A 281,522-nucleotide genomic window follows, 5' to 3' on the forward strand; every position below is an offset into this window, starting at 1 on the left:
GAGAGGAATCCTCAGGTTCCGGCCCCGACTCCACACAAGGTCTTAGGCCCCGGCATCGACGGGAGAGGAATCCCGAGAGGCCCCCGAGGAACTCGCATGGGGACTGGCCTTTCCTGAGGCCACCAGAGCGTTTCCCTGAGGTCCCCGTCGTAAGTCGAGAGCACCTGCCGCAACTCGAGAAAATCCAGGAGGTTTTGCCCTCCAGGCGAGATGAGGCCCATTTCCGCTGAGGCTTCTCGAGGCCAATCACATCTAACCACTGGAACTTCCAAAGGGTCCTTCACACCATTGCTGCAACTCAAGAAGTTCCCCGACATACCCGTCTGCACTCGAGAGGAAGCACGTGGTGTCCCGCACACATGCAGGGGAGCCCCGTTTCTGCCTCCTAGTTCGAGACGAGGGATCCTTTCCCTGTTTCGTAGGGAAAGAATTCCCGGCGTTCCCGTCGCATCTCAAGAGGAGGCGCTCTCCACAGGAAAGGCGAGAGGAACTCCAGGGTCGTGCCACCATTCCAAGAGTCCCCCAGATGTGTCAGTCCATTCCAGAGGAACCTGTTTTCCCTGCACTGCCTTGACGTTCAAGCCGAGGATCGACTCCCAACACGTGTGCACGTGGGACAGCCTTGTGGGAAAGCCTCGTGGGAAAGCCTCGTGGGAAAGACTCGAGGGAAAACCATAGATCCTTTGATCCACGCGGCAGACTGCGTGACACTGCTGCTACCGCTCTGGAGGAAAGCGCAAGTGCATGCCCGCATTCGAGACGAGGACTGACTCCCCTGGGGAGACTCCAGAAGTACCCCAAGATCCATGTCAGCACTGGAGAGGAATCCTCAGGTTCCGGCCCCAACTCCACACAAGGTCTTAGGCCCCGGCATCGAAGGGAGAGGAATCCCGAGAGGCCCCCGAGGAACTCGCATGGGGACTGGCCTTTCCTGAGGCCACCAGAGCGGTTCCCTGAGGTCCCCGTCGTAAGTCGAGAGCACCTGCCGCAACTCGAGAAAATCCAGGAGGTTTTGCCCTCCAGGCGAGATGAGGCCCATTTCCGCTGAGGCTTCTCGAGGCTAATCACGTCTAACCACTGGAACTTCCAAAGGGTCCTTCACACCCTTACTGCAACTCAAGAAGTTCCCCGACATACACGTCTCCACTCGAGAGGAAGCCCGTGGGTCCCGCACACATCCAGGGGAGCCCCGTGTCCGCCTCCTAGCTCGAGATGAGGGATCCTTTCCCTGTTTCGTAGGGAAAGAATTCCCGGCGTTCCCGTCGCATCTCAAGAGGAGGCGCTCTCCACAGGAAAGGCGAGAGGAACTCCAGGGTCGTGCCACCATTCCAAGAGTCCCCCAGATGTGTCAGTTCTTTCCAGAGGAACTTGTTTTCCCTGCACCTCCTTGACGTTCAAGCCGAGGATCGACTCCCACCACGTGTGCACGTGGGACAGCCCTGTGGGAAAGCCTCGTGGGAAAGCCTCGTGGGAAAGACTCGAGGGAAAACCATAGATCCTTTGATCCACGCGGCGGACTGCGTGACACTGCTGCTACCGCTCTGGAGGAAAGCGCAAGTGCATGCCCGCATTCGAGACGAGGACTGACTCCCCTGGGGAGACTCCAGAAGTACCCCAAGATCCATGTCAGCACTGGAGAGGAATCCTCAGGTTCCGGCCCCGACTCCACACAAGGTCTTAGACCCCGGCATCAACGGGAGAGGAATCCCGAGACGCCCCCGAGGAACTCGCATGGGGACTGGCCTTTCCTGAGGCCACCAGAGCGGTTCCCTGAGGTCCCCGTCGTAAGTCGAGAGCACCTGCCGCAACTCGAGAAAATCCAGGAGGTTTTGCCCTCCAGGCGAGATGAGGCCCATTTCCGCTGAGGCTTCTCGAGGCCAATCACATCTAACCACTGGATCTTCCAAAGTGTCCTTCACACCATTGCTGCAACTCAAGAAGTTCCCCGACATACCCGTCTGCACTCGAGAGGAAGCACGTGGTGTCCCGCACACATCCAGGGGAGCCCCGTTTCGCCTCCTAGCTCGAGATGAGGGATCCTTTCCCTGTTTCGAAGGGAAAGAATTCCCGGCGTTCCCGTCGCATCTCAAGAGGAGGCGCTCTCCACAGGAAAGGCGAGAGGAACTCCAGGGTCGTGCCACCATTCCAAGAGTCCCCCAGATGTGTCAGTCCATTCCAGAGGAACCTGTTTTCCCTGCACTGCCTTGACGTTCAAGCCGAGGATCGACTCCCAACACGTGTGCACGTGGGACAGCCTTGTGGGAAAGCCTCGTGGGAAAGCCTCGTGGGAAAGACTCGAGGGAAAACCATAGATCCTTTGATCCACGCGGCAGACTGCGTGACACTGCTGCTACCGCTCTGGAGGAAAGCGCAAGTGCATGCCCGCATTCGAGACGAGGACTGACTCCCCTGGGGAGACTCCAGAAGTACCCCAAGATCCATGTCAGCACTGGAGAGGAATCCTCAGGTTCCGGCCCCAACTCCACACAAGGTCTTAGGCCCCGGCATCGAAGGGAGAGGAATCCCGAGAGGCCCCCGAGGAACTCGCATGGGGACTGGCCTTTCCTGAGGCCACCAGAGCGGTTCCCTGAGGTCCCCGTCGTAAGTCGAGAGCACCTGCCGCAACTCGAGAAAATCCAGGAGGTTTTGCCCTCCAGGCGAGATGAGGCCCATTTCCGCTGAGGCTTCTCGAGGCTAATCACGTCTAACCACTGGAACTTCCAAAGGGTCCTTCACACCCTTACTGCAACTCAAGAAGTTCCCCGACATACACGTCTCCACTCGAGAGGAAGCCCGTGGGTCCCGCACACATCCAGGGGAGCCCCGTGTCCGCCTCCTAGCTCGAGATGAGGGATCCTTTCCCTGTTTCGTAGGGAAAGAATTCCCGGCGTTCCCGTCGCATCTCAAGAGGAGGCGCTCTCCACAGGAAAGGCGAGAGGAACTCCAGGGTCGTGCCACCATTCCAAGAGTCCCCCAGATGTGTCAGTTCTTTCCAGAGGAACTTGTTTTCCCTGCACCTCCTTGACGTTCAAGCCGAGGATCGACTCCCACCACGTGTGCACGTGGGACAGCCCTGTGGGAAAGCCTCGTGGGAAAGCCTCGTGGGAAAGACTCGAGGGAAAACCATAGATCCTTTGATCCACGCGGCGGACTGCGTGACACTGCTGCTACCGCTCTGGAGGAAAGCGCAAGTGCATGCCCGCATTCGAGACGAGGACTGACTCCCCTGGGGAGACTCCAGAAGTACCCCAAGATCCATGTCAGCACTGGAGAGGAATCCTCAGGTTCCGGCCCCGACTCCACACAAGGTCTTAGGCCCCGGCATCGACGGGAGAGGAATCCCGAGACGCCCCCGAGGAACTCGCATGGGGACTGGCCTTTCCTGAGGCCACCAGAGCGGTTCCCTGAGGTCCCCGTCGTAAGTCGAGAGCACCTGCCGCAACTCGAGAAAATCCAGGAGGTTTTGCCCTCCAGGCGAGATGAGGCCCATTTCCGCTGAGGCTTCTCGAGGCCAATCACATCTAACCACTGGATCTTCCAAAGTGTCCTTCACACCATTGCTGCAACTCAAGAAGTTCCCCGACATACCCGTCTGCACTCGAGAGGAAGCACGTGGTGTCCCGCACACATCCAGGGGAGCCCCGTTTCGCCTCCTAGCTCGAGATGAGGGATCCTTTCCCTGTTTCGAAGGGAAAGAATTCCCGGCGTTCCCGTCGCATCTCAAGAGGAGGCGCTCTCCACAGGAAAGGCGAGAGGAACTCCAGGGTCGTGCCACCATTCCAAGAGTCCCCCAGATGTGTCAGTCCATTCCAGAGGACCTGTTTTCCCTGCACTGCCTTGACGTTCAAGCCGAGGATCGACTCCCACCACGTGTGCACGTGGGACAGCCCTGTGGGAAAGCCTCGTGGGAAAGCCTCGTGGGAAAGACTCGAGGGAAAACCATAGATCCTTTGATCCACGCGGCGGACTGCGTGACACTCCTGCTACCGCTCTGGAGGAAAGCGCAAGTGCATGCCCGCATTCGAGACGAGGACTGACTCCCCTGGGGAGACTCCAGAAGTACCCCAAGATCCATGTCAGCACTGGAGAGGAATCCTCACGTTCCGGCCCCGACTCCACACAAGGTCTTAGGCCCCGGCATCGACGGGAGAGGAATCCCGAGACGCCCCCGAGGAACTCGCATGGGGACTGGCCTTTCCTGAGGCCACCAGAGCGGGTCCCTGAGGTCCCCGTCGTAAGTCGAGAGCACCTGCCGCAACGCGAGAATATCCAGGCGTTTTTGCCCTCCAGGCGAGATGAGGCCCCTTTCCGCTGAGGCTTCTCGAGACTAATCACGTCTAACCACTGGAACTTCCAAAGGGTCCTTCACACCCTTGCTGCAACTCAAGAAGTTCCCCGACATACCCGTCTCCACTCGAGAGGAAGCACGTGGGTCCCGCACACATCCAGGGGAGCCCCGTTTCCGCCTCCTACCTCGAGATGAGGGATCCTTTCCCTGTTTCGTAGGGAAAGAATTCCCGGCGTTCCCGTCGCATCTCAAGAGGAGGCGCTCTCCACAGGAAAGGCGAGAGGAACTCCAGGGTCATGCCACCATTCGAAGAGTCCCCCAGATGTGTCAGTCCATTCCAGAGGTACCTGTTTTCCCTGCACTGCCTTGACGTTCAAGCCGAGGATCGACTCCCACCACGTGTGCACGTGGGACAGCCCTGTGGGAAAGCCTCGTGGGAAAGCCTCGTGGGAAAGACTCGAGGGAAAACCATAGATCCTTTGATCCACGCGGCGGACTGCGTGACACTGCTGCTACCGCTCTGGAGGAAAGCGCAAGTGCATGCCCGCATTCGAGACGAGGACTGACTCCCCTGGGGAGACTCCAGAAGTACTCCAAGATCCATGTCAGCACTGGAGAGAAATCCTCAGGTTCCGGCCCCGACTCCACACAAGGTCTTAGGCCCCGGCATCGACGGGTGAGGAATCCCAAGAGGCCCCCGAGGAACTCGCATGGGGACTGGCCTTTCCTGAGGCCACCAGAGCGGTTCCCTGAGGTCCCCGTCGTAAGGCGAGAGCACCTGCCGCAACTAGAGAAAATCCAGGAGGTTTTGCCCTCCAGGCGAGATGAGGCCCATTTCCGCTGAGGCTTCTCGAGGCTAATCACGTCTAACCACTGGAACTTCCAAAGGGTGCTTCACACCCTTGCTGCAACTCAAGAAGTTCCCCGACATACCCGTTTCCACTCGAGAGGAAGCACGTGGGTCCCGCACACATCCAGGGGAGCCCCGTTTCCGCCTCCTAGCTCGAGATGAGGGATCCTTTCCCTGTTTCGTAGGGAAAGAATTCCCGGCGTTCCCGTCGCATCTCAAGAGGAGGCGCTCTCCACAGGAAAGGCGAGAGGAACTCCAGGGTCGTGCCACCATTCCAAGAGTCCCCCAGATGTGTCAGTCCATTCCAGAGGAACCTGTTTTCCCTGCACTGCCTTGACGTTCAATCCGAGGATCGACTCCCACCACGTGTGCACGTGGGACAGCCTCGTGGGAAAGCCTCGTTGGAACGCCTCGAGGGAAAGCCACAGATCCCTTGTTCCAGGCGATGGAAAGCATGACACTGCTGCTACTGCTCTGGAGGAAAGCACACGTGCATGCCCCCATTTGAGACGAGGACTTACTCCCCTGGGGAGACTCCAGAATTACCCCATTATCCATGTCAGCACTGGAGAGGAATCCTCCGGTTCCAGCCCCGCCTCCACACAAGGTATTAGGCGCAGGCATCGAAGGGAGAGGTATCCCGAGAGGCCCACGTGCAACTCGCATGGGGACCGGCCTTTCCTGAGGCCACCAGAGCGGGTCCCAGAGGTCCCCGTCGTATGTCGAGAGCACCTGCCGCAACTCGAGAAAATCCAGGAGGATTTGCCCTCCAGGCGAGATGAGGCCCATTTCCGCTTAGGCTTCTCGAGGCTAATCACACCTAAGCTCTGGAACTTCCAAAGGGTCCTTGATACCCTTGCTGCAACTCAAGAAGTTCCCCGAGATACCCCTCTCCACTCGAGAGGAAGCACGTGGGTCCCACCCACATCCAAAAGAGCTCCATTTCCGCCTCGTAGTTCGAGATGAGGAATCCTTTCGCTGCTTGTTCAGGAGAGATTTCTGGGCGTTCCCGTCACATCTCAAGAGTAGGGGCTCTCCACAGGAAAGCTGAGAGCAACTCCAGTGTCGTGCCACCATTCCAAGAGTCCCCCAGATGTCTCAGAACATTCCTGAGGAAACTGTTTTCCCTGCACTGCCTTGACTTTCACGAGGAGGATCGACTCCCACCACGGTCTCACGTGGGACAGCCCTGTGGGAAAGCCTCGTGGGAAAGCCTCGAGGGAAAGCCACAGATCCCTTGATCCACGCGACAGGAATCGTGACGCTGGTGCTACAGCTCGGAGGAAAGCACACGTGCATGCCCCCATTCGAGACGAGGACTTACTCCCTTGGGGAGACTCCAAAAGTACTCCAAGATCCATGTCAGTACTGGAGAGGAATCCTCATGTTCCGGCCCCGACTCCACACAAGGACTTAGGCCCCGGCATCTACGGAAGAGGAAACCCGAGAGGACCCGGAGCAATTCGGATGGGGACGGGCCAGTCTTGAGGCCACCAGAGCGGGTCCCTAAAGTCCCCATCGTAAGTCGAGAGCACCTGCGGCAACTCGAGAAAATCAAGGAGGTTTGGCACTCCAGGCGAGATGACGCCCATTTCCGCTGAGGCTTCTGGAAGGTAATCACATCTAACCTCTGGAACTTCTAAAAGGTCCTTCACAGCCTTGCTGCAACTCAGAAGTTCCCTAACATACCCATCTCCACTCGAGAGGAAGCACGACGGTCCCGCCTACATCCAGAGGAGCCCCGTGTCCGCCTCGTAGCTCAAGATGAGGGATCCTTTCGCAGCTTTTTCGGGAAATAATTCTGGGAGTTCCTGTTGCATCTCAAGTGGAGGCGCTCCCCACAGGAAAGGCGAGAGGAACTCCAGCGTCGTGCCACCATTCCCAGAGTCCCCCAGATATCTCAGTCCATTCCAGAGGAACCTGTTTTCCGTGCATTGCCTCGAGTTTCACACCGAGCATCGACTCACACCACGGTGGCACTTGGGACAGCCCTGTGGGAAAGCCTCGTGGGCAAGACTCGAGGGAAAGCCATCGATCCTTTGATCCACGCGGCGGACTGCGTGACACTGCTGCTACCGCTCTGGAGGAAAGCGCAAGTGCATGCCCGCATTCGAGACGAGGACTGACTCCCCTGGGGAGACTCCAGAAGTACCCCAAGATCCATGTCAGCACTGGAGAGGAATCCTCAGGTTCCGGCCCCGACTCCACACAAGGTCTTAGGCCCCGGCATCGACGGGAGAGGAATCCCGAGACGCCCCCGAGGAACTCGCATGGGGACTGGCCTTTCCTGAGGCCACCAGAGCGGTTCCCTGAGGTCCCCGTCGTAAGTCGAGAGCACCTGCCGCAACTCGAGAAAATCCAGGAGGTTTTGCCCTCCAGGCGAGATGAGGCCCATTTCCGCTGAGGCTTCTCGAGGCCAATCACATCTAACCACTGGATCTTCCAAAGTGTCCTTCACACCATTGCTGCAACTCAAGAAGTTCCCCGACATACCCGTCTGCACTCGAGAGGAAGCACGTGGTGTCCCGCACACATCCAGGGGAGCCCCGTTTCGCCTCCTAGCTCGAGATGAGGGATCCTTTCCCTGTTTCGAAGGGAAAGAATTCCCGGCGTTCCCGTCGCATCTCAAGAGGAGGCGCTCTCCACAGGAAAGGCGAGAGGAACTCCAGGGTCGTGCCACCATTCCAAGAGTCCCCCAGATGTGTCAGTCCATTCCAGAGGACCTGTTTTCCCTGCACTGCCTTGACGTTCAAGCCGAGGATCGACTCCCACCACGTGTGCACGTGGGACAGCCCTGTGGGAAAGCCTCGTGGGAAAGCCTCGTGGGAAAGACTCGAGGGAAAACCATAGATCCTTTGATCCACGCGGCGGACTGCGTGACACTCCTGCTACCGCTCTGGAGGAAAGCGCAAGTGCATGCCCCCATTCGAGACGAGGACTGACTCCCCTGGGGAGTCTCCAGAAGTACCCCAAGATCCATGTCAGCACTGGAGAGGAATCCTCACGTTCCGGCCCCGACTGCACACAAGGTCTTAGGCCCCGGCATCGACGGGAGAGGAATCCCGAGACGCCCCCGAGGAACTCGCATGGGGACTGGCCTTTCCTGAGGCCACCAGAGCGGGTCCCTGAGGTCCCCGTCGTAAGTCGAGAGCACCTGCCGCAACGCGAGAATATCCAGGCGTTTTTGCCCTCCAGGCGAGATGAGGCCCCTTTCCGCTGAGGCTTCTCGAGACTAATCACGTCTAACCACTGGAACTTCCAAAGGGTCCTTCACACCCTTGCTGCAACTCAAGAAGTTCCCCGACATACCCGTCTCCACTCGAGAGGAAGCACGTGGGTCCCGCACACATCCAGGGGAGCCCCGTTTCCGCCTCCTACCTCGAGATGAGGGATCCTTTCCCTGTTTCGTAGGGAAAGAATTCCCGGCGTTCCCGTCGCATCTCAAGAGGAGGCGCTCTCCACAGGAAAGGCGAGAGGAACTCCAGGGTCATGCCACCATTCGAAGAGTCCCCCAGATGTGTCAGTCCATTCCAGAGGTACCTGTTTTCCCTGCACTGCCTTGACGTTCAAGCCGAGGATCGACTCCCACCACGTGTGCACGTGGGACAGCCCTGTGGGAAAGCCTCGTGGGAAAGCCTCGTGGGAAAGACTCGAGGGAAAACCATAGATCCTTTGATCCACGCGGCGGACTGCGTGACACTGCTGCTACCGCTCTGGAGGAAAGCGCAAGTGCATGCCCGCATTCGAGACGAGGACTGACTCCCCTGGGGAGACTCCAGAAGTACTCCAAGATCCATGTCAGCACTGGAGAGAAATCCTCAGGTTCCGGCCCCGACTCCACACAAGGTCTTAGGCCCCGGCATCGACGGGTGAGGAATCCCAAGAGGCCCCCGAGGAACTCGCATGGGGACTGGCCTTTCCTGAGGCCACCAGAGCGGTTCCCTGAGGTCCCCGTCGTAAGGCGAGAGCACCTGCCGCAACTAGAGAAAATCCAGGAGGTTTTGCCCTCCAGGCGAGATGAGGCCCATTTCCGCTGAGGCTTCTCGAGGCTAATCACGTCTAACCACTGGAACTTCCAAAGGGTGCTTCACACCCTTGCTGCAACTCAAGAAGTTCCCCGACATACCCGTTTCCACTCGAGAGGAAGCACGTGGGTCCCGCACACATCCAGGGGAGCCCCGTTTCCGCCTCCTAGCTCGAGATGAGGGATCCTTTCCCTGTTTCGTAGGGAAAGAATTCCCGGCGTTCCCGTCGCATCTCAAGAGGAGGCGCTCTCCACAGGAAAGGCGAGAGGAACTCCAGGGTCGTGCCACCATTCCAAGAGTCCCCCAGATGTGTCAGTCCATTCCAGAGGAACCTGTTTTCCCTGCACTGCCTTGACGTTCAATCCGAGGATCGACTCCCACCACGTGTGCACGTGGGACAGCCTCGTGGGAAAGCCTCGTTGGAACGCCTCGAGGGAAAGCCACAGATCCCTTGTTCCAGGCGATGGAAAGCATGACACTGCTGCTACTGCTCTGGAGGAAAGCACACGTGCATGCCCCCATTTGAGACGAGGACTTACTCCCCTGGGGAGACTCCAGAATTACCCCATTATCCATGTCAGCACTGGAGAGGAATCCTCCGGTTCCAGCCCCGCCTCCACACAAGGTATTAGGCGCAGGCATCGAAGGGAGAGGTATCCCGAGAGGCCCACGTGCAACTCGCATGGGGACCGGCCTTTCCTGAGGCCACCAGAGCGGGTCCCAGAGGTCCCCGTCGTATGTCGAGAGCACCTGCCGCAACTCGAGAAAATCCAGGAGGATTTGCCCTCCAGGCGAGATGAGGCCCATTTCCGCTTAGGCTTCTCGAGGCTAATCACACCTAAGCTCTGGAACTTCCAAAGGGTCCTTGATACCCTTGCTGCAACTCAAGAAGTTCCCCGAGATACCCCTCTCCACTCGAGAGGAAGCACGTGGGTCCCACCCACATCCAAAAGAGCTCCATTTCCGCCTCGTAGTTCGAGATGAGGAATCCTTTCGCTGCTTGTTCAGGAGAGATTTCTGGGCGTTCCCGTCACATCTCAAGAGTAGGGGCTCTCCACAGGAAAGCTGAGAGCAACTCCAGTGTCGTGCCACCATTCCAAGAGTCCCCCAGATGTCTCAGAACATTCCTGAGGAAACTGTTTTCCCTGCACTGCCTTGACTTTCACGAGGAGGATCGACTCCCACCACGGTCTCACGTGGGACAGCCCTGTGGGAAAGCCTCGTGGGAAAGCCTCGAGGGAAAGCCACAGATCCCTTGATCCACGCGACAGGAATCGTGACGCTGGTGCTACAGCTCGGAGGAAAGCACACGTGCATGCCCCCATTCGAGACGAGGACTTACTCCCTTGGGGAGACTCCAAAAGTACTCCAAGATCCATGTCAGTACTGGAGAGGAATCCTCATGTTCCGGCCCCGACTCCACACAAGGACTTAGGCCCCGGCATCTACGGAAGAGGAAACCCGAGAGGACCCGGAGCAATTCGGATGGGGACGGGCCAGTCTTGAGGCCACCAGAGCGGGTCCCTAAAGTCCCCATCGTAAGTCGAGAGCACCTGCGGCAACTCGAGAAAATCAAGGAGGTTTGGCACTCCAGGCGAGATGACGCCCATTTCCGCTGAGGCTTCTGGAAGGTAATCACATCTAACCTCTGGAACTTCTAAAAGGTCCTTCACAGCCTTGCTGCAACTCAGAAGTTCCCTAACATACCCATCTCCACTCGAGAGGAAGCACGACGGTCCCGCCTACATCCAGAGGAGCCCCGTGTCCGCCTCGTAGCTCAAGATGAGGGATCCTTTCGCAGCTTTTTCGGGAAATAATTCTGGGAGTTCCTGTTGCATCTCAAGTGGAGGCGCTCCCCACAGGAAAGGCGAGAGGAACTCCAGCGTCGTGCCACCATTCCCAGAGTCCCCCAGATATCTCAGTCCATTCCAGAGGAACCTGTTTTCCGTGCATTGCCTCGAGTTTCACACCGAGCATCGACTCACACCACGGTGGCACTTGGGACAGCCCTGTGGGAAAGCCTCGTGGGCAAGACTCGAGGGAAAGCCATCGATCCTTTGATCCACGCGGCGGACTGCGTGACACTGCTGCTACCGCTCTGGAGGAATGCGCAAGTGCATGCCCGCATTCGAGACGAGGACTGACTCCCCTGGGGAGACTCCAGAAGTACCCCAAGATCCATGTCAGCACTGGAGAGGAATCCTCAGTTTCCGGCCCCGAATCCACACAAGGTCTTAGGCCCCGGCATCGACGGGAGAGGAATCCCGAGAGGCCCCCGAGCAACTCGCATGGGGACTGGCCTTTCCTGAGGTCACCAGAGCGGGTCCCTGAGGTCCCCATCGTAAGTCGAGAGCACCTGCCCCAACTCGAGAAAATTCAGGAGGTTTTGCCCTCCAGGCGAGATGAGGCCCATTTCCTCTGAGGCTTCTCAAGGCTAATCACACCTAATTTGTGGAAATTCTAAAAGGTCCTTCACACACTTGCTGCAACTCAAGAAGGACCCCGACATACCTGTCTCCACTCTAGAGGGAGCACGAGGCTCCCTCGCACATCCAGGGGAGCCCCGTTTCTGCCTCATAGCTCGAGATGAGGGATCCTTTCCCTGCTTGGTTGGGAAAGAATTCCCGTCGTTCCCGTTGCATCTAAAGAGGAGGCCGTCTCCACAGGAAAGGCAAGAGGAACTCCAGGGCCGCGCCACCATTCCGAGTCCCCCAGATTTCTCAGTTCATTTCAGAGGAACCTGTTTTCCCTGCACTGCCTCGACTTTCTCGCCGAGGATCGACAGCCACAACGGTGGCACGTGAAGCAGCCCTTTGGGAAAGCCTAGTGGAAAGCCTCGTGGGAAAGCCTCGAGGGAAAGCCACAGATCCCTTGATCCACGCGACGGGAAGCGTGACACTGCAGCTACAGCTCTGGAGGAAAGCGCACGTGCATACCCCCATTCGAGACGAGGACTTACTCCCCTGGGAAGACCCCAGAAGTACCCCAAGATCCATGTGAGCACTGGAGAGGAATCCTCAGGTTCTGGCCCCGCTTCTACACAAGTCTTAGCCCTAGCATCAAAGGGAAAGGAATCCAGAGAGGCCCCCGAGCCACTCGCATTGGGACTGGCCTTTCCTGAGGCCACAAGAGCGGGTCCCTGAGGTCTCCGTCGTAAGTCAAGAGCACCTGCCGTAACTCGAGAAAATCCAGTAGGTTTTGCCCTCCAGTCGTGATGAGGCCCATTTCCGCTGAGGCTTCTCAAGGCTAATCACATCTAACCTCTGGAACTTCCAAAAGGTCCTTCACACCCTTGCTGGAACTCAAGAAGTTCCCCGACATACCCGTCTCCACTCTAGAGGAAGCACGAGGGTCCCACCCACATCCAGAGGAGCTCCGTTTCTGCCTCGTAGCTCGAGATGAGGGATCCTTTCGCTGCTTGTTCGGGAAAGAATTCCCGGGGTTCCCTTCGCACCTCAGAGGAGGCGCTCTCCACAGCAAAGGCGAGAGGAACTCCAGCGTCTTGCCACCATTGCAAGAGTCCCCCAGATGTCTTAGTCCATTCTAGAGGAACCTGTTTTCCCTGAACTGCCTCGACTTTCACGCCGAGGAGAGACTCCCACCACGGTGGCACGTGGGACATCCCTGTGGGAAAGCCTCGTGGGAAAGCCTAGCAGGAAAGACTTAGATCCCTTGATCCAGGCGATGGGAAGCGTGACACTGCTGCTACAGCTCTGGAGGAAAGCGCACGTGCATGCCCCCATTAGAGACGAGGACTTACTCCCCTGGGGAGACTCCAGAAGTACCCCAAGATCCATGTCAGCATTGAAGAGGAATCCTCAGGTTCAGGGCCCGACACCACACAAGGTCTTAGGCCCTGGCATCGAACGGAGAGGAATCCCGAGAGGTCCCCGAGCAACTCGCAGGGGAATGGCCTTTACTGAGGCCACAAGAGCGGGTCCCTGAGGTCTCCATTGTAAGTCGAGAGCACTTGCCGCAACTCAAGAAAATCCAGGAGATTTTGCTCTCCAGGCGAGATGAGGCCCATTTCCATGAGGCTTCTCGAGGCTAATCACACCTAAACTCTGGAACTTCCAAAAGGTCCTTCACACCCTTGCTGCAACTCAAGAAGTTCCCCGACATCCTCGTCTCCACTCTAGAGGAAGCACGAGAGTCCCGGCACCATCCAGAGGAGCCCCGTTTCCGCCTTGTAGATCGAGATGAGGGATCCTTTCCCTGCTTGGTCGGGAAAGAATTCCCGGTATTCCCGTCGCACCTCAGAGGAGGCGCTCTCCACAGGAAAGGCGAGAGGAACTCCATCGTCGTTCCACCATTCCAAGAGTCCCCTTGATGTCTCAGTCCATTCTAGAGGAACCTGTTTCTCTGCACTGCCTCGAATTTCACGCCGAGGATCGACTCCCACCACAGTCTCACGTGGGACAGCCCTGTGGGAAAGCCTCGTAGGAAAGCCTCAGGGAAAGCCACAGATCCCTAGATCCACGCGACGGGAAGCCGGACACTGCTGCTACAGGTTGGAAGGAAAGCGCACGTGCATGCCCCCTCTTGAGACGAGGACTCACTCCCCTGGGGAGACTCCAGAAGTGACCCAAGATCCATTTCAACACTAGAGAGGAATCCTCATGTTCCGGGCCTGACTCCACACAAGGTCTTAGGCCCCGGCATCAAAGGGAGAGTAATCCCCACAAGCCCCCGAACAGCTCGAATGGGGACTGACAGTCCTGAGGCCACCAGAGTCAGTCCCTTTCGTCACCGTCATAAGACGAGAGCATCAGCCACAACTTGAGAAAATCCAGGACGTTCTCACCTAAAGGATAGATGAGGCCCATTTCAACTGAGGCATCTCTAGGATAATCACATCTAACCCTGGAGAGTAGAAAGGGTAATTCACAGCCTTGCTGCAACTCAAGAAGTTCCCCGACATACCCGTCTCCACTCGAGAGGAAGCAGGAGGGTCCTGGCCACATCCAGAGGAGCCCAGTTCCCGACTCGTAGCTCGAGATGAGGGATAATTTCGCTGCTTGTTCGGGAAAGAATTCTGGGAATTCCCGGCGCGTCTCAAGAGGAAGTGCTCTCCACAGGAAAGGCGAAAACTCCAGCGTCGTGCAACCATTCCCAGAGACCCCTAGATGTCTCAGTCCATTCCAGAGGAAGCTGTTTTCCCTGCACTGCCTTGACTTTCACGCCGAGGATCGACTCCCACCACTGTCTCACGTGGGACAGCCCTGCGGGAAAGCCTCGTGGGAAAGCCTCGTGGGAAAGCATCGAAGGAAAGCCACAGATCCCTTGATCCACGCGACGGGAAGCATGGCACTACTTCTACTGCTCTGGAGGAAAGCGCACGTGCATGCCCCCATTCGAGACGAGGACTTACTCCCCTGGGAGACTCCAGAAGTACCCCAAGATCCATGTCAGCACTGGAGAGGAATCCTCAGGTCCCGGTCTCGACTCCACACAAGGTCTTAGGCCCCGGCATCGAAGGGAGAAGAATCCCGAGAGGCCCCCGAGCAACTCGCATGGGAACTAGCCTTTCCTGAGGCCACCAGAGCGGGTCCCTGAGGTCCCCGTCATAAGTCGAGAGCACCTGCCCCAACTCGAGAAAATCCAGAAGGTTTTGCCCTCCAGGCGAGATGAGACCCATTTCCGCTGAGCCTTCTCAATGCTAATCACACCTAACTTCTCGAAATTCCAAAAGGTCCTTCACACACTTGCTTCAACTAAAGAAGTTTCCCGACATACAGGTCTCCATTCTAGAGGAAGAACGAGGGTCCCGCCCACATCCAGAGGAGCCCCGTTTCCGCCTCGTATCCGAGATGAGGGATCCTTTACCTGCTTGGTTGGGAAAGCATTCCCAGCGTTCACGTCGCATCTGAAGAGGAGGCGCTCTCCACAGGAAAGGCGAGAGTAACTCCAGGGTCGTGTCCACATTCCAAGAGTCCCGCAGATGTCTCAGTCCATTCCAGAGGAAACTGTTTTGCTCCACTGCCTCGACTTTCATGCCGAGGATGGACTCCCACCACGGTGGCACGTGGGACAGCCCTGTGGGAAAGCCTCCTGGGAAAGCCTCGGGGGAAAGCCTCGAGGGAAAGACACAGATCCCATGATCGACCCGACGGGAAGCGTGATATTTCTGCTCCAGCGCGGGAGGAAAGCCCATTTGCATGTCCCCTCTAGAGGCGAGGACTGACTCCCCTGGGGAGACTCCAGAAGTACCCAAAGTTCCATGTCAGCACTGGAGAGGAATCCTTAGGATCCGGCCCTGACTCCACACAAGGTCTTAGGCCCGGCATCGACGGGAGAGGAATCCCGAGAGGCTCCCGAGCCACTGGAATGGGTACTGGCCAGTCCTGAGGCCACCAGAGCGGGTCCCTTAGGTCACCGTCGTAAGACGAGAGCACCTGCCGCAACTCGAGTAAATCCAGGAGGTTTTTCCCTCCAGGCGAGATGAGGCCCATTTCCGCTGAGGCTTCTCCAGGCTAATCACTTCTAGCCTCTGGAACTTCCAAAAGGTCCTTCACACCCTTGCGGCAACTCAAGAAGTTGCCTGACATGCGCGTCTCCACTCTAGAGGAAGCACGAGTCTCCCATCCACATCCAGAGGAGCCCCGTTTCTGCCTCGTAGCTCGAGATGAGGGACATTTCGCTGCTTTGTCCGGAAAGAATTCCCGGCGTTCCCCTCTCACCACAAGAGGAGGCGCTCTCCACAGGAAAGGCGAGAGGAACTCCAGCGTCGTGCCACCATTCCAAGAGTCCCCGAGATGTCTCAGTCCATTCCAGAGGAACCTTTTTGCCCTGCACTGCCTCGGCTTTCACGCCGAGGATCGACTCCCACGCAGAGGATCGACTCCCACCACGCTGGCACGTGTGACAGCCCAGTGGTAAAGCCACGTGGAAAAGCCTCGTGGGAAAGCCTCTAGGGAAAGCCACAGATATCTTGATCCAGGAGATGGGAAGCGTGACACTGCTGCTGCCGCTATGGAGGAAAGCGCACGTGCATGCCCCCATTTGAGACGAGGACTTACTCCCCTGGGGAGACTCCAGAAGTACCCCAAGATCCAAGTCAGCACTGGAGAGGAATCTTCAGGTTCCAGCCCCACCTCCACACAAGGTCTTAGGCCCCGGCATCAAAGGGAGAGAAATCCCGAGAGGCCCCCGAGCAACTTGCATTGGGACTGGCCTTTCCTGAGGCCACAAGAGCGGGTCCTTGAGGTCCCCGTCGCAAGACGAGAGCACCTGCCGCAACTCGAGAAAATCCAGGAGGTTTTGCCCTCCAGGCGAGATTAGGCCCATTTCCACTGAGGCTTCACAAGGCTAATCACATCTAAGCCCTGGAACTTCCAAAAGGTCCTTCAAACCCTTGCTGCAACTCAAGACGTTCCCCGACTTCCCTGTCTGCACTCTAGAGGAAGCATGAGGGTCCCGAACACATCCAGAGGAGCCCCGTTTCTTCCTCGTAGCTCAAGATGAGGGACACTTTCCCTGCTTGGTCGGGAAAGAATTCTGGGCATTCCTGTCGCATTTCAAGAGGAGGCGCTCTCCACAGCAAAGGCGAGCGGAACTCCAGCATCGTGCCACCATTCCAAGAGTCCCCCAAATATCTCAGTCCATTTCAGAGGAACCTGTTTTCCCTGCACTGCCTCGACTTTCACTCCAAGGATAGACTCAAACCAAGGTGGCATGTGGGACCCCTGTGGGGAAGCCTCGTGAGAAAGCCTCCTGGGAAAGCCTGGAGTGAAAGTCACAGATCCCTTGATCCAGGCGATGGAAAGCGTGACACTGCTGCTAGAGCTCTGGAGGAAAGCGCAGGTGCATGTCCCCATTCGAGATGAGGACTTACTCCCCTGAGGAGACTCCAAAAGTACCCCAGGATCCATGTCAGCACAGGAGAGGAATCCTCAGGTTCCGGCCCCGCATCCACACACGCCTTACGCCCCGGCATCGAAGGGAGAGGAATCCCCAAAGGCACCCGAGCAACTCGCAGGGGACTGGCCTTTCCTGAGGCCACCAGAGCGGGTCCCTGAGGTCCCCGACGTAAGTCGAGAGCACCTGCCGCAACTCGAGAAAATCCAGGAGGTTTTGCCCTCCAGGCGAGATGAGGCCCATTTCCGCTGAGGCGTCTCAAGGCTAATCACACCTAACATCTGGGACTTTCAAAAGGTCCTTCACACCCTTGCTGCAACTCAAGAAGTTCCCCGACATACCCGTCTCCACTCGAGAGGAGGCACGAGGGCCCCGCCCACATCCAGAGGAGCCCCGTTTCCGCCTCCTAGCTCGACATGAGGGATCCTTTGGCTGCTTGATCGGGAAAGAATTCTGGGCATTCCCGTTCCATCTCAAGAGGATGCGTTTTACACAGGAAAGGCGAAAGGAACACCATCGTCGTGTCACCAAACCAAGAGTCCCCCATTGTCTCAGTCCATTTCAGAGGAACCTGTTTTCCATGCACTGCCTCGACTTTCACGCCGAGGATCGACTCCCACCAAGGTGGCACATTGGAGAGCCCTGTGGGAAAGCCTCGTGGGAAAGCCTGGTGGGAAAGCCTCCAGGGAAAGCCACAGATCCCTTGATAAACGCGACCGGAAGGGTGACACTGCTGCTACCGATCGGGAGGAAAGCGCACGTGCATGACCCCATTCGAGACGAGGACTTACTTCCCTGGGGAGACTCCAGAAGTAGCCCAAGATCCATGTCAGCACTGGAGAGGAATCCTCAGGTTCCGGCCCCGACTCCACACAAGGTCTTAGGCCCTGGCATCGATGGGAGAGGAATCCCGAGAGGCTCCCTATCAACTCGCATGCGGACTGGCCTTTCCTGAGGCCACCAGAGCCGGTCCCGGAGGACCCCATTGTAAGTCTTGAGCACCTGCCGAAACTCGAGAAAATCCAGGAGGTTTTGGCCTCCATGCGAGATGAGGACCATTTCCAGTGAGGCTTCTCGAGGCTAATCACACCTAACCTCTGGAACTTCCAAAAGGTCCTTCACACCCGTGCTGCAACTCAAGAAGTTCCCCGACATCCCCGTCTCCACTCGAGACGAAGCACGAGGGTCCCGCCCACCTCCAGAGGAGCCCGTTTCCGCCTTGTAGCTCGAGATGAGGGATCCTTTCCCTGCTTGGTCGGGAAAGAATTCCCGGCGTTCCCGTCGCATCTCAAGAGGAGGCGCTCTCCACAGGAAAGGCGAGAGGAACAAGAGCGTCGTGCCACCATTCCAAGAGTCCCCCATATGTCTCCGCCCATTCCAGAGGAACCTGTTTTCCCTGCACTGACTGGACTTTCACGCCAAGGATCGACTCCAACCACGGGGGCACATGGGACAGACCTGTGGGAAAGCCTCTTGGGAAAGCCTCGTGGGAAAACCTCGAGGTATAGCCACAGATCCCTTGATCCACGCGACGGGAAGCGTGACGCTGCTGCTGCTGCTCTGGAGGAAAGCGCACGTGCATGCCCCCATTCGAGACGAGGACTTACTCCGCTGAGGAGACTCCAGAAGTACCCCAAGATCCGTGTCAGCACTGGAGAGGAATCCTCAGGTTCCGGCCCCGACTCCACACAAGGTCTTAGGATCCGGCATCCAACGGTGAGGAATCCCCAGAGGCCCGCGAGCAACTCGCATGGGGACTGGCCTTTCCTGAGGCCACCAGAGCGGATCCCTGAGGTCCCCGACGTAAGTCGACAGCACCTGCCGCAACTCGAGAAAATCCAGGAGGTTTTGCCCTGCAGGCGAGATGAGGCCCATTTTCGCTGAGGAGTCTCGTGGCTAATCACACCTAAACTCTGGAACTTCCAAAAGGTCCTTCACACCCTTGCTGCAACTCAAGTAGTTCCCCAACATACCCCTCTCCACTCTAGAGGAAGCACGAGGGTCCCGCCCACATCCAGAGGAGCCCCATTTCCGCCTCGCCCCTTGAGATGAGGGATCCTTTCCCTGCTTGGTCGGGAAAGAATTCTGGGCATTCCCGTCGCATCTCAAGAGGAGGCACTCTCCACAGAAAAGGCGAGAGGAACTCCAACGTCGTGCCGCCATTCCAAGAGTCCCCCAAATATCTCAGTCCATTCTAGAGGAACCTGTTTTCCCTGCACTGCCTCGACTTTCACGCCGAGGATCGACTACCACCACGGTGGCACGTGGGAGAGCCCTGTGGGAAAGCCTCGTGGGAAAACTTCGAGGGAAAGCCACAGATCCCTTGATCCACGCGACGGTAGCATGACACTGCTGCTACCACTCTGGAGGAAAGCGCACGTGCATGCCCCCATTGGAGACGAGGACTTACTCCCCTGGGAAGACTCCAGAAGTACCCCACGATCCATGTCAGCACTGGAGAGGAATCCTCAGGTTCCGGCCCGGATTCCACACAAGGTTTTAGGCCCTGGCATCGAAGGGAGAGGAATCCTGTGAGGCCCCCGAGAAACTCGCATGGGGACTTGCCTTTCCTGAGGCCACCAGAGCGGGTCCCTGAGGTCCCCGTCGTAAGTCGAGAGCACCTCCCGCAACTCGAGAAAATCCACGAGGTTTTGCCCTCCAGGTGAGATGAGGCCCATTTCCGCTGAGGCGTTTCGAGGCTAATCACACCTAACATCTGGGACTTTCAAAAGGTCCTTCACACCCTTGCTGCAACTGAAGAAGTTCCCCGACATACCTGTCTCCACTCGAGAGGAAGCACGAAGGTCCCGCCCACATCCAGAGGAGCCCCGTTTCCGCCTCCCAGCTTGACATGAGGGATCCTTTCCCTGCTTGGTCGGGAAAGAATTCTGGGCATTCCCGTCCCATCTCAAGAGGATGCGTTCTCCACAGGAAACGCGAAAGGAACACCAGGGTCGTGTCACCAAACCAAGAGTCCCCCATTGTCTCAGTCCATTCCAGAGGACCTGTTTTCCCTGTGCTGCCTCTACTTTCACGCCGAGGATCGACTCCGACCACGGTGGCACGTTGGACAGCTCTGTACGAAATCCTCGTCTGAAAGCCTCGAGGGAAATCCTCGAGGGAAAGCCACAGATCCCATGATCAACGTGATGGCAAGCGTCACACTGCTGCTACAGCTCGGGAGGAAAGCGCACGTGCATGTCCCTTAGAGCGGAGGGCTGACTTCCCTGGGGAGACTCCAGAATTACCCCAATATCCATTTCAGCACTGGAGAGGAATACTCAGGTTCCGGCCCCGACTCCACACAACACCTTAGGCCCTGGCATCGACGGGAGTGTAATCCCAGGAGGCCACCGAACAAGTCGTATTGGGACTGGCCAGTCCTGAGGTCACCAGAGCGGGTTCCTTAGGTCACCGTGGTAAGACGAGACCACCTGTCAAAACTCGAGAAAATCCAGGAAGTTCTCCCATCCAGGCTCGATGAGGCCCATTTCCGCTGAGGCGTCTCGAGGCTAATCACATCTAACCTCTGGAACTTCCAAAGGGTCCTTCACACCCTTGTTGCAACTCAAGAAGTTCCCCGACATACCCCTCTCCACTCGAGAGAAAGCACGTGGGTCCCGCCCACATCCAGAAGAGCTCCGTTTCCGCCTCGTAGGTGAAGATGAGGGATCCTTTCGCTGATTGTTCAGGAGAGAATCCTGGGCGTTCCCGTCGCATCGCAAGAGGAGGTGCTCTCCACAGGAAAGGTGAGAGCAACTCCAGTGTCGTGCCACCATTCCAAGAGTCCCCCAGATGTCTCAGTCCATTCCGGAGGAACCTGTTTTCCCTGCACTGCCTCGACTTTCACGCCGAGGATCGACTCCCACCACAGTCTCACGTGGGACAGCCCTGTGGGAAAGCCTCGTGGGAAAGCCTCGAGGGAAAGCCACAGATCCCTTGATCCACGCGACGGGAAGCGTGACACTGCTGCTACAGGTCGGAAGGAAAGCGCACGTGCATGCCCCCTCTCGAGACGAGGACTCACTCCCCTGGGGAGACTCCAGAAGTGACCCAAGATCCATTTCAACACTGGAGAGGAATCCTCATGTTCCGGGCCCAACTCCACACAAGGTCTTAGGCCCCGGCATCAAAGTGAGAGGAATCCCAAGATGCCCGCGAGAAACCTGCATGGGGACTGGCCTTTCCTGAGGCCACCAGATCGTGTCCCTGAGGTCCCCGTGGTAAGTCGAGAGCACCAGCCGCAACTCGAAGAAATCCAGGAGGTTTTGCCCTCCAGGCGAGAAGAGTCCCATTTCCACTGATGCTTCTCGAGGCTAATCACCCCTAACCTCTGGAACTTCCAAAAGGTCCTTCACTCCCTTGCTGCCACTCGAGAAGTTCCCCGACTTACCCGTCTCCACTCTAGAGGAAGCACGAGGGTCCTGGGCACATCCAGAGGAGCCTCGTTTCCGCCTAGTGGCTTGAGATGAGGCATCCTTTCGCTTCTTGGTCGGGGAAGAATTCTCGGCGTTCCCGCTGCATTTCAAGAGGAGGCGGTCGCAATAGGAAAGGCGAGAGGAACTCCAGCGTCGTGCCACCATTCCGAGAGGCCCCAGATGTCTCAGTCCATTCCAGAGGAACCTATTTTCCATGCACTGCCTCGACTTTCACGCCGAGGATCGACTCCCACCACGGTGGCAGGTGGGACAGCCCTGTGTTAAAGCCTCGTGGGAAAGCCACGTGGGAAAGCCTCGTGGGAAAGCCACGTGGGAAAACCTCGTGGGAAAGCCTCGAGGGAAAGCCACAGATCCCTTGATCCACGCGACGGGAAGCGTGACATTGCTGCTGCAACTCTGGAGGAAAGCGCACGTGCCTGCCCCCATTCGAGATGAGGACTTACTCCCCTGGGGAGACTCCAGAAGTATCCCCAAGGTCCATGTCAGCACTGGAGAGGAATCCTCAGGTTCCAGTCCCGCCTGCACACAAGGTCTTAGGCCCCGGCATCAAAGGGAGAAGAATCCCAAGAGGCCCCCGAGCAACTCGCCTGGGGACTGGCCTTTCCTGAGACCACCAGAGCGGGTCTCTGAGGGCCCCGTCATAAGTCGAGAGCACCTGCCACAACTCGAGATAATCCACGAGGTTTTACCCTCCAGGTGGGATGAGGCCCATTTCCGCTGAGGCTTCTCGAGGCTAATCACACCTAACATCTGGAACTTCCAAAAGGTCATTCACACCCTTGCTGCAACTCAAGAAGTTCCCCGACATCCCTGTCTCCGCTTTAGAGGAAGCACGAGGGTCCCGCCCACATCCAAAGTAGCGCCGTTTCCGCCTCGTAGCTCAAGATGAGGATTCCTTTCGCTGCTTTGTCGGGAAAGAATTCTGGGCATTCCCGTCCCAACTCAAGAGAAGCCGCTCTCGACAGGAAAGTGGAGAGGAACTCAGGCGTCATGCCACCATGCCAAGAGTCCCCCAGATATCTCACTCTATTCCAAAAGAACCTGTTTTCCCTGCACTGTCTCGACTTTCGCGCAGAGGATCCACTCCCATCAAGGTGGCACGTGGGACAGCCCTGTGGGAAAGCCGCGTGGGAAAGCCGCGAGGGAAAGCCACAGATCCCTTGATCCACGCGACAGGAAGTGTGACACTGCTGCTACAGATTGGGAGGAAAGTGCACGTGCATGCCCCCATTCGAGACGAGGACTGACTCCCCTGGGGAGACTCCAGAAGTGCCCCAAGATCCATTTCAACACTGGAGAGGAAACCTCATGTTCCGGGCCCGACTCCACACAAGGTCTTAGGCCCCGGCATCAAAGGGAGAGGCATTCCCAGAAGCCCCCGAACAACTCGAATGGGGACTGACCAGTCCTGAGGCCACCCGAGTCGGTCCCTTTCGTCACCGTTATAAGACGAGAGCACCTGCCACAACTTGAGAAAATCCAGGACGTTCTCACCTCCAGGATAGATGAGGCCCATTTCCGCTGAGGCGTCTCGAGGATAATCACATCTAACCTCTGGATCTTCCAAAAGGCCCTTCACACCCTTGCTGCAACTCAAGAAGTTCCCCGACATACCCGTCTCCACTCGAGAGGAAGCAAGAGGGTCCCGCCCACATCCAGAGGAGCCCAGTTTCCGACTTGTAACTGGACATGGGGGGTCCTTTCCCTGCTTGGTCGGGAAATAATTCCTGGGTTTCCCGGCGTATCTCAAGAGGAGGCACTCTCCACAGGAAAGGCGACAGGAACTCCAAGGTCGTGCCACCATTCCCAGAGTCCCCCAGATGTCTCAGTCCATTCCAGAGGAACCTGTTTTCCCTGCACTGCCTTTACTTTCACGCCGAGGATCGACTCCCACGCCGAGGATCGACTCCCACCACGCTGGCAAGTGGGACAGCCCTGTGGGAAACCCTGGTGGGAAAGCCTCGAGGGGAAGCCACAGATCCCTTGATTCAGGCGATGGGAAGCGTGACACGGCTGCTACCGCTCTGGAGGAAAGCTCACGTGCATGCCCCCATTCGAGACGAGGACTTACTCCCCTGGGGAGACTCCAGAAGTACCCCAAGATTCATGTCAGCACTGGAGAGGAATCCTGAGGTTCCGGCCTCGACACCACACAAGGTCTTAGGCACCGGCTTCGAAGGGAAAGGAATTCTGAGAGACCCCGGGCAATTCGCATAGGGACTGGCCTTTCCTGAGCCAACCAGAGCGGGTCCATGAAGTCCCCGTCGGAAGTTGAGAGCACCTGCCACAACTCGACAGAATCCAGGAGATTTTGCCCTCCAGGCGAGATGAGGACCATTTCCACTGAGGCTTTCCGAAGCTAATCACACCTAACCTCTGGAATTTCCAAAAGTTCCTTCACACCCTTGCTGCAACTCAAGAAGTTGCCTGACATACCCGTCTCCCAACTAGAGGAAACACGATGGTCCCGGCCACATCCAGAGGAGCCCCGTTTCCGCTACGTAGCTCAAGATGAGGGATCCTTTCGCTGCATGTTCGTGAAAGAATTCTGTGCATTCCTGTCGCATCTCAATTAGGAGGTGCTCTCCACAGGAAAGGCTAGAACTCCAGCGTCGTGCCACCATTCCCAGAAACCCCCAGATGTTTCATTCCATTCTAGAGGAACCTGTTTTCCCTGCACTGCCTCGACTTTCACGCCGAGGATCGACTCCCACCATGGTGGCACGTGAAGCAGCCCTGTGGGAAAGCCTCGTGGGAAAGCCTCGAGGGAAAGCCACAGATCCCTTGATCCACGCGACGGGAAGCGTGGCACTACTGCTACTGCTCTGGAGGAAAGCCCACGTGCATGCCCCCATTCGAGACGAGGACTTACTCCCCTGGGGAGACTCCAGAAGTACCCCAAGATCCATGTCAGCACTGGAGAGGAATCCTCAGTTTCCGGCCCCGACTCCACACAAGGTCTTAGGCCCCGGCATCAAAGGGAGAAGAATCCCGAGAGGCCGCCGAGCAACTCGCATGGGGACTAGCCTTTCCTGAGGCCACCAGAGCGGGTCCCTGAGGTCCCCTTCGAAAGTCGAGAGCACCTGCCCCAACTCAAGGAAATCCAGGAGGTTTTGCCCTCCAGGTGAGATGAGACCCATTTCCGCTGAGCCTTCTCAATGCTAACCACACCTAACTTCTGGAACTTAAAAAAGGTCCTTCACACCCTTTTACAACTCAAGAAGTTTCCCGACATACAGACCTACATTCTAGAGGAAGAACGAGAGTCCCGCCTACATCCAGAGGAGCTCCGATTCCGCCTCGTAGCTCGAGATAAGGGATCCTTTCCCTGCTTGGTCGGGAAAGCATTCCCGGCGTTCCCCTCGCATCTGAAGTGGAGGTGCTCTCCACAGGAAAGTAGAGAGTAACTCCAGGGTCGTGCCACCATTCCAAGAGTCCGCCAGATGTGTCATTCCATTCCAGAGGAAACTGTTTTCCCTGCACTGCCTTGACGTTCAAGCCGAGGATCGACTCCCACCACGTGTGCACATGGGACAGCCCTGTGGGAAAGCCTCGTGGGAAAGATTCGAGGGAAAACCATAGATCCGTTCATCGACGCGGCGGACTGCGTTACACTGCTGTTACCGCTCTGGAGGAAAGCGCAAGTGCATGCCCGCATTCGAGACGAGGACTAACTCCCCTGGGGAGACTCCAGAAGTACCCCAACATCCATGTCAGCACTGGAGAGGAATCCTCAGGTTCGGGCCCCGACTGCACACAAGGTCTTAGCCCCCGGCATCGACGGGAGAGGAATCCCGAGAGGCCCCCGAGGAACTCGCATGGGGACTGGCCTCTCCTGAGGCCACCAGAGCGGGTCCCTGAGTTCCACGTCGTAAGTCGAGAGCACTTGCCGCAACTCGAGAAAATCCAGGAGGTTTTGCCCTCCAGGCGAGATGAGGCCCATTTCCGCTGAGGCTTCTCGAGACTAATCACATCTAACCACTGGAACTTCCAAAGGGTCCTTCACACCCTTGCTGCAACTCAAGAAGTTCCCCGACATACCCATCTCCACTCGAGAGGAAGCACGAGGGACCCGCACACATCCAGGGGAGCCCCGTTTCAGCCTCCTAGCTCGAGATGAGGGATCCTTTCCCTGTTTCGTAGGGAAAGAACTCCCGGCGTTCCCGTCGCATCTCAAGAGGAGGCGCTCTGCACAGGAAAGGCGAGAGGAACTCCAGGGTCATGCCACCATTCCAAGAGTCCCCCAGACGTGTCAGTCCATTCCAGAGGAACCTGTTTTCCCTGCACTGCCTTGACGTTCAAGCCGAGGATCGACTCCCACCACGTGTGCACGTGGGACAGCCCTGTGGGAAAGCCTCGTGGGAAAGAATCGAGTGAAAACCATAGATCCTTTGATCCAGGAAGCGGACAGCGTGACACTGCTGCTACCGCTGGAGGAAAGCGCAAGTGCATGTCCGCATTCTAGACGAGGACGGACACCCCTGGGGAGACTGCAGAAGTACCCCAAGATCCATGTCAGCACTGGAGAGGAAACCTCAGGTTCCGGCCCCGACTCCACACAAGGTCTTAGGCGCCGGCATCGACGGGAGAGGAATCCGGAGAGGCGCCCGAGGAACTCGCATGCGGACTGGCCTTTCCTGAGGCCACCAGAGAGGGTCCCTGAGGTCCCCGTCATAAGTCGAGAGCACATGCCGCAACTCGAGAAAATCCAGGAGGTTTTGCCCTCCAGGCGAGATGAGGCCCATTTCCGCTGAGGCTTCTCGAGGCTAATCACATCTAACCACTGGAACTTCCAAAGAGTCCTTCACACCCTTGCTGCAACTCAAGAAGTTCCCCGACATACCCGTCTCCACTCGAGAGGAAGCACGAGGGTCCCGCACACATCCAGGGGAGCCGCGTATTCGCCTCCTAGCTCGAGATGAGGGATCCTTTCCCTGTTTCGTAGGGAAAGAATTCCCGGCGTTCCCGTCGCATCTCAAGAGGAGGCGCTCTCCACAGGAAAGGCGAGAGGAACTCCAGGGTCGTGCCACCATTCCAAGAGTCCCCCAGATGTGTCAGTCCATTCCTGAGGAACCTGTTTTCCCTGCACTGCCTTGACGTTCAAGCGAAGGATCGACTCCCACCACGTGTGCACGTGGGACAGCCTTCTGGAGAAGCCTGGTGGGAAAGCCTCGTGGGAAAGACTCGAGGGAAAACCATAGATCCTTTGATCCACGCGGCGGACTGCGTGACACTGCTGCTACCGCCCTGGAGGAATGCACAAGTGCATGCCCGCATTCGAGACGAGGACTGACTCCCCTGGGGAGAGTCCAGAAGTACCCCAAGATCCATGTCAGCACTGGAGAGGAATCCTCAGGTTCGGGCCCCGACTCCACACAAGGTCTTAGGCCCCGGCATCGATGGGAGAGGAATCCTTAGAGGCCCCGAGGAACGCCCATGGGGACTGGCCTTTCCTGAGGCCACCAGAGCGGGTCCCTGAGGTCCCGGTCGTAAGTCGAGAGCACCTGCCGCAACTCGAGAAAATCCAGGAGGTTTTGCCCTCCAGGCGAGATGAGGCTCATTTTCGCTGAGGCTTCTCGAGGCTAATCACATCTAACCACTGGAACGTCCAAAGGGTCCTTCACACCATTGCTGCAACTCAAGAAGTTCCCCGACATACCCGTCTCAACTCGAGAGGAAGCACGACGGTCCCGCACACATCCAGGGGAGCCGCGTGTTCGCCTCCTAGCTCGAGATGAGGGATCCTTTCCCTGTTTCGTAGGGAAAGAATTCCCGGCGTTCCCGTCGCATCTCAAGAGGAGGCGCTCTCCACAGGAAAGGCGAGAGGAACTCCAGGGTCGTGCCACCATTCCAAGAGTCCCCCAGATGTGTCAGTCCATTGCAGAGGAACCTGTTTTCCCTGCACTGCCTTGACGTTCAAGCTGAGGATCGACTCCCACCACGTGTGCACGTGGGACAGGCCTGTGGGAAAGCCTCGTGGGCAAGCCTCGTGGGCAAGACTCGAGGGAAAGCCATCGATCCTTTGATCCACGCGGCGGAATGCGTGACACTGATGCTACCGCTCTGGAGGAATGCACAAGTGCATGCCCGCATTCGAGACGAGGACTGACTCCCCTGGGGAGACTCCAGAATTACCCCAAGATCCATGTCAGCACTGGCGAGGAATCCTCAGGTTCCGACCCCAACTCCACACAAGGTCTTAGGCCCCGGAATCGACGGGACAGGAATCCCGAGAGGCCCCCGAGGAACTCGCATGGGGACTGGCCTTTCCTGAGGCCGCCAGAGCGGGTCCCTGAGGTCCCCGTCGTAAGTCGAGAGCACCTGCCGCAACTCGAGAAAATCCAGGATGTTTTCCCCTCCATGCGAGATGAGGCCCATTTCCGCTGAGGCTTCTCGAGGCTAATCACATCTAACAACTGGAACTTCCAAAGCGTCCTTGACACCCTTGCTGCAACTCAAGAAGTTCCCCGACATACCCGTCTCCACTCGAGAGGATGCACGAGGGTCCCACACACATCCAGGGGAGCCCCGTTTCCACCTCCTAGCTCGAGATGATGGATCCTTTCCCTCTTTCGTAGGGAAAGAATTCCCGGCGTTCCAGTCGCATCTCAAGAGGAGGCGCTCTCCACAGGAAAGGCGAGAGGAACTCCAGGGTCGTGCCACCATTCCAAGAGTCCCCCAGATATGTCAGTCCATTCCAGAGGAACCTGTTTTCCCTGCACTGCCTTGACGTTCAAGCCGAGGATCGACTCCCACCACGTGTGCACGTGGGACAGCCCTGTGGGAAAGCCTCGTGGGAAAGCCTCGTGGGAAAGACTCGAGGGAAAGACTCGAGGGAAAACCATAGATCATTTGATCCAGGAAGCGGACTGCGTGACACTGCTGCTTCCGCTCTGGAGGAAAGCCCACGTGCATGCCCCCATTCGAGACGAGGACTGACTCCCCGGGGGAGACTCCAGAAGTTCCCCAAGATCCATGTCAGCACTGGAGAGGAATCCTCTGGTTCCGTTCCCGACTCCACACAAGGTCTTAGGACCCGGCATCGACGGGAGAGGAATCCCGAGAGGCCCCCGAGGAACACGAATGGGGATTGGCCTTTCCTGAGGCCACCAGAGCGGGTCCCTGAGGTCCCCGTCGTAAGTCGAGAGCACCTGCCGCAACTCGAGAAAATCCAGGAGGTTTTGCCCTCCAGGCGAGATGAGGCCCATTTCCGCTGTGGCTTCTCCAGGCTAATCACATCTAACCACTGGAACTTCCAAAGGGTCCTTCACACCCTTGCTGCAACTCAAGAAGTTCCCCGACATACCCGTGTAAACTCGAGAGGAAGCACGAGGGTCCCGCACACATCCAGGGGAGCCGCGTGTTGGCCTCCTAGCTCGAGATGAGGGATCCTTTCCCTGTTTCGTAGGGAAAGAAATCCCGGCGTTCCCGTCGCATCTCAAGAGGAGGCGCTCTCCACAGGAAAGGCGAGAGGAACTCCAGGGTCGTGCCACCATTTCAAGAGTCCCCCAGATGTGTCAGTCCATTCCAGAGGAACCTGTTTTCCCTGCACTGCCTTGACGTTCAAGCCGAGGATCGACTCCCACCACGTGTGCACGTGGGACAGCCCTGTGGTAAAGCCTCGTGGGAAAGCCTCGTGGGAAAGACTCGAGGGAAAACCGCAGATCCTTTGATCCTCGCGGGGGAATGCGTGAAACTGCTGTTACCGCTCTGGAGGAAAGCACAAGTGCATGTCCGCATTCGAGACGAGGACTGACTTCCCTGGGGAGACTCCAGAAGTACCCCAAGATCCATGTCAGCACAGGAGAGGAATCCTCAAGTTCCGGCCCCGACTCCACACAAGGTTTTAGGCCCCGGAATCGAAGGGACAGGAATCCCGAGAGGCCCCCGAGGAACTCGCATGGGGACTGGCCTTTCCTGAGGCCACCAGAGCGGGTCCCTGAGGGCCCCGTCGTAAGTCGAGAGCACCTGCTGCAACTCGAGAAAATCCAGGAGGTTTTGCCCTCCAGGCGAGATGAGGCCCATTTCCGCTGAGGCTTCTCGAGGCTAATCACATCTAACCACTGGAACTTCCAAAGGGTCCTTCACACCCTTGCTGCAACTCAAAAAGTTCCCCGACATACCCGTCTCCACTAGAGAGGAAGCACGAAGGTCCCGCACACATTCAGGGGAGCCCCGTTTCCGCCTCCTAGCTCGAGATGAGGGATCCTTTCCCTGTTTCGTAGGGAAAGAATTCCCGGCGTTCCCGTCGCATCTGAAGTGGAGGCGCTCTCCACAGGAAAGGCGAGAGGAACTCCAGGGTCGTGCCACCATTCCAAGAGTCCCCCAGATGTGTCAGTCCATTGCAGAGGAACCTGTTTTCCCTGCACTGCCTTGACGTTCAAGCCGAGGATCGACTCCCACCACGTGTGCACGTGGGACAGGCCTGTGGGAAAGCCTCGTGGGCAAGCCTCGTGGGCAAGACTCGAGGGAAAACCGCAGATCCTTTGATCCTCGCGCGGGAATGCGTGAAACTGCTGTTACCGCTCTGGAGGAAAGCAAAAGTGCATGCCCGCATTCGAGACGAGGACTGACTTCCCTGGGGAGACTCCAGAAGTACCCCAAGATACATGTCAGCACAGGAGAGGAATCCTCAGGTTCCGGCCCCGACTCCACACAAGGTTTTAGGCCCCGGAATCGACGGGACAGGAATCCCGAGAGGCCCCCGAGGAACTCGCATGGGGACTGGCCTTTCCTGAGGCCACCAGAGCGGGTCCCTGAGGGCCCCGTCGTAAGTCGAGAGCACCTGCCGCAACTCGAGAAAATCCAGGAGGTTTTGCCCTCCAGGCGAAATGAGGCCCATTTCCGCTGAGGCTTCTCGAGGCTAATCACATCTAACCACTGGAAATTCCAAAGGGTCCTTCACACCCTTGCTGCAACTCAAGAAGTTCCCCGACATACCCGTCTCCACTCGAGAGGAAGCACGAGGGTCCCGCACACATCCAGGGGAGCCGCGTATTCGCCTCCTAGCTCGAGATGAGGGATCCTTTCCCTGTTTCGTAGGGAAAGAATTCCCGGCGTTCCCGTCGCATCTCAAGAGGAGGCGCTCTCCACAGGAAAGGCGAGAGGAACTCCAGGGTCGTGCCACCATTCCAAGAGTCCCCCAGATGTGTCAGTCCATTCCTGAGGAACCTGTTTTCCCTGCACTGCCTTGACGTTCAAGCGAAGGATCGACTCCCACCACGTGTGCACGTGGGACAGCCTTCTGGAGAAGCCTGGTGGGAAAGCCTCGTGGGAAAGACTCGAGGGAAAACCATAGATCCTTTGATCCACGCGGCGGACTGCGTGACACTGCTGCTACCGCCCTGGAGGAATGCACAAGTGCATGCCCGCATTCGAGACGAGGACTGACTCCCCTGGGGAGACTCCAGAAGTACCCCAAGATCCATGTCAGCACTGGAGAGGAATCCTCAGGTTCGGGCCCCGACTCCACACAAGGTCTTAGGCCCCGGCATCGATGGGAGAGGAATCCTTAGAGGCCCCGAGGAACGCCCATGGGGACTGGCCTTTCCTGAGGCCACCAGAGCGGGTCCCTGAGGTCCCGGTCGTAAGTCGAGAGCACCTGCCGCAACTCGAGAAAATCCAGGAGGTTTTGCCCTCCAGGCGAGATGAGGCTCATTTTCGCTGAGGCTTCTCGAGGCTAATCACATCTAACCACTGGAACGTCCAAAGGGTCCTTCACACCCTTGCTGCAACTCAAGAAGTTCCCCGACATACCCGTCTCCACTCGAGAGGAAGCACGACGGTCCCGCACACATCCAGGGGAGCCGCGTGTTCGCCTCCTAGCTCGAGATGAGGGATCCTTTCCCTGTTTCGTAGGGAAAGAATTCCCGGCATTCCCGTCGCATCTCAAGAGGAGGCGCTCTCCACAGGAAAGGCGAGAGGAACTCCAGGGTCGTGCCACCATTCCAAGAGTCCCCCAGATGTGTCAGTCCATTGCAGAGGAACCTGTTTTCCCTGCACTGCCTTGACGTTCAAGCCGAGGATCGACTCCCACCACGTGTGCACGTGGGACAGGCCTGTGGGAAAGCCTCGTGGGCAAGCCTCGTGGGCAAGACTCGAGGGAAAGCCATCGATCCTTTGATCCACGCGGCGGAATGCGTGACACTGATGCTACCGCTCTGGAGGAATGCACAAGTGCATGCCCGCATTCGAGACGAGGACTGACTCCCCTGGGGAGACTCCAGAATTACCCCAAGATCCATGTCAGCACTGGCGAGGAATCCTCAGGTTCCGACCCCAACTCCACACAAGGTCTTAGGCCCCGGAATCGACGGGACAGGAATCCCGAGAGGCCCCCGAGGAACTCGCATGGGGACTGGCCTTTCCTGAGGCCGCCAGAGCGGGTCCCTGAGGTCCCCGTCGTAAGTCGAGAGCACCTGCCGCAACTCGAGAAAATCCAGGATGTTTTCCCCTCCATGCGAGATGAGGCCCATTTCCGCTGAGGCTTCTCGAGGCTAATCACATCTAACAACTGGAACTTCCAAAGCGTCCTTGACACCCTTGCTGCAACTCAAGAAGTTCCCCGACATACCCGTCTCCACTCGAGAGGATGCACGAGGGTCCCACACACATCCAGGGGAGCCCCGTTTCCACCTCCTAGCTCGAGATGATGGATCCTTTCCCTCTTTCGTAGGGAAAGAATTCCCGGCGTTCCAGTCGCATCTCAAGAGGAGGCGCTCTCCACAGGAAAGGCGAGAGGAACTCCAGGGTCGTGCCACCATTCCAAGAGTCCCCCAGATATGTCAGTCCATTCCAGAGGAACCTGTTTTCCCTGCACTGCCTTGACGTTCAAGCCGAGGATCGACTCCCACCACGTGTGCACGTGGGACAGCCCTGTGGGAAAGCCTCGTGGGAAAGCCTCGTGGGAAAGACTCGAGGGAAAGACTCGAGGGAAAACCATAGATCATTTGATCCAGGAAGCGGACTGCGTGACACTGCTGCTTCCGCTCTGGAGGAAAGCCCACGTGCATGCCCCCATTCGAGACGAGGACTGACTCCCCGGGGGAGACTCCAGAAGTTCCCCAAGATCCATGTCAGCACTGGAGAGGAATCCTCTGGTTCCGTTCCCGACTCCACACAAGGTCTTAGGACCCGGCATCGACGGGAGAGGAATCCCGAGAGGCCCCCGAGGAACACGAATGGGGATTGGCCTTTCCTGAGGCCACCAGAGCGGGTCCCTGAGGTCCCCGTCGTAAGTCGAGAGCACCTGCCGCAACTCGAGAAAATCCAGGAGGTTTTGCCCTCCAGGCGAGATGAGGCCCATTTCCGCTGTGGCTTCTCCAGGCTAATCACATCTAACCACTGGAACTTCCAAAGGGTCCTTCACACCCTTGCTGCAACTCAAGAAGTTCCCCGACATACCCGTGTCCACTCGAGAGGAAGCACGAGGGTCCCGCACACATCCAGGGGAGCCGCGTGTTGGCCTCCTAGCTCGAGATGAGGGATCCTTTCCCTGTTTCGTAGGGAAAGAAATCCCGGCGTTCCCGTCGCATCTCAAGAGGAGGCGCTCTCCACAGGAAAGGCGAGAGGAACTCCAGGGTCGTGCCACCATTTCAAGAGTCCCCCAGATGTGTCAGTCCATTGCAGAGGAACCTGTTTTCCCTGCACTGCCTTGACGTTCAAGCCGAGGATCGACTCCCACCACGTGTGCACGTGGGACAGCCCTGTGGTAAAGCCTCGTGGGAAAGCCTCGTGGGAAAGACTCGAGGGAAAACCGCAGATCCTTTGATCCTCGCGGGGGAATGCGTGAAACTGCTGTTACCGCTCTGGAGGAAAGCACAAGTGCATGTCCGCATTCGAGACGAGGACTGACTTCCCTGGGGAGACTCCAGAAGTACCCCAAGATCCATGTCAGCACAGGAGAGGAATCCTCAAGTTCCGGCCCCGACTCCACACAAGGTTTTAGGCCCCGGAATCGAAGGGACAGGAATCCCGAGAGGCCCCCGAGGAACTCGCATGGGGACTGGCCTTTCCTGAGGCCACCAGAGCGGGTCCCTGAGGGCCCCGTCATAAGTCGAGAGCACCTGCTGCAACTCGAGAAAATCCAGGAGGTTTTGCCCTCCAGGCGAGATGAGGCCCATTTCCGCTGAGGCTTCTCGAGGCTAATCACATCTAACCACTGGAACTTCCAAAGGGTCCTTCACACCCTTGCTGCAACTCAAAAAGTTCCCCGACATACCCGTCTCCACTAGAGAGGAAGCACGAAGGTCCCGCACACATTCAGGGGAGCCCCGTTTCCGCCTCCTAGCTCGAGATGAGGGATCCTTTCCCTGTTTCGTAGGGAAAGAATTCCCGGCGTTCCCGTCGCATCTGAAGTGGAGGCGCTCTCCACAGGAAAGGCGAGAGGAACTCCAGGGTCGTGCCACCATTCCAAGAGTCCCCCAGATGTGTCAGTCCATTGCAGAGGAACCTGTTTTCCCTGCACTGCCTTGACGTTCAAGCCGAGGATCGACTCCCACCACGTGTGCACGTGGGACAGGCCTGTGGGAAAGCCTCGTGGGCAAGCCTCGTGGGCAAGACTCGAGGGAAAACCGCAGATCCTTTGATCCTCGCGCGGGAATGCGTGAAACTGCTGTTACCGCTCTGGAGGAAAGCAAAAGTGCATGCCCGCATTCGAGACGAGGACTGACTTCCCTGGGGAGACTCCAGAAGTACCCCAAGATACATGTCAGCACAGGAGAGGAATCCTCAGGTTCCGGCCCCGACTCCACACAAGGTTTTAGGCCCCGGAATCGACGGGACAGGAATCCCGAGAGGCCCCCGAGGAACTCGCATGGGGACTGGCCTTTCCTGAGGCCACCAGAGCGGGTCCCTGAGGGCCCCGTCGTAAGTCGAGAGCACCTGCCGCAACTCGAGAAAATCCAGGAGGTTTTGCCCTCCAGGCGAAATGAGGCCCATTTCCGCTGAGGCTTCTCGAGGCTAATCACATCTAACCACTGGAAATTCCAAAGGGTCCTTCACACCCTTGCTGCAACTCAAGAAGTTCCCCGACATACCCGTCTCCACTCGAGAGGAAGCACGAGGGTCCCGCACACATCCAGGGGAGCCGCGTATTCGCCTCCTAGCTCGAGATGAGGGATCCTTTCCCTGTTTCGTAGGGAAAGAATTCCCGGCGTTCCCGTCGCATCTCAAGAGGAGGCGCTCTCCACAGGAAAGGCGAGAGGAACTCCAGGGTCGTGCCACCATTCCAAGAGTCCCCCAGATGTGTCAGTCCATTCCTGAGGAACCTGTTTTCCCTGCACTGCCTTGACGTTCAAGCGAAGGATCGACTCCCACCACGTGTGCACGTGGGACAGCCTTCTGGAGAAGCCTGGTGGGAAAGCCTCGTGGGAAAGACTCGAGGGAAAACCATAGATCCTTTGATCCACGCGGCGGACTGCGTGACACTGCTGCTACCGCCCTGGAGGAATGCACAAGTGCATGCCCGCATTCGAGACGAGGACTGACTCCCCTGGGGAGACTCCAGAAGTACCCCAAGATCCATGTCAGCACTGGAGAGGAATCCTCAGGTTCGGGCCCCGACTCCACACAAGGTCTTAGGCCCCGGCATCGATGGGAGAGGAATCCTTAGAGGCCCCGAGGAACGCCCATGGGGACTGGCCTTTCCTGAGGCCACCAGAGCGGGTCCCTGAGGTCCCGGTCGTAAGTCGAGAGCACCTGCCGCAACTCGAGAAAATCCAGGAGGTTTTGCCCTCCAGGCGAGATGAGGCTCATTTTCGCTGAGGCTTCTCGAGGCTAATCACATCTAACCACTGGAACGTCCAAAGGGTCCTTCACACCCTTGCTGCAACTCAAGAAGTTCCCCGACATACCCGTCTCCACTCGAGAGGAAGCACGACGGTCCCGCACACATCCAGGGGAGCCGCGTGTTCGCCTCCTAGCTCGAGATGAGGGATCCTTTCCCTGTTTCGTAGGGAAAGAATTCCCGGCGTTCCCGTCGCATCTCAAGAGGAGGCGCTCTCCACAGGAAAGGCGAGAGGAACTCCAGGGTCGTGCCACCATTCCAAGAGTCCCCCAGATGTGTCAGTCCATTGCAGAGGAACCTGTTTTCCCTGCACTGCCTTGACGTTCAAGCCGAGGATCGACTCCCACCACGTGTGCACGTGGGACAGGCCTGTGGGAAAGCCTCGTGGGCAAGCCTCGTGGGCAAGACTCGAGGGAAAGCCATCGATCCTTTGATCCACGCGGCGGAATGCGTGACACTGATGCTACCGCTCTGGAGGAATGCACAAGTGCATGCCCGCATTCGAGACGATGACTGACTCCCCTGGGGAGACTCCAGAATTACCCCAAGATCCATGTCAGCACTGGCGAGGAATCCTCAGGTTCCAACCCCAACTCCACACAAGGTCTTAGGCCCCGGAATCGACGGGACAGGAATCCCGAGAGGCCCCCGAGGAACTCGCATGGGGACTGGCCTTTCCTGAGGCCGCCAGAGCGGGTCCCTGAGGTCCCCGTCGTAAGTCGAGAGCACCTGCCGCAACTCGAGAAAATCCAGGATGTTTTCCCCTCCATGCGAGATGAGGCCCATTTCCGCTGAGGCTTCTCGAGGCTAATCATATCTAACAACTGGAACTTCCACAGCGTCCTTGACACCCTTGCTGCAACTCAAGAAGTTCCTCGACATACCCGTCTCCACTCGAGAGGATGCACGAGGGTCCCACACACATCCAGGGGAGCCCCGTTTCCACCTCCTAGCTCGAGATGATGGATCCTTTCCCTCTTTCGTAGGGAAAGAATTCCCGGCGTTCCAGTCGCATCTCAAGAGGAGGCGCTCTCCACAGGAAAGGCGAGAGGAACTCCAGGGTCGTGCCACCATTCCAAGAGTCCCCCAGATATGTCAGTCCATTCCAGAGGAACCTGTTTTCCCTGCACTGCCTTGACGTTCAAGCCGAGGATCGACTCCCACCACGTGTGCACGTGGGACAGCCCTGTGGGAAAGCCTCGTGGGAAAGCCTCGTGGGAAAGACTCGAGGGAAAGACTCGAGGGAAAACCATAGATCATTTGATCCAGGAAGCGGACTGCGTGACACTGCTGCTTCCGCTCTGGAGGAAAGCCCACGTGCATGCCCCCATTCGAGACGAGGACTGACTCCCCGGGGGAGACTCCAGAAGTTCCCCAAGATCCATGTCAGCACTGGAGAGGAATCCTCTGGTTCCGTTCCCGACTCCACACAAGGTCTTAGGACCCGGCATCGACGGGAGAGGAATCCCGAGAGGCCCCCGAGGAACACGAATGGGGATTGGCCTTTCCTGAGGCCACCAGAGCGGGTCCCTGAGGTCCCCGTCGTAAGTCGAGAGCACCTGCCGCAACTCGAGAAAATCCAGGAGGTTTTGCCCTCCAGGCGAGATGAGGCCCATTTCCGCTGTGGCTTCTCCAGGCTAATCACATCTAACCACTGGAACTTCCAAAGGGTCCTTCACACCCTTGCTGCAACTCAAGAAGTTCCCCGACATACCCGTGTCCACTCGAGAGGAAGCACGAGGGTCCCGCACACATCCAGGGGAGCCGCGTGTTGGCCTCCTAGCTCGAGATGAGGGATCCTTTCCCTGTTTCGTAGGGAAAGAAATCCCGGCGTTCCCGTCGCATCTCAAGAGGAGGCGCTCTCCACAGGAAAGGCGAGAGGAACTCCAGGGTCGTGCCACCATTTCAAGAGTCCCCCAGATGTGTCAGTCCATTCCAGAGGAACCTGTTTTCCCTGCACTGCCTTGACGTTCAAGCCGAGGATCGACTCCCACCACGTGTGCACGTGGGACAGCCCTGTGGTAAAGCCTCGTGGGAAAGCCTCGTGGGAAAGACTCGAGGGAAAACCGCAGATCCTTTGATCCTCGCGGGGGAATGCGTGAAACTGCTGTTACCGCTCTGGAGGAAAGCACAAGTGCATGTCCGCATTCGAGACGAGGACTGACTTCCCTGGGGAGACTCCAGAAGTACCCCAAGATCCATGTCAGCACAGGAGAGGAATCCTCAAGTTCCGGCCCCGACTCCACACAAGGTTTTAGGCCCCGGAATCGAAGGGACAGGAATCCCGAGAGGCCCCCGAGGAACTCGCATGGGGACTGGCCTTTCCTGAGGCCACCAGAGCGGGTCCCTGAGGGCCCCGTCGTAAGTCGAGAGCACCTGCTGCAACTCGAGAAAATCCAGGAGGTTTTGCCCTCCAGGCGAGATGAGGCCCATTTCCGCTGAGGCTTCTCGAGGCTAATCACATCTAACCACTGGAACTTCCAAAGGGTCCTTCACACCCTTGCTGCAACTCAAAAAGTTCCCCGACATACCCGTCTCCACTAGAGAGGAAGCACGAAGGTCCCGCACACATTCAGGGGAGCCCCGTTTCCGCCTCCTAGCTCGAGATGAGGGATCCTTTCCCTGTTTCGTAGGGAAAGAATTCCCGGCGTTCCCGTCGCATCTGAAGTGGAGGCGCTCTCCACAGGAAAGGCGAGAGGAACTCCAGGGTCGTGCCACCATTCCAAGAGTCCCCCAGATGTGTCAGTCCATTGCAGAGGAACCTGTTTTCCCTGCACTGCCTTGACGTTCAAGCCGAGGATCGACTCCCACCACGTGTGCACGTGGGACAGGCCTGTGGGAAAGCCTCGTGGGCAAGCCTCGTGGGCAAGACTCGAGGGAAAACCGCAGATCCTTTGATCCTCGCGCGGGAATGCGTGAAACTGCTGTTACCGCTCTGGAGGAAAGCAAAAGTGCATGCCCGCATTCGAGACGAGGACTGACTTCCCTGGGGAGACTCCAGAAGTACCCCAAGATACATGTCAGCACAGGAGAGGAATCCTCAGGTTCCGGCCCCGACTCCACACAAGGTTTTAGGCCCCGGAATCGACGGGACAGGAATCCCGAGAGGCCCCCGAGGAACTCGCATGGGGACTGGCCTTTCCTGAGGCCACCAGAGCGGGTCCCTGAGGGCCCCGTCGTAAGTCGAGAGCACCTGCCGCAACTCGAGAAAATCCAGGAGGTTTTGCCCTCCAGGCGAAATGAGGCCCATTTCCGCTGAGGCTTCTCGAGGCTAATCACATCTAACCACTGGAAATTCCAAAGGGTCCTTCACACCCTTGCTGCAACTCAAGAAGTTCCCCGACATACCCGTCTCCACTCGAGAGGAAGCACGAGGGTCCCGCACACATCCAGGGGAGCCGCGTATTCGCCTCCTAGCTCGAGATGAGGGATCCTTTCCCTGTTTCGTAGGGAAAGAATTCCCGGCGTTCCCGTCGCATCTCAAGAGGAGGCGCTCTCCACAGGAAAGGCGAGAGGAACTCCAGGGTCGTGCCACCATTCCAAGAGTCCCCCAGATGTGTCAGTCCATTCCTGAGGAACCTGTTTTCCCTGCACTGCCTTGACGTTCAAGCGAAGGATCGACTCCCACCACGTGTGCACGTGGGACAGCCTTCTGGAGAAGCCTGGTGGGAAAGCCTCGTGGGAAAGACTCGAGGGAAAACCATAGATCCTTTGATCCACGCGGCGGACTGCGTGACACTGCTGCTACCGCCCTGGAGGAATGCACAAGTGCATGCCCGCATTCGAGACGAGGACTGACTCCCCTGGGGAGACTCCAGAAGTACCCCAAGATCCATGTCAGCACTGGAGAGGAATCCTCAGGTTCGGGCCCCGACTCCACACAAGGTCTTAGGCCCCGGCATCGATGGGAGAGGAATCCTTAGAGGCCCCGAGGAACGCCCATGGGGACTGGCCTTTCCTGAGGCCACCAGAGCGGGTCCCTGAGGTCCCGGTCGTAAGTCGAGAGCACCTGCCGCAACTCGAGAAAATCCAGGAGGTTTTGCCCTCCAGGCGAGATGAGGCTCATTTTCGCTGAGGCTTCTCGAGGCTAATCACATCTAACCACTGGAACGTCCAAAGGGTCCTTCACACCCTTGCTGCAACTCAAGAAGTTCCCCGACATACCCGTCTCCACTCGAGAGGAAGCACGACGGTCCCGCACACATCCAGGGGAGCCGCGTGTTCGCCTCCTAGCTCGAGATGAGGGATCCTTTCCCTGTTTCGTAGGGAAAGAATTCCCGGCGTTCCCGTCGCATCTCAAGAGGAGGCGCTCTCCACAGGAAAGGCGAGAGGAACTCCAGGGTCGTGCCACCATTCCAAGAGTCCCCCAGATGTGTCAGTCCATTGCAGAGGAACCTGTTTTCCCTGCACTGCCTTGACGTTCAAGCCGAGGATCGACTCCCACCACGTGTGCACGTGGGACAGGCCTGTGGGAAAGCCTCGTGGGCAAGCCTCGTGGGCAAGACTCGAGGGAAAGCCATCGATCCTTTGATCCACGCGGCGGAATGCGTGACACTGATGCTACCGCTCTGGAGGAATGCACAAGTGCATGCCCGCATTCGAGACGAGGACTGACTCCCCTGGGGAGACTCCAGAATTACCCCAAGATCCATGTCAGCACTGGCGAGGAATCCTCAGGTTCCGACCCCAACTCCACACAAGGTCTTAGGCCCCGGAATCGACGGGACAGGAATCCCGAGAGGCCCCCGAGGAACTCGCATGGGGACTGGCCTTTCCTGAGGCCGCCAGAGCGGGTCCCTGAGGTCCCCGTCGTAAGTCGAGAGCACCTGCCGCAACTCGAGAAAATCCAGGATGTTTTCCCCTCCATGCGAGATGAGGCCCATTTCCGCTGAGGCTTCTCGAGGCTAATCACATCTAACAACTGGAACTTCCAAAGCGTCCTTGACACCCTTGCTGCAACTCAAGAAGTTCCCCGACATACCCGTCTCCACTCGAGAGGATGCACGAGGGTCCCACACACATCCAGGGGAGCCCCGTTTCCACCTCCTAGCTCGAGATGATGGATCCTTTCCCTCTTTCGTAGGGAAAGAATTCCCGGCGTTCCCGTCGCATCTCAAGAGGAGGCGCTCTCCACAGGAAAGGCGAGAGGAACTCCAGGGTCGTGCCACCATTCCAAGAGTCCCCCAGATATGTCAGTCCATTCCAGAGGAACCTGTTTTCCCTGCACTGCCTTGACGTTCAAGCCGAGGATCGACTCCCACCACGTGTGCACGTGGGACAGGCCTGTGGGAAAGCCTCGTGGGAAAGCCTCGTGGGAAAGACTTGAGGGAAAGACTCGAGGGAAAACCATAGATCATTTGATCCAGGAAGCGGACTGCGTGACACTGCTGCTTCCGCTCTGGAGGAAAGCCCACGTGCATGCCCCCATTCGAGACGAGGACTGACTCCCCGGGGGAGACTCCAGAAGTTCCCCAAGATCCATGTCAGCACTGGAGAGGAATCCTCTGGTTCCGTTCCCGACTCCACACAAGGTCTTAGGACCCGGCATCGACGGGAGAGGAATCCCGAGAGGCCCCCGAGGAACACGAATGGGGATTGGCCTTTCCTGAGGCCACCAGAGCGGGTCCCTGAGGTCCCCGTCGTAAGTCGAGAGCACCTGCCGCAACTCGAGAAAATCCAGGAGGTTTTGCCCTCCAGGCGCGATGAGGCCCATTTCCGCTGTGGCTTCTCCAGGCTAATCACATCTAACCACTGGAACTTCCAAAGGGTCCTTCACACCCTTGCTGCAACTCAAGAAGTTCCCCGACATACCCGTGTCCACTCGAGAGGAAGCACGAGGGTCCCGCACACATCCAGGGGAGCCGCGTGTTGGCCTCCTAGCTCGAGATGAGGGATCCTTTCCCTGTTTCGTAGGGAAAGAAATCCCGGCGTTCCCGTCGCATCTCAAGAGGAGGCGCTCTCCACAGGAAAGGCGAGAGGAACTCCAGGGTCGTGCCACCATTTCAAGAGTCCCCCAGATGTGTCAGTCCATTCCAGAGGAACCTGTTTTCCCTGCACTGCCTTGACGTTCAAGCCGAGGATCGACTCCCACCACGTGTGCACGTGGGACAGCCCTGTGGTAAAGCCTCGTGGGAAAGCCTCGTGGGAAAGACTCGAGGGAAAACCGCAGATCCTTTGATCCTCGCGGGGGAATGCGTGAAACTGCTGTTACCGCTCTGGAGGAAAGCACAAGTGCATGTCCGCATTCGAGACGAGGACTGACTTCCCTGGGGAGACTCCAGAAGTACCCCAAGATCCATGTCAGCACAGGAGAGGAATCCTCAAGTTCCGGCCCCGACTCCACACAAGGTTTTAGGCCCCGGAATCGAAGGGACAGGAATCCCGAGAGGCCCCCGAGGAACTCGCATGGGGACTGGCCTTTCCTGAGGCCACCAGAGCGGGTCCCTGAGGGCCCCGTCATAAGTCGAGAGCACCTGCTGCAACTCGAGAAAATCCAGGAGGTTTTGCCCTCCAGGCGAGATGAGGCCCATTTCCGCTGAGGCTTCTCGAGGCTAATCACATCTAACCACTGGAACTTCCAAAGGGTCCTTCACACCCTTGCTGCAACTCAAAAAGTTCCCCGACATACCCGTCTCCACTAGAGAGGAAGCACGAAGGTCCCGCACACATTCAGGGGAGCCCCGTTTCCGCCTCCTAGCTCGAGATGTGGGTTCCTTTCCCTGTTTCGTAGGGAAAGAATTCCCGGCGTTCCCGTCGCACCTGAAGTGGAGGCGCTCTCCACAGGAAAGGCGAGAGGAACTCCAGGGTCGTGCCACCATTCCAAGAGTCCCCCAGATGTGTCAGTCCATTGCAGAGGAACCTGTTTTCCCTGCACTGCCTTGACGTTCAAGCCGAGGATCGACTCCCACCACGTGTGCACGTGGGACAGGCCTGTGGGAAAGCCTCGTGGGCAAGCCTCGTGGGCAAGACTCGAGGGAAAACCGCAGATCCTTTGATCCTCGCGCGGGAATGCGTGAAACTGCTGTTACCGCTCTGGAGGAAAGCAAAAGTGCATGCCCGCATTCGAGACGAGGACTGACTTCCCTGGGGAGACTCCAGAAGTACCCCAAGATACATGTCAGCACAGGAGAGGAATCCTCAGGTTCCGGCCCCGACTCCACACAAGGTTTTAGGCCCCGGAATCGACGGGACAGGAATCCCGAGAGGCCCCCGAGGAACTCGCATGGGGACTGGCCTTTCCTGAGGCCACCAGAGCGGGTCCCTGAGGGCCCCGTCGTAAGTCGAGAGCACCTGCCGCAACTCGAGAAAATCCAGGAGGTTTTGCCCTCCAGGCGAAATGAGGCCCATTTCCGCTGAGGCTTCTCGAGGCTAATCACATCTAACCACTGGAAATTCCAAAGGGTCCTTCACACCCTTGCTGCAACTCAAGAAGTTCCCCGACATACCCGTCTCCACTCGAGAGGAAGCACGAGGGTCCCGCACACATCCAGGGGAGCCGCGTATTCGCCTCCTAGCTCGAGATGAGGGATCCTTTCCCTGTTTCGTAGGGAAAGAATTCCCGGCGTTCCCGTCGCATCTCAAGAGGAGGCGCTCTCCACAGGAAAGGCGAGAGGAACTCCAGGGTCGTGCCACCATTCCAAGAGTCCCCCAGATGTGTCAGTCCATTCCTGAGGAACCTGTTTTCCCTGCACTGCCTTGACGTTCAAGCGAAGGATCGACTCCCACCACGTGTGCACGTGGGACAGCCTTCTGGAGAAGCCTGGTGGGAAAGCCTCGTGGGAAAGACTCGAGGGAAAACCATAGATCCTTTGATCCACGCGGCGGACTGCGTGACACTGCTGCTACCGCCCTGGAGGAATGCACAAGTGCATGCCCGCATTCGAGACGAGGACTGACTCCCCTGGGGAGACTCCAGAAGTACCCCAAGATCCATGTCAGCACTGGAGAGGAATCCTCAGGTTCGGGCCCCGACTCCACACAAGGTCTTAGGCCCCGGCATCGATGGGAGAGGAATCCTTAGAGGCCCCGAGGAACGCCCATGGGGACTGGCCTTTCCTGAGGCCACCAGAGCGGGTCCCTGAGGTCCCGGTCGTAAGTCGAGAGCACCTGCCGCAACTCGAGAAAATCCAGGAGGTTTTGCCCTCCAGGCGAGATGAGGCTCATTTTCGCTGAGGCTTCTCGAGGCTAATCACATCTAACCACTGGAACGTCCAAAGGGTCCTTCACACCCTTGCTGCAACTCAAGAAGTTCCCCGACATACCCGTCTCCACTCGAGAGGAAGCACGACGGTCCCGCACACATCCAGGGGAGCCGCGTGTTCGCCTCCTAGCTCGAGATGAGGGATCCTTTCCCTGTTTCGTAGGGAAAGAATTCCCGGCGTTCCCGTCGCATCTCAAGAGGAGGCGCTCTCCACAGGAAAGGCGAGAGGAACTCCAGGGTCGTGCCACCATTCCAAGAGTCCCCCAGATGTGTCAGTCCATTGCAGAGGAACCTGTTTTCCCTGCACTGCCTTGACGTTCAAGCCGAGGATCGACTCCCACCACGTGTGCACGTGGGACAGGCCTGTGGGAAAGCCTCGTGGGCAAGCCTCGTGGGCAAGACTCGAGGGAAAGCCATCGATCCTTTGATCCACGCGGCGGAATGCGTGACACTGATGCTACCGCCCTGGAGGAATGCACAAGTGCATGCCCGCATTCGAGACGATGACTGACTCCCCTGGGGAGACTCCAGAATTACCCCAAGATCCATGTCAGCACTGGCGAGGAATCCTCAGGTTCCGACCCCAACTCCACACAAGGTCTTAGGCCCCGGAATCGACGGGACAGGAATCCCGAGAGGCCCCCGAGGAACTCGCATGGGGACTGGCCTTTCCTGAGGCCGCCAGAGCGGGTCCCTGAGGTCCCCGTCGTAAGTCGAGAGCACCTGCCGCAACTCGAGAAAATCCAGGATGTTTTCCCCTCCATGCGAGATGAGGCCCATTTCCGCTGAGGCTTCTCGAGGCTAATCATATCTAACAACTGGAACTTCCACAGCGTCCTTGACACCCTTGCTGCAACTCAAGAAGTTCCCCGACATACCCGTCTCCACTCGAGAGGATGCACGAGGGTCCCACACACATCCAGGGGAGCCCCGTTTCCACCTCCTAGCTCGAGATGATGGATCCTTTCCCTCTTTCGTAGGGAAAGAATTCCCGGCGTTCCAGTCGCATCTCAAGAGGAGGCGCTCTCCACAGGAAAGGCGAGAGGAACTCCAGGGTCGTGCCACCATTCCAAGAGTCCCCCAGATATGTCAGTCCATTCCAGAGGAACCTGTTTTCCCTGCACTGCCTTGACGTTCAAGCCGAGGATCGACTCCCACCACGTGTGCACGAGGGACAGCCCTGTGGGAAAGCCTCGTGGGAAAGCCTCGTGGGAAAGACTCGAGGGAAAGACTCGAGGGAAAACCATAGATCATTTGATCCAGGAAGCGGACTGCGTGACACTGCTGCTTCCGCTCTGGAGGAAAGCCCACGTGCATGCCCCCATTCGAGACGAGGACTGACTCCCCGGGGGAGACTCCAGAAGTTCCCCAAGATCCATGTCAGCACTGGAGAGGAATCCTCTGGTTCCGTTCCCGACTCCACACAAGGTCTTAGGACCCGGCATCGACGGGAGAGGAATCCCGAGAGGCCCCCGAGGAACACGAATGGGGATTGGCCTTTCCTGAGGCCACCAGAGCGGGTCCCTGAGGTCCCCGTCGTAAGTCGAGAGCACCTGCCGCAACTCGAGAAAATCCAGGAGGTTTTGCCCTCCAGGCGAGATGAGGCCCATTTCCGCTGTGGCTTCTCCAGGCTAATCACATCTAACCACTGGAACTTCCAAAGGGTCCTTCACACCCTTGCTGCAACTCAAGAAGTTCCCCGACATACCCGTGTCCACTCGAGAGGAAGCACGAGGGTCCCGCACACATCCAGGGGAGCCGCGTGTTGGCCTCCTAGCTCGAGATGAGGGATCCTTTCCCTGTTTCGTAGGGAAAGAAATCCCGGCGTTCCCGTCGCATCTCAAGAGGAGGCGCTCTCCACAGGAAAGGCGAGAGGAACTCCAGGGTCGTGCCACCATTTCAAGAGTCCCCCAGATGTGTCAGTCCATTCCAGAGGAACCTGTTTTCCCTGCACTGCCTTGACGTTCAAGCCGAGGATCGACTCCCACCACGTGTGCACGTGGGACAGCCCTGTGGTAAAGCCTCGTGGGAAAGCCTCGTGGGAAAGACTCGAGGGAAAACCGCAGATCCTTTGATCCTCGCGGGGGAATGCGTGAAACTGCTGTTACCGCTCTGGAGGAAAGCACAAGTGCATGTCCGCATTCGAGACGAGGACTGACTTCCCTGGGGAGACTCCAGAAGTACCCCAAGATCCATGTCAGCACAGGAGAGGAATCCTCAAGTTCCGGCCCCGACTCCACACAAGGTTTTAGGCCCCGGAATCGAAGGGACAGGAATCCCGAGAGGCCCCCGAGGAACTCGCATGGGGACTGGCCTTTCCTGAGGCCACCAGAGCGGGTCCCTGAGGGCCCCGTCGTAAGTCGAGAGCACCTGCTGCAACTCGAGAAAATCCAGGAGGTTTTGCCCTCCAGGCGAGATGAGGCCCATTTCCGCTGAGGCTTCTCGAGGCTAATCACATCTAACCACTGGAACTTCCAAAGGGTCCTTCACACCCTTGCTGCAACTCAAAAAGTTCCCCGACATACCCGTCTCCACTAGAGAGGAAGCACGAAGGTCCGGCACACATTCAGGGGAGCCCCGTTTCCGCCTCCTAGCTCGAGATGAGGGATCCTTTCCCTGTTTCGTAGGGAAAGAATTCCCGGCGTTCCCGTCGCATCTGAAGTGGAGGCGCTCTCCACAGGAAAGGCGAGAGGAACTCCAGGGTCGTGCCACCATTCCAAGAGTCCCCCAGATGTGCCAGTCCATTGCAGAGGAACCTGTTTTCCCTGCACTGCCTTGACGTTCAAGCCGAGGATCGACTCCCACCACGTGTGCACGTGGGACAGGCCTGTGGGAAAGCCTCGTGGGCAAGCCTCGTGGGCAAGACTCGAGGGAAAACCGCAGATCCTTTGATCCTCGCGCGGGAATGCGTGAAACTGCTGTTACCGCTCTGGAGGAAAGCAAAAGTGCATGCCCGCATTCGAGACGAGGACTGACTTCCCTGGGGAGACTCCAGAAGTACCCCAAGATCCATGTCAGCACAGGAGAGGAATCCTCAGGTTCCGGCCCCGACTCCACACAAGGTTTTAGGCCCCGGAATCGACGGGACAGGAATCCCGAGAGGCCCCCGAGGAACTCGCATGGGGACTGGCCTTTCCTGAGGCCACCAGAGCGGGTCCCTGAGGGCCCCGTCGTAAGTCGAGAGCACCTGCCGCAACTCGAGAAAATCCAGGAGGTTTTGCCCTCCAGGCGAAATGAGGCCCATTTCCGCTGACGCTTCTCGAGGCTAATCACATCTAACCACTGGAAATTCCAAAGGGTCCTTCACACCCTTGCTGCAACTCAAGAAGTTCCCCGACATACCCGTCTCCACTCGAGAGGAAGCACGAGGTTCCCGCACACATCGAGGGGAGCCCCGTTTCCGCGTTCTAGGGCGAGATCAGGGATCCTTTCCCTGTTTCGTAGGGAAAAAACTTCCGGCGTTCCCGTCGCATCTCAAGAGGAGGCGCTCTCCACAGGAAAGGCGAGAGGAACTCCAGGGTCGTGACACCATTCCAAGAGTCCCCCAGATGTGTCAGTCCATTCCAGAGGAACCTGTTTTCCCTGCACTGCCTTGACGTTCAAGCCGACTACTGACTCCCACCACGTGTGCACTTGGGACAGCCCTGTGGGAAAGCCTCGTGGGAAAGCCTCGTGGGAAAGACTCGAGGGAAAACCATAGATCCTTGATCCACGCGGTGGACTGCGTGACACTGCTGCTACCGCTCTGGAGGAAAGCGCAAGTGCATGTCCGCATTCGAGACGAGGACTTACTACCCTGGGAAGACTCCAGAAGTACCCCAAGATCCATGTCAGCACTGGAGAGGAATCCTCAGGTTCCGGCCCCGACTCCACACAAGGTCTTAGGCCCCGGCATCGACGGGAGAGGAATCCCGAGAGGCCCCCGAGGAACTGCGCATCGGGACTGGCCTTTCTTGAGGCCACCAGAGCGCGTCGCTAGGGCCCCGTCGTAAGTCGAGAGCCCCTGCCGCAACTCGAGAAAATCCAGGAGGTCCTCCCCTCCAGGTGAGATGAGGCCCATTTCCGCTGAGGCTTCTCGAGTCTAATCACATCTAACCACTGGAACTTCCAAAGGGTCCTTCACACCCTTGCTGCATCTCAAGAAGTTCCCCGACATACCCGTCTCCACTCGAGAGGAAGCATGAGGGTCCCGCACACATCCAGGGGAGCCCCGTTTCCGCCTCCTAGCTCGAGATGAGGGATCCTTTCCCTGTTTCGTAGGGAAAGAGTTCCCGGCGTTCCCGTCGCATCTCAAGAGGAGGCGCTCTCCACAGGAAAGGCCTGAGGAACTCCAGGGTCGTGGCACCATTTCAAGATTCCCCAAGATGTGTCAGTCCATTCCAGAGGAACCTGTTTTCCCTGCACTGCCTTGACGTTCATGCCGAGGATCGACTCCCACCACCTGTGCACGTGGGACAGCCCTGTGGGAAAGCCTCGATGGAAAGACACTGATCCCTTGATCCAAGCGATGGGAAGCGTGACACTGCTGCTACAGCTCTGGAGGAAAGTGCACGTGCATGCCCCCATTCGAAACGAGGACTTACTCCTCTGGGGAGACTCCAGAAGTACCCCAAGATCCATGTCAGCACTGGAGAGAAATTCTCAGGTTCCGGGCCCGACTCCACACAAGGTCTTAGGCCCCGGCATCGACGGGAGAGGAATCCCGAGAGGCTCCCGAGCCACTGGAATGGGGACTGGCCAGTCCTGAGGACACCAGAGCGGGTCCCTTAGGTCACCGTCGTAAGACGAGAGCACCTGCCGCAACTCGAGAAAATCCAGGAGGTTTTTCCCTCCAGGCGAGATGAGGCCCATTTCCGCTGAGGCTTCTCCAGGCTAATCACGTCTAGCCTCTGGAACTTCCAAAAGGTCCTTCACACCCTTGGTGCAACTCAAGAAGTTGCCTGACATACCCGTCTCCACTCTAGAGGAAGCACGAGGATCCCATCCACATCCAGAGGAGCCCCGTTTCCGCCTCGTAGCTCGAGATGAGGGACATTTCGCTGCTTTGTCCGGAAATAATTCCCGGCGTTCCCCTCTCACCTCAAGAGGAGGCGCTCTCCAGAGGAAAGGCGAGAGGAACTCCAGCGTCGTGCCACCATTCCAAGAGTCCCCCAGATGTCTCAGTCCATTCCAGAGGAACCTGTTTGCCCTGCACTACCTCGGCTTTCACGCCGAGGATCGACTCCCACGCCAAGGATCGACTCCCACCACGCTGGCAAGTGGGACAGCCCTGTGGGAAACCCTGGTTGGAAAGCCTCGAGGGGAAGCCACAGATCCCTTGATTCAGGCGATGGGAAGCGTGACACGGCTGCTACCGCTCTGGAGGAAAGCTCACGTGCATGCCCCCATTCGAGACGAGGACTTACTCCCCTGGGGAGACTCCAGAAGTACCCCAAGATTCATGTCAGCACTGGAGAGGAATCCTGAGGTTCCGGCCTCGACACCACACAAGGTCTTAGGCACCGGCTTCGAAGGGAAAGGAATTCTGAGAGACCCCGGGCAATTCGCATAGGGACTGGCCTTTCCTGAGCCAACCAGAGCGGGTCCATGAAGTCCCCGTCGGAAGTTGAGAGCACCTGCCACAACTCGACAGAATCCAGGAGATTTTGCCCTCCAGGCGAGATGAGGACCATTTCCACTGAGGCTTTCCGAAGCTAATCACACCTAACCTCTGGAATTTCCAAAAGTTCCTTCACACCCTTGCTGCAACTCAAGAAGTTGCCTAACATACCCGTCTCCCAACTAGAGGAAACACGATGGTCCCGGCCACATCCAGAGGAGCCCCGTTTCCGCTACGTAGCTCAAGATGAGGGATCCTTTCGCTGCATGTTCGTGAAAGAATTCTGTGCATTCCTGTCGCATCTCAATTAGGAGGTGCTCTCCACAGGAAAGGCTAGAACTCCAGCGTCGTGCCACCATTCCCAGAAACCCCCAGATGTTTCATTCCATTCTAGAGGAACCTGTTTTCCCTGCACTGCCTCGACTTTCACGCCGAGGATCGACTCCCACCATGGTGGCACGTGTGACAGCCCTGTGGGAAAGCCTCGTGGAAAAGCCTCGTGGGAAAGCCTCTAGGGAAAGCGACAGATCCCTTGATCCAGGCGATGGGAAGCGTGAAACTGCTGCTACCGCTCTGGAGGAAAGCGCACATGCATGCCCCCATTCGAGACGAGGACTTACTCCCCTGGGAAGTCTCCAGAAGTACCCCAAGATCCATGTCAGCACTGGAGAGGAATCCTCACGTTCCAGCCCCGCCTCCACACAAGGTCTTAGGCCCTTGCATCAAAGGGAGAGGAATCCCGAGAGGCCCTCGAGCAACTCGCATTGGGAATGGCCTTTCCTGAAGCCACAAGAGCGGGTCCCTGAGGTCCCTGTCATAAGTCGACAGCACCTGCCGCAACTCGAGAAAATCCAGGAGGTTTTGCCCTCCAGGCGAGATGAGGCCCATTTCCACTGAGGCTTCTCAAGGCTAATCACATCTAAGCCCTGGAACTTCCAAAAGGTCCTTCACACCCTTGCTGCAACTCAAGAAGTTCCCCGAAATACCCGTCTCCACTCGAGAGGAAGCACGAGGGTCCCGCCCACATCCAGAGGAGCCCCGTTTCTTCCTCAGTGCTCAAGATGAGGGATACTTTCCCTGCTTGGTCGGGAAAGAATTCTAGGCATTCCTGTCGCATTTCAAGAGGAGGCGCTCTCCACACGAAAGGGGAGAGGAACTCCAGCATTGTGCCGCCATTCCAAGAGTCCCCCAAATATTTCAGTCAATTTCAGAGGAACCTGTTTTCCCTGCACTGCCTCGACTTTCACGCCAAGGATCGACTCAAACCAAGGTGGCACGTGGGACCCCTGTGGGGAAGCCTCGTGGGAAAGCCTCCTGGGAAAGCCTGGAGTGAAAGCCACAGATCCCTTGATCTAGGCGATGGAAAGCGTGACACTGCTGCTACAGCTCTGGAGGAAAGCGCAGGTGCATGTCCCCATTCGAGATGAGGACTTACTCCCCTGGGGAGACACCAGAAGTACCCCAAGATACATGTCAACACAGGAGAGGAATACTCAGGTTCCGGCCCCGCTTCCTCACAAGGTCTTAGGCCCCGGCATCGAAGGGAGAGGAATCCCCAGAGGCCCGCGAGAAACTCGCATGGGGACTGGCCTTTCCTGAGGCCACCAGAGCGGGTCCCTGAGGTTCCCGCCGTAAGTCGAGAGCACCTGCCGCAACCTGAGAAAATCCAAAAGGTTTTGCCTCCAGGCGAGATGAGGCCCATTTCCGCTGAGGCTTCTGAAGGCTAATCACATCTAACCCCTGGAACTTCCAAAAGGTCCTTCACACCCTTGCTGGAACTCAAGAAGTTCCCCGATATCCCCGTCTCCAGTCTAGAGGAAGCACGAGGGTCCCGCACACATCCAGAGGAGCCCCGTTTCCGCCTCATATCTCGAGATGAGGGATCCTTTCCCTGTTTGGTCGGGAAAGAATTCTCGGCTTTCCCGTCGCATCTCAAGAGGAGGCACTCTCCACAGCAAAGGCGAGAGGAACTCCAGCATCGTGCCGCTATTCACAGAGTCCCCCAAATATCTCAGTCCATTCTAGAGAAACCTGTTTTCCCTGCACTGCCTCGATTTTCACGCCCAGGATCGACTCCCACCACGGTGGCACGTGGGACAGCCCTGTGGGAAAGCCTCGAGGGAAAGCTGCGAGGGAAAGCCACAGATCCCTTGATCCACGTGACGGGAAGCGTGACACTGCTGCTACCACTCTGGAGGAAAGCGTACGTGCATGCCCCCATTGGAGACGAGGACTTACTCCCCTGGGAAGACTTCAGAAGTACCCCACAATCCATGTCAGCAGTGGAGAGGAATCCTCAGGTTCCGGACCCACTTCCACACAAGGTCTTCGGCCCCGGCAATGAAGGGAGAGGAATCACTAGAGGCCCGCGAGCTTCTCGCATTAGGACTGGCCTTCATAAGACTCATGGTCATAAGACAAGAGCACCTGCCACAACTTGAGAAAATCCAGGACGTTCTCACCTCCAGGATAGATGAGGCCCATTTCCACTGAGGAGTCTCTAGGATAATCACATCTAACCCTGGAAAGTACAAAGGGTCCTTCACAGCCTTGCTGCAACTCAAGAAGTTCCCCGAAATACCCGTCTCCACTCGAGAGGAAGCACGAGGGTCCCGGACACATCCGGAGGAGCCCAGTTTCCGCCTCGTTGCTCGAGATGAGGGATACTTTCGCTGCTTGTTCGGGAAAGAATTCTGGGCATTCCCGTCACGTCTCAAGAGGAGGTGCTCTCCACAGGAAAGGCGAGAACTCCAGCGTCGTGCAACCATTCCCAGGGACCCCTAGATGTCTCAGTCCATTCCAGAGGAACCTGTTTTCCCTGCACTGCCTCGACTTTCTCGCCGAGGATCGACACCCACCACGGTGGCACGTGAAGCAGCCCTGTGGGAAAGCCTCGTGGGAAAGCCTCGAGGGAAAGCCACAGATCCCTTGATCCACGCGACGGGAAGCGTGGCACTACTGCTACTGCTCTGGAGGAAAGCCCACGTGCATGCCCCCATTCGAGACGAGGACTTACTCCCCTGGGGAGACTCCAGAAGTACCCCAAGATCCATGTCAGCACTGGAGAGGAATCCTCAGTTTCCGGCCCCGACTCCACACAAGGTCTTAGGCCCCGGCATCAAAGGGAGAAGAATCCCGAGAGGCCGCCGAGCAACTCGCATGGGGACTAGCCTTTCCTGAGGCCACCAGAGCGGGTCCCTGAGGTCCCCGTCGAAAGTCGAGAGCACCTGCCCCAACTCAAGGAAATCCAGGAGGTTTTGCCCTCCAGGTGAGATAAGACCCATTTCCGCTGAGCCTTCTCAATGCTAACCACACCTAACTTCTGGAACTTAAAAAAGGTCCTTCACACCCTTTTACAACTCAAGAAGTTTCCCGACATACAGACCTACATTCTAGAGGAAGAACGAGAGTCCCGCCTACATCCAGAGGAGCTCCGATTCCGCCTCGTAGCTCGAGATAAGGGATCCTTTCCCTGCTTGGTCGGGAAAGCATTCCCGGCGTTCCCCTCGCATCTGAAGTGGAGGTGCTCTCCACAGGAAAGTCGAGAGTAACTCCAGGGTCGTGTCCCCATTCCAAGAGTCCCGCAGATGGCTCAGACCATTCCAGAGGAACCTGTTTTGCTCCACTGCCTCGACTTTCACGCCGAGGATGGACTCCCACCACTTTGGCACGTGGGACAGCCCTGTGGGAAATCCTCGTGGGAAAGCCTAGGGGGAAAGCCTCGAGGGAAACCCACACATCCCATGATCGACTCGACGGGAAGCGTGACATAGCTGCTCCAGTGCGGGAGGAAAGCCCATTTGCATGTCCCCTCTGGAGACGAGGACTGAATCCCCTGAGGAGACTCCAGAAGTACGCAAATTTCCATGTCAGCACTGGAGAGGAATCCTCAGGTTCCGGACCCGACTCCACACAAGGTCTTAGGCCCCGGCATCGAAGGGAGAGGAATCCCGAGAGGCCCCCGAGGAACTCGCATGGGGACTGGGATTTCCTGAGGCCACCTGAGCGGGTCCCTGAGGGCCCCGTCGTAAGTCGAGAGCACCTGCCGCAACGCGAGAAAATCCAGGAGGTTTTGCCCTCCAGGCGAGATGAGGCCCATTTCCGCTGAGGCTTCTCGAGGCTAATCACATCTAACCACTGGAACTTCCAAAGGGTCCTTCACACCCTTGGTGCAAGTCAAGAGTTCCCGGACATACCCGTCTCCACTCGAGAGGAAGCACGAGCATCCCGCACACATCCAGGGGAGCCTCGTGTTCGCCTCCTAGCTCGAGATGAGGGATCCTTTCCCTGTTTCGTAGGGAAAGAATTCCCGGCGTTCCCGTCGCATCTCAAGAGGGGGCGCTCTCCACAGGAAAGGCGAGAGGAACTCCAGGGTCGTGCCACCATTCCAAGAGTCCCCCAGATATGTTAGTCCATTCCAGAGGAACCTGTTTTCCCTGCACTGCCTTGACGTTCAAGCCGAGGATGGACTCCCACCACGTGTGCACGTGGGACAGCCCTGTGGGAAAGCCTCGTGGGAAAGCCTCGTGGGAAAATCATAGATCCTTTGATCCAGGAAGCGGACAGCGTGACACTGCTGCTACCGCTGGAGGAAAGCGCAAGTGCATGTCCGCATTCTAGACGAGGACGGACACCCCTGGGGAGACTGCAGAAGTACCCCACGATCCATGTCAGCACTGGAGAGGAAACCTCAGGTTCCGGCCCCGACTCCACACAAGGTCTTAGGCGCCGGCATCGACGGGAGAGGAATCCGGAGAGGCGCCCGAGGAACTCGCATGGGGACTGGCCTTTCCTGAGGCCACCAGAGAGGGTCCCTGAGGTCCCCGTCGTAAGTCGAGAGCACATGCCGCAACTCGAGAAAATCCAGGAGGTTTTGCCCTCCAGGCGAGATGAGGCCCATTTCCGCTGAGGCTTCTCGAGGCTAATCACATCTAACCACTGGAACTTCCAAAGGGTCCTTCACACCCTTGCTGCAACTCAAGAAGTTCCCCGACATACCCGTCTCCACTCGAGAGGAAGCACGAGGGTCCCGCACACATCCAGGGGAGCCGAGTATTCGCCTCCTAGCTCGAGATGAGGGATCCTTTCCCTGTTTCGTAGGGAAAGAATTCCCGGCGTTCCCGTCGCATCTCAAGAGGAGGCGCTCTCCACAGGAAAGGCGAGAGGAACTCCAGGGTCGTGCCACCATTCCAAGAGACCCCCAGATGTGTCAGTCCATTCCTGAGGAACCTGTTTTCCCTGCACTGCCTTGACGTTCAAGCCAAGGATCGACTCCCACCACGTGTGCACGTGGGACAGCCCTGTGGAGAAGCCTAGTGGGAAAGCCTCGTGGGAAAGACTCGAGGGAAAACCATAGATCCTTTGATCCACGCGGCGGACTGCGTGACACTGCTGCTACCGCCCTGGAGGAAAGCACAAGTGCATGCCCGCATTCGAGACGAGGACTGACTCCCCTGGGGAGACTCCAGATGTACCCCAAGATCCATGTCAGCACTGGAGAGGAATCCTCAGGTTCGGGCCCCGACTCCACACAAGGTCTTAGGCCCCGGCATCGACGGGAGAGGAATCCTTAGAGGCCCCGAGGAACGCCCATGGGGACTGGTCTTTCCTGAGGCCACCAGAGCGGGTCCCTGAGGTCCCGGTCGTAAGTCGAGAGCACCTGCCGCAACTCGAGAAAATCCAGGAGGTTTTGCCCTCCAGGCGAGATGAGGCCCATTTTCGCTGAGGCTTCTCGAGGCTAATCACATCTAACCACTGGAACGTCCAAAGGGTCCTTCACACCCTTGCTGCAACTCAAGAAGTTCCCCGACATACCCGTCTCCACTCGAGAGGAAGCACGAGGGTCCCGCACTCATCCAGGGGAGCCGCGTGTTCGCCTCCTAGCTCGAGATGAGGGATCCTTTCCCTGTTTCGTAGGGAAAGAATTCCCGGCGTTCCCGTCGCATCTCAAGAGGAGGCGCTCTCCACAGGAAAGGCGAGAGGAACTCCAGGGTCGTGCCACCATTCCAAGAGTCCCCCAGATGTGTCAGTCCATTGCAGAGGAACCTGTTTTCCCTGCACTGCCTTGACGTTCAAGCCGAGGATCGACTCCCACCACGTGTGCACGTGGGACAGGCCTGTGGGAAAGCCTCGTGGGCAAGCCTCGTGGGCAAGACTCGAGGGAAAACCGCAGATCCTTTGATCCTCGCGCGGGAATGCGTGAAACTGCTGTTACCGCTCTGGAGGAAAGCAAAAGTGCATGCCCGCATTCGAGACGAGGACTGACTTCCCTGGGGAGACTCCAGAAGTACCCCAAGATACATGTCAGCACAGGAGAGGAATCCTCAAGTTCCGGCCCCGACTCCACACAAGGTTTTAGGCCCCGGAATCGACGGGACAGGAATCCCGAGAGGCCCCCGAGGAACTCGCATGGGGACTGGCCTTTCCTGAGGCCACCAGAGCGGGTCCCTGAGGGCCCCGTCGTAAGTCGAGAGCACCTGCCGCAACTCGAGAAAATCCAGGAGGTTTTGCCCTCCAGGCGAGATGAGGCCCATTTCGGCTGAGGCTTCTTGAGGCAAATCACATCTAACAACTGGAACTTCCAAAGGGTTCTTGACACCCTTCCTGCAACTCAAGAAGTTCCCCGACATACCCGTCTCCACTCGAGAGGAAGCACGAGGGTCCCACACAAATCCAGGGGAGCCCCGTTTCCACCTCCTAGCTCGAGATGAGGGATCCTTTCCCTCTTTCGTAGGGAAAGAATTCCCGGCTTTCCCGTCGCATCTCAAGAGGAGGCGCTCTCCATAGGAAAGGCGAGAGGAACTCCAGGGTCGTGCCACCATTCCAAGAGACCCCCTGATAAGTCAGTCCTTCCAGACGAACCTTTTTTCCCTGCACTGCCTTGACGTTCAAGCCGAGGATCGACTCCCACCACGTGTGCACGTGGGACAGCCCTGTGGGAAAGCCTCGTGGGAAAGCCTCGTGGGAAAGACTCGAGGGAAAACCATAGATCCTTTGATCCACGCGGCGGACTGCGTGACACTGCTGCTACCGCTCTGGAGGAAAGTGCAAGTGCATGCCCGCATTCGAGACGAGGACTGACTCCCCTGGGGAGACTCCAGAAGTACCCCAAGATCCATGTCAGCACTGGAGAGGAATCCTCAGGTTCCGGCCCCGAGTCCACACAAGGTCTTAGGCCCCGGCATCGACGGGAGAGGAATACCAAGAGGCCCCCGAGGAACTCGCATGGGGACTGGCCTTTCCTGAGGCCACCAGAGCGGGTCCCTGAGGGCCCCGTCGTAAGTCGAGAGCACCTGCCGCAACTCGAGAAAATCCAGGAGGTTTTGCCCTCCAGGCGAGATGAGGCCCATTTCCGCTGAGGCTTCTCGAGGCTAATCACATCTAACCACTGGAACTTCCAAAGGGTCCTTCACACCCTTGCTGCAACTCAAAAAGTTCCCCGACATACCCGTCTCCACTAGAGAGGAAGCACGAGGGTCCCGCACACATCCAGGGGAGCCGCGTGTTCGCGTCCTAGCTCGAGATGAGGGATCCTTTCCCTGTTTCGTAGGGAAAGAATTCCCGGCGTTCCCGTCGGATCTCAAGAGGAGGCGCTCTCCACAGAAAGGCGAGAGGAACTCCAGTGTCGTGCCACCATTCCAAGAATCCCCAAGTTGTGTCAGTCCATTCCAGAGGAAACTGTTTTCCCTGCCTGCCTTGACGTTCAAGCCGAGGATCGACTCCCACCACGTGTGCACGTGGGACAGCCCTGTGGGAAAGCCTCGTGGGAAAGCCTCGTGGGAAAGACTCGAGGGAAGACCATAGATCCTTTGATCCACGCGGCGAAATGCGTGACACTGCTGCTACCGCTCTGGAGGAAAGCGCCAGTGCATGAACGCATTCGAGACGAGGACTGACTCCCCTGGGGAGACTCCAGAAGTACCCCAAGATCCATGTCAGCACTGGCGAGGAATCCTCAGGTTCCGACCCCAATTCCACACAAGGTCTTAGGCCCCGGAATCGACGGGACAGGAATCCCGAGAGGCCCCCGAGGAACTCGCATGGGGACTGGCCTTTCCTGAGGCCGCCAGAGCGGGTCCCTGAGGTCCCCGTCGTAAGTCGAGAGCACCTGCCGCAACTCGAGAAAATCCAGGATGTTTTCCCCTCCATGCGAGATGAGGCCCATTTCCGCTGAGGCTTCTTGAGTCTAATCACATCTAACAACTGGAACTTCCAAAGCGTCCTTGACACCCTTGCTGCAACTCAAGAAGTTCCCCGACATACCCGTCTCCACTCGAGAGAATGCACGAGGGTCCCACACACATCCAGGGGAGCCCCGTTTCCACCTCCTAGCTCGAGATGATGGATCCTTTCCCTCTTTCGTAGGGAAAGAATTCCCGGCGTTCCAGTCGCATCTCAAGAGGAGGCGCTCTCCACAGGAAAGGCGAGAGGAACTCCAGGGTCGTGCCACCATTCCAAGAGTCCCCCAGATATGTAAGTCCATTCCAGAGGAACCTGTTTTCCCTGCACTGCCTTGACGTTCAAGCCGAGGATCGACTCCCACCACGTGTGCACGTGGGACAGCCCTGTGGGAAAGCCTCGTGGGAAAGCCTCGTGGGAAAGACTCGAGGGAAAGACTCGAGGGAAAACCATAGATCATTTGATCCAGGAAGCGGACTGCGTGACACTGCTGCTTCCGCTCTGGAGGAAAGCCCACGTGCATGCCCCCATTCGAGACGAGGACTGACTCCCCGGGGGAGACTCCAGAAGTACCCCAAGATCCATGTCAGCACCGGAGAGGAATCCTCTGGTTCCGTTCCCGACTCCACACAAGGTCTTAGGACCCGGCATCGACGGGAGAGGAATCCCGAGAGGCCCCCGAGGAACACGAATGGGGACTGGCCTTTCCTGAGGCCACCAGAGAGGGTCCCTGAGGTCCCCGTCGTAAGTCGAGAGCACCTGCCGCAACTCGAGAAAATCCAGGAGGTTTTGCCCTCCAGGCGAGATGAGGCCCATTTCCGCTGTGGCTTCTCCAGGCTAATCACATCTAACCACTGGAACTTCCAAAGGGTCCTTCACACCCTTGCTGCAACTCAAGAAGTTCCCCGACATACCCGTCCCCACTCGAGAGGAAGCACGAGGGTCCCGCACACATCCAGGGGAGCCGCGTGTTGGCCTCCTAGCTCGAGATGAGGGATCCTTTCCCTGTTTCGTAGGGAAAGAAATCCCGGCGTTCCCGTCGCATCTCAAGAGGAGGCGCTCTCCACAGGAAAGGCGAGAGGGACTCCAGTGTCGTGCCACCATTTCAAGAGTCCCCCAGATGTGTCAGTCCATTCCAGAGGAACCTGTTTTCCCTGCACTGCCTTGACGTTCAAGCCGAGGATCGACTCCCACCACGTGTGCACGTGGGACAGCCCTGTGGGAAAGCTCGTCGGAAAGACGCGGGGGAAAGACTCGAGGGAAAACCATAGATCCTTTGACCACGTGGCGGACTAGGTGACACTGCTGCTACCGCTCTGGAGGAAAGCACAAGTGCATGCCCGCATTCGAGACGAGGACTGACTCCCCTGGGGAGACTCCAGAAGTACCCCAAAATCCATGTCAGCACTGGAGAGGAATCCTCAGGTTCCGGCCCCGACTCCACACAAGGTCTTAGGCCCCGGCATCGATGGGAGAGGAATCCCGAGAGGCCCCCGAGGAACTCGCATGGGGACTGGCCTTTCCTGAGGCCACCAGAGCGGGTCCCTGAGGGCCCCATCGTAAGTCAAGAGCACCTGCCGCAACTCGAGAAAATCCAGGAGGTTTTGCCCTCCAGGCGAGATGAGGCCCATTTCCGCTGAGGCTGCTCCAGGCTAATCACATCTAACCACTGGAACTTCCAAAGGGTCCTTCACACCCTTGCTGCAACTCAAGAAGTTCCCCGACATACCCGTCTCCACTCGAGAGGAAGAACGAGGGTCCCGCACACATCCAGGGGAGCCCCGTTTCCGCCTCCTAGCTCGACATGAGGGATCCTTTCCCTGTTTCGTAGGGAAAGAACTCCCGGCGTTCCCGTCGCATCTCAAGAGGAGGCGCTCTCCACAGGAAAGGCGAGAGGAACTCCAGGGTCGTGCCACCATTCCAAGAGTCCCCCAGATGTGTCAGTCCATTCCAGAGGAACCTGTTTTCCCTGCACTGCCTTGACGTTCAAGCCGAGGATCGACTCCCACCACGTGTGCACGTGGGACAGCCCTGTGGGAAAGCCTCGTGGGAAAGAATCCAGTGAAAATCATAGATCCTTTGATCCACGAAGCGGACTGCGTGACACTGCTGCTACCGCTGGAGGAAAGCGCAAGTGCATGCCCCCATTCGAGACGAGGACTGACTCCCCGGGGGAGGCTACAGAAGTACCCCAAGATCCATGTCAGCACTGGAGAGGAATCCTCTGGTTCCGTTCCCGACTCCACACAAGGTCTTAGGACCCGGCATCGACGGGAGAGGAATCCCGAGAGGCCCCCGAGGAACACGAATGGGGACTGGCCTTTCCTGAGGCCACCAGAGCGGGTCCCTGAGGTCCCCGTCGTAAGTCGAGAGCACCTGCCGCAACTCGAGAAAATCCAGGAGGGTTTGCCCTCCAGGCGAGATGAGGCCCATTTCCGCTGTGGCTTCTCCAGGCTAATCACATCTAACCACTGGAACTTCCTAAGGGTCCTTCACACCCTTGCTGCAACTCAAGAATTTCCCCGACATACCCGTCTCCACATGAGAGGAAGCACGAGGGTCCCGCACACATCCAGGGGAGCCCCGTTTCCGCCTCCTAGCTCGAGATGAGGGATCCTTTCCCTGTTTCGTAGGGAAAGAACTCCCGGCATTCCCGTCGCATCTCAAAAGGAGGCGCTCTCCACAGGAAAGGTGAGAGGAACTCCAGGGTCGTGCCACCATTCCAAGAGTCCCCCAGATGGGTCAGTCCATTCCGGAGGAACCTGTTTTCCCTGCACTGCCTTGACGTTCAAGCCGAGGATCGACTCCCACCACGTGTGCACTTGGGACAGCCCTGTGGGAAAGCCTCGTGGGTAAGCCTCGTGGAAAGACTCGAGGGAAAACCGCAGATCCTTTGATCCTCGCGCGGGAATGCGTGAAACTGCTGTTACCGCTCTGGAGGAAAGCACAAGTGCATGCCCGCATTCGAGACGAGGACTGACTTCCCTGGGGAGACTCCAGAAGTACCACAAGATCCATGTCAGCACTGGAGAGGAATCCTCAGGTTCCGGCCCCGACTCCACACAAGGTCTTAGGCCCCGGCATCGACGGGAGAGGAATCCCGAGAGGCCCCCGAGGAACTCGCATGGGAACTGGTCTTTCCTGAGGCCACCAGAGCGGGTCCCTGAGGTCCCCGTCGTAAGTCGAGAGCACCTGCCGCAACTCGAGAAAATCCAGGAGGGTTTGACCTTCAGGCGAGATGAGGCCCATTTTTCCTGAGGCTTCTCGAGGCTAATCACATTTAACCACTGGAACTTCCAAAGGGTCCTTCACACCCTTGCTGCAACTCAAGAAGTTCCCCGACATACCCGTCTCCACTCGAGAGGAAGCACGAGGGTCCCGCACACATCCAGGGGAGCCGCGTGTTGGCCTCCTAGCTCGAGATGAGGGACCCTTTCCCTGTTTCGTAGGGAAAGAAATCCCGGCGTTCCCGTCGCATCTCAAGAGGAGAAGCTCTCCACAGGAAAGGCGAGAGGGACTCCAGTGTCGTGCCACCATTTCAAGAGTCCCCCAGATGTGTCAGTCCATTCCAGAGGAACCTGTTTTCCCTGCACTGCCTTAACGTTCAAGCCGAGGATCGACTCCCACCACGTGTGCACGTGGGACAGCCCTGTGGGAAAGCCTCGTGGGAAAGACTGGAGGGAAAGCCATAGATCCTTTGATCTATGCGATGGACTGCGTGACACTGCTGCTACCACTCTAGAGGAAAGCGCAAGTGCATGCCCGCATTCGAGACGAGGACTGACTCCCCTGGGGAGACTCCAGAAGTACCCCAAGATCCATGTCAGCACTGGAGAGGAATCCTCAGGTTCCGGCCCCGACTCCACACAAGGTCTTAGGCCCCGGCATCAACGGGAGAGAAATCCTGAGAGGCCCCCGAGGAACTCGCATGGGGACTATCCTTTCCTGAGGCCACCAGAGTGGGGCCCTGAGGTCCCCGTCGTAAGTCCAGAGCACCTGCCGCGAACTGAGAAAATCCAGGAGGTTTTGCCCTCCAGGCGAGATGAGGCCTATTTCCGCTGAGGCTTCTCGAGGCTAATCACACCTAACTTCTGGAACTTCCAAAAGGTCCTTCACACCCTTGCTGCAACTCAAGTAGTTCCCCGACATACCCCTCTCCAATCTAGAGGAAGCACGAGGGCCCCGCCCACATCCAGAGGCGCCCCATTTCCGCCTCGCCCCTTGAGATTCGGGGTCCTTTCCCTGCTTGGTCGGGAAAGAATTCTGGGCATTCCCGTCACATCTCAAGAGGAGGCACTCTAAACAGGAAAGGCGAGAGGAACTCCAGCGTCGTGCCACCATTCCAATGTCCCCAAGATGTCTCAGTCCATTCAAGAGGAACCTGTTTTCCCTGCACTGCCTCGACATTCACGCCGATGATCGACTCCCACCACGGTGGCACGTGGGACAGCCCTGTGGGAAAGCCTCGTGGGAAAGCCCCCTGGGAAAGCCTCGAGGGAAAGCCACAGATCCCTTGATCGACACGACGGGAAGCGTGACATTGCTGCTACAGCTTGTCAGGAAAGCGCACGTGCAAGCCCACACTAGAGACGAGGACTGAGTCCCATGTGGAGATTCCAGAGGTACCCAAAGGTCTTTGTCAGCACTGCAGATGAATCCTCAGGTTCTGGGCCCGACTCCACACACGGTCTTAGGCCCCGGCATCGACGGTAGAGGAATCCGTAGAGGCCCCCGAGCAACTCGCATGGGGCTGGCCTTTCTGAGGCCACCAGAGCGGGTCCCTGAGGTCCCCGTCGTAAGTGCTCTCTCCTCTCACCTGCCGCAACTCGAGAAAATCCAGGAGGTTCTCCCCTCCATGCGAATCATCAGATTTGGGCCCTGACTCAACACCAGTTCTTAGGCCTCGGCATGGTCTGGAGAGTAGTCCCGAAAGTTCAGCTGATGTGTAAGGGTCACTCATCGGCCGCAAAAATGCGGAAAAGGGGATTCTCTGAATGTGGGCTGGTGCCTCGTTTTTACTCCGGAGTGGAGACGGGACTGTCAGGGAACTTCTTGATTTGTAGCAAGGGTGTGAAGGACCCTTTTGTATTTCCAGAGGTTAAGTGTGATTAGCCTCGAGACGCCTCAGAGGAAATGGACCTCATCTCGACTGGAGGGGAGAACCTCCTGGATTTTCCTGGGTTGGGAGAGGTGCTCTCAAGTTACGAGTGGGACATCAAGTACGGGATCTGTTTGCCTCAGGAAAGGCCAGTCCCCATGCGAGTAACTATGGGGCCTCTCGGCATTCCTCTGAAGACGATTCCGGGTCCTAAGACCTTCTGTGGAGTCGGGGTCAGAGCCTCAGGCGTCCTCTCCAGTGCTGACATGGATCTTGGGGGTACTTCTGGCGTCTTCACAGGGGAGTCATACCTGGTCTGCAGTGGGTGCATGCGCTTGCGCTTTCCTCCCGAGCTGTAGCAGTTGCGACTTGCTTCCTGAAGCGTGGATCAAGGGATCTGTGGCTTTCCCTCGAGGCTTACCCAGGAGGCTTTCCTACAGGGCGGTCCCAATTACCCCCATTGTGTGAGTCGATCCTCCGCGTGAAAGTCGAGGCAGTGCCGGGAAAAGAGTTTCCTCTGGTATGGACTGAGACATCTGGGGGACTCTTGTTATTGTGGCATGACCCTGGAATTCCTCTCGGCTTTCCTGTTGAGAGTGCCTCCTCTTGTGATGCGACGGTAATGCCGGGCATTTTTTTCCCGACGATGTACGGAAAGATCCCTAAACTAAAGCTATGAGGTGGAATCGGGGCTCCTATGGATGTGGGCGGGACCCTCGTGCTTTCTCTCGAGTGGAGACGGATATGTCGGGGAACTTTTTAGTTTCAGCAAGGGTGTGAAGGACCCTTCCGAAGTTCCAGACTTTAGGTGTGCTTAGCCTCGAGACGCCTCAGCGGAAATTGGCCTCATCTCGCCTGGAGGGGAGAACCTCGTGGATTTTCTCGAGTTGCAGCAGGTGATCTCGACTTACGATGGGACCTCAGGGACCCGCTCTGGTGGCCTCAGGAAAAGTCAGTCCCCATGCTTGTTGCTCGGGGGCCTCTCATGATTCCACTCCCGTCGTTGCTGGTTCCTAAGACCTTGTGTGGATTCGTGGCCGGAACCTGAGGACTCCTCTCCAGTGCTGACATGGATCATGGGGTACTTCTTGAGTCTCCACAGGGAAGTAGGTCCTCGGCTCGAGTAGGGGCATGAACGAGCGCTTTTCTCTGGAGTTGTAGCAGCAGTGTCATGCTTCCCGTCGCCTCGATCAAAGGATCTGTGGCTTACCCTCGAGGCTTTCCCACGAGGCTTTCCCAAAGGGCTGTCCCACGTCCCATCTTGGTGTGAGTCGATCCTCGGCGTGAAATTCGAGGCAATCCAGGAAAAACATGTTCCTCTGGAATGGACGGAGATATCTGGGGGACTCTTGGAAACGTGGCACAAAGCTGGAGTTCCTCTCGCCTTTCCTGTGGAGAGCGCCTCCACTTGACATGTGACAAGAACGCCGGGAAATCTTACCCGACCATGCAGGTAAATGATCCCTCATATCGAGCTACAAGGTGAAAACGGGGCTCCTCTGGATGTGGGCAGGACCCGCTTGCTTCCTCTCGAGTGGAGACGGGTATGTCGGGGAACTTCTTGAGTTGCAGCAAGGGTGCGAAGGACCCTATGGAAGGTCCACAGGTTAGGTGACATTAGCCTCGTGACGCCTCAGCGGAAACGGGCCTCATCTCGCCTGGAGGGGAGAACCTCCTGGATTTCTCTAGGTGCAGCAGGTGCACTCGACTTACGACGAGGACCTCAGGGACCTGCTCAGATGTCCTCAGGAAAGGCCAGTCCCCATGTGAGTTCCTAGGGGCCTCTCGGGATTCCGCTCTGTCGATGCCGGGGTCTAAGACCTGGTGAGGAGTCAGGGCCGGAACCTAAGGATTCCTCCCCTGTGCTGAAATGGATCTTGGGGTACTTCTGGAGAATCCAATGGGGAGTCAGTCCTCGTCTCAAGTGGGGGCATGCACGAGCGCTTTCCTTCCGAGCTGCAGCAGCAGTGTCACACTTCCCATCGCGTGGATCAAGGGATCTGTGTCTTTCCCTCGAGGCTTTCCCACGAGGTTTTCCCACGAGGCTTTCCCACAGGGCTGTCCCACGTGCCACCTTGATGTGAGTCGATCCTCGGCGTGAAAGTCGAGGCAGTACAGGGAAACAGGTTCCTCTGGAATGGACTGAGACATCTGGGGGACTCGTGGAATGCTGACACGACCCTGAAGTTCCTTTCGCCTTTCCAGTGGAGAGCACCTCCTCTTGAGATGCCAGGGGAACGCCGGGAATTTTTTCCTGAACTAGCAGGGAAATGATCCCTCTTCTCGAGCTACGAGGGGGAAACGGGGCTCCTCTGGATGTGGGCGGGACCCTAGTGCTTCCTCTCGAGTGGAGATAGGTATGTCGGGGAACTGCTTGCGTTGCATCAAGGGTGTTAGGAAACCTTTGGAAGTGCCAGAGGTTAGGTATGCTTAGGCTGGAGACGCTTCAGCGGAAATGGGCCTCATCTCACCTGGAGGGGAGAACCTCCTGGATGTTCTTGAGGTGTGGCAGGTGCTCTTGGCTTACGATGGGGACCTCAGGGACCCTCTCTATGGCCTCAGGAAAGGCCAGTCCTTATGCGAGTTGCTAGGGGGCCTCTCGGGATTCCTCTCCCATCGATGCCGGGGCCTAAGACCTTGGGTGGAGTTGGGGACAGAAAATTAGGATTCCTCTCCAGTGCAGACATGGAACTTGGGGTACTTCTGGAGTCTCCAGAGGGGAGTCAGTCCTCATCTCGAGTGGGGGCATGCACATGCCCTTTCCTCCCGAGTGGTAGTAGCAGTGTCACGTTTCCTGTCGCGTGGATCAAGGGATCTGTGGATTTCCCTCGAATCTTTGCCACGAGGCTTTCCCACTTGGCTTTCCCACAGGGCTGTCCCACGTGAGACTGTGGTGGGAGTCGATCCTCGGCGTGAAAGTCGAGGCAGTGCAGGGAAAACAGGTTCCTCCGGAATGGACTGAGACATCTGGGGGACTCTTGGAATGGTGGCACGACGCTGGAGTTGCTCTCACCTTTACTGTGGAGAGCACCTCCTCTTGCGATGCGACGGGAACGCCCAGGATTCTCTCCCGAACAATCAGCGAAAGGATCCCTCATCTCCACCTACGAGGCGGAAACGGAGCTCTTCTGGATGTGGGTGGGACCCACGTGCTTCCTCTCGAGTGGAGAGGGGTATGTCGGGGAACTTCTTGAGTTGCAACAAGGGTGTGAAGGACCCTTTGGAAGTTCCAGAGGTTAGATGTGATTAGCCTCGAGACGCCTCAGCGGAAATGGGCCTCATCGAGCCTGGATGGGAGAACTTCCTGGATTTTCTCGAGTTTTGGCAGGTGGTCTCGTCTTAGGACGGTGACCTAAGGAACCCGCTCTGGTGACCTCAGGACTGGCCAGTTCCCATACGACTTGTTCGGTGGCCTCCTGGGATTACACTCCCGTCGATGCCGGGGCCTAAGATGTTGTGTGGAGTCGGGGCCGGAACCTGAGAATTCCTCTCCAGTGCTGAAATGGATATTGGGGTAATTCTGGAGTCTCCCCAGGGAAGTCAGCCCTGCGCTCGAGAAGGGACATGCACGTGCGCTTTCCTCCCGAGCTATAGCAGCAGTGTGACGCTTGCCATCGCGTCGATCATGGGATCAGTGGCTTTCCCTCGAGGATTTCCCTCGAGGCTTTCTGACGAGGATTTCGTACAGAGCTGTCCAACGTGCCACCGTGGTCGGAGTCGATCCTCGGCGTGAAAGTAGAGGCAGCACAGGGAAAACAGGTCCTCTGGAATGGACTGAGACAATGGGGGACTCTTGTTTGGTGGCACGACCCTGGTGTTCCTTTCGCGTTTCCTGTGGAGAACGCATCCTCTTGAGATGGGACGGGAATGCCCAGAATTCTTTCCCGACCAAGCAGGGAAAGGATCCCTCATGTCGAGCTGGGAGGCAGAAACGGGGCTCCTCTGGATGTGTGCGGGACCCTCGTGCTTCCTCTCGAGTGGAGACAGGTATGTCGGGGAACTTCTTGAGTTGCAGCAAGGGTGTGAAGGACCTTTTGAAAGTCCCAGATGTTAGGTGTGATTAGCCTCGAGAAGCCTCAGCGGAAATGGGCCTCATCTCGCCTGGAGGGCAAAACCTCGTGGATTTTCTCGAGTTGTGGCAGGTGCTCTCGACTTACGACGGGGACCTCAGGGTCCCGCTCTGGTGGCCTCAGGAAAGACCAGTTCCCATGCGAGTTCCTCGGGGGCCTCTCGGGATTCCTCTCCCGTCCATGCCGGCGTCTAAGACCTTGTGTGGAGTCGGGGCCGGAACCTGAGGATTCCTCTCCCGTGCTGACATGGATCTTGGGGTACTTCTGGAGTCTCCCCAGGGGAGTCAGTCCTCGTCTCGAATGCGGGCATGCACTTGCGCTTTCCTCCAGAGCGGTAGCAGCAGTGTCACGCAGTCCGCCGCGTGGAGCAAAGGATCTATGGTTTTCCCTCGAGTCTTTCCCACGAGGCTTTCCCACGAGGCTTTCCCGCAGGGCTGTCCCACGTGCACACGTGGTGGGAGTCGATCCTCGGCTTGAACGTCAAGGCAGTGCAGGGAAAACAGGTTCCTCTGGAATGGACTTACACATCTGGGGGACTCTTGAAATGGTGGCATGACCCTGGAGTTCCTCTCGCCTTTCCTGTGAAGAGCGCCTCCTCTTGAGATGCGACGGGAACGCCGGGAATTCTTTCCCTACGAAACAGGGAAAGGATCGCTCATCTCGAGCTAGGAGGCGGAAACGGGGCTGCCCTGGATGTGTGCGGGACCCTTGTGCTTCCTCTCGAGTGGAGACGGGTATGTCGGGGAACTTCTTGGGTTGCAGCAAGGGTGTGAAGGACCCTGTGGAAGTTCCAGTGGTTAGATGTGATTAGCCTGGAGCAGCCTCAGCGGAAATGGGCCTCATCTCGCCTGGAGGGCAAAACCTCCTGGATTTTCTCGAGTTGCGGCAGGTGCTCTCGACTTACGATGGGGACCTCTGGGACAGGCTCTGGTGTCCTCAGGATAGTCCAGTCCCCATGCGAGTTCCTCGGGGGCCTCTCGGGATTCCTCTCCCATCGATGCCGGGGCCTAAGACCTTGTGTGGAGTCGGGGCCGGAACCTGAGGATTCCTCTCCAGTGCTGACATGGATCTTGGGGTAATTCTGGAGTCTCCCCAGGGGAGTCAGTACTCGTCTCCAATGCGGGCATGCACTTGCCCTTTCCTCCAGTGTGGTAGCAGTAGTGTCACGCAGTCCGCCGCGTGGAGCAAAGGATCTATGGTTTTCCCTCGAGTCTTTCCCACGAGGCTTTCCCACGAGGCTTTCCCACAGGGCTGTCCCACGTGCACACGTGGTGGGAGTCGATCCTCGGCTTGAACGTCAAGGCAGTGCAGGGAAAACAGGTTCCTGTGGAATGGACTGACACATCTGGGGGACTCTTGGAATGGTGGCACGACCCTGGAGTTCCTCTCGCCTTTCCTGTGGAGAGCGCCTCCTCTTGAGATGCGACGGGAACGCCGGGAATTCTTTCCCTACGAAACAGGGAAAGGATCCCTCATCTCGAGCTAGGAGGCAGAAACGGGGCTCCCCTGGATGTGTGCGGGACCCTCGTGCTTCCTCTCCAGTGGAGATGGGTATGTTGGTGAACTTCTGGAGTTGCAGCAAGGGTGTTAAGGACCCTTTAGAAGTTCCAGTGGTTAGATGTGATTAGCCTCGAGAAGCCTCAGCGAAAATGGGCCTCATCTCGCCTGGAGGGCAAAACCTCCTGGATTTTCTCGAGTTGCGGCAGGTGCTCTCGACTTACGACCGGGACCTCAGGGACCCGCTCTGGTGGCCTCAGGAAAGGCCAGTCCCCATGCGAGTTCCTCGAGGTCCTCTCGGGATTCTTCTCCCGTCGATGCCGGGGCCTAAGACCTATTTGGAGTCGGGTCCGGAAGCTGAGGATTCCTCTCCTGTTCTGACATGGATCTTGGGGTACTTCTGGAGTCTCCCCAGGGGAGTCAGTCCTCGTCTCGAATGCGGGCATGCACTTGCGCCTTCCTCCAGAGCGGTAGCAGCAGTGTCACGCAGTCCGCCGCGTGGAGCAAAGGATCTATGGTTTTCCCTCGAGTCTTTCCCACGAGGCTTTCCCACGAGGCTTTCCCACAGGGCTGTCCCACGTGCACACGTGGTGGGAGTCGATCCTCGGCTTCAACGTCAAGGCAGTGCAGGGAAACAGGTTCCTCTGGAATGGACTGACACATCTGGTGGACTCTTGGAATGGTGGCACGACCCTGGAGTTCCTCTCGCCTTTCCTGTGGAAAGCGCCTCCTCTTGAGATGCGACGGGCTTGCCGGGAATTCTTTCCCTACGAAACAGGGAAAGGATCCCTCATCTCGAGCTGGGAGGCGGAAACGGGGCTCCCCTGGATGTGTGCGGGACCCTCGTGCTTCATCTCGAGTGGAGACGGGTATGTCGGGGAACTTCTTGATTTGCAGCAAGGGTGTTAAGGACCCTCAGGAAGTCTCAGTGGTTAGATGTGATTAGCCTGGAGAAGAGTCAGCGGAAATAGGCCTCATCTCGCCTGGAGGGCAAAACCTCCTGGATTTTCTCGAGTTGCGGCAGGTGCTCTCGTCTTGCGACGGGGACCTCAGGGACCGCTCTGGTGGCCTCCGGAAAGTCCAGTCCCCATGCGAGTTGCTCCGGGGCCTCTCGGGATTCCTCTCCCGTCGATGCCGGGGCCTATGTCCTTGTGTGGAGTCGGGGCCTGAACCTGAGGATTCCTCTCCAGTGCTGACGTGTATCTTGGGGTACTTCTTGAGTTTCCGCAGGGGAGTCAGTCCTCGTCTCGAATGCGGGCATGCACATGCCCTTTCCTCCAGAGCGGGAGCAGCAGTGTCACGCAGTCCGCCGCGTGGATCAAAGGATCTATGGTTTTCCCTCGAGTCTTTTCCACGAGGCTTTCCCACAAGGCTGTCCCACGTGCACACGTGGTGGGAGTCGATCCTCGGCTTGAACGTCAAGGCAGTGCAGGGAAAACAGGTTCCTCTGGAATGGACTGACACATCTGGGGGACTCTTGGAATGGTTGCACGACCTTGGAGCTCCTCTCGCCTTTCCTGTGGAGAGCGCCTCCTCTTGAGATGCGACGGGAACGCCGGGAATTCTTTCCCTACGAAACAGGGAAAGGATCCCTCATCTCGAGCTAGTAGGCGGAAACGGGGTTCCCCTGGTTGTGTGCGGGACCCTCCTGCTTCCTCTCGAGTGGAGACGGGTAGGTCGGGGAACTTTTTCAGTTGCAGCAAGGGTGTGAAGGACCCTTTGGAAGTTCCAGTGGTTAGATGTGATGAGCCTCGAGAAGCCTCAGCGGAAATGGGCCTCATCTCGCCTGGAGGGCAAAACCTCCTGGATTTTCTGGAGTTGCGGCAGGTGCTCTCGACTTACGACGGGGACCTCAGGGACCCACTCTGGTGGCCTCAGGAAAGGCCAGTCCCCATGCTAGTTCCTCGGGGGCGCCTCGGGATTCCTCTCCCGTCGATGCCGGGGCCTAAGACCTTGTGTGGAGTCGGGGCCGGACCCTGAGGATTCCTCTCCAGTGCTGACATGGATCTTGGGGTACTTCTGGAGTCTCCCCAGGGGAGTCAGTCCTCGTCTAGAATGCGGGCATGCACTTGCGCTTTCCTCCAGAGTGGTATCAGCAGTGTCACGCAGTCCGCCGTGTGGAGCAAAGGATCTATTGTTTTCCCTAGTGTCTTTCCCACGAGGCTTTCCCACAGGGCTGCCCCACGTGCACACGTGGTGGGAGTCGATCCTCGGCTTGAACGTCAAGGCAGTGCAGGGAAAACAGGTTCCTCTGGAATGGACTGACACATCTGGGGGACTCTTGGAATGGTGGCACGACCCTGGAGTCCTCTCGCCTTTCTTGTGGAGAGCGCCTCCTCTTGAGATGCGACGGGAACGCCGGGAATTCTTTCCCTACGAAACAGGGAAAGGATCGCTCATCTCGAGCTAGGAGGCGGAAACGGGGCTCCCCTGGATGTGTGCGGGACCATCTTGCTTCCTTTCGAGTGGAGACGGGTATGTCGGGAAACTTCTTGAGTTGCAGCAAGGGTGTGAAGGACCCTTTGGAAGTTCCAGTGGTTAGATGTGATTAGCCTCGAGAAGGCTCAGCGGAAATGGGCGTCATCTCACCTGGAGGGCAAAACCTCCTGGATTTTCTCGAGTTGCAGCAGGTGCTCTCGACTTACGATGGGGCCCTCAGGGTCCCGGTCTCGTGGCCTCAGGAAAGGCCAGTCCCCATGCGAGTTCCTCGGGGGCGTCTCGGGATTCCTCTCCCGTCGATGCCGGGGCCTAAGACCTTGTGTGGAGTCGGGGCCAGAACCTGAAAATTCCTCTCCAGTGCTGACATGGATCTTGGGGTACTTCTGGAGTCTCCTCAGGGGAGTCAGTAGTCGTCTCGAATGCGGGCAAGCACTTGCGCTTTCCTCCAGAGCGGTAGCAGCAGTGTCACGCAGTCCGCCGCGTGGATCAAAGGATCTATGGTTTTCCCTCGAGTCTTTCCCACGAGGCTATCCCACCAGGCTTCCCACAGGGCTGCCCCACGTGCACACGTGGTGGGAGTCGATCTCGTCTTCAACGTCAAGGCAGTGCAGGGATAACAGGTTCCTCTGGAATGGACTGACACATCTGGGGGACTCTTGGAATGGTGGCACGACCCTGGAGTGCCTCTCGCCTTTCCTGTGGAGAGCGCCTCCTCTTGAGATGCGACGGGAACGCCGGGAATTCTTTCCCTACGATAAAGGGAAAGGATCCCTCATCTCGAGCTAGGAGGCGGAAACGGGGCTCCCCTGGATGTGTGCGGGACCCTCGTGCTTCCTCTCGAGTGGAGACGGGTATGACGGGGAACTTCTTGAGTTGCAGCAAGGGTGTGAAGGACCCTTTGGAAGTTCCAGTGGTTAGATGTGATTAGCCTCGAGAAGGCTCAGCGGAAATGGGCCTCTTCTCGCCTGGACGGCAAAACCTCCTGGATTTTCTCGAGTTGCGGCAGGTGCTCTCGACTTACGACGGGGACCTCAGGGACCCGCTCTGGTGGCCTCAGGCAAGGCCAGTCCCCATGCGAGTTCCACGGGGGCCTCTCGGGATTCCTCTGCCGTCGATGCCGGGGCCTAAGACCTTGTGTGGAGTCGGGGCCGGAACCTGAGGATTCCTCTCCAGTGCTGACATGGATCTTGGGGTAATTCTGGAGTCTTCCCAGGGGAGTCAGTCGTCGTCTCGAATGCGGGCATACACTTGCGCTTTCCTCCAGAGCGGTAGCTGCAGTGTCACGTAGTCCGCCGCATGGAGCAAAGGATCTATGGTTTTCCCTCGAATCTTTCCCACGAGACTTACCCACAGGGCTGTCCCACGTGCACACGTGGTGGGAGTCGATCCTCGGCTTGAACGTCAAGGTAGTACAGGGAAAACAGGTTCCTCTGGAATGGACTGACACATCTGGGGGACTCTTGGAATGGTTGCACGACCCTGGAGTTCCTCTCGCCTTTCCTGTGGAGAGCGCCTCCTCTTGAGATGCGACGGGAACGCCGGGAATTCTTTCCCTACGAAACAGGGAAAGGATCCCTCATCTCGAGCTAGGAGGCGGAAACAGGGCTCCCCTGGATGTGTGCGGGACCCTCGTGCTTCCTATCGAGTGGGGACGGGTATGTCGGGAAACTTCTTGAATTGCAGCAAGGGTGTGAAGGACCCTTTGGAAGTTCCAGTGGTTAGATGTGATTAGCCTCGAGAAGCCTCAGCAGAAATGGGCCTCATCTCGCCTGGAGGGCAAAACCTCCTGGATTTTCTCGAGTTGCGGCAGGTGCTCTCGACTTACGACCGGGACCTCAGGGACCCGCTCTGGTGGCCTCAGGAAAGGCCAGTCCCCATGCGAGTTCCTCGGGGACCTCTCTGGATTGCTCTCCCGTCGCTGCCGGAACCTAAGACCTTGTGTGGAGTCCGGGCCGGAACCTGAGGATTCCTCTCCAGTGCTGACCTGGATCTTGGGGTACTTCTGGAGTCTCCCCAGGGGAGTCAGTCCTCGTCTCGAATGCGGGCATGCACTTGCGCTTTCCTCCAGAGCGGTAGCAGCAGTGTCACGCAGTCTGCCGCGTGGAGCAAAGGATCTATGGTTTTCCCTCGAGTCTTTCCCACGAGGCTTTTCCAAGGGGCTTTCCCACAGGGCTGTCCCACGTGCACACGTGGTGGGAGGTTATCTGGGCTTCAGCGTCAAGGCAGTGCAGGAAAAAGAGGTTCCTCTGGAATGGACTGACACATCTGGGGGACTCTTGGAATGGTGGCACGACCCTGGAGTTCCTCTCACCATTCCTGTAGAGAGCGCCTCCTCTAGAGATGCGACGGGAACGCCGGGAATTCTCTCACTACGAAACAAGGAAAGGATCCCTCATCTCGAGCTAGGAGGCGGAAACGGGGCTCCCCTGGATGTGTGCGGGAACCTCATGCTTCCTCTCCAGTGGAGACGGGTATGTGGGGAACTTCTTGAGGTGCAGCAAGGGTGTGAAGGACCCTTTGGAAGTTCCAGTGGTTAGTTGTGATTAGCCTCGAGAAGCCTTAGCGGAAATGGGCCTCATCTCGCCTGGAGGGCAAAACCTCCTGGATTTTCTCGAGTTGCGGCAGGTGCTCTCGACTTACGACCGGGACATCAGGGACTCGCTCTGGTGTCCTCAGGAAAGGCCAGTCCCCATGCGAGTTCCTCGGGGGCCTCTCGGGATTCCTCTCCCGTCGATGCCGGGGCCTAAGACCTTGTGTGGAGTCGGGGCCGGAACCTTAGGATTCCTCTCCAGTGCTGACATGGATCTTGGGGTATTTCTGGAGTCTCCCCAGGGGAGTCAGTCCTCGTCTCGAATGCGGGCATGCACTTGCGCTTTCCTCCAGAGCGGTAGCACCAGTGTCATGCAGTCCGGCGTGTGGAATCAAAGGATCTATGTTTTTCCCTCGAGTCTTTCCCACGAGGCTTTCCCACGAGGCTTTCCCACAGGGCTGTCCCACGTGCCACCGTGCTGGGAGTCGATCCTCAGCGTGAACGTCGAGGCAGTGCAGGGAAAATACGTTCCTCTGGAATGGACTGACACATCTGGGGGACTCTTGCAATGGTGGCAGGACCCTGGAGTTCCTCTCGCCTTTCCTGTGGAGAGCGCCTCCTCTTGAGATGCGACGGGAACGCCGGGAATTCTTTCCCTACGAAAAAGGGAAAGGATCCCTCATCTCGAGCTAGGAGGCGGAAACGGGGCTCCCCTGGATGTGTGCGGGACCCTCGTGCTTCCACTCGAGTGGAGACGGGTATGTCGGGGAACTTCTTGAGTTGCAGCAAGGGTGTGAAGGACCCTTTGGAAGTTCCAGTGGTTAGATGTGATTAGCCTCGAGAAGCCTCAGCGGAAATGGGCCTCATCTCGCCTGGAGGGCAAAACCTCCTGGATTTTCTCGAGTTGCGGCAGGTGCTATCGACTTACGACGGGGACCTCAGGGACCCGCTCTGATGGCCTCAGGAAAGGCCAGTCCCCAAGGGAGTTCCTCGGGGGCCTCTCGGGAACCCTCTCCCGTCGATGCCGGGGCCTAAGACCTTGTGTTGAGTGGGGCCGGAACCTGAGGATTCCTCTCCAGTGCTGACATGGATCTTGGGGTACTTCTGGAGTCTCCCCAGGGGAGTCAGTCCTCGTCTCGAATGCGGGCATGCACTTGCGCTTTCCTCCAGAGCGGTAGCAGCAGTGTCACGCAGTCCGCCGCGTGGAGCAAAGGATCTATGGTTTTCCCTCGAGTCTTTCCCACGAGGCTTTCCCACGAGGCTTTCCCGCAGGGCTGTCCCACGTGCACACGTGGTGGGAGTCGATCCTCGGCTTGAACGTCAAGGCAGTGCAGGGAAAACAGGTTCCTCTGGAATGGACTTACACATCTGGGGGACTCTTGAAATGGTGGCATGACCCTGGAGTTCCTCTCGCCTTTCCTGTGAAGAGCGCCTCCTCTTGAGATGCGACGGGAACGCCGGGAATTCTTTCCCTACGAAACAGGGAAAGGATCGCTCATCTCGAGCTAGGAGGCGGAAACGGGGCTGCCCTGGATGTGTGCGGGACCCTCGTGCTTCCTCTCGAGTGGAGACGGGTATGTCGGGGAACTTCTTGGGTTGCAGCAAGGGTGTGAAGGACCCTGTGGAAGTTCCAGTGGTTAGATGTGATTAGCCTGGAGCAGCCTCAGCGGAAATGGGCCTCATCTCGCCTGGAGGGCAAAACCTCCTGGATTTTCTCGAGTTGCGGCAGGTGCTCTCGACTTACGATGGGGACCTCTGGGACAGGCTCTGGTGTCCTCAGGATAGTCCAGTCCCCATGCGAGTTCCTCGGGGGCCTCTCGGGATTCCTCTCCCATCGATGCCGGGGCCTAAGACCTTGTGTGGAGTCGGGGCCGGAACCTGAGGATTCCTCTCCAGTGCTGACATGGATCTTGGGGTAATTCTGGAGTCTCCCCAGGGGAGTCAGTACTCGTCTCCAATGCGGGCATGCACTTGCCCTTTCCTCCAGTGTGGTAGCAGTAGTGTCACGCAGTCCGCCGCGTGGAGCAAAGGATCTATGGTTTTCCCTCGAGTCTTTCCCACGAGGCTTTCCCACGAGGCTTTCCCACAGGGCTGTCCCACGTGCACACGTGGTGGGAGTCGATCCTCGGCTTGAACGTCAAGGCAGTGCAGGGAAAACAGGTTCCTGTGGAATGGACTGACACATCTGGGGGACTCTTGGAATGGTGGCACGACCCTGGAGTTCCTCTCGCCTTTCCTGTGGAGAGCGCCTCCTCTTGAGATGCGACGGGAACGCCGGGAATTCTTTCCCTACGAAACAGGGAAAGGATCCCTCATCTCGAGCTAGGAGGCAGAAACGGGGCTCCCCTGGATGTGTGCGGGACCCTCGTGCTTCCTCTCCAGTGGAGATGGGTATCTTGGTGAACTTCTGGAGTTGCAGCAAGGGTGTTAAGGACCCTTTAGAAGTTCCAGTGGTTAGATGTGATTAGCCTCGAGAAGCCTCAGCGAAAATGGGCCTCATCTCGCCTGGAGGGCAAAACCTCCTGGATTTTCTCGAGTTGCGGCAGGTGCTCTCGACTTACGACGGGGACCTCAGGGACCCGCTCTGGTGGCCTCAGGAAAGGCCAGTCCCCATGCGAGTTCCTCGAGGTCCTCTCGGGATTCTTCTCCCGTCGATGCCGGGGCCTAAGACCTATTTGGAGTCGGGTCCGGAAGCTGAGGATTCCTCTCCTGTTCTGACATGGATCTTGGGGTACTTCTGGAGTCTCCCCAGGGGAGTCAGTCCTCGTCTCGAATGCGGGCATGCACTTGCGCCTTCCTCCAGAGCGGTAGCAGCAGTGTCACGCAGTCCGCCGCGTGGAGCAAAGGATCTATGGTTTTCCCTCGAGTCTTTCCCACGAGGCTTTCCCACGAGGCTTTCCCACAGGGCTGTCCCACGTGCACACGTGGTGGGAGTCGATCCTCGGCTTCAACGTCAAGGCAGTGCAGGGAAAACAGGTTCCTCTGGAATGGACTGACACATCTGGTGGACTCTTGGAATGGTGGCACGACCCTGGAGTTCCTCTCGCCTTTCCTGTGGAAAGCGCCTCCTCTTGAGATGCGACGGGCTTGCCGGGAATTCTTTCCCTACGAAACAGGGAAAGGATCCCTCATCTCGAGCTGGGAGGCGGAAACGGGGCTCCCCTGGATGTGTGCGGGACCCTCGTGCTTCATCTCGAGTGGAGACGGGTATGTCGGGGAACTTCTTGATTTGCAGCAAGGGTGTTAAGGACCCTCAGGAAGTCTCAGTGGTTAGATGTGATTAGCCTGGAGAAGAGTCAGCGGAAATAGGCCTCATCTCGCCTGGAGGGCAAAACCTCCTGGATTTTCTCGAGTTGAGGCAGGTGCTCTCGTCTTGCGACGGGGACCTCAGGGACCGCTCTGGTGGCCTCCGGAAAGTCCAGTACCCATGCGAGTTGCTCCGGGGCCTCTCGGGATTCCTCTCCCGTGGATGCCGGGGCCTATGTCCTTGTGTGGAGTCGGGGCCTGAACCTGAGGATTCCTCTCCAGTGCTGACGTGTATCTTGGGGTACTTCTTGAGTTTCCGCAGGGGAGTCAGTCCTCGTCTCGAATGCGGGCATGCACATGCCCTTTCCTCCAGAGCGGTAGCAGCAGTGTCACGCAGTCCGCCGCGTGGATCAAAGGATCTATGGTTTTCCCTCGAGTCTTTTCCACGAGGCTTTCCCACAAGGCTGTCCCACGTGCACACGTGGTGGGAGTCGATCCTCGGCTTGAACGTCAAGGCAGTGCAGGGAAAACAGGTTCCTCTGGAATGGACTGACACATCTGGGGGACTCTTGGAATGGTTGCACGACCTTGGAGCTCCTCTCGCCTTTCCTGTGGAGAGCGCCTCCTCTTGGGATGCGACGGGAACGCCGGGAATTCTTTCCCTACGAAACAGGGAAAGGATCCCTCATCTCGAGCTAGTAGGCGGAAACGGGGTTCCCCTGGTTGTGTGCGGGACCCTCCTGCTTCCTCTCGAGTGGAGACGGGTAGGTCGGGGAACTTTTTCAGTTGCAGCAAGGGTGTGAAGGACCCTTTGGAAGTTCCAGTGGTTAGATGTGATGAGCCTCGAGAAGCCTCAGCGGAAATGGGCCTCATCTCGCCTGGAGGGCAAAACCTCCTGGATTTTCTGGAGTTGCGGCAGGTGCTCTCGACTTACGACGGGGACCTCAGGGACCCACTCTGGTGGCCTCAGGAAAGGCCAGTCCCCATGCTAGTTCCTCGGGGGCGCCTCGGGATTCCTCTCCCGTCGATGCCGGGGCCTAAGACCTTGTGTGGAGTCGGGGCCGGAACCTGAGGATTCCTCTCCAGTGCTGACATGGATCTTGGGGTACTTCTGGAGTCTCCCCAGGGGAGTCAGTCCTCGTCTAGAATGCGGGCATGCACTTGCGCTTTCCTCCAGAGTGGTATCAGCAGTGTCACGCAGTCCGCCGTGTGGATCAAAGGATCTATGTTTTACCCTCGAATCTTTCCCACAAGGCTTTCCCACGAGGCTTTCCCACAGGGATGTCCCACGTGCACACGTGGTGGGAGTCGATCCTCGGCTTGAACGTCAAGGCAGTGCATGGAAAACAGGTTCCTCTGGAATGGACTGACACATCTGGGGGACTCTTGGAATGGTGGCACGACCCTGGAGTTCCTCTCGCCTTTCCTGTGGAGAGCGCCTCCTCTTGAGATGCGACGGGAACGCCGGGAATTCTTTCCCTACGAAACAGGGAAAGGATCCCTCATCTCGAGCTAGGAGGCGGAAACGAGTTCCCCTGGATGTGTGCCGGACCCTCGTGCTTCCTCTCGAGTGGAGACGGGTATGTCGGGGAACTTCTTGAGTTGCAGCTAGGGTGTTAAGGACCCTCAGGAAGTTTCAGTGGTTAGATGTGATTAGCCTGGAGAAGCGTCAGCGGAAATAGGCCTCATCTCGCCTGGAGGGCAAAACCTCCTGGATTTTCTCGAGTTGCGGCAGGTGCTCTCGTCTTGCGACGGGGACCACAGGGACCCGCTCTGGTGGCCTCAGGAAAGGCCAGTCCCCATGCGAGTTCCTCGGGGGCCTCTCGGGATTCCTCTCCCGTCGATGCCGGGGCCTATGACCTTGTGTGGAGTCGAGGCCGGAACCTGAGGATTCCTCTCCAGTGCTGACGTGTATCTTGGGGTACTTCTTGAGTCTCCCCAGGGGAGTCAGTCCTCGTCTCGAATTCGGGCATGCACATGCCCTTTCCTCCAGAGCTGTAGCAGCAGTGTCACGCAGTCCGCCGCGTGGATCAAAGGATCTATGGTTTTCCCTCGAGTCTTTTCCACGAGGCTTTCCCACAAGGCTGTCCCACGTGCACACGTGGTGGGAGTCGATCCTCGGCTTGAACGTCAAGGCAGTGCAGGGAAAACAGGTTCCTCTGGAATGGACTGACACATCTGGGGGACTCTTGGAATGGTGGCACGACCCTGGAGTCCCTCTCGCCTTTCCTGTGGAGAGCGCCTCGTGTTGAGATGCGACGGGAACGCCGGGAATTCTTTCCCTACGAAACAGGGAAAGGATCCCTCATCTCGAGATAGGAAGCGGAAACGGGGCTCCCCTGTATGTGTGCGGGACCCTCGTGCTTCCTCTCGAGTGGAGACGGCTATGTCGGGGAACTTCTTGTGTTGCAGCAAGGGTGTGAAGGACCCTTTGGAAGTTCCAGTGGTTAGATGTGATTAGCCTCGAGAAGCCTCAGCGGAAATGGGCCTCATCTCGCCTGGAGGGCAAAACCTCCTGGATTTTCTCGAGTTGCGGCAGGTGCTCTCGACGTACGACGGGGACCTCAGGGACAAGCTCTGGTGGCCTCAGGAAAGGCCAGTCCCCATGCGAGTTCCTCGGGGGCCTCTCGGGATTCCTCTCCCGTCGATGCCGGGGCCTAAGACCTTGTGTGGAGTCGGGGCCGGAACCTGAGGATTCCTCTCCAGTGCTGACATGGATCTTGGGGTACTTCTGGAGTCTCCCCAGGGGAGTCAGTCCTCGTCTCGAATGCGGGCATACACTTGCGCTTTCCTCCAGAGCGGTAGCAGCAGTGTCACGCAGTCCGCCGCATGGATCAAAGGATCTATGGTTTTCCCTCGAGTCTTTCCCACGAGGCTTTCCCACGAGGTTTCCTACAGGGCTGTCCCACGTGCACACGTGGTGGGAGTCGATCCTCGGCTTGAACGTCAAGGCAGTGCAGGGAAAACAGGTTCCTCTGGAATGGACTGACACATCTGGGGGACTCTTGGAATGGTGGCACGACCCTGGAGTTCCTCTCGCCTTTCCTGTGGAGAGCGCCTCCTCTTGAGATGCGACGGGAACGCCGGGAATTCTTTCCCTACGAAACAGGGAAAGGATTCGTCATCTCGAGCTAGCAGGCAGAAACGGGGCTCCCCTGAATGTGTGCGTGACCCCACGTGCTTCCTCTCGAGTGGAGACGGGTATGTTGGGAACTTCTTGAGTTGCAGCAAGGGTGTGAAGGACCCTTTGGAAGTTCAGTGGTTAGATGTGATTAGCCTCGAGAAGCCTCAGCGGAAATGGGCCTCATGTCTCCTGGAGGGCAAAACCTCCTTGATATTCTCGAGTTGCGGCAGGTGCTCTCGACTTACGACGGGGACCTCGGGGACCCGCTCTGGTGGCCTCAGGAAAGGCCAGTCCCCATTCGAGTTCCTCGGGGGCCTCTCGGGATTCCTCTCCCATCGATGCCGGGGCCTAAGACCTTGTGTGGAGTCGGGGCCGGAACCTAAGTATTCCTCTCCAGTGCTGACATGGATCTTGGGGTACTTCTGGAGTCTCCTCAGGGGAGTCAGTCCTCGTCTCGAATGCGGGCATGCACTTGCGCTTTCCTCCAGAGCGGTAGCAGCAGTGTCACGCAGTCCGCCGCGTGGATCAAAGGATCTATGGTTTTCCCTCGTGTCTTTCCCACGAGGCTTTCCCACGAGGCTTACCCACAGGGCTGTACCACATGCACACGTGGTGGGACTCGATCCTCGGCTTGAACGTCAAGGCAGGGCCGGGAAAACAGGTTCCTCTGGAATGGACTGACACATCTGGGGGTCTCTTGGAATGGTGGCACGACCCTTGAGTTCCGCTCGCCTTTCATGTGCAGAGCGCCTCCTCTTGAGATGCGACGGGAACGCCGGGAATTTTTTCCCTACGAAACAGGGAAAGGATCCCTCATCTCGAGCTAGGAGGCGGAAAAGGGGCTCCCGTGGATTTGTGCGGGACCCACGTGTTTCCCCTCGAGTGGAGACCGGTATGTCGCGGAACTGCTTGAGTTGCAGCAAGTGTGTGAAGGACCCTTTGGAAGTTCCAGTGGTTAGATGTGATTAGCCTTGAGAAGCCTCAGCGGAAATGGGCCTCATGTCGCCTGGAGGGCAAAACCTCCTGGATATTCTCGAGTTGCGGCAGGTGCTCTCGACTTACGACGGGGACCTCAGGGACCCGCTCTGGTGGCCTCAGGAAAGGCCAGTCCCCATGCGAGTTGCTCGGGGGCCTCTCGGGATTCCTCTCCCGTCGATGCCGGGGCCTAAGACCTTGTGTGGAGTCGGGGCCGTAACCTGAGGATTCCTCTCCAGTGCTGACATGGATCTTGGGGTACTTCTGGAGTCTCCCCAGGGGAGTCAGTCCTCGTCTCGAATGCGGGCATACACTTGCGCTTTCCTCCAGAGCGGTAGCAGCAGTGTCACGCAGTCCGCCGCATGGATCAAAGGATCTATGGTTTTCCCTCGAGTCTTTCCCACGAGGCTTTCCCACGAGGTTTCCTACAGGGCTGTCCCACGTGCACACGTGGTGGGAGTCGATCCTCGGATTGAACGTCAAGGCAGTGCAGGGAAAACAGGTTCCTCTGGAATGGACTGACACATCTGGGGGACTCTTGGAATGGTGGCACGACCCTGGAGTTCCTCTCGCCTTTCCTGTGGAGAGCGCCTCCTCTTGAGATGCGAGGGGAACGCCGGGAATTCTTTCCCTACGAAACGGGGAAAGGATCCCTCATCTCGAGCTAGGAGGCGGAAAAGGGGCTCCCCTGGATGTGTGCGGGACCGCACGTGCTTCCCCTCGAGTGGAGACGGATATGTCGCGGAACTGCTTGAGTTGCAGCAAGGGTGTGAAGGACCCTTTGGAAGTTCCAGTGGTTAGATGTGATTAGCCTCGAGAAGCCTCAGCGGAAATGGGCCTCATGTCGCCTGGAGGGCAAAACCTCCTGGATATTCTCGAGTTGCGGCAGGTGCTCTCGACTTACGACGGGGACCTCAGGGACCCGCTCTGGTGGCCTCAGGAAAGGCCAGTCCCCATGCGAGTTCCTCGGGGGCCTCTCGGGATTCCTCTCCCGTCGATGCCGGGGCCTAAACCTTGTGTGGAGTCGGGGCCGGAACCTGAGGATTCCTCTCCAGTGCTGACATGGATCTTGGGGTACTTCTGGAGTCTCCCCAGGGGAGTCAGTTCTCGTCTCGAATGCGGGCATGCACTTCCGCTTTCCTCCAGAGCGGTAGCAGCAGTGTCACGCAGTCCGCCGCGTGGATCAAAGGATCTATGGTTTTCCCTCGAGTCTTTCCCACGAGGCTTTCCCACGAGGCTTTCCCACAGGGCTGTCCCACTTGAACACGTGGTGGGAGTCGATCCTCGGCTTGAACGTCAAGGCAGTGCAGGGAAAACAGGTTCCTCTGGAATGGACTGACACATCTGGGGGACTCTTGGAATGGTGGCTTGACCCTGGAGTTCCTCTCGACTTTCCTGTGGAGAGCGCCTCCTCTTGAGATGCGACGGGAACGCCGGGAATTCTTTCCCTACGAAACAGGGAAAGGATCCCTCATCTCGAGCTAGGAGGAGGAAAAGGGGCTCCCGTGGATTTGTGCGGGATCCACGTGTTTCCCCTCGAGTGGAGACCGGTATGTCGCGGAACTGCTTGAGTTGCAGCAAGTGTGTGAAGGACCCTTTGGAAGTTCCAGTGGTTAGATGTGATTGGCCTCGAGCAGCCTCAGCGGAAATGGGCCTCATGTCGCCTGGAGGGCAAAACCTCCTGGATTTTCTCGAGTAGCGGCAGATGCTCTCGACTTACGACGGGGACCTCGGGGACCCGCTCTGGTGGCCTCAGGAAAGGCCAGTCCCCATGCGAGTTCCTCGGGGGCCTCTCGGGATTCCTCTCCCGTCGATGCCGGGGCCTAAGACCTTGTATGGAGTCGGGGCCGGAACCTGAGGATTCCTCTCCAGTGCTGACATGGATCTTGGGGTACTTCTGGAGTCTCCCCAGGGGAGTCAGTCCTCGTCTCGAATGCGGGCATGCACTTGCGCTTTCCTCCAGAGCGGTAGCAGCAGTGTCACGCAGTCCGCCGCATGGATCAAAGGATCTATGTTTTTCCCTCGAGTCTTTCCCACGAGGCTTTCCCACAGGGCTGTCCCACGTGCACACGTGGTGGGAGTCGATCCTCGGCTTGAACGTCAAGGCAGTGCAGGGAAAACAGGTTCCTCTGGAATGGACTGACAAAGCTGGGGGACTCTTGGAATGGTGGCACGACCCTGGAGTTCCTCTCGCCTTTCCTGTGGAGAGCGCCTCCTCTTGAGATGCGACGGGAACGCCGGGAATTCTTTCCCTACGAAACAGGGAAAGGATCCCTCATCTCGAGCAAGGAGGCGGAAAAGGGGCTCCCCTGGATGTGTGCAGGACCCTCGTGCTTCCTCTCGAGTGGAGACGGGTATGTCGGGGAACTTCTTGAGTTGCAGCAAGGGTGTGAAAGACCCTTTGGAAGTTCTAGTGGTTAGATGTGATTAGCCTCGAGAAGCCTCAGCGGAAATGGGCCTCATCTCGCCTGGAGGGCAAAACCTCCTGGATTTTCTCGAGTTGCGGCTGGTGGTCTCGACTTACGACGGGGACCTCAGGGACCCGCTCTGGTGGCCTCAGGAAAGGCCAGTCCCCATGCGAGTTCCTCGGGGGCCTCTCGGGATTCCTCTCCCGTCGATGCCGGGGCCTAAGACCTTGTGTGGAGTCGGGGCCGGTACCTGAGGATTCCTCTCCTGTGCTGACATGGATCTTGGGGTACTTCTGGAGTCTCCCCAGGGTAGTCAGTCCTCGTCTCGAATGCGGGCATGCACTTGCGCTTTCCTCCAGAGCGGTAGCAGCAGTGTCACGCAGTCCGCCACATGAATCAAAGGATCTATGGTTTTCCCTCGAGACTTTCCCACGAGGCTTTCCCACGAGGCTTTCCCACAGGGCTGTCCCACGTGCACACGTGGTGGGAGTCGATCCTCGGCTTGAACGTCAAGGCAGTGCAGGAAAAACAGGTTCCTCTGGAATGGACTGACACAGCTGGGGGACTCTTGGAATGGTGGCACTACCCTGGAGTTCCTCTCGCCTTTCCTGTGGAGAATGCCTCCTCTTGAGATGCGACGAGAACGCCGGGAATTCTTTCCCTAAAAAACAGGGAAAGGATCCCTCATCTCGAGCTAGGAGGCAGAAACGGGGCTCCCCTGGATGTGTGCGGGACCCCACGTGCTTCCTCTCGAGTGGAGACGGGTATGTCGGGGAACTTCTTGAGTTGCAGCAAGGGTGTGAAGGACCCTTTGGAAGTTCCAGTGGTTAGACGTGATTGGCCTCTAGAAGCCTCAGCGGAAATGCGCCTCATCTCGCCTGGAGGGCAAAACCTCCTGGATTTTCTCGAGTTGTGGCAGGTGCTCTCGACTTACGACGGGGACATCAGGGACCCGCTCTGGTGGCCTCAGGAAAGGCCAGTCCCCATGCGAGTTCCTCGGGGGCCTCTCGGGATTCCTCTCCTGTCGATACCGGGGCCTAAGACCTTGTGTTTAGTCGGGGCCGGAAACTGAGGATTCCTCTCCAGTGCTGACATGGATCTTGGGGTACTTCTGGAGTCTCCCCAGGGGAGTCAGTCCACGTCTCGAATGCGGGATTGCATTGCGCTTTCCTCCAGAGCGGTAGCAGCAGTGTCACGCAGTCCGCCGCGTGGATCAAAGGATCTATGGTTTTCCCTCGAGTCTTTCCCACGAGGCTTTCCCACGAGGCTTTCCCACAGGGCTGTCCCACGTGCACACGTGGTGGGAGTCGATCCTCGGCTTGAACGTCAAGGCAGTGCAGGGAAAACAGGTTCCTCTGGAATGGACTGACACATCTGGGGGACTCTTGGAATGGTGGCACGACCCTGGAGTTCCTCTCGCCTTTCCTGTGGAGAGCGCCTCCTCTTGAGATGCGACGGGAACACCGGGAATCTTTCCCTACGAAACAGGGAAAGGATCCGTCATCTCGAGCTAGGCGGCGGAAACGGGGCTCCCCTGGATGTGTGCGGGACCCCACGTGCTTCCTCTCGAGTGGAGACGGGTTTGTCGGGGAACTTCGTGAGTTGCAGCAAGGGTGTGAAGGACCCTTTGGAAGTTCCAGTGGTTAGACGTGATTAGCCTCGAGAAGCCTCAGCGGAAATGGGCCTCATCTGGCCTGGAGGGCAAAACCTCCTGGATTTTCTCGAGTTGCGGCAGGTGCTCTCGACTTACGATGGGGACCTCAGGGAACAGCTCTGGTGGCCTCAGGAAAGGCCAGTCCCCATGCGAGTTCCTCGGGGGCCTCTCCGAATTCCTCTCCCGTCGATGCCGGGGCCTAAGACCTTGTGTGGAGTCGGGGCCGGAACCTGAGGATTCCTCTCCAGTGCTGACATGGATCTTGGGGTACTTCTGGAGTCTCCCCAGGGGAGTCAGTCCTCGTCTCGAATGCGGGCATGCACTTGCGCTTTCCTCCAGAGCGGTAGCAGCAGGTTCACGCAGTCCGCCGCGTGGATCAAAGAATCTATGGTTTTCCCTCGAGGCTTTCCCACGAGGCTTTCCCACGAGGCTTTCCCACAGGGCTGTCCCACGTGCACACGTGGTGGGAGTCGATCCTCGGCTTGAACGTCAAGGCAGTGCAGGGAAAACAGGTTCCTCTGGAATGGACTGACACATCTGGGGGACTCTTGGAATGGTGTCTCGACCCTGGAGTTCCTCTCGCCTTTCCTGTGGAGAGCGCCTCCTCTTGAGATGCGACGGGAACGCCGGGAATTCTTTCCCTACGAAACAGGGAAAGGATCCCTCATCTCGAGCTAGGAGGCGGAAACGGGGCTCCCCTGGATGTGTGCGGGACACCACGTGCTTCCTCTCGAGTGGAGACGGGTATGTCGGGGAACTTCTTGAGTTGCAGCAAGGGTGTGAAGGACCCTTTGGAAGTTCCAGTGGTTAGATGTGATTGGCCTCGAGAAGCCTCAGCGGAAATGGGCCTCATCTCGCCTGGAGGGCAAAACCTCCTGGATTTTCTCGAGTTGCGGCAGGTGCTCTCGACTTACGACGGGGACCTCAGGGACCCGCTCTGGTGGCCTCAGGAAAGGCCAGTCCCCATGCGAGTTCCTCGGGGGCCTCTCGGGATTCCTCTCCCGTCGATGCCGGGGCCTAAGACCTTGTGTGGAGTCGTGGCCGGAACCTGAGGATTCCTCTCCAGTGCTGACATGGATCTTGGGGTACTTCTGGAGACTCCCCAGGGGAGTCAGTCCTCGTCTCGAATGCGGGCATGCACTTGCGCTTTCCTCCAGAGCGGTAGCAGCAGTGTCACGCAGTCCGCCGCGTGGATCAAAGGATCTACGGTTTTCCCTCGAGTCTTTCCCACGAGGCTTTCCCACGAGGCTTTCCCACGAGGCTTTCCCACAGGGCTGTCCCACGTGCACACGTGGTGGGAGTCGATCCTCGGCTTGAACGTCAAGGCAGTGCAGGGAAAACAGGTTCCTCTGGAATGGACTGACACATCTGGGGGACTCTTGGAATGGTGTCACGACCCTGGAGTTCCTCTCGCCTTTCCTGTGGAGAGCGCCTCCTCTTGAGATGCGACGGGAATGCCGGGAATTCTTTCCCTATGAAACAGGGAAAGGATCCCTCATCTCGAGCTAGGAGGCGGAAACGGGGCTCACCTGGATGTGTGCGGGACCCCACGTGCTTCCTCTCGAGTGGAGACGGGTATGTCGGGGAACTTCTTGAGTTGCAGCAAGGGTGTGAAGGACCCTTTGGAAGTTCCAGTGGTTAGATGTGATTGGCCTCGAGAAGCCTCAGCGGAAATGGGCCTCATCTGGCCTGGAGGGCAAAACCTCCTGGATTTTCTCGAGTTGCGGCAGGTGCTCTCGACTTACGATGGGGACCTCAGGGAACAGCTCTGGTGGCCTCAGGAAAGGCCAGTCCCCATGTGAGTTCCTCGGGGGCCTCTCCGAATTCCTCTCCCGTCGATGCCGGGGCCTCAGACCTTGTGTGGAGTCCGGGCCGGAACCTGAGGATTCCTCTCCAGTGCTGACATGGATCTTGGGGTACTTCTGGAGTCTCCCCAGGGGAGTCAGTCCTCGTCTCGAATGCGGGCATGCACTTGCGCTTTCCTCCAGAGCGGTAGCAGCAGGTTCACGCAGTCCGCCGCGTGGATCAAAGAATCTATGGTTTTCCCTCGAGGCTTTCCCACGAGGCTTTCCCACGAGGCTTTCCCACAGGGCTGTCCCACGTGCACACGTGGTGGGAGTCGATCCTCGGCTTGAACGTCAAGGCAGTGCAGGGAAAACAGGTTCCTCTGGAATGGACTGACACATCTGGGGGACTCTTGGAATGGTGTCTCGACCCTGGAGTTCCTCTCGCCTTTCCTGTGGAGAGCGCCTCCTCTTGAGATGCGACGGGAACGCCGGGAATTCTTTCCCTACGAAACAGGGAAAGGATCCCTCATCTCGAGCTAGGAGGCGGAAACGGGGCTCCCCTGGATGTGTGCGGGACACCACGTGCTTCCTCTCGAGTGGAGACGGGTATGTCGGGGAACTTCTTGAGTTGCAGCAAGGGTGTGAAGGACCCTTTGGAAGTTCCAGTGGTTAGATGTGATTGGCCTCGAGAAGCCTCAGCGGAAATGGGCCTCATCTCGCCTGGAGGGCAAAACCTCCTGGATTTTCTCGAGTTGCGGCAGGTGCTCTCGACTTACGACGGGGACCTCAGGGACCAGCTCTGGTGGCCTCAGGAAAGGCCAGTCCCCATGCGAGTTCCTCGGGGGCCTCTCGGGATTCCTCTCCCGTCGATGCCGGGGCCTAAGACCTTGTGTGGAGTCGTGGCCGGAACCTGAGGATTCCTCTCCAGTGCTGACATGGATCTTGGGGTACTTCTGGAGTCTCCCCAGGGGAGTCAGTCCTCGTCTCGAATGCGGGCATGCACTTGCGCTTTCCTCCAGAGCGGTAGCAGCAGTTTCACGCAGTCCGCCGCGTGGATCAAAGGATCAACGGTTTTCCCTCGAGTCTTTCCCACGAGGCTTTCCCACGAGGCTTTCCCACAGGGCTGTCCCACGTGCACACGTGTTGGGAGTCGATCCTCGGCTTGAACGTCAAGGCAGTGCAGGGAAAACAGGTTCCTCTGGAATGGACTGACACATCTGGGGGACTCTTGGAATGGTGGCACGACCCTGGAGATCCTCTCGCCTTTCCTGTGGAGAGCGCCTCTTCTTGAGATGCGACGGGAACGCCGGGAATTCTTTCCCTACGAAACAGGGAAAGGATCCCTCATCTCGAGCTAGGAGGCGGAAACGGGGCTCCCCTGGATGTGTGCGGGACACCACGTGCTTCCTCTCGAGTGGAGACGGGTATGTCGGGGAACTTCTTGAGTTGCAGCAAGGGTGTGAAGGACCCTTTGGAAGTTCCAGTGGTTAGATGTGATTGGCCTCGAGAAGCCTCAGCGGAAATGGGCCTCATCTCGCCTGGAGGGCAAAACCTCCTGGATTTTCCGAGTTGCGGCAGGTGCTCTCGACTTACGACGGGGACCTCAGGGACCAGCTCTGGTGGCCTCAGGAAAGGCCAGTCCCCATGCGAGTTCCTCGGGGGCCTCTCGGGATTCCTCTCCCGTCGATGCCGGGGCCTAAGACCTTGTGTGGAGTCGTGGCCGGAACCTGATGATTCCTCTCCAGTGCTGACATGGATCTTGGGGTACTTCTGGAGTCTCCCCAGGGGAGTCAGTCCTCGTCTCGAATGCGGGCATGCACTTGCGCTTTCCTCCAGAGCGGTAGCAGCAGTGTCACGCAGTCCGCCGCGTGGATCAAAGGATCTACGGTTTTCCCTCGAGTCTTTCCCACGAGGCTTTCCCACGAGGCTTTCCCACAGGGCTGTCCCACGTGCACACGTGTTGGGAGTCGATCCTCGGCTTGAACGTCAAGGCAGTGCAGGGAAAACAGGTTCCTCTGGAATGGACTGACACATCTGGGGGACTCTTGGAATGGTGGCACGACCCTGGAGATCCTCTCGCCTTTCCTGTGGAGAGCGCCTCCTCTTGAGATGCGACGGGAACGCCGGGAATTCTTTCCCTACGAAACAGGGAAAGGATCCCTCATCTCGAGCTAGGAGGCGGAAACGGGGCTCCCCTGGATGTGTGCGGGACCCCATGTGCTTCCTCTCGAGTGCAGACGGGTATGTCGGGGAACTTCTTGAGTTGCAGCAATGGTGTGAAGGACCCTTTGGAAGTTCCAGTGGTTAGATGTGATTGGCCTCGAGAAGCCTCATTGGAAATGGGCCTCATCTCGCCTGGAGGGCAAAACCTCCTGGATTTTCTCGAGTTGCGGCACGTGCTCTCGACTTACGACGGGGACCTCAGGGAACCGCTCTGGTGGCCTCAGGAAAGGCCAGTCCCCATGCGAGTTCCTCGGGGGCCTCTCGGGATTCCTCTCCCGTCGATGCCGGGGCCTAAGACCTTGTATGGAGTCGGGGCCGGAACCTGAGGATTCCTCTCCAGTGCTGACATGGATCTTGGGGTACTTCTGGAGTCTCCCCAGGGGAGTCAGTCCTCGTCTCGAATGCGGGCATGCACTTGCGCTTTCCTTCAGAGCGGTAGCAGCAGTGTCACGCAGTCCGCCGCGTGGATCAAAGGATCTATGGTTTTCCCTCGAGTCTTTCCCACGAGGCTTTCCCACGAGGCTTTCCCACAGGGCTGTCCCACGTGCACACGTGGTGGGAGTCGATCCTCAGCTTGAACATCAAGGCAGTGCAGGGAAAACAGGTTCCTCTGTAATGGACTGACACATCTGGGGGTCTCTTGGAATGGTGGCACGACCCTGGAGTTCCTCTCGCCTTTCCTGTGGAGAGCGCCTCCTCTTGAGATGTGACGGGAACGCCGGGAATTCTTTCCCTACGAAACAGGGAAAGGATCTCTCATCTCGAGCTAGGAGGCGGAAACGGGGCTCCCCTGGATGTGTGCGGGACACCACGTGCTTCCTCTCGAGTGCAGACGGGTATGTCGGGGAACTTCTTGAGTTGCAGCAAGGGTGTGAAGAACCCTTTGGAAGTTCCAGTGGTTAGATGTGATTGGCCTCGAGAAGCCTCAGCGGAAATGGGCCTCATCTCGCCTGGAGGGCAAAACCTCCTGGATTTTCTCGAGTTGCGGCAGGTGCTCTCGACTTACGACGGGGACCTCAGGGACCCGCTCTGGTGGCCTCAGGAAAGGCCAGTCCCCATGCGAGTTCCTCGGGGGCCTCTCGGGATTCCTCTCCCGTCGATGCCGGGGCCTAAGACCTTGTGTGGAGTCGGGGCCGGAACCTGAGGATTCCTCTCCAGTGCTGACATGGATCTTGGGGTACTTCTGGAGTCTCCCCAGGGGAGTCAGGCCTCGTCTCGAATGCGGGCATGCACTTGCGCTTTCCTCCAGAGCGGTAGCAGCAGTGTCACGCAGTCCGCCGCGTGGATCAAAGGATCTATGGTTTTCCCTCGAGTCTTTCCCACGAGGCTTTCCCACGAGGCTTTCCCACAGGGCTGTCCCACGTGCACACGTGGTGGGAGTGGATCCTCGGCTTGAACGTCAAGGCAGTGCAGGGAAAACAGGTTCCTCTGGAATGGACTGACACATCTGGGGGACTCTTGGAATGGTGTCACGACCCTGGAGTTCCTCTCGCCTTTACTGTGGAGAGCGCCTTCTCTTGAGATGCGACGGGAACGCCGGGAATTCTTTCCCTATGAAACAGGGAAAGGATCCCTCATCTCAAGCTAGGAGGCGGAAACGGGGCTCCCCTGGATGTGTGCGGGACCCAAGTGCTTCCTCTCGAGTGGAGACGGGTATGTCGGGGAACTTCTTGAGTTGCAGCAATGGTGTGAAGGACCCTTTGGAAGTTCCAGTGGTTAGATGTGATTGGCCTCGAGAAGCCTCAGCGGAAATGGGCCTCATCTCGCCTGGAGGGCAAAACCTCCTGGATTTTCTCGAGTTGCGGCAGGTGCTCTCGACTTACGATGGGGACCTCAGGGACCCGCTCTGGTGGCCTCAGGAAAGGCCAGTCCCCATGCGAGTTCCTCGGGGGCCTCTCGGGATTCCTCTCCCGTCGATGCCGGGGCCTAAGCCCTTGTGTGGAGTCGGGGCCGGAACCTGAGGATTCCTCTCCAGTGCTGACATGGATCTTGGTGTACTTCTGGAGTCTCCCCAGGGGAGTCAGTCCTCGTCTCGAATGCGGGCATGCACTTGCGCTTTCCTCCAGAGCGGTAGCAGCAGTGTCACGCAGTCCGCCGCGTGGATCAAAGGATCTATGGTTTTCCCTCGAGTCTTTCCCACGAGGCTTTCCCACGAGGCTTTCCCACAGGGCTGTCCCACGTGCACACGTGGTGGGAGTCGATCCTCGGCTTGAACGTCAAGGCAGTGCAGGGAAAACAGGTTCCTCTGGAATGGACTGACACATCTGGGGGACTCTTGGAATGGTGTCACGACCCTGGAGTTCCTCTCGCCTTTCCTGTGGAGAGCGCCTCCTCTTGAGATGCGACGGGAACGCCGGGAATTCTTTCCCTATGAAACAGGGAAAGGATCCCTCATCTCGAGCTAGGAGGCGGAAACGGGGCTACCCTGGATGTGTGCGGGACCCCACGTGCTTCCTCTCGATTGGAGACGGGTATGTCGGGGAACTTCTTGAGTTGCATCAATGGTGTGAAGGACCCTTTGGAAGTTCCAGTGGTTAGATGTGATTGGCCTCGAGAAGCCTCAGCGGAAATGGGCCTCATCTGGCCTGGAGGGCAAAACCTCCTGGATTTTCTCGAGTTGCGGCAGGTGCTCTCGACTTACGATGGGGACCTCAGGGAACAGCTCTGGTGGCCTCAGGAAAGGCCAGTCCCCATGCGAGTTCCTCGGGGGCCTCTCCGAATTCCTCTCCCGTCGATGCCGGGGCCTAAGACCTTGTGTGGAGTCGGGGCCGGAACCTGAGGATTCCTCTCCAGTGCTGACATGGATCTTGGGGTACTTCTGGAGTCTCCCCAGGGGAGTCAGTCCTCGTCTCGAATGCGGGCATGCACTTGCGCTTTCCTCCAGAGCGGTAGCAGCAGGTTCACGCAGTCCGCCGCGTGGATCAAAGAATCTATGGTTTTCCCTCGAGGCTTTCCCACGAGGCTTTCCCACGAGGCTTTCCCACAGGGCTGTCCCACGTGCACACGTGGTGGGAGTCGATCCTCGGCTTGAACGTCAAGGCAGTGCAGGGAAAACAGGTTCCTCTGGAATGGACTGACACATCTGGGGGACTCTTGGAATGGTGTCTCGACCCTGGAGTTCCTCTCGCCTTTCCTGTGGAGAGCGCCTCCTCTTGAGATGCGACGGGAACGCCGGGAATTCTTTCCCTACGAAACAGGGAAAGGATCCCTCATCTCGAGCTAGGAGGCGGAAACGGGGCTCCCCTGGATGTGTGCAGGACACCACGTGCTTCCTCTCGAGTGGAGACGGGTATGTCGGGGAACTTCTTGAGTTGCAGCAAGGGTGTGAAGGACCCTTTGGAAGTTCCAGTGGTTAGATGTGATTGGCCTCGAGAAGCCTCAGCGGAAATGGGCCTCATCTCGCCTGGAGGGCAAAACCTCCTGGATTTTCTCGAGTTGCGGCAGGTGCTCTCGACTTACGACGGGGACCTCAGGGACCCGCTCTGGTGGCCTCAGGAAAGGCCAGTCCCCATGCGAGTTCCTCGGGGGCCTCTCGGGATTCCTCTCCCGTCGATGCCGGGGCCTAAGACCTTGTGTGGAGTCGGGGCCGGAACCTGAGGATTCCTCTCCAGTGCTGACATGGATCTTGGGGTACTTCTGGAGTCTCCCCAGGGGAGTCAGGCCTCGTCTCGAATGCGGGCATGCACTTGCGCTTTCCTCCAGAGCGGTAGCAGCAGTGTCACGCAGTCCGCCGCGTGGATCAAAGGATCTATGGTTTTCCCTCGAGTCTTTCCCACGAGGCTTTCCCACGAGGCTTTCCCACAGGGCTGTCCCACGTGCACACGTGGTGGGAGTGGATCCTCGGCTTGAACGTCAAGGCAGTGCAGGGAAAACAGGTTCCTCTGGAATGGACTGACACATCTGGGGGACTCTTGGAATGGTGTCACGACCCTGGAGTTCCTCTCGCCTTTACTGTGGAGAGCGCCTTCTCTTGAGATGCGACGGGAACGCCGGGAATTCTTTCCCTATGAAACAGGGAAAGGATCCCTCATCTCAAGCTAGGAGGCGGAAACGGGGCTCCCCTGGATGTGTGCGGGACCCAAGTGCTTCCTCTCGAGTGGAGACGGGTATGTCGGGGAACTTCTTGAGTTGCAGCAATGGTGTGAAGGACCCTTTGGAAGTTCCAGTGGTTAGATGTGATTGGCCTCGAGAAGCCTCAGCGGAAATGGGCCTCATCTCGCCTGGAGGGCAAAACCTCCTGGATTTTCTCGAGTTGCGGCAGGTGCTCTCGACTTACGATGGGGACCTCAGGGACCCGCTCTGGTGGCCTCAGGAAAGGCCAGTCCCCTTGCGAGTTCCTCGGGGGCCTCTCGGGATTCCTCTCCCGTCGATGCCGGGGCCTAAGCCCTTGTGTGGAGTCGGGGCCGGAACCTGAGGATTCCTCTCCAGTGCTGACATGGATCTTGGTGTACTTCTGGAGTCTCCCCAGGGGAGTCAGTCCTCGTCTCGAATGCGGGCATGCACTTGCGCTTTCCTCCAGAGCGGTAGCAGCAGTGTCACGCAGTCCGCCGCGTGGATCAAAGGATCTATGGTTTTCCCTCGAGTCTTTCCCACGAGGCTTTCCCACGAGGCTTTCCCACAGGGCTGTCCCACGTGCACACGTGGTGGGAGTCGATCCTCGGCTTGAACGTCAAGGCAGTGCAGGGAAAACAGGTTCCTCTGGAATGGACTGACACATCTGGGGGACTCTTGGAATGGTGTCACGACCCTGGAGTTCCTCTCGCCTTTCCTGTGGAGAGCGCCTCCTCTTGAGATGCGACGGGAACGCCGGGAATTCTTTCCCTATGAAACAGGGAAAGGATCCCTCATCTCGAGCTAGGAGGCGGAAACGGGGCTACCCTGGATGTGTGCGGGACCCCACGTGCTTCCTCTCGATTGGAGACGGGTATGTCGGGGAACTTCTTGAGTTGCATCAATGGTGTGAAGGACCCTTTGGAAGTTCCAGTGGTTAGATGTGATTGGCCTCGAGAAGCCTCAGCGGAAATGGGCCTCATCTGGCCTGGAGGGCAAAACCTCCTGGATTTTCTCGAGTTGCGGCAGGTGCTCTCGACTTACGATGGGGACCTCAGGGAACAGCTCTGGTGGCCTCAGGAAAGGCCAGTCCCCATGCGAGTTCCTCGGGGGCCTCTCCGAATTCCTCTCCCGTCGATGCCGGGGCCTAAGACCTTGTGTGGAGTCGGGGCCGGAACCTGAGGATTCCTCTCCAGTGCTGACATGGATCTTGGGGTACTTCTGGAGTCTCCCCAGGGGAGTCAGTCCTCGTCTCGAATGCGGGCATGCACTTGCGCTTTCCTCCAGAGCGGTAGCAGCAGGTTCACGCAGTCCGCCGCGTGGATCAAAGAATCTATGGTTTTCCCTCGAGGCTTTCCCACGAGGCTTTCCCACGAGGCTTTCCCACAGGGCTGTCCCACGTGCACACGTGGTGGGAGTCGATCCTCGGCTTGAACGTCAAGGCAGTGCAGGGAAAACAGGTTCCTCTGGAATGGACTGACACATCTGGGGGACTCTTGGAATGGTGTCTCGACCCTGGAGTTCCTCTCGCCTTTCCTGTGGAGAGCGCCTCCTCTTGAGATGCGACGGGAACGCCGGGAATTCTTTCCCTACGAAACAGGGAAAGGATCCCTCATCTCGAGCTAGGAGGCGGAAACGGGGCTCCCCTGGATGTGTGCGGGACACCACGTGCTTCCTCTCGAGTGGAGACGGGTATGTCGGGGAACTTCTTGAGTTGCAGCAAGGGTGTGAAGGACCCTTTGGAAGTTCCAGTGGTTAGATGTGATTGGCCTCGAGAAGCCTCAGCGGAAATGGGCCTCATCTCGCCTGGAGGGCAAAACATCCTGGATTTTCTCGAGTTGCGGCAGGTGCTCTCGACTTACGACGGGGACCTCAGGGACCCGCTCTGGTGGCCTCAGGAAAGGCCAGTCCCCATGCGAGTTCCTCGGGGGCCTCTCGGGATTCCTCTCCCGTCGATGCCGGGGCCTAAGACCTTGTGTGGAGTCGTGGCCGGAACCTGAGGATTCCTCTCCAGTGCTGACATGGATCTTGGGGTACTTCTGGAGTCTCCCCAGGGGAGTCAGTCCTCGTCTCGAATGCGGGCATGCACTTGCGCTTTCCTCCAGAGCGGTAGCAGCAGTGTCACGCAGTCCGCCGCGTGGATCAAAGGATCTACGGTTTTCCCTCGAGTCTTTCCCACGAGGCTTTCCCACGAGGCTTTCCCACGAGGCTTTCCCACAGGGCTGTCCCACGTGCACACGTGGTGGGAGTCGATCCTCGGCTTGAACGTCAAGGCAGTGCAGGGAAAACAGGTTCCTCTGGAATGGACTGACACATCTGGGGGACTCTTGGAATGGTGTCACGACCCTGGAGTTCCTCTCGCCTTTCCTGTGGAGAGCGCCTCCTCTTGAGATGCGACGGGAATGCCGGGAATTCTTTCCCTATGAAACAGGGAAAGGATCCCTCATCTCGAGCTAGGAGGCGGAAACGGGGCTCACCTGGATGTGTGCGGGACCCCACGTGCTTCCTCTCGAGTGGAGACGGGTATGTCGGGGAACTTCTTGAGTTGCAGCAAGGGTGTGAAGGACCCTTTGGAAGTTCCAGTGGTTAGATGTGATTGGCCTCGAGAAGCCTCAGCGGAAATGGGCCTCATCTGGCCTGGAGGGCAAAACCTCCTGGATTTTCTCGAGTTGCGGCAGGTGCTCTCGACTTACGATGGGGACCTCAGGGAACAGCTCTGGTGGCCTCAGGAAAGGCCAGTCCCCATGTGAGTTCCTCGGGGGCCTCTCCGAATTCCTCTCCCGTCGATGCCGGGGCCTCAGACCTTGTGTGGAGTCCGGGCCGGAACCTGAGGATTCCTCTCCAGTGCTGACATGGATCTTGGGGTACTTCTGGAGTCTCCCCAGGGGAGTCAGTCCTCGTCTCGAATGCGGGCATGCACTTGCGCTTTCCTCCAGAGCGGTAGCAGCAGGTTCACGCAGTCCGCCGCGTGGATCAAAGAATCTATGGTTTTCCCTCGAGGCTTTCCCACGAGGCTTTCCCACGAGGCTTTCCCACAGGGCTGTCCCACGTGCACACGTGGTGGGAGTCGATCCTCGGCTTGAACGTCAAGGCAGTGCAGGGAAAACAGGTTCCTCTGGAATGGACTGACACATCTGGGGGACTCTTGGAATGGTGTCTCGACCCTGGAGTTCCTCTCGCCTTTCCTGTGGAGAGCGCCTCCTCTTGAGATGCGACGGGAACGCCGGGAATTCTTTCCCTACGAAACAGGGAAAGGATCCCTCATCTCGAGCTAGGAGGCGGAAACGGGGCTCCCCTGGATGTGTGCGGGACACCACGTGCTTCCTCTCGAGTGGAGACGGGTATGTCGGGGAACTTCTTGAGTTGCAGCAAGGGTGTGAAGGACCCTTTGGAAGTTCCAGTGGTTAGATGTGATTGGCCTCGAGAAGCCTCAGCGGAAATGGGCCTCATCTCGCCTGGAGGGCAAAACCTCCTGGATTTTCTCGAGTTGCGGCAGGTGCTCTCGACTTACGACGGGGACCTCAGGGACCAGCTCTGGTGGCCTCAGGAAAGGCCAGTCCCCATGCGAGTTCCTCGGGGGCCTCTCGGGATTCCTCTCCCGTCGATGCCGGGGCCTAAGACCTTGTGTGGAGTCGTGGCCGGAACCTGAGGATTCCTCTCCAGTGCTGACATGGATCTTGGGGTACTTCTGGAGTCTCCCCAGGGGAGTCAGTCCTCGTCTCGAATGCGGGATTGCACTTGCGCTTTCCTCCAGAGCGGTAGCAGCAGTTTCACGCAGTCCGCCGCGTGGATCAAAGGATCAACGGTTTTCCCTCGAGTCTTTCCCACGAGGCTTTCCCACGAGGCTTTCCCACAGGGCTGTCCCACGTGCACACGTGTTGGGAGTCGATCCTCGGCTTGAACGTCAAGGCAGTGCAGGGAAAACAGGTTCCTCTGGAATGGACTGACACATCTGGGGGACTCTTGGAATGGTGGCACGACCCTGGAGATCCTCTCGCCTTTCCTGTGGAGAGCGCCTCCTCTTGAGATGCGACGGGAACGCCGGGAATTCTTTCCCTACGAAACAGGGAAAGGATCCCTCATCTCGAGCTAGGAGGCGGAAACGGGGCTCCCCTGGATGTGTGCGGGACACCACGTGCTTCCTCTCGAGTGGAGACGGGTATGTCGGGGAACTTCTTGAGTTGCAGCAAGGGTGTGAAGGACCCTTTGGAAGTTCCAGTGGTTAGATGTGATTGGCCTCGAGAAGCCTCAGCGGAAATGGGCCTCATCTCGCCTGGAGGGCAAAACCTCCTGGATTTTCCGAGTTGCGGCAGGTGCTCTCGACTTACGACGGGGACCTCAGGGACCAGCTCTGGTGGCCTCAGGAAAGGCCAGTCCCCATGCGAGTTCCTCGGGGGCCTCTCGGGATTCCTCTCCCGTCGATGCCGGGGCCTAAGACCTTGTGTGGAGTCGTGGCCGGAACCTGATGATTCCTCTCCAGTGCTGACATGGATCTTGGGGTACTTCTGGAGTCTCCCCAGGGGAGTCAGTCCTCGTCTCGAATGCGGGCATGCACTTGCGCTTTCCTCCAGAGCGGTAGCAGCAGTGTCACGCAGTCCGCCGCGTGGATCAAAGGATCTACGGTTTTCCCTCGAGTCTTTCCCACGAGGCTTTCCCACGAGGCTTTCCCACAGGGCTGTCCCACGTGCACACGTGTTGGGAGTCGATCCTCGGCTTGAACGTTCAGGCAGTGCAGGGAAAACAGGTTCATCTGGAATGGACTGACACATCTGGGGGACTCTTGGAATGGTGGCACGACCCTGGAGATCCTCTCGCCTTTCCTGTGGAGAGCGCCTCCTCTTGAGATGCGACGGGAACGCCGGGAATTCTTTCCCTACGAAACAGGGAAAGGATCCCTCATCTCGAGCTAGGAGGCGGAAACGGGGCTCCCCTGGATGTGTGCGGGACCCCATGTGCTTCCTCTCGAGTGCAGACGGGTATGTCGGGGAACTTCTTGAGTTGCAGCAATGGTGTGAAGGACCCTTTGGAAGTTCCAGTGGTTAGATGTGATTGGCCTCGAGAAGCCTCATTGGAAATGGGCCTCATCTCGCCTGGAGGGCAAAACCTCCTGGATTTTCTCGAGTTGCGGCACGTGCTCTCGACTTACGACGGGGACCTCAGGGAACCGCTCTGGTGGCCTCAGGAAAGGCCAGTCCCCATGCGAGTTCCTCGGGGGCCTCTCGGGATTCCTCTCCCGTCGATGCCGGGGCCTAAGACCTTGTATGGAGTCGGGGCCGGAACCTGAGGATTCCTCTCCAGTGCTGACATGGATCTTGGGGTACTTCTGGAGTCTCCCCAGGGGAGTCAGTCCTCGTCTCGAATGCGGGCATGCACTTGCGCTTTCCTTCAGAGCGGTAGCAGCAGTGTCACGCAGTCCGCCGCGTGGATCAATAGATCTATGGTTTTCCCTCGAGTCTTTCCCACGAGGCTTTCCCACGAGGCTTTCCCACAGGGCTGTCCCACGTGCACACGTGGTGGGAGTCGATCCTCAGCTTGAACGTCAAGGCAGTGCAGGGAAAACAGGTTCCTCTGTAATGGACTGACACATCTGGGGGTCTCTTGGAATGGTGGCACGACCCTGGAGTTCCTCTCGCCTTTCCTGTGGAGAGCGCCTCCTCTTGAGATGTGACGGGAACGCCGGGAATTCTTTCCCTACGAAACAGGGAAAGGATCTCTCATCTCGAGCTAGGAGGCGGAAACGGGGCTCCCCTGGATGTGTGCGGGACACCACGTGCTTCCTCTCGAGTGCAGACGGGTATGTCGGGGAACTTCTTGAGTTGCAGCAAGGGTGTGAAGAACCCTTTGGAAGTTCCAGTGGTTAGATGTGATTGGCCTCGAGAAGCCTCAGCGGAAATGGGCCTCATCTCGCCTGGAGGGCAAAACCTCCTGGATTTTCTCGAGTTGCGGCAGGTGCTCTCGACTTACGACGGGGACCTCAGGGACCCGCTCTGGTGGCCTCAGGAAAGGCCAGTCCCCATGCGAGTTCCTCGGGGGCCTCTCGGGATTCCTCTCCCGTCGATGCCGGGGCCTAAGACCTTGCGTGGAGTCGGGGCCGGAACCTGAGGATTCCTCTCCAGTGCTGACATGGATCTTGGGGTACTTCTGGAGTCTCCCCAGGGGAGTCAGTCCTCGTCTCGAATGCGGGCATGCACTTGCGCTTTCCTCCAGAGCGGTAGCAGCAGTGTCACGCAGTCCGCCGCGTGGATCAAAGGATCTATGGTTTTCCCTCAAGTCTTTCCCACGAGGCTTTCCAACGAGGCTTTCCCACAGGGCTGTCCCACGTGCACACGTGGTGGGAGTCGATCCTCGGCTTGAACGTCAATGCAGTGCAGGGAAAACAGGTTCCTCTGGAATGAACTGACACATATGGGGGACTCTTGGAATGGTGTCTCGACCCTGGAGTTCCTCTCGCCTTTCCTGTGGAGAGCGCCTTCTCTTGAGATGCGACGGGAACGCCGGGAATTCTTTCCCTATGAAACAGGGAAAGGATCCCTCATCTCGAGCTAGGAGGCGGAAACGGGGCTCCCCTGGATGTGTGCGGGAACCCACGTGCTTCCTCTCGAGTGGAGACGGGTATGTCGGGGAACTGCTTGAGTTGCAGCAATGGTGTGAAGGACCCTTTGGTAGTTCCAGTGGTTAGATGTGATTGGCCTCGAGAAGCCTCAGCGGAAATGGGCCTCATCTCGCCTGGAGGGCAAAACCTCCTGGATTTTCTCGAGTTGCGGCAGGTGCTCTCGACTTACGACGGGGACCTCAGGGACCCGCTCTGGTGGCCTCAGGAAAGGCCAGTCCCCATGCGAGTTCCTCGGGGGCCTCTCGGGATTCCTCTCCCGTCGATGCCGGGGCCTAAGCCCTTGTGTGGAGTCGGGGCCGTAACCTGAGGATTCCTCTCCAGTGCTGACATGGATCTTGGGGTACTTCTGGAGTCTCCCCAGGGGAGTCAGTCCTCGTCTCGAATGCGGGCATGCACTTGCGCTTTCCTCCAGAGCGGTAGCAGCAGTGTCACGCAGTCCGCCGCGTGGATCAAAGGATCTATGGTTTTCCCTCGAGTCTTTCCCACGAGGCTTTCCCACGAGGCTTTCCCACAGGGCTGTCCCACGTGCACACGTGGTGGGAGTCGATCCTCGGCTTGAACGTCAAGGCAGTGCAGGGAAAACAGGTTCCTCTGGAATGGACTGACACATCTGGGGGACTCTTGGAATGGTGTCACGACCCTGGAGTTCCTCTCGCCTTTCCTGTGGAGAGCGCCTCCTCTTGAGATGCGACGGGAACGCCGGGAATTCTTTCCCTATGAAACAGGGAAAGGATCCCTCATCTCGAGCTAGGAGGCGGAAACGGGGCTACCCTGGATGTGTGCGGGACCCCACGTGCTTCCTCTCGATTGGAGACGGGTATGTCGGGGAACTTCTTGAGTTGCATCAATGGTGTGAAGGACCCTTTGGAAGTTCCAGTGGTTAGATGTGATTGGCCTCGAGAAGCCTCAGCGGAAATGGGCCTCATCTGGCCTGGAGGGCAAAACCTCCTGGATTTTCTCGAGTTGCGGCAGGTGCTCTCGACTTACGATGGGGACCTCAGGGAACAGCTCTGGTGGCCTCAGGAAAGGCCAGTCCCCATGCGAGTTCCTCGGGGGCCTCTCCGAATTCCTCTCCCGTCGATGCCGGGGCCTAAGACCTTGTGTGGAGTCGGGGCCGGAACCTGAGGATTCCTCTCCAGTGCTGACATGGATCTTGGGGTACTTCTGGAGTCTCCCCAGGGGAGTCAGTCCTCGTCTCGAATGCGGGCATGCACTTGCACTTTCCTCCAGAGCGGTAGCAGCAGGTTCACGCAGTCCGCCGCGTGGATCAAAGAATCTATGGTTTTCCCTCGAGGCTTTCCCACGAGGCTTTCCCACGAGGCTTTCCCACAGGGCTGTCCCACGTGCACACGTGGTGGGAGTCGATCCTCGGCTTGAACGTCAAGGCAGTGCAGGGAAAACAGGTTCCTCTGGAATGGACTGACACAACTGGGGGACTCTTGGAATGGTGGCACGACCCTGGAGTTCCTCTCGCCTTTCCTGTGGAGAGCGCCTCCTCTTGAGATGCGACGGGAACGCCGGGAATTCTTTCCCTGCGAAACAGGGAAAGGATCCCTCATCTCGAGCTAGGAGGCGGAAACGGGGCTCCCCTGGATGTGTGCGGGACCCACGTGCTTCCTCTCGAGTGGAGACGGGTATGTCGGGGAACTTCTTGAGTTGCAGCAATGGTGTGAAGGACCCTTTGGAAGTTCCAGTGGTTAGATGTGATTGGCCTCGAGAAGCCTCAGCGGAAATGGGCCTCATCTCGCCTGGAGGGCAAAACCTCCTGGATTTTCTCGAGTTGCGGCAGGTGCTCTCGACTTACGACTGGGACCTCAGGGACCCGCTCTGGTGGCCTCAGGAAAGGCCAGTCCCCATGCAAGTTCCTCGGGGGCCTCTCGGGATTCCTCTCCCGTCGATGCCGGGGCCTAAGACCTTGTGTGGAGTCGGGGCCGGAACCTGAGGATTCCTCTCCAGTGCTGACATGGATCTTGGGGTACTTCTGGAGTCTCCCCAGGGGAGTCAGTCCTCGTCTCGAATGCGGGCATGCACTTGCGCTTTCCTCCAGAGCGGTAGCAGCAGTGTCACGCAGTCCGCCGCGTGGATCAAAGGATCTATGGTTTTCCCTCGAGTCTTTCCCACGAGGCTTTCCCACGAGGCTTTCCCACAGGGCTGTCCCACGTGCACACGTGGTGGGAGTCGATCCTCGGCTTGAACGTCAAGGCAGTGCAGGGAAAACAGGTTCCTCTGGAATGGACTGACACATCTGGGGGACTCTTGGAATGGTGTCACGACCCTGGAGTTCCTCTCGCCTTTCCTGTGGAGAGCGCCTCCTCTTGAGATGCGACGGGAACGCCGGGAATTCTTTCCCTATGAAACAGGGAAAGGATCCCTCATCTCGAGCTAGGAGGCGGAAAAGGGGCTCCCCTGGATGTGTGCGGGACCCCACGTGCTTCCTCTCGAGTGGAGACGGGTATGTCGGGGAACTTCTTGAGTTGCAGCAATGGTGTGAAGGACCCTTTGGAAGTTCCAGTGGTTAGATGTGATTGGCCTCGAGAAGCCTCAGCGGAAATGGGCCTCATCTGGCCTGGAGGGCAAAACCTCCTGGATTTTCTCGAGTTGCGGCAGGTGCTCTCGACTTACGATGGGGACCTCAGGGAACAGCTCTGGTGGCCTCAGGAAAGGCCAGTCCCCATGCGAGTTCCTCGGGGGCCTCTCCGAATTCCTCTCCCGTCGATGCCGGGGCCTAAGACCTTGTGTGGAGTCGGGGCCGGAACCTGAGGATTCCTCTCCAGTGCTGACATGGATCTTGGGGTACTTCTGGAGTCTCCCCAGGGGAGTCAGTCCTCGTCTCGAATGCGGGCATGCACTTGCGCTTTCCTCCAGAGCGGTAGCAGCAGGTTCACGCAGTCCGCCGCGTGGATCAAAGAATCTATGGTTTTCCCTCGAGGCTTTCCCACGAGGCTTTCCCACGAGGCTTTCCCACAGGGCTGTCCCACGTGCACAAGTGGTGGGAGTCGATCCTCGGCTTGAACGTCAAGGCAGTGCAGGGAAAACAGGTTCCTCTGGAATGGACTGACACATCTGGGGGACTCTTGGAATGGTGTCTCGACCCTGGAGTTCCTCTCGCCTTTCCTGTGGAGAGCGCCTCCTCTTGAGATGCGACGGGAACGCCGGGAATTCTTTCCCTACGAAACAGGGAAAGGATCCCTCATCTCGAGCTAGGAGGCGGAAACGGGGCTCCCCTGGATGTGTGCGGGACCCCACGTGCTTCCTCTCGAGTGGAGACGGGTATGTCGGGGAACTTCTTGAGTTGCAGCAAGGGTGTGAAGGACCCTTTGGAAGTTCCAGTGGTTAGACGTGATTAGCCTCGAGAAGCCTCAGCGGAAATGGGCCTCATCTCGCCTGGAGGGCAAAACCTCCTGGATTTTCTCGAGTTGCGGCAGGTGCTCTCGACTTACGACGGGGACCTCAGGGACCCGCTCTGGTGACCTCAGGAAAGGCCAGTCCCCATGCGAGTTCCTCGGGGCCTCTCGGCATTCCTCTCCCGTCGATGCCGGGGCCTAAGACCTTGTGTGGAGTCGGGGCCGGAACCTGAGGATTCCTCTCCAGTGCTGACATGGATCTTGGGGTACTTCTGGAGTCTCCCCAGGGGAGTCAGTCCTCGTCTCGAATGCGGGCATGCACTTGCGCTTTCCTCCAGAGCGGTAGCAGCAGTGTCACGCAGTCCGCCGCGTGGATCAAAGGATCTATGGTTTTCCCTCGAGTCTTTCCCACGAGGCTTTCCCACGAGGCTTTCCCACAGGGCTGTCCCACGTGCACACGTGGTGGGAGTGGATCCTCGGCTTGAACGTCAAGGCAGTGCAGGGAAAACAGGTTCCTCTGGAATGGACTGACACATCTGGGGGACTCTTGGAATGGTGGCACGACCCTGGAGTTCCTCTCGCCTTTCCTGTGGAGAGCGCCTCCTCTTGAGATGCGACGGGAACGCCGGGAATTCTTTCCCTATGAAACAGGGAAAGGATCCCTCATCTCGAGCTAGGAGGCGGAAACGGGGCTCCCCTGGATGTGTGAGGGACCCCACGTGCTTCCTCTCGAGTGGAGACGGGTATGTCGGGGAACTTCTTGAGTTGCAGCAATGGTGTGAAGGACCCTTTGGAAGTTCCAGTGGTTAGATGTGATTGGCCTCGAGAAGCCTCAGCGGAAATGGGCCTCATCTGGCCTGGAGGGCAAAACCTCCTGGATTTTCTCGAGTTGCGGCAGGTGCTCTCGACTTACGATGGGGACCTCAGGGAACCGCTCTGGTGGCCTCAGGAAAGGCCAGTCCCCATGCGAGTTCCTCGGGGGCCTCTCGGAATTCCTCTCCTGTCGATGCCGGGGCCTAAGACCTTGTGTGGAGTCAGGGCCGGAACCTGAGGATTCCTCTCCAGTACTGACATGGATCTTGGGGTACTTCTGGAGTCTCCCCAGGGGGGTCAGTCCTCGTCTCGAATGCGGACATGCACTTGCGCTTTCCTCCAGAGCGGTAGCAGCAGTGTCACGCAGTCCGCCGCGTGGATCAAAGGATCTATGGTTTTCCCTCGAGTCTTTCCCGCGAGGCTTTCCCACGAGGCTTTCCCACAGGGCTGTCCCACGTGCACACGTGGTGGGAGTGGATCCTCGGCTTGAACGTCAAGGCAGTGCAGGGAAAACAGGTTCCTCTGGAATGGACTGACACATCTGGGGGTCTCTTGGAATGGTGCCACGACCCTGGAGTTCCTCTCGCCTTTCCTGTGGAGAGCGCCTCCTCTTGAGATGCGACGGGAACGCCGGGAATTCTTTCCCTACGAAACAGGGAAAGGATCCCTCATCTCGAGCTAGGAGGCGGAAACGGGGCTCCCCTGGATGTGTGCGGGACCCCACCTGCTTCCTCTCGAGTGGAGACGGGAATGTCGGGGAACTTCTTGAGTTGCAGCAAGGGTGTGAAAGACCCTTTGGAAGTTCCAGTGGTTAGACGTGATTGGCCTCGAGAAGCCTCAGCGGAAAAGGGCCTCATCTCGCCTGGAGGGCAAAACCTCCTGGATTTTCTCGAGTTGCGGCAGGTGCTCTCGACTTACGACGGGGACCTCAGGGACCCGCTCTGGTGGCCTCAGGAAAGGCCAGTCCCCATGCGAGTTCCTCGGGGGCCTCTCGGGATTCCTCTCCCGTCGATGCCGGGGCCTAAGACCTTGTGTGGAGTCGGGGCCGGAACCTGAGGATTCCTCCCCAGTGCTGACATGGATCTTGGGGTACTTCTGGAGTTTCCCCAGGGGAGTCAGTCCTCGTCTCGAATGCGGGCATGCACTTGCGCTTTCCTCCAGAGCGGTAGCAGCAGTGTCACGCAGTCCGCCGCGTGGATCAAAGGATCTATGGTTTTCCCTCGAGTCTTTCCCACGAGGCTTTCCCACGAGGCTTTCCCACAGGGCTGTCCCACGTGCACACGTGGTGGGAGTGGATCCTCGGCTTGAACGTCAAGGCAGTGCAGGGAAAACAGGTTCCTCTGGAATGGACTGACACATCTGGGGGTCTCTTGGAATGGCGCCACGACCCTGGAGTTCCTCTCGCCTTTCCTGTGGAGAGCGCCACCTCTTGAGATACGACGGGAACGCCGGGAATTCTTTCCCTACGAAACAGGGAAAGGATCCCTCATCTCGAGCTAGGAGGCGGAAAAGGGGCTCCCCTGGATGTGTGCGGGACCCCACGTGCTTCCTCTCGAGTGGAGACGGGTATGTCGCGGAACTGCTTCAGTTGCAGCAAGGGTGTGAAGGACCCTTTGGAAGTTCCAGTGGTTAGACGTGATTGGCCTCGAGAAGCCTCAGCGGAAATTGGCCTCATCTCGCCTGGAGGGCAAAACCTCCTGGATTTTCTCGAGTTGCGGCAGGTGCTCTCGACTTACGACGGGAACCTCAGGGACCCGCTCTGGTGGCCTCAGGAAAGGCCAGTCCCCATGCGAGTTCCTCGGGGGCCTCTCGGGATTCCTCTCCCGGCGATCCCGGGGCCTAAGACCTTGTGTGGAGTCGGGGCCGGAACCTGAGGATTCCTCTCCAGTGCTGACATGGATCTTGGGGTACTTCTGGAGTCTCCCCAGGGGAGTCAGTCCTCGTCTCGAATGCAGGCATGCAATTGCGCTTTCCTCCAGAGCGGTAGCAGCAGTGTCACGCAGTCTGCCGCGTGGATCAAAGGATCTATGGTTTTCCCTCGAGTCTTTCCCACGAGGCTTTCCCACGAGGCTTTCACACAGGGCTGTCCCACGTGCACACGTGGTGGGAGTCGATCCTCGGCTTGAACGTCAAGGCAGTGCAGGGAAAACAGGTTCCTCTGGAATGGACTGACACATCTTGGGGACTTTTGGAATGGTGGCACGACCCTGGAGTTCCTCTCGCCTTTCCTGTGGAGAGCGCCTCCTCTTGAGATGCGACGGGAACGCCGGGAATTCTTTCCCTACGAAACAGGGAAAGGATCCCTCATCTCGAGCTAGGAGGCGGAAACGGGGCTCCCCTTGATGTGTGCGGGACACCACGTGCTTCCTCTCGAGTGGAGACGGGTATGTCGGGGAACTTCTTGAGTTGCAGCAATGGTGTGAATGTCCCTTTGGAAGTTCCAGTGGTTAGATGTGATTGGCCTCGAGAAGCCTCAGCGGAAATGGGCCTCATCTGGCCTGGAGGGCAAAACCTCCTGGATTTTCTCGAGTTGGGGCAGGTGCTCTCGACTTACGACGGGGACCTCAGGGAACTGCTCTGGTGGCCTCAGGAAAGGCCAGTCCCCATGCGAGTTCCTCGGGGGCGTCTCGGGATTCCTCTCCCGTCGATGCCGGGGCCTAAGACCTTGTGTGGAGTCGGGGCCGGAACCTGAGGATTCCTCTCCAGTGCTGACATGGATCTTGGGGTACTTCTGGAGTCTCCCCAGGGTAGTCAGTCCTCGTCTCGAGTGCGGGCATGCACTTGCGCTTTCCTCCAGAGCGGTAGCAGCAGTGTCACGCAGTCCGCCGCGTGGATCAAAGGATCTATGGTTTTCCCTCGAGTCTTTCCCACGAGGCTTTCCCACGAGGCTTTCACACAGGGCTGTCCCACAGGGCTGTCCCACGTGCACACGTGGTGGCAGTCGATCCTCGGCTTGAACGTCAAGGCAGTGCAGGGAAAACAGGTTCCTCTGGAATGGACTGACACATCTGGGGGACTCTTGGAATCGTGGCACGACCCTGGAGTTCCTATCGCCTATCCTGTGGAGAGCGCCTCCTCTTGAGATGCGACGGGAACGCCGGGAATTCTTTCCCTACGAAACAGGGAAAGGATCCCTCATCTCGAGCTAGGAGGCGGAAACGGGGCTCCCCTGGATGTGTGCGGGACCCCACGTGCTTCCTCTCGAGTGGAGACGGGTATGTCGGGGAACTTCTTGAGTTGCAGCAATGGTGTGAAGGACCCTTTGGAAGTTCCAGTGGTTAGATGTGATTGGCCTCGAGAAGCCTCAGCGGAAATGGGCCTCATCTCACCTGGAGGGCAAAACCTCCTGGATTTTCTAGAGTTGCGGCAGGTGCTCTCGACTTACGACGGGGACCTCAGGGAACCGCTCTGGTGGCCTCAGGAAAGGCCAGTCCCCATGCGAGTTCCTCGGGGGCGTCTCGGGATTCCTCTCCCGTCGATGCCGGGTCCTAAGACCTTGTGTTGAGCCGGGGCCGGAACCTGAGGATTCCTCTCCAGTGCTGACATGGATCTTGGGGTACTTCTGGAGTCTCCCCAGGGGAGTCAGTCCTCGTCTCGAATGCGGGCATGCATTGCGCTTTCCTCCAGAGCGGTAGCAGCAGTGTCACGCAGTCCGCCGCGTGGATCAAAGGATCTATGGTTTTCCCTCGAGTCTTTCCCACGAGGCTTTCCCACGAGGCTTTCCCACAGGGCTGTCCCACGTGCACACGTGGTGGGAGTCGATCCTCGGCTTGAACGTCAAGGCAGTACAGGGAAAACAGGTTCCTCTGGAATGGACTGACACATCTGGGGGACTCTTGGAATGGTGTCTCGACCCTGGAGTTCCTCTCGCCTTTCCTGTGGAGAGCGCCTCCTCTTGAGATGCGACGGGAACGCCGGGAATTCTTTCCCTACGAAACAGGGAAAGGATCCCTCATCTCGAGCTAGGAGGCGGAAACGGGGCTCACCTGGATGTGTGCGGGACCGCACGTGCTTCCTCTCGAGTGGAGACGGGTATGTCGGGGAATTTCTTGAGTTGCAGCAAGGGTGTGAAGGACCCTTTGGAAGTTCCAGTGGTTAGATGTGATTGGCCTCGAGAAGCCTCAGCGGAAATGGGCCTCATCTCGCCTGGAGGGCAAAACCTCCGGGATTTTCTCGAATTGCGGCACGTGCTCTCGACTTACGACGGGGACCTCAGGGAACCGCTCTGGTGGCCTCAGGAAAGGCCAGTCCCCATGCGAGTTCCTCGGGGGCCCCTCGAGATTCCTCTCCCGTCGATGCCGGGGCCTAAGACCTTGGGTGGAGTCAGGGCCGGAACCTGAGAATTCCTGTCCAGTGCTGACATGGATCTTGGGGTACTTCTGGAGTCTCCCCAGAGGAGTCAGTCCTCGTCTCGAATGCGGGCATGCACTTGCGCTTTCCTCCAGAGCGGTAGCAGCAGTGTCACGCAGTCCGCCGCGTGGATCAAAGGATCTATGGTTTTCCCTCGAGTCTTTCCCACGAGGCTTTCCCACGAGGCTTTCCCACAGGGCTGTCCCACGTGCACACGTGGTGGGAGTCGATCCTCGGCTTGAACGTCAAGGCAGTGCAGGGAAAACAGGTTCCTCTGGAATGGACTGACACATCTGGGGGACTCTTGGAATGGTGGCACGACCCTGGAGTTCCTCTCGCCTTTCCTGTGGAGAGCGCCTCCTCTTGAGATGCGACGGGAACGCCGGGAATTCTTTCCCTACGAAACAGGGAAAGGATCCCTCATCTCGAGCTAGGAGGCGGAAACGGGGCTCCCCTGGATGTGTGCAGGACCCACGGGCTTCCTCTCGAGTGGAGACGGGTATGTCGGGGAACTTCTTGAGTTGCAGCAAGGGTGTGAAGGACCCTTTGGAAGTTCCAGTGGTTAGATGTGATTGGCCTCGAGAAGCCTCAGCGGAAATGGGCCTCATCTCGCCTGGAGGGCAAAACCTCCTGGATTTTCTCGAGTTGTGGCAGGTGCTCTCGACTTACGACGGGGACCTCAGCGACCCGCTCTGGTGGCCTCAGGAAAGGCCAGTCCCCATGCGAGTTCCTCGGGGGCCTCTCGGGATTCCTCTCCCGGCGATCCCGGGGCCTAAGACCTTGTGTGGAGTCGGGGCAGGAACCTGAGGATTCCTCTCCAGTGCTGACATGGATCTTGGGGTACTTCTGGAGTCTCCCCAGGGGAGTCAGTCCTCGTCTGGAATGCGGGCATGCACTTGCGCTTTCCTCCAGAGCGGTAGCAGCAGTGTCACGCAGTCCGCCGCGTGGATCAAAGGATCTATGGTTTTCCCTCGAGTCTTTCCCACGAGGCTTTCCCACGAGGCTTTCCCACAGGGCTGTCCCACGTGCACACATGGTGGGAGTCGATCCTCGGCTTGAACGTCAAGGCAGTGCAGGGAAAACAGGTTCCTCTGGAATGGACTGACACATCTGGGGGACTCTTGGAATGGTGTCTCGACCCTGGAGTTCCTCTCGCCTTTCCTGTGGAGAGCGCCTCCTCTTGAGATGCGACGGGAACGCCGGGAATTCTTTCCCTACGAAACAGGGAAAGGATCCCTCATCTCGAGCTAGGAGGCGGAAACGGGGCTCCCCTGGATGTGTGCGGGACCGCACGTGCTTCCTCTCGAGTGGAGACGGGTATGTCGGGGAACTTCTTGAGTTGCAGCAAGGGTGTGAAGGACCCTTTGGAAGTTCCAGTGGTTAGATGTGATTGGCCTCGAGAAGCCTCAGCGGAAATGGGCCTCATCTCACCTGGAGGGCAAAACCTCCTGGATTTTCTAGAGTTGCGGCAGGTACTCTCGACTTACGACGGGGACCTCAGGGAACCGCTCTGGTGGCCTCAGGAAAGGCCAGTCCCCATGCGAGTTCCTCGGGGGCGTCTCGGGATTCCTCTCCCGTCGATGCCGGGGCCTAAGACCTTGTGTGGAGTCGGGGCCGGAACCTGAGGATTCCTCTCCAGTGCAGACATGGATCTTGGGGTACTTCTGGCGTCTCCCCGGGGAGTCAGTCCTCGTCTCGAATGCGGGCATGCATTGCGATTTCCTCCAGAGCGGTAGCAGCAGTGTCACGCAGTCCGCCGCGTGGATCAAAGGATCTATGGTTTTCCCTCGAGTCTTTCCCACGAGGCTTTCCCACGAGGCTTTCCCACAGGGCTGTCCCAAGTGCACACGTGGTGGGAGTCGATCCTCGGCTTGAACGTCAAGGCAGTGCAGGGGAAACAGGTTCCTCTGGAATGGACTGACACATCTGGGGGACTCTTGGAATGGTGGCACGACCCTGGAGTTCCTCTCGCCTTTCCTGTGGAGAGCGCCTCCTCTTGAGATGCGACGGGAACGCCGGGAATTCTTTCCCTACGAAACAGGGAAAGGATCCCTCATCTCGAGCTAGGAGGCGGAAACGCGGCTCCCCTGGATGTGTGCGGGACACCACGTGCTTCCTCTCGAGTGCAGACGGGTATGTCGGGGAACTTCTTGAGTTGCAGCAAGGGTGTGAAGGACCCTTTGGAAGTTCCAGTGGTTAGATGTGATTGGCCTCGAGAAGCCTCAGCGGAAATGGGCCTCATCTCGCCTGGAGGGCAAAACCTCCTGGATTTTCTCGAGTTGCGGCAGGTGCTCTCGACTTACGACGGGGACCTCAGGGACCCGCTCTGGTGGCCTCAGGAAAGGCCAGTCCCCATGCGAGTTCCTCGGGGGCCTCTCGGGATTCCTCTCCCGTCGATGCCGGTGCCTAAGACCTTGTGTGGAGTCGGGCCCGGAACCTGAGGATTCCTCTCCAGTGCTGACATGGATCTTGGGGTACTTCTGGAGTCTCCCCAGGGGAGTCAGGCCTCGTCTCGAATGCGGGCATGCACTTGCGCTTTCCTCCAGAGCGGTAGCAGCAGTGTCACGCAGTCCGCCGCGTGGATCAAAGGATCTATGGTTTTCCCTCGAGTCTTTCCCACGAGGCTTTCCCACGAGGCTTTCCCACAGGGCTGTCCCACGTGCACACGTGGTGGGAGTGGATCCTCGGCTTGAACGTCAAGGCAGTGCAGGGAAAACAGGTTCCTCTGGAATGGACTGACACATCTGGGGGACTCTTGGAATGGTGTCACGACCCTGGAGTTCCTCTCGCCTTTACTGTGGAGAGCGCCTTCTCTTGAGATGCGACGGGAACGCCGGGAATTCTTTCCCTATGAAACAGGGAAAGGATCCCTCATCTCAAGCTAGGAGGCGGAAACGGGGCTCCCCTGGATGTGTGCGGGACCCAAGTGCTTCCTCTCGAGTGGAGACGGGTATGTCGGGGAACTTCTTGAGTTGCAGCAATGGTGTGAAGGACCCTTTGGAAGTTCCAGTGGTTAGATGTGATTGGCCTCGAGAAGCCTCAGCGGAAATTGGCCTCATCTGGCCTGGAGGGCAAAACCTCCTGGATTTTCTCGAGTTGCGGCAGGTGCTCTCGACTTACGATGGGGACCTCAGGGAACAGCTCTGGTGGCCTCAGGAAAGGCCAGTCCCCATGCGAGTTCCTCGGGGGCCTCTCGGAATTCCTCTCCCGTCGATGCCGGGGCCTAAGACCTTGTGTGGAGTCGGGGCCGGAACCTGAGGATTCCTCTCCAGTGCTGACATGGATCTTGGGGTACTTCTGGAGTCTCCCCAGGGGAGTCAGTCCTCGTCTCGAATGCGGGCATGCACTTGCGCTTTCCTCCAGAGCGGTAGCAGCAGGTTCACGCAGTCCCCCGCGTGGATCAAAGAATCTATGGTTTTCCCTCGAGGCTTTCCCACGAGGCTTTCCCACGAGGCTTTCCCACAGGGCTGTCCCACGTGCACACGTGGTGGGAGTCGATCCTCGGCTGGAACGTCAAGGCAGTGCAGGGAAAACAGGTTCCTCTGGAATGGACTGACACATCTGGGGGACTCTTGGAATGGTGTCTCGACTCTGGAGTTCCTCTCGCCTTTCCTGTGGAGAGCGCCTCCTCTTGAGATGCGACGGGAACGCCAGGAATTCTTTCCCTACGAAACAGGGAAAGGATCCCTCATCTCGAGCTAGGAGGCGGAAACGGGGCTCCCCTGGATGTGTGCGGGACCCCACGTGCTTCCTCTCGAGTGAAGACGGGTATGTCGGGGAACTTCTTGAGTTGCAGCAAGGGTGTGAAGGACCCTTTGGAAGTTCCAGTGGTTAGATGTGATTGGCCTCGAGAAGCCTCAGCGGAAATGGGCCTCATCTCGCCTGGAGGGCAAAACCTCCTGGATTTTCTCGAGTTGCGGCAGGTGCTCTCGATTTACGACGGGGACCTCAGGGACCCGCTCTGGTGGCCTCAGGAAAGGCCAGTCCCCATGCGAGTTCCTCGGGGGCCTCTCGGGATTCCTCTCCCGGCGATCCCGGGGCCTAAGACCTTGTGTGGAGTCGGGGCCGGAACCTGAGGATTCCTCTCCAGTGCTGACATGGATCTTGGGGTACTTCTGGAGTCTCCCCAGGGGAGTCAGTCCTCGTCTCGAATGCGGGCATGCACTTGCGCTTTCCTCCAGAGCGGTAGCAGCAGTGTCACGCAGTCCGCCGCGTGGATCAAAGGATCTATGGTTGTCCCTCGAGTCTTTCCCACGGGGCTTTCCCAAGAGGCTTTCCCACAGGGCTGTCCCACGTGCACACGTGGTGGGAGTCGATCCTCGGCTTGAACGTCAAGGCAGTGCAGGGAAAACAGTTTCCTCTGGAATGGACTGACACATCTGGGGGACACTTGGAATGGTGGCACGACCCGGGAGTTCCTCTCGCCTTTCCTGTGGAGAGCGCCTCCTCTTGAGATGCGACGGGAACGCCGGGAATTCTTTCCCTACGAAACAGGGAAAGGATCCCTCATCTCGAGCTAGGAGGCGGAAACGGGGCTCCCCTGGATGTGTGCGGGACCCCACGTGCTTCCTCTCGAGTGGAGTCGGGAATGTCGGGGAACTTCTTGAGTTGCAGCAAGGGTGTGAAAGACCCTTTGGAAGTTCCAGTGGTTAGACGTGATTGGCCTCGAGAAGCCTCAGCGGAAAAGGGCCTCATCTCGCCTGGAGGGCAAAACCTCCTGGATTTTCTCGAGTTGCGGCAGGTGCTCTCGACTTTCGACGGGGACCTCAGGGACCCGCTCTGGTGGCCTCAGGAAAGGCCAGTCCCCATGCGAGTTCCTCGGGGGCCTCCCGGGATTCCTCTCCCGTCGATGCCGGGGCCTAAGACCTTGTGTGGAGTCGTGGCCGGAACCTGAGGATTCCTCTCCAGTACTGACATGGATCTTGGGGTACGTCTGGAGTCTCCCCAGGGGAGTCAGTCTTCGTCTCGAATGCGGGCATGCACTTGCGCTTTCCTCCAGAGCGGTAGCAGCAGTGTCACGCAGTCCGCCGCGTGGATCAAAGGATCTATGGTTTTCCCTCGAGTCTTTCCCACGAGGCTTTCCCACGAGGCTTTCCCACAGGGCTGTCCCACGTGCACACGTGGTGGGAGTGGATCCTCGGCTTGAACGTCAAGGCAGTGCAGGGAAAACAGGTTCCTCTGGATTGGACTGACACATCTGGGGGTCTCTTGGAATGGTGCCACGACCCTGGAGTTCCTCTCGCCTTTCCTGTTGAGAGCGCCTCCTCTTGAGATGCGACGGGAACGCCGGGAATTCTTTCCCTACGAAACACGGAAAGGATCCCTCATCTCGAGCTAGGAGGCGGAAACGGGGCTCCCCTGGATGTGTGCGGGACCCCACGTGCTTCCTCTCGAGTGGAGACGGGTATGTCGGGGAACTTCTTGAGTTGCAGCAAGGGTGTGAAGGACCCTTTGGAAGTTCCAGTGGTTAGACGTGATTAGCCTCGAGAAGCCTCAGCGGAAATGGGCCTCATCTCGCCTGGAGGGCAAAACCTCCTGGATTTTCTCGAGTTGCGGCAGGTGCTCTCGACTTACGACGGGGACCTCAGGGACCCGCTCTGGTGACCTCAGGAAAGGCCAGTCCCCATGCGAGTTCCTCGGGGGCCTCTCGGCATTCCTCTCCCGTCGATGCCGGGGCCTAAGACCTTGTGTGGAGTCGGGGCCGGAACCTGAGGATTCCTCTCCAGTGCTGACATGGATCTTGGGGTACTTCTGGAGTCTCCCCAGGGGAGTCAGTCCTCGTCTCGAATGCGGGCATGCACTTGCGCTTTCCTCCAGAGCGGTAGCAGCAGTGTCACGCAGTCCGCCGCGTGGATCAAATGATCTATGGTTGTCCCTCGAGTCTTTCCCACGGGGCTTTCCCACGAGGCTTTCCCACAGGGCTGTCCCACGTGCACACGTGGTGGGAGTCGATCCTCGGCTTGAACGTCAAGGCAGTGCAGGGAAAACAGGTTCCTCTGGAATGGACTGACACATCTGGGGGACTCTTGGAATGGTGTCTCGACCCTGGAGTTCCTCTCGCCTTTCCTGTGGAGAGCGCCTCCTCTTGAGATGCGACGGGAACGCCGGGAATTCTTTCCCTACGAAACAGGGAAAGGATCCCTCATCTCGAGCTAGGAGGCGGAAACGGAGCTCCCCTGGATGTGTGCGGGACCGCACGTGCTTCCTCTCGAGTGGAGACGGGTATGTCGGGGAACTTCTTGAGTTGCAGCAAGGGTGTGAAGGACCCTTTGGAAGTTCCAGTGGTTAGATGTGATTGGCCTCGAGAAGCCTCAGCGGAAATGGGCCTCATCTCGCCTGGAGGGCAAAACCTCCTGGATTTTCTCGAGTTGCGGCAGGTGCTCTCGACTTACGACGGGGACCTCAGGGAACCGCTCTGGTGGCCTCAGGAAAGGCCAGTCCCCATGCGAGTTCCTCGGGGGCCTCTCGGGATTCCTCTCCCGTCGATGCCGGGGCCTAAGACCTTGTGTGCAGTCAGGGCCGGAACCTGAGGATTCCTCTCCAGTGCTGACATGGATCTTGGGGTACTTCTGGAGTCTCCCCAGGGGAGTCAGTCCTCGTCTCGAATGCGGGAATTCACTTGCGCTTTCCTCAAGAGCGGTAGCAGCAGTGTCACGCAGTCCGCCGCGTGGATCAAAGGATCTATGGTTTTCCCTCGAGTCTTTCCCACGAGGCTTTCCCACGAGGCTTTCCCACAGGGCTGTCCCACGTGCACACGTGGTGGGAGTCGATCCTCGGCTTGAACGTCAAGGCAGTGCAGGGAAAACAGGTTCATCTGGAATGGACTGACACATCTGGGGGACTCTTGGAATGGTGGCACGACCCTGGAGTTCCTCTCGCCTTTCCTGTGGAGAGCGCCTCCTCTTGAGATGCGACGGGAACGCCGGGAATTCTTTCCCTACGAAACAGGGAAAGGATCCCTCATCTCGAGCTAGGAGGCGGAAACGGGGCTCCCCTGGATGTGTGCGGGACCCCACGTGCTTCCTCTCGAGTGGAGACGGGTATGTCGGGGAACTTCTTGAGTTGCAGCAAGGGTGTGAAGGACCCTTTGGAAGTTCCAGTGGTTAGACGTGATTAGCCTCGAGAAGCCTCAGCGGAAATGGGCCTCATCTCGCCTGGAGGGCAAAACCTCCTGGATTTTCTCGAGTTGCGGCAGGTGCTCTCGACTTACGACGGGGACCTCAGGGACCCGCTCTGGTGGCCTCAGGAAAGGCCAGTCCCCATGCGAGTTCCTCGGGGGCCTCTCGGGATTCCTCTCCCGTCGATGCCGGGGCCTAAGACCTTGTGTGGAGTCGGGGCCGGAACCTGAGGATTCCTCTCCAGTGCTGACATGGATCTTGGGGTACTTCTGGAGTCTCCCCAGGGGAGTCAGTCCTCGTCTCGAATGCGGGCATGCACTTGCGCTTTCCTCCAGAGCGGTAGCAGCAGTGTCACGCAGTCCGCCGCGTGGATCAAAGGATCTATGGTTTTCCCTCGAGTCTTTCCCACGAGGCTTTCCCACGAGGCTTTCCCACAGGGCTGTCCCACGTGCACACGTGGTGGGAGTCGATTCTCGGCTTGAACGTCAAGGCAGTGCAGGGAAAACAGGTTCCTCTGGAATGGACTGACACATCTGGGGGACTCTTGGAATGGTGTCACGACACCGGAGTTCCTCTCGCCTTTCCTGTGGAGAGCGCCTCCTCTTGAGATGCGACGGGAACGCCGGGAATTCTTTCCCTACGAAACACGGAAAGGATCCCTCATCTCGAGCTAGGAGGCGGAAACGGGGCTCCCCTGGATGTGTGCGGGACCCCACGTGCTTCCTCTCGAGTGGAGACGGGTATGTCGGGGAACTTCTTGAGTTGCAGCAAGGGTGTGAAGGACCCTTTGGAAGTTCCAGTGGTTAGACGTGATTAGCCTCGAGAAGCCTCAGCGGAAATGGGCCTCATCTCGCCTGGAGGGCAAAACCTCCTGGATTTTCTCGAGTTGCGGCAGGTGCTCTCGACTTACGACGGGGACCTCAGGGAACCGCTCTGGCGGCCTCAGGAAAGGCCAGTCCCCATGCGAGTTCCTCGGGGGCGTCTCGGGATTCCTCTCCAGTCGATGCCGGGGCCTAAGACCTTGTGTGGAGTCGGGTCCGGAACCTGAGGATTCCTCTCCAGTGCTGACATGGATCTTGGGGTACTTCTGGAGTCTCCCCAGGGGAGTCAGTCCTCGTCTCGAATGCGGGCATGCACTTGCGCTTTCCTCCAGAGCGGTAGCAGCAGTGTCACGCAGTCCGCCGCGTGGATCAAAGGATCTATGGTTTTCCCTCGAGTCTTTCCCACGAGGCTTTCCCACGAGGCTTTCCCACAGGGCTGTCCCACGTGCACACGTGGTGGGAGTCGATCCTCGGCTTGAACGTCAAGGCAGTGCAGGGAAAACAGGTTCCTCTGGAATGGACTGACACATCTGGGGGACTCTTGGAATGGTGGCACGACCCTGGAGTTCCTCTCGCCTTTCCTGTGGAGAGCGCCTCCTCTTGAGATGCGACGGGAACGCCGGGAATTCTTTCCCTACGAAACAGGGAAAGGATCCCTCATCTCGAGCTAGGAGGCGGAAACGGGGCTCCCCTGGATGTGTGCGGGACCCACGTGCTTCCTCTCAAGTGGAGACGGGTATGTCGGGGAACTTCTTGAGTTGCAGCAAGGGTGTGAAGGACCCTTTGGAAGTTCCAGTGGTTAGACGTGATTAGCCTCGAGAAGCCTCAGCGGAAATGGGCCTCATCTCGCCTGGAGGGCAAAACCTCCTGGATTTTCTCGAGTTGCGGCAGGTGCTCTCGACTTTCGACGGGGACCTCAGGGACCCGCTCTGGTGGCCTCAGGAAAGGCCAGTCCCCATGCGAGTTCCTCGGGGGCCTCTCGGGATTCCTCTCCCGTCGATGCCGGGGCCTAAGACCTTGTGTGGAGTCGGGGCCGGAACCTGAGGATTCCTCTCCAGTGCTGACATGGATCTTGGGGTACGTCTGGAGTCTCCCCAGGGGAGTCAGTCCTCGTCTCGAATGCGGGCATGCATTGCGCCTTCCTCCAGAGCGGTAGCAGTAGTGTCACGCAGTCCACCGCGTGGATCAAAGGATCTATGGTTTTCCCTCGAGTCTTTCCCACGAGGCTTTCCCACGAGGCTTTCCCACAGGGCTGTCCCACGTGCACACGTGGTGGGAGTCGATCCTCGGCTTGAACGTCAAGGCAGTGCAGGGAAAACAGGTTCCTCTGGAATGGACTGACACATCTGGGGGACTCTTGGAATGGTGGCACGACCCTGGAGTTCCTTTCGCCTTTCCTGTGGAGAGCGCCTCCTCTGGAGATGCGACGGGAACGCCGGGAATTCTTTCCCTACGAAACAGGGAAAGGATCCCTCATCTCGAGCTAGGAGGCGGAAACGGGGCTCACCTGGATGTGGGCGGGACACCACGTGCTTCCTCTCGAGTGCAGACGGGTATGTCGGGGAACTTCTTGAGTTGCAGCAATGGTGTGAAGGACCCTTTGGAAGTTCCAGTGGTTAGATGTGATTGGCCTCGTGAAGCCTCAGCGGAAATGGGCCTCATCTCGCCTGGAGGGCAAAACCTCCGGGATTTTCTCGAGTTGCGGCAGGTGCTCTCGACTTACGACGGGGACCTCTGGGAACCGCTCTGATGGCCTCAGGAAAGGCCAGTCCCCATGCGAGTTCCTCGGGGGCCTCTCGGGATTCCTCTCCCGTTGATGCCGGGGCCTAAGACCTTGTGTGGAGTTGGGGCCGGAACCTGAGGATTCCTCTCCAGTGCTGACATGGATCTTGGGGTACTTCTGGAGTCTCCCCAGGGGAGTCAGTCCTCGTCTCGAATGCGGGCATGCACTTGCGGTTTCCTCCAGTGCGGTAGCAGCAGTGTCACGCAGTCCGCCGCGTGGATCAAAGGATCTATGGTTTTCCCTCGAGTCTTTCCCACGAGGCTTTCCCACGAGGCTTTCCCACAGGGCTGTCCCACGTGCACACGTGGTGGGAGTCGATCCTCGGCTTGAACGTCAAGGCAGTGCAGGGAAAACAGATTACTCTGGAATGGACTGACACATCTGGGGGACTCTTGGAATGGTGTCACGACCCTGGAGTTCCTCTCGCATTTCCTGTGGAGAGCGCCTCCTCTTGAGATGCGACGGGAACGCCGGGAATTCTTTCCCTACGAAACAGGGAAAGGATCCCTCATCTCGAGCTAGGAGGCGGAAACGGGGCTCCCCTGGATGTGTGCGGGACCCACGTGCTTCCTCTCGAGTGGAGACGGGTATGTCGGGGAACTTCTTGAGTTGCAGCAATGGTGTGAAGGACCCTTTGGAAGTTCCAGTGTTTAGATGTGATTGGGCTCGAGAAGCCTCAGCGGAAATGGGCCTCATCTCGCCTGGAGGGCAAAACCTCCTGGATTTTCTCGAATTGCGGCAGGTGCTCTCGACTTACGACGGGGACCTCAGGGAACCGCTCTGGTGGCCTCAGGAAAGGCCAGTCCCCATGCGAGTTCCTCGGGGGCCTCTCGGGATTCCTCTCCCGTCGATGCCGGGGCCTAAGACCTTGTGTGGAGTCGGGGCCGGAACCTGAGGATTCCTCTCCAGTGCTGACATGGATCTTGGGGTACGTCTGGAGTCTCCCCAGGGGAGTCAGTCCTCGTCTCGAATGCGGGCATGCATTGCGCCTTCCTCCAGAGCGGTAGCAGTAGTGTCACGCAGTCCGCCGTGTGGATCAAAGGATCTATGGTTTTCCCTCGAGTCTTTCCCACGAGGCTTTCCCACGAGGCTTTCCCACAGGGCTGTCCCACGTGCACACGTGGTGGGAGTCGATCATCGGCTTGAACGTCAAGGCAGTGCAGGGAAAACAGGTTCCTCTGGAATGGACTGACACATCTGGGGGACTCTTGGAATGGTGTCACGCCCCTGGAGTTCCTCTCGCCTTTCCTGTGGAGAGCGCCTCCTCTTGAGATGCGACGGGAACGCCGGGAATTCTCTCCCTACGAAACAGGGAAAGGATCCCTCATCTCGAGCTAGGAGGCGGAAACGGGGCTCCCCTGGATGTGTGCGGGACACCACGTGCTTCCTCTCGAGTGCAGACGGGTATGTCGGGGAACTTCTTGAGTTGCAGCAATGGTGTGAAGGACCCTTTGGAAGTTCCAGTGGTTAGATGTGATTGGCCTCGAGAAGCCTCAGCGGAAATGGGCCTCATCTCGCCTGGAGGGCAAAACGTCCTGGATTTTCTCGAGTTGCGGCAGGTGCTCTCGACTTACGACGGGGACCTCAGGGACCCGCTCTGGTGGCCTCAGGAAAGGCCAGTCCCCATGCGAGTTCCTCGGGGGCGTCTCGGGATTCCTCTCCCGTTGATGCCTGGGCCTAAGACCTTGTGTGGAGTTGGGGCCGGAACCTGAGGATTCCTCTCCAGTGCTGACATGGATCTTGGGGTACTTCTGGAGTCTCCCCAGGGGAGTCAGTCCTCGTCTCGAATGCGGGCATGCATTGCGCTTTCCTCCAGAGCGGTAGCAGCAGTGTCACGCAGTCCGCCGCGTGGATCAAAGGATCTATGGTTTTCCCTCGAGTCTTTCCCACGAGGCTTTCCCACGAGGCTTTCCCACAGGGCTGTCCCACGGGCACACGTGGTGGGAGTCGATCCTCGGCTTGAACGTCAAGGCAGTGCAGGGAAAACATGTTCCTCTGGAATGGACTGACACATCTGGGGGACTCTTGGAATGGTGGCACGACCCTGGAGTTCCTCTCGCCTTTCCTGTGGAGAGCGCCTCCTCTTGAGATGCGACGGGAACGCCGGGAATCCTTTCCCTACGAAACAGGGAAAGGATCCCTCATCTCGAGCTAGGAGGCGGAAACGGGGCTCCCCTGGATGTGTGCGGGACACCACGTGCTTCCTCTCGAGTGCAGACGGGTATGTCGGGGAAATTCTTGAGTTGCAGCAAGGGTGTGAAGGACCCTTTGGAAGTTCCAGTGGTTAGACGTGATTGGCCTGGAGAAGCCTCAGCGGAAATGGGCCTCATCTCGCCTGGAGGGCAAAACCTCCTGGATTTTCTCGAGTTGCGGCAGGTGCTCTCGACTTACGACGGGGACCTCAGGGACCCGCTCTGGTGGCCTCATTAAAGGCCACTCCCCATGCGAGTTCCTCGGGGGCCTCTCGGGATTCCTCTCCCGTCGATGCCGGGGCCTAAGACCTTGTGTGGAGTCTGGGCCGGAACCTGAGGATTCCTCTCCAGTGCTGACATGGATCTTGGGGTACTTCTGGAGTCTCCCCAGGGGAGTCAGTCCTCGTCTCGAATGCGGGCATGCACTTGCCCTTTCCTCCAGAGCGGTAGCAGCTGTGTCACGCAGTCCGCCGCGTGGATCAAAGGATCTATGGTTTTCCCTCGAGTCTTTCCCACGAGGCTTTCCCACGAGGCTTTCCCACAGGGCTGTCCCACGTGCACACGTGGTGGGAGTCGATCCTCGGCTTGAACGTCAAGGCAGTGCAGGGAAAACAGGTTCCTCTGGAATGGACTGACACATCTGGGGGACTCTTGGAATGGTGGCACGACCCTGGAGTTCCTCTCGCCTTTCCTGTGGAGAGCGCCTCCTCTTGAGATGCGACGGGTACGCCGGGAATTCTTTCCCTACGAAACAGGGAAAGGATCCCTCATCTCGAGCTAGGAGGCGGAAACGGGGCTCCCCTGGTTGTGTGCGGGACCCCACGTACTTCCTCTCGAGTGGAGACGGGTATGTCGGGGAACTTCTTGAGTTGCAGCAATGGTGTGAAGGACCCTTTGGAAGTTCCAGTGGTTAGATGTGATTGGCCTCGAGAAGCCTCAGCGGAAATGGGCCTCAACTCGCCTGGAGGGCAAAACCTCCTGGATTTTCTCGAGTTGCGGCATGTGCTCTCGACTTACGACGGGGACCTCAGGGACCCGCTCTGGTGGCCTCAGGAAAGGCCAGTCCCCATGCTAGTTCCTCGGGGGCGTCTCGGGATTCCTCTCCCGTCGATGCCGGGGCCTAAGACCTTGTGTGGAGTCGGGGCCGGAACCTGAGGTTTCCTCTCCAGTGCTGACATGGATCTTGGGGTACTTCTGGAGTCTCCCCAGGGGAGTCAGTCCTCGTCTCGAATGCGGGCATGCACTTGCGCTTTCCTCCAGAGTGGTAGCAGCAGTGTCACGCAGTCCGCCGCGTGGATCAAAGGATCTATGGTTTTCCCTCGAGTCTTTCCCACGAGGCTTTCCCACGAGGCTTTCCCACAGAGCTGTCCCACGTGCACACGTGGTGGGAATCGATCCTCGGCTTGAACGTCAAGGCAGTGCAGGGAAAACAGGTTCCTCTGGAATGGACTGACACATCTGGGGGACTCTTGGAATGGTGGCACGACCCTGGAGTTCCTCTCGCCTTTCCTGTGGAGAGCGTCTCCTCTTGAGATGCGACGGGAACGCCGGGAATTCTTTCCCTACGAAACAGGGAAAGGATCCCTCATCTCGAGCTAGGAGGCGGAAACGGGGCTCCCCTGGATGTGTGCGGGACACCACGTGCTTCCTCTCGAGTGGAGACGGGTATGTCGGGGAACTTCTTGAGTTGCAGCAAGGGTGTGAAGGACCCTTTGGAAGTTCCAGTGGTTAGATGTGATTGGCCTCGAGAAGCCTCAGCGGAAATGGGCCTCATCTCGCCTGGAGGGCAAAACCTCCTGGATTTTCTCGAGTTGCGGCAGGTGCTCTCGACTTACGACGGGGACCTCAGGGACCCGCTCTGGTGGCCTCAGGAAAGGCCAGTCCCCATGCGAGTTCCTCGGGGGCCTCTCGGGATTCCTCTCCCGTCGATGCCGGGGCCTAAGACCTTGTGTGGAGTCGGGGCCGGAACCTGAGGATTCCTCTCCAGTGCTGACATGGATCTTGGGGTACGTCTGGAGTCTCCCCAGGGGAGTCAGTCCTCGTCTCGAATGCGGGCATGCATTGCGGTTTCCTCCAGAGCGGTAGCAGCAGTGTCACGCAGTCCGCCGCGTGGATCAAAGGATCTATGGTTTTCCCTCTAGTCTTTCCCACGAGGCTTTCCCACGAGGCTTTCCCACAGGGCTGTCCCACGTGCACACGTGGTGGGAGTCGATCCTCGGCTTGAACGTCAATGCAGTGCAGGGAAAACAGGTTCCTCTGGAATGGACTGACACATCTGGGGGACTCTTGGAATGGTGTCACGACCCTGGAGTTCCTATCGCCTTTCCTGTGGAGAGCGCCTCCTCTTGAGATGCGACGGGAACGCCGGGAATTCTTTCCCTACGAAACAGGGAAAGGATCCCTCATCTCGAGCTAGGAGGCGGAAACGGGGCTTCCCTGGATGTGTGCGGGACCCCACGTGCTTCCTCTCGAGTGGAGACGTGTATGTCGGGGAACTTCTTGAGTTGCAGCAATGGTGTGAAGGACCCTTTGGAAGTTCCAGTGGTTAGATGTGATTGGCCTCGAGAAGCCTCAGCGGAAATGGGCCTCATCTCGCCTGGAGGGCAAAACCTCCTGGATTTTCTCGCGTTGGGGCAGGTGCTCTCGACTTACGACGGGGACCTCAGGGACCCGCTCTTGTGGCCTCAGGAAAGGCCAGTCCCCATGCGAGTTCCTCGGGGGCGTCTCGGGATTCCTCTCCCGTCGATGCCGGGGCCTAAGACCTTGTGTGGAGTCGGGGCCGGAACCTGAGGATTCCTCTCCAGTGCTGACATGGATCTTGGGGTACTTCTGGAGTCTCCCCAGGGGCGTCAGTCCTCGTCTCGAATGCGGGCATGCACTTGCGCTTTCCTCCAGAGCCGTAGCAGCAGTGTCACGCATTCCGCCGCGTGGATCAAAGGATCTATGGTTTTCCCTCGAGTCTTTCCCACGAGGCTTTCCCACGAGGCTTTCCCACAGGGCTGTCCCACGTGCACACGTGGTGGGAGTGGATCCTCGGCTTGAACGTCAAGGCAGTGCAGGGAAAACAGGTTCCTGGGAATGGACTGACACATCTGGGGGACTCTTGGAATGGTGTCACGACCCTGGAGTTCCTCTCGCCTTTCCTGTGGAGAGCGCCTCCTCTTGAGATGCGACGGGAACGCCGGGAATTCTTTCCCTACGAAACAGGGAAAGGATCCCTCATCTCGAGCTAGGACCGGAAACGGGTCTCCCCTGGATGTGTGCGGGACACCACGTGCTTCCTCTCGAGTGCAGACGGGTATGTCGGGGAACTTCTTGAGTTGCAGCAAGGGTGTGAAGGACCCTTTGGAAGTTCCAGTGGTTAGACGTGATTGGCCTCGAGAAGCCTCAGCGGAAATGGGCTTCATCTCGCCTGGAGGGCAAAACCTCCTGGATTTTCTCGACTTACGGCACGTGCTCTCGACTTACGACGGGGACCTCAGGGACACGCTCTGGTGGCCTCAGGAAAGGCCAATCCCCATGCGAGTTCCTCGGGGGCCTCTCGGGATTCCTCTCCCGACGATGCCGGGGCCTAAGACCTTGTGTGGAGTCGGGGCCGGAACCTGAGTATTCCTCTCCAGTGCTGACATTTATCTTGGGGTACTTCTGGAGTCTCCCCAGGGGAGTCAGTCCTCGTCTCGAATGCGGGCATGCACTTGCGCTTTCCTCCAGAGCGGTAGCAGCAGTGTCACGCAGTCCGCCGCGTGGATCAAAGGATCTATGGTTTTCCCTCGAGTCTTTCCCACGAGGCTTTCCACAGGGCTGTCCCACGTGCACACGTGGTGGGAGTCGATCCTCGGCTTGAACGTCAAGGCAGTGCAGGGAAAACAGGTTCCTCTGGAATGGACTGACACATCTGGGGGACTCTTGGATTGGTGGCACGACCCTGGAGTTCCTCTCGCATTTCCTGTGGAGAGCGCCTCCTCTTGAGATGCGACGGGAACGCCGGGAATTCTTTCCCTACGAAACAGGGAAAGGATCCCTCATCTCGAGCTAGGAGGCGGAAACGGGGCTCCCCTGGATGTGTGCGGGACCCCACGTGCTTCCTCTCGAGTGGAGACGGGTATGTCGGGGAACTTCTTGAGTTGCAGCAATGGTGTGAAGGACCCCCTGGAAGTTCCAGTGGTTAGATTGATTGGCCTCGAGAAGCCTCAGCGGAAATGGGCCTCATCTCGCCTGGAGGGCAAAACCTCCTGGATTTTCTCGAGTTGAGGAAGGTGCTCTGAACTTACGACGGGGACCTCAGGGACCCGCTCTGGTGGCCTCAGGAAAGGCCAGTCCCCATGCGAGTTCCTCGGGGGCCTCTCGGGATTCCTCTCCCGTCGATGCCGGGCCCTAAGACCTTGTGTGGAGTCGGGGCCGGAACCTGAGGATTCCTCTCCAGTGCTGACATGGATCTTGGGGTACTTCTGGAGTCTCCCCAGGGGAGTCAGTCCTCGTCTCGAATGCTGGCATGCACTTGTGCTTTCCTCCAGAGCGGTAGCAGCAGTGTCACGCAGTCTGCCGCGTGGATCAAAGGATCTATGGTTTTCCCTCGAGTCTTTCCCACGAGGCTGTCCCACGAGGCCTTCCCACAGGGCTGTCCCACGTGCACACGTGGTGGGAGTCGATCCTCGGCTTGAACGTCAAGGCAGTGCAGGGAAAACAGGTTGCTCTGGAACGGACTGACACATCTGGGGTACTCTTGGAATGGTGGCATGACCCTGGAGTTCCTCTCGCCTTTCCTGTGGAGAGCGCCTCCTCTTGAGATGCGACGGGAACGCCGGGAATTCTTTCCCTACGAAACAGGGAAAGGATCCCTCATCTCGAGCTAGGAGGCGGAAACGGGGCTCCCCTGGATGTGTGCGGGACACCACGTGCTTCCTCTCGAGTGGAGACGGGTATGTCGGGGAACTTCTTGAGTTGCAGCAAGGGTGTGAAGGACCCTTTGGAAGTTCCAGTGGTTAGATGTGATTGGCCTCGAGAAGCCTCAGCGGAAATGGGCCTCATCTCGCCTGGAGGGCAAAACCTCCTGGATTTTCTCGAGTTACGGCAGGTGCTCTCGACTTACGACGGGGACCTCTGGGACCCGCTCTGGTGGCCTCAGGAAAGGCCAGTCCCCATGCGAGTTCCTCGGGGGCCTCTCGGGATTGCTCTCCCGTCGATGCCGGGGCCTAAGACCTTGTGTGGAGTCGGGGCCGGAACCTGAGGATTCCTCTCCAGTGCTGACATGGATCTTGGGGTACTTCTGGAGTCTCCCCAGGGGAGTCAGTCCTCGTCTCGAATGCGGGCATGCACTTGCGCTTCCTCCAGAGCGGTAGCAGCAGTGTCACGCAGTCCGCTGCTTGGATCAAAGGATCTATGGTTTTCCCTCGAGTCTTTCCCACGAGGCTTTCCCACGAGGCTTTCCCACAGGGCTGTCCCACGTGCACACGTGGTGGGAGTCGATCCTCGGCTTGAACGTCAAGGCAGTGCAGGGAAAACAGGTTGCTCTGGAACGGACTGACACATCTGGGGTACTCTTGGAATGGTGGCATGACCCTGGAGTTCCTCTCGCCTTTCCTGTGGAGAGCGCCTCCTCTTGAGATGCGACGGGAACGCCGGGAATTCTTTCCCTACGAAACAGGGAAAGGATCCCTCATCTCGAGCTAGGAGGCGGAAACGGGGCTCCCCTGGATGTGTGCGGGACACCACGTGCTTCCTCTCGAGTGGAGACGGGTATGTCGGGGAACTTCTTGAGTTGCAGCAAGGGTGTGAAGGACCCTTTGGAAGTTCCAGTGGTTAGATGTGATTGGCCTCGAGAAGCCTCAGCGGAAATGGGCCTCATCTCGCCTGGAGGGCAAAACCTCCTGGATTTTCTCGAGTTGCGGCAGGTGCTCTCGACTTACGACGGGGACCTCAGGGACCCGCTCTGGTGGCCTCAGGAAAGGCCAGTCCCCATGCGAGTTCCTTTGGGGCCTCTCGGGATTCCTCTCCCGTCGATGCCGGGGCCTAAGACCTTGTGTGGAGTCGGGGCCGGAACCTGAGGATTCCTCTCCAGTGCTGACATGGATCTTGGGGTACTTCTGGAGTCTCCCCAGGGGAGTCAGTCCTCGTCTCGAATGCGGGCATGCACTTGCGCTTTCCTTCAGAGCGGTAGCAGCAGTGTCACGCAGTCCGCCGCGTGGATCAAAGGATCTATGGTTTTCCCTCGAGTCTTTCCCACGAGGCTTTCCCACAGGACTGTCCCACGAGCACACGTGGTGGGAGTCGATCCTCGGCTTGAACGTCAAGGCAGTGCAGGGAAAACAGGTTCCTCTGGAATGGACTGACACATCTGGGGGACTCTTGGAATGGTGGCACGACCCTGGAGTTCCTCTCGCCTTTCCTGTGGAGAGCGCCTCCTCTTGAGAGGCTACGGGAACGCCGGGAATTCTTTCCCTACGAAACAGGGAAAGGATCCCTCATCTCGAGCTAGGAGGCGGAAACGGGGCTCCCCTGGATGTGTGCGGGACCCCACGTGCTTCCTCTCGATTGGAGACGGGTATGTCGGGGAACTTCTTGAGTTGCAGCAATGGTGTGAAGGACCCCCTGGAAGTTCCAGTGGTTAGATTGATTGGCCTCGAGAAGCCTCAGCGGAAATGGGCCTCATCTCGCCTGGAGGGCAAAACCTCCTGGATTTTCTCGCGTTGGGGCAGGTGCTCTCGACTTACGACGGGGACCTCAGGGACCCGCTCTGGTGGCCTCAGGAAAGGCCAGTCCCCATGCGAGTTCCTCGGGGGCCTCTCGGGATTCCTCTCCCGTCGATGCCGGGGCCTAAGACCTTGTGTGGAGTCGGGGCCGGAACCTGAGGATTCCTCTCCAGTGCTGACATGGATCTTGGGGTACTTCTGGAGTCTCCCCGGGGGAGTCAGTCCTCGTCTCGAACGCGGGCATGCACTTGCGCTTCCTCCAGAGCGGTAGCAGCAGTGTCACGCAGTCCGCTGCGTGGATCAAAGGATCTATGGTTTTCCCTCGAGTCTTTCCCACGAGGCTTTCCCACGAGGCCTTCCCACAGGGCTGTCCCACGTGCCCACGTGGTGGGAGTCGATCCTCGGCTTGAACGTCAAGGCAGTGCAGGGAAAACAGGTTCCTCTGGAATGGACTGACACATCTGGGGGACTCTTGGAATGGTGGCACGACGCTGGAGTTCCTCTCGCCTTTCCTGTGGAGAGCGCCTCCTCTTGAGATGCGACGGGAACGCCGGGAATTCTTTCCCTACGAAACAGGGAAAAGATCCCTCATCTCGAGCTAGGAGGCGGAAACGGGGCTCCCCTGGATGTGTGCGGGACCCCACGTGCTTCCTCTCGAGTGGAGACGGGTATGTCGGGGAACTTCTTGAGTTGCAGCAAGGGTGTGAAGGACCCTTTGGAAGTTCCAGTGGTTAGATGTGATTGGCCTCGAGAAGCTTCAGCGGAAATGGGCCTCATCTCGCCTGGAGGGCAAAACCTCCTGGATTTTCTCGAGTTACGGGAGGTGCTCTCGACTTACGACGGGGACCTCAGGGACCCGCTCTGGTGGCCTCAGGAAAGGCCAGTCCCCATGCGAGTTCCTCGGGGGCCTCTCGGGATTCCTCTCCCGTCGATGCCGGGGCCTAAGACCTTGTGTGGAGTCGGGGCCGGAACCTGAGGATTCCTCTCCAGTGCTGACATGGATCTTGGGGTACTTCTGGAGTCTCCCCAGGGGAGTCAGTCCTCGTCTCGAATGCGGGCATGCACTTGCGCTTCCTCCAGAGCGGTAGCAGCAGTGTCACGCAGTCCGCTGCGTGGATCAAAGGATCTATGGTTTTCCCTCGAGTCTTTCCCACGAGGCTTTCCCACGAGGCTTTCCCACAGGGCTGTCCCACGTGCACACGTGGTGGGAGTCGATCCTCGGCTTGAACGTCAAGGCAGTGCAGGGAAAACAGGTTGCTCTGGAACGGACTGACACATCTGGGGTACTCTTGGAATGGTGGCATGACCCTGGAGTTCCTCTCGCCTTTCCTGTGGAGAGCGCCTCCTCTTGAGATGCGACGGGAACGCCGGGAATTCTTTCCCTACGAAACAGGGAAAGGATCCCTCATCTCGAGCTAGGAGGCGGAAACGGGGCTCCCCTGGATGTGTGCGGGACACCACGAGCTTCCTCTCGAGTGGAGACGGGTATGTCGGGGAACTTCTTGAGTTGCAGCAAGGGTGTGAAGGACCCTTTGGAAGTTCCAGTGGTTAGATGTGATTGGCCTCGAGAAGCCTCAGCGGAAATGGGCCTCATCTCGCCTGGAGGGCAAAACCTCCTGGATTTTCTCGAGTTGCGGCAGGTGCTCTCGACTTACGACGGGGACCTCAGGGACCCGCTCTGGTGGCCTCAGGAAAGGCCAGTCCCCATGCGAGTTCCTTTGGGGCCTCTCGGGATTCCTCTCCCGTCGATGCCGGGGCCTAAGACCTTGTGTGGAGTCGGGGCCGGAACCTGAGGATTCCTCTCCAGTGCTGACATGGATCTTGGGGTACTTCTGGAGTCTCCCCAGGGGAGTCAGTCCTCGTCTCGAATGCGGGCATGCACTTGCGCTTTCCTTCAGAGCGGTAGCAGCAGTGTCACGCAGTCCGCCGCGTGGATCAAAGGATCTATGGTTTTCCCTCGAGTCTTTCCCACGAGGCTTTCCCACGAGGCTTTCCCACAGGGCTGTCCCACGTGCACACGTGGTGGGAGTCGATCCTCGGCTTGAACGTCAAGGCAGTGCAGGGAAAACAGGTTCCTCTGGAATGGACTGACACATCTGGGGGACACTGGCAATGGTGGCATGACCCTGGAGTTCCTCTCGCCTTTCCTGTGGAGAGCGCCTCCTCTTGAGATGCGACGGGAACGCCGGGAATTCTTTCCCTACGAAACAGGGAAAGGATCCCTCATCTCGAGCTAGGAGGCGGAAACGGGGCTCCCCTGGATGTGTGCGGGACCCCACGTGCTTCCTCTCGAGTGGAGACGGTATGTCGGGGAACTTCTTGAGTTGCAGCAACGGTGTGAAGGACCCTTTGGAAGTTCCAGTGGTTAGATGTGATTGGCCTCGAGAAGCCTCAGCGGAAATGGGCCTCATCTCGCCTGGAGGGCAAAACCTCCTGGATTTTCTCGAGTTGCGGCAGGTGCTCTCGACTTATGACGGGGACCTCAGGGACCCGCTCTGGTGGCCTCAGGAAAGGCCAGTCCGCATGCGAGTTCCTCGGGGGTGTCTCGGGATTCCTCTCCCGTCGATGCCGGGGCCAAAGACCTTGTGTGGAGTCTGGGCCGGAACCTGAGGATTCCTCTCCAGTGCTGACATGGATCTTGGGGTACTTCTGGAGTCTCCCCAGGGGAGTCAGTCCTCGTCTCGAATGCGGGCATACACTTGCGCTTTCCTCCAGAGCGGTAGCAGCAGTGTCACGCAGTCCGCCGCGTGGATCAACGGATCTATGGTTTTCCCTCGAGTCTTTCCCACGAGGCTTTCCCACAGGGCTGTCCCACGTGCACACGTGGTGGGAGTCGATCCTCGGCTTGAACGTCAATGCAGTGCAGGGAAAACAGGTTCCTCTGGAATGGACTGACACATCTGGGGGACTCTTGGAATGGTGGCACGACCCTGGAGTTCCTCTCGCCTTTCCTGTGGAGAGCGCCTCCTCTTGAGATGCGACGGGAACGCCGGGAATTCTTTCCCTACGAAACAGGGAAAGGATCCCTCATCTCGAGCTAGGAGGCGGAAACGGGTCTCCCCTGGATGTGTGCGGGACCCCACGTGCTTCCTCTCGAGTGGGACGGGTATGTCGGGGAACTTCTTGAGTTGCAGCAAGGGTGTGAAGGACCCTTTGGAAGTTCCAGTGGTTAGATGTGATTGGCCTCGAGAAGCCTCAGCGGAAATGGGCCTCATCTCGTCTGGAGGGCAAAACCTCCTGGATTTTCTCGAGTTACGGCAGGTGCACTCGACTTACGACGGGGACCTCAGGGACCCGCTCTGGTGGCCTCAGGAAAGGCCAGTCCCCATGCGAGTTCCTCGGGGGCCTCTCGGGATTCCTCTCCCGTCGATGCCGGGGCCTAAGACCTTGTGTGGAGTCGGGGCCGGAACCTGAGGATTCCTCTCCAGTGCTGACATGGATCTTGGGGTACTTCTGGAGTCTCCCCAGGGGAGTCAGTCCTCGTCTCGAATGCGGGCATGCACTTGCGCTTCCTCCAGAGCGGTAGCAGCAGTGTCACGCAGTCCGCCGCGTGGATCAAAGGATCTATGGTTTTCCCTCGAGTCTTTCCCACGAGGCTTTCCCACGAGGCTTTCCCACAGGGCTGTCCCACGTGCACACGTGGTGGGAGTCGATCCTCGGCTTGAACGTCAAGGCAGTGCAGGGAAAACAGGTTGCTCTGGAACGGACTGACACATCTGGGGGACTCTTGGAATGGTGGCATGACCCTGGAGTTCCTCTCCCCTTTCCTGTGGAGAGCGCCTCCTCTTGAGATGCGACGGGAACGCCAGGAATTCTTTCCCTACGAAACAGGGAAGGATCCTCATCTCGAGCTAGGAGGCGGAAACGGGGCTCCCCTGGATGTGTGAGGGACCGCACGTGCTTCCTCTCGAGTGGAGACGGGTATGTCGGGGAACTTCTTGAGTTGCAGCAATGGTGTGAAGGACCCTTTGGATGTTCCAGTGGTTAGATGTGATTGGCCTCGAGAAGCCTCAGCGGAAATGGGCCTCATCTCGCCTGAAGGGCAAAACCTCCTGGATTTTCTCGAGTTGCGGCAAGTGCTCTCGACTTACGACGGGGACCTCAGGAACCGCTCTGGTGGCCTCAGGAAAGGCCAGTCCCCATGCGAGTTCCTCGGGGGCCTCTCGGGATTCCTCTCCCGTCGATGCCGGGGCCTAAGACCTTGTGTGGAGTCGGGGCCGGAACCTGAGGATTCCTCTCCAGTGCTGACATGGATCTTGGGGTACTTCTGGAGTCTCCCCAGGGGAGTCAGTCCTCGTCTCGAATGCGGGCATGCACTTGCGCTTTCCTCCAGAGCGGTAGCAGCAGTGTCACGCAGTCCGCCGCGTGGATCAAAGGATCTATGGTTTTCCCTCGAGTCTTTCCCACGAGGCTTTCCCACGAGGCTTTCCCACAGGGCTGTCCCACGTGCACACGTGGTGGGACTCGATCCTCGGCTTGAACGTCAAGGCAGTGCAGGGAAAACAGGTTCCTCTGGAATGGACTGACACATCTGGGGGACTCTTGGAATGGTGGCACGACCCTGGAGTTCCTCTCTCCTTTCCTGTGGAGAGCGCCTCCTCTTGAGATGCGACGGGAACGCCGGGAATTCTTTCCCTACGAAACAGGGAAAGGATCCCTCATCTCGAGCTAGGAGGCGGAAACGGAGCTCCCCTGGATGTGTGCGGGACCGCACGTGCTTCCTCTCGAGTGGAGACGGGTATGTCGGGGAACTTCTTGAGTTGCAGCAAGGGTGTGAAGGACCCTTTGGAAGTTCCAGTGGTTAGATGTGATTGGCCTCGAGAAGCCTCAGCGGAAATGGGCCTCATCTCGCCTGGAGGGCAAAACCTCCTGGATTTTCTCGAGTTGCGGCAGGTGCTCTCGACTTACGACGGGGACCTCAGGGAACCGCTCTGGTGGCCTCAGGAAAGGCCAGTCCCCATGCGAGTTCCTCGGGGGCCTCTCGGGATTCCTCTCCCGTCGATGCCGGGGCCTAAGACCTTGTGTGCAGTCAGGGCCGGAACCTGAGGATTCCTCTCCAGTGCTGACATGGATCTTGGGGTACTTCTGGAGTCTCCCCAGGGGAGTCAGTCCTCGTCTCGAATGCGGGAATTCACTTGCGCTTTCCTCAAGAGCGGTAGCAGCAGTGTCACGCAGTCCGCCGCGTGGATCAAAGGATCTATGGTTTTCCCTCGAGTCTTTCCCACGAGGCTTTCCCACGAGGCTTTCCCACAGGGCTGTCCCACGTGCACACGTGGTGGGAGTCGATCCTCGGCTTGAACGTCAAGGCAGTGCAGGGAAAACAGGTTCATCTGGAATGGACTGACACATCTGGGGGACTCTTGGAATGGTGGCACGACCCTGGAGTTCCTCTCGCCTTTCCTGTGGAGAGCGCCTCCTCTTGAGATGCGACGGGAACGCCGGGAATTCTTTCCCTACGAAACAGGGAAAGGATCCCTCATCTCGAGCTAGGAGGCGGAAACGGGGCTCCCCTGGATGTGTGCGGGACCCCACGTGCTTCCTCTCGAGTGGAGACGGGTATGTCGGGGAACTTCTTGAGTTGCAGCAAGGGTGTGAAGGACCCTTTGGAAGTTCCAGTGGTTAGACGTGATTAGCCTCGAGAAGCCTCAGCGGAAATGGGCCTCATCTCGCCTGGAGGGCAAAACCTCCTGGATTTTCTCGAGTTGCGGCAGGTGCTCTCGACTTACGACGGGGACCTCAGGGACCCGCTCTGGTGGCCTCAGGAAAGGCCAGTCCCCATGCGAGTTCCTCGGGGGCCTCTCGGGATTCCTCTCCCGTCGATGCCGGGGCCTAAGACCTTGTGTGGAGTCGGGGCCGGAACCTGAGGATTCCTCTCCAGTGCTGACATGGATCTTGGGGTACTTCTGGAGTCTCCCCAGGGGAGTCAGTCCTCGTCTCGAATGCGGGCATGCACTTGCGCTTTCCTCCAGAGCGGTAGCAGCAGTGTCACGCAGTCCGCCGCGTGGATCAAAGGATCTATGGTTTTCCCTCGAGTCTTTCCCACGAGGCTTTCCCACGAGGCTTTCCCACAGGGCTGTCCCACGTGCACACGTGGTGGGAGTCGATTCTCGGCTTGAACGTCAAGGCAGTGCAGGGAAAACAGGTTCCTCTGGAATGGACTGACACATCTGGGGGACTCTTGGAATGGTGTCACGACACCGGAGTTCCTCTCGCCTTTCCTGTGGAGAGCGCCTCCTCTTGAGATGCGACGGGAACGCCGGGAATTCTTTCCCTACGAAACACGGAAAGGATCCCTCATCTCGAGCTAGGAGGCGGAAACGGGGCTCCCCTGGATGTGTGCGGGACCCCACGTGCTTCCTCTCGAGTGGAGACGGGTATGTCGGGGAACTTCTTGAGTTGCAGCAAGGGTGTGAAGGACCCTTTGGAAGTTCCAGTGGTTAGATGTGATTGGCCTCGAGAAGCCTCAGCGGAAATGGGCCTCATCTCGCCTGGAGGGCAAAACCTCCTGGATTTTCTCGAGTTGCGGCAGGTGCTCTCGACTTACGACGGGGACCTCAGGGAACCGCTCTGGCGGCCTCAGGAAAGGCCAGTCCCCATGCGAGTTCCTCGGGGGCGTCTCGGGATTCCTCTCCATTCGATGCCGGGGCCTAAGACCTTGTGTGGAGTCGGGTCCGGAACCTGAGGATTCCTCTCCAGTGCTGACATGGGTCTTGGGGTACTTCTGGAGTCTCCCCAGGGGAGTCAGTCCTCGTCTCGAATGCGGGCATGCACTTGCGCTTTCCTCCAGAGCGGTAGCAGCAGTGTCACGCAGTCCGCCGCGTGGATCAAAGGATCTATGATTTTCCCTCGAGTCTTTCCCACGAGGCTTTCCCACGAGGCTTTCCCACAGGGCTGTCCCACGTGCACACGTGGTGGGAGTCGATCCTCGGCTTGAACGTCAAGGCAGTGCAGGGAAAACAGGTTCCTCTGGAATGGACTGACACATCTGGGGGACTCTTGGAATGGTGGCACGACCCTGGAGTTCCTCTCGCCTTTCCTGTGGAGAGCGCCTCCTCTTGAGATGCGACGGGAACGCCGGGAATTCTTTCCCTACGAAACAGGGAAAGGATCCCTCATCTCGAGCTAGGAGGCGGAAACGGGGCTCCCCTGGATGTGTGCGGGACCCACGTGCTTCCTCTCAAGTGGAGACGGGTATGTCGGGGAACTTCTTGAGTTGCAGCAAGGGTGTGAAGGACCCTTTGGAAGTTCCAGTGGTTAGACGTGATTAGCCTCGAGAAGCCTCAGCGGAAATGGGCCTCATCTCGCCTGGAGGGCAAAACCTCCTGGATTTTCTCGAGTTGCGGCAGGTGCTCTCGACTTTCGACGGGGACCTCAGGGACCCGCTCTGGTGGCCTCAGGAAAGGCCAGTCCCCATGCGAGTTCCTCGGGGGCCTCTCGGGATTCCTCTCCCGTCGATGCCGGGGCCTAAGACCTTGTGTGGAGTCGGGGCCGGAACCTGAGGATTCCTCTCCAGTGCTGACATGGATCTTGGGGTACGTCTGGAGTCTCCCCAGGGGAGTCAGTCCTCGTCTCGAATGCGGGCATGCATTGCGCCTTCCTCCAGAGCGGTAGCAGTAGTGTCACGCAGTCCACCGCGTGGATCAAAGGATCTATGGTTTTCCCTCGAGTCTTTCCCACGAGGCTTTCCCACGAGGCTTTCCCACAGGGCTGTCCCACGTGCACACGTGGTGGGAGTCGATCCTCGGCTTGAACGTCAAGGCAGTGCAGGGAAAACAGGTTCCTCTGGAATGGACTGACACATCTGGGGGACTCTTGGAATGGTGGCACGACCCTGGAGTTCCTTTCGCCTTTCCTGTGGAGAGCGCCTCCTCTGGAGATGCGACGGGAACGCCGGGAATTCTTTCCCTACGAAACAGGGAAAGGATCCCTCATCTCGAGCTAGGAGGCGGAAACGGGGCTCACCTGGATGTGTGCGGGACACCACGTGCTTCCTCTCGAGTGCAGACGGGTATGTCGGGGAACTTCTTGAGTTGCAGCAATGGTGTGAAGGACCCTTTGGAAGTTCCAGTGGTTAGATGTGATTGGCCTCGTGAAGCCTCAGCGGAAATGGGCCTCATCTCGCCTGGAGGGCAAAACCTCCGGGATTTTCTCGAGTTGCGGCAGGTGCTCTCGACTTACGACGGGGACCTCTGGGAACCGCTCTGATGGCCTCAGGAAAGGCCAGTCCCCATGCGAGTTCCTCGGGGGCCTCTCGGGATTCCTCTCCCGTTGATGCCGGGGCCTAAGACCTTGTGTGGAGTTGGGGCCGGAACCTGAGGATTCCTCTCCAGTGCTGACATGGATCTTGGGGTACTTCTGGAGTCTCCCCAGGGGAGTCAGTCCTCGTCTCGAATGCGGGCATGCACTTGCGGTTTCCTCCAGTGCGGTAGCAGCAGTGTCACGCAGTCCGCCGCGTGGATCAAAGGATCTATGGTTTTCCCTCGAGTCTTTCCCACGAGGCTTTCCCACGAGGCTTTCCCACAGGGCTGTCCCACGTGCACACGTGGTGGGAGTCGATCCTCGGCTTGAACGTCAAGGCAGTGCAGGGAAAACAGATTACTCTGGAATGGACTGACACATCTGGGGGACTCTTGGAATGGTGTCACGCCCCTGGAGTTCCTCTCGCATTTCCTGTGGAGAGCGCCTCCTCTTGAGATGCGACGGGAACGCCGGGAATTCTTTCCCTACGAAACAGGGAAAGGATCCCTCATCTCGAGCTAGGAGGCGGAAACGGGGCTCCCCTGGATGTGTGCGGGACCCACGTGCTTCCTCTCGAGTGGAGACGGGTATGTCGGGGAACTTCTTGAGTTGCAGCAATGATGTGAAGGACCCTTTGGAAGTTCCAGTGTTTAGATGTGATTGGGCTCGAGAAGCCTCAGCGGAAATGGGCCTCATCTCGCCTGGAGGGCAAAACCTCCTGGATTTTCTCGAATTGCGGCAGGTGCTCTCGACTTACGACGGGGACCTCAGGGAACCGCTCTGGTGGCCTCAGGAAAGGCCAGTCCCCATGCGAGTTCCTCGGGGGCCTCTCGGGATTCCTCTCCCGTCGATGCCGGGGCCTAAGACCTTGTGTGGAGTCGGGGCCGGAACCTGAGGATTCCTCTCCAGTGCTGACATGGATCTTGGGGTACGTCTGGAGTCTCCCCAGGGGAGTCAGTCCTCGTCTCGAATGCGGGCATGCATTGCGCCTTCCTCCAGAGCGGTAGCAGTAGTGTCACGCAGTCCGCCGTGTGGATCAAAGGATCTATGGTTTTCCCTCGAGTCTTTCCCACGAGGCTTTCCCACGAGGCTTTCCCACAGGGCTGTCCCACGTGCACACGTGGTGGGAGTCGATCATCGGCTTGAACGTCAAGGCAGTGCAGGGAAAACAGGTTCCTCTGGAATGGACTGACACATCTGGGGGACTCTTGGAATGGTGTCACGCCCCTGGAGTTCCTCTCGCCTTTCCTGTGGAGAGCGCCTCCTCTTGAGATGCGACGGGAACGCCGGGAATTCTCTCCCTACGAAACAGGGAAAGGATCCCTCATCTCGAGCTAGGAGGCGGAAACGGGGCTCCCCTGGATGTGTGCGGGACACCACGTGCTTCCTCTCGAGTGCAGACGGGTATGTCGGGGAACTTCTTGAGTTGCAGCAATGGTGTGAAGGACCCTTTGGAAGTTCCAGTGGTTAGATGTGATTGGCCTCGAGAAGCCTCAGCGGAAATGGGCCTCATCTCGCCTGGAGGGCAAAACGTCCTGGATTTTCTCGAGTTGCGGCAGGTGCTCTCGACTTACGACGGGGACCTCAGGGACCCGCTCTGGTGGCCTCAGGAAAGGCCAGTCCCCATGCGAGTTCCTCGGGGGCCTCTCGGGATTCCTCTCCCGTTGATGCCGGGGCCTAAGACCTTGTGTGGAGTTGGGGCCGGAACCTGAGGTTTCCTCTCCAGTGCTGACATGGATCTTGGGGTACTTCTGGAGTCTCCCCAGGGGAGTCAGTCCTCGTCTCGAATGCGGGCATGCATTGCGCTTTCCTCCAGAGCTGTAGCAGCAGTGTCACGCAGTCCGCCGCGTGGATCAAAGGATCTATGGTTTTCCCTCGAGTCTTTCCCACGAGGCTTTCCCACGAGGCTTTCCCACAGGGCTGTCCCACGGGCACACGTGGTGGGAGTCGATCCTCGGCTTGAACGTCAAGGCAGTGCAGGGAAAACATGTTCCTCTGGAATGGACTGACACATCTGGGGGACTCTTGGAATGGTGGCACGACCCTGGAGTTCCTCTCGCCTTTCCTGTGGAGAGCGCCTCCTCTTGAGATGCGACGGGAACGCCGGGAATCCTTTCCCTACGAAACAGGGAAAGGATCCCTCATCTCGAGCTAGGAGGCGGAAACGGGGCTCCCCTGGATGTGTGCGGGACACCACGTGCTTCCTCTCGAGTGCAGACGGGTATGTCGGGGAAATTCTTGAGTTGCAGCAAGGGTGTGAAGGACCCTTTGGAAGTTCCAGTGGTTAGACGTGATTGGCCTGGAGAAGCCTCAGCGGAAATGGGCCTCATCTCGCCTGGAGGGCAAAACCTCCTGGATTTTCTCGAGTTGCGGCAGGTGCTCTCGACTTACGACGGGGACCTCAGGGACCCGCTCTGGTGGCCTCATTAAAGGCCACTCCCCATGCGAGTTCCTCGGGGGCCTCTCGGGATTCCTCTCCCGTCGATGCCGGGGCCTAAGACCTTGTGTGGAGTCTGGGCCGGAACCTGAGGATTCCTCTCCAGTGCTGACATGGATCTTGGGGTACTTCTGGAGTCTCCCCAGGGGAGTCAGTCCTCGTCTCGAATGCGGGCATGCACTTGCGCTTTCCTCCAGAGCGGTAGCAGCTGTGTCACGCAGTCCGCCGCGTGGATCAAAGGATCTATGGTTTTCCCTCGAGTCTTTCCCACGAGGCTTTCCCACGAGGCTTTCCCACAGGGCTGTCCCACGTGCACACGTGGTGGGAGTCGATCCTCGGCTTGAACGTCAAGGCAGTGCAGGGAAAACAGGTTCCTCTGGAATGGACTGACACATCTGGGGGACTCTTGGAATGGTGGCACGACCCTGGAGTTCCTCTCGCCTTTCCTGTGGAGAGCGCCTCCTCTTGAGATGCGACGGGTACGCCGGGAATTCTTTCCCTACGAAACAGGGAAAGGATCCCTCATCTCGAGCTAGGAGGCGGAAACGGGGCTCCCCTGGTTGTGTGCGGGACCCCACGTACTTCCTCTCGAGTGGAGACGGGTATGTCGGGGAACTTCTTGAGTTGCAGCAATGGTGTGAAGGACCCTTTGGAAGTTCCAGTGGTTAGATGTGATTGGCCTCGAGAAGCCTCAGCGGAAATGGGCCTCAACTCGCCTGGAGGGCAAAACCTCCTGGATTTTCTCGAGTTGCGGCATGTGCTCTCGACTTACGACGGGGACCTCAGGGACCCGCTCTGGTGGCCTCAGGAAAGGCCAGTCCCCATGCTAGTTCCTCGGGGGCGTCTCGGGATTCCTCTCCCGTCGATGCCGGGGCCTAAGACCTTGTGTGGAGTCGGGGCCGGAACCTGAGGTTTCCTCTCCAGTGCTGACATGGATCTTGGGGTACTTCTGGAGTCTCCCCAGGGGAGTCAGTCCTCGTCTCGAATGCGGGCATGCACTTGCGCTTTCCTCCAGAGTGGTAGCAGCAGTGTCACGCAGTCCGCCGCGTGGATCAAAGGATCTATGGTTTTCCCTCGAGTCTTTCCCACGAGGCTTTCCCACGAGGCTTTCCCACAGAGCTGTCCCACGTGCACACGTGGTGGGAATCGATCCTCGGCTTGAACGTCAAGGCAGTGCAGGGAAAACAGGTTCCTCTGGAATGGACTGACACATCTGGGGGACTCTTGGAATGGTGGCACGACCCTGGAGTTCCTCTCGCCTTTCCTGTGGAGAGCGTCTCCTCTTGAGATGCGACGGGAACGCCGGGAATTCTTTCCCTACGAAACAGGGAAAGGATCCCTCATCTCGAGCTAGGAGGCGGAAACGGGGCTCCCCTGGATGTGTGCGGGACACCACGTGCTTCCTCTCGAGTGGAGACGGGTATGTCGGGGAACTTCTTGAGTTGCAGCAAGGGTGTGAAGGACCCTTTGGAAGTTCCAGTGGTTAGATGTGATTGGCCTCGAGAAGCCTCAGCGGAAATGGGCCTCATCTCGCCTGGAGGGCAAAACCTCCTGGATTTTCTCGAGTTGCGGCAGGTGCTCTCGACTTACGACGGGGACCTCAGGGACCCGCTCTGGTGGCCTCAGGAAAGGCCAGTCCCCATGCGAGTTCCTCGGGGGCCTCTCGGGATTCCTCTCCCGTCGATGCCGGGGCCTAAGACCTTGTGTGGAGTCGGGGCCGGAACCTGAGGATTCCTCTCCAGTGCTGACATGGATCTTGGGGTACGTCTGGAGTCTCCCCAGGGGAGTCAGTCCTCGTCTCGAATGCGGGCATGCATTGCGGTTTCCTCCAGAGCGGTAGCAGCAGTGTCACGCAGTCCGCCGCGTGGATCAAAGGATCTATGGTTTTCCCTCTAGTCTTTCCCACGAGGCTTTCCCACGAGGCTTTCCCACAGGGCTGTCCCACGTGCACACGTGGTGGGAGTCGATCCTCGGCTTGAACGTCAATGCAGTGCAGGGAAAACAGGTTCCTCTGGAATGGACTGACACATCTGGGGGACTCTTGGAATGGTGTCACGACCCTGGAGTTCCTATCGCCTTTCCTGTGGAGAGCGCCTCCTCTTGAGATGCGACGGGAACGCCGGGAATTCTTTCACTATGAAACAGGGAAAGGATCCCTCATCTCGAGCTAGGAGGCGGAAACGGGGCTTCCCTGGATGTGTGCGGGACCCCACGTGCTTCCTCTCGAGTGGAGACGTGTATGTCGGGGAACTTCTTGAGTTGCAGCAATGGTGTGAAGGACCCTTTGGAAGTTCCAGTGGTTAGATGTGATTGGCCTCGAGAAGCCTCAGCGGAAATGGGCCTCATCTCGCCTGGAGGGCAAAACCTCCTGGATTTTCTCGCGTTGGGGCAGGTGCTCTCGACTTACGACGGGGACCTCAGGGACCCGCTCTTGTGGCCTCAGGAAAGGCCAGTCCCCATGCGAGTTCCTCGGGGGCGTCTCGGGATTCCTCTCCCGTCGATTCCGGGGCCTAAGACCTTGTGTGGAGTCGGGGCCGGAACCTGAGGATTCCTCTCCAGTGCTGACATGGATCTTGGGGTACTTCTGGAGTCTCCCCAGGGGCGTCAGTCCTCGTCTCGAATGCGGGCATGCACTTGCGCTTTCCTCCAGAGCCGTAGCAGCAGTGTCACGCATTCCGCCGCGTGGATCAAAGGATCTATGGTTTTCCCTCGAGTCTTTCCCACGAGGCTTTCCCACGAGGCTTTCCCACAGGGCTGTCCCACGTGCACACGTGGTGGGAGTCGATCCTCGGCTTGAACGTCAAGGCAGTGCAGGGAAAACAGGTTCCTCTGGAATGGACTGACACATCTGGGGGACTCTTGGAATGGTGGCACGACCCTGGAGTTCCTCTCGCCTTTCCTGTGGAGAGCGCCTCCTCTTGAGATGCGACGGGTACGCCGGGAATTCTTTCCCTACGAAACAGGGAAAGGATCCCTCATCTCGAGCTAGGAGGCGGAAACGGGGCTCCCCTGGTTGTGTGCGGGACCCCACGTACTTCCTCTCGAGTGGAGACGGGTATGTCGGGGAACTTCTTGAGTTGCAGCAATGGTGTGAAGGACCCTTTGGAAGTTCCAGTGGTTAGATGTGATTGGCCTCGAGAAGCCTCAGCGGAAATGGGCCTCAACTCGCCTGGAGGGCAAAACCTCCTGGATTTTCTCGAGTTGCGGCATGTGCTCTCGACTTACGACGGGGACCTCAGGGACCCGCTCTGGTGGCCTCAGGAAAGGCCAGTCCCCATGCTAGTTCCTCGGGGGCGTCTCGGGATTCCTCTCCCGTCGATGCCGGGGCCTAAGACCTTGTGTGGAGTCGGGGCCGGAACCTGAGGTTTCCTCTCCAGTGCTGACATGGATCTTGGGGTACTTCTGGAGTCTCCCCAGGGGAGTCAGTCCTCGTCTCGAATGCGGGCATGCACTTGCGCTTTCCTCCAGAGTGGTAGCAGCAGTGTCACGCAGTCCGCCGCGTGGATCAAAGGATCTATGGTTTTCCCTCGAGTCTTTCCCACGAGGCTTTCCCACGAGGCTTTCCCACAGAGCTGTCCCACGTGCACACGTGGTGGGAATCGATCCTCGGCTTGAACGTCAAGGCAGTGCAGGGAAAACAGGTTCCTCTGGAATGGACTGACACATCTGGGGGACTCTTGGAATGGTGGCACGACCCTGGAGTTCCTCTCGCCTTTCCTGTGGAGAGCGTCTCCTCTTGAGATGCGACGGGAACGCCGGGAATTCTTTCCCTACGAAACAGGGAAAGGATCCCTCATCTCGAGCTAGGAGGCGGAAACGGGGCTCCCCTGGATGTGTGCGGGACACCACGTGCTTCCTCTCGAGTGGAGACGGGTATGTCGGGGAACTTCTTGAGTTGCAGCAAGGGTGTGAAGGACCCTTTGGAAGTTCCAGTGGTTAGATGTGATTGGCCTCGAGAAGCCTCAGCGGAAATGGGCCTCATCTCGCCTGGAGGGCAAAACCTCCTGGATTTTCTCGAGTTGCGGCAGGTGCTCTCGACTTACGACGGGGACCTCAGGGACCCGCTCTGGTGGCCTCAGGAAAGGCCAGTCCCCATGCGAGTTCCTCGGGGGCCTCTCGGGATTCCTCTCCCGTCGATGCCGGGGCCTAAGACCTTGTGTGGAGTCGGGGCCGGAACCTGAGGATTCCTCTCCAGTGCTGACATGGATCTTGGGGTACGTCTGGAGTCTCCCCAGGGGAGTCAGTCCTCGTCTCGAATGCGGGCATGCATTGCGGTTTCCTCCAGAGCGGTAGCAGCAGTGTCACGCAGTCCGCCGCGTGGATCAAAGGATCTATGGTTTTCCCTCTAGTCTTTCCCACGAGGCTTTCCCACGAGGCTTTCCCACAGGGCTGTCCCACGTGCACACGTGGTGGGAGTCGATCCTCGGCTTGAACGTCAATGCAGTGCAGGGAAAACAGGTTCCTCTGGAATGGACTGACACATCTGGGGGACTCTTGGAATGGTGTCACGACCCTGGAGTTCCTATCGCCTTTCCTGTGGAGAGCGCCTCCTCTTGAGATGCGACGGGAACGCCGGGAATTCTTTCCCTATGAAACAGGGAAAGGATCCCTCATCTCGAGCTAGGAGGCGGAAACGGGGCTTCCCTGGATGTGTGCGGGACCCCACGTGCTTCCTCTCGAGTGGAGACGTGTATGTCGGGGAACTTCTTGAGTTGCAGCAATGGTGTGAAGGACCCTTTGGAAGTTCCAGTGGTTAGATGTGATTGGCCTCGAGAAGCCTCAGCGGAAATGGGCCTCATCTCGCCTGGAGGGCAAAACCTCCTGGATTTTCTCGCGTTGGGGCAGGTGCTCTCGACTTACGACGGGGACCTCAGGGACCCGCTCTTGTGGCCTCAGGAAAGGCCAGTCCCCATGCGAGTTCCTCGGGGGCGTCTCGGGATTCCTCTCCCGTCGATTCCGGGGCCTAAGACCTTGTGTGGAGTCGGGGCCGGAACCTGAGGATTCCTCTCCAGTGCTGACATGGATCTTGGGGTACTTCTGGAGTCTCCCCAGGGGCGTCAGTCCTCGTCTCGAATGCGGGCATGCACTTGCGCTTTCCTCCAGAGCCGTAGCAGCAGTGTCACGCATTCCGCCGCGTGGATCAAAGGATCTATGGTTTTCCCTCGAGTCTTTCCCACGAGGCTTTCCCACGAGGCTTTCCCACAGGGCTGTCCCACGTGCACACGTGGTGGGAGTCGATCCTCGGCTTGAACGTCAAGGCAGTGCAGGGAAAACAGGTTCCTGGGAATGGACTGACACATCTGGGGGACTCTTGGAATGGTGTCACGACCCTGGAGTTCCTCTCGCCTTTCCTGTGGAGAGCGCCTCCTCTTGAGATGCGACGGGAACGCCGGGAATTCTTTCCCTACGAAACAGGGAAAGGATCCCTCATCTCGAGCTAGGACCGGAAACGGGTCTCCCCTGGATGTGTGCGGGACACCACGTGCTTCCTCTCGAGTGCAGACGGGTATGTCGGGGAACTTCTTGAGTTGCAGCAAGGGTGTGAAGGACCCTTTGGAAGTTCCAGTGGTTAGACGTGATTGGCCTCGAGAAGCCTCAGCGGAAATGGGCTTCATCTCGCCTGGAGGGCAAAACCTCCTGGATTTTCTCGACTTACGGCACGTGCTCTCGACTTACGACGGGGACCTCAGGGACACGCTCTGGTGGCCTCAGGAAAGGCCAATCCCCATGCGAGTTCCTCGGGGGCCTCTCGGGATTCCTCTCCCGACGATGCCGGGGCCTAAGACCTTGTGTGGAGTCGGGGCCGGAACCTGAGTATTCCTCTCCAGTGCTGACATTTATCTTGGGGTACTTCTGGAGTCTCCCCAGGGGAGTCAGTCCTCGTCTCGAATGCGGGCATGCACTTGCGCTTTCCTCCAGAGCGGTAGCAGCAGTGTCACGCAGTCCGCCGCGTGGATCAAAGGATCTATGGTTTTCCCTCGAGTCTTTCCCACGAGGCTTTCCACAGGGCTGTCCCACGTGCACACGTGGTGGGAGTCGATCCTCGGCTTGAACGTCAAGGCAGTGCAGGGAAAACAGGTTCCTCTGGAATGGACTGACACATCTGGGGGACTCTTGGATTGGTGGCACGACCCTGGAGTTCCTCTCGCATTTCCTGTGGAGAGCGCCTCCTCTTGAGATGCGACGGGAACGCCGGGAATTCTTTCCCTACGAAACAGGGAAAGGATCCCTCATCTCGAGCTAGGAGGCGGAAACGGGGCTCCCCTGGATGTGTGCGGGACCCCACGTGCTTCCTCTCGAGTGGAGACGGGTATGTCGGGGAACTTCTTGAGTTGCAGCAATGGTGTGAAGGACCCCCTGGAAGTTCCAGTGGTTAGATTGATTGGCCTCGAGAAGCCTCAGCGGAAATGGGCCTCATCTCGCCTGGAGGGCAAAACCTCCTGGATTTTCTCGAGTTGAGGAAGGTGCTCTGAACTTACGACGGGGACCTCAGGGACCCGCTCTGGTGGCCTCAGGAAAGGCCAGTCCCCATGCGAGTTCCTCGGGGGCCTCTCGGGATTCCTCTCCCGTCGATGCCGGGCCCTAAGACCTTGTGTGGAGTCGGGGCCGGAACCTGAGGATTCCTCTCCAGTGCTGACATGGATCTTGGGGTACTTCTGGAGTCTCCCCAGGGGAGTCAGTCCTCGTCTCGAATGCTGGCATGCACTTGTGCTTTCCTCCAGAGCGGTAGCAGCAGTGTCACGCAGTCTGCCGCGTGGATCAAAGGATCTATGGTTTTCCCTCGAGTCTTTCCCACGAGGCTTTCCCACGAGGCCTTCCCACAGGGCTGTCCCACGTGCACACGTGGTGGGAGTCGATCCTCGGCTTGAACGTCAAGGCAGTGCAGGGAAAACAGGTTCCTCTATAATGGACTGACACATCTGGGGGTCTCTTGGAATGGTGGTACGACCCTGGAGTTCCTCTACCCTTTCCTGTGGAGAGCGCCTCCTCTTGAGATGCGACGGGAACGCCGGGAATTCTTTCCCTACGAAACAGGGAAAGGATCCCTCATTTCGAGCTAGGAGGCGGAAACGGGGCTCCCCTGGATGTGTGCGGGACCCCACGTGCTTCCTCTCGAGTGGAGACGGGTATGTCGGGGAACTTCTTGAGTTGCAGCAAGGGTGTGAAGGACCCTTTGGAAGTTCCAGTGGTTAGATGTGATTGGCCTCGAGAAGCCTCAGCGGAAATGGGCCTCATCTCGCCTGGAGGGCAAAACCTCCTGGATTTTCTCGAGTTACGGCAGGTGCTCTCGACTTACGACGGGGACCTCTGGGACCCGCTCTGGTGGCCTCAGGAAAGGCCAGTCCCCATGCGAGTTCCTCGGGGGCCTCTCGGGATTGCTCTCCCGTCGATGCCGGGGCCTAAGACCTTGTGTGGAGTCGGGGCCGGAACCTGAGGATTCCTCTCCAGTGCTGACATGGATCTTGGGGTACTTCTGGAGTCTCCCCAGGGGAGTCAGTCCTCGTCTCGAATGCGGGCATGCACTTGCGCTTCCTCCAGAGCGGTAGCAGCAGTGTCACGCAGTCCGCTGCTTGGATCAAAGGATCTATGGTTTTCCCTCGAGTCTTTCCCACGAGGCTTTCCCACGAGGCTTTCCCACAGGGCTGTCCCACGTGCACACGTGGTGGGAGTCGATCCTCGGCTTGAACGTCAAGGCAGTGCAGGGAAAACAGGTTGCTCTGGAACGGACTGACACATCTGGGGTACTCTTGGAATGGTGGCATGACCCTGGAGTTCCTCTCGCCTTTCCTGTGGAGAGCGCCTCCTCTTGAGATGCGACGGGAACGCCGGGAATTCTTTCCCTACGAAACAGGGAAAGGATCCCTCATCTCGAGCTAGGAGGCGGAAACGGGGCTCCCCTGGATGTGTGCGGGACACCACGTGCTTCCTCTCGAGTGGAGACGGGTATGTCGGGGAACTTCTTGAGTTGCAGCAAGGGTGTGAAGGACCCTTTGGAAGTTCCAGTGGTTAGATGTGATTGGCCTCGAGAAGCCTCAGCGGAAATGGGCCTCATCTCGCCTGGAGGGCAAAACCTCCTGGATTTTCTCGAGTTGCGGCAGGTGCTCTCGACTTACGACGGGGACCTCAGGGACCCGCTCTGGTGGCCTCAGGAAAGGCCAGTCCCCATGCGAGTTCCTTTGGGGCCTCTCGGGATTCCTCTCCCGTCGATGCCGGGGCCTAAGACCTTGTGTGGAGTCGGGGCCGGAACCTGAGGATTCCTCTCCAGTGCTGACATGGATCTTGGGGTACTTCTGGAGTCTCCCCAGGGGAGTCAGTCCTCGTCTCGAATGCGGGCATGCACTTGCGCTTTCCTTCAGAGCGGTAGCAGCAGTGTCACGCAGTCCGCCGCGTGGATCAAAGGATCTATGGTTTTCCCTCGAGTCTTTCCCACGAGGCTTTCCCACAGGACTGTCCCACGAGCACACGTGGTGGGAGTCGATCCTCGGCTTGAACGTCAAGGCAGTGCAGGGAAAACAGGTTCCTCTGGAATGGACTGACACATCTGGGGGACTCTTGGAATGGTGGCACGACCCTGGAGTTCCTCTCGCCTTTCCTGTGGAGAGCGCCTCCTCTTGAGAGGCTACGGGAACGCCGGGAATTCTTTCCCTACGAAACAGGGAAAGGATCCCTCATCTCGAGCTAGGAGGCGGAAACGGGGCTCCCCTGGATGTGTGCGGGACCCCACGTGCTTCCTCTCGATTGGAGACGGGTATGTCGGGGAACTTCTTGAGTTGCAGCAATGGTGTGAAGGACCCCCTGGAAGTTCCAGTGGTTAGATTGATTGGCCTCGAGAAGCCTCAGCGGAAATGGGCCTCATCTCGCCTGGAGGGCAAAACCTCCTGGATTTTCTCGCGTTGGGGCAGGTGCTCTCGACTTACGACGGGGACCTCAGGGACCCGCTCTGGTGGCCTCAGGAAAGGCCAGTCCCCATGCGAGTTCCTCGGGGGCCTCTCGGGATTCCTCTCCCGTCGATGCCGGGCCCTAAGACCTTGTGTGGAGTCGGGGCCGGAACCTGAGGATTCCTCTAAAGTGCTGACATGGATCTTGGGGTACTTCTGGAGTCTCCCCAGGGGAGTCAGTCCTCGTCTCGAATGCTGGCATGCACTTGTGCTTTCCTCCAGAGCGGTAGCAGCAGTGTCACGCAGTCTGCCGCGTGGATCAAAGGATCTATGGTTTTCCCTCGAGTCTTTCCCACGAGGCTTTCCCACGAGGCCTTCCCACAGGGCTGTCCCACGTGCCCACGTGGTGGGAGTCGATCCTCGGCTTGAACGTCAAGGCAGTGCAGGGAAAACAGGTTCCTCTGGAATGGACTGACACATCTGGGGGACTCTTGGAATGGTGGCACGACCCTGGAGTTCCTCTCGCCTTTCCTGTGGAGAGCGCCTCCTCTTGAGATGCGACGGGAACGCCGGGAATTCTTTCCCTACGAAACAGGGAAAAGATCCCTCATCTCGAGCTAGGAGGCGGAAACGGGGCTCCCCTGGATGTGTGCGGGACCCCACGTGCTTCCTCTCGAGTGGAGACGGGTATGTCGGGGAACTTCTTGAGTTGCAGCAAGGGTGTGAAGGACCCTTTGGAAGTTCCAGTGGTTAGATGTGATTGGCCTCGAGAAGCTTCAGCGGAAATGGGCCTCATCTCGCCTGGAGGGCAAAACCTCCTGGATTTTCTCGAGTTACGGGAGGTGCTCTCGACTTACGACGGGGACCTCAGGGACCCGCTCTGGTGGCCTCAGGAAAGGCCAGTCCCCATGCGAGTTCCTCGGGGGCCTCTCGGGATTCCTCTCCCGTCGATGCCGGGGCCTAAGACCTTGTGTGGAGTCGGGGCCGGAACCTGAGGATTCCTCTCCAGTGCTGACATGGATCTTGGGGTACTTCTGGAGTCTCCCCAGGGGAGTCAGTCCTCGTCTCGAATGCGGGCATGCACTTGCGCTTCCTCCAGAGCGGTAGCAGCAGTGTCACGCAGTCCGCTGCGTGGATCAAAGGATCTATGGTTTTCCCTCGAGTCTTTCCCACGAGGCTTTCCCACGAGGCTTTCCCACAGGGCTGTCCCACGTGCACACGTGGTGGGAGTCGATCCTCGGCTTGAACGTCAAGGCAGTGCAGGGAAAACAGGTTGCTCTGGAACGGACTGACACATCTGGGGTACTCTTGGAATGGTGGCATGACCCTGGAGTTCCTCTCGCCTTTCCTGTGGAGAGCGCCTCCTCTTGAGATGCGACGGGAACGCCGGGAATTCTTTCCCTACGAAACAGGGAAAGGATCCCTCATCTCGAGCTAGGAGGCGGAAACGGGGCTCCCCTGGATGTGTGCGGGACACCACGTGCTTCCTCTCGAGTGGAGACGGGTATGTCGGGGAACTTCTTGAGTTGCAGCAAGGGTGTGAAGGACCCTTTGGAAGTTCCAGTGGTTAGATGTGATTGGCCTCGAGAAGCCTCAGCGGAAATGGGCCTCATCTCGCCTGGAGGGCAAAACCTCCTGGATTTTCTCGAGTTGCGGCAGGTGCTCTCGACTTACGACGGGGACCTCAGGGACCCGCTCTGGTGGCCTCAGGAAAGGCCAGTCCCCATGCGAGTTCCTTTGGGGCCTCTCGGGATTCCTCTCCCGTCGATGCCGGGGCCTAAGACCTTGTGTGGAGTCGGGGCCGGAACCTGAGGATTCCTCTCCAGTGCTGACATGGATCTTGGGGTACTTCTGGAGTCTCCCCAGGGGAGTCAGTCCTCGTCTCGAATGCGGGCATGCACTTGCGCTTTCCTTCAGAGCGGTAGCAGCAGTGTCACGCAGTCCGCCGCGTGGATCAAAGGATCTATGGTTTTCCCTCGAGTCTTTCCCACGAGGCTTTCCCACGAGGCTTTCCCACAGGGCTGTCCCACGTGCACACGTGGTGGGAGTCGATCCTCGGCTTGAACGTCAAGGCAGTGCAGGGAAAACAGGTTCCTCTGGAATGGACTGACACATCTGGGGGACACTGGCAATGGTGGCATGACCCTGGAGTTCCTCTCGCCTTTCCTGTGGAGAGCGCCTCCTCTTGAGATGCGACGGGAACGCCGGGAATTCTTTCCCTACGAAACAGGGAAAGGATCCCTCATCTCGAGCTAGGAGGCGGAAACGGGGCTCCCCTGGATGTGTGCGGGACCCCACGTGCTTCCTCTCGAGTGGAGACGGTATGTCGGGGAACTTCTTGAGTTGCAGCAACGGTGTGAAGGACCCTTTGGAAGTTCCAGTGGTTAGATGTGATTGGCCTCGAGAAGCCTCAGCGGAAATGGGCCTCATCTCGCCTGGAGGGCAAAACCTCCTGGATTTTCTCGAGTTGCGGCAGGTGCTCTCGACTTATGACGGGGACCTCAGGGACCCGCTCTGGTGGCCTCAGGAAAGGCCAGTCCGCATGCGAGTTCCTCGGGGGTGTCTCGGGATTCCTCTCCCGTCGATGCCGGGGCCAAAGACCTTGTGTGGAGTCTGGGCCGGAACCTGAGGATTCCTCTCCAGTGCTGACATGGATCTTGGGGTACTTCTGGAGTCTCCCCAGGGGAGTCAGTCCTCGTCTCGAATGCGGGCATACACTTGCGCTTTCCTCCAGAGTGGTAGCAGCAGTGTCACGCAGTCCGCCGCGTGGATCAACGGATCTATGGTTTTCCCTCGAGTCTTTCCCACGAGGCTTTCCCACAGGGCTGTCCCACGTGCACACGTGGTGGGAGTCGATCCTCGGCTTGAACGTCAATGCAGTGCAGGGAAAACAGGTTCCTCTGGAATGGACTGACACATCTGGGGGACTCTTGGAATGGTGGCACGACCCTGGAGTTCCTCTCGCCTTTCCTGTGGAGAGCGCCTCCTCTTGAGATGCGACGGGAACGCCGGGAATTCTTTCCCTACGAAACAGGGAAAGGATCCCTCATCTCGAGCTAGGAGGCGGAAACGGGTCTCCCCTGGATGTGTGCGGGACCCCACGTGCTTCCTCTCGAGTGGGACGGGTATGTCGGGGAACTTCTTGAGTTGCAGCAAGGGTGTGAAGGACCCTTTGGAAGTTCCAGTGGTTAGATGTGATTGGCCTCGAGAAGCCTCAGCGGAAATGGGCCTCATCTCGTCTGGAGGGCAAAACCTCCTGGATTTTCTCGAGTTACGGCAGGTGCACTCGACTTACGACGGGGACCTCAGGGACCCGCTCTGGTGGCCTCAGGAAAGGCCAGTCCCCATGCGAGTTCCTCGGGGGCCTCTCGGGATTCCTCTCCCGTCGATGCCGGGGCCTAAGACCTTGTGTGGAGTCGGGGCCGGAACCTGAGGATTCCTCTCCAGTGCTGACATGGATCTTGGGGTACTTCTGGAGTCTCCCCAGGGGAGTCAGTCCTCGTCTCGAATGCGGGCATGCACTTGCGCTTCCTCCAGAGCGGTAGCAGCAGTGTCACGCAGTCCGCCGCGTGGATCAAAGGATCTATGGTTTTCCCTCGAGTCTTTCCCATGAGGCTTTCCCACGAGGCTTTCCCACAGGGCTGTCCCACGTGCACACGTGGTGGGAGTCGATCCTCGGCTTGAACGTCAAGGCAGTGCAGGGAAAACAGGTTGCTCTGGAACGGACTGACACATCTGGGGGACTCTTGGAATGGTGGCATGACCCTGGAGTTCCTCTCCCCTTTCCTGTGGAGAGCGCCTCCTCTTGAGATGCGACGGGAACGCCAGGAATTCTTTCCCTACGAAACAGGGAAGGATCCTCATCTCGAGCTAGGAGGCGGAAACGGGGCTCCCCTGGATGTGTGAGGGACCGCACGTGCTTCCTCTCGAGTGGAGACGGGTATGTCGGGGAACTTCTTGAGTTGCAGCAATGGTGTGAAGGACCCTTTGGATGTTCCAGTGGTTAGATGTGATTGGCCTCGAGAAGCCTCAGCGGAAATGGGCCTCATCTCGCCTGAAGGGCAAAACCTCCTGGATTTTCTCGAGTTGCGGCAAGTGCTCTCGACTTACGACGGGGACCTCAGGAACCGCTCTGGTGGCCTCAGGAAAGGCCAGTCCCCATGCGAGTTCCTCGGGGGCCTCTCGGGATTCCTCTCCCGTCGATGCCAGGGCCTAAGACCTTGTGTGGAGTCGGGGCCGGAACCTGAGGATTCCTCTCCAGTGCTGACATGGATCTTGGGGTACTTCTGGAGTCTCCCCAGGGGAGTCAGTCCTCGTCTCGAATGCGGGCATGCACTTGCGCTTTCCTCCAGAGCGGTAGCAGCAGTGTCACGCAGTCCGCCGCGTGGATCAAAGGATCTATGGTTTTCCCTCGAGTCTTTCCCACGAGGCTTTCCCACGAGGCTTTCCCACAGGGCTGTCCCACGTGCACACGTGGTGGGACTCGATCCTCGGCTTGAACGTCAAGGCAGTGCAGGGAAAACAGGTTCCTCTGGAATGGACTGACACATCTGGGGGACTCTTGGAATGGTGGCACGACCCTGGAGTTCCTCTCTCCTTTCCTGTGGAGAGCGCCTCCTCTTGAGATGCGACGGGAACGCCGGGAATTCTTTCCCTACGAAACAGGGAAAGGATCCCTCATCTCGAGCTAGGAGGCGGAAACGGGGCTCCCCTGGATGTGTGCGGGACCCCACGTGCTTCCTCTCTGGTGGAGACGGGTATGTCGGGGACCTTCTTGAGTTGCAGCAAGGGTGTGAAGGACCCTTTGGAAGTTCCAGTGGTTAGATGTGATTAGCCTAGAGAAGCCTCAGCGGAAATGGGCCTCATCTCGCCTGGAGGGCAAAACCTCCTGGATTTTCTCGAGTTGCGGCAGGTGCTCTCGACTTACGATGGGGACCTCAGGGACCCGCTCTGGTGGCCTCAGGAAAGGCCAGTCCCCATGCGAATTCCTCGGGGGCCTCTCGGCATTCCTCTCCCGTCGATGCCGGGGCCTAAGACCTTGTGTGGAGTCGGGGCCGGAACCTGAGGATTCCTCTCCAGTGCTGACATGGATCTTGGGGTACTTCTGGAGTCTCCCCAGGGGAGTCAGTCCTCGTCTCGAATGCGGGCATGCACTTGCGCTTTCCTCCAGAGCGGTAGCAGCAGTGTCACGCAGTCCGCCGCGTGGATCAAAGGATCTATGGTTTTCCCTCGAGTCTTTCCCACGAGGCTTTCCCACGAGGCTTTCCCACAGGGCTGTCCCACGTGCACACGTGGTGGGAGTGGATCCTCGGCTTGAACGTCAAGGCAGTGCAGGGAAAACAGGTTCCTCTGGAATGGACTATCACATCTGGGGGACTCTTGGAATGGTGGCACGACCCTGGAGTTCCTCTCGCCTTTCCTGTGGAGAGCGCCTCCTCTTGAGATGCGACGGGAACGCCGGGAATTCTTTCCCTACGAAACAGGGAAAGGATCCCTCATCTAGAGCTAGGAGGCGGAAATAGGGCTCCCCTGGATGTGTGCGGGACCCCACGTGCTTCCTCTCGGGTGGAGACGGGTATGTCGGGGAACTTCTTGAGTTGCAGCAAGGGTGTGAAGGACCCTTTGGAATTTCCAGTGGTTAGACGTGATTAGCCTCGAGAAGCCACAGCGGAAATGGGCCTCATCTCCTGGAGGGCAAAACCTCCTGGATTTTCTCGAGTTGCGGCAGGTGCTCTCGACTTACGACGGGGACCTCAGGGACCCGCTCTGGTGGCCTCAGGAAAGGCCAGTCCCCATGCGAGTTCTTCGGGGGCCTCTCGGGATTCCTCTCCCGTCGATGCCGGGGCCTAAGACCTTGTGTGGAGTCGGGGCCGGAACCTGAGGATTCCTCTCCAGTGCTGACATGGATCTTGGGGTACTTCTGGAGTCTCCCCAGGGGAGTCAGTCCTCGTCTCGAATGCGGGCATGCACTTGCGCTTTCCTCCAGAGCGGTAGCAGCAGTGTCACGCAGTCCGCCGCGTGCATCAAAGGATCTATGGTTTTCCCTCGAGCCTTTCCCACGAGGCTTTCCCCCGAGGCTTTCCCACAGGGCTGTCCCACGTGCACACTTGGTGGGAGTCGATCCTCGGCTTGAACGTCAAGGCAGTGCAGGGAAAACAGGTTCCTCTGGAATGGACTGACACATCTGGGGTACTCTTGGAATGGTGGCACGACCCTGGAGTTCCTCTCGCCTTTCCTGTGGAGAGCGCCTCCTCTTGAGATGCGACGGGAACGCCGGAAATTCTTTCCCTACGAAACAGGGAAAGGATCCCTCATCTCGAGCTAGGAGGCAGAAACGGGGCTCCCCTGGATGTGTGCGGGACCCCACGTGCTTCCTCTCGAGTGGAGACGGGTATGTCGGGGAACTTCTTGAGTTGCAGCAAGGGTGTGAAGGACCCTTTGGAAGTTCCAGTGGTTAGACGTGATTAGCCTCGAGAAGCCTCAGCGGAAATGGGCCTCATCTCGCCTGGAGGACAAAACCTCCTGGATTTTCTCGAGTTGCGGCAGGTGCTCTCTACTTACGACGGGGACCTCAGGGACCCGCTCTGGTGGCCTCAGGAAAGGCCAGTCCCCATGCGAGTTCCTCGGGGGCCTCTCGGGATTTCTCTCCCGTCGATGCCGGGGCCTAAGACCTTGTGTGGAGTCGGGGCCGGAACCTGAGGATTCCTCTCCAGTGCTGACATGGATCTTGGGGTACTTCTGGAGTCTCCCCAGGGGAGTCAGTCCTCGTCTCGAATGCGGGCATGCACTTGCGCTTTCCTCCAGAGCGGTAGCAGCAGTGTCACGCAGTCTGCCGCGTGGATCAAAGGATCTATGGTTTTCCCTCGAGTCTTTCCCAAGAGGCTTTCCCACGAGGCTTTCCCACAGGGCTGTCCCACGTGCACACGTGGTGGGAGTGGATCCTCGGCTTGAACGTCAAGGCAGTGCAGGGAAAACAGGTTCCTCTGGAAAGGACTGACACATCTGGGCGTCTCTTGGAATGGTGGAACGACCCTCGAGTTCCTCTCGCCTTTCCTGTGGAGAGGGCCTCCTCTTGAGATGCGACGGGAACGCCGGGAATTCTTTCTCTACGAAACAGGGAAAGGATCCCTCATCTCGAGCTAGGATGCGGAAACGGGGCTCCCCTGGATGTGTGCGGGACACTACGTGCTTCCTCTCGAGTGGAGACGGGTATGTCGGAGAACTTCTTGAGTTGCAGCATGGTGAGAAGGACCCTTTGGAAGTTCCAGTGGTTAGATGTGATTGGCCTCGAGAAGCCTCAGCGGAAATGGGCCTCATCTCGCCTGGAGGGCAAAACCTCCTGGATTTTCTCGAGTTGCGGCAGGTGCTCTCGACTTACGACGGGGACCTCAGGGACCCGCTCTGGTGGACTCAGGAAAGGCCAGTTCCCATGCGAGTTCCTCGGGGGCCTCTCGGGATTCCTCTCCCGTCGATGCCGGGGCCTAAGACCTTGTGTGGAGTCGGGGCCGGAACCTGAGGATTCCTCTCCAGTGCTGACATGGATCTTGGGGTACTTCTGGAGTCTCCCCAGGGGAGTCAGTCCTCGTCTCGAATGCGGGCATGCACTTGCGCTTTCCTCCAGAGCGGTAGCAGCAGTGTCACGCAGTCCGCCGCGTGGATCAAAGGATCTATGGTTTTCCCTCGAGTCTTTCCCACGAGGCTTTCCCACGAGGCTTTCCCACAGGGCTGTCCCACGTGCACACGTGGTGGGAGTCGATCCTCGGCTTGAACGTCAAGGCAGTGCAGGGAAAACAGGTTCCTCTGGAATGGACTGACACATCTGGGGGACTCTTGGAATGGTGTCACGACCCTGGAGTTCCTCTCGCCTTTCCTGTGGAGAGCGCCTCCTCTTGAGATTCGACGGGAACGCCGGGAATTCTTTCCCTACGAAACAGGGAAGGATCCCTCATCTCGAGCTAGGAGGTGGAAACGGGGCTCCCCTGGATGTGTGAGGGACCCCACGTGCTTCCTCTCGAGTGGAGACGGGTATGTCGGGGAACTTCTTGAGTTGCAGCAATGGTGTGAAGGACCCTTTGGAAGTTCCAGTGGTTAGATGTGATTGGCCTCGAGAAGCCTCAGCGGAAATGGGCCTCATCTCGCCTGGAGGGCAAAACCTCCTGGATTTTCTCGAGTTGCGGCAGGTGCTCTCGACTTACGACGGGGACCTCAGGGACCCGCTCTGGTGGCCTCAGGAAAGGCCAGTCCCCATGCGAGTTCCTCGGGGGCCTCTCGGGATTCCTCTCCCGTCGATGCCGGGGCCTAAGACCTTGTGTGGAGTCGGGGCCGGAACCTGAGGATTCCTCTCCAGTGCTGACATGGATCTTGGGGTACTTCTGGAGTCTCCCCAGGGGAGTCAGTCCTCGTCTCGAATGCGGGCATGCACTTGCGCTTTCCTCCAGAGCGGTAGCAGCAGTGTCACGCAGTCCGCCGCGTGGATCAAAGGATCTATGGTTTTCCCTCGAGTCTTTCCCACGAGGCTTTCCCACGAGGCTTTCCCACAGGGCTGTCCCACGTGCACACGTGGTGGGACTCGATCCTCGGCTTGAACGTCAAGGCAGTGCAGGGAAAACAGGTTCCTCTGGAATGGACTGACACATCTGGGGGACTCTTGGAATGGTGGCATGACCCTGGAGTTCCTCTCGCCTTTCCTGTGGAGAGCGCCTCCTCTTGAGATGCGACGGGAACGCCGGGAATTCTTTCCCTACGAAACAGGGAAAGGATCCCTCATCTCGAGCTAGGAGGCGGAAACGGGGCTCCCCTGGATGTGTGCGGGACACCACGTGCTTCCTCTCGAGTGCAGACGGGTATGTCGGGGAATTTCTTGCGTTGCAGCAAGGGTGTGAAGGACCCTTTGGAAGTTCCAGTGGTTAGATGTGATTGGCCTCGAGAAGCCTCAGCGGAAATGGGCCTCATCTCGCCTGGAGGGCAAAACCTCCTGGATTTTCTCGAGTTGCGGCAGGTGCTCTCGACTTACGATGGGGACCTCAGGGACCCGCTCTGGTGGCCTCAGGAAAGGCCAGTCCCGATGCGAGTTCCTCGGGGTCCTCTCGGGATTCCTCTCCCGTCGATGCCGGGGCCTAAGACCTTGTGTGGAGTCGGGGCCGGAACCTGAGGATTCCTCTCCAGGGCTGACATGGATCTTGGGGTACTTCTGGAGTCTCCCCAGGGGAGTCAGTCCTCGTCTCGAATGCGGGCATGCACTTGCGCTTTCCTCCAGAGCGGTAGCAGCAGTGTCACGCAGTCCGCCGCGTGGATCAAAGGATCTATGGTTTTCCCTCGAGGCTTTCCCACGAGGCTTTCCCACAGGGCTGTCCCACGTGCACACGTGGTGGGAGTCGATCCTCGGCTTGAACGTGAAGGCAGTGCAGGGAAAACAGGTTCCTCTGGAATGGACTGACACATCTGGGGGTCTCTTGGAATGGTGGCACGACCCTGGAGTTCCTCTCGCCTTTCCTGTGGAGAGCGCCTCCTCTGGAAATGCGACGGGAACGCCGGGAATTCTTTCCCTACGAAACAGGGAAAGGATCCCTCATCTCGAGCTAGGAGGCGGAAACGGGGCTCCCCTGGATGTGTGCGGGACCCCACGTGCTTCCTCTCGAGTGGAGACGGGTATGTCGGGGAAGTTCTTGAGTTGCAGCAAGGGTGTGAAGGACCCTTTGGAAGTTCCAGTGGTTAGACGTGATTGGCCTCGAGAAGCCTCAGCGGAAATGGGCCTCATCTCGCCTGGAGGGCAAAACCTCCTGGATTTTCTCGAGTTGCGGCAGGTGATCTCGACTTACGACGGGGACCTCAGGGACCCGCTCTGGTGGCCTCAGGAAAGGCCAGTCCCCATGCGAGTTCCTCGGGGGCCTCTCGGGATTCCTCTCCCGTCTATGCCGGGGCCTAAGACCTTGTGTGGAGTCGGGGCCGGTACCTGAGGATTCCTCTCCAGTGCTGACATGGACCTTGGGGTACTTCTGGAGTCTCCCCAGGGGAGTCAGTCCTCGTCTCGAATGCGGGCATGCACTTGCGCTTTCCTCCAGAGCGGTAGCAGCAGTGTCACGCAGTCCGCCGCGTGGATCAAAGGATCTATGGTTTTCCCTCGAGTCTTTCCCACGAGGCTTTCCCACGAGGCTTTCCCACAGCCTGTCCCACGTGCACACGTGGTGGGAGTCGATCCTCGGCTTGAACGTCAAGGCAGTGCAGGGAAAACAGGTTCCTCTGGAATGGACTGACACATCTGGGGGACTCTTGGAATGGTGGCACGACCCTGGAGTTCCTCTAGCCTTTCCTGTGGAGAGCGCCTCCTCTTGAGATGCGACGGGAACGCCGGGAATTCTTTCCCTACGAAACAGGGAAAGGATCCCTCATCTCGAGCTAGGAGGCGGAAACGGTTCTCCCCTGGATGTGTGCGGGACCCCACGTGCTTCCTCTCGAGTGGAGACGGGTATGTCGGGGAACTTCTTGAGTTGCAGCAATGGTGTGAAGGACCCTTTGGAAGTTCCAGTGGTTAGATGTGATTGGCCTCGAGAAGCCTCAGCGGAAATGGGCCTATCTCGCCTGGAGGGCAAAACCTCCTGGATTTTCTCGAGTTGCGGCAGGTGCTCTCGACTTACGACGGGGATCTCAGGGAACCGCTCTGGTGGCCTCAGGAAAGGCCAGTCCCCATGCGAGTTCCTCGGGGGCCTCTCGGGATTCCTCTCCCGTCGATGCCGGGGCCTAAGACCTTGTGTGGAGTCGGGGCCGGAACCTGAGGATTCCTCTCCAGTGCTGACATGGATCTTGGGGTACTTCTGGAGTCTCCCCAGGGGAGTCAGTCCTCGTCTCGAATGCGGGCATGCACTTGCGCTTTCCTCCAGAGCGGTAGCAGCAGTGTCACGCAGTCCGCCGCGTGGATCAAAGGATCTATGGTTTTCCCTCGAGTTTTTCCCACGAGGCTTTCCCACGAGGCTTTCCCACAGCCTGTCCCATGTGCACACGTGGTGGGAGTCGATCCTCGGCTTGAACGTCAATGCAGTACAGGGAAAACAGGTTCCTCTGGAATGGACTGACACATCTGGGGGACTCTTGGAATGGTGGCACGACCCTGGAGTTCCTCTCGCCTTTCCTGTGGAGAGCGCCTCCTCTTGAGATGCGACGGGAACGCCGGGAATTCTTTCCCTACGAAACAGGGAAAGGATCCCTCATCTCGAGCTAGGAGGCGGAAACGGGGCTCCCCTGGATGTGTGCGGGACCCCACGTGCTTCCTCTCGAGTGGAGACGGGTATGTCGGGGAACTTCTTGAGTTGCAGCAAGGGTTTGAAGGACCCTTTCGAAGTTCCAGTGGTTAGACGTGATTGGCCTCGAGAAGCCTCAGCGGAAATGGGCCTCATCTCGCCTGGAGGGCAAAACCTCCTGGATTTTCTCGAGTTGCGGCAGGTGCTCTCGACTTACGACGGGGACCTCAGGGACCCGCTCTGGTGGCCTCAGGAATGGCCAGTCCCCATGCGAGTTCCTCGGGGGCCTCTCGGGATTCCTCTCCCGTCTATGCCGGGGCCTAAGACCTTGTGTGGAGTCGGGGCCGGAACCTGAGGATTCCTCTCCAGTGCTGACATGGATCTTGGGGTACTTCTGGAGTCTCCCCAGGGGAGTCAGTCCTCGTCTCGAATGCGGGCATGCACTTGCGCTTTCCTCCAGAGCGGTAGCAGCAGTGTCACGCAGTCCACCGCGTGGATCAAAGGATCTATGTATTTCCCTCGAGTCTTTCCCACGAGGCTTTCCCACGAGGCTTTCCCACAGGGCTGTCCCACGTGCACACGTGGTGGGAGTCGATCCTCGGCTTGAACGTCAAGGCAGTGCAGGGAAAACAGGTTCCTCTGGAATGGACTGACACATCTGGGGGACTCTTGGAATGGTGGCACGACCCTGGAGTTCCTCTCGCCTTTCCTGTGGAGAGCGCCTCCTCTTGAGATGCGACGGGTACGCCGGGAATTCTTTCCCTACGAAACAGGGAAAGGATCCCTCATCTCGAGCTAGGAGGCGGAAACGGGGCTCCCCTGGATGTGTGCGGGACCCCACGTGCTTCCTCTCGAGTGGAGACGGGTATGTCGGGGAACTTCTTGAGTTGCAGCAATGGTGTGAAGGACCCTTTGGAAGTTCCAGTGGTTAGATGTGATTGGCCTCGAGAAGCCTCAGCGGAAATGGGCCTCATCTCGCCTGGAGGGCAAAACCTCCTGGAATTTCTCGAGTTGTGGCAGGTGCTCTCGACTTACGACGGGGACCTCAGGGACCCGCTCTGGTGGCCTCAGGAAAGGCCAGTCCCCATGCGAGTTCCTCGTGGGCTTCTCGGGGTTCCTCTCCCGTCGATGCCGGCGCCTAAGACCTTGTGTGGAGTCGGGGCCGGAACCTGAGGATTCCTCTCCAGTGCTGACATGGATCTTGGGGTACTTCTGGAGTCTCCCCAGGGGAGTCAGTCCTCGTCTCGAATGCGGGCATGCACTTGCGCTTTCCTCCAGAGCGGTAGCAGCAGTGTCACGCAGTCCGCCGCGTGGATCAAAGGATCTATGGTTTTCCCTCGAGTCTTTCCCACGAGGCTTTCCCACGAGGCTTTCCCACAGGGCTGTCCCACGTGCACACGTGGTGGGAGTCGATCCTCGGCTTGAAAGTCAAGGCAGTGCAGGGAAAACAGGTTCCTCTGGAATGGACTGACACATCTGGGGGACTCTTGGAATGGTGGCACGACCCTGGAGTTCCTCTCGAGTTTCCTGTGGAGAGCGCCTCCTCTTGAGATGCGACGGGAACGCCGGGAATTCTTTCCCTACGAAACAGGGAAAGGATCCCTCATCTCGAGCTAGGAGGCGGAAACGGGGCTCCCCTGGATGTGTGCGGGACCCCACGTGCTTCCTCTCGAGTGGAGACGGGTATGTCGGGGAACTTCTTGAGTTGCAGCAATGGTGTGAAGAACCCTTTGGAAGTTCCAGTGGTTAGATGTGATTGGCCTCGAGAAGCTTCAGCGGAAATGGGCCTCATCTCGCCTGGAGGGCAAAACCTCCTGGAATTTCTCGAGTTGCGGCAGGTGCTCTCGACTTACGACGGGGACCTCAGGGACCCGCTCTGGTGGCCTCAGGAAAGGCCATTCCCCATGCGAGTTCCTCGGGGGCCTCTCGGGATTCCTCTCCCATTGATGCCGGGGCCTAAGACCTTGTGTGGAGTCGGGGCCGGAACCTGAGGATTCCTCTCCAGTGCTGACATGGATCTTGGGGTACTTCTGGAGTCTCCCCAGGGGAGTCAGTCCTCGTCTCGAATGCGGGCATGCACTTGCGCTTTCCTCCAGAGCGGTAGCAGCAGTGTCACGCAGTCCGCCGCGTGGATCAAAGGATCTATGGTTTTCCCTCGAGTCTTTCCCACGAGGCTTTCCCACGAGGCTTTCCCACAGGGCTGTCCCACGTGCACACGTGGTGGGAGTCGATCCTCGGCTTGAAAGTGAAGGCAGTGCAGGGAAAACAGGTTCCTCTGGAATGGACTGACACATCTGGGGGTCTCTTGGAATGGTGGCACGACCCTGGAGTTCCCCTCGCCTTTCCTGTGGAGAGCGCCTCCTCTGGAAATGCGACGGGAACGCCGGGAATTCTTTCCCTACGAAACAGGGAAAGGATCCCTCATCTCGAGCTAGGAGGCGGAAACGGGGCTCCCCTGGATGTGTGCGGGACCCCACGTGCTTCCTCTCGAGTGGAGACGGGTATGTCGGGGAAGTTCTTGAGTTGCAGCAAGGGTGTGAAGGACCCTTTGGAAGTTCCAGTGGTTAGACGTGATTGGCCTCGAGAAGCCTCAGCGGAAATGGGCCTCATCTCGCCTGGAGGGCAAAACCTCCTGGATTTTCTCGAGTTGCGGCAGGTGATCTCGACTTACGACGGGGACCTCAGGGACCCGCTCTGGTGGCCTCAGGAAAGGCCAGTCCCCATGCGAGTTCCTCGGGGGCCTCTCGGGATTCCTCTCCCGTCTATGCCGGGGCCTAAGACCTTGTGTGGAGTCGGGGCCGGAACCTGAGGATTCCTCTCCAGTGCTGACATGGACCTTGGGGTACTTCTGGAGTCTCCCCAGGGGAGTCAGTCCTCGTCTCGAATGCGGGCATGAACTTGCGCTTTCCTCCAGAGCGGTAGCAGCAGTGTCACGCAGTCCGCCGCGTGGATCAAAGGATCTATGGTTTTCCCTCGAGTCTTTCCCACGAGGCTTTCCCACGAGGCTTTCCCACAGCCTGTCCCACGTGCACACGTGGTGGGAGTCGATCCTCGGCTTGAACGTCAAGGCAGTGCAGGGAAAACAGGTTCCTCTGGAATGGACTGACACATCTGGGGGACTCTTGGAATGGTGGCACGACCCTGGAGTTCCTCTAGCCTTTCCTGTGGAGAGCGCCTCCTCTTGAGATGCGACGGGAACGCCGGGAATTCTTTCCCTACGAAACAGGGAAAGGATCCCTCATCTCGAGCTAGGAGGCGGAAACGGTTCTCCCCTGGATGTGTGCGGGACCCCACGTGCTTCCTCTCGAGTGGAGACGGGTATGTCGGGGAACTTCTTGAGTTGCAGCAATGGTGTGAAGGACCCTTTGGAAGTTCCAGTGGTTAGATGTGATTGGCCTCGAGAAGCCTCAGCGGAAATGGGCCTCATCTCGCCTGGAGGGCAAAACCTCCTGGATTTTCTCGAGTTGCGGCAGGTGCTCTCGACTTACGACGGGGATCTCAGGGAACCGCTCTGGTGGCCTCAGGAAAGGCCAGTCCCCATGCGAGTTCCTCGGGGGCCTCTCGGGATTCCTCTCCCGTCGATGCCGGGGCCTAAGACCTTGTGTGGAGTCGGGGCCGGAACCTGAGGATTCCTCTCCAGTGCTGACATGGATCTTGGGGTACTTCTGGAGTCTCCCCAGGGGAGTCAGTCCTCGTCTCGAATGCGGGCATGCACTTGCGCTTTCCTCCAGAGCGGTAGCAGCAGTGTCACGCAGTCCGCCGCGTGGATCAAAGGATCTATGGTTTTCCCTCGAGTCTTTCCCACGAGGCTTTCCCACGAGGCTTTCCCACAGCCTGTCCCACGTGCACACGTGGTGGGAGTCGATCCTCGGCTTGAACGTCAAAGCAGTACAGGGAAAACAGGTTCCTCTGGAATGGACTGACACATCTGGGGGACTCTTGGAATGGTGGCACGACCCTGGAGTTCCTCTCGCCTTTCCTGTGGAGAGCGCCTCCTCTTGAGATGCGACGGGAACGCCGGGAATTCTTTCCCTACGAAACAGGGAAAGGATCCCTCATCTCGAGCTAGGAGGCGGAAACGGGGCTCCCCTGGATGTGTGCGGGACCCCACGTGCTTCCTCTCGAGTGGAGACGGGTATGTCGGGGAACTTCTTGAGTTGCAGCAAGGGTTTGAAGGACCCTTTCGAAGTTCCAGTGGTTAGACGTGATTGGCCTCGAGAAGCCTCAGCGGAAATGGGCCTCATCTCGCCTGGAGGGCAAAACCTCCTGGATTTTCTCGAGTTGCGGCAGGTGCTCTCGACTTACGACGGGGACCTCAGGGACCCGCTCTGGTGGCCTCAGGAATGGCCAGTCCCCATGCGAGTTCCTCGGGGGCCTCTCGGGATTCCTCTCCCGTCTATGCCGGGGCCTAAGACCTTGTGTGGAGTCGGGGCCGGAACCTGAGGATTCCTCTCCAGTGCTGACATGGATCTTGGGGTACTTCTGGAGTCTCCCCAGGGGAGTCAGTCCTCGTCTCGAATGCGGGCATGCACTTGCGCTTTCCTCCAGAGCGGTAGCAGCAGTGTCACGCAGTCCACCGCGTGGATCAAAGGATCTATGTTTTTCCCTCGAGTCTTTCCCACGAGGCTTTCCCACGAGGCTTTCCCACAGGGCTGTCCCACGTGCACACGTGGTGGGAGTCGATCCTCGGCTTGAACGTCAAGGCAGTGCAGGGAAAACAGGTTCCTCTGGAATGGGCTGACACATCTGGGGGACTCTTGGAATGGTGGCACGACCCTGGAGTTCTTCTCGCCTTTCCTGTGGAGAGCGCCTCCTCTTGAGATGCGACGGGTACGCCGGGAATTCTTTCCCTACGAAACAGGGAAAGGATCCCTCATCTCGAGCTAGGAGGCGGAAACGGGGCTCCCCTGGATGTGTGCGGGACCCCACGTGCTTCCTCTCGAGTGGAGACGGGTATGTCGGGGAACTTCTTGAGTTGCAGCAATGGTGTGAAGGACCCTTTGGAAGTTCCAGTGGTTAGATGTGATTGGCCTCGAGAAGCCTCAGCGGAAATGGGCCTCATCTCGCCTGGAGGGCAAAACCGCCTGGATTTTCTCGAGTTGTGGCAGGTGCTCTCGACTTACGACGGGGACCTCAAGGACCCGCTCTGGTGGCCTCAGGAAAGGCCAGTCCCCATGCGAGTTCCTCGTGGGCTTCTCGGGGTTCCTCTCCCGTCGATGCCGGCGCCTAAGACCTTGTGTGGAGTCGGGGCCGGAACCTGAGGATTCCTCTCCAGTGCTGACATGGATCTTGGGGTACTTCTGGAGTCTCCCCAGGGGAGTCAGTCCTCGTCTCGAATGCGGGCATGCACTTGCGCTTTCCTCCAGAGCGGTAGCAGCAGTGTCACGCAGTCCGCCGCGTGGATCAAAGGATCTATGGTTTTCCCTCGAGTCTTTCCCACAGGGCTGTCCCACGTGCACACGTGGTGGGAGTCGATCCTCGGCTTGAACGTCAAGGCAGTGCAGGGAAAACAGGTTCCTCTGGAATGGACTGACACATCTGGGGGACTCTGGGAATGGTGTCACGACCCTGGAGTTCCTCTCGCCTTTCCTGTGGAGAGCGCCTCCTCTTGAGATGCGACGGGAACGCCGGGAATTCTTTCCCTACGAAACAGGGAAAGGATCCCTCATCTCGAGCTAGGAGGCGGAAACGGGGCTCCCCTGGATGTGTGCGGGAACCCACGTGCTTCCTCTCGAGTGGAGACGGGTATGTCGGGGAACTTCTTGAGTTGCAGCAATGGTGTGAAGGACCCTTTGGTAGTTCCAGTGGTTAGATGTGATTGGCCTCGAGAAGCCTCAGCGGAAATGGGCCTCATGTCGCCTGGAGGGCAAAACCTCCTGGATTTTCTCGAGTTGCGGCAGGTGCTCTCGACTTACGACGGGGACCTCAGGGAACCGCTCTGGTGGCCTCAGGAAAGGCCAGTCCCCATGCGAGTTCCTCGGGGGCCTCTCGGGTTCCTCTCCCGTCGATGCCGGGGCCTAAGACCTTGTGTGGAGTCGGGGCCGGAACCTGAGGATTCCTCTCCAGTGCTGACATGGATCTTGGGGTACTTCTGGAGTCTCCCCAGGGGAGTCAGTCCTCGTCTCGAATGCGGGCATGCACTTGCGCTTCCTCCAGAGCGGTAGCAGCAGTGTCACGCAGTCCGCCGCGTGGATCAACGGATCTATGGTTTTCCCTCGATTCTTTCCCACGAGGCTTTCCCACGAGGCTTTCCCACAGGGCTGTCCCACGTGCACACGTGGTGGGAGTCGATCCTCGGCTTGAACGTCAAGGCAGTGCAGGGAAAACAGGTTCCTCTGGAATGGACTGACACATCTGGGGGACTCTTGGAATGGTGTCACGACCCTGGAGTTCCTCTCGCCTTTCCTGTGGAGAGCGCCTCCTCTTGAGATGCGACGGGAACGCCGGGAATTCTTTCCCTAGGAAACAGGGAAAGGATCCCTCATCTCGAGCTAGGAGGCGGAAACGGGGCTCCCCTGGATGTGTGCGGGAACCCACGTGCTTCCTCTCGAGTGGAGACGGGTATGTCTGGGAACTTCTTGAGTTGCAGCAAGGGTGTGAAGGACCGTTTGGAAGTTCCAGTGGTTAGATGTGATTGGCCTCGAGAAGCCTCAGCGGAAATGGGCCTCATCTCGCCTGGAGGGCAAAACCTCCTGGGTTTTCTCGAGTTGCGGCAGGTGCTCTCGACTTACGACGGGGACCTCAGGGAACCGCTCTGGTGGCCTCAGGAAAGGCCAGTCCCCATGCGAGTTCCTCGGGGGCGTCTCGGGATTCCTCTCCCATCGACGCCGGGGCCTAAGACCTTCTGTGGAGTCGGGGCCGGATCCTGAGGATTCCACTCCAGTGCTGACATGGATCTTGGGGTACTTCTGGAGTCTCCCCAGGGGAGTCAGTCCTCGTCTCGAATGCGGGCATGCACTTGCGCTTTCCTCCAGAGCGGTAGCAGCAGTGTCACGCAGTCCGCCGCGTGGATCAAAGGATCTATGGTTTTCCCTCGAGTCTTTCCCACGAGGCTTTCCCACGAGGCTTTCCCACAGGGCTGTCCCACGTGCACACGTGGTGGGACTCGATCCTCGGCTTGAACGTCAAGGCAGTGCAGGGAAAACAGGTTCCTCTGGAATGGACTGACACATCTGGGGGACTCTTGGAATGGTGGCATGACCCTGGAGTTCCTCTCGCCTTTCCTGTGGAGAGCGCCTCCTCTTGAGATGCGACGGGAACGCCGGGAATTCTTTCCCTACGAAACAGGGAAAGGATCCCTCATCTCGAGCTAGGAGGCGGAAACGGGGCTCCCCTGGATGTGTGCGGGACACCACGTGCTTCCTCTCGAGTGCAGACGGGTATGTCGGGGAATTTCTTGCGTTGCAGCAAGGGTGTGAAGGACCCTTTGGAAGTTCCAGTGGTTAGATGTGATTGGCCTCGAGAAGCCTCAGCGGAAATGGGCCTCATCTCGCCTGGAGGGCAAAACCTCCTGGATTTTCTCGAGTTGCGGCAGGTGCTCTCGACTTACGATGGGGACCTCAGGGACCCGCTCTGGTGGCCTCAGGAAAGGCCAGTCCCGATGCGAGTTCCTAGGTGTCCTCTCGGGATTCCTCTCCCGTCGATGCCGGGGCCTAAGACCTTGTGTGGAGTCGGGGCCGGAACCTGAGGATTCCTCTCCAGGGCTGACATGGATCTTGGGGTACTTCTGGAGTCTCCCCAGGGGAGTCAGTCCTCGTCTCGAATGCGGGCATGCACTTGCGCTTTCCTCCAGAGCGGTAGCAGCAGTGTCACGCAGTCCGCCGCGTGGATCAAAGGATCTATGGTTTTCCCTCGAGGCTTTCCCACGAGGCTTTCCCACAGGGCTGTCCCACGTGCACACGTGGTGGGAGTCGATCCTCGGCTTGAACGTGAAGGCAGTGCAGGGAAAACAGGTTCCTCTGGAATGGACTGACACATCTGGGGGTCTCTTGGAATGGTGGCACGACCCTGGAGTTCCTCTCGCCTTTCCTGTGGAGAGCGCCTCCTCTGGAAATGCGACGGGAACGCCGGGAATTCTTTCCCTACGAAACAGGGAAAGGATCCCTCATCTCGAGCTAGGAGGCGGAAACGGGGCTCCCCTGGATGTGTGCGGGACCCCACGTGCTTCCTCTCGAGTGGAGACGGGTATGTCGGGGAAGTTCTTGAGTTGCAGCAAGGGTGTGAAGGACCCTTTGGAAGTTCCAGTGGTTAGACGTCATTGGCCTCGAGAAGCCTCAGCGGAAATGGGCCTCATCTCGCCTGGAGGGCAAAACCTCCTGGAGTTTCTCGAGTTGCGGCAGGTGATCTCGACTTACGACGGGGACCTCAGGGACCCGCTCTGGTGGCCTCAGGAAAGGCCAGTCCCCATGCGAGTTCCTCGGGGGCCTCTCGGGATTCCTCTCCCGTCTATGCCGGGGCCTAAGACCTTGTGTGGAGTCGGGGCCGGAACCTGAGGATTCCTCTCCAGTGCTGACATGGACCTTGGGGTACTTCTGGAGTCTCCCCAGGGGAGTCAGTCCTCGTCTCGAATGCGGGCATGAACTTGCGCTTTCCTCCAGAGCGGTAGCAGCAGTGTCACGCAGTCCGCCGCGTGGATCAAAGGATCTATGGTTTTCCCTCGAGTCTTTCCCACGAGGCTTTCCCACGAGGCTTTCCCACAGCCTGTCCCACGTGCACACGTGGTGGGAGTCGATCCTCGGCTTGAACGTCAAGGCAGTGCAGGGAAAACAGGTTCCTCTGGAATGGACTGACACATCTGGGGGACTCTTGGAATGGTGGCACGACCCTGGAGTTCCTCTAGCCTTTCCTGTGGAGAGCGCCTCCTCTTGAGATGCGACGGGAACGCCGGGAATTCTTTCCCTACGAAACAGGGAAAGGATCCCTCATCTCGAGCTAGGAGGCGGAAACGGTTCTCCCCTGGATGTGTGCGGGACCCCACGTGCTTCCTCTCGAGTGGAGACGGGTATGTCGGGGAACTTCTTGAGTTGCAGCAATGGTGTGAAGGACCCTTTGGAAGTTCCAGTGGTTAGATGTGATTGGCCTCGAGAAGCCTCAGCGGAAATGGGCCTCATCTCGCCTGGAGGGCAAAACCTCCTGGATTTTCTCGAGTTGCGGCAGGTGCTCTCGACTTACGACGGGGATCTCAGGGAACCGCTCTGGTGGCCTCAGGAAAGGCCAGTCCCCATGCGAGTTCCTCGGGGGCCTCTCGGGATTCCTCTCCCGTCGATGCCGGGGCCTAAGACCTTGTGTGGAGTCGGGGCCGGAACCTGAGGATTCCTCTCCAGTGCTGACATGGATCTTGGGGTACTTCTGGAGTCTCCCCAGGGGAGTCAGTCCTCGTCTCGAATGCGGGCATGCACTTGCGCTTTCCTCCAGAGCGGTAGCAGCAGTGTCACGCAGTCCGCCGCGTGGATCAAAGGATCTATGGTTTTCCCTCGAGTTTTTCCCACGAGGCTTTCCCACGAGGCTTTCCCACAGCCTGTCCCACGTGCACACGTGGTGGGAGTCGATCCTCGGCTTGAACGTCAAAGCAGTACAGGGAAAACAGGTTCCTCTGGAATGGACTGACACATCTGGGGGACTCTTGGAATGGTGGCACGACCCTGGAGTTCCTCTCGCCTTTCCTGTGGAGAGCGCCTCCTCTTGAGATGCGACGGGAACGCCGGGAATTCTTTCCCTACGAAACAGGGAAAGGATCCCTCATCTCGAGCTAGGAGGCGGAAACGGGGCTCCCCTGGATGTGTGCGGGACCCCACGTGCTTCCTCTCGAGTGGAGACGGGTATGTCGGGGAACTTCTTGAGTTGCAGCAAGGGTTTGAAGGACCCTTTCGAAGTTCCAGTGGTTAGACGTGATTGGCCTCGAGAAGCCTCAGCGGAAATGGGCCTCATCTCGCCTGGAGGGCAAAACCTCCTGGATTTTCTCGAGTTGCGGCAGGTGCTCTCGACTTACGACGGGGACCTCAGGGACCCGCTCTGGTGGCCTCAGGAAAGGCCAGTCCCCATGCGAGTTCCTCGGGGGCCTCTCGGGATTCCTCTCCCGTCTATGCCGGGGCCTAAGACCTTGTGTGGAGTCGGGGCCGGAACCTGAGGATTCCTCTCCAGTGCTGACATGGATCTTGGGGTACTTCTGGAGTCTCCCCAGGGGAGTCAGTCCTCGTCTCGAATGCGGGCATGCACTTGCGCTTTCCTCCAGAGCGGTAGCAGCAGTGTCACGCAGTCCACCGCGTGGATCAAAGGATCTATGTTTTTCCCTCGAGTCTTTCCCACGAGGCTTTCCCACGAGGCTTTCCCACAGGGCTGTCCCACGTGCACACGTGGTGGGAGTCGATCCTCGGCTTGAACGTCAAGGCAGTGCAGGGAAAACAGGTTCCTCTGGAATGGACTGACACATCTGGGGGACTCTTGGAATGGTGGCACGACCCTGGAGTTCCTCTCGCCTTTCCTGTGGAGAGCGCCTCCTCTTGAGATGCGACGGGTACGCCGGGAATTCTTTCCCTACGAAACAGGGAAAGGATCCCTCATCTCGAGCTAGGAGGCGGAAACGGTTCTCCCCTGGATGTGTGCGGGACCCCACGTGCTTCCTCTCGAGTGGAGACGGGTATGTCGGGGAACTTCTTGAGTTGCAGCAATGGTGTGAAGGACCCTTTGGAAGTTCCAGTGGTTAGATGTGATTGGCCTCGAGAAGCCTCAGCGGAAATGGGCCTCATCTCGCCTGGAGGGCAAAACCGCCTGGATTTTCTCGAGTTGTGGCAGGTGCTCTCGACTTACGACGGGGACCTCAGGGACCCGCTCTGGTGGCCTCAGGAAAGGCCAGTCCCCATGCGAGTTCCTCGTGGGCTTCTCGGGGTTCCTCTCCCGTCGATGCCGGCGCCTAAGACCTTGTGTGGAGTCGGGGCCGGAACCTGAGGATTCCTCTCCAGTGCTGACATGGATCTTGGGGTACTTCTGGAGTCTCCCCAGGGGAGTCAGTCCTCGTCTCGAATGCGGGCATGCACTTGCGCTTTCCTCCAGAGCGGTAGCAGCAGTGTCACGCAGTCCGCCGCGTGGATCAAAGGATCTATGGTTTTCCCTCGAGTCTTTCCCACGAGGCTTTCCCACGAGGCTTTCCCACAGGGCTGTCCCACGTGCACACGTGGTGGGAGTCGATCCTCGGCTTGAAAGTCAAGGCAGTGCAGGGAAAACAGGTTCCTCTGGAATGGACTGACACATCTGGGGGACTCTTGGAATGGTGGCACGACCCTGGAGTTCCTCTCGAGTTTCCTGTGGAGAGCGCCTCCTCTTGAGATGCGACGGGAACGCCGGGAATTCTTTCCCTACGAAACAGGGAAAGGATCCCTCATCTCGAGCTAGGAGGCGGAAACGGGGCTCCCCTGGATGTGTGCGGGACCCCACGTGCTTCCTCTCGAGTGGAGACGGGTATGTCGGGGAACTTCTTGAGTTGCAGCAATGGTGTGAAGAACCCTTTGGAAGTTCCAGTGGTTAGATGTGATTGGCCTCGAGAAGCTTCAGCGGAAATGGGCCTCATCTCGCCTGGAGGGCAAAACCTCCTGGAATTTCTCGAGTTGCGGCAGGTGCTCTCGACTTACGACGGGGACCTCAGGGACCCGCTCTGGTGGCCTCAGGAAAGGCCATTCCCCATGCGAGTTCCTCGGGGGCCTCTCGGGATTCCTCTCCCATTGATGCCGGGGCCTAAGACCCTGTGTGGAGTCGGGGCCGGAACCTGAGGATTCCTCTCCAGTGCTGACATGGATCTTGGGGTACTTCTGGAGTCTCCCCAGGGGAGTCAGTCCTCGTCTCGAATGCGGGCATGCACTTGCGCTTTCCTCCAGAGCGGTAGCAGCAGTGTCACGCAGTCCGCCGCGTGGATCAAAGGATCTATGGTTTTCCCTCGAGTCTTTCCCACGAGGCTTTCCCACGAGGCTTTCCCACAGGGCTGTCCCACGTGCACACGTGGTGGGAGTCGATCCTCGGCTTGAACGTCAAGGCAGTGCAGGGAAAACAGGTTCCTCTGGAATGGACTGACACATCTGGGGGACTCTTGGAATGGTGTCACGACCCTGGAGTTCCTCTCGCCTTTCCTGTGGAGAGCGCCTCCTCTTGAGATTCGACGGGAACGCCGGGAATTCTTTCCCTACGAAACAGGGAAGGATCCCTCATCTCGAGCTAGGAGGTGGAAACGGGGCTCCCCTGGATGTGTGAGGGACCCCACGTGCTTCCTCTCGAGTGGAGACGGGTATGTCGGGGAACTTCTTGAGTTGCAGCAATGGTGTGAAGGACCCTTTGGAAGTTCCAGTGGTTAGATGTGATTGGCCTCGAGAAGCCTCAGCGGAAATGGGCCTCATCTCGCCTGGAGGGCAAAACCTCCTGGAATTTCTCGAGTTGCGGCAGGTGCTCTCGACTTACGACGGGGACCTCAGGGACCCGCTCTGGTGACCTCAGGAAAGGCCAGTCCCCATGCGAGTTCCTCGGGGGCCTCTCGGGATTCCTCTCCCGTCGATGCCGGGGCCTAAGACCTTGTGTGGAGTCGGGGCCGGAACCTGAGGATTCCTCTCCAGTGCTGACATGGATCTTGGGGTACTTCTGGAGTCTCCCCAGGGGAGTCAGTCCTCGTCTCGAATGCGGGCATGCACTTGCGCTTTCCTCCAGAGCGGTAGCAGCAGTGTCACGCAGTCCGCCGCGTGGATCAAAGGATCTATGGTTTTCCCTCGAGTCTTTCCCACGAGGCTTTCCCACGAGGCTTTCCCACAGGGCTGTCCCACGTGCACACGTGGTGGGACTCGATCCTCGGCTTGAACGTCAAGGCAGTGCAGGGAAAACAGGTTCCTCTGGAATGGACTGACACATCTGGGGGACTCTTGGAATGGTGGCATGACCCTGGAGTTCCTCTCGCCTTTCCTGTGGAGAGCGCCTCCTCTTGAGATGCGACGGGAACGCCGGGAATTCTTTCCCTACGAAACAGGGAAAGGATCCCTCATCTCGAGCTAGGAGGCGGAAACGGGGCTCCCCTGGATGTGTGCGGGACACCACGTGCTTCCTCTCGAGTGCAGACGGGTATGTCGGGGAATTTCTTGCGTTGCAGCAAGGGTGTGAAAGACCCTTTGGAAGTTCCAGTGGTTAGATGTGATTGGCCTCGAGAAGCCTCAGCGGAAATGGGCCTCATCTCGCCTGGAGGGCAAAACCTCCTGGATTTTCTCGAGTTGCGGCAGGTGCTCTCGACTTACGATGGGGACCTCAGGGGCCCGCTCTGGTGGCCTCAGGAAAGGCCAGTCCCGATGCGAGTTCCTCGGGGTCCTCTCGGGATTCCTCTCCCGTCGATGCCGGGGCCTAAGACCTTGTGTGGAGTCGGGGCCGGAACCTGAGGATTCCTCTCCAGGGCTGACATGGATCTTGGGGTACTTCTGGAGTCTCCCCAGGGGAGTCAGTCCTCGTCTCGAATGCGGGCATGCACTTGCGCTTTCCTCCAGAGCGGTAGCAGCAGTGTCACGCAGTCCGCCGCGTGGATCAAAGGATCTATGGTTTTCCCTCGAGGCTTTCCCACGAGGCTTTCCCACAGGGCTATCCCACGTGCACACGTGGTGGGAGTCGATCCTCGGCTTGAACGTGAAGGCAGTGCAGGGAAAACAGGTTCCTCTGGAATGGACTGACACATCTGGGGGTCTCTTGGAATGGTGGCACGACCCTGGAGTTCCTCTCGCCTTTCCTGTGGAGAGCGCCTCCTCTGGAAATGGGACGGGAACGCCGGGAATTCTTTCCCTACGAAACAGGGAAAGGATCCCTCATCTCGAGCTAGGAGGCGGAAACGGGGCTCCCCTGGATGTGTGCGGGACCCCACGTGCTTCCTCTCGAGTGGAGACGGGTATGTCGGGGAAGTTCTTGAGTTGCAGCAAGGGTGTGAAGGACCCTTTGGAAGTTCCAGTGGTTAGACGTGATTGGCCTCGAGAATCCTCAGCGGAAATGGGCCTCATCTCGCCTGGAGGGCAAAACCTCCTGGATTTTCTCGAGTTGCGGCAGGTGATCTCGACTTACGACGGGGACCTCAGGGACCCGCTCTGGTGGCCTCAAAGGCCAGTCCCCATGCGAGTTCCTCGGGGGCCTCTCGGGATTCCTCTCCCGTCGATGCCGGGGCCTAAGACCTTGTGTGGAGTCGGGGCCGGAACCTGAGGATTCCTCTCCAGTGCTGACATGGACCTTGGGGTACTTCTGGAGTCTCCCCAGGGGAGTCAGTCCTCGTCTCGAATGCGGGCATGAACTTGCGCTTTCCTCCAGAGCGGTAGCAGCAGTGTCACGCAGTCCGCCGCGTGGATCAAAGGATCTATGGTTTTCCCTCGAGTCTTTCCCACGAGGCTTTCCCACGAGGCTTTCCCACAGCCTGTCCCACGTGCACACGTGGTGGGAGTCGATCCTCGGCTTGAACGTCAAGGCAGTGCAGGGAAAACAGGTTCCTCTGGAATGGACTGACACATCTGGGGGACTCTTGGAATGGTGGCACGACCCTGGAGTTCCTCTAGCCTTTCCTGTGGAGAGCGCCTCCTCTTGAGATGCGACGGGAACGCCGGGAATTCTTTCCCTACGAAACAGGGAAAGGATCCCTCATCTCGAGCTAGGAGGCGGAAACGGTTCTCCCCTGGATGTGTGCGGGACCCCACGTGCTTCCTCTCGAGTGGAGACGGTTATGTCGGGGAACTTCTTGAGTTGCAGCAATGGTGTGAAGGACCCTTTGGAAGTTCCAGTGGTTAGATGTGATTGGCCTCGAGAAGCCTCAGCGGAAATGGGCCTCATCTCGCCTGGAGGGCAAAACCTCCTGGATTTTCTCGAGTTGCGGCAGGTGCTCTCGACTTACGACGGGGATCTCAGGGAACCGCTCTGGTGGCCTCAGGAAAGGCCAGTCCCCATGCGAGTTCCTCGGGGGCCTCTCGGGATTCCTCTCCCGTCGATGCCGGGGCCTAAGACCTTGTGTGGAGTCGGGGCCGGAACCTGAGGATTCCTCTCCAGTGCTGACATGGATCTTGGGGTATTCTGGAGTCTCCCCAGGGGAGTCAGTCCTCGTCTCGAATGCGGGCATGCACTTGCGCTTTCCTCCAGAGCGGTAGCAGCAGTGTCACGCAGTCCACCGCGTGGATCAAAGGATCTATGTTTTTCCCTCGAGTCTTTCCCACGAGGCTTTCCCACGAGGCTTTCCCACAGGGCTGTCCCACGTGCACACGTGGTGGGAGTCGATCCTCGGCTTGAACGTCAAGGCAGTGCAGGGAAAACAGGCTCCTCTGGAATGGACTGACACATCTGGGGGACTCTTGGAATGGTGGCACGACCCTGGAGTTCCTCTCGCCTTTCCTGTGGAGAGCGCCTCCTCTTGAGATGCGACGGGTACGCCGGGAATTCTTTCCCTACGAAACAGGGAAAGGATCCCTCATCTCGAGCTAGGAGGCGGAAACGGGGCTCCCCTGGATGTGTGCGGGACCCCACGTGCTTCCTCTCGAGTGGAGACGGGTATGTCGGGGAACTTCTTGAGTTGCAGCAATGGTGTGAAGGACCCTTTGGAAGTTCCAGTGGTTAGATGTGATTGGCCTCGAGAAGCCTCAGCGGAAATGGGCCTCATCTCGCCTGGAGGGCAAAACCGCCTGGATTTTCTCGAGTTGTGGCAGGTGCTCTCGACTTACGACGGGGACCTCAGGGACCCGCTCTGGTGGCCTCAGGAAAGGCCAGTCCCCATGCGAGTTCCTCGTGGGCTTCTCGGGGTTCCTCTCCCGTCGATGCCGGCGCCTAAGACCTTGTGTGGAGTCGGGGCCGGAACCTGAGGATTCCTCTCCAGTGCTGACATGGATCTTGGGGTACTTCTGGAGTCTCCCCAGGGGAGTCAGTCCTCGTCTCGAATGCGGGCATGCACTTGCGCTTTCCTCCAGAGCGGTAGCAGCAGTGTCACGCAGTCCGCCGCGTGGATCAAAGGATCTATGGTTTTCCCTCGAGTCTTTCCCACAGGGCTGTCCCACGTGCACACGTGGTGGGAGTCGATCCTCGGCTTGAACGTCAAGGCAGTGCAGGGAAAACAGGTTCCTCTGGAATGGACTGACACATCTGGGGGACTCTGGGAATGGTGTCACGACCCTGGAGTTCCTCTCGCCTTTCCTGTGGAGAGCGCCTCCTCTTGAGATGCGACGGGAACGCCGGGAATTCTTTCCCTACGAAACAGGGAAAGGATCCCTCATCTCGAGCTAGGAGGCGGAAACGGGGCTCCCCTGGATGTGTGCGGGAACCCACGTGCTTCCTCTCGAGTGGAGACGGGTATGTCGGGGAACTGCTTGAGTTGCAGCAATGGTGTGAAGGACCCTTTGGTAGTTCCAGTGGTTAGATGTGATTGGCCTCGAGAAGCCTCAGCGGAAATGGGCCTCATGTCGCCTGGAGGGCAAAACCTCCTGGATTTTCTCGAGTTGCGGCAGGTGCTCTCGACTTACGACGGGGACCTCAGGGAACCGCTCTGGTGGCCTCAGGAAAGGCCAGTCCCCATGCGAGTTCCTCGGGGGCCTCTCGGGTTCCTCTCCCGTCGATGCCGGGGCCTAAGACCTTGTGTGGAGTCGGGGCCGGAACCTGAGGATTCCTCTCCAGTGCTGACATGGATCTTGGGGTACTTCTGGAGTCTCCCCAGGGGAGTCAGTCCTCGTCTCGAATGCGGGCATGCACTTGCGCTTCCTCCAGAGCGGTAGCAGCAGTGTCACGCAGTCCGCCGCGTGGATCAACGGATCTATGGTTTTCCCTCGAGTCTTTCCCACGAGGCTTTCCCACGAGGCTTTCCCACAGGGCTGTCCCACGTGCACACGTGGTGGGAGTCGATCCTCGGCTTGAACGTCAAGGCAGTGCAGGGAAAACAGGTTCCTCTGGAATGGACTGACACATCTGGGGGACTCTTGGAATGCTGGCACGACCCTGGAGTTCCTCTCGCCTTTCCTGTGGAGAGCGCCTCCTCTTGAGATGCGACGGGAACGCCGGGAATTCTTTCCCTACGAAACAGGGAAAGGATCCCTCATCTCGAGCTAGGAGGCGGAAACGGGGCTCCCCTGGATCTGTGCGGGACCCACGTGCTTCCTCTCGAGTGGAGACGGGTATGTCGGGGAACTTCTTGAGTTGCAGCAAGGGTGTGAAGGACCCTTTGGAAGTTCCAGTGGTTAGACGTGATTAGCCTCGAGAAGCCTCAGCGGAAATGGGCCTCATCTCGCCTGGAGGGCAAAACCTCCTGGATTTTCTCGAGTTGCGGCAGGTGCTCTCGACTTACGACGGGGACCTCAGGGACCCGCTCTGGTGGCCTCAGGAAAGGCCAGTCCCCATGCGAGTTCCTCGGGGGCCTCTCGGGATTCCTCTCCCGTCGATGCCGAGGCCTAAGACCTTGTGTGGAGTCGGGGCCGGAACCTGAGGATTCCTCTCCAGTGCTGACATGGATCTTGGGGTACTTCTGGAGTCTCCCCAGGGGAGTCAGTCCTCGTCTCGAATGCGGGCATGCACTTGCGCTTTCCTCCAGAGCGGTAGCAGCAGTGTCACGCAGTCCGCCGCGTGGATCAAAGGATCTATGGTTTTCCCTCGAGTCTTTCCCACGAGGCTTTCCCACGAGGCTTTCCCACAGGGCTGTCCCACGTGCACACGTGGTGGGACTCGATCCTCGGCTTGAACGTCAAGGCAGTGCAGGGAAAACAGGTTCCTCTGGAATGGACTGACACATCTGGGGGACTCTTGGAATGGTGTCACGATCCTGGAGTTCCTCTCGCCTTTACTGTGGAGAGCGCCTCCTCTTGAGATGCGACGGGAACGCCGGGAATTCTTTCCCTACGAAACAGGGAAAGGATCCCTCATCTCGAGCTAGGAGGCGGAAACGGGGCTCCCCTGGATGTGTGCGGGACCCCACGTGCTTCCTCTCGAGTGGAGACGGGTATGTCGGGGAACTTCTTGAGTTGCAGCAATGGTGTGAAGGACCCTTTGGAAGTTCCAGTGGTTAGATGTGATTGGCCTCGAGAAGCCTCAGCGGAAATGGGCCTCATCTCGCCTGGAGCGCAAAACCTCCTGGATTTTCTCGAGTTGCGGCAGGTGCTCTCGACTTACGACGGGGACCTCAGGGAACCGCTCTGGTGGCCTCAGGAAAGGCCAGTCCCCATGCGAGTTCCTCGGGGGCCTCTCGGGATTCCTCTCCCGTCGATGCCGGGGCCTAAGACCTTGTGTGAAGTCGGGGCCGGAACCTGAGGATTCCTCTCCAGTGCTGACATGGATCTTGGGGTACTTCTGGAGTCTCCCCAGGGGAGTCAGTCCTCGTCTCGAATGCGGGCATGCACTTGCGCTTTCCTCCAGAGCGGTAGCAGCAGTGTCACGCAGTCCGCCGCGTGGATCAAAGGATCTATGGTTTTCCCTCGAGTCTTTCCCACGAGGCTTTCCCACGAGGCTTTCCCACAGGGCTGTCCCACGTGCACACGTGGTGGGAGTCGATCCTCGGCTTGAACGTCAAGGCAGTGCAGGGAAAACAGGTTCCTCTGGAATGGACTGACACATCTGGGGGACTCTTGGAATGGTGCCACGACCCTGGAGTTCCTCTCGCCTTTCCTGTGGAGAGCGCCTCCTCTTGAGATGCGACGGGAACGCCGGGAATTCTTTCCCTAAGAAACAGGGAAAGGATCCCTCATTTCGAGCTAGGAGGCGGAAACGGGGCTCCCCTGGATCTGTGCGGGACCCACGTGCTTCCTCTCGAGTGGAGAAGGGTATGTCGGGGAACTTCTTGAGTTGCAGCAAGGGTGTGAAGGACCCTTTGGAAGTTCCAGTGGTTAGACGTGATTAGCCTCGAGAAGCCTCAGCGGAAATGGGCCTCATCTCGCCTGGAGCGCAAAACCTCCTGGATTTTCTCGAGTTGCGGCAGGTGCTCTCGACTTACGACGGGGACCTCAGGGACCCGCTCTGGTGGCCTCAGGAAAGGCCAGTCCCCATGCGAGTTCCTCGGGGGCCTCTCGGGATTCCTCTCCCGTCGATGCCGGGGCCTAAGACCTTGTGTGGAGTCGGGGCCGGAACCTGAGGATTCCTCTCCAGAACTGACATGGATCTTGGGGTACTTCTGGAGTCTCCCCAGGGGAGTCAGTCCTCGTCTCGAATGCGGGCATGCACTTGCGCTTTCCTCCAGAGCGGTAGCAGCAGTGTCACGCAGTCCGCCGCGCGCATCAAAGGATCTATGGTTTTCCCTCGAGTCTTTCCCACGAGGCTTTCCCACGAGGCTTTCCCACAGGGCTGTCCCACGTGCACACGTGGTGGGAGTGGATCCTCGGCTTGAACGTCAAGGCAGTGCAGGGAAAACAGGTTCCTCTGGAATGGACTGACACATCTGGGGGACTCTTGGAATGGTGGCACGACCCTGGAGTTCCTCTCGCCTTTCCTGTGGAGAGCGCCTCCTCTTGAGATGCGACGGGAACGCCGGGAATTCTTTCCCTACGAAACAGGGAAAGGATCCCTCATCTCGAGCTAGGAGGCGGAAACGGGGCTCCCCTGGATGTGTGCGGGACACCACGTGCTTCCTCTCGAGTGCAGACGGGTATGTCGGGGAACTTCTTGAGTTGCAGCAAGGGTGTGAAGGACCCTTTGGAAGTTCCAGTGGTTAGATGTGATTGGCCTCGAGAAGCCTCAGCGGAAATGGGCCTCATCTCGCCTGGAGGGCAAAACCTCCTGGATTTTCTCGAGTTGCGGCAGGTGCTCTCGACTTACGACGGGGACCTCAGGGACCCGCTCTGGTGGCCTCAGGAAAGGCCAGTCCCCATGCGAGTTCCTCGGGGGCCTCTCGGGATTCCTCTCCCGTCGATGCCGGGGCCTAAGACCTTGTGTGGAGTCGGGGCCGGAACCTGAGGATTCCTCTCCAGTGCTGACATGGATCTTGGGGTACTTCTGGAGTCTCCCCAGGGGAGTCAGTCCTCGTCTCGAATGCGGGCATGCACTTGCGCTTTCCTCCAGAGCGGTAGCAGCAGTGTCACGCAGTCCTCCGCGTGGATCAAAGGATCTATGGTTTTCCCTCGAGTCTTTCCCACGAGGTTTTTCCACGAGGCTTTCCCACAGGGCTGTCCCACGTGCACACGTGGTGGGAGTGGATCCTCGGCTTGAACGTCAAGGCAGTGCAGGGAAAACAGGTTCCTCTGGAATGGACTGACACATCTGGGGGACTCTTGGAGTGGTGCCACGACCCTGGAGTTCCTCTCGCCTTTCCTGTGGAGAGCGCCTCCTCTTGAGATGCGACGGGAACGCCGAGAATTCTTTCCCTACGAAACAGGGAAAGGATCCCTCATCTCGAGCTAGGAGGCGGAAACGGGGCTCCCCTGAATGTGTGCGGGACCCTCGTGCTTCCTCTCGAGTGGAGACGGGTATGTCGGAGAACTTCTTGTGTTGCAGCAAGGGTGTGAAGGACCCTTTGGAAATTCCAGTGGTGAGAGGTGATTAGCCTCGAGAAGCCTCAGCGGAAATGGGCCTCATCTCGCCTGGAGGGCAAAACCTCCTGGATTTTCTCGAGTTGCGGCAGGTGTTCTCGACTTACGACGTGGACCTCAGGGACCCGCTCTGGTGGCCTCAGGAAAGCCCAGTCCCCATGCGAATTCCTCGGGGGCCTCTCGGGATTCCTCTCCCGTCGATGCCGGGGCCTAAGACCTTGTGTGGAGTCGGGGCCGGAACCTGAGGATTCCTCTCCAGTGCTGACATGGATCTTGGGGTACTTCTGGAGTCTCCCCAGGGGAGTCAGTCCTCGTCTCGAATGCGGGCATGCACTTGCGCTTTCCTCCAGAGCGGTAGCAGCAGTGTCACGCAGTCCGCCGCGTGGATCAAAGGATCTATGGTTTTCCCTCGAGTCTTTCCCACGAGGCTTTCCCACGAGGCTTTCCCACAGGGCTGTCCCACGTGCACACGTGGTGGGACTCGATCCTCGGCTTGAACGTCAAGGCAGTGCAGGGAAAACAGGTTCCTCTGGAATGGACTGACACATCTGGGGGACTCTTGGAATGGTGGCACGACCCTGGAGTTCCTCTCGCCTTTCCTGTGGAGAGCGCCTCCTCTTGAGATGCGACGGGAACGCCGGGAACTCTTTCCCTACGAAACAGGGAAAGGATCCCTCATCTCGAGCTAGGAGGCGGAAACGGGGCTCCCCTGGATGTGTGCGGGACACCACGTGCTTCCTCTCGAGTGCAGACGGGTATGTCGGGGAACTTCTTGAGTTGCAGCAAGGGTGTGAAGGACCCTTTGGAAGTTCCAGTGGTTAGATGTGATTGGCCTCGAGAAGCCTCAGCGGAAATGGGCCTCATCTCGCCTGGAGGGCAAAACCTCCTGGATTTTCTAGAGTTGCGGCAGGTGCTCTCGACTTACGACGGGGACCTCAGGGACCCGCTCTGGTGGCCTCAGGAAAGGCCAGTCCCCATGCGAGTTCCTCGGGGGCCTCTCGGGATTCCTCTCCCGTCGATGCCGGGGCCTAAGACCTTGTGTGGAGTCGGGGCCGGAACCTGAGGATTCCTCTCCAGTGCTGACATGGATCTTGGGGTTATTCTGGAGTCTCCCCAGGGGAGTCAGTCCTCGTCTCGAATGCGGGCATGCACTTGCGCTTTCCTCCAGAGCGGTAGCAGCAGTGTCACGCAGTCCGCCGCGCGCATCAAAGGATCTATGGTTTTCCCTCGAGTCTTTCCCACGAGGCTTTCCCACGAGGCTTTCCCACAGGGCTGTCCCACGTGCACACGTGGTGGGAGTGGATCCTCGGCTTGAACGTCAAGGCAGTGCAGGGAAAACAGGTTCCTCTGGAATGGACTGACACATCTGGGGGACTCTTGGAATGGTGGCACGACCCTGGAGTTCCTCTCGCCTTTCCTGTGGAGAGCGCCTCCTCTTGAGATGCGACGGGAACGCCGGGAATTCTTTCCCTACGAAACAGGGAAAGGATCCCTCATCTCGAGCTAGGAGGCGGAAACGGGGCTCCCCTGGATCTGTGCGGGACCCACGTGCTTCCTCTCGAGTGGAGACGGGTATGTCGGGGAACTTCTTGAGTTGCAGCAAGGGTGTGAAGGACCCTTTGGAAGTTCCAGTGGTTAGACGTGATTAGCCTAGAGAAGCCTCAGCGGAAATGGGCCTCATCTCGCCGGAGGCAAAACCTCCTGGATTTTCTCGAGTTGCGGCAGGTGCTCTCGACTTACGACGGGGACCTCAGGGACCCGCTCTGGTGGCCTCAGGAAAGGCCAGTCCCCATGCGAGTTCCTCGGGGGCCTCTCGGGATTCCTCTCCCGTCGATGCCGGGGCCTAAGACCTTGTGTGGAGTCGGGGCCGGAACCTGAGGATTCCTCTCCAGTGCTGACATGGATCTTGGGGTACTTCTGGAGTCTCCCCAGGGGAGTCAGTCCTCGTCTCGAATGCGGGCATGCACTTGCGCTTTCCTCCAGAGCGGTAGCAGCAGTGTCACGCAGTCCGCCGCGCGCATCAAAGGATCTATGGTTTTCCCTCGAGTCTTTCCCACGAGGCTTTCCCACGAGGCTTTCCCACAGGGCTGTCCCACGTGCACACGTGGTGGGAGTGGATCCTCGGCTTGAACGTCAAGGCAGTGCAGGGAAAACAGGTTCCTCTGGAATGGACTGACACATCTGGGGGACTCTTGGAATGGTGGCACGACCCTGGAGTTCCTCTCGCCTTTCCTGTGGAGAGCGCCTCCTCTTGAGATGCGACGGGAACGCCGGGAATTCTTTCCCTACGAAACAGGGAAAGGATCCCTCATCTCGAGCTAGGAGGCGGAAACGGGGCTCCCCTGGATGTGTGCGGGACACCACGTGCTTCCTCTCGAGTGCAGACGGGTATGTCGGGGAACTTCTTGAGTTGCAGCAAGGGTGTGAAGGACCCTTTGGAAGTTCCAGTGGTTAGATGTGATTGGCCTCGAGAAGCCTCAGCGGAAATGGGCCTCATCTCGCCTGGAGGGCAAAACCTCCTGGATTTTCTCGAGTTGCGGCAGGTGCTCTCGACTTACGACGGGGACCTCACGGACCCGCTCTGGTGGCCTCAGGAAAGGCCAGTCCCCATGCGAGTTCCTCGGGGGCCTCTCGGGATTCCTCTCCCGTCAATGCCGGGGCCTAAGACCTTGTGTGGAGTCGGGGCCGGAACCTGAGGATTCCTCTCCAGTGCTGACATGGATCTTGGGGTACTTCTGGAGTCTCCCCAGGGGAGTCAGTCCTCGTCTCGAATGCGGGCATGCACTTGCGCTTTCCTCCAGAGCGGTAGCAGCAGTGTCACGCAGTCCTCCGCGTGGATCAAAGGATCTATGGTTTTCCCTCGAGTCTTTCCCACGAGGTTTTTCCACGAGGCTTTCCCACAGGGCTGTCCCACGTGCACACGTGGTGGGAGCCGATCCTCGGCTTGAACGTCAAGGCAGTGCAGGGAAAACAGGTTCCTCTGGAATGGACTGACACATCTGGGGGACTCTTGGAATGGTGGCACGACCCTGGAGTTCCTCTCGCCTTTCCTGTGGAGAGCGCCTCCTCTTGAGATGCGACGGGAACGCCGGGAACTCTTTCCCTACGAAACAGGGAAAGGATCCCTCATCTCGAGCTAGGAGGCGGAAACGGGGCTCCCCTGGATGTGTGCGGGACACCACGTGCTTCCTCTCGAGTGCAGACGGGTATGTCGGGGAACTTCTTGAGTTGCAGCAAGGGTGTGAAGGACCCTTTGGAAGTTCCAGTGGTTAGACGTGATTAGCCTCGAGAAGCCTCAGCGGAAATGGGCCTCATCTCGCCGGAGGGCAAAACCTCCTGGATTTTCTCGAGTTGCGGCAGGTGCTCTCGACTTACGACGGGGACCTCAGGGACCCGCTCTGGTGGCCTCAGGAAAGGCCAGTCCCCATGCGAGTTCCTTGGGGGCCTCTCGGGATTCCTCTCCCGTCGATGCCGGGGCCTAAGACCTTGTGTGGAGTCGGGGCCGGAACCTGAGGATTCCTCTCCAGTGCTGACATGGATCTTGGGGTACTTCTGGAGTCTCCCCAGGGGAGTCAGTCCTCGTCTCGAATGCGGGCATGCACTTGCGCTTTCCTCCAGAGCGGTAGCAGCAGTGTCACGCAGTCCGCCGCGCGCATCAAAGGATCTATGGTTTTCCCTCGAGTCTTTCCCACGAGGCTTTCCCACGAGGCTTTCCCACAGGGCTGTCCCACGTGCACACGTGGTGGGAGTGGATCCTCGGCTTGAACGTCAAGGCAGTGCAGGGAAAACAGGTTCCTCTGGAATGGACTGACACATCTGGGGGACTCTTGGAATGGTGGCACGACCCTGGAGTTCCTCTCGCCTTTCCTGTGGAGAGCGCCTCCTCTTGAGATGCGACGGGAACGCCGGGAATTCTTTCCCTACGAAACAGGGAAAGGATCCCTCATCTCGAGCTAGGAGGCGGAAACGGGGCTCCCCTGGATGTGTGCGGGACACCACGTGCTTCCTCTCGAGTGCAGACGGGTATGTCGGGGAACTTCTTGAGTTGCAGCAAGGGTGTGAAGGACCCTTTGGAAGTTCCAGTGGTTAGATGTGATTGGCCTCGAGAAGCCTCAGCGGAAATGGGCCTCATCTCGCCTGGAGGGCAAAACCTCCTGGATTTTCTCGAGTTGCGGCAGGTGCTCTCGACTTACGACGGGGACCTCAGGGACCCGCTCTGGTGGCCTCAGGAAAGGCCAGTCCCCATGCGAGTTCCTCGGGGGCCTCTCGGGATTCCTCTCCCGTCGATGCCGGGGCCTAAGACCTTGTGTGGAGTCGGGGCCGGAACCTGAGGATTCCTCTCCAGTGCTGACATGGATCTTGGGGTACTTCTGGAGTCTCCCCAGGGGAGTCAGTCCTCGTCTCGAATGCGGGCATGCACTTGCGCTTTCCTCCAGAGCGGTAGCAGCAGTGTCACGCAGTCCTCCGCGTGGATCAAAGGATCTATGGTTTTCCCTCGAGTCTTTCCCACGAGGTTTTTCCACGAGGCTTTCCCACAGGGCTGTCCCACGTGCACACGTGGTGGGAGTCGATCCTCGGCTTGAACGTCAAGGCAGTGCAGGGAAAACAGGTTCCTCTGGAATGGACTGACACATCTGGGGGACTCTTGGAATGGTGCCACGACCCTGGAGTTCCTCTCGCCTTTCCTGTGGAGAGCGCCTCCTCTTGAGATGCGACGGGAACGCCGGGAATTCTTTCCCTACGAAACAGGGAAAGGATCCCTCATCTCGAGCTAGGAGGCGGAAACGGGGCTCCCCTGAATGTGTGCGGGACCCTCGTGCTTCCTCTCGAGTGGAGACGGGTATGTCGGAGAACTTCTTGTGTTGCAGCAAGGGTGTGAAGGACCCTTTGGAAATTCCAGTGGTGAGAGGTGATTAGCCTCGAGAAGCCTCAGCGGAAATGGGCCTCATCTCGCCTGGAGGGCAAAACCTCCTGGATTTTCTCGAGTTGCGGCAGGTGCTCTCGACTTACGACGTGGACCACAGGGACCCGCTCTGGTGGCCTCAGGAAAGCCCAGTCCCCATGCGAGTTCCTCGGGGGCCTCTCAGGATTCCTCTCCCGTCGATGCCGGGGACTAAGACCTTGTGTGGAGTCGGGGCCGGAACCTGAGGATTCCTCTCCAGTGCTGACATGGATCTTGGAGTACTTCTGGAGTCTCCCCAGGGGAGTCAGTCCTCGTCTCGAATGCGGGCATGCACTTGCGCTTTCCTCCAGAGCGGTAGCAGCAGTGTCACGCAGTCCGCCGCGTGGATCAAAGGATCTATGGTTTTCCCTCGAGTCTTTCCCACGAGGCTTTCCCACGAGGCTTTCCCACAGGGCTGTCCCACGTGCACACGTGGTGGGACTCGATCCTCGGCTTGAACGTCAAGGCAGTGCAGGGAAAACTGGTTCCTCTGGAATGGACTGACACATCTGGGGGACTCTTGGAATGGTGGCACGACCCTGGAGTTCCTCTCGCCTTTCCTGTGGAGAGCGCCTCCTCTTGAGATGCGATGGGAACGCCGGGAACTCTTTCCCTACGAAACAGGGAAAGGATCCCTCATCTCGAGCTAGGAGGCGGAAACGGGGCTCCCCTGGATGTGTGCGGGACACCACGTGCTTCCTCTCGAGTGCAGACGGGTATGTCGGGGAACTTCTTGAGTTGCAGCAAGGGTGTGAAGGACCCTTTGGAAGTTCCAGTGGTTAGATGTGATTGGCCTCGAGAAGCCTCAGCGGAAATGGGCCTCATCTCGCCTGGAGGGCAAAACCTCCTGGATTTTCTAGAGTTGCGGCAGGTGCTCTCGACTTACGACGGGGACCTCAGGGACCCGCTCTGGTGGCCTCAGGAAAGGCCAGTCCCCATGCGAGTTCCTCGGGGGCCTCTCGGGATTCCTCTCCCGTCGATGCCGGGGCCTAAGACCTTGTGTGGAGTCGGGGCCGGAACCTGAGGATTCCTCTCCAGTGCTGACATGGATCTTGGGGTACTTCTGGAGTCTCCCCAGGGGAGTCAGTCCTCGTCTCGAATGCGGGCATGCACTTGCGCTTTCCTCCAGAGCGGTAGCAGCAGTGTCACGCAGTCCTCCGCGTGGATCAAAGGATCTATGGTTTTCCCTCGAGTCTTTCCCACGAGGCTTTCCCACGAGGCTTTCCCACAGGGCTGTCCCACGTGCACACGTGGTGGGAGTCGATCCTCGGCTTGAACGTCAAGGCAGTGCAGGGAAAACAGGTTCCTCTGGAATGGACTGACACATCTGGGGGACTCTTGGAATGGTGCCACGACCCTGGAGTTCCTCTCGCCTTTCCTGTGGAGAGTGCCTCCTCTTGAGATGCGACGGGAACGCCGGGAATTCTTTCCCTACGAAACAGGGAAAGGATCCCTCATCTCGAGCTAGGAGGCGGAAACGGGGCTCCCCTGAATGTGTGCGGGACCCTCGTGCTTCCTCTCGAGTGGAGACGTGTATGTCGGAGAACTTCTTGTGTTGCAGCAAGGGTGTGAAGGACCCTTTGGAAATTCCAGTGGTGAGAGGTGATTAGCCTCGAGAAGCCTCAGCGGAAATGGGCCTCATCTCGCCTGGAGGGCAAAACCTCCTGGATTTTCTCGAGTTGCGGCAGGTGCTCTCGACTTACGACGTACACCTCAGGGACCCGCTCTGGTGGCCTCAGGAAAGCCCAATCCCCATGCGAGTTCCTCGGGGGCCTCTCGGGATTCCTCTCCCGTCGATGCCGGGGCCTAAGACCTTGTGTGGAGTCGGGGCCGGAACCTGAGGATTCCTCTCCAGTGCTGACATGGATCTTGGGGTACTTCTGGAGTCTCCCCAGGGGAGTCAGTCCTCGTCTCGAATGCGGGCATGCACTTGCGCTTTCCTCCAGAGCGGTAGCAGCAGTGTCACGCAGTCCGCCGCGTGCATCAAAGGATCTATGGTTTTCCCTCGAGTCTTTCCCACGAGGCTTTCCCACGAGGCTTTCCCACAGGGCTGTCCCACGTGCACACGTGCTGGGAGTGGATCCTCGGCTTGAACGTCAAGGCAGTGCAGGGAAAACAGGTTCCTCTGGAATGGACTGACACATCTGGGGGACTCTTCGAATGGTGGCACGACCCTGGAGTTCCTCTCGCCTTTCCTGTGGAGAGCGCCTCCTCTTGAGATGCGACGGGAACGCCGGGAATTCTTTCCCTACGAAACAGGGAAAGGATCTCTCATCTCGAGCTAGGAGGCGGAAACGGGGCTCCCCTGGATGTGTGCGGGACCCCACGTGCTTCCTCTCGAGTGGAGACGGGTATGTCGGGAAACTTCTTGAGTTGCAGCAAGGGTGTGAAGGACCCTTTGGAAGTTCCAGTGGTTAGATGTGATTGGCCTCGAGAAGCCTCAGCGGAAATGGGCCTCATCTCGCCTGGAGCGCAAAACCTCCTGGATTTTCTCGAGTTGCGGCAGGTGCTCTCGACTTACGACGGGGACCTCAGGGAACCGCTCTGGTGGCCTCAGGAAAGGCCAGTCCCCATGCGAGTTCCTCGGGGGCCTCTCGGGATTCCTCTCCCGTCGATGCCGGGGCCTAAGACCTTGTGTGGAGTCGGGGCCGGAACCTGAGGATTCCTCTCCAGTGCTGACATGGATCTTGGGGTACTTCTGGAGTCTCCCCAGGGGAGTCAGTCCTCGTCTCGAATGCGGGCATGCACTTGCGCTTTCCTCCAGAGCGGTAGCAGCAGTGTCACGCAGTCCACGGCGTGGATCAAAGGATCTATGGTTTTCCCTCGAGTCTTTCCCACGAGGCTTTCCCACGAGGCTTTCCCACAGGGCTGTCCCACGTGCACACGTGGTGGGAGTGGATCCTCGGCTTGAACGTCAAGGCAGTGCAGGGAAAACAGGTTCCTCTGGAATGGACTGACACATCTGGGGGACTCTTGGAATGGTGGCACGACCCTGGAGTTCCTCTCGCCTTTCCTGTGGAGAGCGCCTCCTCTTGAGATGCGACGGGAACGCCGGGAATTCTTTCCCTACGAAACAGGGAAAGGATCCCTCATCTCGAGCTAGGAGGCGGAAACGGGGCTCCCCTGGATCTGTGCGGGACCCACGTGCTTCCTCTCGAGTGGAGACGGGTATGTCGGGGAACTTCTTGAGTTGCAGCAAGGGTGTGAAGGACCCTTTGGAAGTTCCAGTGGTTAGACGTGATTAGCCTCGAGAAGCCTCAGCGGAAATGGGCCTCATCTCGCCTGGAGGGCAAAACCTCCTGGATTTTCTCGAGTTGCGGCAGGTGCTCTCGACTTATGACGGGGACCTCAGGGACCCGCTCTGGTGGCCTCAGGAAAGGCCAGTCCCCATGCGAGTTCCTCGGGGGCCTCTCGGGATTCCTCTCCCGTCGATGCCGGGGCCTAAGACCTTGTGTGGAGTTGGGGCCGGAACCTGAGGATTCCTCTCCAGTGCTGACATGGATCTTGGGGTACTTCTGGAGTCTCCCCAGGGGAGTCAGTCCTCGTCTCGAATGCGGGCATGCACTTGCGCTTTCCTCCAGAGCGGTAGCAGCAGTGTCACGCAGTCCGCCGCGTGGATCAAAGGATCTATGGTTTTCCCTCGAGTCTTTCCCACGAGGCTTCCCCACGAGGCTTTCCCACAGGGCTGTCCCACGTGCACACGTGGTGGGAGTGGATCCTCGGCTTGAACGTCAAGGCAGTGCAGGGAAAACAGGTTCCTCTGGAATGGACTGACACATCTGGGGGACTCTTGGAATGGTGGCACGACCCTGGAGTTCCTCTCGCCTTTCCTGTGGAGAGCGCCTCCTCTTGAGATGCGACGGGAACGCCGGGAATTCTTTCCCTACGAAACAGGGAAAGGATCCCTCATCTCGAGCTAGGAGGCGGAAACGGGGCTCCCCTGGATGTGTGCGGGACACCACGTGCTTCCTCTCGAGTGCAGACGGGTATGTCGGGGAACTTCTTGAGTTGCAGCAAGGGTGTGAAGGACCCTTTGGAAGTTCCAGTGGTTAGATGTGATTGGCCTCGAGAAGCCTCAGCGGAAATGGGCCTCATCTCGCCTGGAGGGCAAAACCTCCTGTATTTTCTAGAGTTGCGGCAGGTGCTCTCGACTTACGACGGGGACCTCAGGGACCCGCTCTGGTGGCCTCAGGAAAGGCCAGTCCCCATGCGAGTTCCTCGGGGGCCTCTCGGGATTCCTCTCCCGTCGATGCCGGGGCCTAAGACCTTGTGTGGAGTCGGGGCCGGAACCTGAGGATTCCTCTCCAGTGCTGACATGGATCTTGGGGTACTTCTGGAGTCTCCCCAGGGGAGTCAGTCCTCGTCTCGAATGCGGGCATGCACTTGCGCTTTCCTCCAGAGCGGTAGCAGCAGTGTCACGCAGTCCGCCGCGTGCATCAAAGGATCTATGGTTTTCCCTCGAGTCTTTCCCACGAGGCTTTCCCACGAGGCTTTCCCACAGGGCTGTCCCACGTGCACACGTGCTGGGAGTGGATCCTCGGCTTGAACGTCAAGGCAGTGCAGGGAAAACAGGTTCCTCTGGAATGGACTGACACATCTGGGGGACTCTTCGAATGGTGGCACGACCCTGGAGTTCCTCTCGCCTTTCCTGTGGAGAGCGCCTCCTCTTGAGATGCGACGGGAACGCCGGGAATTCTTTCCCTACGAAACAGGGAAAGGATCTCTCATCTCGAGCTAGGAGGCGGAAACGGGGCTCCCCTGGATGTGTGCGGGACCCCACGTGCTTCCTCTCGAGTGGAGACGGGTATGTCGGGAAACTTCTTGAGTTGCAGCAAGGGTGTGAAGGACCCTTTGGAAGTTCCAGTGGTTAGATGTGATTGGCCTCGAGAAGCCTCAGCGGAAATGGGCCTCATCTCGCCTGGAGCGCAAAACCTCCTGGATTTTCTCGAGTTGCGGCAGGTGCTCTCGACTTACGACGGGGACCTCAGGGAACCGCTCTGGTGGCCTCAGGAAAGGCCAGTCCCCATGCGAGTTCCTCGGGGGCCTCTCGGGATTCCTCTCCCGTCGATGCCGGGGCCTAAGACCTTGTGTGGAGTCGGGGCCGGAACCTGAGGATTCCTCTCCAGTGCTGACATGGATCTTGGGGTACTTCTGGAGTCTCCCCAGGGGAGTCAGTCCTCGTCTCGAATGCGGGCATGCACTTGCGCTTTCCTCCAGAGCGGTAGCAGCAGTGTCACGCAGTCCACGGCGTGGATCAAAGGATCTATGGTTTTCCCTCGAGTCTTTCCCACGAGGCTTTCCCACGAGGCTTTCCCACAGGGCTGTCCCACGTGCACACGTGGTGGGAGTGGATCCTCGGCTTGAACGTCAAGGCAGTGCAGGGAAAACAGGTTCCTCTGGAATGGACTGACACATCTGGGGGACTCTTGGAATGGTGGCACGACCCTGGAGTTCCTCTCGCCTTTCCTGTGGAGAGCGCCTCCTCTTGAGATGCGACGGGAACGCCGGGAATTCTTTCCCTACGAAACAGGGAAAGGATCCCTCATCTCGAGCTAGGAGGCGGAAACGGGGCTCCCCTGGATCTGTGCGGGACCCACGTGCTTCCTCTCGAGTGGAGACGGGTATGTCGGGGAACTTCTTGAGTTGCAGCAAGGGTGTGAAGGACCCTTTGGAAGTTCCAGTGGTTAGACGTGATTAGCCTCGAGAAGCCTCAGCGGAAATGGGCCTCATCTCGCCTGGAGGGCAAAACCTCCTGGATTTTCTCGAGTTGCGGCAGGTGCTCTCGACTTATGACGGGGACCTCAGGGACCCGCTCTGGTGGCCTCAGGAAAGGCCAGTCCCCATGCGAGTTCCTCGGGGGCCTCTCGGGATTCCTCTCCCGTCGATGCCGGGGCCTAAGACCTTGTGTGGAGTTGGGGCCGGAACCTGAGGATTCCTCTCCAGTGCTGACATGGATCTTGGGGTACTTCTGGAGTCTCCCCAGGGGAGTCAGTCCTCGTCTCGAATGCGGGCATGCACTTGCGCTTTCCTCCAGAGCGGTAGCAGCAGTGTCACGCAGTCCGCCGCGTGGATCAAAGGATCTATGGTTTTCCCTCGAGTCTTTCCCACGAGGCTTCCCCACGAGGCTTTCCCACAGGGCTGTCCCACGTGCACACGTGGTGGGAGTGGATCCTCGGCTTGAACGTCAAGGCAGTGCAGGGAAAACAGGTTCCTCTGGAATGGACTGACACATCTGGGGGACTCTTGGAATGGTGGCACGACCCTGGAGTTCCTCTCGCCTTTCCTGTGGAGAGCGCCTCCTCTTGAGATGCGACGGGAACGCCGGGAATTCTTTCCCTACGAAACAGGGAAAGGATCCCTCATCTCGAGCTAGGAGGCGGAAACGGGGCTCCCCTGGATGTGTGCGGGACACCACGTGCTTCCTCTCGAGTGCAGACGGGTATGTCGGGGAACTTCTTGAGTTGCAGCAAGGGTGTGAAGGACCCTTTGGAAGTTCCAGTGGTTAGATGTGATTGGCCTCGAGAAGCCTCAGCGGAAATGGGCCTCATCTCGCCTGGAGGGCAAAACCTCCTGTATTTTCTAGAGTTGCGGCAGGTGCTCTCGACTTACGACGGGGACCTCAGGGACCCGCTCTGGTGGCCTCAGGAAAGGCCAGTCCCCATGCGAGTTCCTCGGGGGCCTCTCGGGATTCCTCTCCCGTCGATGCCGGGGCCTAAGACCTTGTGTGGAGTCGGGGCCGGAACCTGAGGATTCCTCTCCAGTGCTGACATGGATCTTGGGGTACTTCTGGAGTCTCCCCAGGGGAGTCAGTCCTCGTCTCGAATGCGGGCATGCACTTGCGCTTTCCTCCAGAGCGGTAGCAGCAGTGTCACGCAGTCCTCCGCGTGGATCAAAGGATCTATGGTTTTCCCTCGAGTCTTTCCCACGAGGCTTTCCCACGAGGCTTTCCCACAGGGCTGTCCCATGTGCACACGTGGTGGGAGTCGATCCTCGGCTTGAACGTCAAGGCAGTGCAGGGAAAACAGGTTCCTCTGGAATGGACTGACACATCTGGGGGACTCTTGGAATGGTGGCACGACCCTGGAGTTCCTCTCGCCTTTCCTGTGGAGAGCGCCTCCTCTTGAGATGCGACGGGAACGCCGGGAATTCTTTCCCTACGAAACAGGGAAAGGATCCCTCATCTCGAGCTAGGAGGCGGAAACGGGGCTCCCCTGAATGTGTGCGGGACCCACGTGCTTCCTCTCGAGTGGAGACGGGTATGTCGGGGAACTTCTTGTGTTGCAGCAAGGGTGTGAAGGACCCTTTGGAAGTTCCAGTGGTGAGATGTGATTAGCCTCGAGAAGCCTCAGCGGAAATGGGCCTCATCTCGCCTGGAGGGCAAAACCTCCTGGATTTTCTCGAGTTGCGGCAGGTGCTCTCGACTTACGACGTGGACCTCAGGGACCCGCTCTGGTGGCCTCAGGAAAGCCCAGTCCCCATGCGAGTTCCTCGGGGGCCTCTCGGGATTCCTCTCCCGTCGATGCCGGGGACTAAGACCTTGTGTGGAGTCGGGGCCGGAACCTGAGGATTCCTCTCCAGTGTTGACATGGATCTTGGGGTACTTCTGGAGTCTCCCCAGGGGAGTCAGTCCTCGTCTCGAATGTGGGCATGCACTTGCGCTTTCCTCCAGAGCGGTAGCAGCAGTGTCACGCAGTCCGCAGCGTGCATCAAAGGATCTATGGTTTTCCCTCGAGTCTTTCCCACGAGGCTTTCCCATTAGGCTTTCCCACAGGGCTGTCTAACGTGCACACGTGGTGGGAGTCGATCCTCGGCTTGAAACGTCAAGGCAGTGCAGGAAAAACAGGTTCCTCTGGAATGGACTGACACATCTGGGGGACTCTTGGAATGGTGGCACGACCCTGGAGTTCCTCTCGCCTTTCCTGTGGAGAGCGCCTCCTCTTGAGATGCGACGGGAACGCCGGGAATTCTTTCCCTAAGAAACAGGGAAAGGATCCCTCATTTCGAGCTAGGAGGCGGAAACGGGGCTCCCCTGGATCTGTGCGGGACCCACGTGCTTCCTCTCGAGTGGAGAAGGGTATGTCGGGGAACTTCTTGAGTTGCAGCAAGGGTGTGAAGGACCCTTTGGAAGTTCCAGTGGTTAGACGTGATTAGCCTCGAGAAGCCTCAGCGGAAATGGGCCTCATCTCGCCTGGAGCGCAAAACCTCCTGGATTTTCTCGAGTTGCGGCAGGTGCTCTCGACTTACGACGGGGACCTCAGGGACCCGCTCTGGTGGCCTCAGGAAAGGCCAGTCCCCATGCGAGTTCCTCGGGGGCCTCTCGGGATTCCTCTCCCGTCGATGCCGGGGCCTAAGACCTTGTGTGGAGTCGGGGCCGGAACCTGAGGATTCCTCTCCAGAACTGACATGGATCTTGGGGTACTTCTGGAGTCTCCCCAGGGGAGTCAGTCCTCGTCTCGAATGCGGGCATGCACTTGCGCTTTCCTCCAGAGCGGTAGCAGCAGTGTCACGCAGTCCGCCGCGCGCATCAAAGGATCTATGGTTTTCCCTCGAGTCTTTCCCACGAGGCTTTCCCACGAGGCTTTCCCACAGGGCTGTCCCACGTGCACACGTGGTGGGAGTGGATCCTCGGCTTGAACGTCAAGGCAGTGCAGGGAAAACAGGTTCCTCTGGAATGGACTGACACATCTGGGGGACTCTTGGAATGGTGGCACGACCCTGGAGTTCCTCTCGCCTTTCCTGTGGAGAGCGCCTCCTCTTGAGATGCGACGGGAACGCCGGGAATTCTTTCCCTACGAAACAGGGAAAGGATCCCTCATCTCGAGCTAGGAGGCGGAAACGGGGCTCCCCTGGATGTGTGCGGGACACCACGTGCTTCCTCTCGAGTGCAGACGGGTATGTCGGGGAACTTCTTGAGTTGCAGCAAGGGTGTGAAGGACCCTTTGGAAGTTCCAGTGGTTAGATGTGATTGGCCTCGAGAAGCCTCAGCGGAAATGGGCCTCATCTCGCCTGGAGGGCAAAACCTCCTGGATTTTCTCGAGTTGCGGCAGGTGCTCTCGACTTACGACGGGGACCTCAGGGACCCGCTCTGGTGGCCTCAGGAAAGGCCAGTCCCCATGCGAGTTCCTCGGGGGCCTCTCGGGATTCCTCTCCCGTCGATGCCGGGGCCTAAGACCTTGTGTGGAGTCGGGGCCGGAACCTGAGGATTCCTCTCCAGTGCTGACATGGATCTTGGGGTACTTCTGGAGTCTCCCCAGGGGAGTCAGTCCTCGTCTCGAATGCGGGCATGCACTTGCGCTTTCCTCCAGAGCGGTAGCAGCAGTGTCACGCAGTCCTCCGCGTGGATCAAAGGATCTATGGTTTTCCCTCGAGTCTTTCCCACGAGGTTTTTCCACGAGGCTTTCCCACAGGGCTGTCCCACGTGCACACGTGGTGGGAGTGGATCCTCGGCTTGAACGTCAAGGCAGTGCAGGGAAAACAGGTTCCTCTGGAATGGACTGACACATCTGGGGGACTCTTGGAGTGGTGCCACGACCCTGGAGTTCCTCTCGCCTTTCCTGTGGAGAGCGCCTCCTCTTGAGATGCGACGGGAACGCCGAGAATTCTTTCCCTACGAAACAGGGAAAGGATCCCTCATCTCGAGCTAGGAGGCGGAAACGGGGCTCCCCTGAATGTGTGCGGGACCCTCGTGCTTCCTCTCGAGTGGAGACGGGTATGTCGGAGAACTTCTTGTGTTGCAGCAAGGGTGTGAAGGACCCTTTGGAAATTCCAGTGGTGAGAGGTGATTAGCCTCGAGAAGCCTCAGCGGAAATGGGCCTCATCTCGCCTGGAGGGCAAAACCTCCTGGATTTTCTCGAGTTGCGGCAGGTGTTCTCGACTTACGACGTGGACCTCAGGGACCCGCTCTGGTGGCCTCAGGAAAGCCCAGTCCCCATGCGAATTCCTCGGGGGCCTCTCGGGATTCCTCTCCCGTCGATGCCGGGGCCTAAGACCTTGTGTGGAGTCGGGGCCGGAACCTGAGGATTCCTCTCCAGTGCTGACATGGATCTTGGGGTACTTCTGGAGTCTCCCCAGGGGAGTCAGTCCTCGTCTCGAATGCGGGCATGCACTTGCGCTTTCCTCCAGAGCGGTAGCAGCAGTGTCACGCAGTCCGCCGCGTGGATCAAAGGATCTATGGTTTTCCCTCGAGTCTTTCCCACGAGGCTTTCCCACGAGGCTTTCCCACAGGGCTGTCCCACGTGCACACGTGGTGGGACTCGATCCTCGGCTTGAACGTCAAGGCAGTGCAGGGAAAACAGGTTCCTCTGGAATGGACTGACACATCTGGGGGACTCTTGGAATGGTGGCACGACCCTGGAGTTCCTCTCGCCTTTCCTGTGGAGAGCGCCTCCTCTTGAGATGCGACGGGAACGCCGGGAACTCTTTCCCTACGAAACAGGGAAAGGATCCCTCATCTCGAGCTAGGAGGCGGAAACGGGGCTCCCCTGGATGTGTGCGGGACACCACGTGCTTCCTCTCGAGTGCAGACGGGTATGTCGGGGAACTTCTTGAGTTGCAGCAAGGGTGTGAAGGACCCTTTGGAAGTTCCAGTGGTTAGATGTGATTGGCCTCGAGAAGCCTCAGCGGAAATGGGCCTCATCTCGCCTGGAGGGCAAAACCTCCTGGATTTTCTAGAGTTGCGGCAGGTGCTCTCGACTTACGACGGGGACCTCAGGGACCCGCTCTGGTGGCCTCAGGAAAGGCCAGTCCCCATGCGAGTTCCTCGGGGGCCTCTCGGGATTCCTCTCCCGTCGATGCCGGGGCCTAAGACCTTGTGTGGAGTCGGGGCCGGAACCTGAGGATTCCTCTCCAGTGCTGACATGGATCTTGGGGTTATTCTGGAGTCTCCCCAGGGGAGTCAGTCCTCGTCTCGAATGCGGGCATGCACTTGCGCTTTCCTCCAGAGCGGTAGCAGCAGTGTCACGCAGTCCGCCGCGCGCATCAAAGGATCTATGGTTTTCCCTCGAGTCTTTCCCACGAGGCTTTCCCACGAGGCTTTCCCACAGGGCTGTCCCACGTGCACACGTGGTGGGAGTGGATCCTCGGCTTGAACGTCAAGGCAGTGCAGGGAAAACAGGTTCCTCTGGAATGGACTGACACATCTGGGGGACTCTTGGAATGGTGGCACGACCCTGGAGTTCCTCTCGCCTTTCCTGTGGAGAGCGCCTCCTCTTGAGATGCGACGGGAACGCCGGGAATTCTTTCCCTACGAAACAGGGAAAGGATCCCTCATCTCGAGCTAGGAGGCGGAAACGGGGCTCCCCTGGATCTGTGCGGGACCCACGTGCTTCCTCTCGAGTGGAGACGGGTATGTCGGGGAACTTCTTGAGTTGCAGCAAGGGTGTGAAGGACCCTTTGGAAGTTCCAGTGGTTAGACGTGATTAGCCTAGAGAAGCCTCAGCGGAAATGGGCCTCATCTCGCCGGAGGCAAAACCTCCTGGATTTTCTCGAGTTGCGGCAGGTGCTCTCGACTTACGACGGGGACCTCAGGGACCCGCTCTGGTGGCCTCAGGAAAGGCCAGTCCCCATGCGAGTTCCTCGGGGGCCTCTCGGGATTCCTCTCCCGTCGATGCCGGGGCCTAAGACCTTGTGTGGAGTCGGGGCCGGAACCTGAGGATTCCTCTCCAGTGCTGACATGGATCTTGGGGTACTTCTGGAGTCTCCCCAGGGGAGTCAGTCCTCGTCTCGAATGCGGGCATGCACTTGCGCTTTCCTCCAGAGCGGTAGCAGCAGTGTCACGCAGTCCGCCGCGCGCATCAAAGGATCTATGGTTTTCCCTCGAGTCTTTCCCACGAGGCTTTCCCACGAGGCTTTCCCACAGGGCTGTCCCACGTGCACACGTGGTGGGAGTGGATCCTCGGCTTGAACGTCAAGGCAGTGCAGGGAAAACAGGTTCCTCTGGAATGGACTGACACATCTGGGGGACTCTTGGAATGGTGGCACGACCCTGGAGTTCCTCTCGCCTTTCCTGTGGAGAGCGCCTCCTCTTGAGATGCGACGGGAACGCCGGGAATTCTTTCCCTACGAAACAGGGAAAGGATCCCTCATCTCGAGCTAGGAGGCGGAAACGGGGCTCCCCTGGATGTGTGCGGGACACCACGTGCTTCCTCTCGAGTGCAGACGGGTATGTCGGGGAACTTCTTGAGTTGCAGCAAGGGTGTGAAGGACCCTTTGGAAGTTCCAGTGGTTAGATGTGATTGGCCTCGAGAAGCCTCAGCGGAAATGGGCCTCATCTCGCCTGGAGGGCAAAACCTCCTGGATTTTCTCGAGTTGCGGCAGGTGCTCTCGACTTACGACGGGGACCTCACGGACCCGCTCTGGTGGCCTCAGGAAAGGCCAGTCCCCATGCGAGTTCCTCGGGGGCCTCTCGGGATTCCTCTCCCGTCAATGCCGGGGCCTAAGACCTTGTGTGGAGTCGGGGCCGGAACCTGAGGATTCCTCTCCAGTGCTGACATGGATCTTGGGGTACTTCTGGAGTCTCCCCAGGGGAGTCAGTCCTCGTCTCGAATGCGGGCATGCACTTGCGCTTTCCTCCAGAGCGGTAGCAGCAGTGTCACGCAGTCCTCCGCGTGGATCAAAGGATCTATGGTTTTCCCTCGAGTCTTTCCCACGAGGTTTTTCCACGAGGCTTTCCCACAGGGCTGTCCCACGTGCACACGTGGTGGGAGCCGATCCTCGGCTTGAACGTCAAGGCAGTGCAGGGAAAACAGGTTCCTCTGGAATGGACTGACACATCTGGGGGACTCTTGGAATGGTGGCACGACCCTGGAGTTCCTCTCGCCTTTCCTGTGGAGAGCGCCTCCTCTTGAGATGCGACGGGAACGCCGGGAACTCTTTCCCTACGAAACAGGGAAAGGATCCCTCATCTCGAGCTAGGAGGCGGAAACGGGGCTCCCCTGGATGTGTGCGGGACACCACGTGCTTCCTCTCGAGTGCAGACGGGTATGTCGGGGAACTTCTTGAGTTGCAGCAAGGGTGTGAAGGACCCTTTGGAAGTTCCAGTGGTTAGACGTGATTAGCCTCGAGAAGCCTCAGCGGAAATGGGCCTCATCTCGCCGGAGGGCAAAACCTCCTGGATTTTCTCGAGTTGCGGCAGGTGCTCTCGACTTACGACGGGGACCTCAGGGACCCGCTCTGGTGGCCTCAGGAAAGGCCAGTCCCCATGCGAGTTCCTTGGGGGCCTCTCGGGATTCCTCTCCCGTCGATGCCGGGGCCTAAGACCTTGTGTGGAGTCGGGGCCGGAACCTGAGGATTCCTCTCCAGTGCTGACATGGATCTTGGGGTACTTCTGGAGTCTCCCCAGGGGAGTCAGTCCTCGTCTCGAATGCGGGCATGCACTTGCGCTTTCCTCCAGAGCGGTAGCAGCAGTGTCACGCAGTCCGCCGCGCGCATCAAAGGATCTATGGTTTTCCCTCGAGTCTTTCCCACGAGGCTTTCCCACGAGGCTTTCCCACAGGGCTGTCCCACGTGCACACGTGGTGGGAGTGGATCCTCGGCTTGAACGTCAAGGCAGTGCAGGGAAAACAGGTTCCTCTGGAATGGACTGACACATCTGGGGGACTCTTGGAATGGTGGCACGACCCTGGAGTTCCTCTCGCCTTTCCTGTGGAGAGCGCCTCCTCTTGAGATGCGACGGGAACGCCGGGAATTCTTTCCCTACGAAACAGGGAAAGGATCCCTCATCTCGAGCTAGGAGGCGGAAACGGGGCTCCCCTGGATGTGTGCGGGACACCACGTGCTTCCTCTCGAGTGCAGACGGGTATGTCGGGGAACTTCTTGAGTTGCAGCAAGGGTGTGAAGGACCCTTTGGAAGTTCCAGTGGTTAGATGTGATTGGCCTCGAGAAGCCTCAGCGGAAATGGGCCTCATCTCGCCTGGAGGGCAAAACCTCCTGGATTTTCTCGAGTTGCGGCAGGTGCTCTCGACTTACGACGGGGACCTCAGGGACCCGCTCTGGTGGCCTCAGGAAAGGCCAGTCCCCATGCGAGTTCCTCGGGGGCCTCTCGGGATTCCTCTCCCGTCGATGCCGGGGCCTAAGACCTTGTGTGGAGTCGGGGCCGGAACCTGAGGATTCCTCTCCAGTGCTGACATGGATCTTGGGGTACTTCTGGAGTCTCCCCAGGGGAGTCAGTCCTCGTCTCGAATGCGGGCATGCACTTGCGCTTTCCTCCAGAGCGGTAGCAGCAGTGTCACGCAGTCCTCCGCGTGGATCAAAGGATCTATGGTTTTCCCTCGAGTCTTTCCCACGAGGTTTTTCCACGAGGCTTTCCCACAGGGCTGTCCCACGTGCACACGTGGTGGGAGTCGATCCTCGGCTTGAACGTCAAGGCAGTGCAGGGAAAACAGGTTCCTCTGGAATGGACTGACACATCTGGGGGACTCTTGGAATGGTGCCACGACCCTGGAGTTCCTCTCGCCTTTCCTGTGGAGAGCGCCTCCTCTTGAGATGCGACGGGAACGCCGGGAATTCTTTCCCTACGAAACAGGGAAAGGATCCCTCATCTCGAGCTAGGAGGCGGAAACGGGGCTCCCCTGAATGTGTGCGGGACCCTCGTGCTTCCTCTCGAGTGGAGACGGGTATGTCGGAGAACTTCTTGTGTTGCAGCAAGGGTGTGAAGGACCCTTTGGAAATTCCAGTGGTGAGAGGTGATTAGCCTCGAGAAGCCTCAGCGGAAATGGGCCTCATCTCGCCTGGAGGGCAAAACCTCCTGGATTTTCTCGAGTTGCGGCAGGTGCTCTCGACTTACGACGTGGACCACAGGGACCCGCTCTGGTGGCCTCAGGAAAGCCCAGTCCCCATGCGAGTTCCTCGGGGGCCTCTCAGGATTCCTCTCCCGTCGATGCCGGGGACTAAGACCTTGTGTGGAGTCGGGGCCGGAACCTGAGGATTCCTCTCCAGTGCTGACATGGATCTTGGAGTACTTCTGGAGTCTCCCCAGGGGAGTCAGTCCTCGTCTCGAATGCGGGCATGCACTTGCGCTTTCCTCCAGAGCGGTAGCAGCAGTGTCACGCAGTCCGCCGCGTGGATCAAAGGATCTATGGTTTTCCCTCGAGTCTTTCCCACGAGGCTTTCCCACGAGGCTTTCCCACAGGGCTGTCCCACGTGCACACGTGGTGGGACTCGATCCTCGGCTTGAACGTCAAGGCAGTGCAGGGAAAACTGGTTCCTCTGGAATGGACTGACACATCTGGGGGACTCTTGGAATGGTGGCACGACCCTGGAGTTCCTCTCGCCTTTCCTGTGGAGAGCGCCTCCTCTTGAGATGCGATGGGAACGCCGGGAACTCTTTCCCTACGAAACAGGGAAAGGATCCCTCATCTCGAGCTAGGAGGCGGAAACGGGGCTCCCCTGGATGTGTGCGGGACACCACGTGCTTCCTCTCGAGTGCAGACGGGTATGTCGGGGAACTTCTTGAGTTGCAGCAAGGGTGTGAAGGACCCTTTGGAAGTTCCAGTGGTTAGATGTGATTGGCCTCGAGAAGCCTCAGCGGAAATGGGCCTCATCTCGCCTGGAGGGCAAAACCTCCTGGATTTTCTAGAGTTGCGGCAGGTGCTCTCGACTTACGACGGGGACCTCAGGGACCCGCTCTGGTGGCCTCAGGAAAGGCCAGTCCCCATGCGAGTTCCTCGGGGGCCTCTCGGGATTCCTCTCCCGTCGATGCCGGGGCCTAAGACCTTGTGTGGAGTCGGGGCCGGAACCTGAGGATTCCTCTCCAGTGCTGACATGGATCTTGGGGTACTTCTGGAGTCTCCCCAGGGGAGTCAGTCCTCGTCTCGAATGCGGGCATGCACTTGCGCTTTCCTCCAGAGCGGTAGCAGCAGTGTCACGCAGTCCTCCGCGTGGATCAAAGGATCTATGGTTTTCCCTCGAGTCTTTCCCACGAGGCTTTCCCACGAGGCTTTCCCACAGGGCTGTCCCACGTGCACACGTGGTGGGAGTCGATCCTCGGCTTGAACGTCAAGGCAGTGCAGGGAAAACAGGTTCCTCTGGAATGGACTGACACATCTGGGGGACTCTTGGAATGGTGCCACGACCCTGGAGTTCCTCTCGCCTTTCCTGTGGAGAGTGCCTCCTCTTGAGATGCGACGGGAACGCCGGGAATTCTTTCCCTACGAAACAGGGAAAGGATCCCTCATCTCGAGCTAGGAGGCGGAAACGGGGCTCCCCTGAATGTGTGCGGGACCCTCGTGCTTCCTCTCGAGTGGAGACGTGTATGTCGGAGAACTTCTTGTGTTGCAGCAAGGGTGTGAAGGACCCTTTGGAAATTCCAGTGGTGAGAGGTGATTAGCCTCGAGAAGCCTCAGCGGAAATGGGCCTCATCTCGCCTGGAGGGCAAAACCTCCTGGATTTTCTCGAGTTGCGGCAGGTGCTCTCGACTTACGACGTACACCTCAGGGACCCGCTCTGGTGGCCTCAGGAAAGCCCAATCCCCATGCGAGTTCCTCGGGGGCCTCTCGGGATTCCTCTCCCGTCGATGCCGGGGCCTAAGACCTTGTGTGGAGTCGGGGCCGGAACCTGAGGATTCCTCTCCAGTGCTGACATGGATCTTGGGGTACTTCTGGAGTCTCCCCAGGGGAGTCAGTCCTCGTCTCGAATGCGGGCATGCACTTGCGCTTTCCTCCAGAGCGGTAGCAGCAGTGTCACGCAGTCCGCCGCGTGCATCAAAGGATCTATGGTTTTCCCTCGAGTCTTTCCCACGAGGCTTTCCCACGAGGCTTTCCCACAGGGCTGTCCCACGTGCACACGTGCTGGGAGTGGATCCTCGGCTTGAACGTCAAGGCAGTGCAGGGAAAACAGGTTCCTCTGGAATGGACTGACACATCTGGGGGACTCTTCGAATGGTGGCACGACCCTGGAGTTCCTCTCGCCTTTCCTGTGGAGAGCGCCTCCTCTTGAGATGCGACGGGAACGCCGGGAATTCTTTCCCTACGAAACAGGGAAAGGATCTCTCATCTCGAGCTAGGAGGCGGAAACGGGGCTCCCCTGGATGTGTGCGGGACCCCACGTGCTTCCTCTCGAGTGGAGACGGGTATGTCGGGAAACTTCTTGAGTTGCAGCAAGGGTGTGAAGGACCCTTTGGAAGTTCCAGTGGTTAGATGTGATTGGCCTCGAGAAGCCTCAGCGGAAATGGGCCTCATCTCGCCTGGAGCGCAAAACCTCCTGGATTTTCTCGAGTTGCGGCAGGTGCTCTCGACTTACGACGGGGACCTCAGGGAACCGCTCTGGTGGCCTCAGGAAAGGCCAGTCCCCATGCGAGTTCCTCGGGGGCCTCTCGGGATTCCTCTCCCGTCGATGCCGGGGCCTAAGACCTTGTGTGGAGTCGGGGCCGGAACCTGAGGATTCCTCTCCAGTGCTGACATGGATCTTGGGGTACTTCTGGAGTCTCCCCAGGGGAGTCAGTCCTCGTCTCGAATGCGGGCATGCACTTGCGCTTTCCTCCAGAGCGGTAGCAGCAGTGTCACGCAGTCCACGGCGTGGATCAAAGGATCTATGGTTTTCCCTCGAGTCTTTCCCACGAGGCTTTCCCACGAGGCTTTCCCACAGGGCTGTCCCACGTGCACACGTGGTGGGAGTGGATCCTCGGCTTGAACGTCAAGGCAGTGCAGGGAAAACAGGTTCCTCTGGAATGGACTGACACATCTGGGGGACTCTTGGAATGGTGGCACGACCCTGGAGTTCCTCTCGCCTTTCCTGTGGAGAGCGCCTCCTCTTGAGATGCGACGGGAACGCCGGGAATTCTTTCCCTACGAAACAGGGAAAGGATCCCTCATCTCGAGCTAGGAGGCGGAAACGGGGCTCCCCTGGATCTGTGCGGGACCCACGTGCTTCCTCTCGAGTGGAGACGGGTATGTCGGGGAACTTCTTGAGTTGCAGCAAGGGTGTGAAGGACCCTTTGGAAGTTCCAGTGGTTAGACGTGATTAGCCTCGAGAAGCCTCAGCGGAAATGGGCCTCATCTCGCCTGGAGGGCAAAACCTCCTGGATTTTCTCGAGTTGCGGCAGGTGCTCTCGACTTATGACGGGGACCTCAGGGACCCGCTCTGGTGGCCTCAGGAAAGGCCAGTCCCCATGCGAGTTCCTCGGGGGCCTCTCGGGATTCCTCTCCCGTCGATGCCGGGGCCTAAGACCTTGTGTGGAGTTGGGGCCGGAACCTGAGGATTCCTCTCCAGTGCTGACATGGATCTTGGGGTACTTCTGGAGTCTCCCCAGGGGAGTCAGTCCTCGTCTCGAATGCGGGCATGCACTTGCGCTTTCCTCCAGAGCGGTAGCAGCAGTGTCACGCAGTCCGCCGCGTGGATCAAAGGATCTATGGTTTTCCCTCGAGTCTTTCCCACGAGGCTTCCCCACGAGGCTTTCCCACAGGGCTGTCCCACGTGCACACGTGGTGGGAGTGGATCCTCGGCTTGAACGTCAAGGCAGTGCAGGGAAAACAGGTTCCTCTGGAATGGACTGACACATCTGGGGGACTCTTGGAATGGTGGCACGACCCTGGAGTTCCTCTCGCCTTTCCTGTGGAGAGCGCCTCCTCTTGAGATGCGACGGGAACGCCGGGAATTCTTTCCCTACGAAACAGGGAAAGGATCCCTCATCTCGAGCTAGGAGGCGGAAACGGGGCTCCCCTGGATGTGTGCGGGACACCACGTGCTTCCTCTCGAGTGCAGACGGGTATGTCGGGGAACTTCTTGAGTTGCAGCAAGGGTGTGAAGGACCCTTTGGAAGTTCCAGTGGTTAGATGTGATTGGCCTCGAGAAGCCTCAGCGGAAATGGGCCTCATCTCGCCTGGAGGGCAAAACCTCCTGTATTTTCTAGAGTTGCGGCAGGTGCTCTCGACTTACGACGGGGACCTCAGGGACCCGCTCTGGTGGCCTCAGGAAAGGCCAGTCCCCATGCGAGTTCCTCGGGGGCCTCTCGGGATTCCTCTCCCGTCGATGCCGGGGCCTAAGACCTTGTGTGGAGTCGGGGCCGGAACCTGAGGATTCCTCTCCAGTGCTGACATGGATCTTGGGGTACTTCTGGAGTCTCCCCAGGGGAGTCAGTCCTCGTCTCGAATGCGGGCATGCACTTGCGCTTTCCTCCAGAGCGGTAGCAGCAGTGTCACGCAGTCCGCCGCGTGCATCAAAGGATCTATGGTTTTCCCTCGAGTCTTTCCCACGAGGCTTTCCCACGAGGCTTTCCCACAGGGCTGTCCCACGTGCACACGTGCTGGGAGTGGATCCTCGGCTTGAACGTCAAGGCAGTGCAGGGAAAACAGGTTCCTCTGGAATGGACTGACACATCTGGGGGACTCTTCGAATGGTGGCACGACCCTGGAGTTCCTCTCGCCTTTCCTGTGGAGAGCGCCTCCTCTTGAGATGCGACGGGAACGCCGGGAATTCTTTCCCTACGAAACAGGGAAAGGATCTCTCATCTCGAGCTAGGAGGCGGAAACGGGGCTCCCCTGGATGTGTGCGGGACCCCACGTGCTTCCTCTCGAGTGGAGACGGGTATGTCGGGAAACTTCTTGAGTTGCAGCAAGGGTGTGAAGGACCCTTTGGAAGTTCCAGTGGTTAGATGTGATTGGCCTCGAGAAGCCTCAGCGGAAATGGGCCTCATCTCGCCTGGAGCGCAAAACCTCCTGGATTTTCTCGAGTTGCGGCAGGTGCTCTCGACTTACGACGGGGACCTCAGGGAACCGCTCTGGTGGCCTCAGGAAAGGCCAGTCCCCATGCGAGTTCCTCGGGGGCCTCTCGGGATTCCTCTCCCGTCGATGCCGGGGCCTAAGACCTTGTGTGGAGTCGGGGCCGGAACCTGAGGATTCCTCTCCAGTGCTGACATGGATCTTGGGGTACTTCTGGAGTCTCCCCAGGGGAGTCAGTCCTCGTCTCGAATGCGGGCATGCACTTGCGCTTTCCTCCAGAGCGGTAGCAGCAGTGTCACGCAGTCCACGGCGTGGATCAAAGGATCTATGGTTTTCCCTCGAGTCTTTCCCACGAGGCTTTCCCACGAGGCTTTCCCACAGGGCTGTCCCACGTGCACACGTGGTGGGAGTGGATCCTCGGCTTGAACGTCAAGGCAGTGCAGGGAAAACAGGTTCCTCTGGAATGGACTGACACATCTGGGGGACTCTTGGAATGGTGGCACGACCCTGGAGTTCCTCTCGCCTTTCCTGTGGAGAGCGCCTCCTCTTGAGATGCGACGGGAACGCCGGGAATTCTTTCCCTACGAAACAGGGAAAGGATCCCTCATCTCGAGCTAGGAGGCGGAAACGGGGCTCCCCTGGATCTGTGCGGGACCCACGTGCTTCCTCTCGAGTGGAGACGGGTATGTCGGGGAACTTCTTGAGTTGCAGCAAGGGTGTGAAGGACCCTTTGGAAGTTCCAGTGGTTAGACGTGATTAGCCTCGAGAAGCCTCAGCGGAAATGGGCCTCATCTCGCCTGGAGGGCAAAACCTCCTGGATTTTCTCGAGTTGCGGCAGGTGCTCTCGACTTATGACGGGGACCTCAGGGACCCGCTCTGGTGGCCTCAGGAAAGGCCAGTCCCCATGCGAGTTCCTCGGGGGCCTCTCGGGATTCCTCTCCCGTCGATGCCGGGGCCTAAGACCTTGTGTGGAGTTGGGGCCGGAACCTGAGGATTCCTCTCCAGTGCTGACATGGATCTTGGGGTACTTCTGGAGTCTCCCCAGGGGAGTCAGTCCTCGTCTCGAATGCGGGCATGCACTTGCGCTTTCCTCCAGAGCGGTAGCAGCAGTGTCACGCAGTCCGCCGCGTGGATCAAAGGATCTATGGTTTTCCCTCGAGTCTTTCCCACGAGGCTTCCCCACGAGGCTTTCCCACAGGGCTGTCCCACGTGCACACGTGGTGGGAGTGGATCCTCGGCTTGAACGTCAAGGCAGTGCAGGGAAAACAGGTTCCTCTGGAATGGACTGACACATCTGGGGGACTCTTGGAATGGTGGCACGACCCTGGAGTTCCTCTCGCCTTTCCTGTGGAGAGCGCCTCCTCTTGAGATGCGACGGGAACGCCGGGAATTCTTTCCCTACGAAACAGGGAAAGGATCCCTCATCTCGAGCTAGGAGGCGGAAACGGGGCTCCCCTGGATGTGTGCGGGACACCACGTGCTTCCTCTCGAGTGCAGACGGGTATGTCGGGGAACTTCTTGAGTTGCAGCAAGGGTGTGAAGGACCCTTTGGAAGTTCCAGTGGTTAGATGTGATTGGCCTCGAGAAGCCTCAGCGGAAATGGGCCTCATCTCGCCTGGAGGGCAAAACCTCCTGTATTTTCTAGAGTTGCGGCAGGTGCTCTCGACTTACGACGGGGACCTCAGGGACCCGCTCTGGTGGCCTCAGGAAAGGCCAGTCCCCATGCGAGTTCCTCGGGGGCCTCTCGGGATTCCTCTCCCGTCGATGCCGGGGCCTAAGACCTTGTGTGGAGTCGGGGCCGGAACCTGAGGATTCCTCTCCAGTGCTGACATGGATCTTGGGGTACTTCTGGAGTCTCCCCAGGGGAGTCAGTCCTCGTCTCGAATGCGGGCATGCACTTGCGCTTTCCTCCAGAGCGGTAGCAGCAGTGTCACGCAGTCCTCCGCGTGGATCAAAGGATCTATGGTTTTCCCTCGAGTCTTTCCCACGAGGCTTTCCCACGAGGCTTTCCCACAGGGCTGTCCCATGTGCACACGTGGTGGGAGTGGATCCTCGGCTTGAACGTCAAGGCAGTGCAGGGAAAACAGGTTCCTCTGGAATGGACTGACACATCTGGGGGACTCTTGGAATGGTGGCACGACCCTGGAGTTCCTCTCGCCTTTCCTGTGGAGAGCGCCTCCTCTTGAGATGCGACGGGAACGCCGGGAATTCTTTCCCTACGAAACAGGGAAAGGATCCCTCATCTCGAGCTAGGAGGCGGAAACGGGGCTCCCCTGAATGTGTGCGGGACCCTCGTGCTTCCTCTCGAGTGGAGACGGGTATGTCGGAGAACTTCTTGTGTTGCAGCAAGGGTGTGAAGGACCCTTTGGAAATTCCAGTGGTGAGAGGTGATTAGCCTCGAGAAGCCTCAGCGGAAATGGGCCTCATCTCGCCTGGAGGGCAAAACCTCCTGGATTTTCTCGAGTTGCGGCAGGTGCTCTCGACTTACGACGTGGACCTCAGGGACCCGCTCTGGTGGCCTCAGGAAAGCCCAGTCCCCATGCGAGTTCCTCGGGGGCCTCTCGGGATTCCTCTCCCGTCGATGCCGGGGACTAAGACCTTGTGTGGAGTCGGGGCCGGAACCTGAGGATTCCTCTCCAGTGTTGACATGGATCTTGGGGTACTTCTGGAGTCTCCCCAGGGGAGTCAGTCCTCGTCTCGAATGTGGGCATGCACTTGCGCTTTCCTCCAGAGCGGTAGCAGCAGTGTCACGCAGTCCGCAGCGTGCATCAAAGGATCTATGGTTTTCCCTCGAGTCTTTCCCACGAGGCTTTCCCATTAGGCTTTCCCACAGGGCTGTCTAACGTGCAAACGTGGTGCGAATCGATCCTCGGCTTGAACGTCAAGGCAGTGCAGGAAAAACAGGTTCCTCTGGAATGGACTGACACATCTGGGGGACTCTTGGAATGGTGGCACGACCCTGGAGTTCCTCTCGCCTTTCCTGTGGAGAGCGCCTCCTCTTGAGATGCGACGGGAACGCCGGGAATTCTTTCCCTACGAAACAGGGAAAGGATCCCTCATCTCGAGCTAGGAGGCGGAAACGGGGCTCCCCTGGATGTGTGCGGGACCCCACGTGCTTCCTCTCGAGTGGAGACGGGTATGTCGGGGAACTTCTTGAGTTGCAGCAAGGGTGTGAAGGACCCTTTGGAAGTTCCAGTGGTTAGATGTGATTGGCCTCGAGAAGCCTCAGCGGAAATGGGCCTCATCTCGCCTGGAGCGCAAAACCTCCTGGATTTTCTCGAGTTGCGGCAGGTGCTCTCGACTTACGACGGGGACCTCAGGGAACCGCTCTGGTGGCCTCAGGAAAGGCCAGTCCCCATGCGAGTTCCTCGGGGGCCTCTCGGGATTCCTCTCCCGTCGATGCCGGGGCCTAAGACCTTGTGTGGAGTCGGGGCCGGAACCTGAGGATTCCTCTCCAGTGCTGACATGGATTTTGGGGTACTTCTGGAGTCTCCCCAGGGGAGTCAGTCCTCGTCTCGAATGCGGGCATGCACTTGCGCTTTCCTCCAGAGCGGTAGCAGCAGTGTCACGCAGTCCACGGCGTGGATCAAAGGATCTATGGTTTTCCCTCGAGTCTTTCCCACGAGGCTTTCCCACGAGGCTTTCCCACAGGGCTGTCCCACGTGCACACGTGGTGGGAGTGGATCCTCGGCTTGAACGTCAAGGCAGTGCAGGGAAAACAGGTTCCTCTGGAATGGACTGACACATCTGGGGGACTCTTGGAATGGTGGCACGACCCTGGAGTTCCTCTCGCCTTTCCTGTGGAGAGCGCCTCCTCTTGAGATGCGACGGGAACGCCGGGAATTCTTTCCCTACGAAACAGGGAAAGGATCCCTCATCTCGAGCTAGGAGGCGGAAACGGGGCTCCCCTGTATCTGTGCGGGACCCACGTGCTTCCTCTCGAGTGGAGACGGGTATGTCGGGGAACTTCTTGAGTTGCAGCAAGGGTGTGAAGGACCCTTTGGAAGTTCCAGTGGTTAGACGTGATTAGCCTCGAGAAGCCTCAGCGGAAATGGGCCTCATCTCGCCTGGAGGGCAAAACCTCCTGGATTTTCTCGAGTTGCGGCAGGTGCTCTCGACTTACGACGGGGACCTCAGGGACCCGCTCTGGTGGCCTCAGGAAAGGCCAGTCCCCATGCGAGTTCCTCGGGGGCCTCTCGGGATTCCTCTCCCGTCGATGCCGAGGCCTAAGACCTTGTGTGGAGTCGGGGCCGGAACCTGAGGATTCCTCTCCAGTGCTGACATGGATCTTGGGGTACTTCTGGAGTCTCCCCAGGGGAGTCAGTCCTCGTCTCGAATGCGGGCATGCACTTGCGCTTTCCTCCAGAGCGGTAGCAGCAGTGTCACGCAGTCCGCCGCGTGGATCAAAGGATCTATGGTTTTCCCTCGAGTCTTTCCCACGAGGCTTTCCCACGAGGCTTTCCCACAGGGCTGTCCCACGTGCACACGTGGTGGGACTCGATCCTCGGCTTGAACGTCAAGGCAGTGCAGGGAAAACAGGTTCCTCTGGAATGGACTGACACATCTGGGGGACTCTTGGAATGGTGTCACGATCCTGGAGTTCCTCTCGCCTTTCCTGTGGAGAGCGCCTCCTCTTGAGATGCGACGGGAACGCCGGGAATTCTTTCCCTACGAAACAGGGAAAGGATCCCTCATCTCGAGCTAGGAGGCGGAAACGGGGCTCCCCTGGATGTGTGCGGGAACCCACGTGCTTCCTCTCGAGTGGAGACGGGTATGTCGGGGAACTTCTTGAGTTGCAGCAAGGGTGTGAAGGACCCTTTGGAAGTTCCAGTGGTTAGACGTGATTAGCCTCGAGAAGCCTCAGCGGAAATAGGCCTCATCTCGCCTGGAGGGCAAAACCTCCTGGATTTTCTCGAGTTGCGGCAGGTGCTCTCGACTTACGACGGGGACCTCAGGGACCCGCTCTGGTGGCCTCAGGAAAGGCCAGTCCCCATGCGAGTTCCTCGGGGGCCTCTCGGGATTGCTCTCCCGTCGATGCCGGGGCCTAAGACCTTGTGTGGAGTCGGGGCCGGAACCTGAGGATTCCTCTCCAGAACTGACATGGATCTTGGGGTACTTCTGGAGTCTCCCCAGGGGAGTCAGTCCTCGTCTCGAATGCGGGCATGCACTTGCGCTTTCCTCCAGAGCGGTAGCAGCAGTGTCACGCAGTCCGCCGCGTGGATCAAAGGATCTATGGTTTTCCCTCGAGTCTTTCCCACGAGGCTTTCCCACGAGGCTTTCCCACAGGGCTGTCCCACGTGCACACGTGGTGGGAGTCGATCCTCGGCTTGAACGTCAAGGCAGTGCAGGGAAAACAGGTTCCTCTGGAATGGACTGACACATCTGGGGGACTCTTGGAATGGTGCCACGACCCTGGAGTTCCTCTCGCCTTTCCTGTGGAGAGCGCCTCCTCTTGAGATGCGACGGGAACGCCGGGAATTCTTTCCCTAAGAAACAGGGAAAGGATCCCTCATCTCGAGCTAGGAGGCGGAAACGGGGCTCCCCTGGATCTGTGCGGGACCCACGTGCTTCCTCTCGAGTGGAGACGGGTATGTCGGGGAACTTCTTGAGTTGCAGCAAGGGTGTGAAGGACCCTTTGGAAGTTCCAGTGGTTAGACGTGATTAGCCTCGAGAAGCCTCAGCGGAAATGGGCCTCATCTCGCCTGGAGCGCAAAACCTCCTGGATTTTCTCGAGTTGCGGCAGGTGCTCTCGACTTACGACGGGGACCTCAGGGACCCGCTCTGGTGGCCTCAGGAAAGGCCAGTCCCCATGCGAGTTCCTCGGGGGCCTCTCGGGATTCCTCTCCCGTCGATGCCGGGGCCTAAGACCTTGTGTGGAGTCGGGGCCGGAACCTGAGGATTCCTCTCCAGTGCTGACATGGATTTTGGGGTACTTCTGGAGTCTCCCCAGGGGAGTCAGTCCTCGTCTCGAATGCGGGCATGCACTTGCGCTTTCCTCCAGAGCGGTAGCAGCAGTGTCACGCAGTCCACGGCGTGGATCAAAGGATCTATGGTTTTCCCTCGAGTCTTTCCCACGAGGCTTTCCCACGAGGCTTTCCCACAGGGCTGTCCCACGTGCACACGTGGTGGGAGTGGATCCTCGGCTTGAACGTCAAGGCAGTGCAGGGAAAACAGGTTCCTCTGGAATGGACTGACACATCTGGGGGACTCTTGGAATGGTGGCACGACCCTGGAGTTCCTCTCGCCTTTCCTGTGGAGAGCGCCTCCTCTTGAGATGCGACGGGTACTCCGGGAATCCTTTCCCTACGAAACAGTGAAAGGATCCCTCATCTCGAGCTAGGAGGCGGAAACGGGGCTCCCCTGGATGTGTGCGGGAACCCACGTGCTTCCTCTCCAGTGGAGACGGGTATGTCGGGGAACTTCTTGAGTTGCAGCAATGGTGTGAAGGACCCTTTGGAAGTTCCAGTGGTTAGATGTGATTGGCCTCGAGAAGCCTCAGCGGAAATGGGCCTCATCTCGCCTGGAGGGCAAAACCTCCTGGATTTTCTCGAGTTGCGGCAGGTGCTCTCGACTTACGACGGGGACCTCAGGGAACCGCTCTGGTGGCCTCAGGAAAGGCCAGTCCCCATGCGAGTTCCTCGGGGGCCTCTCGGGATTCCTCTCCCGTCGATGCCGGGGCCTAAGACCTTGTGTGGAGTCGGGGCCGGAACCTGAGGATTCCTCTCCAGTGCTGACATGGATCTTGGGGTACTTCTGGAGTCTCCCCAGGGGAGTCAGTCCTCGTCTCGAATGCGGGCATGCATTGCGCTTTCCTCCAGAGCGGTAGCAGCAGTGTCACGCAGTCCGCCGCGTGAATCAAAGGATCTATGGTTTTCCCTCGAGTCTTTCCCACGAGGCTTTCCCCCGAGGCTTTCCCACAGGGCTGTCCCACGTGCACACTTGGTGGGAGTCGATCCTCGGCTTGAACGTCAAGGCAGTGCAGGGAAAACAGGTTCCTCTGGAATGGACTGACACATCTGGGCGTCTCTTGGAATGGTGGCACGACCCTGGAGTTCCTCTCGCCTCTCCTGTGGAGAGCGCCTCCTCTTGAGATGCGACGGGAACGCCGGGAATTCTTACCCTAAGAAGCAGGGAAAGGATCCCTCATCTCGAGCTAGGAGGGGGAAACGGGGCCCCCTGGATGTGTACGGGACCCCACGTGCTTCCTCTCGAGTGGAGACGGGTATGTCGGGGAACTTCTTGAGTTGCAGCAAGGGTGTGAAGGACCCTTTGGAAGTTCCAGTGGTTAGATGTGATTGGCCTCGAGAAGCCTCAGCGGAAATGGGCCTCATCTCGCCTGGAGGGCAAAACATCCTGGATTTTCTCGAGTTGCGGCATGTGCTCTCGACTTACGACTGGGAACCTCGGGGACCCGCTCTGGTGACCTCAGGAAAGGCCAGTCCCCATGCGAGTTCCTCGGGGGCCTCTCGAGATTCCTCTCCCGTCGATGCCGGGGCCTAAGACCTTGTGTGGAGTCGGGGCCGGAACCTGAGGATTCCTCTCCAGTGCTGACATGGATCTTGGGGTACTTCTGGAGTCTCCCCAGGGGAGTCAGTCCTCGTCTCGAATGCGGGCATGCACTTGCGCTTTCCTCCAGAGCGGTAGCAGCAGTGTCACGCAGTCCGCCGCGTGCATCAAAGGATCTATGGTTTTCCCTCGAGACTTTCCCACGAGGCTTTCCCCCGAGGCTTTCCCACAGGGCTGTCCCACGTGCACACTTGGTGGGAGTCGATCCTCGGCTTGAACGTCAAGGCAGTGCAGGGAAAACAGGTTCCTCTGGAATGGACTGACACATCTGGGCGTCTCTTGGAATGGTGGCACGACCCTGGAGTTCCTCTCGCCTCTCCTGTGGAGAGCGCCTCCTCTTGAGATGCGACGGGAACGCCGGGAATTCTTACCCTAAGAAACAGGGAAAGGATCCCTCATCTCGAGCTAGGAGGGGGAAACGGGGCCCCCTGGATGTGTACGGGACCCCACGTGCTTCCTCTCGAGTGGAGACGGGTATGTCGGGGAACTTCTTGAGTTGCAGCAAGGGTGTGAAGGACCCTTTTGAAGTTCCAGTGGTTAGATGTGATTGGCCTCGAGAAGCCTCAGCGGAAATGGGCCTCATCTCGCCTGGAGGGCAAAACATCCTGGATTTTCTCGAGTTGCGGCATGTGCTCTCGACTTACGACGGGGCCCTCGGGGACCCGCTCTGGTGACCTCAGGAAAGGCCAGTCCAAATGCGAGTTCCTCGTGGGCCTCTCGGGATTCCTCTCCCATCGATGCTGGGGCCTAAGACGTTGTGTGGAGTCGGGGCCGGAAACTGAGGATTCCTCTCCAGTGCTGATATGGATCTTGGGGTACTTCCGGAGTCTCCCCAGGGGAGTCAGTCCTCGTCTCGAATGCGGGCATGCACTTGCGCTTTCCTCCAGAGCGGTAGCAGCAGTGTCACGCAGTCCGCCGCGTGGATCAAAGGATCTATGGTTTTCCCTCGAGTTTTCCCACGAGGCTTTCCCACGAGGCTTTCCCACAGGGCTGTCCCACGTGCACACGTGGTGGGAGTCGATCCTCGGCTTGAACGTCAAGGCAGTGCAGGGAAAACAGGTTCCTCTGGAATGGACTGACACATCTGGGGGACTCTTGGAATGGTGGCACGACCCTGGAGTTCCGCTCGCCTTTCCTGTGGAGAGCGCCTCCTCTTGAGATGCGACGGGAACGCCGGGAATTCTTTCCCTACGAAACAGGGAAAGGATCCCTCATCTCGAGCTAGGAGGCGGAAACGGGGCTCCCCTGGATGTGTGCGGGACACCACGTGCTTCCTCTCGAGTGGAGACGGGTATGTCGGGGAACTTCTTGGGTTGCAGCAATGGTGTGAAGGACCCATTGGAAGTTCCAGTGGTTAGATGTGATTGGCCTCGAGAAGCCTCAGCGGAAATGGGCCTCATCTCGCCTGGAGCGCAAAACCTCCTGGATTTTCTCGAGTTGCGGCAGGTGCTCTCGACTTACCACGGGGACCTCAGGGAACCGCTCTGGTGGCCTCAGGAAAGTCCAGTCCCCATGCGAGTTCCTCGGGGGCCTCTCGGGATTCCTCTCCCGTCGATGCCAGGGCCTAAGACCTTGTGTGGAGTCGGGGCCGGAACCTGAGGATTCCTCTCCAGTGCTGACATGGATCTTGGGGTACTTCTGGAGTCTCCCCAAGGGAGTCAGTCCTCGTCTCGAATGCGGGCATGCATTGCGCTTTCCTCCAGAGCGGTAGCAGCAGTGTCACGCAGTCCGCCCCGTGCATCAAAGGATCTATGGTTTTCCCTCGAGTCTTTCCCACGAGGCTTTCCCCCGAGGCTTTCCCACAGGGCTGTCCCACGTGCACACTTGGTGGGAGTCGATCCTCGGCTTGAACGTCAAGGCAGTGCAGGGAAAACCGGTTCCTCTGGAATGGACTGACACATCTGGGCGTCTCTTGGAATGGTGGCACGACCCTGGAGTTCCTCTCGCCTCTCCTGTGGAGAGCGCCTCCTCTTGAGATGCGACGGGAACGCCGGGAATTCTTACCCTAAGCAACAGGAAAAGGATCCCTCATCTCGAGCTAGGAGGGGGAAACGGGGCCCCCTGGATGTGTACGGGACCCCACGTGCTTCCTCTCGAGTGGAGACGGGTATGTCGGGGAACTTCTTGAGTTGCAGCAAGGGTGTGAAGGACCCTTTGGAAGTTCCAGTGGTTAGATGTGATTGGCCTCGAGAAGCCTCAGCGGAAATGGGCCTCATCTCGCCTGGAGGGCAAAACCTCCTGGATTTTCTCGAGTTGCGGCATGTGCTCTCGACTTACGACGGGGACCTCGGGGACCCGCTCTGGTGACCTCAGGAAAGGCCAGTCCCCATGCGAGTTCCTCGGGGGCCTCTCGCGATTCCTCTCCCGTCGATGCCGGGGCCTAAGACCTTGTGTGGAGTCGGGGCCGGAACCTGAGGATTCCTCTCCAGTGCTGACATGGATCTTGGGGTACTTCTGGAGTCTCCCCAGGGGAGTCAGTCCTCGTCTCGAATGCGGGCATGCACTTGCGCTTTCCTCCTGAGCGGAAGCAGCAGTGTCACGCAGTCCGCCGCGTGGATCAAAGGATCTATGGTTTTCCCTCGAGTCTTTCCCACGAGGCTTTCCCACGAGGCTTTCCCACAGGGCTGTCCCACGGGCACACGTGGTGGGAGTGGATCCTTGGCTTGAACGTCAAGGCAGTGCAGAGAAAACAGGTTCCTCTGGAATGGACTGACACATCTGGGGGACTCTTGGAATGGTGGCACGACCCTGGAGTTCCTCTCGCCTTTCCTGTGGAGAGCGCCTCCTCTTGAGATGCGACGGGAACGCCGGGAATTCTTTCCCTACGAAACAGGGAAAGGATCCCTCATCTCGAGCTAGGAGGCGGAAACGGGGCTCCCCTGGATGTGTGCGGGACACCACGTGCTTCCTCTCGAGTGGAGAAGGGTATGTCGGGGAACTTCTTGAGTTGCAGCAAGGGTGTGAAGGACCCTTTGGAAGTTCCAGTGGTTAGATGTGATTGGCCTCGAGAAGCCTCAGCGGAAATGGGCCTCATCTCGCCTGGAGGGCAAAACCTCCTGGATTTTCTCGAGTTGCGGCAGGTGCTCTCGACTTACGATGGGGACCTCAGGGACCCGCTCTGGTGGCCTCAGGAAAGGCCAGTCCCCATGCGAGTTCCTCGGGGGCCTCTCGGGATTCCTCTCCCGTCGATGCCGGGGCCTAAGACCTTGTGTGGAGTCGGGGCCGGAACCTGAGGATTCCTCTCCAGTGCTGACATGGATCTTGGGGTACTTCTGGAGTCTCCCCAGGGGAGTCAGTCCTCGTCTCGAATGCGGGCATGCACTTGCGCTTTCCTCCAGAGCGGTAGCAGCAGTGTCACGCAGTCCGCCGCGTGCATCAAAGGATCTATGGTTTTCCCTCGAGACTTTCCCACGAGGCTTTCCCCCGAGGCTTTCCCACAGGGCTGTCCCACGTGCACACTTGGTGGGAGTCGATCCTCGGCTTGAACGTCAAGGCAGTGCAGGGAAAACAGGTTCCTCTGGAATGGACTAACACATCTGGGCGTCTCTTGGAATGGTGGCACGACCCTGGAGTTCCTCTCGCCTCTCCTGTGGAGAGCGCCTCCTCTTGAGATGCGACGGGAACACCGGGAATTCTTACCCTAAGAAACAGGGAAAGGATCCCTCATCTCGAGCTAGGAGGGGGAAACGGGGCCCCCTGGATGTGTACGGGACCCCACGTGCTTCCTCTCGAGTGGAGACGGGTATGTCGGGGAACTTCTTGAGTTGCAGCAAGGGTGTGAAGGACCCTTTGGAAGTTCCAGTGGTTAGATGTGATTGGCCTCGAGAAGCCTCAGCGGAAATGGGCCTCATCTCGCCTGGAGGGCAAAACATCCTGGATTTTTTCGAGTTGCGGCATGTGCTCTCGACTTACGACGGGGACCTCGGGGACCCGCTCTGGTGACCTCAGGAAAGGCCAGTCCCCATGCGAGTTCCTCGGGGGCCTCTCGGGATTCCTCTCCCATCGATGCTGGGGCCTAAGACGTTGTGTGGAGTCGGGGCCGGAAACTGAGGATTCCTCTCCAGTGCTGATATGGATCTTGGGGTACTTCTGGAGTCTCCCCAGGGGAGTCAGTCCTCGTCTCGAATGCGGGCATGCACTTGCGCTTTCCTCCAGAGCGGTAGCATCAGTGTCACGCAGTTCGCCGCGTGGATCAAAGGATCTATGGTTTTCCCTCGAGTTTTCCCACGAGGCTTTCCCAGGAGGCTTTCCCACAGGGCTGTCTCACGTGCACACGTGGTGGGAGTCGATCCTCGGCTTGAACGTCAAGGCAGTGCAGAGAAAACAGGTTCCTCTGGAATGGACTGACACATCTGGGGGACTCTTGGAATGGTGGCACGACCCTGGAGTTCCTCTCGCCTTTCCTGTGGAGAGCGCCTCCTCTTGAGATGCGACGGGAACGCCGGGAATTCTTTCCCTACGAAACAGGGAAAGGATCCCTCATCTCGAGCTAGGAGGCGGAAACGGGGCTCCCCTGGATGTGTGCGGGACACCACGTGCTTCCTCTCGAGTGGAGACGGGTATGTCGGGGAACTTCTTGGGTTGCAGCAATGGTGTGAAGGACCCATTGGAAGTTCCAGTGGTTAGATGTGATTGGCCTCGAGAAGCCTCAGCGGAAATGGGCCTCATCTCGCCTGGAGCGCAAAACCTCCTGGATTTTCTCGAGTTGCGGCAGGTGCTCTCGACTTACGACGGGGACCTCAGGGAACCGCTCTGGTGGCCTCAGGAAAGGCCAGTCCCCATGCGAGTTCCTCGGGGGCCTCTCGGGATTCCTCTCCCGTCGATGCCGGGGCCTAAGACCTTGTGTGGAGTCGGGGCCGGAACCTGAGGATTCCTCTCCAGTGCTGACATGGATCTTGGGGTACTTCTGGAGTCTCCCCAGGGGAGTCAGTCCTCGTCTCGAATGCGGGCATGCATTGCGCTTTCCTCCAGAGCGGTAGCAGCAGTGTCACGCAGTCCGCCCCGTGCATCAAAGGATCTATGGTTTTCCCTCGAGTCTTTCCCACGAGGCTTTCCCCCGAGGCTTTCCCACAGGGCTGTCCCACGTGCACACTTGGTGGGAGTCGATCCTCGGCTTGAACGTCAAGGCAGTGCAGGGAAAACAGGTTCCTCTGGAATGGACTGACACATCTGGGCGTCTCTTGGAATGGTGGCACGACCCTGGAGTTCCTCTCGCCTCTCCTGTGGAGAGCGCCTCCTCTTGAGATGCGACGGGAACGCCGGGAATTCTTACCCTAAGAAACAGGGAAAGGATCCCTCATCTCGAGCTAGGAGGGGGAAACGGGGCCCCCTGGATGTGTACGGGACCCCACGTGCTTCCTCTCGAGTGGAGACGGGTATGTCGGGGAACTTCTTGAGTTGCAGCAAGGGTGTGAAGGACCCTTTGGAAGTTCCAGTGGTTAGATGTGATTGGCCTCGAGAAGCCTCAGCGGAAATGGGCCTCATCTCGCCTGGAGGGCAAAACCTCCTGGATTTTCTCGAGTTGCGGCATGTGCTCTCGACTTACGACGGGGACCTCGGGGACCCGCTCTGGTGACCTCAGGAAAGGCCAGTCCCCATGCGAGTTCCTCGGGGGCCTCTCGGGATTCCTCTCCCGTCGATGCCGGGGCCTAAGACCTTGTGTGGAGTCGGGGCCGGAACCTGAGGATTCCTCTCCAGTGCTGACATGGATCTTGGGGTACTTCTGGAGTCTCCCCAGGGGAGTCAGTCCTCGTCTCGAATGCGGGCATGCACTTGCGCTTTCCTCCTGAGCGGAAGCAGCAGTGTCACGCAGTCCGCCGCGTGGATCAAAGGATCTATGGTTTTCCCTCGAGTCTTTCCCACGAGGCTTTCCCATGAGGCTTTCCCACAGGGCTGTCCCACGTGCACACGTGGTGCGGGTCGATCCTCGGCTTGAACGTCAAGGCAGTGCAGGGAAAACATGTTCCTCTGGAATGGACTGACACATCTGGGGGTCTCTTGGAATGGTGGCACGACCCTGGAGTTCCTCTCGCCTTTCCTGTGGAGAGCGCCTCCTCTTGAGATGCGACGGGAACGCCGGGAATTCTTTCCCTACGAAACAGGGAAAGGATCCCTCATCTCGAGCTAGGAGGCGGAAACGGGGCTCCCCTGGATGTGTGCGGGACCCCACGTGCTTCCTCTCGAGTGGAGACGGGTATGTCGGGGAACTTCTTGAGTTGCAGCAAGGGTGTGAAGGACCCTTTGGAAGTTCCAGTGGTTAGACGTGATTAGCATCGAGAAGCCTCAGCGGAAATGGGCCTCATCTCGCCTGGAGGGCAAAACCTCCTGGATTTTCTCGAGTTGCGGCAGGTGCTCTCGACTTACGACGGGGACCTCAGGGACCCGCTCTGGTGGCCTCAGGAAAGGCCAGTCCCCATGCGAGTTCCTCGGGGGCCTCTCGAGATTCCTCTCCCGTCGATGCCGGGGCCTAAGACCTCGGGTGGAGTCAGGGCCGGAACCTGAGGATTCCTCTCCAGTGCTGACATGGATCTTGGGGTACTTCTGGAGTCTCCCCAGGGGAGTCAGTCCTCGTCTCGAATGCGGGCATGCACTTGCGCATTCCTCCAGAGCGGTAGCAGCAGTGTCACGCAGTCCGCCGCGTGGATCAAAGGATCTATGGTTTTCCCTCGAGTCTTTCCCACGAGGCTTTCCCACGAGGCTTTCCCACAGGGCTGTCCCACGGGCACACGTGGTGGGAGTGGATCCTTGGCTTGAACGTCAAGGCAGTGCAGAGAAAACAGGTTCCTCTGGAATGGACTGACACATCTGGGGGACTCTTGGAATGGTGGCACGACCCTGGAGTTCCTCTCGCCTTTCCTGTGGAGAGCGCCTCCTCTTGAGATGCGACGGGAACGCCGGGAATTCTTTCCCTACGAAACAGGGAAAGGATCCCTCATCTCGAGCTAGGAGGCGGAAACGGGGCTCCCCTGGATGTGTGCGGGACACCACGTGCTTCCTCTCGAGTGGAGAAGGGTATGTCGGGGAACTTCTTGAGTTGCAGCAAGGGTGTGAAGGACCCTTTGGAAGTTCCAGTGGTTAGATGTGATTGGCCTCGAGAAGCCTCAGCGGAAATGGGCCTCATCTCGCCTGGAGGGCAAAACCTCCTGGATTTTCTCGAGTTGCGGCAGGTGCTCTCGACTTACGATGGGGACCTCAGGGACCCGCTCTGGTGGCCTCAGGAAAGGCCAGTCCCCATGCGAGTTCCTCGGGGGCCTCTCGGGATTCCTCTCCCGTCGATGCCGGGGCCTAAGACCTTGTGTGGAGTCGGGGCCGGAACCTGAGGATTCCTCTCCAGTGCTGACATGGATCTTGGGGTACTTCTGGAGTCTCCCCAGGGGAGTCAGTCCTCGTCTCGAATGCGGGCATGCACTTGCGCTTTCCTCCAGAGCGGTAGCAGCAGTGTCACGCAGTCCGCCGCGTGCATCAAAGGATCTATGGTTTTCCCTCGAGACTTTCCCACGAGGCTTTCCCCCGAGGCTTTCCCACAGGGCTGTCCCACGTGCACACTTGGTGGGAGTCGATCCTCGGCTTGAACGTCAAGGCAGTGCAGGGAAAACAGGTTCCTCTGGAATGGACTGACACATCTGGGCGTCTCTTGGAATGGTGGCCCGACCCTGGAGTTCCTCTCGCCTCTCCTGTGGAGAGCGCCTCCTCTTGAGATGCGACGGGAACGCCGGGAATTCTTACCCTAAGAAACAGGGAAAGGATCCCTCATCTCGAGCTAGGAGGGGGAAACGGGGCCCCCTGGATGTGTACGGGACCCCACGTGCTTCCTCTCGAGTGGAGACGGGTATGTCGGGGAACTTCTTGAGTTGCAGCAAGGGTGTGAAGGACCCTTTGGAAGTTCCAGTGGTTAGATGTGATTGGCCTCGAGAAGCCTCAGCGGAAATGGGCCTCATCTCGCCTGGAGGGCAAAACATCCTGGATTTTTTCGAGTTGCGGCATGTGCTCTCGACTTACGACGGGGACCTCGGGGACCCGCTCTGGTGACCTCAGGAAAGGCCAGTCCCCATGCGAGTTCCTCGGGGGCCTCTCGGGATTCCTCTCCCATCGATGCTGGGGCCTAAGAAGTTGTGTGGAGTCGGGGCCGGAAACTGAGGATTCCTCTCCAGTGCTGATATGGATCTTGGGGTACTTCTGGAGTCTCCCCAGGGGAGTCAGTCCTCGTCTCGAATGCGGGCATGCACTTGCGCTTTCCTCCAGAGCGGTAGCATCAGTGTCACGCAGTTCGCCGCGTGGATCAAAGGATCTATGGTTTTCCCTCGAGTTTTCCCACGAGGCTTTCCCAGGAGGCTTTCCCACAGGGCTGTCTCACGTGCACACGTGGTGGGAGTCGATCCTCGGCTTGAACGTCAAGGCAGTGCAGGGAAAACAGGTTCCTCTGGAATGGACTGACACATCTGGGGGACTCTTGGAATGGTGGCACGACCCTGGAGTTCCTCTCGCCTTTCCTGTGGAGAGCGCCTCCTCTTGAGATGCGACGGGAACGCCGGGAATTCTTTCCCTACGAAACAGGGAAAGGATCCCTCATCTCGAGCTAGGAGGCGGAAACGGGGCTCCCCTGGATGTGTGCGGGACACCACGTGCTTCCTCTCGAGTGGAGACGGGTATGTCGGGGAACTTCTTGGGTTGCAGCAATGGTGTGAAGGACCCATTGGAAGTTCCAGTGGTTAGATGTGATTGGCCTCGAGAAGCCTCAGCGGAAATGGGCCTCATCTCGCCTGGAGCGCAAAACCTCCTGGATTTTCTCGAGTTGCGGCAGGTGCTCTCGACTTACGACGGGGACCTCAGGGAACCGCTCTGGTGGCCTCAGGAAAGGCCAGTCCCCATGCGAGTTCCTCGGGGGCCTCTCGGGATTCCTCTCCCGTCGATGCCGGGGCCTAAGACCTTGTGTGGAGTCGGGGCCGGAACCTGAGGATTCCTCTCCAGTGCTGACATGGATCTTGGGGTACTTCTGGAGTCTCCCCAGGGGAGTCAGTCCTCGTCTCGAATGCGGGCATGCATTGCGCTTTCCTCCAGAGCGGTAGCAGCAGTGTCACGCAGTCCGCCCCGTGCATCAAAGGATCTATGGTTTTCCCTCGAGTCTTTCCCACGAGGCTTTCCCCCGAGGCTTTCCCACAGGGCTGTCCCACGTGCACACTTGGTGGGAGTCGATCCTCGGCTTGAACGTCAAGGCAGTGCAGGGAAAACAGGTTCCTCTGGAATGGACTGACACATCTGGGCGTCTCTTGGAATGGTGGCACGACCCTGGAGTTCCTCTCGCCTCTCCTGTGGAGAGCGCCTCCTCTTGAGATGCGACGGGAACGCCGGGAATTCTTACCCTAAGAAACAGGGAAAGGATCCCTCATCTCGAGCTAGGAGGGGGAAACGGGGCCCCCTGGATGTGTACGGGACCCCACGTGCTTCCTCTCGAGTGGAGACGGGTATGTCGGGGAACTTCTTGAGTTGCAGCAAGGGTGTGAAGGACCCTTTGGAAGTTCCAGTGGTTAGATGTGATTGGCCTCGAGAAGCCTCAGCGGAAATGGGCCTCATCTCGCCTGGAGGGCAAAACCTCCTGGATTTTCTCGAGTTGCGGCATGTGCTCTCGACTTACGACGGGGACCTCGGGGACCCGCTCTGGTGACCTCAGGAAAGGCCAGTCCCCATGCGAGTTCCTCGGGGGCCTCTCGGGATTCCTCTCCCGTCGATGCCGGGGCCTAAGACCTTGTGTGGAGTCGGGGCCGGAACCTGAGGATTCCTCTCCAGTGCTGACATGGATCTTGGGGTACTTCTGGAGTCTCCCCAGGGGAGTCAGTCCTCGTCTCGAATGCGGGCATGCACTTGCGCTTTCCTCCTGAGCGGAAGCAGCAGTGTCACGCAGTCCGCCGCGTGGATCAAAGGATCTATGGTTTTCCCTCGAGTCTTTCCCACGAGGCTTTCCCATGAGGCTTTCCCACAGGGCTGTCCCACGTGCACACGTGGTGCGGGTCGATCCTCGGCTTGAACGTCAAGGCAGTGCAGGGAAAACATGTTCCTCTGGAATGGACTGACACATCTGGGGGTCTCTTGGAATGGTGGCACAACCCTGGAGTTCCTCTCGCCTTTCCTGTGGAGAGCGCCTCCTCTTGAGATGCGACGGGAACGCCGGGAATTCTTTCCCTACGAAACAGGGAAAGGATCCCTCATCTCGAGCTAGGAGGCGGAAACGGGGCTCCCCTGGATGTGTGCGGGACCCCACGTGCTTCCTCTCGAGTGGAGACGGGTATGTCGGGGAACTTCTTGAGTTGCAGCAAGGGTGTGAAGGACCCTTTGGAAGTTCCAGTGGTTAGACGTGATTAGCATCGAGAAGCCTCAGCGGAAATGGGCCTCATCTCGCCTGGAGGGCAAAACCTCCTGGATTTTCTCGAGTTGCGGCAGGTGCTCTCGACTTACGACGGGGACCTCAGGGACCCGCTCTGGTGGCCTCAGTAAAGGCCAGTCCCCATGCGAGTTCCTCGGGGGCCTCTCGAGATTCCTCTCCCGTCGATGCCGGGGCCTAAGACCTCGGGTGGAGTCAGGGCCGGAACCTGAGGATTCCTCTCCAGTGCTGACATGGATCTTGGGGTACTTCTGGAGTCTCCCCAGGGGAGTCAGTCCTCGTCTCGAATGCGGGCATGCACTTGCGCATTCCTCCAGAGCGGTAGCAGCAGTGTCACGCAGTCCGCCGCGTGGATCAAAGGATCTATGGTTTTCCCTCGAGTCTTTCCCACGAGGCTTTCCCACGAGGCTTTCCACAGGGCTGTCCCACGTGCACACGTGGTGGGACTCGATCCTCGGCTTGAACGTCAAGGTAGTGCAGGGAAAACAGGTTCCTCAGGAATGGACTGACACATCTGGGGGACTCTTGGAATGGTGGCACGACCCTGGAGTTCCTCTCGCCTTTCCTGTGGAGAGCGCCTCCTCTTGAGATGCGACGGGAACGCCGGGAATTCATTCCCTACGAAACAGGGAAAGGATCCCTCATCTCGAGGTAGGAGGCGGAAACGGGGCTCCCCTGGATGTGTGCGGGACCCCACGTGATTCCTCTCGAGTGGAGACGGGTATGTTGCGGAACTGCTTCAGTTGCAGCAAGGGTGTGAAGGACCCTTTGGAAGTTCCAGTGGTTAGATGTGATTGGCCTCGAGAAGCCTCAGCGGAAATGGGCCTCATCTCGCCTGGAGGGCAAAACCTCCTGGATTTTCTCGAGTTGCGGCAGGTGCTCTCGACTTACGATGGGGACCTCAGGGACCCGCTCTGGTGGCCTCAGGAAAGGCCAGTCCCCATGCGAGTTCCTCGGGGGCCTCTCGGGATTCCTCTCCCGTCGATGCCGGGGCCTAAGACCTTGTGTGGAGTCGGGGCCGGAACCTGAGGATTCCTCTCCAGTGCTGACATGGATCTTGGGGTACTTCTGGAGTCTCCCCAGGGGAGTCAGTCCTCGTCTCGAATGCGGGCATGCACTTGCGCTTTCCTCCAGAGCGGTAGCAGCAGTGTCACGCAGTCCGCCGCGTGCATCAAAGGATCTATGGTTTTCCCTCGAGACTTTCCCACGAGGCTTTCCCCCGAGGCTTTCCCACAGGGCTGTCCCACGTGCACACTTGGTGGGAGTCGATCCTCGGCTTGAACGTCAAGGCAGTGCAGGGAAAACAGGTTCCTCTGGAATGGACTGACACATCTGGGCGTCTCTTGGAATGGTGGCACGACCCTGGAGTTCCTCTCGCCTCTCCTGTGGAGAGCGCCTCCTCTTGAGATGCGACGGGAACGCCGGGAATTCTTACCCTAAGAAACAGGGAAAGGATCCCTCATCTCGAGCTAGGAGGGGGAAACGGGGCCCCCTGGATGTGTACGGGACCCCACGTGCTTCCTCTCGAGTGGAGACGGGTATGTCGGGGAACTTCTTGAGTTGCAGCAAGGGTGTGAAGGACCCTTTGGAAGTTCCAGTGGTTAGATGTGATTGGCCTCGAGAAGCCTCAGCGGAAATGGGCCTCATCTCGCCTGGAGGGCAAAACATCCTGGATTTTTTCGAGTTGCGGCATGTGCTCTCGACTTACGACGGGGACCTCGGGGACCCGCTCTGGTGACCTCAGGAAAGACCAGTCCCCATTCGAGTTCCTCGGGGGCCTCTCGGGATTCCTCTCCCATCGATGCTGGGGCCTAAGACGTTGTGTGGAGTCGGGGCCGGAAACTGAGGATTCCTCTCCAGTGCTGATATGGATCTTGGGGTACTTCTGGAGTCTCCCCAGGGGAGTCAGTCCTCGTCTCGAATGCGGGCATGCACTTGCGCTTTCCTCCAGAGCGGTAGCATCAGTGTCACGCAGTTCGCCGCGTGGATCAAAGGATCTATGGTTTTCCCTCGAGTTTTCCCACGAGGCTTTCCCAGGAGGCTTTCCCACAGGGCTGTCTCACGTGCACACGTGGTGGGAGTCGATCCTCGGCTTGAACGTCAAGGCAGTGCAGGGAAAACAGGTTCCTCTGGAATGGACTGACACATCTGGGGGACTCTTGGAATGGTGGCACGACCCTGGAGTTCCTCTCGCCTTTCCTGTGGAGAGCGCCTCCTCTTGAGATGCGACGGGAACGCCGGGAATTCTTTCCCTACGAAACAGGGAAAGGATCCCTCATCTCGAGCTAGGAGGCGGAAACGGGGCTCCCCTGGATGTGTGCGGGACACCACGTGCTTCCTCTCGAGTGGAGACGGGTATGTCGGGGAACTTCTTGGGTTGCAGCAATGGTGTGAAGGACCCATTGGAAGTTCCAGTGGTTAGATGTGATTGGCCTCGAGAAGCCTCAGCGGAAATGGGCCTCATCTCGCCTGGAGCGCAAAACCTCCTGGATTTTCTCGAGTTGCGGCAGGTGCTCTCGACTTACGACGGGGACCTCAGGGAACCGCTCTGGTGGCCTCAGGAAAGGCCAGTCCCCATGCGAGTTCCTCGGGGGCCTCTCGGGATTCCTCTCCCGTCGATGCCGGGGCCTAAGACCTTGTGTGGAGTCGGGGCCGGAACCTGAGGATTCCTCTCCAGTGCTGACATGGATCTTGGGGTACTTCTGGAGTCTCCCCAGGGGAGTCAGTCCTCGTCTCGAATGCGGGCATGCATTGCGCTTTCCTCCAGAGCGGTAGCAGCAGTGTCACGCAGTCCGCCCCGTGCATCAAAGGATCTATGGTTTTCCCTCGAGTCTTTCCCACGAGGCTTTCCCACGAGGCTTTCCCACAGGGCTGTCCCACGTGCACACTTGGTGGGAGTCGATCCTCGGCTTGAACGTCAAGGCAGTGCAGGGAAAACAGGTTCCTCTGGAATGGACTGACACATCTGGGCGTCTCTTGGAATGGTGGCACGACCCTGGAGTTCCTCTCGCCTCTCCTGTGGAGAGCGCCTCCTCTTGAGATGCGACGGGAACGCCGGGAATTCTTACCCTAAGAAACAGGGAAAGGATCCCTCATCTCGAGCTAGGAGGGGGAAACGGGGCCCCCTGGATGTGTACGGGACCCCACGTGCTTCCTCTCGAGTGGAGACGGGTATGTCGGGGAACTTCTTGAGTTGCAGCAAGGGTGTGAAGGACCCTTTGGAAGTTCCAGTGGTTAGATGTGATTGGCCTCGAGAAGCCTCAGCGGAAATGGGCCTCATCTCGCCTGGAGGGCAAAACCTCCTGGATTTTCTCGAGTTGCGGCATGTGCTCTCGACTTACGACGGGGACCTCGGGGACCCGCTCTGGTGACCTCAGGAAAGGCCAGTCCCCATGCGAGTTCCTCGGGGGCCTCTCGGGATTCCTCTCCCGTCGATGCCGGGGCCTAAGACCTTGTGTGGAGTCGGGGCCGGAACCTGAGGATTCCTCTCCAGTGCTGACATGGATCTTGGGGTACTTCTGGAGTCTCCCCAGGGGAGTCAGTCCTCGTCTCGAATGCGGGCATGCACTTGCGCTTTCCTCCTGAGCGGAAGCAGCAGTGTCACGCAGTCCGCCGTGTGGATCAAAGGATCTATGGTTTTCCCTCGAGTCTTTCCCACGAGGCTTTCCCATGAGGCTTTCCCACAGGGCTGTCCCACGTGCACACGTGGTGCGGGTCGATCCTCGGCTTGAACGTCAAGGCAGTGCAGGGAAAACATGTTCCTCTGGAATGGACTGACACATCTGGGGGTCTCTTGGAATGGTGGCACGACCCTGGAGTTCCTCTCGCCTTTCCTGTGGAGAGCGCCTCCTCTTGAGATGCGACGGGAACGCCGGGAATTCTTTCCCTACGAAACAGGGAAAGGATCCCTCATCTCGAGCTAGGAGGCGGAAACGGGGCTCCCCTGGATGTGTGCGGGACCCCACGTGCTTCCTCTCGAGTGGAGACGGGTATGTTGCGGAACTGCTTCAGTTGCAGCAAGGGTGTGAAGGACCCTTTGGAAGTTCAAGTGGTTAGATGTGATTAGCCTCGAGAAGCCTCAGAGGAAATCGGCCTCATTTCGCCTGGAGGGCAAAACCTCCTGGATTTTCTCGAGTTGCGGCAGGTGCTCTCGACTTACGATGGGGACCTCAGGGACCCGCTCTGGTGGCCTCAGGAAAGGCCAGTCCCCATGCGAGTTCCTCGGGGGCCTCTCGGCATTCCTCTCCCGTCGATGCCGGGGCCTAAGACCTTGTGTGGAGTCGGGGACGGAACCTGAGGATTCCTCTCCAGTGCTGACATGGATCTTGGGGTACTTCTGGAGCCTCCCCAGGGGAGTCAGTCCTCGTCTCGAATGCGGGCATGCACTTGCGCTTTCCTCCAGAGCGGTAGCAGCAGTGTCACGCAGTCCGCCGCGTGGATCAAAGGATCTATGGTTTTCCCTCGAGTCTTTCCCACGAGGCTTTCCCAGGAGGCTTTCCCACAGGGCTGTCCCACATGCACACGTGGTGGGAGTCGATCCTCGGCTTGAACGTCAAGGCAGTGCAGGGAAAACAGGTTCCTCTGGAATGGACTGACACATCTGGGGGACTCTTGGAATGGAGGCACGACCCTGGAGTTCCTCTCGCCTTTCCTGTGGAGAGCGCCTCCTCTTGAGATGCGACGGGAACGCCGGGAATTCTTTCCCTACGAAACAGGGAAAGGATCCCTCATCTCGAGCTAGGAGGCGGAAACGGGGCTCCCCTGGATGTGTGCGGGACCCCACGAGCTTCCTCTCGAGTGGAGACGGGTATGTCGGGGAACTTCTAGAGTTGCAGCAAGGGTGTGAAGGACCCTTTGGAAGTTCCAGTGGTTAGACGTGATTAGCCTCGAGAATCCTCAGCGGAAATGGGCCTCATCTCGCCTGGAGGGCAAAACCTCCTGGATTTTCTCGAGTTGTGGCATGTGCTCTCGACTTAAAACGGGGACCTCAGGGACCCGCTCTGGTGACCTCAGGAAAGGCCAGTCCCCATGCGAGTTCCTCGGGGGCCTCTCGGGATTCCTCTCCCGTCGATGACGGGGCCTAAGACCTTGTGTGGAGTCGGGGCCGGAACCTGAGGATTCCTCTCCAGTGCTGACATGGATCTTGGGGTACTTCTGGAGTCTCCCCAGGGTAGTAAGTCCTCCTCTCAAATGCGGGCATGCAATTGCGCTTTCCTCCAAAGCGGTAGCAGCAGTGTCACGCAGTCCGCCGCGTGGATCAAAGGATCTATGGTTTTCCCTCGAGTCTTTCCCACGAGGCTTTCCCACGAGGCTTTCCACAGGGCTGTCCCACGTGCACACGTGTTGGGACTCGATCCTCGGCTTGAACGTCAAGGTAGTGCAGGGAAAACAGGTTGCTCTGGAATGGACTGACACATCTGGGGGACTCTTGGAATGGTGGCACGACCCTGGAGTTCCTCTCGCTTTTCCTGTGGAGAGCGCCTCCTCTTGAGATGCGACGGGAACGCCCGGAATTCATTCCCTACGAAACAGGGAAAGGATCCCTCATCTCGAGCTATGAGGCGGAAATGGGGCTCCCCTGGAAGTTTGCGGGACCCCACGTGCTTCCTCTCGAGTGGAGACGGCTATGTCGGGGAACTTCTTGAGTTGCAGCAAGGGTGTGAAGGACCCTTTGGAAGTTCCAGTGGTTAGATGTGATTGGCCTCGAGAAGCCTCAGCGGAAATGGGCCTCATCTCGCCTGGAGGGCAAAACCTCCTGGATTTTCTCGAGTTGCGGCAGGTGCTCTCGACTTACGACGGGGACCTCAGGGACCCGCTCTGGTGGCCTCAGGAAAGGCCAGTCCCCATGCGAGTTCCTCGGGGGCCTCTCGGGATTCCTCTCCCGTCGATGCCGGCGCCGAAGACCTTGTGTTGAGTCGGGGCCGGAACCTGAGGATTCCTCTCCAGTGCTGACATGGATCTTGGGGTACTTCTGGAGTCTCCCCAGGGGAGTCAGTCCTCGTCTCGAATGCGGGCATGCACTTGCGCTTTCCTCCAGAGCGGTAGCAGCAGTGTCATGCAGTCCGCCGCGTGGATCAAAGGATCTATGGTTTTCCCTCGAGTCTTTGCCACGAGGCTTTCCCACGAGGCTTTCCCACAGGGCTGTCCCACGTGCACACGTGGTGGGACTCGATCCTCGGCTTGAACGTCAAGGCAGTGCAGGGAAAACAGGTTCCTCTGGAATGGACTGACACATCTGGGGGACTCTTGGAATGGTGGCACGTCCCTGGAGTTCCTCTCGCCTTTCCAGTGGAGAGCGCCTCCTCTTGAGATGCGACGGGAATGCCGGGAATTCTTTCCCTACGAAACAGGGAAAGGATCCCTCATCTCGAGCTAGGAGGCGGAAACGGGGCTCTCCTGGATGTGTGCGGGACCCCACGTGCTTCCTCTCGAGTGGAGACGGGTATGTCGGGGAACTTCTTGAGTTGCAGCCAGGGTGTGAAAGACCCTTTGGAAGTTCCAGTGGTTAGATGTGATTAGCCTCGAGAAGCCTCAGCGGAAATGGGCCTCATCTCGCCTGGAGGGCAAAACCTCCTGGATTTTCTCGAGTTGCGGCATGTGCTCTCGACTTACGACGGGGACCTCGGGGACCCGCTCTGTTGGCCTCAGGAAAGGCCAGTCCCCATGCGAGTTCCTCGGGGGCGTCTCGAGATTCCTCTCCCATCGATGCTGGGGCCTAAGACGTTGTGTGGAGTCGGGGCCGGAAACTGAGGATTCCTCTCCAGTGCTGACATGGATCTTGGGGTACTTCTGGAGTCTCCCCAGGGGAGTCAGTCCTCGTCTCGAATGCGGGCATGCACTTGCGCTTTCCTCCAGAGCGGTAGCAGCAGTGTCACGCAGTCCGCCGAGTGGATCAAAGGATCTATGGTTTTCCCTCGAGTCTTTCCCACGAGGCTTTCCCACGAGGCTTTCCAACAGGGCTGTCCCACGTGCACACGTGGTGGGAGTCGATCCTCGGCTTAAACGTCAAGGCAGTGCAGGGAAAACAGGTTCCTCTGGAATGGACTGACACATCTGGGGGTCTCTTGGAATGGTGGCACGACCCTGGAGTTCCTCTCGCCTTTCCTGTGGAGAGCGCCACCTCTTGAGATGTGACGGGAACGCCGGGAATTCTTTCCCTACGAAACTGGGAAAGGATCCCTCATCTCGAGCTAGGAGGCGGAAACGGGTCTCCCCTGGATGTGTGCGGGACCCCACGTGCTTCCTCTCGAGTGGAGACGGGTATGTCGGGGAACTTCTTGAGTTGCAGCAAGGGTGTGAAGGACCCTTTGGAAGTTCCAGTGGTTAGATGTGATTGGCCTCGAGAAGCCTCAGCGGAAATGGGCCTCATCTCGCCTGGAGGGCAAAACCTCCTGGATTTTGTCGAGTTGCGGTAGGTGCTCGCGACTTACGATGGGGACCTCAGGGAACCGCTCTGGTGGCCTCAGGAAAGGCCAGTCCCCATGCGAGTTCCTCGGGGGCCTCTCGGAATTCCTCTCCCGTCGATGGCGGGGCCCAGGCCTTGTGTGGAGTCGGGGCCGGAACCTGAGGATTCCTCTCCAGTGCTGACATGTATCTTGGGGTTCTTCTGGAGTCTCCCCAGGGGAGTCAGTCCTCGTCTCGAATGCGGGCATGGACTTGCGCTTTCCTCCAGAGCGGTAGCAGCAGTGTCACGCAGTCCGCCGCGTGGATCAAAGGATCTACGGTTTTCCCTCGAGTCTTTCCCACGAGGTTTTCCCATGAGGCTTTACCACAGGGCTGTCCCACGTGCACACGTGGTGGGACTCAATCCTCGGCTTGAACGTCAAGGCAGTGCAGGAAAAACAGATTCCTCTGGAATGGAATGACACATCTGGGGGTCTCTTGGAATGGTGCCACGACCCTGGAGTTCCTCTCGACTTTCCTGTGGTGAGGGCCACCTCTTGAGATGCGACGGGAACGCCGGGAATTCTTTCCCTACGAAAAAGGGAAAGGATCCCTCATCTCGAGCTAGGAGGCGGAAACGGGGCTCCCCTGGATGTGTGCGGGACCCCACGTGCTTCCTCTCGAGTGGAGACGGGTATGTCGCGGAACTGCTTGAGTTGCAGCAAGGGTGTGAAGGACCCTTTGGAAGTTCCAGTGGTTAGATGTGATTAGCCTCGAGAAGCCTCAGCGGAAATGGGCCTCATCTCGCCTGGAGGGCAAAACCTCCTGGATTTTCTCGAGTTGCGGCAGGTGCTCTCGACTTACGACGGGGACATCAGGGAACCGCTCTGGTGGCCTCAGGAAAGGCCAGTCCCCATGCGAGTTCCTCGGGGGCCTCTCGGGATTCCTCTCCCGTCGATGCCGGGGCCTAAGACCTTGTGTGGAGTCGGGGCGGGAACCTGAGGATTCCTCTCCAGTGCTGACATGGATCTTGGGGTACTTCTGGAGTCTCCCCAGGGGAGTCAGTCCTCGGCTCGAATGCGGGCATGCACTTGCGCTTTCCTCCAGAGCGGTAGCAGCAGTGTCACGCAGTCCGCCGCGTGGATCAAAGGATCTATGGTTTTCCCTCGTGTCTTTCCCACGAGGCTTTCCCACGAGGCTTTCCCACAGGGCTGTCCCACGTGCACACGTGGTGGGAGTCGATCCTCGGCTTGAACGTCAAGGCAGTGAAGGGAAAACAGGTTCCTCTGGATTGGACTGACACATCTGGGGGACTCTTGGAATGGTGGCACGACCCTGGAGTTCCTCTCGCCTTTCCTGTGGAGAGCGCCTCCTCTTGAGATGCGACGGGAACGCCGGGAATTCTTTCCCTACGAAACAGGGAAAGGATCCCTCATCTCGAGCTAGGAGGCGGAAACGGGGCTCCCCTGGATGTGTGCGGGACCCCACGTGCTTCCTCTCGAGTGGAGACGGGTATGTCGGGGAACTTCTTGAGTTGCAGCCAGGGTGTGAAGGACCCTTTGGAAGTTCCAGTGGTTAGATGTGATTAGCCTCGAGAAGCCTCAGCGGAAATGGGCCTCATCTCGCCTGGAGGGCAAAACCTCCTGGATTTTCTCGAGTTGCGGCATGTGCTCTCGACTTACGACGGGGACCTCGGGGACCCGCTCTGGTGGCCTCAGGAAAGGCCAGTCCCCATGCGAGTTCCTCGGGGGCCTCTCGGGATTCCTCTCCCGTCGATGCCGGGGACTAAGACCTTGTGTGGAGTCGGGGCCCGAACATGAGGATTCCTCTCCAGTGCTGACATGGAACTTGGGGTACTTCTGGAGTCTCCCCAGGGGAGTCAGTCCTCCTCTCGAATGCGGGCATGCACTTGCGCTTTCCTCCAGAGCGGTAGCAGCAGTGTCACGCAGTCCGCCGAGTGGATCAAAGGATCTATGGTTTTCCCTCGAGTCTTTCCCACGAGGCTTTCCCACGAGGCTTTCCAACAGGGCTGTCCCACGTGCACACGTGGTGGGAGTCGATCCTCGGCTTAAACGTCAAGGCAGTGCAGGGAAAACAGGTTCCTCTGGAATGGACTGACACATCTGGGGGTCTCTTGGAATGGTGGCACGACCCTGGAGTTCCTCTCGCCTTTCCTGTGGAGAGCGCCACCTCTTGAGATGTGACGGGAACGCCGGGAATTCTTTCCCTACGAAACTGGGAAAGGATCCCTCATCTCGAGCTAGGAGGCGGAAACGGGGCTCCCCTGGATGTGTGCGGGACCCCACGTGCTTCCTCTCGAGTGGAGACGGGTATGTCGGGGAACTTCTTGAGTTGCAGCAAGGGTGTGAAGGACCCTTTGGAAGTTCCAGTGGTTAGATGTGATTGGCCTCGAGAAGCCTCAGCGGAAATGGGCCTCATCTCGCCTGGAGGGCAAAACCTCCTGGATTTTCTCGAGTTGCAGTAGGTGCTCTCGACTTACGACGGGGACGTCAGGGACCCCCTCTGGTGGCCTCAGGAAAGGCCAGTCCCCATGCGAGTTCCTCGGGGGCCTCTCGGAATTCCGCTCCCGTCGATGCCGGGGCCCAGGACCTTGTGTGGAGTCGGGGCCGGAACCTGAGGATTCCTCTCCAGTGCTGACATGGATCTTGGGGTTCTTCTGGAGTCTCCCCAGGGGAGTCAGTCCTCGTCTCGAATGCGGGCATGGACTTGCGCTTTCCTCCAGAGCGGTAGCAGCAGTGTCACGCAGTCCGCCGCGTGGATCAAAGGATCTATGGTTTTCCCTCGAGTCTTTCCCACGAGGTTTTCCCAGGAGGCTTTCCCACAGGGCTGTCCCACGTGCACACGTGGTGGGAGTCAATCCTCGGCTTGAACGTCAAGGCAGTGCAGGAAAAACAGATTCCTCTGGAATGGACTGACACATCTGGGGGTCTCTTGGAATGGTGCCACGACCCTGGAGTTCCTCTCGGCTTTCCTGTGGAGAGGGCCACCTGTTGAGATGCGACGGGAACGCCGGGAATTCTTTCCCTACGAAAAAGGGAAAGGATCCCTCATCTCGAGCTAGGAGGCGGAAACGGGGCTCCCCTGGATGTGTGCGGGACCCCACGTGCTTCCTCTCGAGTGGAGACGGGTATGTCGCGGAACTGCTTGAGTTGCAACAAGGGTGTGAAGGACCCTTTGGAAGTTCCAGTGGTTAGATGTGATTAGCCTCGAGAAGCCTCAGCGGAAATGGGCCTCATCTCGCCTGGAGGGCAAAACCTCCTGGATTTTCTCGAGTTGCGGCAGGTGCTCTCGACTTACGACGGGGACATCAGGGAACCGCTCTGGTGGCCTCTGGAAAGGCCAGTCCCCATGCGAGTTCCTCGGGGGCCTCTCGGGATTCCTCTCCCGTCGATGCCGGGGCCTAAGACCTTGTGTGGAGTCGGGGCCGGAACCTGAGGATTCCTCTCCAGTGCTGACATGGATCTTGGGGTACTTCTGGAGTCTCCCCAGGGGAGTCAGTCCTCGTCTCGAATGCGGGCATGCACTTGCGCTTTCCTCCAGAGCGGTAGCAGCAGTGTCACGCAGTCCGCCGCGTGGATCAAAGGATCTATGGTTTTCCCTCGAGTCTTTCCCACGAGGCTTTCCCACGAGGCTTTCCCACAGGGCTGTCCCACGTGCACACGTGGTGGGAGTCGATCCTCGGCTTGAACGTCAAGGCAGTGCAGGGAAAACAGGTTCCTCTGGAATGGACTGACACATCTGGGGGACTCTTGGAATGGTGGCACGACCCTGGAGTTCCTTTCGCCTTTCCTGTGGAGAGCGCCTCCTCTTGAGATGCGACGGGAACGCCGGGAATTCTTTCCCTACGAAACAGGGAAAGGATCCCTCATCTCGAGCTAGGAGGCGGAAACGGGGCTCCCCTGGATGTGTGCGGGACCCCACGTGCTTCCTCTCGAGTGGAGACGGGTATATCGGGGAACTTCTTGAGTTGCAGCAAGGGTGTGAAGGACCCTTTGGAAGTTCCAGTGGTTAGACGTGATTAGCCTCGAGAAGCCTCAGCGGAAATGGGCCTCATCTCGCCTGGAGGGCAAAACCTCCTGGATTTTCTCGAGTTGCGGCAGGTGCTCTCGACTTACGACGGGGACCTCAGGGACCCGCTCTGGTGGCCTCAGGAAAGGCCAGTCCCCATGCGAGTTCCTCGGGGGCCTCTCGGGATTCCTCTCCCGTCGATGCCGGGGCCTTAGACCTTGTGTGGAGTCGGGGCCGGAACCTGAGGATTCCTCTCCAGTGCTGACATGGATCTTGCGGTACTACTGGAGTCTCCCCAGGGGAGTCAGTCCTCGTCTCGAATGCGGGCATGCACTTGCGCTTTCCTCCAGAGCGGTAGCAGCAGTGTCACGCAGTCCGCCGCGTGGATCAAAGGATCTATGGTTTTCCCTCGAGTCTTTCCCACGAGGCTTTCCCACGAGGCTTTCCCACAGGGCTGTCCCACGTGCACACGTGGTGGGAGTCGATCCTCGGCTTGAACGTCAAGGCAGTGCAGGGAAAACAGGTTCCTCTGGAATGGACTGACACATCTGGGGGACTCTTGGAATGGTGGCACGACCCTGGAGTTCCTCTCGCCTTTCCTGTGGAGAGCGCCTCCTCTTGAGATGCGACGGGAACGTCGGGAATTCTTTCCCTACGAAACAGGGAAAGGATCCCTCATCTCGAGCTAGGAGGCGGAAACCGGGCTCCCCTGGATGTGTGCGGGACCCCACGTGCTTCCTCTCGAGTGGAGATTGGTATGTCGGGGAACTTCTTGAGTTGCAGCAAGGGTGTGAAGGACCCTTTGTAAGTTCCAGTGGTTAGATGTGATTGGCCTCGAGAAGCCTCAGCGGAAATGGGCCTCATCTCGCCTGGAGGGCAAAACCTCCTGGATTTTCTAGAGTTGCGGCAGGTGCTCTCGACTTACGACGGGGACCTCAGGGACCCGCTCTGGTGGCCTCAGGAAAGGCCAGTCCCCATGCGAGTTCCTCGGGGGCCTCTCGGGATTCCTCTCCCGTCGATGCCGGGGCCTAAGACCTTGTGTGGAGTCGGGGCCGGAACCTGAGGATTCCTCTCCAGTGCTGACATGGATCTTGGGGTACTTCTGGAGTCTCCCCAGGGGAGTCAGTCCTCGTCTCGAATGCGGGCATGCACTTGCGCTTTCCTCCAGAGCGGTAGCAGCAGTGTCACGCAGTCCTCCGCGTGGATCAAAGGATCTATGGTTTTCCCTGGAGTCTTTCCCACGAGGTTTTCCCACGAGGCTTTCCCACAGGGCTGTCCCACGTGCACACGTGGTGGGAGTCGATCCTCGGCTTGAACGTCAAGGCAGTGCAGGGAAACAGGTTCCTCTGGAATGGACTGACACATCTGGGAGACTCTTTGAATGGTGGCAAGACCCTGGAGTTCCTCTCGCCTTTCCTGTGGAGAGCGCCTCCTCTTGAGATGCGACGGGAACGCCGGGAATTCTTTCCCTACGAAACAGGGAAAGGATCCCTCATCTCGAGTTAGGAGGCGGAAACGGGGCTCCCCTGGATGTGTGCGGGACCCCACGTGCTTCCTCTCGAGTGGAGACGGGTATGTCTTGGAACTTCTTGAGTTGCAGCAATGGTGTGAAGGACCCTTTGGAAGTTCCAGTGGTTAGATGTGATTGGCCTCGAGAAGCCTCAGCGGAAATGGGCCTCATTTCGCCTGGAGGGCAAAACCTGCTGGATTTTCTCGAGTTGCGGCAGGTGCTCTCGACTTACAACGGGGACCTCAGGGACCCGCTCTAGTGGCCTCAGGAAAGGCCAGTCCCCATGCGAGTTCCTCGGGGACCTCTCGGGATTCCTCTCCCGTCGATGCCGGGGCCTAAGACCTTGTGTGGAGTCGGGGCCGGAACCTGAGGATTCCTCTCCAGTGCTGACATGGATCTTGGGGTACTTCTGGAGTCTCCCCAGGGGAGTCAGTCCTCGTCTCGAATGCGGGCATGCACTTGCGCTTTCCTCCAGAGCGGTAGCAGCAGTGTCACGCAGTCCTCCGCGTGGATCAAAGGATCTATGGTTTTCCCTCGAGTCTTTCCCACGAGGCTTTCCCACGAGGCTTTCCCACAGGGCTGTCCCACGTGCACACGTGGTGGGAGTCGATCCTCGGCTTGAACGTCAAGGCAGTGCAGGGAAAACAGGTTCCTCTGGAATGGACTGACACATCTGGGGGACTCTTGGAATGGTGGCACGACCCTGGAGTTCCTCTCGCCTTTCCTGTGGAGAGCGCCTCCTCTTGAGATGCGACGGGAACGCCGGGAATTCTTTCCCTACGAAACAGGGAAAGGATCCCTCATCTCGAGCTAGGAGGCGGAAACGGGGCTCACCTGAATGTGTGCGGGACCCTCGTGCTTCCTCTCGAGTGGAGACGGGTATGTCGGGGAACTTCTTGGGTTGCAGCAATGGTGTGAAGGACCCTTTGGAAGTTCCAGTGGTTAGATGTGATTGGCCTCGAGAAGCCTCAGCGGAAATGGGCCTCATCTCGCCTGGAGGGCAAAACCTCCTGGATTTTCTCGAGTTGCGGCAGGTGCTCTCGACTTACGACGGGGACATCAGGGAACCGCTCTGGTGGCCTCAGGAAAGGCCAGTCCCCATGCGCGTTCCTCGGGGGCCTCTCGGGATTCCTCTCCCGTCGATGCCGGGGCCTAAGACCTTGTGTGGAGTCGGGGCCGGAACCTGAGGATTCCTCTCCAGTGCTGACATGGATCTTGGGTTACTTCTGGAGTCTCCCCAGGGGAGTCAGTCCTCGTCTCGAATGCGGGCATGCACTTGCGCTTTCCTCCAGAGCGGTAGCAGCAGTGTCACGCAGTCCGCCGCGTGGATCAAAGGATCTATGGTTTTCCCTCGAGTCTTTCCCACGAGGCTTTCCCACGAGGCTTTCCCACAGGGCTGTCCCACGTGCACACGTGGTGGGAGTCGATCCTCGGCTTGAACGTCAAGGCAGTGCAGGGAAAACAGGTTCCTCTGGAATGGACTGACACATCTGGGGGACTCTTGGAATGGTGTCACGACCCTGGAGTTCCTCTCGCCTTTCCTGTGGAGAGCGCCTCCTCTTGAGATGCGACGGGAACGCCGGGAATTCTTTCCCTACAAAACAGGGAAAGGATCCCTCATCTCGAGCTAGGAGGCGGAAACGAAGCTCCCCTGGATGTGGGCGGGAACCCACGTGCTTCCTCTCGAGTGGAGACGGGTATGTCGGGGAACTTCTTGAGTTGCAGCAATGGTGTGAAGGACCCTTTGGAAGTTCCAGTGGTTAGATGTGATTGGCCTCGAGAAGCCTCAGCGGAAATGGGCCTCATCTCGCCTGGAGGGCAAAACCTCCTGGATTTTCTCGAGTTGCGGCAGGTGCTCTCGACTTACGACGGGGACGTCAGGGAACCGCTCTGGTGGCCTCAGGAAAGTCCAGTCCCCATGCGAGTTCCTCGGGGGCCTCTCGGGATTCCTCTCCCGTCGATGCCGGGGCCTAAGACCTTGTGTGGAGTCGGGGCCGGAACCTGAGGATTCCTCTCCAGTGCTGACATGGATCTTGGGGTACTTCTGGAGTCTCCCCAGGGGAGTCAGTCCTCGTCTCGAATGCGGGCATGCACTTGCGCTTTCCTCCAGAGCGGTAGCAGCAGTGTCACGCAGTCCGCCGCGTGGATCAAAGGATCTATGGTTTTCCCTCGAGTCTTTCCCACGAGGCTTTCCCACGAGGCTTTCCCACAGGGCTGTCCCACGTGCACACGTGGTGGGAGTCGATCCTCGGCTTGAACGTCAAGGCAGTGCAGGGAGAACAGGTTCCTCTGGAATGGACTGACACATCTGGGCGTCTCTTGGAATGGTGGCACGACCCTGGAGTTCCTCTCGCCTCTCCTGTGGAGAGCGCCTCCTCTTGAGATGCGACGGGAACGCCGGGAATTCTTACCCTAAGAAACAGGGAACGGATCCCTCATCTCGAGCTAGGAGGCGGAAACGGGGCTCCCCTGGATGTGTGCGAGACACCACGTGCTTCCTCTCGAGTGGAGACGGGTATGTCGGGGAACCTCTTGGGTTGCAGCAATGGTGTGAAGGACCCTTTGGAAGTTCCAGTGGTTAGATGTGATTGGCCTCGAGAAGCCTCAGCGGAAATGGGCCTCATCTCGCCTGGTAGCGCAAAACCTCCTGGATTTTCTCGAGTTGCGGCAGGTGCTCTCGACTTACGACGGGGACCTCAGGGAACCGCTCTGGTGGCCTCAGGAAAGGCCAGTCCCCATGCGAGTTCCTCGGGGGCCTCTCGGGATTCCTCTCCCGTCGATGCCGGGGCCTAAGACCTTGTGTGGAGTCGGGGCCGGAACCTGAGGATTCCTCTCCAGTGCTGACATGGATCTTGGGGTACTTCTGGAGTCTCCCCAGGGGAGTCAGTCCTCGTCTCGAATGCGGGCATGCACTTGCGCTTTCCTCCAGAGCGGTAGCAGCAGTGTCACGCAGTCCGCCGCGTGGATGAAAGGATCTATGGTTTTCCCTCGAGTCTTTCCCACGAGGCTTACCCACGAGGCTTTCCCACAGGGCTGTCCCACGTGCACACGTGGAGGGACTCGATCCTCGGCTTGAACGTCAAGGCAGTGCAGGGAAAACAGGTTCCTCTGGAATGGACTGACACATCTGGGGGACTCTTGGAATGGTGTCACGACCCTGGAGTTCCTCTCGCCTTTCCTGTGGAGAGCGCCTCCTCTTGAGATGCGACGGGAACGCCGGGAATTCTTTCCCTACAAAACAGGGAAAGGATCCCTCATCTCGAGCTAGGAGGCGGAAACGAAGCTCCCCTGGATGTGGGCGGGAACCCACGTGCTTCCTCTCGAGTGGAGACGGGTATGTCGGGGAACTTCTTGAGTTGCAGCAATGGTGTGAAGGACCCTTTGGAAGTTCCAGTGGTTAGATGTGATTGGCCTCGAGAAGCCTCAGCGGAAATGGGCCTCATCTCGCCTGGAGGGCAAAACCTCCTGGATTTTCTCGAGTTGCGGCAGGTGCTCTCGACTTACGACGGGGACGTCAGGGAACCGCTCTGGTGGCCTCAGGAAAGGCCAGTCCCCATGCGAGTTCCTCGGGGGCCTCTCGGGATTCCTCTCCCGTCGATGCCGGGGCCTAAGACCTTGTGTGGAGTCGGGGCCGGAACCTGAGGATTCCTCTCCAGTGCTGACATGGATCTTGGGGTACTTCTGGAGTCTCCCCAGGGGAGTCAGTCCTCGTCTCGAATGCGGGCATGCACTTGCGCTTTCCTCCAGAGCGGTAGCAGCAGTGTCACGCAGTCCGCCGCGTGGATCAAAGGATCTATGGTTTTCCCTCGAGTCTTTCCCACGAGGCTTTCCCACGAGGCTTTCCCACAGGGCTGTCCCACGTGCACACGTGGTGGGAGTCGATCCTCGGCTTGAACGTCAAGGCAGTGCAGGGAAAACAGGTTCCTCTGGAATGGACTGACACATCTGGGGGACTCTTGGAATGGTGGCACGACCCTGGAGTTCCTCTCGCCTTTCCTGTGGAGAGCGCCTCCTCTTGAGATGCGACGGGAACGCCGGGAATTCTTTCCCTACGAAACAGGGAAAGGATCCCTCATCTCGAGCTAGGAGGCGAAAACGGGGCTCCCCTGGATGTGTGCGGGACCCACGTGCTTCCTCTCGAGTGGAGACGGGTATGTCGGGGAACTTCTTGAGTTGCAGCAAGGGTGTGAAGGACCCTTTGGAAGTTCCAGTGGTTAGACGTGATTGGCCTCGAGAAGCCTCAGCGGAAATGGGCCTCATCTCGCCTGGAGGGCAAAACCTCCTGGATTTTCTCGAGTTGCGGCAGGTGCTCTCGACTTACGACGGGGACCTCAGGGAACCGCTCTGGTGGCCTCAGGAAAGGCCAGTCCCCATGCGAGTTCCTCGGGGGCCTCTGGGGATTCCTCTCCCGTCGATGCCGGGGCCTAAGACCTTGTGTGGAGTCGGGGCCGGAACCTGAGGATTCCTCTCCAGTGCTGACATGGATCTTGGGGTACTTCTGGAGTCTCCCCAGGGGAGTCAGTCCTCGTCTCGAATGCGGGCATGCATTGCGCTTTCCTCCAGAGCGGTAGCAGCAGTGTCACGCAGTCCGCCGCGTGCATCAAAGGATCTATGGTTTTCCCTCGAGTCTTTCCCAAGAGGCTTTCCCCCGAGGCTTTCCCACAGGGCTGTCCCACGTGCACACTTTTTGGGAGTCGATCCTCGGCTTGAACGTCAAGGCAGTGCAGGGAAAACAGGTTCCTCTGGAATGGACTGACATATCTGGGCGTCTCTTGGAATGGTGGCACGACCCTGGAGTTCCTCTCGCCTCTCCTGTGGAGAGCGCCTCCTCTTGAGATGCTACGGGAACGCCGGGAATTCTTACCCTAAGAGACAGGGAAAGGATCCCTCATCTCGAGCTAGGAGGGGGAAACGGGGCCCCCTGGATGTGTACGGGACCCCACGTGCTTCCTCTCGAGTGGAGACGGGTATGTCGGGGAACTTCTTGAGTTGCAGCAAGGGTGTGAAGGACCCTTTGGAAGTTCCAGTGGTTAGATGTGATTGGCCTCGAGAAGCCTCAGCGGAAATGGGCCTCATCTCGCCTGGAGGGTAAAACCTCCTGGATTTTCTCGAGTTGCGGCATGTGCTCTCGACTTACGACGGGGACCTCGGGGAACCGCTCTGGTGACCTCAGGAAAGGCCAGTCCCCATGCGAGTTCCTCTGGGGCCTCTCGGGATTCCTCTCCCGTCGATGCCGGGGCCTAAGACCTTGTGTGGAGTCGGGGCCGGAACCTGAGGATTCCTCTCCAGTGCTGACATGGATCTTGGGGTACTTCTGGAGTCTCCCCAGGGGAGTCAGTCCTCGTCTCGAATGCGGGCATGCACTTGCGGTTTCCTCCAGAGCGGAAGCAGCAGTGTCACGCAGTCCGCCGCGTGGATCAAAGGATATATGGTTTTCCCTCGAGTCTTTCCCACGAGGCTTTCCCACGAGGATTTCACACAGGGCTGTCCCACGTGCACACGTGGTGGGAGTGGATCCTTGGCTTGAACGTCAAGGCAGTGCAGGGAAAACAGGTTCCTCTGGAATGGACTGACACATCTGGGGGACTCTTGGAATGGTGGCACGACCCTGGAGTTCCTCTCGCCTTTCCTGTGGAGAGCGCCTCCTCTTGAGATGCGACGGGAACGCCGGGAATTCTTTCCCTACGAAACAGGGAAAGGATCCCTCATCTCGAGCTAGGAGGCGGAAACGGGGCTCCCCTGGATGTATGCGGGACACCACGTGCTTCCTCTCGAGTGGAGAAGGGTATGTCGGGGAACTTCTTGAGTTGCAGCAAGGGTGTGAAGGACCCTTTGGAAGTTCCAGTGGTTAGATGTGATTGGCCTCGAGAAGCCTCAGCGGAAATGGGCCTCATCTCGCCTGGAGGGCAAAACCTCCTGGATTTTCTCGAGTTGCGGCAGGTGCTCTCGACTTACGATGGGGACCTCAGGGACCCGCTCTGGTGGCCTCAGGAAAGGCCAGTCCCCATGCGAGTTCCTCGGGGGCCTCTCGGGATTCCTCTCCCATCGATGCCGGGGCCTAAGACGTTGTGTGGGGTCGGGGCCGGAAACTGAGGATTCCTCTCCAGTGCTGATATGGATCTTGGGGTACTTCTGGAGTCTCCCCAGGGGAGTCAGTCCTCGTCTCGAATGCGGGCATGCACTTGGGCTTTCCTCCAGAGCGGTAGCAGCAGTGTCACGCAGTCCGCCGCGTGGATCAAAGGATCTATGGTTTTCCCTCGAGTTTTCCCACGAGGCTTTCCCACGAGGCTTTCCCACAGGGCTGTCCCACGTGCACACGTGGTGGGAGTGGATCCTCGGCTTGAACGTCAAGGCAGTGCAGGGAAAACAGGTTCCTCTGGAATGGACTGACACATCTGGGGGACTCTTGGAATGGTGGCACGACCCTGGAGTTCCTCTCGCCTTTCCTGTGGAGAGCGCCTCCTCTTGAAATGCGACGGGAACGCCGGGAATTCTTTCCCTACGAAACAGGGAAAGGATCCCTCATCTCGAGCTAGGAGGCGAAAACGGGGCTCCCCTGGATGTGTGCGGGACCCACGTGCTTCCTCTCGAGTGGAGACGGGTATGTCGGGGAACTTCTTGAGTTGCAGCAAGGGTGTGAAGGACCCTTTGGAAGTTCCAGTGGTTAGACGTGATTAGCCTCGAGAAGCCTCAGCGGAAATGGGCCTCAACTCGCCTGAAGGGCAAAACCTCCTGGATTTTCTCGAGTTGCGGCAGGTGCTCTCGACTTACGACGGGGACCTCAGGGACCCGCTCTGGTGGCCTCAGGAAAGGCCAGTCCCCATGCGAGTTCCTCGTGGGCCTCTCGGGATTCCTCTCCCGTCGATGCCGGGGACTAAGACCTTGTGTGGAGTCGGGGCCGGAAACTGAGGATTCCTCTCCAGTGTTGACATGGATCTTGGGGTACTTCTGGAGTCTCCCCAGGGGAGTCAGTCCTCGTCTCGAATGCGGGCATGCACTTGCGCTTTCCTCCAGAGGGGTAGCAGCAGTGTCACGCAGTCCGCCGCGTGGATCAAAGGATCTATGGTTTTCCCTCGAGTCTTTTCCACGAGGCTTTCCCACGAGGCTTTCCCACAGGGCTGTCCCACGTGCACACGTGGTGGGAGTCGATCCTCGGCTTGAACATCAAGGCAGTGCAGGGAAAACAGGTTCCTCTGGAATGGACTGACACATCTGGGGGACTCTTGGAATGGTGGCACGACCCTTCAGTTCCTCTCGCCTTTCCTGTGGAGAGCGCCTCCTTTTGAGATGTGACGGGAACGCCGGGAATTCTTTCCCTACGAAACAGGGAAAGGATCCCTCATCTCGAGCTAGGAGGCGGAAACGGAGCTCCCCTGGATGTGTGCGGGACACCACGTGCTTCCTCTCGAGTGGAGACGGGTATGTCGGGGAACTTCTTGAGTTGCAGCAAGGGTGTGAAGGACCCTTTGGAAGTTCCAGTGGTTAGACGTGATTAGCCTCGAGAAGCCTCAGCGGAAATGGGCCTCAACTCGCCTGAAGGGCAAAACCTCCTGGATTTTCTCGAGTTGCGGCAGGTGCTCTCGACTTACGACGGGGACCTCAGGGACCCGCTCTGGTGGCCTCAGGAAAGGCCAGTCCCCATGCGAGTTCCTCGGGGGCCTCTCGGGATTCCTCTCCCGTCGATGCCGGGGACTAAGACCTTGTGTGGAGTCGGGGCCGGAACCTGAGGATTCCTCTCCAGTGTTGACATGGATCTTGGGGTACTTCTGGAGTCTCCCCAGGGGAGTCAGTCCTCGTCTCGAATGTGGGCATGCACTTGCGCTTTCCTCCAGAGCGGTAGCAGCAGTGTCACGCAATCCGCAGCGTGCATCAAAGGATCTATGGTTTTCCCTCGAGTCTTTCCCACGAGGCTTTCCCACGAGGCTTTCCCACAGGGCTGTCTAACGTGCAAACGTGGAGCGAGTCGATCCTCGGCTTGAACGTCAAGGCAGTGCAGGGAAAACAGGTTCCTCTGGAATGGACTGACACATCTGGGGGACTCTTGGAATGGTGGCACGACCCTGGAGTTCCTCTCCCCTTTCCTGTGGAGAGCGCCTCCTCTTGAGATGCGACGGGAACGCCGGGAATTCTTTCCCTACGAAACAGGGAAAGGATCCCTCATCTCGAGCTAGGAGGCAGAAACGGGGCTTCCCTGGATGTGTGCGGGACCCCCGTGCTTCCTCTCGAGTGGAGACGGGTATGTCGGGGAACTTCTTGAGTTGCAGCAATGGTGTGAAGGACCCTTTGGAAGTTTCAGTGGTTAGATTTGATTGGCCTCGAGAAGCCTCAGCGGAAATAGGCCTCATCACGCCTGGAGGGCAAAACCTCCTGGATTTTCTCGAGTTGCGGCAGGTGCTCTCGACTTACGACGGGGACCTCAGGGAACCGCTCTGGTGGCCTCAGGAAAGGCCAGTCCCCATGCGAGTTCCTCGGGGGCCTCTCGGGATTCCTCTCCCGTCGATGCCGGGGCCTAAGACCTTGTGTGGAGTCGGGGCCGGAACCTGAGGATTCCTCTCCAGTGCTGACATGGATCTTGGGGTACTTCTGGAGTCTCCCCAGGGGAGTCAGTTCTCGTCTCGAATGCGGGCATGCATTGCGCTTTCCTCCAGAGCGGTAGCAGCAGTGTCTCGCAGTCCGCCGCGTGGATCAAAGGATCTATGGTTTTCCCTCGAATCTTTCCCACAAGGCTTTCCCACGAGGCTTTCCCACAGGGCTGTCCCACGTGCACACGTGGTGGGAGTCGATCCTCGGCTTGAACGTCTAGGCAGTGCAGGGAAAACAGGTTCCTCTGGAATGGACTGACTCATCTGGGGGACTCTTGGAATGATGGCACGACCCTGGAGTTCCTCTCGCCTTTCCTGTGGAGAGCGCCTCCTCTTGAGATGCGACGGGAACGCCGGGAATTCTTTCCCTACGAAACAGGGAAAGGATTCCTCATCTCGAGCTAGGAGGCGGAAACGGGGCTCCCCTGGATGTGTGCGGGACCCCACGTGCTTCCTCTCGAGTGGAGACGGGTATGTCGGGGAACTTCTTGAGTTGCAGCAGTGGTGTGAAGGACCCTTTGGAAGTTCCAGTGGTTAGATGTGATTGGCCTCGAGAAGCCTCAGCGGAAATGGGCCTCATCTCGCCTGGAGCGCAAAACCTCCTGGATTTTCTCGAGTTGCGGCAGGTGCTCTCCACTTACGACGGGGACCTCAGGGAACCGCTCTGGTGGCCTCAGGAAAGGCCAGTCCCCATGCGAGTTCCTCGGGGGCCTCTCGGGATTCCTCTCCCGTCGATGCCGGGGCCTAAGACCTTGTGTGGAGTCGGGGCCGGAACCTGAGGATTCCTCTCCAGTGCTGACATGGATCTTGGGGTACTTCTGGAGTCTCCCCAGGGGAGTCAGTCCTCGTCTCGAATGCGGGCATGCACTTGCGCTTTCCTCCAGAGGGGTAGCAGCAGTGTCACGCAGTCCGCCGCGTGGATCAAAGGATCTATGGTTTTCCCTCGAGTCTTTCCCATGAGGCTTTCCCACGAGGCTTTCCCACAGGGCTGTCCCACGTGCACACGTGGTGGGAGTCGATCCTCGGCTTGAACGTCAAGGCAGTGCAGGGAAAACAGGTTCCTCTGGAATGGACTGACACATCTGGGGGACTCTTGGAATGGTGGCACGACCCTTCAGTTCCTCTCGCCTTTCATGTGGAGAGCGCCTCCTCTTGAGATGCGACGGGAACGCCGGGAATTCTTTCCCTACGAAACAGGGAAAGGATCCCTCATCTCGAGCTAGGAGGCGGAAACGAAGCTCCCCTGGATGTGGGCGGGACACCACGTGCTTCCCCTCGAGTGGAGACGGGTATGTCGGGGAACTTCTTGAGTTGCAGCAAGGATGTGCAGGACCCTTTGGAAGTTCCAGTGGTTAGACGTGATTTGCCTCGAGAAGCCTCAGGGGAAATGGGCCTCATCTCGCCTGGAGGGCAAAACCTCCTGGATTTTCTCGAGTTGCCGCAGGTGCTCTCGACTAACGACGGGGCCTCAGGGACCCGCTCTGGTGGCCTCAGGAAAGGCCAGTCCCCATGCGAGTTCCTCGGGGGCCTCTCGGGATTCCTCTCCCGTCGATGCCAGGGCCTAAGGCCTTGTGTGGAGTCGGGGCCAGAACCTGAGGATTCCTCTCCAGTGCTGACATGGATCTTGGGGTACTTCTGGAGTCTCCCCAGGGGAGTCAGTCCTCGTCTCGAATGCGGGCATGCACTTTCGCTTTCCTCCAGAGGGGTAGCAGCAGTGTCACGCAGTCCGCCGCGTGGATCAAAGGATCTATGGTTTTCCCTCGAGTCTTTCCCACGAGGCTTTCCCACGAGGCTTTCCCACAGGGCTGTCCCACGTGCACACGTGGTGGGAGTCGATCCTCGGCTTGAACATCAAGGCAGTGCAGGGAAAACAGGTTACTCTGGAATGGACTGACACATCTGGGGGACTCTTGGAATGGTGGCACGACCCTTCAGTTCCTCTCACCTTTCCTGTGGAGAGCGCCTCCTCTTGAGATGTGACGGGAACGCCGGGAATTCTTTCCCTAGGAAACAGGGAAAGGATCCCTCATCTCGAGCTAGGAGGCGGAAACGGGGCTCCCCTGGATGTGTGCGGGACACCACGTGCTTCCTCTCGAGTGGAGACGGGTATGTCGGGGAACTTCTTGAGTTGCAGCAAGGGTGTGAAGGACCCTTTGGAAGTTCCAGTGGTTAGACGTGATTAGCCTCGAGAAGCCTCAGCGGAAATGGGCCTCATCTCGCCTGGAGGGCAAAACCTCCTGGAGTTTCTCGAGTTGCGGCAGGTGCTCTCGACTTACGACGAGGACCTCAGGGACCCGCTCTGGTGGCCTCAGGAAAGGCCAGTCCCCATGCGAGTTCCTCGGGGGCCCCTCGGGATTCCTCTCCCGTCGATGCCGGGGCCTAAGACCTTGTGTGGAGTCGGGGCCGGAACCTGAGGATTCCTCTCCAGTGCTGACAAGGATCTTGGGGTACTTCTGGAGTCTCCCCAGGGGAGTCAGTCCTCGTCTCGAATGCGGGCATGCACTTGCGCTTTCCTCCAGAGCGGGAGCAGCAGTGTCACGCATTCCGCCGCGTGGATCAAAGGATCTATGGTTTTCCCTCGAGTCTTTTCCACGAGGCTTTCCCACGAGGCTTTCCCACAGGGCTGTCCCACGTGCACACGTGGTGGGAGTCGATCCTCGGCTTGAACGTCAAGGCAGTGCAGGGAAAACAGGTTCCTCTGGAATGGACTGACACATCTGGGGGACTCTTGGAATGGTGTCACGACCCTGGAGTTCCTCTCGCCTTTCCTGTGGAGAGCGCCTCCTCTTGAGATGCGACGGGAACGCCGGGAATTCTTTCCCTACGAAACAGGGAAAGGATCCCTCATCTCGTGCTAGGAGGCGGAAACGGGGCTCCCCTGGATGTGTGCGGGACCCACGTGCTTCCTCTCGAGTGGAGACGGGTATGTCGGGGAACTTCTTGAGTTGCAGCAAGGGTGTGAAGGACCCTTTGGAAGTTCCAGTGGTTAGACGTGATTAGCCTCGAGAAGCCTCAGCGGAAATGGGCCTCATCTCGCCTGGAGGGCAAAACCTCCTAGATTTTCTCGAGTTGCGGCAGGTGCTCTCGACTTACGACGGGGACCTCAGGGACCCGCTCTGGTGGCCTCAGGAAAGGCCAGTCCCCATGCGAGTTCCTCGGGGGCCTCACGGGATTCCTCTCCCGTCGATGCCGGGGCCTAAGACCTTGTGTGGAGTCGGGGCCGGAACCTGAGGATTCCTCTCCAGTGCTGACATGGATCTTGGGGTACTTCTGAAGTCTCCCCAGGGGAGTCAGTCCTCCTCTCGAATGCGGGCATGCACTTGCGCTTTCCTCCAGAGCGGTAGCAGCAGTGTCACGCAGTCCGCCGCGTGGATCAAAGGATCTATGGTTTTCCCTCGAGTCTTTCCCACGAGGCTTTCCCACGAGGCTTTCCCACAGGGCTGTCCCACGTGCACAGGTGGTGGGAGTCGATCCTCGGCTTGAACGTCAAGGCAGTGCAGGGAAAACAGGTTCCTCTGGAATGGACTGACACATCTGGGGGACTCTTGGAATGGTGGCACGACCCTGGATTTCCTCTCGCCTTTCCTGTGGAGAGCGCCTCCTCTTGAGATGCGACGGGAACGCCGGGTATTCTTTCCCTACGAAACAGGGAAAGGATCCCTCATCTCGAGCTAGGAGGCGGAAAAGGGGCTCCCCTGGATGTGTGCGGGACCCCACGTGCTTCCTCTCGAGTGGAGACGGGTATGTCGGGGAACTTCTTGAGTTACAGCAATGGTTTGAAGGACCCTTTGGAAGTTCCAGTGGTTAGATGTGATTGGCCTCGAGAAGCCTCAGCGGAAATGGGCCTCATCTCGCCTGGAGGGCAAAACCTCCTGGATTTTCTCGAGTTGCGGCAGGTGCTCTCAACTTACGACGGGGACCTCAGGGAACCGCTCTGGTGGCCTCAGGAAAGGCCAGTTCCCATGCGAGTTCCTCGGGGGCCTCTCGGGATTCCTCTCCCGTTGATGCCGGGGCCTAAGACCTAGTGTGGAGTCGGGGCCGGAACCTGAGGATTCCTCTCCAGTGCTGACATGGATCTTGGGGTACTTCTGGAGTCTCCCCAGGGGAGTCAGTCCTAGTCTCGAATGCGGGCATGCATTGCGCTTTCCTCCAGAGCGGTAGCAGCAGTGTCACGCAGTCCGCCGCGTGGATCAAAGGATCTATGTTTTTCCCTCCAGTCTTTCCCACGAGGCTTTCCCACGAGGCTTTCCCACAGGGCTGTCCCACGTGCACACGTGGTGGGAGTCGATCCTCGGCTTGAACGTCAAGGCAGTGCAGGGAAAACAGGTTCCTCTGGAATGGACTGACTCATCTGGGGGACTCTTGGAATGGTGGCACGACCCTGGAGTTCCTCTCGCCTTTCCTGTGGAGAGCGCCTCCTCTTGAGATGCGACGGGAACGCCGGGAATTCTTTCCCTACGAAACAGGGAACGGATCCCTCATCTCGAGCTAGGATGCGGAAACGGGGCTCCCCTGGATGTGTGCGGGACACCACGTGCTTCCTCTCGAGTGGAGACGGGTATGTCGGGGAACTGCTTGAGTTGCAGCAATGGTGTGAAGGACCCTTTGGAAGTTCCAGTGGTTAGATGTGATTGGCCTCGAGAAGCCTCAGCGGAAATGGGCCTCATCTCGCCTGGAGGGCAAAACCTCCTGGATTTTCTCGAGTTGCGGCAGGTGCTCTCGACTTACGACGGGGACCTCAGGGACCCGCTCTGGTGGCCTCAGGAAAGGCCAGTCCCCATGCGAGTTCCTCGGGGGCCTCTCGGGATTCCTCTCCCGTCGATGCCGGGGCCTTAAACCTTTTGTGGAGTCGGGACCGGAACCTGAGGATTCCTCTCCAGTGCTGACATGGATCTTGGGGTACTTCTGGAGTCTCCCCAGGGGAGTCAGTCCTCGTCTCGAATGCGGGCATGCATTTGCCCTTTCCTCCAGAGCGGGAGCAGCAGTGTCACGCAGTCCGCCGCGTGGATCAAAGGATCTATGGTTTTCCCTCGAGTCTTTCCCACGAGGCTTTCCCACGAGGCTTTCCCACAGGGCTGTCCCACGTGCACACGTGGTGGGAGTCGATCCTCTGCTTGAACGTCAAGGCAGTGCAGGGAAAACAGGTTCCTCTGGAATGGACTGACACATCTGGGGGACTCTTGGAATGGTGGCACGACCCTGGAGTTCCTCTCGCCTTTCCTGTGGAGAGCGCCTCCTCTTGAGATGCGACGGGAACGCCGGGAATTCTTTCCCTACGAAACAGGGAAAGGATCCCTCATCTCGTGCTAGGAGGCAGAAACGGGGCTCCCCTGGATGTGTGCGGGACCCACGTGCTTCCTCTCGAGTGGAGACGGGTATGTCGGGGAACTTCTTGAGTTGCAGCAAGGGTGTGAAGGACCCTTTGGAAGTTCCAGTGGTTAGACGTGATTAGCCTCGAGAAGCCTCAGCGGAAATGGGCCTCATCTCGCCTGGAGGGCAAAACCTCCTGGATTTTCTCGAGTTGCGGCAGGTGCTCTCGACTTACGACGGGGACCTCAGGGACCCGCTCTGGTGGCCTCAGGAAAGGCCAGTCCCCATGCGAGTTCCTCGGGGGCCTCTCGGGATTCCTCTCCCGTCGATGCCGGGGCCTAAGACCTTGTGTGGAGTCGGGGCCGGAACCTGAGGATTCCTCTCCAGTGCTGACATGGATCTTGGGGTACTTCTGTAGTCTCCCCAGGGGAGTCAGTCCTCGTCTCGAATGCGGGCATGCACTTGCGCTTTCCTCCAGAGCGGTAGCAGCAGTGTCACGCAGTCCGCCGCGTGGATCAAAGGATCTATGGTTTTCCCTCGAGTCTTTCCCACGAGGCTTTCCCACGAGGCTTTCCCACAGGGCTGTCCCACGTGCACACGTGGTGGGAGTCGATCCTCGGCTTGAACGTCAAGGCAGTGCAGGGAAAACAGGTTCCTCTGGAATGGACTGACACATCTGGGGGACTCTTGGAATGGTGTCACGACCCTGGAGTTCCTCTCGCCTTTCCTGTGGAGAGCGCCTCCTCTTGAGATGCGACGGGAACGCCGGGAATTCTTACCCTACGAAACAGGGAAAGGATCCCTCATCTCGAGTTGGAGGCGGAAACGGGGCTCCCCTGGATGTGTGCGGGACACCACGTGCTTCCTCTTGAGTGCAGACGGGTATGTCGGGGAACTTCTTGAATTGCAGCAAGGGTGTGAAGGACCCTTTGGAAGTTCCAGTGGTTAGATGTGATTGACCTCGAGAAGCCTCAGCGGAAATGGGCCTCATCTCGCCTGGAGTGCAAAACCTCCTGGATTTTCTCGAGTTGCGGCAGGTGCTCTCGACTTACGACGGGGACCTCAGGGACCCGCTCTGGTGGCCTCAGGAAAGGCCAGTCCCCATGCGAGTTCCTCGGGGGCCTCTCGGGATTCCTCTCCCGTCGATGCCGGGGCCTAAGACCTTGTGTGGAGTCGGGGCCGGAACCTGAGGATTCCTCTCCAGTGCTGACATGGATCTTGGGGTACTTCTGTAGTCTCCCCAGGGGAGTCAGTCCTCGTCTCGAATGCGGGCATGCACTTGCGCTTTCCTCCAGAGCGGTAGCAGCAGTGTCACGCAGTCCGCCGCGTGGATCAAAGGATCTATGGTTTTCCCTCGAGTCTTTCCCACGAGGCTTTCCCACGAGGCTTTCCCACAGGGCTGTCCCACGTGCACACGTGGTGGGAGTCGATCCTCGGCTTGAACGTCAAGGCAGTGCAGGGAAAACAGGTTCCTCTGGAATGGACTGACACATCTGGGGGACTCTTGGAATGGTGTCACGACCCTGGAGTTCCTCTCGCCTTTCCTGTGGAGAGCGCCTCCTCTTGAGATGCGACGGGAACGCCGGGAATTCTTACCCTACGAAACAGGGAAAGGATCCCTCATCTCGAGTTGGAGGCGGAAACGGGGCTCCCCTGGATGTGTGCGGGACACCACGTGCTTCCTCTTGAGTGCAGACGGGTATGTCGGGGAACTTCTTGAATTGCAGCAAGGGTGTGAAGGACCCTTTGGAAGTTCCAGTGGTTAGATGTGATTGACCTCGAGAAGCCTCAGCGGAAATGGGCCTCATCTCGCCTGGAGTGCAAAACCTCCTGGATTTTCTCGAGTTGCGGCAGGTGCTCTCGACTTACGACGGGGACCTCAGGGACCCGCTCTGGTGGCCTCAGGAAAGGCCAGTCCCCATGCGAGTTCCTCGGGGGCCTCTCGGGATTCCTCTCCCGTCGATGCCGGGGCCTAAGACCTTGTGTGGAGTTGGGGCCGGAACCTGAGGATTCCTCTCCAGTGCTGACATGGATCTTGGGGTACTTCTGAAGTCTCCCCAGGGGAGTCAGTCCTCCTCTCGAATGCGGGCATGCACTTGCGCTTTCCTCCAGAGCGGTAGCAGCAGTGTCACGCAGTCCGCCGCGTGGATCAAAGGATCTATGGTTTTCCCTCGAGTCTTTCCCACGAGGCTTTCCCACGAGGCTTTCCCACAGGGCTGTCCCACGTGCACAGGTGGTGGGAGTCGATCCTCGGCTTGAACGTCAAGGCAGTGCAGGGAAAACAGGATCCTCTGGAATGGACTGACACATCTGGGGGACTCTTGGAATGGTGGCACGACCCTGGATTTCCTCTCGCCTTTCCTGTGGAGAGCGCCTCCTCTTGAGATGCGACGGGAACGCCGGGTATTCTTTCCCTACGAAACAGGGAAAGGATCCCTCATCTCGAGCTAGGAGGCGGAAACGGGGCTCCCCTGGATGTGTGCGGGACCCCACGTGCTTCCTCTCGAGTGGAGACGGGTATGTCAGGGAACTTCTTGAGTTGCAGCAAGGGTGTGAAGACCCTTTGGAAATTCCAGTGTTTAAATGTGATTGGCCTCGAGAAGCCTCAGCGGAAATGGGCCTCATCTCGCCTGGAGGGCAAAACCTCCTGGATTTTCTCGAGTTGCGGCAGGTGCTCTCGACTTACGACGGGGACCTCAGGGACCCGCTCTGGTGACCTCAGGAAAGGCCAGTCCCCATGCGAGTTCCTCGGGGTCCTCTCGGGATTCCTCTCCGGTCGATGCCGGGGCCTAAGACCTTGTGTGGAGTCGGGGCCGGAACCTGAGGATTCCTCTCCAGTGCTGACATGGATCTTGGGGTACTTCTGGAGTCTCCCCAGGCGAGTCAGTCCTCGTCTCGAATGCGGGCATGCACTTGCGCTTTCCTCCAGAGCGGTAGCAGAAGTGTCACGCAGTCCGCCGCGTGGATCAATGGATCTATGGTTTTCCCTCGAGTCTTTCCCACGAGGCTTTCCCACGAGGCTTTCCCACAGGGCTGTCCCACGTGCACACGTGGTGGGAGTCGATCCTCGGCTTGAACGTCAAGGCAGTGCAGGGAAAACAGGTTCCTCTTGAATGGACTGACACATCTGGGGGACTCTTGGAATGGTGGCACGACCCTGGAGTTCCTCTCGCCTTTCCTGTGGAGAGCGCCTCCTCTTGAGATGCGACGGGAACGCCGGGAATTCTTTCCCTACGAAACAGGGAAAGGATCCCTCATCTCGAGCTAGGGGGCGGAAACGGGGCTCCCCTGGATGTGTGCGGGACCCCACGTGCTTCCACTCGAGTGGAGACGGGTATGTCGGGGAACTTCTTGAGTTGCAGCAAGGGTGTGAAGGACCCTTTGGAAGTTCCAGTGGTTAGACGTGATTAGCCTCGAGAAGCCTCAGCGGAAATGGGCCTCAACTCGCCTGAAGGGCAAAACCTCCTGGATTTTCTCGAGTTGCGGCAGGTGCTCTCGACTTACGACGGGGACCTCAGGGACCCGCTCTGGTGGCCTCAGGAAAGGCCAGTCCCCATGCGAGTTCCTCGGGGGCCTCTCGGGATTCCTCTCCCGTCGATGCCGGGGACTAAGACCTTGTGTGGAGTCGGGGCCGGAACCTGAGGATTCCTCTCCAGTGTTGACATGGATCTTGGGGTACTTCTGGAGTCTCCCCAGGGGAGTCAGTCCTCGTCTCGAATGTGGGCATGCACTTGCGCTTTCCTCCAGAGCGGTAGCAGCAGTGTCACGCAATCCGCAGCGTGCATCAAAGGATCTATGGTTTTCCCTCGAGTCTTTCCCACGAGGCTTTCCCACGAGGCTTTCCCACAGGGCTGTCTAACGTGCAAACGTGGAGCGAGTCGATCCTCGGCTTGAACGTCAAGGCAGTGCAGGGAAAACAGGTTCCTCTGGAATGGACTGACACATCTGGGGGACTCTTGGAATGGTGGCACGACCCTGGAGTTCCTCTCCCCTTTCCTGTGGAGAGCGCCTCCTCTTGAGATGCGACGGGAACGCCGGGAATTCTTTCCCTACGAAACAGGGAAAGGATCCCTCATCTCGAGCTAGGAGGCAGAAACGGGGCTTCCCTGGATGTGTGCGGGACCCCCGTGCTTCCTCTCGAGTGGAGACGGGTATGTCGGGGAACTTCTTGAGTTGCAGCAATGGTGTGAAGGACCCTTTGGAAGTTTCAGTGGTTAGATTTGATTGGCCTCGAGAAGCCTCAGCGGAAATAGGCCTCATCACGCCTGGAGGGCAAAACCTCCTGGATTTTCTCGAGTTGCGGCAGGTGCTCTCGACTTACGACGGGGACCTCAGGGAACCGCTCTGGTGGCCTCAGGAAAGGCCAGTCCCCATGCGAGTTCCTCGGGGGCCTCTCGGGATTCCTCTCCCGTCGATGCCGGGGCCTAAGACCTTGTGTGGAGTCGGGGCCGGAACCTGAGGATTCCTCTCCAGTGCTGACATGGATCTTGGGGTACTTCTGGAGTCTCCCCAGGGGAGTCAGTTCTCGTCTCGAATGCGGGCATGCATTGCGCTTTCCTCCAGAGCGGTAGCAGCAGTGTCTCGCAGTCCGCCGCGTGGATCAAAGGATCTATGGTTTTCCCTCGAATCTTTCCCACAAGGCTTTCCCACGAGGCTTTCCCACAGGGCTGTCCCACGTGCACACGTGGTGGGAGTCGATCCTCGGCTTGAACGTCTAGGCAGTGCAGGGAAAACAGGTTCCTCTGGAATGGACTGACTCATCTGGGGGACTCTTGGAATGATGGCACGACCCTGGAGTTCCTCTCGCCTTTCCTGTGGAGAGCGCCTCCTCTTGAGATGCGACGGGAACGCCGGGAATTCTTTCCCTACGAAACAGGGAAAGGATTCCTCATCTCGAGCTAGGAGGCGGAAACGGGGCTCCCCTGGATGTGTGCGGGACCCCACGTGCTTCCTCTCGAGTGGAGACGGGTATGTCGGGGAACTTCTTGAGTTGCAGCAGTGGTGTGAAGGACCCTTTGGAAGTTCCAGTGGTTAGATGTGATTGGCCTCGAGAAGCCTCAGCGGAAATGGGCCTCATCTCGCCTGGAGCGCAAAACCTCCTGGATTTTCTCGAGTTGCGGCAGGTGCTCTCCACTTACGACGGGGACCTCAGGGAACCGCTCTGGTGGCCTCAGGAAAGGCCAGTCCCCATGCGAGTTCCTCGGGGGCCTCTCGGGATTCCTCTCCCGTCGATGCCGGGGCCTAAGACCTTGTGTGGAGTCGGGGCCGGAACCTGAGGATTCCTCTCCAGTGCTGACATGGATCTTGGGGTACTTCTGGAGTCTCCCCAGGGGAGTCAGTCCTCGTCTCGAATGCGGGCATGCACTTGCGCTTTCCTCCAGAGGGGTAGCAGCAGTGTCACGCAGTCCGCCGCGTGGATCAAAGGATCTATGGTTTTCCCTCGAGTCTTTCCCATGAGGCTTTCCCACGAGGCTTTCCCACAGGGCTGTCCCACGTGCACACGTGGTGGGAGTCGATCCTCGGCTTGAACGTCAAGGCAGTGCAGGGAAAACAGGTTCCTCTGGAATGGACTGACACATCTGGGGGACTCTTGGAATGGTGGCACGACCCTTCAGTTCCTCTCGCCTTTCATGTGGAGATTGCCTCCTCTTGAGATGCGACGGGAATGCCGGGAATTCTTTCCCTACGAAACAGGGAAAGGATCCCTCATCTCGAGCTAGGAAGCGGAAACGGGGCTCCCCTGGATGTGTGCGGGACCCATGTGCTTTCTCTCGAGTGGAGACGGGTATGTCGGGGAACTTCTTGAGTTGCAGCAAGGGTGTGAAGGACCCTTTGGAAGTTCCAGTGGTTAGACGTGATTAGCCTCGAGAAGCCTCAGCGGAAATGGGCCTCATCTCGCCTGGAGGGCAAAACCTCCTGGATTTTCTCGAGTTGCGGCAGGTGCTCTAGACTTACTACGGGGACCTCAGGGACCCGCTCTGGTGGCCTCAGGAAAGGCCAGACCCCATGCGAGTTCCTCGGGGGCCTCTGGGGATTCCTCTCCCGTCGATGCCGGGGCCTAAGTCCTTGTGTGGAGTCGGGGCCGGAACCTGAGGATTCCTCTCCAGTGCTGACATGGATCTTGGGGTACTTCTGGAGTCTCCCCAGGGGAGGCAGTCTTCGTCTCGAATGCGGGCATGCACTTGCGCTTTCCTCCAGAGCGGTAGCAGCAGTGTCACGCAGTCCGCCGCGTGGATCAAAGGATCTATGTTTTTCCCTCGAGTCTTTTCCACGAGGCTTTCCCACGAGGCTTTCCCACAGGGCTCTCCCACGTGCACACGTGGTGGGAGTCGATCCTTGGCTTGAACGTCAAGACAGTGCAGGGAAAACAGGTTCCTCTGGAATGGACTGACACAGCTGGGGGACTCTTGGAATGGTGGCGCGACCCTGGAGTTCCTCTCGCCTTTCCTGTGGAGAGCGCCTCCTCTTGAGATGCGACGGGAACGCCGGGAATTCTTTCCCTACGAAACAGGGAAAGGATCCCTCATCTCGAGCTAGGAGTCGGAAACGAAGCTCCCCTGGATGTGGGCGGGACACCACGTGCTTCCCCTCGAGTGGAGACGGGTATGTCGGGGAACTTCTTGAGTTGCAGCAAGGGTGTGAAGGACCCTTTGGAAGTTCCAGTGGTTAGACGTGATTAGCCTCGAGAAGCCTCAGGGGAAATGGGCCTCATCTCGCCTGGAGGGCAAAACCTCCTGGATTTTCTCGAGTTGCGGCAGGTGCTCTAGACTTACCACGGGGACCTCAGGGACCCGCTCTGGTGGCCTCAGGAAAGGCCAGTCCCCATGCGAGTTCCTCGGGGGCGTCTCGGGATTCCTCTCCCGTCGATGCCGGGGCCTAAGACCTTGTGTGGAGTCGGGGCCGGAACCTGAGGATTCCTCTCCAGTGCTGACATGGATCTTGGGGTACTTCTGGAGTCTCCCCAGGGGAGTCAGTCCTCGTCTCGAATGCGGGCATGCACTTGCGCTTTCCTCCAGAGCGGTAGCAGCAGTGTCACGCAGTCCGCCGCGTGGATCAAAGGATCTATGGTTTTCCCTCGAGTCTTTCCCACGAGGCTTTCCCACGAGGCTTTCCCACAGGGCTGTCCCACGTGCACACGTGGTTGGAGTCGATCTTCGGCTTGAACGTCAAGGCAGTGCAGGGAAAACATGTTCCTCTGGAATGGACTGACACATCTGCGGGACTCTTGGAATGGTGGCACGACCCTGGAGTTCCTCTCGCCTTTCCTGTGGAGAGCGCCTCCTCTTGAGATGCGACGGGAACGCCGGGAATTCTTTCCCTACGAAGCAGGGAAAGGATCCCTCATCTCGAGCTAGGAGGCGGAAACGGGACTCCCCTGGATGTGTGCGGGACACCACGTGCTTCCTCTCGAGTGGAGACGGGTATGTCGGGGAACTTCTTGAGTTGCAGCAAGGGTGTGAAGGACCCTTTGGAAGTTCCAGTGGTTAGATGTGATTGGCCTCGAGAAGCCTCAGCGGAAATGGGCCTCATCTCGCCTGGAGGGCAAAACCTCCTGGATTTTCTCGAGTTGCGGCAGGTGCTCTCGACTTACGACGAGGACCTCAGGGAACCGCTCTGGTGGCCTCAGGAAAGGCCAGTCCCCATGCGAGTTCCTCGGGGGCCTCTCGGGATTCCTCTCCCTTCGATGCCGGGGCCTAAGACCTTGTGTGGAGTCGGGGCCGGAAACTGAGGATTCCTCTCCAGTGCTGACATGGATCTTGGGGTACTTCTGGAGTCTCCCCAGGGGAGTCAGTCCTCGTCTCGAATGCGGGCATGCACTTGCGCTTTCCTCCAGAGTGGTAGCAGCAGTGTCACGCAGTCCGCCGCGTGGATCAAAGGATCTATGGTTTTCCCTCGAGTCTTTCCCACGAGGCTTTCCCACAAGGCTTTCCCACAGGGCTGTCCCACGTGCACACGTGGTGGGAGTCGATCCTCGGCTTGAACGTCAAGGCAGTGCAGGGAAAACAGGTTCCTCTGGAATGGACTGACATATCTGGGGGACACTTTAGATGGTGGCACGACCCTGGAGTTCCTCTCGCCTTTCCTGTGGAGAGCGCCTCCTCTTGAGATGCGACGGGAACGCCGGGAATTCTTTCCCTACGAAACAGGGAAAGGATCCCTCATCTCGAGCTAGGAGGCGGAAAAGGGGCTCCCCTGGATTTTTGCGGGACCCCACGTGCTTCCTCTCGAGTGGAGACGGGTATGTCGGGGAACTTCTTGAGTTGCAGCAAGGGTGTGAAGGACCCTTTGGGAGTTCCAGTGGTTAGATGTGATTGGCCTCAAGAAGCCTCAGCGGAAATGGGCCTCATCTCGCCTGGAGGGCAAAACCTCCTGGATTTTCTCGAGTTGCGGCAGGTGCTCTCGACTTACGACGGGGACCTCAGGGAACCGCTCTGGTGGCCTCAGGAAAGGCCAGTCCCCATGCGAGTTCCTCGGGGGCCTCTCGGGATTCCTCTCCCGTCGATGCCGGGGCCGAAGACCTTGTGTGGAGTCGGGCCCGGAACCTGAGGATTCCTCTCCAGTGCTGACATGGATCTTGGGGTACTTCTGGAGTCTCCCCAGGGGAGTCAGTCCTCGTCTCGAATGCGGGCATGCACTTGCGCTATCCTCCAGAGCGGTAGCAGCAGTGTCAAGCAGTCCTCCGCGTGCATCAAAGGATCTATGGTTTTCCCTCGAGTCTTTCACACGAGGCTTTCCCACGAGGCCTTCACACAGGGCTGTCCCACGTGCACACGTGGTGGGAGTCGATCCTCGGCTTGAACGTCAAGGCAGTGCAGGGAAAAAAGGTTCCTCTGGAATGGACTGACATATCTGGGGGACACTTTAGATGGTGGCACGACGCTGGTGTCCTCTCGCCTTTCCTGTGGAGAGCGCCTCCTCTTGAGATGCGACGGGAACGCCGGGAATTCTTTCCCTACGAAACAGGGAAAGGATCTCTCATCTCGAGCTAGGAGGCGAAAACGGGGCTCCCCTGGATGTGTGCGGGACACCACGTGCTTCCTCTCAAGTGGAGAAGGGTATGTCGGGGAACTTCTTGAGTTGCAGCAAGGGTGTGAAGGACCCTTTGGAAGTTCCAGTGGTTAGATGTGATTGGCCTCGAGAAGCCTCAGCGGAAATGGGCCTCATCTCGCCTGGAGGGCAAAACCTCCTGGATTTTCTCGAGTTGCGGCAGGTGCTCTCGACTTACGATGGGGACCTCAGGGACCCGCTCTGGTGGCCTCAGGAAAGGCCAGTCCCCATGCGAGTTCCTCGGGGGCCTCTCGGGATTCCTCTCCCGTCGATGCCGGGGCCTAAGACCTTGTGTGGAGTCGGGGCCGGAACATGAGGATTCCTCTCCAGTGCTGACATGGATCTTGGGGTACTTCTGGAGTCTCCCCAAGGGAGTCAGTCCTCGTCTCGAATGCGGGCATGCACTTGCGCTTTCCTCCAGAGCGGTAGCAGCAGTGTCACGCAGTCCGCCGCGTGCATCAAAGGATCTATGGTTTTCCCTCGAGTCTTTCCCACGAGGCTTTCCCCCGAGGCTTTCCCACAGGGCTGTCCCACGTGCACACGTGGTGGGAGTCGATCCTCGGCTTGAACGTCAAGGCAGTGCAGGGAAAACAGGTTCCTCTGGAATGGACTGACACATCTGGGCGTCTCTTGGAATGGTGGCACGACCCTGGAGTTCCTCTCGCCTCTCCTGTGGAGAGCGCCTCCTCTTGAGATGCGACGGGAACGCCGGGAATTCTTACCCTAAGAAACAGGGAAAGGATCCCTCATCTCGAGCTAGGAGGGGGAAACGGGGCCCCCTGGATGTGTACGGGACCCCACGTGCTTCCTCTCGAGTGGAGACGGGTATGTCGGGGAACTTCTTGAGTTGCAGCAAGGGTGTGAAGGACCCTTTGGAAGTTCCAGTGGTTAGATGTGATTGGCCTCGAGAAGCCTCAGCGGAAATGGGCCTCATCTCGCCTGGAGGGCAAAACCTCCTGGATTTTCTCGAGTTGCGGCATGTGCTCTCGACTTACGACGGGGACCTCGGGGACCCGCTCTGGTGACCTCAGGAAAGGCCAGTCCCCATGCGAGTTCCTCGGGGGCCTCTCGGGATTCCTCTCCCATCGATGCCGGGGCCTAAGACCTTGTGTGGAGTCGGGGCCGGAACCTGAGGATTCCTCTCCAGTGCTGACATGGATCTTGGGGAACTTCTGGAGTCTCCCCAGGGGAGTCAGTCCTCGTCTCGAATGCGGGCATGCACTTGCGCTTTCCTCCAGAGCGGTAGCAGCAGTGTCACGCAGTCCGCCGCGTGGATCAAAGGATCTATGTTTTTCCCTCGAGTCTTTTCCACGAGGCTTTCCCACGAGGCTTTCCCACAGGGCTCTCCCACGTGCACACGTGGTGGGAGTCGATCCTTGGCTTGAACGTCAAGACAGTGCAGGGAAAACAGGTTCCTCTGGAATGGACTGACACATCTGGGGGACTCTTGGAATGGTGGCACGACCCTGGAGTTCCTCTCGCCTTTCCTGTGGAGAGCGCCTCCTCTTGAGATGCGACGGGAACGCCGGGAATTCTTTCCCTACGAAACAGGGAAAGGATCCCTCATCTCGAGCTAGGAGGCGGAAACGGGACTCCCCTGGATGTGTGCGGGACACCACGTGCTTCCTCTCGAGTGGAGACGGGTATGTCGGGGAACTTCTTGAGTTGCAGCAAGGGTGTGAAGGACCCTTTGGAAGTTCCAGTGGTTAGATGTGATTGGCCTCGAGAAGCCTCAGCGGAAATGGGCCTCATCTCGCCTGGAGGGCAAAACCTCCTGGATTTTCTCGAGTTGCGGCAGGTGCTCTCGACTTACGACGAGGACCTCAGGGAACCGCTCTGGTGGCCTCAGGAAAGGCCAGTCCCCATGCGAGTTCCTCGGGGGCCTCTCGGGATTCCTCTCCCGTCGATGCCCGGGCCTAAGACCTTGTGTGGAGTCGGGGCCGGAAACTGAGGATTCCTCTCCAGTGCTGACATGGATCTTGGGGTACTTCTGGAGTCTCCCCAGGGGAGTCAGTCCTCGTCTCGAATGCGGGCATGCACTTGCGCTTTCCTCCAGAGTGGTAGCAGCAGTGTCACGCAGTCCGCCGCGTGGATCAAAGGATCTATGGTTTTCCCTCGAGTCTTTCCCACGAGGCTTTCCCACGAGGCTTTCCACAGGGCTGTCACACGTGCACACGTGGTGGGAGTCGATCCTCGGCTTGAACGTCAAGGCAGTGCAGGGAAAACAGGTTCCTCTGGAATGGACTGACATATCAGGGGGACACTTTAGATGGTGGCACGACCCTGGAGTTACTCTCGCCTTTCCTGTGGAGAGCGCCTCCTCTTGAGATGCGACGGGAACGCCGGGAATTCTTTCCCTACGAAACAGGGAAAGGATCCCTCATCTCGAGCTAGGAGGCGGAAAAGGGGCTCCCCTGGATTTTTGCGGGACCCCACGTGCTTCCTCTCGAGTGGAGACGGGTATGTCGGGGAACTTCTTGAGTTGCAGCAAGGGTGTGAAGGACCCTTTGGGAGTTCCAGTGGTTAGATGTGATTGGCCTCAAGAAGCCTCAGCAGAAATGGGCCTCATCTCGCCTGGAGGGCAAAACCTCCTGGATTTTCTCGAGTTGCGGCAGGTGCTCTCGACTTACGACGGGGACCTCAGGGAACCGCTCTGGTGGCCTCAGGAAAGGCCAGTCCCCATGCGAGTTCCTCGGGGGCCTCTCGGGATTCCTCTCCCGTCGATGCCGGGGCCTAAGACCTTGTGTGGAGTCGGGGCCGGAACCTGAGGATTCCTCTCCAGTGCTGACATGGATCTTGGGGTACTTCTGGAGTCTCCCCAGGGGAGTCAGTCCTCGTCTCGAATGCGGGCATGCACTTGCGCTATCCTCCAGAGCGGTAGCAGCAGTGTCAAGCAGTCCTCCGCGTGCATCAAAGGATCTATGGTTTTCCCTCGAGTCTTTCCCACGAGGCTTTCCCACGAGGCCTTCACACAGGGCTGTCCCACGTGCACACGTGGTGGGAGTCGATCCTCGGCTTGAACGTCAAGGCAGTGCAGGGAAAACAGGTTCCTCTGGAATGGACTGACATATCTGGGGGACACTTTAGATGGTGGCACGACGCTGGTGTCCTCTCGCCTTTCCTGTGGAGAGCGCCTCCTCTTGAGATGCGACGGGAACGCCGGGAATTCTTTCCCTACGAAACAGGGAAAGGATCCCTCATCTCGAGCTAGGAGGCGAAAACGGGGCTCCCCTGGATGTGTGCGGGACACCACGTGCTTCCTCTCGAGTGGAGAAGGGTATGTCGGGGAACTTCTTGAGTTGCAGCAAGGGTGTGAAGGACCCTTTGGAAGTTCCAGTGGTTAGATGTGATTGGCCTCGAGAAGCCTCAGCGGAAATGGGCCTCATCTCGCCTGGAGGGCAAAACCTCCTGGATTTTCTCGAGTTGCGGCAGGTGCTCTCGACTTACGATGGGGACCTCAGGGACCCGCTCTGGTGGCCTCAGGAAAGGCCAGTCCCCATGCGAGTTCCTCGGGGGCCTCTCGGGATTCCTCTCCCGTCGATGCCGGGGCCTAAGACCTTGTGTGGAGTCGGGGCCGGAACCTGAGGATTCCTCTCCAGTGCTGACATGGATCTTGGGGTACTTCTGGAGTCTCCCCAAGGGAGTCAGTCCTCGTCTCGAATGCGGGCATGCACTTGCGCTTTCCTCCAGAGCGGTAGCAGCAGTGTCACGCAGTCCGCCGCGTGCATCAAAGGATCTATGTTTTTCCCTCGAGTCTTTCCCACGAGGCTTTCCCACGAGGCTTTCCCACAGGGCTGTCCCACGTGCACACGTGGTGGGAGTCGATCCTCGGCTTGAACGTCAAGGCAGTGCAGGGAAAACAGGTTCCTCTGGAATGGACTGACACATCTGGGCGTCTCTTGGAATGGTGGCACGACCCTGGAGTTCCTCTCGCCTCTCCTGTGGAGAGCGCCTCCTCTTGAGATGCGACGGGAACGCCGGGAATTCTTACCCTAAGAAACAGGGAAAGGATCCCTCATCTCGAGCTAGGAGGGGGAAACGGGGCCCCCTGGATGTGTACGGGACCCCACGTGCTTCCTCTCGAGTGGAGACGGGTATGTCGGGGAACTTCTTGAGTTGCAACAAGGGTGTGAAGGACCCTTTGGAAGTTCCAGTGGTTAGATGTGATTGGCCTCGAGAAGCCTCAGCGGAAATGGGCCTCATCTCGCCTGGAGGGCAAAACCTCCTGGATTTTCTCGAGTTGCGGCATGTGCTCTCGACTTACGACGGGGACCTCGGGGACCCGCTCTGGTGACCTCAGGAAAGGCCAGTCCCCATGCGGGTTCCTCGGGGGCCTCTCGGGATTCCTCTCCCATCGATGACGGGGCCTAAGACGTTGTGTGGAGTCGGGGCCGGAAACTGAGGATTCCTCTCCAGTGCTGATATGGATCTTGGGGTACTTCTGGAGTCTCCCCAGGGGAGTCAGTCCTCGTCTCGAATGCGGGCATGCACTTGCACTTTCCTCCAGAGCGGTAGCAGCAGTGTCACGCAGTCCGCCGCGTGGATCAAAGGATCTATGGTTTTCCCTCGAGTTTTCCCACGAGGCTTTCCCACGAGGCTTTCCCACAGGGCTGTCCCACGTGCACACGTGGTGGGAGTGGATCCTCGGCTTGAACGTCAAGGCAGTGCAGGGAAAACAGGTTCCTCTGGAATGGACTGACACTTCTGGGGGACTCTTGGAATGGTGGCACGACCCTGGAGTTCCTCTCGCCTTTCCTGTGGAGAGCGCCTCCTCTTGAAATGCGACGGGAACGCCGGGAATTCTTTCCCTACGAAACAGGCAAAGGATCCCTCACCTCGAGCTAGGAGGCGGAAACGGAACTCCCCTGGATATGTGCGGGACCCCACGTGCTTCCTCTCGAGTGGAGACGGGTATGTCGGGGAACTTCTTGAGTTGCAGCAAGGGTGTGAAGGACCCTTTGGAAGTTCCAGTGGTTAGATGTGACTGGCCTCGAGAAGCCTCAGCGGAAATGGGCCTCATCTCGCCTGGAGGGCAAAACCTCCTGGATTTTCTCGAGTTGCGGCAGGTGCTCTCGACTTACGACAGGGACCTCAGGGAACCGCTCTGGTGGCCTCAGGAAAGGCCAGTCCCAATGCAAGTTCCTCGGGGGCCTCTCGGGATTCCTCTCCCGTCGATGCCGGGGCCGAAGACCTTGTGTGGAGTCGGGCCCGGAACCTGAGGATTCCTCTCCAGTGCTGACATGGATCTTGGGGTACTTCTGGAGTCTCCCCAGGGGAGTCAGTCCTCGTCTCGAATGCGGGCATGCACTTGCGCTTTCCTCCAGAGCAGTAGCAGCAGTGTCACGCAGTCCGCTGCGTGGGTCAAAGGATCTATGGTTTTCCCTCGAGTCTTTCCCACGAGGCTTTCCCACGAGGCTTTCCACAGGGCTGTCCCACGTGCACACGTGGTGGGAGTCGATCCTCGGCTTGAACGTCAAGGCAGTGCAGGGAAAACAGGTTCCTCTGGAATGGACTGACATATCTGGGGGACACTTTAGATGGTGGCACGACCCTGGAGTTCCTCTCGCCTTTCCTGTGGAGAGCGCCTCCTCTTGAGATGCGACGGGAACGCCGGGAATTCTTTCCCTACGAAACAGGGAAAGGATCCCTCATCTCGAGCTAGGAGGCGGAAAAGGGGCTCCCCTGGATTTTTGCGGGACCCCACGTGCTTCCTCTCGAGTGGAGACGGGTATGTCGGGGAACTTCTTGAGTTGCAGCAAGGGTGTGAAGGACCCTTTGGGAGTTCCAGTGGTTAGATGTGATTGGCCTCAAGAAGCCTCAGCAGAAATGGGCCTCATCTCGCCTGGAGGGCAAAACCTCCTGGATTTTCTCGAGTTGCGGCAGGTGCTCTCGACTTACGACGGGGACCTCAGGGAACCGCTCTGGTGGCCTCAGGAAAGGCCAGTCCCCATGCGAGTTCCTCGGGGGCCTCTCGGGATTCCTCTCCCGTCGATGCCGGGGCCGAAGACCTTGTGTGGAGTCGGGCCCGGAACCTGAGGATTCCTCTCCAGTGCTGACATGGATCTTGGGGTACTTCTGGAGTCTCCCCAGGGGAGTCAGTCCTCGTCTCGAATGCGGGCATGCACTTGCGCTATCCTCCAGAGCGGTAGCAGCATTGTCATGCAGTCCTCCGCGTGCATCAAAGGATCTATGGTTTTCCCTCGAGTCTTTCCCACGAGGCTTTCCCACGAGGCCTTCACACAGGGCTGTCCCACGTGCACACGTGGTGGGAGTCGATCCTCGGCTTGAACGTCAAGGCAGTGCAGGGAAAACAGGTTCCTCTGGAATGGACTGACATATCTGGGGGACACTTTATATGGTGGCACGACGCTGGTGTCCTCTCGCCTTTCCTGTGGAGAGCGCCTCCTCTTGAGATGCGACGGGAACGCCGGGAATTCTTTCCCTACGAAACAGGGAAAGGATCCCTCATCTCGAGCTAGGAGGCGAAAACGGGGCTCCCCTGGATGTGTACGGGACCCCACGTGCTTCCTCTCGAGTGGAGACGGGTATGTCGGGGAACTTCTTGAGTTGCAACAAGGGTGTGAAGGACCCTTTGGAAGTTCCAGTGGTTAGATGTGATTGGCCTCGAGAAGCCTCAGCGGAAATGGGCCTCATCTCGCCTGGAGGGCAAAACCTCCTGGATTTTCTCGAGTTGCGGCATGTGCTCTCGACTTACGACGGGGACCTCGGGGACCCGCTCTGGTGACCTCAGGAAAGGCCAGTCCCCATGCGAGTTCCTCGGGGGCCTCTCGGGATTCCTCTCCCATCGATGACGGGGCCTAAGACGTTGTGTGGAGTCGGGGCCGGAAACTGAGGATTCCTCTCCAGTGCTGATATGGATCTTGGGGTACTTCTGGAGTCTCCCCAGGGGAGTCAGTCCTCGTCTCGAATGCGGGCATGCACTTGCACTTTCCTCCAGAGCGGTAGCAGCAGTGTCACGCAGTCCGCCGCGTGGATCAAAGGATCTATGGTTTTCCCTCGAGTTTTCCCACGAGGCTTTCCCACGAGGCTTTCCCACAGGGCTGTCCCACGTGCACACGTGGTGGGAGTGGATCCTCGGCTTGAACGTCAAGGCAGTGCAGGGAAAACAGGTTCCTCTGGAATGGACTGACACTTCTGGGGGACTCTTGGAATGGTGGCACGACCCTGGAGTTCCTCTCGCCTTTCCTGTGGAGAGCGCCTCCTCTTGAAATGCGACGGGAACGCCGGGAATTCTTTCCCTACGAAACAGGCAAAGGATCCCTCACCTCGAGCTAGGAGGCGGAAACGGAGCTCCCCTGGATATGTGCGGGACCCCACGTGCTTCCTCTCGAGTGGAGACGGGTATGTCGGGGAACTTCTTGAGTTGCAGCAAGGGTGTGAAGGACCCTTTGGAAGTTCCAGTGGTTAGATGTGACTGGCCTCGAGAAGCCTCAGCGGAAATGGGCCTCATCTCGCCTGGAGGGCAAAACCTCCTGGATTTTCTCGAGTTGCGGCAGGTGCTCTCGACTTACGACAGGGACCTCAGGGAACCGCTCTGGTGGTCTCAGGAAAGGCCAGTCCCAATGCAAGTTCCTCGGGGGCCTCTCGGGATTCCTCTCCCGTCGATGCCGGGGCCGAAGACCTTGTGTGGAGTCGGGCCCGGAACCTGAGGATTCCTCTCCAGTGCTGACATGGATCTTGGGGTACTTCTGGAGTCTCCCCAGGGGAGTCAGTCCTCGTCTCGAATGCGGGCATGCACTTGCGCTTTCCTCCAGAGCGGTAGCAGCAGTGTCACGCAGTCCGCCGCGTGCATCAAAGGATCTATGGTTTTCCCTCGAGTCTTTCCCACGAGGCTTTCCCCGAGGCTTTCCCACAGGGCTGTCCCACGTGCACACGTGGTGGGAGTGGATCCTCGGCTTGAACGTCAAGGCAGTGCAGGGAAAACAGGTTCCTCTGGAATGGACTGACACATCTGGGCGTCTCTAGGAATGGTGGCACGACCCTGGAGTTCCTCTCGCCTCTCCTGTGGAGAGCGCCTCCTCTTGAGATGCGACGGGAACGCCGGGAATTCTTACCCTATGAAACAGGGAAAGGATCCCTCATCTCGAGCTAGGAGGGGGAACCGGGCCCCCTGGATGTGTACGGGACCCCACGTGCTTCCTCTCGAGTGGAGACGGGTATGTCGGGGAACTTCTTGAGTTGCAGCAAGGGTGTGAAGGACCCTTTGGAAGTTCCAGTGGTTAGATGTGATTAGCCTCGAGAAGCCTCAACGGAAATGGGCCTCATCTCGCCTGGAGGGCAAAACCTCCTGGATTTTCTCGAGTTGCGGCAGGTGCTCTCGACTTACGACGGGGACCTCGGGGACCCGCTCTGGTGACCTCAGGAAAGGCCAGTCCCCATGCGAGTTCCTCGGGGGCCTCTCGGGATTCCTCTCCCGTCGATGCCGGGGCCTAAGACCTTGTGTGGAGTCGGGGCCGGAACCTGAGGATTCCTCTCCAGTGCTGACATGGATCTTGGGGTACTTCTGGAGTCTCCCCAGGGGAGTCAGTCCTCGTCTCGAATGCGGGCATGCACTTGCGCTTTCCTCCAGAGCGGTAGCAGCAGTGTCACGCAGTCCGCCGCGTGGATCAAAGGATCTATGGTTTTCCCTCGAGTCTTTCCCACGAGGCTTTCCCACGAGGCTTTCCCACAGGGCTGTCCCACGTGCACACGTGGTGGGAGTGGATCCTCGGCTTGAACGTCAAGGCAGTGCAGGGAAAACAGGTTCCTCTGGAATGGACTGACACATCTGGGGGACTCTTGGAATGGTGGCACGACCCTGGAGTTCCTCTCGCCTTTCCTGTGGAGAGCGCCTCCTCTTGAGATGCGACGGGAACGCCGGGAATTCTTTCCCTACGAAACAGGGAAAGGATCCCTCATCTCGAGCTAGGAGGCGGAAACGGGGCTCCCCTGGATGTGTGCGGGACCCCACGTGCTTCCTCTCGAGTGGAGACGGGTATGTCGGGGAACTTCTTGAGTTGCAGCAAGGGTGTGAAGGACCCTTTGGAAGTTCCAGTGGTTAGACGTGATTCGCCTGGAGAAGCCACAGCGGAAATGGGCCTCATCTCGCCTGGAGGGCAAAACCTCCTGGATTTTCTCGAGTTGCGGCAGGTGCTCTCGACTTACGACGGGGACCTCAGGGACCCGCTCTGGTGGCCTCAGGAAAGGCCAGTCCCCATGCGAGTTCCTCGGGGGCCTCTCGGGATTCCTCTCCCGTCGATGCCGGGGCCTAAGACCTTGTGTGGAGTCGGGGCCGGAACCTGAGGATTCCTCCCCAGTGCTGACATGGATCTTGGGGTACTTCTGGAGTCTCCCCAGGGGAGTCAGTCCTCGTCTCGAATGCGGGCATGCACTTGCACTTTCCTCCAGAGCGGTAGCAGCAGTGTCACGCAGTCCGCCGCGTGGATCAAAGGATCTATGGTTTTCCCTCGAGTTTTCCCACGAGGCTTTCCCACGAGGCTTTCCCACAGGGCTGTCCCACGTGCACACGTGGTGGGAGTGGATCCTCGGCTTGAACGTCAAGGCAGTGCAGGGAAAACAGGTTCCTCTGGAATGGACTGACACTTCTGGGGGACTCTTGGAATGGTGGCACGACCCTGGAGTTCCTCTCGCCTTTCCTGTGGAGAGCGCCTCCTCTTGAAATGCGACGGGAACGCCGGGAATTCTTTCCCTACGAAACAGGCAAAGGATCCCTCACCTCGAGCTAGGAGGCGGAAACGGAGCTCCCCTGGATATGTGCGGGACCCCACGTGCTTCCTCTCGAGTGGAGACGGGTATGTCGGGGAACTTCTTGAGTTGCAGCAAGGGTGTGAAGGACCCTTTGGAAGTTCCAGTGGTTAGATGTGACTGGCCTCGAGAAGCCTCAGCGGAAATGGGCCTCATCTCGCCTGGAGGGCAAAACCTCCTGGATTTTCTCGAGTTGCGGCAGGTGCTCTCGACTTACGACAGGGACCTCAGGGAACCGCTCTGGTGGTCTCAGGAAAGGCCAGTCCCAATGCAAGTTCCTCGGGGGCCTCTCGGGATTCCTCTCCCGTCGATGCCGGGGCCGAAGACCTTGTGTGGAGTCGGGCCCGGAACCTGAGGATTCCTCTCCAGTGCTGACATGGATCTTGGGGTACTTCTGGAGTCTCCCCAGGGGAGTCAGTCCTCGTCTCGAATGCGGGCATGCACTTGCGCTTTCCTCCAGAGCGGTAGCAGCAGTGTCACGCAGTCCGCCGCGTGCATCAAAGGATCTATGGTTTTCCCTCGAGTCTTTCCCACGAGGCTTTCCCCGAGGCTTTCCCACAGGGCTGTCCCACGTGCACACGTGGTGGGAGTGGATCCTCGGCTTGAACGTCAAGGCAGTGCAGGGAAAACAGGTTCCTCTGGAATGGACTGACACATCTGGGCGTCTCTAGGAATGGTGGCACGACCCTGGAGTTCCTCTCGCCTTTCCTGTGGAGAGCGCCTCCTCTTGAGATGCGACGGGAACGCCGGGAATTCTTACCCTATGAAACAGGGAAAGGATCCCTCATCTCGAGCTAGGAGGGGGAACCGGGCCCCCTGGATGTGTACGGGACCCCACGTGCTTCCTCTCGAGTGGAGACGGGTATGTCGGGGAACTTCTTGAGTTGCAGCAAGGGTGTGAAGGACCCTTTGGAAGTTCCAGTGGTTAGATGTGATTAGCCTCGAGAAGCCTCAACGGAAATGGGCCTCATCTCGCCTGGAGGACAAAACCTCCTGGATTTTCTCGAGTTGCGGCAGGTGCTCTCGACTTACGACGGGGACCTCGGGGACCCGCTCTGGTGACCTCAGGAAAGGCCAGTCCCCATGCGAGTTCCTCGGGGGCCTCTCGGGATTCCTCTCCCGTCGATGCCGGGGCCTAAGACCTTGTGTGGAGTCGGGGCCGGAACCTGAGGATTCCTCTCCAGTGCTGACATGGATCTTGGGGTACTTCTGGAGTCTCCCCAGGGGAGTCAGTCCTCGTCTCGAATGCGGGCATGCACTTGCGCTTTCCTCCAGAGCGGTAGCAGCAGTGTCACGCAGTCCGCCGCGTGGATCAAAGGATCTATGGTTTTCCCTCGAGTCTTTCCCACGAGGCTTTCCCACGAGGCTTTCCCACAGGGCTGTCCCACGTGCACACGTGGTGGGAGTGGATCCTCGGCTTGAACGTCAAGGCAGTGCAGGGAAAACAGGTTCCTCTGGAATGGACTGACACATCTGGGGGACTCTTGGAATGGTGGCACGACCCTGGAGTTCCTCTCGCCTTTCCTGTGGAGAGCGCCTCCTCTTGAGATGCGACGGGAACGCCGGGAATTCTTTCCCTACGAAACAGGGAAAGGATCCCTCATCTCGAGCTAGGAGGCGGAAACGGGGCTCCCCTGGATGTGTGCGGGACCCCACGTGCTTCCTCTCGAGTGGAGACGGGTATGTCGGGGAACTTCTTGAGTTGCAGCAAGGGTGTGAAGGACCCTTTGGAAGTTCCAGTGGTTAGATGTGATTAGCCTCGAGAAGCCTCAACGGAAATGGGCCTCATCTCGCCTGGAGGACAAAACCTCCTGGATTTTCTCGAGTTGCGGCAGGTGCTCTCGACTTACGACGGGGACCTCGGGGACCCGCTCTGGTGACCTCAGGAAAGGCCAGTCCCCATGCGAGTTCCTCGGGGGCCTCTCGGGATTCCTCTCCCGTCGATGCCGGGGCCTAAGACCTTGTGTGGAGTCGGGGCCGGAACCTGAGGATTCCTCTCCAGTGCTGACATGGATCTTGGGGTACTTCTGGAGTCTCCCCAGGGGAGTCAGTCCTCGTCTCGAATGCGGGCATGCACTTGCGCTTTCCTCCAGAGCGGTAGCAGCAGTGTCACGCAGTCCGCCGCGTGGATCAAAGGATCTATGGTTTTCCCTCGAGTCTTTCCCACGAGGCTTTCCCACGAGGCTTTCCCACAGGGCTGTCCCACGTGCACACGTGGTGGGAGTGGATCCTCGGCTTGAACGTCAAGGCAGTGCAGGGAAAACAGGTTCCTCTGGAATGGACTGACACATCTGGGGGACTCTTGGAATGGTGGCACGACCCTGGAGTTCCTCTCGCCTTTCCTGTGGAGAGCGCCTCCTCTTGAGATGCGACGGGAACGCCGGGAATTCTTTCCCTACGAAACAGGGAAAGGATCCCTCATCTCGAGCTAGGAGGCGGAAACGGGGCTCCCCTGGATGTGTGCGGGACCCCACGTGCTTCCTCTCGAGTGGAGACGGGTATGTCGGGGAACTTCTTGAGTTGCAGCAAGGGTGTGAAGGACCCTTTGGAAGTTCCAGTGGTTAGACGTGATTCGCCTGGAGAAGCCACAGCGGAAATGGGCCTCATCTCGCCTGGAGGGCAAAACCTCCTGGATTTTCTCGAGTTGCGGCAGGTGCTCTCGACTTACGACGGGGACCTCAGGGACCCGCTCTGGTGGCCTCAGGAAAGGCCAGTCCCCATGCGAGTTCCTCGGGGGCCTCTCGGGATTCCTCTCCCGTCGATGCCGGGGCCTAAGACCTTGTGTGGAGTCGGGGCCGGAACCTGAGGATTCCTCCCCAGTGCTGACATGGATCTTGGGGTACTTCTGGAGTCTCCCCAGGGGAGTCAGTCCTCGTCTCGAATGCGGGCATGCACTTGCGCTTTCCTCCAGAGCGGTAGCAGCAGTGTCACGCAGTCCGCCGCGTGGATCAAAGGATCTATGGTTTTCCCTCGAGTCTTTCCCACGAGGCTTTCCCACGAGGCTTTCCCACAGGGCTGTCCCACGTGCACACGTGGTGGGAGTCGATCCTCGGCTTGAACGTCAAGGCAGTGCAGGGAAACTGCTTCCTCTGGAATGGACTGACACATCAGGGGGACTCTTGGAATGGTGGCACGACCCTGGAATTCCTCTCGCCTTTCCTGTGGAGAGCGCCTCCTCTTGAGATGCGATGGGAACGCCGGGAATTCTTTCCCTACGCAACAGGGAAAGGATCCCTCATCTCGAGCTAGGAGGCGGAAACGGGGCTCCCCTGGATGTGTGCGGGACCCCACGTGCTTCCTCTCGAGTGGAGACGGGTATGTCGGGGAACTTCTTGAGTTGCAGCAAGGGTGTGAAGGACCCTTTGGAAGTTCCAGTGGTTAGACGTGATTAGCCTCGAGAAGCCTCAGCGGAAATGGGCCTCATCTCGCCTGGAGGACAAAACCTCCTGGATTTTGTCGAGTTGCGGCAGGTGCTCTCGACTTACGACGGGGACCTCAGGGACCAGCTCGGGTGGCCTCAGGTAAGGCCAGTCCCCATGCGAGTTCCTCGGGGGCCTCTGGGGATTCCTCTCCCATCGATGCCGGTGCCGAAGACCTTGTGTGGAGTCATGGCCGGAACCTGAGGATTCCTCTCCAGTGCTGACATGGATCTTGGGGTACTTCTGGAGTCTCCCGAGGGGAGTCAGTCCTCGTCTCGAATGCGGGCATGCACTTGCGCTTTCCTCCAGAGCGGTAGCAGCAGTGTCACGCAGTCCGCCCAATGGATCAAAGGATCTATGGTTTTCCCTCGAGTCTTTCCCACGAGGCTTTCCCACGAGGCTTTCCCTCAGGGCTGTCCCACGTGCACACGTGATGGGAGTCGATCCTCGGCTTGAACGTCAAGGCAGTGCAGGGAAAACAGGTTCCTCTGGAATGGACTGACACATCTGGGGGACTCTTGGAATGGTGGCACGACCCTGGAGTTCCTCTCGCCTTTCCTGTGGAGAGCGCCTCCTCTTGAGATGCGACGGGAACGCCGGGAATTCTTTCCCTACGAAACAGGGAAAGGATCCCTCATCTCGAGCTAGGAGGCGGAAACGGGGCTCCCCTGGATGTGTGCGGGACCCCACGTGCTTCCTCTCGAGTGGAGACGGGTATGTCGGGGAACTTCTTGAGTTGCAGCAAGGGTGTGAAGGACCCTTTGGAAGTTCCAGTGGTTAGATGTGATTGGCCTCGAGAAGCCTCAGCGGAAATGGGCCTCATCTCGCCTGGAGGGCATAACCTCCTGGATTTTCTCGAGTTGCGGCAGGTGCCCTCGACTTACGACGGGGACCTCAGGGACCCGCTCTGGTGGCCTCAGGAATGGTCAGTCCCCATGCGAGTTCCTCGGGGCCTCTCGGGATTCCTCTCCCGTCGATGCCGGGGCCTAAGACCTTGTGTGGAGTCGGGGCCGGAACCTGAGGATTCCTCTCCAGTGCTGACATGGATCTTGGGGTACTTCTGGAGTCTCCCCAGGGGAGTCAGTCCTCGTCTCGAATGCGGGCATGCACTTGCGCTTTCCTCCAGAGCGGTAGCAGCAGTGTCACGCAGTCCGCCGCGTGGATCAAAGGATCTATGGTTTTCCCTCGAGTCTTTCCCACGAGGCTTTCCCACGAGGCTTTCCCACAGGGCTGTCCCACGTGCACACGTGGTGGGAGTCGATCCTCGGCTTGAACGTCAAGGCAGTCCAGGGAAAACAGGTTCCTCTGGAATGGACTGACACATCTGGGGGACTCTTGGACTGGTGGCACGACCCTGGAGTTCCTCTCGCCTTTCCTGTGGAGAGCGCCTCCTCTTGAGATGCGACGGGAACGCCGGGAATTCTTTCCCTACGAAACAGGGAAAGGATCCCTCATCTCGAGCTAGGAGGCGGAAACGGGGCTCCCCTGGATGTGTGCGGGACCCCACGTCCTTCCTCTCGAGTGGAGACGGGTATGTCGGGGAACTTCTTGAGTTGCAGCAATGGTGTGAAGGACCCTTTGGAAGTTCCAGTGGTTAGATGTGATTGGCCTCGAGAAGCCTCAGCGGAAATGGGCCTCATCTCGCCTGGAGGGCAAAACCTCCTGGATTTTCTCGAGTTGCGGCAGGTGCTCTCGACTTACGACGGGGACCTCAGGGACCCGCTCTGGTGGCCTCAGGAAAGGCCAGTCCCCGTGCGAGTTCCGCGGGGGCCTCTCGGGATTCCTCTCCCGTCGATGCCGGGGCCTAAGACCTTGTGTGGAGTCGGGGCCGGAACCTGAGGATTCCTCTCCAGTGCTGACATGGATCTTGGGGTACTTCTGGAGTCTCCCCAGGGGAGTCAGTCCTCGTCTCGAATGCGGGCATGCACTTGCACTTTCCTCCAGAGCAGTAGCAGCAGTGTCACGCAGTCCGCCGCGTGGATCAAAGGATCTATGGTTTTCCCTCGAGTCTTTCCCACGAGGCTTTCCCAAGAGGCTTTCCCACAGGGCTGTCCCACGTGCACACGTGGTGGGAGTCGATCCTCGGCTTGAACGTCAAGGCAGTGCAGGGAAAACAGGTTCCTCTGGAATGGACTGACACATCTGGGAGACTCTTGGAATGGTGGCACGACCGTGGAGTTCCTCTCGCCTTTCCTGTGGAGAGCGCCTCCTCTTGAGATGCGACGGGAACGCCGGGAATTCTTTCCCTAGGAAACAGGGAAAGGATCCCTCATCTCGAGCTAGGAGGCGGAAACGGGGCTCCCCTGGATGTGTGCGGGACCCCACGTGCTTCCTCTCGAGTGGAGACGGGTATGTCGGGGAACTTCTTGAGTTGCAGCAATGGTGTGAAGGACCCTTTGGAAGTTCCAGTGGTTAGATGTGATTGGCCTCGAGAAGCCTCAGCGGAAATGGGCCTCATCTCGCCTGGAGGGCAAAACCTCCTGGATTTTCTCGAGTTGCGGCAGGTGCTCTCGACTTACGACGGGGACCTCAGGGACCCGCTCTGGTGGCCTCAGGAAAGGCCAGTCCCCATGCGAGTTCCTCGGGGGCCTCTCGGGATTCCTCTCCCGTCGATGCCGGGGCCTAAGACCTTGTGTGGAGTCGGGGCCGGAACCTGAGGATTCCTCTCCAGTGCTGACATGTATCTTGGGGTACTTCTGGAGTCTCCCCAGGGGAGTCAGTCCTCGTCTCGAATGCGGGCATGCACTTGCACTTTCCTCCAGAGCGGTAGCAGCAGTGTCACGCAGTCCGCCGCGTGGATCAAAGGATCTATGGTTTTCCCTCGAGTCTTTCCCACGAGGCTTTCCCACGAGGCTTTCCCACAGGGCTGTCCCACGTGCACACGTGGTGGGAGTCGATCCTCGGCTTGAACGTCAAGGCAGTGCAGGGAAAACAGGTTCCTCTGGAATGGACTGACACATCTGGGGGACTCTTGGAATGGTGGCACGAACCTGGAGTTCCTCTCGCCTTTCCTGTGGAGAGCGCCTCCTCTTGAGATGCGACGGGAACGCCGGGAATTCTTTCCCTACGAAACAGGGAAAGGATCCCTCATCTCAAGCTAGGAGGCGGAAACGGGGCTCCCCTAGATGTGTGCGGGACACCACGTGCTTCCTCTCGAGTGGAGACGGGTATGTCGGGGAACTTCTTGAGTTGCAGCAAGGGTGTGAAGGACCCTTTGGAAGTTCCAGTGGTTAGATGTGATTAGCCTCGAGAAGCCTCAGCGGAAATGGGCCTCATCTCGCCTGGAGGGCAAAACCTCCTGGATTTTCTCGAGTTGCGGCAGGTGCTCTCGACTTACGACGGGAACCTCAGGGACCCGCTCTGGTGGCCTCAGGAAAGGCCAGTCCCCATGCGAGTTCCTCGGGGGCCTCTCGGGATTCCTCTCCCATCGATGCCGGGGCCTAAGACCCTGTGTGGAGTCGGGGCCGGAACCTGAGGATTCCTCTCCAGTGCTGACATGGATCTTGGGGTACTTCTGGAGTCTCCCCAGGGGAGTCAGTCCTCGTCTCGAATGCGGGCATGCACTTGCGCTTTCCTCCAGAGCGGTAGCAGCAGTGTCACGCAGTCCGCCGCGTGGATCAAAGGATCTATGGTTTTCCCTCGAGTCTTTCCCACGAGGCTTTCCCACGAGGCTTTCCCACAGGGCTGTCCCACGTGCACACGTGGTGGGAGTCGATCCTCGGCTTGAACGTCAAGGCAGTGCAGGGAAAACAGGTTCCTCTGGAATGGACTGACACATCTGGGGGACTCTTGGAATGGTGGCACGACCCTGGAGTTCCTCTCGCCTTTCCTGTGGAGAGCGCCTCCTCTTGAGATGCGACGGGAACGCCGGGAATTCTTTCCCTACGAAACAGGGAAAGGATCCCTCATCTCGAGCTAGGAGGCGGAAACGGGTCTCCCCTGGATGTGTGCGGGACCCCACGTGCTTCCTCTCGAGTGGAGACGGGTATGTCGGGGAACTTCTTGAGTTGCAGCAATGGTGTGAAGGACCCTTTGGAAGTTCCAGTGGTTAGATGTGATTGGCCTCGAGAAGCCTCAGCGGAAATGGGCCTCATCTCGCCTGGAGGGCAAAACCTCCTGGATTTTCTCGAGTTGCGGCAGGTGCTCTCGACTTACGACGGGGACCTCAGGGACCCGCTCTGGTGGCCTCAGGAAAGGCCAGTCCCCATGCGACTTCCTCGGGGCCTCCCGGGATTCCTCTCCCGTCGATGCCGGGGCCTAAGACCTTGTGTGGAGTCGGGGCCGGAACCTGAGGATTCCTCTCCAGTGCTGACGTGGATCTTGGGGTACTTCTGGAGTCTCCCCAGGGGAGTCAGTCCTCGTCTCGAATGCGGGCCTGCACTTGCGCTTTCCTCCAGAGCGGTAGCAGCAGTGTCACGCAGTCCGCCGCGTGGATCAAAGGATCTATGGTTTTCCCTCGAGTCTTTCCCACGAGGCTTTCCCACGAGGCTTCCCACAGGGCTGTCCCACGTGCACACGTGGTGGGAGTCGATCCTCGGCTTGAACAGCAAGGCAGTGCAGGGAAAACAGGTTCCTCTGGAATGGACTGACACATCTGGGGGACTCTTGGAATGCTGGCACGACCCTGGAGTTCCTCTCGCCTTTCCTGTGGAGAGCGCCTCCTCTTGAGATGCGACGGGAACGCCGGGAATTCTTTCCCTACGAAACAGGGAAAGGATCCCTCATCTCGAGCTAGGAGGCGGAAACGGGGCTCCCCTGGATGTGTGCGGGACACCACGTGCTTCCTCTCGAGTGGAGACGGGTATGTCGGGGAACTTCTTGAGTTGCAGCAATGGTGTGAAGGACCCTTTGGAAGTTCCAGTGGTAAGATGTGATTGGCCTCGAGAAGCCTCAGCGGAAATGGGCCTCATCTCGCCTGGAGGGCAAAACCTCCTGGATTTTCTCGAGTTGCTTCAGGTGCTCTCGACTTACGACGGGGACCTCAGGGACCCGCTCTGGTGGCCTCAGGAAAGGCCAGTCCCCATGCGAGTTCCTCGGGGGCCACTCGGGATTCCTCTCCCGTCGATGCCGGGGCCTAAGGCCTTGTGTGGAGTCGGGGCCGGAACCTGAGGATTCCTCTCCAGTGCTGACATGGATCTTGGGGTACTTCTGGAGTCTCCCCAGGGGAGTCAGTCCTCGTCTCGAATGCGGGCATGCACTTGCACTTTCCTCCAGAGCGGTAGCAGCAGTGTCACGCAGTCCGCCGCGTGGATCAAAGGATCTATGGTTTTCCCTCGAGTCTTTCCCACGAGGCTTTCCCACGAGGCTTTCCCCCAGGGCTGTCCCACGTGCACACATGGTGGGAGTCGATCCTCGGCTTGAACGTCAAGGCAGTGCAGGGAAAACAGGTTCCTCTGGAATGGACTGACACATCTGGGGGACTCTTGGAATGGTGGCACGACCCTGGAGTTCCTCTCGCCTTTCCTGTGGAGAGCGCCTCCTCTTGAGATGCGACGGGAACGCCGGGAATTCTTTCCCTACGAAACAGGGAAAGGATCCCTCATCTCGAGCTAGGAGGCGGAAACGGGGCTCCCCTGGATGTGTGCGAGACCCCACGTGCTTCCTCTCGAGTGGAGACGGGTATGTCGGGGAACTTCTTGAGTTGCAGCAAGGGTGTGAAGGACCCTTTGGAAGTTCCAGTGGTAAGATGTGATTGGCCTCGAGAAGCCTCAGCGGAAATGGGCCTCATCTCGCCTGGAGGGCAAAACCTCCTGGATTTTCTCGAGTTGCGGCAGGTGCTCTCGACTTACGACGGGGACCTCAGGGACCCGCTCTGGTGGCCTCAGGAAAGGCCAGTCCCCATGCGAGTTCCTCGTGGGCCTCTCGGGATTCCTCTCCCGTCGATGCCGGGGCCTAAGGCCTTGTGTGGAGTCGGGGCCGGAACCTGAGGATTCCTCTCCAGTGCTGACATGGATCTTGGGGTACTTCTGGAGTCTCCCCAGGGGAGTCAGTCCTCGTCTCGAATGCGGGCATGCACTTGCGCTTTCCTCCAGAGCGGTAGCAGCAGTGTCACGCAGTCCGCCGCGTGCATCAAAGGATCTATGGTTTTCCCTCGAGTCTTTCCCATGAGGCTTTCCCACGAGGCTTTCCCACAGGGCTGTCCCACGTGCACACGTGGTGGGAGTCGATCCTCGGCTTGAACGTCAAGGCAGTGCAGGGAAAACAGGTTCCTCTGGAATGGACTGACACATCTGGGGGACTCTTTGAATGGTGGCATGACCCTGGAGTTCCTCTCGCCTTTCCTGTGGAGAGCGCCTCCTCTTGAGATGCGACGGGAACGCCGGGAATTCTTTCCCTACGAAACAGGGAAAGGATCCCTCATCTCGAGCTAGGAGGCGGAAAAGGGGCTCCCCTGGATGTGTGCGGGACCGCACGTGCTTCCTCTCGAGTGGAGATGGGTATGTCGGGGAACTTCTTGAGTTGCAGCAATGGTGTGAAGGACCCTTTGGAAGTTCCAGTGGTTAGATGTGATTGGCCTCGAGAAGCCTCAGCGGAAATGGGCCTCATCTCGCCTGGAGGGCAAAACCTCCTGGATTTTCTCGAGTTGCGGCAGGTGCTCTCGTCTTACTACGGGGACCTCAGGGACCCGCTCTGGTGGCCTCAGGAAAGGCCAGTCCCCATGCGAGTTCCTCGGGGGCCTCTCGGGATTCCTCTCCCGTCGATGCCGGGGCCTAAGACCTTGTGTGGAGTCGGGGCCGGAACCTGAGGATTCCTCTCCAGTGCTGACATGGATCTTGGGGTACTTCTGGAGTCTCCCCAGGGGAGTCAGTCCTCGTCTCGAATGCGGGCATGCACTTGCGCTTTCCTCCAGAGCGGTAGCAGCAGTGTCACGCAGTCCGCCGCGTGGATCAAAGGATCTATGGTTTTCCCTCGAGTCTTTCCCACGAGGCTTTCCCACGAGGCTTTCCCACAGGGCTGTCCCACGTGCACACGTGGTGGGAGTCGATCCTCGGCTTGAACGTCAAGGCAGTGCAGGGAAAACAGGTTCCTCTGGAATGGACTGACACATCTGGGGGACTCTTGGAATGGTGGCACGACCCTGGAGTTCCTCTCGCCTTTCCTGTGGAGAGCGCCTCCTCTTGAGATGAGACGGGAACGCCGGGAATTCTTTCCCTACGAAACAGGGAAAGGATCCCTCATCTCGAGCTAGGAGGCGGAAACGGGGCTCCCCTGGATGTGTGTGGGACCCCACGTGCTTCCTCTCGAGTGGAGACGGGTATGTCGGGGAACTTCTTGAGTTACAGCAAGGGTGTGAAGGACCCTTTGGAAGTTCCAGTGGTTAGATGTGATTGGCCTCGAGAAGCCTCAGCGGAAATGGGCCTCATCTCGCCTGGAGGGCAAAACCTCCTGGATTTTCTCGAGTTGCGGCAGGTGCTCTCGACTTACGACGGGGACCTCAGGGACCCGCTCTGGTGGCCTCAGGAAAGGCCAGTCCCCATGCGAGTTCCTCGGGGGCCTCTCGAGATTCCTCTCCCGTCGATGCCGGGGCCTAAGACCTTGTGTGGAGTCGGGGCCGGAACCTGAGGATTCCTCTCCAGTGCTGACATGGATCTTGGGGTACTTCTGGAGTCTCCCCAGGGGAGTCAGTCCTCGTCTCGAATGCGGGCATGCACTTGCGCTTTCCTCCAGAGCGGTAGCAGCAGTGTCACGCAGTCCCCCGCGTGGAGCAAAGGATCTATGGTTTTCCCTCGAGTCTTTCCCACGAGGCTTTCCCACGAGGCTTTCCCACAGGGCTGTCCCACGTGCACACGTGGTGGGAGTCGATCCTCGGCTTGAACGTCAAGGCAGTGCAGGGAAAACAGTTTCCTCTGGAATGGACTGACACATCTGGGGGACTCTTGGAATGGTGGCACGACCCTGGAGTTCCTCTCGCCTTTCCTGTGGAGAGCGCCTCCTCTTGAGATGCGACGGGAACGCCGGGAATTCTTTCCCTACGAAACAGGGAAAGGATCCCTCATCTCGAGCTAGGAGGCGGAAACGGGGCTCCCCTGGATGTGTGTGGGACCCCACGTGCTTCCTCTCGAGTGGAGACGGGTATGTCAGGGAACTTCTTGAGTTGCAGCAAGGGTGTGAAGGACCCTTTGGAAGTTCCAGTGGTTAGATGTGATTGGCCTCGAGAAGCCTCAGCGGAAATGGGCCTCATCTCGCCTGGAGGGCAAAACCTCCTGGATTTCTCGAGTTGCGGCAGGTGCTCTCGACTTACGACGGGGACCTCAGGGACCCGCTCTGGTGGCCTCAGGAAAGGCCAGTCCCCATGCGAGTTCCTCGGGGGCCTCTCGGGATTCCTCTCCCGTCGATGCCGGGGCCTAAGACCTTGTGTGGAGTCGGGGCCGGAACCTGAGGATTCCTCTCCAGTGCTGACATGGATCTTGGGGTACTTCTGGAGTCTCCCCAGGGGAGTCAGTCCTCGTCTCGAATGCGGGCATGCACTTGCGCTTTCCTCCAGAGCGGTAGCAGCAGTGTCACGCAGTCCGCCGCGTGGATCAAAGGATCTATGGTTTTCCCTCGAGTCTTTCCCACGAGGCTTTCCCACGAGGCTTTCCCACAGGGCTGTCCCACGTGCACACGTGGTGGGAGTCGATCCTCCGCTTGAACGTCTAGGCAGTGCAGAGAAAACAGGTTCCTCTGGAATGGACTGACACATCTGGGGGACTCTTGGAATGGTGGCATGACCCTGGAGTTCCTCTCGCCTTTCTTGTGGAGAGCGCCTCCTCTTGAGGTGCGACGGGAACGCCAGGAATTCTTTCCCTACGAAACAGGGAAAGGATCCCTCATCTCGAGCTAGGAGGTGGAAACGGGGCTCACCTGGATATGTGCGGGACCCCACGTGCTTCCTCTCGAGTGGAGACGGGTATGTCGGGGAACTTCTTGAGTTGCAGCAATGGTGTGAAGGACCCTTTGGAAGTTCCAGTGGTTAGATGTGATTGGCCTCGAGAAGCCTCAGCGGAAATGGGCCTCATCTCGCCTGGAGGGCAAAACCTCCTGGATTTTCTCGAGTTGCGGCAGGTGCTCTCGACTTACGACGGGGACCTCAGGGACCCGCTCTGGTGGCCTCAGGAAAGGCCAGTCCCCATGCGAGTTCCTCGGGGGCCTCTCGGGATTCCTCTCCCGTCGATGCCGGGGCCTAAGACCTTGTGTGGAGTCGGGGCCGGAACCTGAGGATTCCTCTCCAGTGCTGACATGGATCTTGGGGTACTTCTGGAGTCTCCCCAGGGGAGTCAGTCCTCGTCTCGAATGCGGGCATGCACTTGCGCTTTCCTCCAGAGCGGTAGCAGCAGTGTCACGCAGTCCGCCGCGTGGATCAAAGGATGTATGGTTTTCCCTGGAGTCTTTCCCACGAGGCTTTCCCACGAGGCTTTCCCACAGGGCTGTCCCACGTGCACACGTGGTGGGAGTCGATCCTCGGCTTGAACGTCAAGGCAGTGCAGGGAAAACCAGTTCCTCTGGAATGGACTGACACATCTGGGGGACTCTTGGAATGGTGGCATGACCCTGGAGTTCCTCTCGCCTTTCCTGTGGAGAGCGCCTCCTCTTGAGATGCGACGGGAACGCCGGGAATTCTTTCCCTACGAAACAGGGAAAGGATCCCTCATCTCGAGCTAGGAGGCGGAAACGGGGCTCCCCTGGATGTGTGTGGGACCCCACGTGCTTCCTCTCGAGTGGAGACGGGTATGTCAGGGAACTTCTTGAGTTGCAGCAAGGGTGTGAAGGACCCTTTGGAAGTTCCAGTGGTTAGATGTGATTGGCCTCGAGAAGCCTCAGCGGAAATGGGCCTCATCTCGCCTGGAGGGCAAAACCTCCTGGATTTCTCGAGTTGCGGCAGGTGCTCTCGACTTACGACGGGGACCTCAGGGACCCGCTCTGGTGGCCTCAGGAAAGGCCAGTCCCCATGCGAGTTCCTCGGGGGCCTCTCGGGATTCCTCTCCCGTCGATGCCGGGGCCTAAGACCTTGTGTGGAGTCGGGGCCGGAACCTGAGGATTCCTCTCCAGTGCTGACATGGATCTTGGGGTACTTCTGGAGTCTCCCCAGGGGAGTCAGTCCTCGTCTCGAATGCGGGCATGCACTTGCGCTTTCCTCCAGAGCGGTAGCAGCAGTGTCACGCAGTCCGCCGCGTGGATCAAAGGATCTATGGTTTTCCCTCGAGTCTTTCCCACGAGGCTTTCCCACGAGGCTTTCCCACAGGGCTGTCCCACGTGCACACGTGGTGGGAGTCGATCCTCCGCTTGAACGTCTAGGCAGTGCAGAGAAAACAGGTTCCTCTGGAATGGACTGACACATCTGGGGGACTCTTGGAATGGTGGCATGACCCTGGAGTTCCTCTCGCCTTTCTTGTGGAGAGCGCCTCCTCTTGAGGTGCGACGGGAACGCCAGGAATTCTTTCCCTACGAAACAGGGAAAGGATCCCTCATCTCGAGCTAGGAGGTGGAAACGGGGCTCACCTGGATATGTGCGGGACCCCACGTGCTTCCTCTCGAGTGGAGACGGGTATGTCGGGGAACTTCTTGAGTTGCAGCAATGGTGTGAAGGACCCTTTGGAAGTTCCAGTGGTTAGATGTGATTGGCCTCGAGAAGCCTCAGCGGAAATGGGCCTCATCTCGCCTGGAGGGCAAAACCTCCTGGATTTTCTCGAGTTGCGGCAGGTGCTCTCGACTTACGACGGGGACCTCAGGGACCCGCTCTGGTGGCCTCAGGAAAGGCCAGTCCCCATGCGAGTTCCTCGGGGGCCTCTCGGGATTCCTCTCCCGTCGATGCCGGGGCCTAAGACCTTGTGTGGAGTCGGGGCCGGAACCTGAGGATTCCTCTCCAGTGCTGACATGGATCTTGGGGTACTTCTGGAGTCTCCCCAGGGGAGTCAGTCCTCGTCTCGAATGCGGGCATGCACTTGCGCTTTCCTCCAGAGCGGTAGCAGCAGTGTCACGCAGTCCGCCGCGTGGATCAAAGGATCTATGGTTTTCCCTGGAGTCTTTCCCACGAGGCTTTCCCACGAGGCTTTCCCACAGGGCTGTCCCACGTGCACACGTGGTGGGAGTCGATCCTCGGCTTGAACGTCAAGGCAGTGCAGGGAAAACCAGTTCCTCTGGAATGGACTGACACATCTGGGGGACTCTTGGAATGGTGGCATGACCCTGGAGTTCCTCTCGCCTTTCCTGTGGAGAGCGCCTCCTCTTGAGATGCGACGGGAACGCCGGGAATTCTTTCCCTACGAAACAGGGAAAGGATCCCTCATCTCGAGCTAGGAGGCGGAAACGGGGCTCCCCTGGATGTGTGCGGGACACCACGTGCTTCCTCTCGAGTGGAGATGGGTATGTCGGGGAACTTCTTGAGTTGCAGCAAGGGTGTGAAGGACCCTTTGGAAGTTCCAGTGGTTAGATGTGATTGGCCTCGAGAAGCCTCAGCGGAAATGGGCCTCATCTCGCCTGGAGGGCAAAACCTCCAGGATTTTCTCGAGTTGCGGCAGGTGCTCTCGACTTACGACGGGGACCTCAGGGACCCGCTCTGGTGGCCTCAGGAAAGGCCAGTCCCCATGCGAGTTCCTCGGGGGCCTCTCGGGATTCCTCTCCCGTCAATGCCGGGGCCTTAGACCTTGTGTGGAGTCGGGGCCGGAACCTGAGGATTCCTCTCCAGTGCTGACATGGATCTTTGGGTACTTCTGGGGTCTCCCCAGGGGAGTCAGTCCTCGTCTCGAATGCGGGCATGCATTGCGCTTTCCTCCAGAGCGGTAGCAGCAGTGTCAAGCAGTCCGCCGCGTGGATCAAAGGATCTATGGTTTTCCCTCGAGTCTTTCCCACGAGGCTTTCCCTCGAGGCTTTCCCACAGGGCTGTCCCCGTGCACACGTGGTGGGAGTCGATCCTCGGCTTGAACGTCAAGGCAGTGCAGGGAAAACAGGTTCTTCTGGAATGGACTGACACATCTGGGGGACTCTTGGAATGGTGGCACGACCCTGGAGTTCCTCTCGCCTTTCCTGTGGAGAGCGCCTCCTCTTGAGATGCGACGGGAACGCCGGGAATTCTTTCCCTACGAAACAGGGAAAGGATCCCTCATCTCGAGCTAGGAGGCGGAAACGGGGCTCCCCTGGATGTGTGCGGGACCCCACGTGCTTCCTCTCGAGTGGAGACGGGTATGTCGGGGAACTTCTTGAGTTGCAGCAAGGGTGTGAAGGACCCTTTGGAAGTTCCAGTGGTTAGATGTGATTGGCCTCGAGAAGCCTCAGCGGAAATGGGCCTCATCTCGCCTGGAGGGCAAAACCTCCTGGATTTTCTCGAGTTGCGGCAGGTGCTCTCGACTTACGACGGGGACCTCAGGGACCCGCTCTGGTGGCCTCAGGAAAGGCCAGTCCCCATGCGAGTTCCTCGGGGGCCTCTCGGGATTCCTCTCCCGTCGATGCCGGGGCCTAAGACCTTGTGTGGAGTCGGGGCCGGAACCTGAGGATTCCTCTCCAGTGCTGACATGGATCTTGGGGTACTTCTGGAGTCTCCCCAGGGGAGTCAGTCCTCGTCTCGAATGCGAGCATGCACTTGCGCTTTCCTCCAGAGCGGTAGCAGCAGTGTCACGCAGTCCGCCGCGTGGATCAAAGGATCTATGGTTTTCCCTCGAGTCTTTC

This window comes from Ovis canadensis, chromosome 9 (assembly GCF_042477335.2).
Source record: "Ovis canadensis isolate MfBH-ARS-UI-01 breed Bighorn chromosome 9, ARS-UI_OviCan_v2, whole genome shotgun sequence".
In the NCBI taxonomy this organism is placed as follows: domain Eukaryota; kingdom Metazoa; phylum Chordata; class Mammalia; order Artiodactyla; family Bovidae; genus Ovis; species Ovis canadensis.